Source organism: Leucoraja erinacea, chromosome 5 (assembly GCF_028641065.1).
Source record: "Leucoraja erinacea ecotype New England chromosome 5, Leri_hhj_1, whole genome shotgun sequence".
NCBI classification, from domain to species: Eukaryota; Metazoa; Chordata; class Chondrichthyes; order Rajiformes; family Rajidae; genus Leucoraja; species Leucoraja erinaceus.
This window is the reverse complement of record NC_073381.1, coordinates 20967320-21240069: the sequence shown is the minus strand read 5'-3', so window position 1 is coordinate 21240069 and position 272750 is coordinate 20967320. Positions and strand designations below refer to the sequence as shown.

Below are 272750 nucleotides of genomic sequence, written 5' to 3'. Positions count from 1 at the left end.
GCAGACGCTTCCTGAACTGCTGACTATCGCAAGCATTTTTAATTTTTTTTTTTCAAATTTCCACATTCTATAGTTTATTTAATTGTTCAATAATTATTATCTCAGTCATTGTGTTATGTTCTTGGATGTGTACATCTATACATCGAACAAAAGGTATAGAAGTGTGAAAACACACATCTTCAGATTCAGGGACTGTTTCTTCCCAGCTGTTATCAGGCAACTGAACCATCCCACCAACAACTAGAGAGCAGTCCTGAAATGCTATCTACCTCATTGGAGAACCTTGGACTATCTTTGATTGGACTTTACTGGACTTTATCTTGCACTAAATGTTATTCACATTATTCCATTTATCATGTATCTGTACACTGTGGATGACTGGATTGTAATCATGTTTTGTCTTTACGCTGACTGGTTAGCACACAACAAAAGCTTTTCACTGTACCTCGGTACACGTGACTATAAACTAAACTCAACTCAACTCAAAACAACGTGGAACCCGAGGTGATCTTTCAGCTTGTCATCCCATGTTTATCCTCTGGAATAGCCATTATGCAGATTCACTCCATAGAGTCATGAAGAGATGCAGCACAGAAAACCGTTGGTCAACTGAAGTCCATGCTATTTACACAAGACGTGCATTAATCCCATTTTTGTCTTCTCCCACATTATCATCTACTCCCCCACAACATTCTACCACTCATTGCTAAAAGCAATATACAGAGGCCTATTAACATATCAACTCACATGACATTGGGATGTGGGAAGTAGCAGGAGCACCTTGAAGAAGCCCGCATGGTCATAGGGAGAAGGTATAAACTCCACACAGACAGCACTCTAGGTCGGGAACCCGGAACCCGGCTCTACCCACTCCATCACTGTGCGGCAACATTCTCCTGTATTTGTCCAATTGGTTTATACTTTTCTACTTCAACTACTTGTCTGATCCATTGTCAATAGCTATTGTAAGGAGTCCTTGCACCAATGAACTGGCATTTTATCGTTCCATAACTTTTTTTGCATAGAAACATAGAAATTAGGTGCAGGAGTAGGCCATTCGGCCCTTCGAGCCTGCACCGCCATTCAATATGATCATGGCTGATCATCCAACTCAGTATCCCGTACCTGCCTTCTCTCCATACCCCCTGATCCCCTTAGCCACAAGGACCACATCTAACTCCCTCTTAAATATAGCCAATGAACTGGCCTCAACTACCCTCTGTGGCAGAGAGTTCCAGAGATTCACCACTCTCTGTGTGAAAAAGGTTCTTCTCATCTCGGTTTTAAAGGATTTCCCCTTTATCCTTAAGCTGTGACCCCTGGTCCTGGACTTCCCCAACATCGGGAACAATCTTCCTGCATATTTGGCTATGATAGCAGACGCTGGGTACTGTATCTTGAGGCAAGTAATTTACCTTCTGTCACCCTCCTGCCTTTCCATCTATAAAGCACCTGTAAAGGGCCTGTCCCACCGTACCAGGTAATTCAAGAGTTCTCACGAGTTTTCCCCTGATTCGAACTCGGAGAATGTCTGTTGCAGGTCCGTAGGAGTTCGTGGATGTCCCGTTGCGGCTCATAATGCTAACGGTAGGTACTCGGGAAATCCGGTAAACTCATGACTTTTTTTCAACACTGTGAAAAATGTCCACGAGTAAAAAAACACTTGTGATGAAAAAAATGGTCACTTTTTACTCGTACGAGCCGCTACGAGACATCCATGAACTCCTATGGACCTGCTACAGACATTCTCCGAGTTTGAATCTGGGGAAAACACGGGAGAACTCTTGAATTACCTCGTACGGTGGGACAGGCCCTTAAGGAGCATGATGTAATACTCTCTACTTGCCTGGATAGTGTAGAGCCAACTAGGATAGGAAAGGTTTAGAGGTATATGGACCGAAGGCAGGCAATAGATGGGGCATCTTTATCGGCATGGGCAAGTTGGGCTGAAGGGCCTGTTTCCGTGGTGACATTGACTCTAAGGCTCAAGAGGCTCAACACCATCCAGGCCAAAGGCTGGTCTGATACATTCAGTATTAATTCCCTCCACCAACAGTGCAAAGTGGCTGCAGTCACTTACCCAGGCTTTCTACCAAACCCATGACCTCCAACACCAAGCAAGATGAAAGTACAGCAGGCACATTGGAACACCACCACATACAGGTTCCACTCTAAGGTGCACGCCATCCTGATTTAGAATTGCATAATTTTTCCAAATCCGCGAATGCCCCATCGAAAATATGTTGGCTTCATCGGTTTATAACTTCAAACAAAGCTCATTGCAGTGTGTACATATCTTAGGGAGGTGGCCAGGGTTTTGGTGGTTCATTCCAAGGCTCTCCGATATCATAACAGCCGAGAGCGTGGTCAGTCATACAACTCAATCATTAAACTGCTGAAAGTACGCACACACCCAATTATACGTACGATACGAGGGTTTTACAAGGATGTTGCCAGGACTCAATAGTCTAAGATATAGGGAGATGTTCAGCAGGTTAGAACGTTATTCCTTCAAGTGCAGGAGGTTAACCATATAACCATATAACAATTACAGCACGGAAACAGGCCATCTCTAGTCCGTGCCGAACACGTATTCTCCCCTAGTCCCATACACCTGCGTTCAGACCATAACCCTCCATACCTTTCCCGTCCATATAACTATCCAATTTATTTTTAAATGATAAAAACGAACCTGCCTCCACCACCTTCACTGGAAGCTCATTCCACACAGCCACCACTCTCTGAGTAAAGAAGTTCCCCCTCATGTTACCCCTAAACTTCTGTCCCTTAATTCTGAAGTCATGTCCTCTTGTTTGAATCTTCCCTATTCTCAAAGGGAAAAGCTTGTCCACATCAACTCTGTCTATCCCACTCATCATTTTAAAGACCTCTATCAAGTCCCCCCTTAACCTTCTGCGCTCCAAAGAATAAAGCCCTAACTTGTTCAACCTTTCTCTGTAACTTAGTTGCTGAAACCCACGCAACATTCTAGTAAATCTCCTCTGTACTCTCTCTATTTTGTTGACATCCTTCCTATAATTAGGCGACCAAAATTGTACACCATACTCCAGAATTGGCCTCACCAATGCCTTGTACAATTTTAACATTACATCCCAACTTCTATACTCAATGCTCTGATTTATAAAGGCCAGCACACCAAAAGCTTTCTTTACCACCCTATCTACATGAGATTCCACTTTCAGGGAACTGTGCACAGTTATTTCCAGATCCCTCTGTTCACCTGCATTCTTCAATTCCCTACCATTGAGGGGTGATCATGAGAGGAATAGAGAAGGTAAATGCACAGGGTCTTTTATCCAGAGTAGGGGAATCAAGTACCAGACGTAGGTTTATGGTGAGGGGGGAAAGATTAATAGGAACCTGAGGGACACAAAGGGTGGTAAGTATATGACACCAGCTGCTCAAGGAGATAGTTGAGGCAGATACTATCACAATATCTAAAAAACATTTGGATAAGTACATGAATAGAATAGGTTTAGAAGGACATGGGGCAAATGCAGACAGGTGGGACTAATGTAGATTGGGCATGTTGGTCGGCGTTTTAATGCTGTATTAATCTATATGTCTATGCAACTGCAATGTGATGCACCTTCACCAGAAGGACAGTAGATGTTCGACAAGGCAGCTCACCATCACCAGCTCTTGGGTAAGCAACCCAAGGCTTGCCAGCAACAACCACAAGCTGTGAATGAACATATATCCTCGTCATAATTTCAGCGTGAGGTTTGTGCTACATGTCTCTTGGCAACACAGCTCGGGAAGATAGTGACGTTTATCCCCGTGGCCTTCATACAGCATTGAAACAGGCCTTTCGGCCTAACGTCCACGCCGACCAACATGCCCCATCTACACTAGTCCCACCTGTCTGCATTTGACCCATGTCCCTCTAAACTTATTAGACAATAGACAATACATGCAGGAGTAGGCCATTTGGCCCTTCGGGCCAGCACCGCCATTCAATGAGATCATGGCTGATCATCCCCAATCAGTACCCCATTCCTGCCTTCTCCCCGTATCCCCTGACTCCGCTATTTTTAAGACCCATATCTAGCTCTCTCTTGAAAGCACCCAGAGAACCTACCTCCACCGCCCTCTGAGGCAGAGAATTGCACAGACTCATCACTGTGAGAAAAAGTGTTTCCTCGTCTCCGTTCTAAATAGATTACCCCTTATTCTTAAACTGCGGCCCCCGGTTCTGGACTCCCCCAACATCGGGAACATGTTTCCTGCCTCTAGCGTGTCCAAACCCTTAGCAATCTTATATTTTTCAATGAAATCCCCTCTCATCCTTCTAAACTCCAGAGTGTACAAGCCCAGCTGCTCCATTCTCTCAGCATATGACAGTCCCGCCATCCCGGGAATTAACCTTGTAAACCTACGCTGCACGCACTCAATAGCAAGAATGTCCTTCCTCAAATTAGGGGACCAAAACTGCACACAATACTGCTGGTGTGGTCTCACTAGGGCTCTGTACAACTGCAGAAGGACCTCTTTGCTCCTATATTCGATTCCTCTTGTTATAAAGGCCAACATGCCATTCGCTTTCTTCACTGCCTGCTGTACCTGCATGCGTACTTTCATAGGCTGATGTACAAGGACCCCCAGACCCCGTTGTACTTCCCCTCTTCCCAACTTGACACCATTTAGATAGTAATCTGCCTTCCTGTTTTTGCTACCAAAGTGGTTAACCTCACATTTATCTGCATTAAGCTTCATCTGCCATGCATCTGCCCACTCCCCCAACCTGTCCAAGTCACCCTGCATTCCCATAGCATCCTCCTCACAGTTGACACTGCCACCCAGCTTTGTGCCATTCTATCCATGTACTTATCCGAATAACTTTTAGACGTTGTGAGAGCATCTGCCTCAACTATCTCCTTGAGCAGCTCGTTCCATATACTTACCACCCTTTTGTGTAAAAAGGCCACGGGGATAACGTATGCGTGCTTTAGCCAACATATATCCCATCCATCTACATTTGGGTGCTGTCAACCTTCTGATTCCCTGACTTGAGACACAAGCTCATTGCTGGAGCTGTGTAGTTATTGGCTGGCATTTACCACTTGTAGGATGGGAATGTGTAGGAGAAGACCAAATATTGTCTGATGTGGAGTTTGTGCCATCCTGAGACCACCATGAAGCAGAGAAACAGTGCAGTAGTAAAGTCTAATGCAATTATTTCCCGACACGGGATTGGGGAGCCTTGGAATAAACCACCAAAGCTTTGTCTGAGTCCCTTGTGTCTGTACACACCGCTGCATGCTTATAACCCCGTGACACCAACACATTTCCAGTGGGGAGCTCAACAATTTGGACCCAGTGACAATACAGGAAGTAACCGAGATGAGAAGAACTTTTTTCACACAGAGAGTGGTGAATCTCTGGAACTCTCTGCCACAGAGGGTAGTTGAGGCCAGTTCATTGGCTATATTTAAGAGGGAGTTAGATGTGGCTAAGGGGATCAGGGGGTATGGAGAGAAGGCAGGTACGGGATACTGAGTTGGATGATCAGCCATGATCATATTGAATGGTGGTGCAGGCTCGAAGGGCCGAATGGCCTACTCCTGCACCTAATTTCTAGGTTTCTATGTTTCTAACTTCCAATGCAACACGGTTTCCGTGCGGTTCCCAGAGGTTGCAGGTGGTTACCGGAGGTTGCAGGTGGTGGAAGCAGGTAGGGAGACTGACAAAAACCTCCGGGAACCGCACAGAAACCTTGGGTGGAGCGCAAAGTCTCCAGAGGTTTCCGTTCAGGTTTCCTAAGTGGGACAGGGGCATTAGATTGCAATGGATGAAGATTGGGCAATGGGGGAAGAGGTGTGGAGCGTGCGACTGGGTGGGGTGGAGAAGGCAGGGGTGACATCAGGAAAGAGGAACCTCCCTCCAAAATGGAATCAGGAAATATTTCTGCAAATAAATGCAGAGAAAATGGCATCTTTCTGTGTCATGTTTTTTACCTCTACGAAGATGCACACTAAAAAAGTAGCAGCAGTCCCTAATCTCAGTCTCGAAGGAAGCCAATACAAAGAGTTCCCTGTGAAATGTAGCAATGAGAAACACATTTTATGTTCATTATGGTAAATATTGCTGAAACTCAATTTACTGCTTCACTTCTCAAACCGAAAACATTGCGCTAATTCAACAGGATGCTGTGGTCAAGGGAATCAAAGGTTTCAGATCAAGGAACAGGGCCTCAGCTTGAAATTAAGGCATTCATAGTTTCAGAGAGGTTCCCTCAAAGCCAGTGCAGTGGGTGTGGTACGGGTCTCAAACCTCCCTGCATCAGATCAGGAAAACATATGAAACTGAAGCCTTGAAAACAAACTCCAAGCTGTAGGGTTGCAGTGTCAGGTGACTTTTTAAGAGGTGCAGTCTAAAATACATTTTTAAAAGACATTTGAGCAGACGAATGGATAAGAAGGGTTTAAAGGGATATGGGCCAAATACAGCCAAATGGGACTAGCTCAGTATGGTCGGCATGAAAAAAGTGGGCTGCAGGACCTGTTTCCGTGCTGAGAACTAGCTCTGTAACTCTAATGACTGAGCATTTGAACTCTACAATGTGGTTTATGACGGCGATGAGCATTCGATTCCAAGTCAAACTCCAGAAATACAATTCAACCTCTTCCTTATTCACCCAGCCAAAAATAACTCTTCCAAAGCTGCATTACCTTAGGAAATAAATACCTCAGCCTAGATTATAACACAGAACAGTTGTATCTGATTTTAATAACATGATAAGCAAGAACCCTATAGGATCTTTGATGATAAGCATCTAAAAACCTGTTCCGCAACTTAGGTTCAAATCCAGTCAGCTTCGCGTGACACCAGGAATTATGTTTTTCTAACCCAGATTGTGTTTCAATTTGGCGTAATTTGGGATGGACCGGACTCAATTTTGAATCATATCATTCTTTGTCAAAGAAGATATATAATGTGGATATAGAAACACCTTAAAAGAAAATACATTTGAACCTAAAGTATGGGTATCAGAGGTTATCGGGAGTAGACAGGTGAATGGGGTTGAGAGGGATTGAATGGCGGAGTAGACTTGATGGGCCAAATGGCCTAATTCCGCCCCTAGAACTTATGAAGTTATGAAAATCCAGGGCGGTGGGTGTATGGAACAAGCTGCCAGAGGAGGTAGTTGAGGCAGGGTCTATCCCAATGTTTAAGAAACAGTTAGACAGGTACATGGATCGGACAGGTTTCGAGGGATATGGACCAAACTCAGGTAGGTGGGACTAGTGTAGCTAGGACATGTTGGCCGGTCTAGGCAAGTTGGCCCAAAGGGCCTGCTTCCGCACTGTATCACTCTATGACTCTACATCCATTTACTTCTGCTGGATGGGCCCCACTCCTGTGTCTCTGGTGTTGATCAGGGGCTACTGCCCACATCTGTCCTGATTTGCATCTTTAAAACAAAAACCCACCAGCCGCCAACCACAACTCTCCATTCATGGCCCCGTGCAAACAAGCAAACCCTTGAATAACGACCCAGACATACAGTAAATAAGCAGCCCCCAACTGATGAGTCAATGTCTGCCGCACACTAAGTTCACCACATACCAAGAGCACAACCTTTCATTGGCCTCACAATGTATCACCTTCAATTGACATCACTGTGTCTGCAGTGCATGAGACTCAATTAACGTCACCATGTGGCCAGCATTGCCTGATACTTGACTGATATCACAGTGGGCAAAGCTACAATAATGTCACCATGCTCAGAGTGTACATCTCTCATTGGTGCCACTATGCTTGTAATGGACGATGCTTGGCTGCAAACATATAACTGATTGCACTATGTGCACAGAGCACATCTCCAGATTGGTGTCCCTGTACATAGCATGCAACATGCTCAAATGATAGGGTTTTGGCAAATGGAGACAGGAGTCGATGGTATAAATCGAGTTCTATTCAAAAACGATAAAACATACGATGAGTCTCACAAACACCAACAACACAGATCCAGCCACAACGGTGGTCTCGATCGACTGAAGGGGCACAGCCCGGAAAGCGCGTGAAAACGCAACCCCTCCCAGAGTCACATGCCCGAGGAACCCAACTGCAGGGTTCAACTACCTGCGTGCACCAGCAACTGCCGCTACATGGCCCCCCCAGAACCCGCGGTACAGAACCGAGCAGGGACCCGGATGATACGTCCGGAACGCGTGGTTCTCGAAAGCGGGGTGGGCGTAAGAGTAGGGGCCGGCAAAACAGGGCCGGGAGGACGCAACTGCCGCAAAAGAGGGACGGTCGTAACAATGGGGGCCGACGGAACAAAGCCGGGAACATGTGTGCTCGTAAAGGGCGGAATGGCCGGCGGACAACCTCTAAGTCGCGGTGGAGCAACGACCACCGGGCAGTCACCATCCACGTGGTGCGGTCTTGAGATGGCCGATGGAGACAAACTCCTCCTGGCCACCCACATCCAAATTGAACATGGCGACTCCAGCCCGAAGCACTCGAAAAGGCCCATCATAGACCCGCTGCAGTGGTGAGCGCTGAGCGGCCCTGCGGAGGAAAACATAGACACACTTTTGTAACACTGTGGGCACATGCACAGCAGACGACCCATGCCTGGAAGTGGGGACGGGAGCCAACGTGCGCACCTGTTCACGAAGGTCGGCCAGCAACGCCGAGGCCGAAACCTCCTGACCGCGGGTGGTAGGCAGGAAATCCCCAGGCACCCGTAAGGCCGAGCCATAAATGAGCTCAGCCGAGGAAGCAGCCAAATCCTCCTTAGGTGCGGGACGAATACCCAGTCCGGACCCGTAAGCTGGCTTTCAACGCCGGCTTAAGGTGCCGGTGGAACCTTTCGACCAGCTCATTAGCCTACGGGTGATAGGGGGTCGACTTGTGCAGCCGGGCACTGTAGAGCTGTGCTAGGGCCGACCACAAAGAAGAGGAGAACTGGGCCCTTCGGTCCGGGGTGATGTCAGAGGGCACTCTGAACTGGGCGATCCAGTGGGCCACCATAGCCCGCGCGCAAGCCTCGACGGAGGTATCCGAGATCTCCTCCGGCCACCTCGTGAAATGGTCCACAATGGTGAGCAGGTGCGTGGCACCTCGGGAATGTGGCAAGGGACCTACGTGATCCACATGCATGTGCAGGAACCTGCCCTCTGGGACAACAAAATCCTGCACCGGAAGCCGCACGTGTCGCTGGACCCCGGAGAGCTGGCGCGGGATGCAGGCGCGGGCCCAGGCAGCCACCTGCTTACGGAGTCCGTGCCAGAAGAACTTGGCAGCCAACAGGGCGCACGTCACAAGTATGGACGGGTGAGCTAAACCATGGACCGCGCCGAAAACCCGCCGTCTCCAGCTGATGGGAATGACCGGGCGGGCGCATCCTGTGGAGATATCACACAGGACCTTGATACCGGCTGCACCGCAAGGCACTTCAGCCAGTCGGAGGCCAGAGTTGGCGGTGTGATAGTCCGCTGTAGTCAACGCCTTGGTCGAGAGCCGAAACGGAGGGCATGGCGGGGCGAGACAAGGTGTTGGCCACGACGTTAAGCTTCCCAGCTACATGACGGATATCAGTCATGAATCCCGAGACATAGGCCAGGTGCCTCTGCTGCCTGGCAGACCACAGATCCGCGATTTTACTGAGGGCGAACGTAAGAGGCTCGTGGTCCGTGAAAGCGGTGAAATCGCGGCCCTTGTGGAAATACATGAAATGTCTGACGGCCAGGTAGAGCGCAAGGAGCTCGCGGTCGAAAGCGCTGTATTTGCACTCTGGAGCCCGCAGCTGCCAACTGAAAAACATCAGCGGCTGCCAGCGGCTGTCAACGGACTGCTCCAGAACTGCACCAACAGCAGCATCCGAGGCGCGACGGTGAGCGCTGTGGGGGCGGACGCGCGTGGGTGCACCAGCCAGCATTAGCCAGCACTGCCTTGGCACCCTCGAACGCCATGTTCGCCTCGACGGACCACACCATGTCCCACGGCTTGCCCGCCAGGCACTGGAACAGGGGGCGCATGATGGCAGCAGCCGCCGGCATAAAGCGGTGATAAACATTCACCATGCCGACAAACTCTGCAGCCCTTTGACACTGAGTGGCCGGGGAAACTGGCGGGTGGCCTCGACCTTCGCAGGGATTGGCGTAGAACCCTGCGGGGTAACCCGGTGTCCCAGACACGAAAAGGAACGCAGGCCGAACGGACACTTTGTGGGGTTAATTACCAGGCCGTGTTCGCGGAGACGCTGGAACAAAAGACGGAAGTGGGTGACATGCTCTGCCAGCGAAACGCTGCCAACCTGAATGCCATCCAAATAGATGAAAACAAAAGGCAGGCCCCGTCCGACTTGCTGCATGAGCCGCTGGAACGCCTGAGTGGCGTCCTTCAGGCCGAAAGGCATACGAAGCCATTCGAACAGGCCGAATGGGGTAATGGTGGCAGTCTTGGGAATGTCTTCGGGGTGGGCGGGGATTTGGTTATAACCCCAGACCAGTTCCTCTTTCGAGAAGAAAGTGGTGCTCTCGAGGTGCGCGGAGAAATCCTGGCTATGAGGCACCGGGTAAGGATCCGCCGTGGTTACTGCGTTGAGGCGCCTGTAATCACCGCACGGTCTCCACCCCCCAGATGCCTTCGGGGCCGTATGGAGTGGGGAGGCCCATGGGTTTCGGACCATCGGACAATGCCCATCGGTTGGAATTCATCCTGGGCGATCGTCCCGGGCTTGTCCGGCGGCAGGCGGCGCGCCCGAGCATGCACCGGAGGGCCCTCGGTGGGGATGTGGTGCATGTAAGGAGCTCAGGTAAATCGGAGAGCAAGGCGGCGAAGGGGCCCATAACTTTGGCGACGGCACCAGGCTGTGGGACAGGCGTGGGCGGGCTGCGCGGTGCAGCGGGGTCGATGTCCGACCACGGAACCATGCGACCGCCCCACAAGTAGATGACGAGGAAGAACGTGCTCAGGAAATAAGCTCCTAAGAGCAGCTGGGCAACGTTCATGACGATAAACTTCCACTTGTACGAGCGGAAGTCGAAAGTGAATGTAAGGGTCCGCGTACCGTAACGTTCGTATGTTGCTCCCGTTAACAGCCGAGAGAACTGGGCCCTTCTTACCAGCACGGTTATCCCGACCAGTCGGGGGAAGAATGCTGATGATCGCGCCGGAGTCCACCAGGAAACGCCGGCTGGAATGGTGGTCGCGGACATAAAGGCGTTCATTCTGGCCGATCGCGATCGCCTTTATAGACGATCGGCTGAGGCATTTTTCTGAAACGTGCATGGCTTGCGGCAGCATCGAACCACCGCGCCAGAACGGAGGTGGTAGTAGCATCTCGTCTCGTCTGCTATGAGGTGATGCAGATGAAACTGCGCCTCGACGTGGGCGAACCACACCTGAGGTTGATCGGGCCAAAACGCGGGCAGTCTAAGGCTGCCAACGGGGAAATAATTATCCTGCATCTCTTCGTCCAACTTCAGATGGATGCGTCGGGGTCACCAATTTGGTGGATGTAGATGGTTTAAATTGAGTTTTATCGGAAAACGATTAAACATACGATGAGTCTCACAAACACCAACAACACAAATCCAGCCACAACGGTGGTCTCGATCAACTGAAGGGGCACAGCCCAGAAAGCGCGTGAAAACGCAACCCCTCTCAGTCACATGCCCGAGGATCCCAACCGCAGGGTTCGACTACCTGCGAGCACCAGCAGGTGCCGCTACACTGTAGACATTCACAACCTTTTCCCTCGGGTGGTAATAAGTTCATAACTGATAGGAGCAGAATTAAGTCATTCAGCTCATCGTCTGCTTTGCTATTCGATCATTGCTGATCTATCTTTCCCTCTCAACCCCATTCTCCTGCCTTTTCCTCGTAACATTTGACATCCTTACTAATCTAGAACCTGCCAAACTCCGCTTTAAAAATATCCAAAGACGGCCTCCGCAGCCGTCTGTGGCAATGAATTCCACATATTCACTACCCTCTGACTAAAGATATTCCTCCTCATCTCTTTTTTAAAGGTAAATCATTTTATTCTGAGTCTATGCCCTCTGGTCCTAGACTCTCCCACCAGTGGAAACATTCTGTCTACATGTCAAACACTAGAGGGCATAGGTTTAAGGTGAGAGGGCCAAAGTTTAAAGGAGATGTGTGGGATAAGGTTGTTACACAGTGAGTGCCAAGTGCCTGGTAGACGTTGCTAAGAGTGGTGGTGGAGGCAGATACATAGTAGCGTGTACGAGGTTTTTGGATAAGCTGTGTTTTTGCATGCTATCCAATCAAATCAGATAATACTATACATGGATACATTCAAGCCAAGCTCATGTACAATAGGTAGAGTGAAGGGAAGGCACAGAGTGCAGAATATAGTTCCCCACATTGCAGAGTAATAATTCAATAGAAAATGTCCAGTATCCACAATGAGGTAGAGGTGAGCCAGACTGCACATTTGTTTATGGAAGGACTATTCCGAAGACTGATAACAGAGGGGAAGAAGCTATTCCTTGTCTGTGGTGTGCAGTTTCAAGCTTCTACATCTTCTGCCTGACAGGAGTGGCGAGAATAAAGAATGACCGGGGTGGGACAAGTCTTGGATTATGTTGGCTGCTTTCCTGAGGCAGCTTGAATGGAGATGGTCAATGGTGGGAAGTCTGATCTGTGTGATGGATTGGGCTACATCCACAACTTTCTGCAGTTTTGTGCAGTTTTGAGCAGAGCTGTTCCCAATCCAAGCAGTGGTGCAACCCGACAGAATGCTTTCTTTTAAACAGGCATTAGAAGGATCTAATTATCTCATGATTTGAACAGTACTATCGGATTGTCCCAGACATAAGATATGGAAAAGCGCATGTGGTGAACGGAATGAAACAGAAAGATAATTGTTGCTCTGAGTTGGAATCACTAAAACATGAGAAACAGATGAGCAGGAAAAGGAGAGCTTGTCCGCCAAGTGTGTTCCACCACAGGAAGGCAAGATAATCAACATAACCTCCCCAATCACCTTGTCCCACCACTGCCGATTGGCGTCCTATGAAAGGCAAAGTAAATGGGAAAAACTGGGCTAATAAGTGAGAAGAAAATATATTGAAGAATCCAGTTACTGTTTCAAATCCGCTAGCTTTAAGCAGTGCAATGTATTGCAATCTACAATGCATCAGTGAATGATTCTCTTTAGTTCTCAATGTCTGATTCTTCACTTAACCATCTATGTTTGGGCTCCAGAAGAAGAGATTATGAATATATCTTCCACCTTGGGATTTTCCCCAGTGCCCCAGCATATTGAAAGTTTGCCTCAACACCGCATCCAGCAGCATAAAGTGAGAAAATAACTCCTTTGGTGTTGATCATTCATTGCCATGCTAATGTTTTATTTAGTATATTGTCGTGTGTACAGAGGTACAATGAAAAGCTTTCGGTGTGTGCTCACCAGTCAGCGAAAAGACAACACATAATTACAATCGAGCAATCCACAGATGCATGATAAAGGGAATAACGTGAATAGTGTTTAGTGTAAGGTAAAGCCAGTAAAGTCCAATCAAAGATAGCGATAGTCCGAGACCCTCCAATGAGGTAGATAGTAGTTCAGGCCTGCTCTCTGGTTGTTGGTCTTTCACTGTTGGGATTGTGTGCGAGATTCCAAGTCCAGATCTTCATATTGAGATGGAAGATACCTGGGGGTGGCTACTTTTCCTTTGCATCTCCAAAGTCCGTGCTGATGGTATGAACCTTTGACCAATTCCCACGAAATGTCCTTACAAACTGGTAGGACAAGGTGATAGTTAACAAAGTCAACATTAAACTGCATTCACATTGCACTCTTTTAAAAGTGCTGAATTACCTCAAACCTCATCTTACTCCTCTGCACCCTTTCCAAAGCCTCCACATCTTTCCTGTGGTGAAGCGTCTTCATCATTTGTGTAGGGAGTGACTCCAAACAGTAGCGTGTTTGGTTTCCCAATCAGATTCAGATTCAGATTCAGATTCAGATTCAACTTTAATTGTCATTGTCAGTGTACAGTACAGAGGCAACGGAATGTATTTAGCATCTCCCTGGAAGAGCGACATAGCATATGATTTGAATAAATATTTACATTAGCATATATACAGGCATAGTGTTTTTCCTGTGGGAGGAGTGTCCGGGGGGGGGGGATGATTGGCAGTCACCGAGGTACATTGTTGAATAGAGTGACAGCCGCCGGGAAGAAGCTGTTCCTGGACCTGCTGGTCCGGCAACGGAGAGACCTGTAGCGCCTCCCGGATGGTAGGAGGGTAAACAGTCCATGGTTGGGGGGTGAGGGTGAGACCTGTTGTACCCGAGATTCCTAATGCCGCACTTAATCAAATGCCGCTTGATGTCAAGGGCATATCACTCTCACCTCACCTCTGGGATTCAGTTAATTGGTCCATGGTTTTTTTGTTTTATTTTTTGTTTTTTTGTTTTGTTTATTTTATTAGAAGTTAATACAGTACAAAACAATACAGTGGTACCTAATTTTAGGTGCCAACTATGTCATAATGTAATACATTCTATGTACAACCTCTAGTTTTATGTTTTTGAAAAGGAAGTAAAAAAACCCAAAAAATAGAGAAGAAAAAGAGGAAAAATAGAAAAACGTGAAGTGTGTGTATAAGAAAAGAAAAAGTAGAAAGTAGAAATAGGAGTAAAAGACCCTTAAAAAAGAAATTTTCAAATCTTTGTTCGGAGATGTAAATCTATCCACGACCTGACCTGAAATCAGTAAACTTTACAGTACTGCTGCATCACATGATTCCAAAAAGTCGATGCAAGAGGACCAACTCCTTAAGAATTGGTCATATTTATCTATTAGGCGGAGCCTCATTGGTCCATGTTTTGACCATCATAAGACCATAAGATCGTAAGCGATAGGAGAAGAATTTGGCCATTCGGCCCATCAAGTCGACTCCGCCACTCAATCATGGCTGATCTATCTCTCCCACCTAACCCCATTCTCCTGCCTTCTCCCCATGACCTCGGACACCCATTCTAATCAAGAATCTATCTATTTCTGTCTTAAATATATCCACTGGGCCTCCACAGCCTTCTGTGGCAAATAATTCCACAGATTCACCACCCTCTGATTAAACATAGAAACATAGAAAATAGGTGCAGGAGTAGGCCATTCGGCCCTTCGAGCCTGCACCGCCATTCAATATGATCATGGCTGATCATCCAACTCAGTATCCCGTACCTGCCTTCTCTCCATACCCCCTGATCCCTTTAGCCACAAGGGCCACATCTAACTCCCTCTTAAATATAGCCAATGAACTGGCGTCAACTACCTTCTGCGGCAGAGAGTTCCAGAGATTCGCCACTCTCTGTGTGAACAAAGTTTTTCTCATCTCGGTCCTAAAGGATTTCCCCTCTATCCTTAAGCTGTGACCCCTTGTCCTGGACTTCCCCAACATCGTTAAGAATTCCTCATCTCCTTTCTAAAAGAACATCCTTTAATTCTGAGGCTATGACCTCTAGTCCTAGACTTTCCCACTAGTGGAAACACATCCTCTCTACATCCACTCTGGACCATGGCCCAGAGTGGTTCAAGATGGTGACTTAGCTTTTCTTTCTCAAGAGGAATAGGTGATAGTTAATAAACACTCACCCTGCCATCAACAGTCAGAAGCCAGGAAAGATTACAGAATTAATGTAAAAAAATGTTGTCAAACTGCAATAAGATAGCATTAAACTGAACTTAATTAAATATTGAATGAGTCAAGTTTACTGCTGACACATCGGGTGTAGTATTAGGTCTAAATGTTGCCAAAGAAAGCTGTGATGCAATCCGGAATATTGTGTCTAAATATTGATGAAAGTTTGATGTAAATTAAGGTCCGGACGACTGATAAGTTAAAAAGTTCTCTAACACAGATTGCCGAGAGCTGGTTACCTTTTCTTCCCTGCTGAGCACTGCAGCCCAATTCATCCACTCTCTTCACATCCTGGAGATCGTGTTCTGTGCTGGGCCCATAACAAAGGCTTTTTCTTTATACAAACTGGCTCTTACCTCCCCAGCAGACTGCCTGGCCAGGATGAGATATCGTCATGCCAATCCCATCAGTTGTAATGCAACCCCGTGTATCCAAATCATTCTGCTCTCAAGATTAGTTGATGTTACACCTGATGTGACATTTATAAGGTTCACTCACTCAACACTTACTTAAGTTTAGTTTGTGTAACCTCCCGTAGGAGTTCGTATACTTAACTCGTGCCATTGCGAAGTCATACTTTTCGTAGATGCAAAATGTATATTATAGCTTGATTATTAGTCAGAAATGTTATACCATAATTTCCTTGTTGAAAGCGTTATATTTAGGAATTTTTCTTTGTGGGTGAAACCCAGTGATACACGCCGTTGAAATCAATGAACATTCAAACCGTCTCTAGTCCTCTGTCTTTCTTTCATTGAAAGAACGAAAGGGTAATGGATAACAAAAACTATTCATCTCACATCTTTCTTTTCTGAAAGAAGGCACATGCTCTCCCTATTTATCTGATTTGTGTACGCTGCTGACCTTTGAATTGCATGGCAGCAGCTTTCAACAGCGAGGCAATGGGGCCAGAGAAGATGCACTTTGTTAACTGGAGGGTCGCCATCCATCTATAGAATGCACCTCCACTGTCTGCGGCAGTATCAGAAATCTCAGTGTGATCTGATAAACAAAAAGCCCAAAAAAGTGCCGTTTTTATTATTTGGAAAGATCTAAGGACATTAACGTGGTTCAGCAAAGGAACGTAACTTGACCTGTTATCTGCAAATCGCAGGTGATGAGGGAAAGCAAAGTGGAGGATTGCAGAACAAGAAGAGCTTTAAACTAGCGCTATTCACTCAGGTAAATGTAGCTTGTTGAGAACTTTCCTGCTCTACAATATGCATTCAGCTTCTTGTTAAAGTTCCAAGCTCAGTCATACCATGTGGCAACGTGATTTTTATGTGTGATTTGTGCAAGAAACAAATTTAAAGAAATGAAACCATATCAAGGTGTGGTCCTAAATACATAGCAGATTCAAAGTGATTCACTCTAATATGACAATAGACTGCTTGTGCATAAGTCAGTTTTGTTTCAGGTCCCTTTTGGCTTTAGGTAAATTATTTTATAATAACATCATTGTTACAAGATGCAAGTTTAATTGTGTTTTTGTATGGAGTTAGGGAATATACAGTACAAGTTTACTATTGTGTGAAAGTAATTGATGAGAACAGTCGAGAAAAAAAGGGTGCGACTTAACCCCAGGATATTATTGCCATTTCTTGGCAGAAAAATAGAAAAGTAGACAAAAGGATAATTGTTATCTGATTTCTTAACTGATGCTATTGCAAATGTTGTGCGTGAAATATTAACCCAGCAGAACTAAAGAGTTAACCTTAATGGGAGCAATTGTTTCAAAGACTGGATATTTAATGAGGATTGAGCACTTAGCATGTATTAGTACAAATTATTAACACTCAATATCAATTTTTGATAGACTCACTGGAAAATATCCCAGAGACTGATCTTTGATATTAACTTCCATCAACTGCATTATGAAAGCTAAAAAATAGTTCATGCCAGAAGCCCATTTTACACAAATTCTGACCCCTTAATTTCTTTTCTTAGGATGCTCATTTTCCAGAAGATGGTCAATCTCATGAATTCTCTGCCTCAGGGATTTGTGGAGGCTGGATTTGAAGTGGAGGTAGATGGTGTGTTTAAGAGGCTTTGGATAGGCACGAATGTGAGGAGTATTATGTATTTGTTAGAGTGTATCTGTATAACACAGTGATATGGGTGGTTGTACCATAAAAATCAAACCCTTAGACCCGTGGGAACCCGATCTGGTATTCATATTTATTAAATCCTGTATGACAACACCATTTCTCGGTGAGATGAATCAGGGAGCCATGCTCTGTGTTTGCTTAATGGCTGACTTGTTGTGCGGTTAAATAACACCATGAGCATAACCATCTTCCTGGTCTGTACTGAGGTGACAACGCTGTTATGAGCTACAAAGCTCTCCTCAGCATGTTGAGGAAAACGACACCCACGTCCCAGATTTTCAGGAGTAAAAGCTAGAGTACCTGGTTTGCTTACACAGGGGTGCGCTCCCACCGCGTGCCGTCCGATCCTTGTGATAGGTAATTGGAGAGTGCACTTTGTGCACTATAGTAATGGCACTGTAGCTCCATCGATTATCCTAATGGAGGCTTGTTAAAACGCAATACGGCCAGAATGTTTTTGGCCGAGATTGTTGTCCAAGCATCGTGTGTCATAGGTACTGCTTCCGTGTTGACAGTCTTAGTGCAGATGAGATGAGATTCATCGTCCTGTCTGACAGTATACCTGTTAGGACTCTACAAATCAATAAATCCATAGTGTTATGGCATGGAGTCTCCAGTCACTGGATAAATCAAACAATTTTTTGGCAATGTTCATAGGGAAACATGGTTCTAACACCATCCCCTGTAAGACTGAAAACCATGATTGAGAAGGTCAGTCGGGGGTATGCATGGATTACAGGAGATATGTGGTTATTAGCTACAAGGACAGATTGGACAAACTTGGATTGTTTTCTCCGGAACGCCAGAGGTTGAGGGGAGATCTGATATAAAATGATGAGAAAAAGATAAGATAGACAAACATAACCTTTCCTCCAGAATGGAAAAAAATCATATACTAGAGGCATAGTTTTAAGGTGAGAGATTGTGAAAGTTTAAAGCAGATGTGCAGGGCAAGATTTTTACACAAAAGGTGGTGGGTGCCTGGAACGCACTGATAGGGGTGGTGGTGAAGGCAGATACGAACATGGCATTTAAGAGATTTTTGGATAGGTACATGAATATGTAGAGAACGAAGGAATATGGATCATGCACAGGCAGAGGAGATTAGATTAACTTGGCATCATGTTCAGAACAGACAATAAGGGCCGAAGGTTCTGTTCCTGTGCTGCTTTGTTCTGTATTCAATGTTCTATTGAGTGTAATGTTGATTAGTTAAAGAGTCATAGAGTCATAGCGTCATATGGTGTGGAACCAGGCCCTTCGGCCCAGCTTGACCAACATGTCCCATCTACACTAGTCCCATTTGCCTGCATTTGGCCCAGAGCCCTCTAGACCTGCCCTATCCATGTACCTGTCTAATTGCGTCTTCAATGGTGAAATAGTCCCTGCCTCCGCTACCTCTTCCGGCAGCTTATTCCATACTACCACCACCCTTTGTGTGACAAAATCACCCCTCAGATTCCTTTAAAATCTTTCCCCGGTTACCTTAAACCTATGTCCTCTGGTTCTCGATTCCTCGACTCTGTGCGGGGTTGTGCTTGATAATTTGGTTCAGAGTACATCTGCATTTCCTGGTGTAATTGCTGAAGCTTATGATTACCTCCTGTGCTTTGAAAATAGCTGATTCTGTGTTGCTAATGCAGAACAGGAGCATCCATTTCATTTGATACCAAGTTCTCATTTAAACCCCGACTCCGAATCAAGATAGATTAGCACTGACATACGATTATTTTTTTAGTTACACACTCCTTCCTCCTGACTCATGGTTTCAAAAGTCCAGGCCAAACAGGCTTGAAGGAACAAGAAACATTGTTATTATTCACCTAAAAAGCAGTTGGTACGTCATGCAGTTATGGAGTGCATAAACAGGTCCATCAGCACAACAGGTGCATGCTCATTCACTTACTTTTACACTCATCCCATTTTATGTAGCCTAGTTTAGAGATACAGTGTGGAAACAGGCTCTTCAGCACAGCAAATGCATGCTGACAATCATACATTTATTTTTACACTCATCCCCTGTTATTTAGTTTAATTTAGAGATACACTAAATCTAAACAGGCCTTTTGGCCCATTGAGTCCATGATGACCAATGATCACCCATATTCTCCACACATTACTCCTAGTTTCTACCTCTCAACTACTAAATAGGGGCAATTTACAGCATCCCATTAACTTGCCAACCCCCACGTCCATAGGATGTGGGTGGAAGCCAGAACACATGGAGGAAACGCATGCAGTCACAGGGCGAACATGTAAACTCCACACAGACAGCACCTGAGGTCAGGATCAAACCGATGTTACTGGTGCTGTGAGGCAGCAGCTCTACTGTGCCGCCCAAAACAGATCTGGCCCAACTCACCAGTTAGACAATACTGTCCTATTATCAGCTTGTTACCTCAGCGAGCATATAAGATATAGCTGGGGTTTCCCACATCTATAGTAAAAGCACATGGAGAGTACATGCCAGGAAACTGAGTCACATGCGGTGAGAATATAGAATACAACAGTGGTTACCATCCACGTACAAAGACTTCCATTGTTCCCAGTTATGTAATGAAATCCTTTTTAGAGAATCTATTGCTTCACGACATTATTCTATGCTGCTCCTTCTGGGATTTAAAAGTTGGCAGGGCACCACGATGTAATGAGATCATTGATGTTTTGTACTTCCCTACATATTTTTCAATTCAAATACAGATGTTAAAAGAAAAACGACAGCAATGAATGCAGTGCAAGTCAAAACCTTCATCATTGGAAGGTTTTACTGGTGCTAATTAAATAGTTCCTATTGCCATTAAAAGTAGATTTATGATATCCATGGAGTATATTTCAAAGAAGAAGCCGGATCTATTGTTGAGCAATCTAATGAACTCATCACTGCCAGACTTCTCGAAAATTCATTTGGTATCGAGGAGGCCAATTTACACCATACTTGGGGAAGATACAACAGACTGCAGATGCTGGAATCTGGAACCAAAAAGATTGGAGGAACTCAGTGAGTCAGGCAGCATCTGTGGAGGCAAATGGATAGTCAACGTTTCAGGTCAAGACCCTTCATCCGGTCTCAAACTGAAATACTGATACATCATTTTCCTCCTATGTTCTCTCCTGGTTCCCACACACACACACAAAATAAAAATGTTAACTGCTGCCAACAGCCCCACATGAAAAGGTGGTTTTCATTACCACCAGCTAATAGGGAATGGCATCCTCATCTTAATCAGTCCACACAGAGAAGTCCCCGTCATTGTCCATTCGGCCCCTTTCGTAGCATCCTGTTCCAGAGCACTCTCACTAGTACCACTCCCTTTTTTATCTTTGTCTCCACTCCTGCAAGTTATTTCTCTCACACATGCCTGCCAGCTCTACTTTAATCTTTTTTGCCATTAGTTTTGTTAATTGTGGCAGCCTTTTAACCCTCCAATGTGAGTTTTAGACATCAGAAAACGTAAACCACACAGAAAGCACCCAGGATCAGAATTGAACCAGAGTTGCTGGAGCTGTGAGATAGCAGCACTAACTGCTGTGCAACCTTAACCGTTAGACATTTTTTAGTCTTTAGAGATACAGCGTGGAAACAGGACCTTCGGCCCACCGAGTCTGCACTGACTAGCGATTTCCCCGTACACTAGCACTATTCTACACACGAGGGTTAATTTACAATTTTTACCAACACCAAATAACCTACAAACCTGTACATCTTTATCCTCAATAAGGATTGTATCATAATTGTATAATAGTATATTATGGATATATGTTTGTATTGTATTTATGGTGGTGGGTTCTGGCTTGTTTTATTGTAGTGTAACTATTATTTTTTAATAATTGAATAAATTTTTTGAACAAAAAAAAAAAAAAAAAATTTGGAGCACCCGAAGAAAACCCATGCGGTCACAGGGAGAACTTTCAAACTCTGGACAGACAGCACCTGTAGTCAGGATCGAACGGGGGTATCTGGTGCTGTCAGGCAGCAACTATCATTGTGCCACTGTTCCGTTCTCATGTTAGTTTACCAGACATTGACTTTGATAGGTTTGATTCTCACCTTAGATTCTCACTGCAGGCAGTATGTATATTGAATGCCCTTGCCAGGAACACCAGGCTAATCTGAATGCTACCTAGACAAACTTCAGATGTTGACCAACACACTCATGCAGCAAACCAATTAACTTTGACTGCCCTGACTCAGGGTGGGCTGGAAGAAATTTCTGGAGAGAGGTGACGGTGCAGTGATATGGCGGCTTGGGCAGTTAGCAGAGCTTCACCTGACCTCACAAATGCCGCTGAAAAAGTTTGCATTCATTTCTCTTCAGAGACCTCCCTCTTGAATGACAGCTCAATGGACCCTCTCTGTGCTCAGTACAAATATTAGCATGAGGAAGATGCGCAGAACAAGGGCCTGTTTCCACACTGTATCTCTAAACTAAATACACTCCAAAATTATCTTCTCCATGGTATTTTTTCTGATTTCACTTCTCACACAAACTATGAGTAAATTAAAATAACCCACAATTACCGTTGCACATTGTTGTATACACTTCTGATTTCCTGGTTAATACCACCCAACATCACCATCATCCTTTATACGCCCCCCCCCTCTCCCCTACCCATTGCTATTACATAAATCTGCCCTGTAGATTCATTTTCATCTCAATTTGTATCCTTGATCACTGTTGCAGAAAGGTGACCAAGTAATGGAACTACACCCAGAGTGATTGGTTATTTTGGAAAGAAGGGAAAATAAAAGGTGGCACCATGGTGCAAGAGTACGGCACAGTGGCGCAGCGGTAGAGTTGCTGCCTTACAGAGCCAGAGACCCGGGTTCGATCCTGACCATGGGTGCTTGTCTGTACAGAGTTAGTATGTTCTCCCTGTGACCTACGTGGGTTTTCTCCGAGAGCTTCGATTTCCCCCCACACTCCAAAGACATACAGGTTTGCAGGTTGATTGGCTTGGTATATGAATGTAAATTGTCCCTTGTGTGTGTAGGATACCATTGCAGCGACCTAATCCGCGAGTTCAGACGAGTTTGCCCTCAACTCATACTCGCAGCATGGTCGACACAAGGTCCTAGGAAGGTCTTTGTAACTCTCCTTCATGCTCGGGAGTAGTCCCCGCGTACTCGAGGCCTCAGCTACGTCACGCCGTATTTTTCAACATGTTGAAAAATGCCCGCGAGTAAAAAAAGGTCGCCATGGGAAAAATCGATACTTTTTTTACTCGTAGGTTTAGTCGAAGTAGGGCGTAGTAAGACGGCATGTTATTCGTAGGTAATCGAGGGTAGTCGAAAGTAATCGAAGGTAATCGACGGTAGTCGTAGATAGTCTTCAACATAGTCGAAGGGGGGTCGAAGGAAATCGAAGGAGGTCATCTTCACTCTCCACTATTCGATATCCAATTTTCCCGAAGCTAGTCGAAGCTAGTCTTCAACATAGTCGAAGGAGGTCAAAGGAGGAATTCTACATAGTCAAAGGAGGTCTTCAATATGACTTTTTTTCAAACTCTCCTAAACTCTAAACTCGCCAATTAGGTCGCCGCAGTGGGACAGTCCCTTGAATGTGTGGGGATCGCTGGTCGGCACGGACTCGGTGGGCCGAAGGGCCTGTTTCTGCGCTGTATCTCTAAACTAAACAAAAGATTGGTTGATTTTCTAATTAAGGAGATTAACCCAATAACCAATTTTAGAGCAGGCAACCCTTGACAAGGTATTGTATAATGTGAAAGGATTAACAGTATAAACATTCAATTCTCCAATTTTTGGAAACTGTAATGGGCCAGATTTTATATAATGACATGAGTAATGAAGGAGAAAGTCGAATAATGGCGCAAATTCAATAGCCTCGCCCTCAATGTCAGCAAGACAAAGGGGATTGTGATCAACTTCAATAAGCGAAGCAGTATACACACCCACATTGATGACACCGAAGTAGAGATGGTTGAAGGCTAAGGAATAAATATCGCCAGCAATTTGTCCTGGAACAGCCCCATTGAAGCAATGGCCAAGAAAGCACACCAATGTCACACAGCCCTCACAAATTTCTAGATACGCGCCGCAGAAAGAATTTTGACGGGATGCCTCACAGCATGGTTTGGGAACAGCTCCATCCAAGACCACGGGAAATGACAGAGAATTGTGGACGTAGCCCAGAGCATCACGCAAACCAACCTTTCTTCCATTGATTCCATCTACACTTCATGCTGCTTCGGCAAGGCCATCAGCATAATCAAGGAACAGACCTACCCCGATCACTCCCTATTCTTCCTGCTCCCATCAGGCAAGAGGTGCAGAGGTTTGAAAATGCATACCCCCAAATGCAGGGACAGTTTCATCCCAGTTGTTATCAGGTAACTGAATTGTCCTTCCACCAACTAGAGAGCAGTCCTGATGTCCCATCTATCTCATTGGAGACTTCTAAACTATCTTTAATCAAACTTTGTTGGACTTTGTCTTGCAGTAAATTAAATACCCTTTATCCTAGATCTGTACATTGTGGTCGGCTTGATTGTAATCAGCTGACTGGATAGTATGTAATAAAAAGTTTTTCCTTGTATCTCAGTACACATGACAATAATAATCTAAACTCTATGATATATTTTAGACAGTTTAATCGATAAGTCCTATGGAAGTATAATTGTAATTCACATTCCATTTGATTATTGCGGGTGTTAGGGGTCATGGGGAGAAGGCAGGAGACTGGGGTTGAGAGGGAAAGATAGATCAGCCATGATTGAATGGCCGAATTACCTAGTTCTGCTCCTATAACTTATGAACTAATGAACTTGGTTGCAACAAAATATACAGTCATTACAACTCATAGTTTCCCTCAATACCACTTCCGTTTCGGCACAAAGCCTAGTAAATGGATACACGTTTGGAACATTTTGTTTCAGTTGGAAGAAGGACTGCAGTGATAAATGGGAAGTCTTGGCAAAAAGGAACACCGATGTAAATCACAATTACAGAGCAACATGGCGGAGAGCACCAACATTCAATCCGTCTCCTTTCGGCTGCTGTTTCTCCACTCTTTGGGGGAATGCCGTGCATCAAGGTTGGGTAGGTCAAAGAGAGACCACTTAGGAATGCTTAGAACAGCAGCTCTTAGAGAACCCTGAGATAGGGTGGCACAGTGGTGCAGCGGTAGAGTTGCTGCCTTGCCGCGTCCAGTGCCAGAGACCTGGGTTCGATCCCTACGGGTGCTGTCTGTACGGAGTTTGTACGTTCTCCCCGCGACCGTGTGGATTTTCTCTGAGGTCTTTAGTTTCCTCTCGCACTTCAAAAATGCACAGGTTTGTAGGTTAATTGGCTGGGTATAAATGTAAATAGTCCCTAGTGTGTGTAGGATAGTGGTAATAGAAACATAGAAACATAGAAATTAGGTGCAGGAGTAGGCCATTCGGCCCTTCGAGCCTGCACCGCCATTCAATATGATCATGGCTGATCATCCAACTCAGTATCCTGTACCTGCCTTCTCTCCATACCCCCTGATCCCTTTAGCCACAAGGGCCACATCTAACTCCCTCTTAAATATAGCCAATGAACTGGCCTCAACTACCCTATGTGGCAGAGAGTTCCAGAGATTCACCACTCTCTGTGTGAAAAATGTTGGGGGATCACTGGTCGGTGCAGACTCGGTGGGACATAGAACCTGTTTCTGTGCTGTATCTCTAAACTAAACTAAACTAAACTAAACTAAACCCACCCCTATCCGCACTAATGACTGAAACACTTGTTAAAGTGATCAAACTTAAGTTATTCCCAAATGTGAAGTACCAAAAGGATGGAAAACTTTGCCAGATTTTAGAGGGAGTGTTTCAGCAGAATTTTAGTTAAATACTAGACCAAATACAGGCCCGTTTGGTCTGCTACCCCGATGCAATATTCCAGCACTAACCTGTTACCGCAATGCAACCCGTCCCCCCAACACAAAGGGGGGGAGTGTGGGGGGCAGCAGGTGTGTGGGGGGGGGGGGTATATGTGGGGGGAGGGGGGGGAATGTGGGTGGGTGGGGGGTGGGGAAGGTGTGGGAGGGGAGAGGGTTGTTTGAGCGGAGGGGTGTGGGGTGCAAGGGATAACTTTGTGGCTTTGCAATTCTGGTCCTTCTTTTGCTCAGAGGAAATTTCAGAACTATGTGCACTGAGGTCTCTATGGTTTCTGAGCTGTTGTCATGAATGTGAGAATGACCCTGAATAACTTTAGAAGCTGGTCTGTAAGTGGGATTGAATTCCTTTACCATGGTGTTGAGAGTTGACCGTATTACTTTCAAATCAAATTTGGTCGGCGAAGGGGGGAAGGAGGGAGGGGCGGTGAGGACGAAGCACCTCGCTGTGGGAGCGAGGCCGTGGGCGGGCGTGGACCCGAGGACTCAAGCAAGGCCGCGGGCGGGCGTGTGTGAAACGGGCGCCGACCCAAACCAAGGTGACCACTCACCTCATTGTGGCATCATCAGTCAAAGCTGGTTGAAGAACTTGTGTGTGTGAGACGGTTAAAAAGGCCATTTATCTTTTCTTGACATTTTATTCACCAATATCTTGTAAAATATAGGATTAAATCTTAATTGAACTTGATCACTGCGTGGAGGGGGAAAATGTGAGTCAGAATATGTAAACATTTAAGAGCTACCAGGTAGCATTTTGGCGAAAATACAAAAACACACACACACATACAAGATGAGACTTTTATAGGCATCTATAGGTATTTATAGACTTTTATCGAAAATCTTCCTTTCTGAATTAAAAATGGGTTTCCAATGGAAACCCCAGCAAGCTTTTTTCCCTCTATTTCCAGTGATTACTGAAGATCTTTAGATACTTTCCCTGTGGCATTGCTGGCCCTACCACTACCCCTGTCAATCACTCTTCCCTGGTAAGCCCATTAAATCAGCTCTATATCTGGCCATCTGTATACATTTGTATTGAGTTAATGTGTGAACCATTTGCTAGTCACTCATATGGCTGCCCATCAATCCCCCTTATTAAAGAACAAGCAATTCATTACATGGCCCAACTTCCGGCTAATGAACTTTGACCAGCATTTGCAAACCCAAAGTAATTAGAAAAGCAATTCCAAATGAAATTAGTTATTTCAGTTCCAAAACATTTGAACAGCTGCAGACATATGTTCAAGGCTTTCCAAAGAAGAGCTTAATGGGTTTCTGTGGGGTTGCTATCTTTCTGCCATCAGTTTACTAATAACCAAGATTGGACATTTTTGGCATACATTCTTCCATTCTTCAATGGGAGTGAATGGAGAATATCAACAAGCATGCAAGATCCAACTGGATGTATGGTACATAAAGTACATTGGATTTTAGGAATTTGAAAAGATTTTGCAATAATATTTTAATGACAAATCTAGATTCAAATGTAGGATTAATGTGTTTTTTTTAAAGTTTTGGCTGCATCTTCATCTGACCTGATCCTTTTGTTTAGATTAAAGTTTCAGCACCAAAATGTAACGTTAAAAAATTACTCATTAAATGCTTGAAATTAACAACCCATGAGGCTCGAAAGGATTCTGTACTTTTAACTACTTTCGGCTGCTGTTTCACCACTCTTTGGGGGAATGCCGTGCATCAAGGTTGGGTAGGTCAAAGAGACCACTTAGGAATGCTTAGAACAGCAGCTCTTAGAGAACCCTGAGATAGGGTGGCACAGTGGCGCAGCGGTAGAGTTGCTGCCTTACAGCGCTTACAGTGCCAGAGACCTGGGTTCGATCCCAAGGGTACTTTTAACTACATGTAGCTCCTCATTTTGTGTAAAAGTGCTGCATTTTCTGTCCTCGTAAGTAAGGCATCATTCAATTCATTCTCTGCTTTAACAAATCTCAGGCATTGACCGCTCCACCTTCAAAGGAATCTATAAAAGGTGCAATACCATCGAAGACCTACACCATGCTGGCCACACTCCCATTTTGCTCATACCATTGGGAAGAGTGTACAGGAGCCTGAAAACTGTCACCCACAGGTTCAAGAACAGCCTCTTCCTAACAACCAGCCGGCTCGTGAATATTGCACAACACTAACTTCAATAACTATGAACTTCTATGGACTGCCTTTGGTTGGCTCAGAACTAAGGAATTTTGTTTTGCATAACTATAAGTTGTAGAGTTATACAGCATAGAAACAAGCCCTTTAGCCCACCTTGCCCATGCCGATCAACCTGCCCCATCTATAATAGTCCAGCCTACTCGAGTTTGATCCATTTCCCTCTAAATTTTTCCTATCCATGTGTCTTAACTGTTGTGATAGTATCTGCCTCAACTACTTCCTCTGGCAGCTCATTCCATATACCTACCACCATCTGTGTGAAAATGTTGCCCCTCAGATTATTAATAAATCTTTCCCGTCTTACCTTAAATCCATGCCCTCTGATCCTTGATCCCCTGCTCTGGGGCAAAAGACTGTGCAACTACTCAAACTAGTCCCTTTGCTACTAGTATCAATGTGTTTAAGTTATAGCATTTTTTTTTCAGTTATGATGTATTAACAGTGTGTGATTAATTTACGGGCCTGCTAACCTTCTACAAATATGAACTTCATTGTTTCTTTTTCTAAACTATTACCTCAACGGAGATGCGATTTTTTTCCGTATCGTTTCTCCGTCCGCACAGTGGCCTAACATCGAGGAGTTGGTGGCCTTAGATGGAGACCGACTTCGAGAGCTCCACCACGGACGCCTGCGGTCTTAACATCACGGAGCTCGCAGTCTCTGGTCAGAGACCAACTTCAGGAACTCCAAGCCACAGGAGATTCGACCGCCACGACACAGGAGCTTCGATCGCCCCGACACCTGAGCTTCGATCGCCCCGACAGATAGTTCGACTGCACCAACCGTGGAAGAAAAATGAGGGAAGATGATTAGACTTTATTGCCTTCCATCACAGTGAGGAATGCAGGGAATCCACTGTGGTGGATGTTTCTGTTAACTTTTATGTAGTTGCGTGTCTTATGGCTGTATGGTAATTCGCATATCACTGTACCTTTAATATCTCACGTGACAATAAAAGACCTTTGAAACCTTTGGTGTATGCGATAATTAAACACCTGCAGAAAGGAACTGCAGTTGCTAGTTTATGCCGAAGATAGACACAAAGTACTGGAGTAACTCCACGGATCAGACAGCATCTCTGGAGAAAATGTATGCATGATGTTTCGGGTCGAGATATAATAAGTCTTCAGACTTAATAATAAAACACTCTTGACTTGACTCTTGAAGTACAACTAAACCGCATTCCTCTGTGGGCCATTACACCAGGGTCACACTCCGATGAGAAACAGAGGACAAAGTGTTGCTGCACATGTGTATCAATGATGTTAACTGAATAATGTGGTCAGCATTACTCCACTAAAGATGTTATCAATCCTCACAGTGACTGGGTGAGGGCATGCATTTGGCACTGATCGCAATTAGTACTCATAGCTTCAGGGAGCTAAACATAGAACAGTACAGCACAGAACAGGCCCTTCGGCCCATGATGTTTATGCCAAAAAAGTTGCAGGCCTAGAGAGAAAATAAGGGGGGCGGGTGGGGACTAATGGGATGTGTTTTGCTGGGAGTGTGAGCTGTATGGGCTCCTTCTGCATAATTGGAAATTAAATTTAAATTCAAATAATCGCTTCTCTGTACATCCATGTCTCTTAATCACCACTATTGTGTCTGTTGCCACAACCACCCCTGCCAGCATGTTCCAGGCATTCACCACTCTCTGTGTAAAATACTTGCCCTACAGATCTCTTTTAAAGTTTGCCCCTCTGATCTTAAAGCTCCAGTCTTTTATATTTTCTCCCAGAGGAATTGTCCGACTGTCCACCCTGTCTATGCCTCATAACTGTATACACTTCTACCAGGTCTCTCCTCAACCTCTGTTACTTCAGAGAAAACAATCTAAGTGTGTCCAACCTCTCCTTATAACCAATACCATCTAATCCTGCAGCATCTTGGTAAACCTCTGCTGCACCCTCTACAAACTCTCCACATCCTCCCTGTAATGGGGGGTGTCAAGAACTTTAGACTATAGACTTTGGACTTTGGAGATAAAGTCCACACAATAAACTGTGAGATAAACTGCACACAATACTCCCCATGCGGCCTAACTAAAGTTTCATAAAGCTGCAATCTTCCTGACTCTCATAATAGCCTGACCGGTGTAGACAAGTCCTTACCTCAGGTACTGGTCTCCATAGAGTTTGAATGTTCTCCCTGTGATAGTGTGTAGTTCCCATCGATGTCCTGGTCAGTTAATTAACAACTAATTACCCCTTAGTGTAAGGAAATGATAAAAAGGAAAGTTGATGATGGGTATCTAGGGAACTAGATGCAAGGCTGGAGAGAAAATAAGGAGAGGGAGGAATGGGACTAATGGGATATGTGTAGCTTGCAGTGTGGGCTGAATGAACTCCTTCTACACCTTTGTAAATGAAAATTGAATTTCCAGTGCCTCCCGTCATTGCACATTAAGACAAAAGCAGCAATCTTTAAAATATCCACGTTCTCCCACAATTATCCTGCTTTGGAGCCAGAAACGTGAAACAAGTGCTCGTTGTCTCATCAAGAGGCAGATGAAATAGGTTAAGTGGGTTTCATTGAAGCGACAGATGAAATAGGTTTAAGTGAGTTTTATTTCACTCCCAGGCAAGTACTTCTGTGTGGAATTTTCATCTAAAATGTGCGATTAGAATCTGACTCAATCCCCAAGACAGGCAGACCTAAAACCACATAGACACACAAAGCTGGAGTAACTCAGCGGGACAGGCAGCATCTCTGGAGAAAAGAAATGGGTGAGACATTTCGGGTTGAGACCCTTCTTCAGTCTGAAGGGTCTCGACCCGAAACGTCTCACCCCATTCCTTTTCTCCAGAGATGCTGCCTGTCCCATTGAGTTACCACAGCTGTTTGTGTCTATCTTCGGTTTAAACCAGCATCTGCAGTTCCTTCCTGCACTGGACATAAAACCATTAGTGGAAGTGTTCAATCGTTTTGGGTGACTTGGTGATGTGCCATTTGATTATTTCCCTCTTTAGAGTTTGAATAGGGAATTGTGAACCACGTTTATGTAATAGAACGCTTAATATTAATTTGCAATGGGAGTCACGTGAGGGGAGTGGTAGTACTGTTTAGTGTAAAGACGATGAGATAATGAGAACAAAAAGGCTTTTCACTTTGTGATAATAATAATAATAAATTCAACTAGATATGAAGAAAGGCAAGGTAATTCCTTGGAGTGCAGGAGGCTTATAGAAGTGTATAACATCATGAGGGGAATGGGTAGGGTGAATGCACGGTCTTTTTCCCCAGGGTAGAGGAATCAACAGGATGTAGATTTGAGGTGAAAAGGGAAAGATTTAATATGAACCCGAGGGTTAACTTTTTCTCTCAGAGAAAATGGGAAATGGAACGAGTTGCCAAAGGGGGTAGTTGTGGCCGGTACAATAACAGCATTGAAAAGACACATGGGCAGGTACATTGATAGGAAAGATTCAGAGGGATACTGTAAGGGCCAAATGCAGGTAAATGGGATCAACTTAGATGGGGCATCTTGATCAGCATGGACAAGTTGGGAAGAAGGGCCTGTTTCCATGCTGCATGACTATGACTAATGCTTAAAATTAAAAATTCTGAGGGAAACAAATAGATGAGGTTGCCTCTCACTGAAGAATGCAAAGCATTATGTGGCTACGTCACAGGCTAGCCATATCTAGTCATATCTGCAAGCAATGTTGAGGAGAGGGTGAAAACTGAAATCAGAGGAAAGTGAACAGTGGAAGCACTGGGAGGAAGTACTTCATTAACCAAGAACGAAAACAGAAATGCTGGAAGAACTTATCTCGTCAAGCAGCATCTGTGGAAAGAGAAACCAGCCAACGTTCCAGGTCTGTGACACTTCCTCAGAACTAGGGGAACGTTGAGGGGGTACAGTTTCCAAAGGAGAGCTGAGGGAGGAGTATATGATTTAGTCATTCATCACAGACCCTGACCTCGACACAGAGCCATACCCATTCCACCCACTACACATGACCACAGAGAAACAACCCACCCACTACCACTGACCAGAGGATAGACTAGACCCACCCACTATCCCATGCCACAGAGAGACTGACTCACCCACTACCCCTGCCACAGGACAGACCCGACCTGTCCACTACCCATGACCACAGGTTAACCCAGACCCACCCACTACCCCCGGCAACAGGACACACCTAACCTGTCCATTCCCCTTGACCACAGAGAGACTGACTTTCACTGGCCACAGGTTAACTCAGGCACACCCACTACTCCTGACCACAAGATAGACCCGACCTGTCCACTACCCCAGACCACAGAGCTGGCATTGAAGCCACCCTCCAACAAAAACCTCTCTTAATCCAGAATTTTCCAGTTCCATTTGTGTCGCGCAGATGTTAAGCATCTGTCCGCTCACCCCCGCAACTCTTGGCAATGTGCTCATGAAGGAGGGGTAGGATGGGGAAGGCACAAGTGGTGGTGGGTGCCTGCAGAGACAGTTAAGGCTTATGATTAAAATAAGCTGTGCCTAGTAAGATGTAAATAGATGTGTGAAATCGACTATTTTCTGCAGGCAGGAGAAACATATGCCATTGCATTATATTTTAATAAACTCTCCCAGTCATTTTTTGACATTTATAAAATATACACATGTTTTGGTAACATGCTACATTTTTATTTGCAAATACATTGAACCCAAACAATAATCCCTCAGAAGATGTTGATTGATTAATATGCTGTAATTGCTTTAAGAAAATAATATTTCCTTAACCATGTAACACTTTAAAGCCTCAAATTAACCGAACCTTCATTAAGATATGATGAAAATAGTGAACTATGTTCAGGTACGTTGGTACAGGCATAAATAACGTATATTTTCCATGTGCAGTGCAGATAAAACAAATGTAGGTCCCTTACAGTCAGAAACAGGTGATTGATCATGGGGAACAAGGACATGGCAGACCAATTGAATAACTACTTTGGTTCTGTCTTCACTAAGGAATACTTAAATAATCTGCCAGAAATAGCAGGGGACCAGGGGTCAAATGAGATGGAGGAACTGAGTGAAATCCAGGTTAGCCCGGAAGTGGTGTTAGATAAATTGAATGGATTAAAAGCCGATAAATCCCCAGGGCCAGATAGGCTGCATCCCAGAGTTCTTAAGGAAGTAGCCCCAGAAATAGTGGATGCATTAGTGATCATTTTCCAAAACTCTTTAGATTCTGGAGTAGTTCCTGAGGATTGGAGGGTAGCTAATGTAACCCCACTTTTTAAAAAGGGAGGGAGAGAGAAAACGGGGAATTACAGACCAGTTAGTCTAACATCGGTAGTGAGGAAACTGCTAGAGTCAGCTATTAAACATAGAAACATAGAAACATAGAAATTAGGTGCAGGAGTAGGCCATTCGGCCCTTCGAGCCTGCACCGCCATTCAATATGATCATGGCTGATCATCCAACTCAGTATCCCATACCTGCCTTCTCTCCATACCCCCTGATCCCCTTAGCCACAAGGGCCACATCTAACTCCCTCTTAAATATAGCCAATGAACTGGCCTCAACTACCCTCTGTGGCAGAGAGTTCCAGCGATTCACCACTCTCTGTGTGAAAAATTAAAGATGGGATTGCAGCACATTTGGAAAGTGGTGAAATCATTGGACAAAGTCAGCATGGATTTATGAAAGGTAAATCATGCCTGACGAATCTTATAGAATTTTTCGAGGATGTAACTAGTAGAGTGGATAAGGGAGAACCAGCAGATGTGTGCTGCATGGTGACTTGGATAGGCTGGGTGAGTGGGCAAATGCATGGCAGATGCAGTATAATGTGAGGTTATCCACTTTGGTGGCAAGAACAGGAAAGTGGACTATTATCTGAATGGTGGCCGATTAGGAAAAGGGGAGATGCAACGAGACCTAGGTGTCATGGTACACCCGTCATTGAAAGTAGGCATGCAGGTGCAGCAGGCAGTGAAGAAAGCGAATGGTATGTTAGCATTCATAGCAAAAGGATTTGAGTATAGGAGCAGGGAGATTGTACTGTAGTTGTACAGGGCCTTGGTGAGACCACACCTGGAGTATTGTGTACAGTTTTGGTCTCCTAATCTGGGGAAAGACATTCTTGCCATAGAGGGAGAACAGAGAAGGTTCACCAGACTGTTTCCTGGGATGGCAGGACTTTCATATGAAGAAAGACTCGGCTTTTACTCGCTAGAATTTAGAAGATTGAGGGGGTATCATGTAGAAACTTACAAAATTCTTAAGGGGTTGGACAAGCTAGATGCAGGAAGATTGTTCCCGATGTTGGGGAAGTCCAGAACAAGGGGTCCCAGTATAAGGATAAGGGGGAAGTTTTTTAGGACTGAGATGAGAAAACATTTTTCACACAGAGTGGTGAATCTGTGGAATTCTCTGCGACAGAAGGTAGTTGAGGCCAGTTCATTGGCTATATTTAAGAGGAAGTTAGATGTGGCCCTTGTGGCTAAAGGGATCAGGAGGTATGGAGAGAAGGCAGGTACAGGATACTGAGTTGGATGATCAGCCATGATCATATTGAATGGCGGTGCAGGCTCGAAGGGCCAAATGGCCTACTCCTGCACCTATTTTTTATGTTTCTAGATCACCCAAGATTCACAAACTTCTGCCTTGATTACAGGATAATGAGTTACTGAATCATTTCCTCCTTCTATGTGCTATGACTGCAATTGTCCATAAACTGCAGTGAACCAAGGAAAAGAAACAACACCCTTTACCCCATTCATCAAGACTTCACCCAAATTCCCCACCTATGCCTGAAATTATTCACACACACACACAATCACCGGCTTCAAAACTGAGAATGCTGGAAGAACTCAGCCAGTCAAGCAGCATCTGTGGAAAGAAAAAACAATCAACCTTTCAGGTCAGGGACCTGCAGATTGAGTTTCTAGCATCCGCAGTTTTATTTAATTGACACAGCAGATTCACCACTGATCGAGGCAGAAGGAAACTGAATGGAAATCTCATGGCCATTAAGATTTGACAGATACTCCCTGGCTTTGATCTGTCAAGGAGGTCAGGTTTATCTTAAATCACATCCACACAAATCATGGCAGACATGAACACTGAGATGTACAAGTGGAAATTAAGGACTTCCCCTACATGAATATGAGGAATGGAGAATGGCTTAGGTTCAGGTTTATTATTATCACGTGTATCAAGGTACAATGGAAAGGTTTGTTTTACATTGTTATCCAATCAAATGCAATAATACTTTACATAAATCCATCAAGTCAAACTCAGTACAATAGATGGAGCAAAGGGGAAGATACAAAGTGCAGAATATAATTCTCTGCATTGTAGCACATAGGTTCCATCAAGTCCAAAGTCTGCAATGGTGTAGAAGTGAATCCGATAGTACCCTAGTTTATGTTTGTTCAGAAGCCTGATAATAGGGGGGAAGAAACGGGTCCTGAGTCTGGTGGTGCATGCTTTGAATCTTCTATACCGCTTGCTCAATGAGAGCAGGGAAGTAATAACCAGATTAGGACAGGTCTTTGATTTTGTTGGTTGCTTTACCGAGGCAGCTTGAAGTGTAGATAGCGTCACAGTAAATTGGACCATAACTAGCCAATGTGCAAACAGCAAACATGAAGCAGGCACAACTAACTGAATCTTGTGTAACATTATGGTTGTTATCCATGAAGTGGTTTTCAATGCACCACAGTTAAAATTAGAAAGAGTCTTCACAGTTCAGCTATTAACACGTATCCATTTTTTATTCTAGAAAATATATTCCTGTATAACATACATACAATACTGGCATAAGACTTTCTTACAAAACAGAGTTCCAAAAATCTTATCGCATTAAAGAATGATTTTTCGGCCAAGGAATATCCAAAAGTAGACAAACTAAATATTAAAGATATAAAAGTTCTCTGATATTAACAGAAAGCACAACCAATGAGAAAGTGTTCCTCGAAACCTATCAAGGTCATAACATATTCAAGGCACTGTGAATATACTTTATGCATGGATGTCAACAAAATCTTGCCAATGAATCAGAAGGTTGAAGTCTTAAGCCCACTTCAGAAAAAAACTGGGCTAAGATTTTTAGGGCTAAGGGCTTATTTAAGGCTCTTAAAGATAGCAGAGTCAGGGAATATGGGGAGGGCAGGTACGGGGTACTGATTGTGGATGATCAGCCATGTTCACATTGAATGGCGGTGCTGGCTTAAAGGGCCAAATGGCCTACTCCTGCACCTATTGTCTATTGTCTAAGATTCCCGAGCCACACTGTTCAAGGTTTTAAAATGTCACAGTCAGTTTATTGTCACATGTATCAATTAAGGTACAGTGAAATTTGAGTTACCATACAGACATTAGACCATAGATGCCAGGGCATGGATTTAATGAAGACTCGTGGAGTTGTTCCCAATGTCTCAGCCAGTATTTATCTCTCAGTCAACTCCTAAGAAAAAGATTACTCGCTCATTATCACTCTGTGGAGTCTTGCAGTGCACACACCAGCTGCCATGTGTGATGCCCTCTGACAGCAACAGTCCAACAAGATGTCCCCCATTAGTCCCGCAACACTGAGTGATGTCATTGAGTCACAAAAGCATCATAAATATGTCTTTTGTTTAACGTTAGTTTTGATGAATTGATGATGTTGGATGTGGAGGCATAGAGTCTTACACTATGGAAACCAGCCCTTCAGCCTAACTTGCCCACACCAGCCAACAAGCCCCATCCACACTAGTCCCACCTGCCTGCATTTGACCATATCCCTCTAAACCTGTCCTATCCAAGTACTGGTCAAAATGTTTCTTAAATGTTGCGATAGTACCTGCCTCAACTACCTCCTCCAGTTGCTCGTTCTGTACACCCAACCCACAAAATGATTTTATATTCCTGTTTAAGCAACTAATTTTAGGACGAGCCGCTTCATTTTAAAACTCTGAAAAAATTACTTGCCAGAAGAATATAATTTGGAACCAGTTCAATTCGACATCAAATTACCCTATTTTTGCATTTCTCTCAATGACATTGAGAACCAATTGCCAATTTTCAACTGCATCAGAAAGAATGAATTCAAACAACGGCAAACTTAAATCAATTGATTAAAAGATATAGAATGTAAACTGGCCCTTCGGCCCACTGAGCCCATGCCAACCATCGATCACCCGTTTACACATGTTTTATGTTATCTCACTCTTGCATCCATTGCCTACACATGGGATAATTTACATAGGCCCATTAACCTACAAACCTGCACGTCTTTGCCGTGTGGGAGGAAAGAGGAGCACCCAGAGGAAACCCACATGGTCACTGGGAGAACGTACAAACTCCACACAGACAGCAACCGAGGTCAGGATCGAAGCTGGGTCTCTGGTGCTGTGAGGCAGCAACTCTACCTAGAACATAACTTTAGATTTGAGATTGAAAACAATGTTTTGATTTATTCATTGTTTTTATATTTGACTATGACTAACGCAGGTTAAAAGGACAAATTAATAATATAATTTGAAGTTTCTTGTTGAAAATCAGTTGCACTGACTGTAAACTTCAAGGAATTTTCTGATAACACAAAGCTCTGTTCAAGTGCCAAAGAGAGAGGAAACCTTTTCCCCATGAATGATCTGGATAAGGCAGTGAGTGAGTGGCAGCAAAATGTCACACACACACAGTTCTGCTGTCAGCAGCGTATTAAGAAAGTGGGTGATGTCCCCTGGGACTACATCAGAATGGAGCTCTTCACTGTATTCACTCTTCACTCTACAATGTGTTTCACTGTACCTTTGGTACATGTCACAATGAAAGAACCATTGAACCACTGAGCGGCACTCAGGTGAGGGGACTGGGGAAGCTGGTAAAGGATCAATGGAGATGGTCAAAATTTGGTTTTAATCAAATTTGGATGTCAAAGTAAAGTATTGGCACTGATAGCATAAGCCTAAGGATAGAGATTTAGGAATAGGGCAAACGAATTAGGGAGGGTTGAGTGAGACTTTATATTCCAGCAGTGTATTTAGTTGAGTTTAGTTTAGAGATACAGCGTGGAAATAGGCTCTTTGGGCCACCGTAGTGCGCACCGACCAGCGATTCCCGTAGACTAGCACTATCCTGCACACTAGGGATAATTTACAATCTTTACCGAAGCCAATAAACCTACAAACCTGTAGTGTGGGAGGAAACTGGAGCACCTGGGGAGAACCCATGCAGTCGAGGGGAGAATATACAAACTCTGTATAGACAGCACCCATAGTCAAGGTGGAACCCAGGACTGTGTCGCTGTAAGGCAGTAGCTCTACCACTGCCCCACTGGGCCGCTCTCTTCTATCGGTCTAGATTGTACTGCCTAAAATGGTAATGGGGGGAGGTACAATAATAACTTTTAAAAAAGGATCAGGACAGCATATTGACGCAGCTATTAGATGGTCATAGCACCAGCAACTCAGGTTCGATCCCGGCCTCAGGTGACGACTGAGGGGAATTTGCACATTCTCCCCATGACAAGGTGTGTTTCCCACCAGTGCTCCAGTTTCCTCCCACGTCCCGAAGGTGAGTGGTCCAGTTGGTTAATTGGCCACCGCAAATTGTAGGTAGGTGATGAGGTACAGGATCCAGGAAGAGCTGATGGGAATGTGGGAGAAGAAAAGAGTGAGTGAATAATGGGATTAGCATAAATGGTGTTTTATGGTCAACACAATCTCAGTGGGTTGATGGGCCTGTTTCTGATTATATACTTGAGGAATTAGATACTGTGATTTTAACTAAGAAATTATAGAGTCATTGAGTCACAGGGAATACAGAAGAGAAACAGAAGAGAATATAGAAGAGAAGCTCACCGAGTCCATGTCGGACATTCAGCACCTATTTAAACTAATCCAATATTAATCCCATTTTTTATTCTCCTCATATTCTCGTCAACTCTCCCAAAATTCTACCACTCACCACAAGAGGCAATTTATAGAGGCCAATTAACCCACCAACGCATTTGGGATGTGGGAGGAAACCGGAGCACCAGAAGGGATCCAAGCCCGACACAGACAGCACCTGAAGTCAGGATTGAACCTTAGAGGTAGCGGCTCTACCCACTGCGTCACTGTGCCGCCCAAATCAATGTCGGACATTTTCAACCTCTCACTTCCGAAGTCTGAGGTTCCCACCTGCTTTCAAAGGGCATCAATAATACCGGTGCCCAAGAAGAGCAAGGTGATGTGCCTCAATGACTATCGACCAGTGGCACTAACGTCTGTGGTGATGAAGTGCTTTGAGAGGTTGATTATGGCGCATATCAACTCCTACCTCGACAAGAACCTCGACCCTCTGCAGTTCGCTTACCGCCACAACAGGTCAACGGTGGATGCGATCTCACTGGCTCTCCACTCCACTTTGGACCACTTGGCCAACAAAAACTCATATGTCAGGCTGTTGTTCATAGACTACAGCTCGGCGTTTAATACCATCATCCCCTCCAAGCTGGTTACCAAGCTCACAGATCTGGGTCTCTGCGCATCCCTCTGCAATTGGATCCTCGACTCCCTCATCCACAGACCACAGTCTGTTCGTATTGGTGGAAATGTGTCAGACTCGATAACAATCAGCACTGGAGCACCTCAAGGCTGCATGCTCAGCTCCCTGCTGTACTCACTCTATACTCATGACTGTGTAGCCGGACATAGTGCGAACTCCATCATCAAGTTCACCGATGAGACCACTGTTGTGGGACGAATCACTGATGGTGATGAGTCAGAGTATAGAAGTGAGATCGACCAATTGACCAAATGGTGCCAGCACAATGACCTGGCCCTCAACACCAGCAAAGCCAAGGAACTGATTGTGGACTTTGAAAGAGGTAGGACAGGGACCCACAATCCCATTTATATCAATGGGACGATGGTGGAAAGGGTCAAAAACTTCAAATTCCTGGATGTGCATATTTCCGAAGATCTTTTCTGGTCCCAGCACACTGATGCTATTATAAAGAAGGCACATCAGAGCCTCTACTTCCTGAGAAGATTACGGAGAGTCGGTATGTCAAGGAGGACTCTCTCGAGCCTCTACAGGTGCACAGTAGAGAGCATACTGACTGACTGCATCGTGGCTTGGTTCGGCAACTTGAACGTCCAGGAGCAGAAAAAAATGCAGAAAGTTGTGACCACTGCCCACTCCAGCATCAGCTCTGACCGTCCCACCATCGAAGGAATCTATCGCAGTCGCTGCACCAATAGACTACCAACATCATCAAAGATCCACACCATCCTGGCCACACACTCATCTCTCCGTTGCCATCGGGAAGAAGGTACAGGAGCCTGAAATCTGGAACATCCAGGTTCAGAAACAGCTTCTTCCCCACAGCCATCAGGCTATTAAACACAACACCAAATACGCTCTGAACAATAACAATCTATTATTACTATTGCACTTTATCTGTTTATTTATTGTGTATATATACGGTCTATAGTTCATAGGCACACTGGAATTTTATTTCCTTTTCTGTATTATGTTTACATATTCTGTTGTGCTGCAGCTAGCAAGAATTTCATTGTCCTATCTGGGACACATGACTACAAAACTCTCTTGACTCTTGTCAGCAACGTACTAATCACGAGGGAGAAGGTAAGGCAATGGCCAACAAAAGGGGTTCAAGAACCAGAGGACAAGGTTTTAAGGTGAGGGGAGAAAGATTTAATAGACAACTGAGGGGTAACGTCTTCACACTAAGGATGGTGGGTGTATGGAACAAGCTGGCAGATGAGGTAGTTGAGGCTGGGGCTATTGCAACATTTAAGAAACAGACAGGTAAATGGATACGACAGGTTTAGAGAGATATGGACCAAACGCAGGCAGGTGGGATTAGTGTAAATGGGACATGTTGGTCGGCATGGGCAAGTTGGGCCAACGGACCTGTTTCCACGCTGTGTGATTCTATGACTGTAACTCCATCTAAAACCATTGCCTCACCCTCCCTCTCCCCAGACTCAGTTTAAAGAAGGGTCTCGACCCAAAACGCCATTCAGTCCTTCTCTCCAGAGATGCTGCCTGGCCCGCTGAGTTACTCCAGCATTTTGTGTCTATCTTCGGTGTAAACCAGCATCTGCAGTTCCTTCCTACACATTGCCTCCGTTTAGACTTCCTCTTCAGCATCAGGCAGTTATAAAGTAATTCAGAAAATTCTGGAGGGGATTGGAATCATGAATTAATTAGCCACGGGGAAATGTGCAAAGAAAGAACAAATTAAACAAAGGCTTTCGCAGTTACACCACACTGCCCCAGATGGCCTGGGAGATGTGGTATTAGGAACAGAAAATTACCACTCATTTCTTTAAACCTCTTCTGGCAATGGGTCCCTCAATATTATTTCCCTGCCATCGATTTGTATCGCTTTGTACACCTGCTTAACAAAAACTACATCAGTTGAATCTTGAAATCTATCCTTTTAGATCTGGTGGATCTGTACTTTATCATCTCCAAGATTAATAAATCCTTCCTGAGTATGGTGGCCAAGATTAAACAGAGCTCTCCAGATGGAATGTGACCAAGACTCTGTGCATATGAAGAATTTAGTCCGTCCCTTTGTATTTCAGCTTTGTATTCAGATTGTAGCGGAATTTGACGTTAAAATGTAAATTGTGCAGTTTGTCAAAATCAATGTGCAGTAAAACTCAGATCATCCACTATCTCCTCGTTCAAAAATCCCAAAGATTCGGCATCGCACTCACCCAGTGCTGGTCCCACACTCCCTGAATAAGCCACCACGCCACTGTGGTGCAAGCTGGTAGAGCCGCTACCTCACAGCGCCAGAGACCCGGGTTCAATCATGCCTTTGGGTGCTGTCTGTGTGAAGTTTGCACATTCTCCCTGCGACCACATAGGTTTCCTCAGGGTGCTCAGGTTTCCACTCAAATCCCCAAAATGTGCAGGTTTGTAGGTTAATAGAGGCCTCTGTAAATTGCCTGGTGTAAGGTGTGGATGAGAAACATAGAACTAGTGAGAACAGGTGATTGATAGTTGGCGTGGGCCCGGTGGGCGAAAGGGCCTGTTCCATACTCTATCTCTAAACTTCATGCAATTAAACCAACACCTTTGTATCCATAGTCACTTTAAAATTCCAGGGTCCTGTTTTCCATCTCCCCTTAAACTTAGCTGGTTCTGTTTCCCACACTCATTAAATGTTCGTGGAATTGCAGGCTCTAAAGAACAAAGTGTAGTCATGAACATAATGATTAGCAGGGAAGACTTGAGAGGCCAGGTGGCCTACTCCTGCTGCTATTTTCTTGTTTTATTTTTGTGCTCCCTTTAACTTTACCAAGGCTCCATTTCCTGTGTTCTCTGTAAATTCACCAGGGCCCAATTTCCTGTGTTCTCTTTAAACTCAGCGGGGCCCTGTTTTTTGTGTTCTCTTTAAGCGCATCAGGGCCCCGTTTCCTGTGCTCCCATTAAACTCACGAGAGCCCCATTTTCCATGCTCCCTTTACACTTGCCAGATTTGCTGGAACATTTATTATTCTAATGTGTAATGTCTTAGAAAGAAAGTGAACAAGTTGCATTGGATTATATAAACAAGTGGGAGGGGGGGAGGAGGGGGAGGGGGGAATAACACACATCCAATAGTCCGGAAAATCTCCCAGTCTGCCATCACCAAAGACCCAAGGAGGCTGAATTTACGGGATTTTATTAAATTGAATTAAAATCTTTAAGGATTGGATTGGTTAAACCTCAGTCCCGAAATGCACAACCAGTTTTCTGTAACAGTATTTTTTTATTTTTGTTGTAGTATCTCAATAAAGAGGTGTTAATATTTTTAAACTACTGGACTGAATAGATGCAAGCAACTAATTGAAACACTTTTGAAAGTTAAAATCTCCAAAGGAATTGTAATATAGTTTATATAATGGCCAGCATGTTTGTAGATGTACAGTACATTATGTATATGGCAAATATGAGACAACTTTTTAATCTCTAATATTTTATATGGTGTAGATTAAGAAAGAGATGATGTAAAAATATTTTTAAATCCCTCTGTTTAATAAAAATATATATAGCAGGAAATCAGATAAGTTAATAAACCATTTACCACCTTTTTGCAATGTTTGTATCATATAGAAAAGCTTTGTCTAGAATTGTACCAGTTCTCAGCTCTACTGAATAAATATTTAGTCGACCACATTTGTCTTGCACTCTGCCAGAAAGGGCTGAGAACATCTGTTTTATTTTCCTGTAGCAAAGTAGTTAAATTGAAGGAAATAAATTATAAGCACAATGAGTACTATATACATAATACTGTACATGAAGCACCTTCAAACCCAATTTGGAGTCACTTGGAAAAATCTTAAAGATGGTTTAGGGATTGACTTTTTTTTAATTGGATCCTCATTCCACTTCAATTCATGTTAGTGGCAACCGCACGATCTTACCACCATGTTTCTATACTTCTTTAATATGACATTTGAACTGTCATCAAAGTACAGCACAGAGATTGCATTTAGCTTGGTTGGTGCACAGCAAGGTTTGGGGACGTTGTCAGGGAACATCAAGTGAACCTGCAAAAGGGAAAGAAAATCCTTAAATCAATATAGATTTTCAGAGTCTCAGAGAGATGCAGCTTGGAAACAGTCCCTTCGGCCCGCCAAGACTATGTCAGCCACCAATCTACACATCTATACAAATCCAACATTAATCCCATTTTTTTTAATTCTCATCATATTCCTGTCATCCTTTCCAGATTCTCCTGCTTGTCCACATACTAGGAGCAATTTCCAGTGGCCAATTAACCTACTAAAAAAAATACAAATTGCTGGAGTAACTCCGTGGATAACTATGTGGATAGGTGATATTTCGGGTTGGGATCCATGCAGAGTCTCTCTGACATGCCAAGAATATGCTACCTGCCGTGCTTTGCCCTGCCTTTCCCCTCCTCTAGCTTTCATCTCCTCCCTGATAATCACTTGCGGAAGGGTCTTGACCCGAAACGTCACCCATCCTTGATCTCCAGAGATGCTGCCTGGCCTGCTAAGTTACTCCAGCAGTTTATGGCCTTAGGTGCATTAACCAGCATCTGCAATTTGTTGTTTCTGCATACTGCCAAGAATAATTGTTGCATCTAAAAAAAACCAAGTTGACCAATTTCACGTGGTCCCTCCATTTTGACTTATATTGTTGTTACGTATGAATCAACATTAGAACCAAAGTGTTACATCATTGCAGTAGTGGGCCAATTTCCAAAGTTGAAGCCCAGAGATGCTATCCTGTCAGTTCATATTCTTGATGAAAAAAATCGACGTGTATGCAATACAGGATTTTTTAATGACATCGGCATGCTACCCCCTTTTGTCAAATTATCAACATGACAAATTTCAGGCCTGCTATCAAAGCATAATGGGAGTAATGTAAGAATTGATTGAGTGCTTCTTTTTATTGGGTCAATGTTGCAGATGTAAAAATAATGAGATCATCACAGCTGCAGGATTCCTCTACAATGACATCAACATCGTTCTATCCAAATATCTGAGTCATAGTCATACAGCACAGAAACAGGTCCTTCGGCCCAACTTGCCCATCTACACTATCGGCCGTGTTTGGCTGATATTATAGACTAATCGAGTTATAGAGTGAAACAGCATGGAAACAGGCCCTTTGGCCCAACTTGCCCACATCGATCAACATGTCCCAGCTACACTAGACCCACCTGCCTGTGTTTGGCCCATATTCATCTAAACCTATCCTATCTCTAAATACCTGTCTAAATATTTCTTAAATGTTGCAATGGTACCAGCCCCCTCTAAACATTTCTGATCCATGTATATGTCCAAATGTCTTTTAAACCTTATTGTAGTACCTGCCTCAACTCTTTCAGCTCATTACTTTTACTGTGTGAGTATCCATTTTTATTCTACAATAGCGGCACTCTCAAGGATAACTTGTCAGTCAATGTGCACAAGGTTAAGGACTGGTTAAGTCCTAATTTTCAATTATAAACAAGCAAAAAAATTAATTCATGTTAACTGGGCTAGAAATTCTTTACATGGAATGACATGAAGCATGTGATATCAAACCAGCCACTCATTGAACACTGAACCTGGTGTTAACTTCATTGAGGTTTACGTTTAAGCTTGTTATTGTCATGTGTACCAAGACACAGTGAAAGGCTTTGTTTTACGTGCTACCCATCAGATCAGTTAATGCTATACACAAATACAACCAAGCCGCCATTTGTTGCAGTGATATTGACCAGCTGGCATTGCATGCAATGGGTGTACAATCCTAGACCACAGCCTTATGCCACCACCCATGACAGATCTCTGCCTCATAGTTTTTCAGAACTTGCCTGTATAGAGGCATAGATTCATCCACCGGTACAAAGATCGCGTAAAATATCTGTAAAATCTGCAAATTATATCTGTAAAATATCTGTAAATCCCAGCAAAGAAGAGCATGACACGTACCAGTGTTTGGACAATTGCGTGGTTCGTGGCATTCATGTGAGCATTGAGTGGAAAGGAACATTCACCGTCACAGTAGAAAGCAGCGTATCCTTCTGGCGCTATGATCCAGTCCTGGAAATACAGTTTAAGAAAATCATATGAAGATAATGAAGAGGATTTCCAAAGTCTACAGAGTGATTTAGGCCATTTGGAAAAATGGGCTGAACGATGGCAGATGGAGTTTAATGCTGATAAATGTGAGGTGCTACACCTTGGCAGGACAAATCAAAATAGGACGTACATGGTAAATGGTAGGAAATTGAAGAATACAGTTGAACAGAGGGATCTGGGTATAACCGTGCATAGTTCCTTGAAGGTGGAATCTCATATAGATAGGGTGGTAATGAAAGCTTTTGGTATGCTAGCCTTTATAAATCAGAGCATTGAGTATAGAAGCTGGGATGTAATGTTAAAATTGTACAAGGCATTGGTGAGACCAAATCTGGAGTATGGTGTACAATTTTAGTCGCCCAATTATAGGAAGGATGTCAACAAAATAGAGAGAGTACAGAGGAGATTTACTAGAATGTTGCCTGGGTTTCAACAACTAAGTTACAGAGATAGGTTGAATAAGTTAGGTCTTTATTCTCTGGAGCGCAGAAGGTTAAGGGGGGACTTGATAGAGGTCTTTAAAATGATGAGAGGGATAGACAGAGTTGATGTGGACAAGCTTTTCCCTTTGAGAATAGGGAAGATTCAAACAAGAGGACATGACTTCAGAATGAAGGGACAGAAGTTTAGGGGTAATATGAGGAGGAACTTCTTTACTCAGAGAGTGGTAGCGGTGTGGAATGAGCTTCCAGTGGAAGTGGTGGAGGCAGGTTCATTGGTATCATTTAAAAATAAATTGGATAGGCATATGGATGAGAAGGGAATGGAGGGTTATGGTATGAGTGCAGGCAGGTGGGACTAAGGGAAAAAAAAAAATTGTTCGGCACGGACTTGTAGGGCCGAGGTGGCCTGTTTCCGTGCTGTAATTGTTATATGGTTACATGGTTATATGTCTGCTATTTGAAAATGATTTTAAGAAAATGCATTTTGATTTGGAAAATACAGGAACTCCTTTCCATATTGCAATTTCTCTCAACCAAATCATTTAAGATTGTGCGCCTTAAGTGTACTTTGGATCAAATTTCAACGGTCAGCATAATATTGATAGCACACACATTATTTTTTTGGTCACAGTAGAGCAGAATTAGGCCATTCGCCCATCAAGTCTACTCCGTCATTAAAGCATGGCTGATCTATCTTTCCCTCTCAACCCCATTCTCCTGCCTTCTCCCCATAACCCCTGACACCCATACTAATCAAGAATCTAGCAATCTCCGCCTTAAAAATATCCATTGACTTGGCCTCCACGGCCATCTGCGGCAATGAATTCCACAGATTCACCACCCTCTGACTAAATAAATTCCTCCTCATCTCCTTCCTGAAAGAACGTCCTTTAATTCTGAGGCTATGACCTCTAGTCCTAGACTCTCCCACTAGTGGAAACATCCTCTCCATATCCACTCTATCCAAGCCTTTCACCTTTCACCTTTCAGCTTCTGTTTTGAGGACAAAGTCTCTCTTTAACATAAATTAAACCAAATATACGGAGATCTGAGAGATGGCAGCTTGCCTGGTCAAATACAAGAACCAGCAAGGGTTCAATACACATTTAAGCAGGGATTATTTGTTCCGGGGTGGAAGGGTACTGGTACGATCACAGCGCGTGTTGGCTGGACAGTAAGATGGGAAATTCTCCTTCTGCAAACACCAGCAACACACACTGTTCACTCACCCTTACTGCCACCACTCACGCTGAGCCTAAGCATGGTCAAGGTTAGCCTTTATCAGGCTCACACATTAATCTATGTTTCAGCAAAAAAAAACACTCATAGAGTGAGAATGGCTGTTCTTGAAAATGGAGGCTGGTGATGAATTGGTCCCGATTTTAACTGATTAGACAGATTGGACCAGGGCAGAGAGATTGGTCATTGATAAGTGCAAGTAACATTTACTTCATGCAAGCGGCTAGCCTTGTTGATGGCAGAGAGGCTTTGGGATGGCTGAAGGGGAGTTGCTCACTGCAGACTACTCAGTTTCTGCTCTCCTCTTGTAGAATGCAGCATGATTGGGGCAACAGGGTAACAAAAAACGATATATAATGGCATAAGTTTGAAAATACATCATCATTACGGCCATATGGTAATAGCATGTGGCATGGCTCTAACATCACAGTGCCATGGCTTGGATGCCAGCATCCTTAATATACAATTTATTACAATTGTGAATCTGTGGAATTCTCTGCCACAGAAGGCAGTGGAGCCCAAATCACTGGATATATTCAAGTTAGATTTAGCTCTTTGGGCTAATGGAATCAAGGGATATAGGGAGAAAGCAGGAACTGATTTTGGATGATCAGCCGTGATCATATTGAATGGCGGTGCTGGCTCAAAGTGCCGAATGGCCTACTCCTGCACCTATTTTCTATGTTGCTATGTAACGTAACGAGATGTGAGACAACTGGCAGGAAACGTCCTGCATTCTCCCCAAATCCCCAAATCAAACTAACCGGTCAATTATGTGAGGAGGGTCTTAAGGGCCTGTCCCACTTAGGCGCTATTTTAGGCGACGGCCGGCGTCTAGGAAGTCGCCACACGGTCGCCGGGGTGTCGCCTGTGTGGTCATGAGTAGTTTCCTCAGTCGCCCAAAGAGTCGTAGATTTTTTCTGGTTGCCGCTGGATTTTGAAATGTTCAAAACTTTTCGGCGACAGCCAGTGACCGTGGGCTTGTCATAGCTTGTAGTAGTATATATCTTTATTGTCATTTTCCTGAGTACTCACATACCCAGAGGAAACAAAAAAACGTTGCTCAACCAGTGTCCATTCAGTGTGCAGTAAAAAATAAATAGAAATAAAAATACATATATCATGAACAAATTAAACACTCTACTCTCTACTAAACATCAACAGGCGTTCCGATCGGCAGCGGCACGACAGTGGCTCTGCTGCAGTGTGTCCAGGTTGGTGGTTGGTGCGCGATACTTTGGCAGGGGGCAAAGTCCGTTTATCAGTCTTATAGCCTGCGGGAAGAAGCTGAGGAGCATCCTGCTGGTTTTGCAGCTAATGCTCCTGTACCTCTTCCCAGATGGCAGGATGGAGAATATGTGATGCGATGGGTGGTAGGGGTCTTTGATGATGGAGATGGCTCTGCTGATACATCTCTTCCTGTATATGTCCAGCAGGAAAGGGAGTGGAGCACCAATAATCCTGCTGGCGGTCTTCACAATCCTGTCTAGTTGGTGCCGTTCGTACGCCTTGCAGCTCCCGAACCAGGAAGTGATGCCGTTGGTTAATGTGCTCTCGACTGTCCCCCTATAAAAAGTTCGTAGATGTGTAGTGGGGAGACCTGCTTTACGTAGTCTTCGGAGAGGGTGTAGTCACTGCTGGGCTCTCTTGACCAGTGCTGTGGTGTTGGTCGTGGACATCAGGTCATCTGACAGGTGGAGTCCTAGGAACATCACACTGCTGACCCTTTCCACATCAGCTCCATCGATGTGCAGAGGTGTATGGTGTTGTTTTCCCGCCCTCCTGAAGTCAACCACCATCTCCTTAGTTTCTCCCACGTTGAGAATGAGGTTGTGGGATTTGCATCATCCTGTGAGCAGCTCCACCTCCATCCTGTACGCCGATTCATCATTGTCACTTATGAGACCCACCACTGTTGTGTCATCAGCGAACTTGTTGATGAAGTTGTTGTTGAGTCTAGCAGTACAGTCGTGTGTAAGCAGCAGGGGGCTTAGGACACAGCCTTGGGGCGAGCCAGTGCTCACGGCTATGGTTTTGGATGTCCTACTCCTGACGTAGGTGCTGTCGTAGGTTGTTGCCAGGTTGATGTAGATTGTCGCCGATGCTGACTACGGTGAATTCCATTGTCGTAGTCGCTGGCAGTCGCCTGAAAATCTGCCTGTGGGACAGGGCCATTCGGGGAAAGTAGACCATAGAACATAGATCGATGCAGCCAAGGAACAAGACCCTCATTACTGTGCCGACACTGATGCCAATGTAACTTCATCCCATTTTTCTGCACATGGTCTCCATTCCCTGCCTGTTCATTTATCTGTCTATAGGTTTCTAAACATTGTTATCATATCTGCTGCTACCACTGCCCCATGCAGTACATTCGAGGCATCTCCCTTTCCCTGCATCAAATAACTTGCCTCCCAGATATCCTTTAAACATTCCCCCTTCCACCTTAAACCCATGCCCTTTAGTTTGTGACATTTTGTGAGAAGAAAGACTCCAACTGTCTCTATGCCTCTCATCCATATGTTTTATGTATATGTTTTATGTAAATCTATCAAGTTGCCCCTCAGGCGCCGATGTTCCAGAGAAAACAATCCAAGTTTGTACTAAATCTTCTTACAGCCAATACTCTCTATTCCAGGCACTGATCCTGGTGAACCTCTTCTGTACCCTCTCATGTCATGTGGCGACCAGAACTGCACACACTATTCCAAATGTGACCTATGTAAAGATATATAAAGCTGCAAATTCATGATGTTATACACAAAAATATACCCTGACCGATGAAGACAAGCTTGTTCCATGCCTTCTTTATCACCCTATCCACTTTCTGCTAGGATTTGGACTTGCATCCCAAGATACCCCCATAGATCAATGCTTCTGAGTGTCCTACCATTTAAAGCATAGTTTCCTCTTGCAAAATACACACCGAACACTTGTACAGATTAAACAGTTTAAAACCACACTAAAACTGAAAAGATTAAATTACACCTCCACCCAAATTTCCAATGCTAAAGACATAGCAGGATCTATATCCTGCCGTATACATTGACAACCTTTCCCACTGAAATCAACTCAACAAATTTTCTGTCGTCTGCTATGATCGTTGTGTTGATTGCTCCATCTTGAGAAGGGACTAGAACACATCCTCTGTTTAAAACAATACTCCAAACACATTACAGAGACAGAAAGGAAAACAAAATGTGTTACCTGCCATCCCAAATCCCGGAAACTGACATAGAGTTCATGCTTCTTGCAGGCTTGTTTCTGCTCGCTGGTGTTGTAATCTGTTCAGTGAAAGGTAAGTATCAGTCAATAGTCTGCATATATTTCAATTTCAATTTCAATTCAATTCAATTCAACTTTAATGTCATTGCACAAATACGAGTATGGGTACAACGAAATGCAGTTTAGCGTCAGTCCATAGTATAGTGCAATATAGAAATAAAAATAAAAATACAGAATAATCAAACAATAATCGAACAATGTGGACGGAGAGACTGGAGAAGTCTATCAGCGGGACTCCGAGTTCAGCAGTGTGATGGTATTATTGTAGAAGCTGTTCCTCATCCTACTGGTACAAGACCTGAGGCTCCTGTACCGCCTCCCTGATGGGAGGAGGGCAAACAGTCCATGGTTGGGGTGGGAGGGGTCTTTAATGATCTTCCCGGCACGTCTCAGACAACGTTTTCGGTGGAGGGCATCCATGGCAGGGAGCGGGGCACCGATGATGTGCTGCGCGTTTTTCACCACCCGTTGTAGTGCCTTCCTGTCCGCTAGGGTGCAACTGCTGTACCATACCGTGAAGCAGGTGGTCAGGTTGCTTTCGATGGTACAGCGGTAAAAGTTGGTCAGGATCTGGGGGGACAGGTGAGCTTTCTTGAGCCTCCTCAGGAAGTAAAGGCGCTGCTGTGCCTTTTTGATCAGCTTGGAGGTGTTGAGGGACCAGGACAGATCCTCCGAGATGTGTACCCCGAGGAATTTGTAGTTGGAGACGCGCTCCACCTCAGTCCCGTTTATATGGATGGGGGTATGTCTGCCCCCTCTGACCTTCCTGAAGTCAACAATAATTTCCTTCGTCTTCTTGGAGTTGAGGACGAGGTTATTGTTGGCACACCAGGTTGTCAGGTGCTGGACCTCATCCCTGTAGGCTGACTCGTCGTTGTCACTGATCAGTCCTACCACCATGGTGTCGTCGGCAAACTTAATGATGGCGTTGGAGCCATTCTTAGGGATGCAGTCATGGGTGAAGAGGGAGTAGAGGAGAGGGCTGAGCACACAGCCCTGTGGCACGCCAGTGTTCAGTGTTATAGTGGAGGAGGTGAGGTTGTTGACCCTAACAGACTGCGGTCTGTTGGCGAGGAAATCCAGTGTCCAATTGACAATCTGCCTGTGCATCCGATGTGATAAAGACATTTTGTTTAGTTTAGTTTAAAGATACAGCATGGAAACAAAGCCCTTCGGCCCATCGAGTCTGTGCCGACCAATAATCACCCGTATACTAGTTCTATGTTATCTCAGTTTCGCTCCCTACACACTAGGAACAATTTACAATTTTTACCGAAGCCAATCAGGCTACAAACCTGTACGTCTTTAAAGTGTGGGAAACCCACATGGGCACTGGGAGAACGTACAAACTCTATACAGACAGCACCTGTAGTCAGGATCGAACCTGGTTCTCCAGCACAGTAAGGCAGCAACTCTACAGCTGTACCACTGTGCCTCCCTATATTTAATACTTCCAACTTGTAGGTGTAAATTAAATGTGCCAGCTCTGATATTTCTTTGGGCGCCACCAGTTTCCCAATATAACTCCAACGAGAAGCTGATGGAATCTCTTCAGAAAGGGAGCATTGATACTTATTCCCTTTGTGTGCTATCATTCCCTGTATGTGCTTGTTTCTCTTTCATTCTTTATCTTTGTTCTCTTTCCCAGTTCTGGCAAAGAGACTCTCCCTATAGATGCTGCCTGACTTGCTAATTTTTTCCAATGTTTTTAGTTCATATTACAATTTCCAGCATCTGCAGTTTCTTATTGGATTTCCGAGCCTTGTTTATTGATACACCTACAGGGAAGACGTGCTTTAATTGTTGCCCCCAACAATCCACACGACCCATCTTTTATCAAAATGGAACATAATTTGGCCCAGTTCGGCCCATTGCTCCCAATTGTCATATGAGGAAAGATTGAAAAGACTAGGCTTGTATTCACTGGAGTTTGGAGGGATGAGGGGAAGATCTTATAGAAACATATACACTTATAAAAGGACTGGACAAGCTAGATGCAGGAAAAATGTTCCCAATGTTGGGTGAGTCCAGAACCAGGGGCCACAGTCTTAAAATAAAGGGGTCATTTAAGACTGAGGTGAGAAAAAACTTTTTCACCCAGAGAGTTGTGAATTTATGGAATTCCCTGCCACAGAGGGCAGTGGAGGCCAAATCACTGGATGGATTTAAGAGAGAGTTAGATAGAGCTCTTGGGGCTAGTGGAGTCAAGGGATATGGGGAGAAGGCAGGCACGGGTTATTGATAGGGGACGATCAGCCATGATCACAATGAATGGCGGTGCTGGCTCGAAGGGCTGAATGGCCTCCTCCTGCACCTATTTTCTAAGTTTCTATGTTTAGTAAATCAATCAAATTTGCTGCCTTCTGCAATTTGCTGACCATACTCCCAGCAGAGTTGCTGCCTTACAGTGCCAGAGACCTAGGTACAATCCTCAACTACGGGGGATGACTACACAAATTTGTACATTCTCCCTGTGACTGCGTGGGTTTTCTCCAGGTGCTCTGGTTTCCTCCTGCACTCCAAAGATGTACAGGTTTGTTGATTAATTGGCTTCTGTAAAAATTGTAAATTGTCCCTAGTGTGTAAGGTAGTGCTAGTGTACGGGGTGATTGCTGGTCGGCGCGGACTCGATAGGCTGAAGGGGCTGTTTCCGAGCTGTATCTCTGATGCAGAGAAGATTTACGAGGATATTGCCAGGACTCAAGGGCCTGAGCTATAGGAAGAGGTTGAGCAGGCTAAGACTGCATTCTTTAGAGCACAGGAGGATGATCTTATAGAGATGTACAAAATCAAGAGAGGGATAGATCAGGTAGACACTCTTGCCCAGAGTAGGGGAATCAAGAACCAGAGGGAATCAAGAATCAAGAATCAAGAACCAGAGGGCACAGATTTAAGGTGAAGGAGGAAAGATTTTATAGGAATCTGAAGGGTAACTTTTTCACACTAAGGATGGTGGGTATTTGGAATACGTTGCTGGAGGAGGTAGTTAAGGCAGGGACCATGGCAACATTTAAGAAGCAAATAGACAGGTACATAGATAGGACAGGTTTAGAGAGATATGGGACAATGGAGGAAGATGGGACTAGTGTAGATGGGACATGATGGTCGGCGTGGGCAAGTTGGACCGAACTTTGGTATGGTTTTAACGAGGAAGCCTTAAACATTTTGAGCCTTCCGTATCTAACCCAAGCGATTCACAATTTTTTAAAACTTTGATATTGCCACTTCAAGATCTGGTGCATAAACCTTCTTGAGAAATATTAATGGAAACTTATTTACTTTGAAATGTGGCCAAGACAACAGTGGCCAAAGTGCTGGAGTAATTCAACGGGGCAGGCAGCATCTCTGGAGAACAGGGATATGTGACGTTTTGGGTCAGGATCTTTCTTCAGACTGATTGTGCTGAGCTGGAGGTGGGAAGAAGTCGAGGCTGCCAGTGATAACTCAGGAACCCTCCATCACCTACTAAAACACTGCATCTCTTCATGCCCAGGGATGGGAGATGCAGGCCATACAGATATCAGTCGCAAGCAACTGGTCTTCAGCTTAGTTTAGCTTAGTTTAGAGATGCACCGTGGAACTAGGCCCCTTGGCCTACCTTGTCTGCGCCAACCAACACTAGTTCTATTCTACACGCAAGGGGCAATTCTACTGAATCCAATTAACCTACAAACCTGTACATCTTTGGAATCCGGGAGGAAACCAGTGCTCCCAGAGAAATCACACGTGGTCACAGGGAGAACATGCAAATTCTGTGCAGACAGCACCCGTCGTCTGGATTGTATCTGGGTCTCTGGCGCTGTAAGGCATCAACTCTGCCACTGTGAGACTCCGACTAATAGATAAATATGACCAATTCTTAAAAAGTTGGTCTCCTTTCATCGACTTTTTGGAATCATGTGATGCAGCGGTGCCATAAGGATTGCTGATTTCAGTTCATGACGCGGATAGAGTTACATCTCCGAATACAGATTTGAAAAATTCTCTTTTAAGGGGCCTTCTCTTCTATTTCTACTTTCCACTTTCTCTCTTCCTTTTTTTATTTTTTATATACACACTTCACGTTCTTCTACTCTCTACCATCTATTTTTCCACTTTTTCCCCTTTCTATTGTTTTCTTTTTCTTGTTCTGCTTACTTCCTTCTTATAACATAAAACTAGAGGTTGTACATAGAATGGATTACGGTATTACATAGTTGGCACCTAAAATTAGGTGCCACTGTACTGTTTTGTGCTGTATTAACTTCTTATAAAATAAACAAAACAAAAAAAAAAAAAAAAACTCTGCCACTGTGCCACTGTGCCTACCCTGCATTGCTGCAATCTTTACCTGTGCGCTCTCCATTGGGGAACAGAAACAGCAGGCGGCCAGTACCTGGGCAATGATCATCTGTCCCATGTGAAACTCCTGGCTGCAGGCCAGGGTCTTGCAACTAGTTGGGGTGAATAGGACCCTGAGGCAGTGAAAGACCAAGCATTTTCTTTGCGTCCTCTCATCTTGTCCCATCATAGAATCACAGGAATCTTAGAGCTATACAGCATGGAAACAGGCTCTTTGATCCTCCTTGTCCATGCCAACCAAATTGGCATACTGGGCCAGTCCCATTTACATGCATTTAGTCCATATCCCTCTAAACCTTTCCTGTCCATCTCTCTATCCATATGTCTTTTGAAAAGCATAATTGGATCTGCTTCTATAGCTTCCGTCCAAATACAGACAACCGTGAAAAAGTGGCCCCAAAGGTCTGTCTTAAATCTCTCCCTTTTCATCTTTAGCCTATGTCCTCTAGTTTAAGAATTCTCTACACTTAGCATGCACCCCTAACAGAACTATAGAGAGATACAGCATGGGAACAGGCCATTCAGCCCATCAAATCCATGTCGACCAGCGGCCACCAGCCATCAGCCTGGTAAAGTTCTGCCTTTGAATATTCCTGATCATGTATCTTGCAAATGCATCCTCTTTTGCCTGGTTGGTGTAGATGTAATCAGTGAATGACTACATTTATAGGACACATGGACCCCATTCAGCATGGAGCCCATGTGGTACTTCCAACAATTTTCCCTTTTCGTCATTCTGAGCACCAGGAATGGAATTCAACTTTTGCAATGTCACAAATCGGGCAGGATGCAAACAGGTTTTCTAATTGCTGTCAAACATTGTACAATGGAGCCATGTCTAGTTTAAACTATAAGAATTATAGTTCATGGAATCATAGAAAATTAAAGCACAGAAAGAGCCCATTTGATCTCATGTGTTTGCGATGCCTCTTGGAGATACCAATGTGCCTGGTTCCCTACAGGTTCTGTATCCCTGAGGACCTGCCCAACCTCTTTCCAACATTTCTCACAGAATCATCTTCAAGTGAAGCTTGCCTGATCCTGACAACATAGAATGAAAATTTTCCATTGCATTAGATCTGGAAAGGGCCCAGTGATTTTGAATCATAGTGTCCAGTTAGGATGCACTTTCTCATTTTTCTCTATCCATTAAAACAACTCATTCCAATATATTAGATGGAATAATGCTGGAGCAACTCAATGGGTCAGGCAGCATCTCTGGAGAAAATTGATAGGTGATATTTCAGGTTGGGCCCCTTCCAGACCTGAAACTTCACCTGTCCATTTTCTCCAAAAATGTTGCCTGACCCCCAGAGTTACTCCAGCATTTTGTGTCTATCTTTGGAATAAGCCAGCATTTGCAGTTGATTTTTATTATTCCTAATATCTCAAAAAGCTCCCACCTCTAAACTTCAAAGGAGAAAAGTCTTAACATTTCCAACATACTGAAGTTTTGTATCCATTATGGTGTTCTGGTAAATTCCCTCTGTATCTTTCTATTGGTTTTCCATCTTTTCTGAAGTATGGTGCCCAGAAATCCCTCAGTATTTCAACTGAGACCAAACCAATAATAATAAAGTTCTGACAATTCCTTTACAATTTTATCCTGTTCCTCCATTTACAACTGAAGTAACATGTGCTGCTTTAACCACCTTCTCCATTTTCCCTGCACCTTTATCTCACTACAACGTCGGGTGTATGTGACGAATAAAATTGACTTTGACTTTGACTGTGTTCCTCAGTCATTAACATTTTTCAAAATCCTGTTCGTCCACAGCAACTTTCCAAAGTGTAGTAGTTCTTCCCATTTCTCCCCACTGACCACCATCTCCAGGGCTTCTATCCATTTCACCATCCAGCCTCTGCCAAGGGGATGCTTAATACTCATCATTACATTGTGCTTTGCCAAGAGCTGTATTATCTGCAAATTTAACAATGCTGTTCCATGTACAATATAATACAATACCGTTAATTGCCAATTGAACCTCAAATGAAGTTCAAACGAAATTTGGGTTCTGCAGTCATACAACAAGAAAAAAAGCCAAGACACACAACTAACATTAAGCTTTGTTACTGTCCAAATCCGGTACATATGATAAGTAAACGCACTTGACACGATGCAAAGTTGACCTTTCTGAAATACTGTCTTTCAGTTTGAAAAACATCCACTATTATGCTCTGCTTCCATTATTTCTCCATTCTTTATTCATAGAAAAAAATCCTTCCCTTCAATGGACCTCTATTTTATTTTAGCTGCCTACGAGACACTTTATTAAAAACCCTCGACCATCACGATCAACTATACCTCTTTAGAACATTTAAACATCTAATCAGATGTGCCAAAGAACCCCAAACGTAGGGGGGAAATGTTCATGTTTGCTCAATAAAGGCACCCCCACTACATTAGCATTTGGTGTGGCTGCATGCTGGACAATTATTTTGCCTTCTCATCACACCTCCACCATGCTTATAACAGAGCTACTGGCCTTAACTTATGAGACCCGTCTCCGTTTCACTAAAGTACATACAGGGGACATATCATGGCCCCACTCAGAACTGGATCCGAATTAAATCCTTCAGGCTTTTCCTGCAGAAGTTTACTTTCACCTCATTATTTTTATTTACTGGCACTGACAATAGGCTTAAGGTAAGAGGAAGGAGTTTTAAAGCACATCTGAGGGTTGAAGTCTGGAATGTGTTACCAAATAATGAGATATATTACTGTGTTTAAGAGGCTTTGAAACCAACAATTGAATAGGCAAGGCATCGAAGGATGGAGACCAAAACTGTACGCAATACCACACCTGGAGTATTGCGTGCAGTTTTGGTCTCCTAATCTGAGGAAGGACATTCTTGCCATAGAGGGAGTACAGAGAAGGTTCACCAGACTGATTCCTGGGATGTCAGGACTTTCATATGAAGAAAGACTGGATAGACTCAGCTTGTACTCAGTAGAATTTAGGAGATTGAGGGGGGATCTTATAGAAATTTACACAATTCTTAAGGGGTTGGACAGGCTCGATGCAGGAAGATTGTTCCCGATGTTGGGGAAGTCACAGTTTAAGGATAAAGGGGAAATCTTTTAGGACTGAGATGAGAAAAACATTTTTACACAGAGAGTGGTGAATCTGTGGAATTCTCTGCCACAGAATGTAGTTGAGGCCAGTTCATTGGCTATATTTAAGAGGAACTTAGATGTGGCCCTTGTGGTTAAAGGAATCAGGGGGTATGGAGAGAAGGCAGGTACAGGATACTGAGTTGGATGATCAGCCATGATCATATTGAATGGCGGTGCAGGCTCGAAGGGCCGAATGGCCTACTCCTGCACCTATTTTCTATGTTGCTATGGAGACCTAACACGGGCAAGTGTGGATGGGAAAATGGTCCACATGGACGTGATGGGCAGAAGGGCCTGTTTCTGTGCTATACGACTCTATGACTCCATGACATCCCATTGTCCCATTTAGATTATGAGTGTTTGACCAATTATTCCTTCGTTGGCAGACGAATTCACTCGGCGAAATGTTGCAGCGGAATCTGATCCACTCATCAACCAGCAACAAGACAGGGGCATCTGTGACACAGTGATGAGGACTGTGTGCCCTGGGTGATTATTCCCCAGCTCAAGAGTGCTTTGGCCAATTTCAGTGAAACCGCAGTCTAAGCTGCACACCACCATTGCAGCACAGAGCTCAGATTGATTTCTAACCCACAAGAGGGCTTCCAAAACCTTCCTGGCACTCCAATGTTTGAAACTGAGTTCTCAGAATGTGTTTGAAAGAAACCCTTCTGGTCCATCAAGGCATTGAGTGATGGTGGCCAATTGTATGCAGGTGAACTGTTTTGACAGCACAATTTGATAGGAAAACTGGCAATTTCATCACTTCGCAACTTTGAAGTATATGGCTTGTGACTGACTCAATCTTTTAAATATGCTTTTAATTATCGCAATTAAAATGATATTTTTTGTCATTCTGTTTCAGCTGAGTCTTAAGTACAGTATTTAAGACACTCAAAATAAGTTTTACACTCTGTCAAACATAATCATACTCATTATCTGGAAACAGATGTCATTACCATTTGGAAAAGCAGAAATGAAAACAAAATGGAACATTGACTATTGCATGAACTGTGTGGAGAATTAAACTTAGTTCTCAATCTCCTTGGCAACTTACACAACTTCAATGTTGTACTTCCCCCAGTAGCTTTATGAACCCTGAAGTACATAAACAGCATAGTGCACTGTTTTGTTTTTCAGTATGTTTTTCCTGTGTGTTAGAACCCACAGCAAACACATGTTGTTGGCACTGATGGGAGTTTAGGATTAGTGAACAGATTTCAATATCGTATTAATTACATTTGACAGGAATAGTTTTTCATTCTCGCCAAAGTGCTTTAGAATCATATTTTCTTAAGCCATCACAGAGGACGGACAAGAGGTTGGTTCTGGTTGCCTGCAGGAGTCATTTACCACTGCTAACAGAACGCGCAGATAGCCAGCTGTGTTCCAAGGGGATGCATGCATGAAATACAGGCAAACACAACCTCAAACATATACTCACAGAGGCAGGAAGTAAGAAGTCGTTCTTGTCATCTAACTCTTTAATTATGTTTTCTAAATCCTCTGGTAAAGGACTACTGATTTATTCTCCGTATAAATGAATGACAGTGTGCCCACATCATGGTTTTAATCAAATCAACAAAAAATAAACTATCCATCGTAAACACTGAGAAATTAGGAATGACAGATACATTGAAGGAAAATGTCACTGTAAGATCAAAGCCATTCGTATAAATTTTGCATCACACTAGATAAAACATCCTGTAATAAGTAATAGGGAGCTGGTTTAATTGTGGTTGGACAGGTCACACATTTAAGACACTTGTCTAAAAGGCTCAGGCAGTTTTTAACGGGATGATAGACAGACTTTTCCTTATCAATGTCTTGTTCATGTCAGGGATTATGGGGTGAAGACAGGCGAATGGGGTTGAGAGGGAAAGGTAGATCGGCCAAGATTGAATGGCGGAGTAGACTTGATGGGCCGAATGGCCTAATTCTGCTCTCAGAATTCATGAATTTACCATGTCCTTCAAAAATCCATGTAAAATCAACTAGGGGTATGAAGTAATAACACCAAAGAAGACTGGGGCATAGAGGATTGCAGATGCTGGAATCTTGGGAAGAAGGCAAATGTACAATGAAATATAGAGTCACCATTGCAATTAATCACTAAGAAAGAAAGTGTTAGATGTTCTTTGAAAGGTCAAGGAGTGTATTCAATGGGTCATTTACGTGGCAACATTTCCAAGGAGCCTGTGGCACGTAGAGGAAATTTGCCCCTACATTTCAGGTGCAGGGTTGGGCTTTCATACCTCCAGGACTGGATAATCGTGAAGAATCGTGCGAGCCACTGGACTTGTTACGGTTTTGGTTTTTGCGTTTGCCATTGGCAGCCCGGACAGAGCGGAGTAACACCTCACTGGCTTTGAAAAAGGCCACCATGAACGGCTGCTTTGACTGTGGTCCATGTCTTCCTATTAGGCCAGCTGATCGAATATTAATGGTCCGACCTACAAAAGGAATTCAAAGGTAACTCTTAAACACAGGCAAATCTTCAGATAAAACCTTACTGCAGTGATTTTTACAAAGGCTTTTGTACATGAAATTGCTCGATAAAATCACACACTTGAGAATGTTGCCAGGGCTTGAGACTCTGCCCTACAAGAAGAAGTTGGGCAGGTTAGGACTTTATTCCTTGGAGCGCAGGTGATCTTATAGAGAGGTGTATGAGATCATGGAAGGAATAGGTGGAGTGGATGCACCGAATCTATTACCCAGCGTACGAGAATCGATGGGTCAAAGGGCCTGTTTCCAAGCAGTATCTTTCATTCAATCAATCGGCCCCATGGATTGTTTTCTTAGTTACCCTGTTATAATCCTGAGTGGGTATGGAAACTGATAGAGCCAGTACTCATAGTGCCAGAAACCTGGGTTCAATCCTGGCCTCTGATACCGTCTGTGTTGAGCTTGCACGTTCTCCCTGTGGCCACGTGGGTCTGCCCGCTTCCTCCGGTCTCCTCTCACGTCCCATGGGGATGTGCCGGTTGGTAGGTCCATTGGCCCTGGTGTAGGTAGGTGGCAGGAGATTAGCATTGGGAAGGGAGCTGATGGGTAATGCAAGAGGAACCTTGGGCTAGTAAAGATAGTCCTTCACCTGTGGACCAGGTAAGGACACGCATGGGGTGCCGTGGAATGTAGGAAGGAACTGCAGATGCAGGTTTATACCGAAGATAGACACAAAAAGCTGGAGTAACTCAGCGGGTCAGGCAGCATCTCTGGTGAAAAGGAACAGGTGACATTGTCTGACGGAGTCTGAAGAAGGTGTCCGACCCGAAACGTCACCTATTCATTTTCTCCAGAGATGCTGCCTGACCCGCTGGGTTACTCTAGCATTTTGTGTCTATTACGGGGTGCAATGGAGCCTAATTGTAGGAGGCGATCCCAGGAGGGTAAGATCCAGCCTGTGACTTACCTCAGCTTCCTCAACATTGAGTCGCTTCAGCGATCACGAGACCGAAACCTTTCTCTTTTACATTTTTCACTGAGTAACCGCGATGACCACCATTTTACTGACAAGTCTCTCGATTCTACGCATGGATATTTATGTTGGCAAAGTAAACAGTTTGTTTTATAAAATGCGAAGCTCGTTTTTCAGTGAGAAATGAAAGCTTGTCATTTGAAACTGCACATCTGCTCACGCCAACCACTTTCCAAAACCAATGTCAGGGGCTGATCCTGAAATAAGTTTCTGAAATTTCCCCCACCCCATTTTATCCCCCTGTTTTTTTATTCTTGTTGGCATTTCATGATCAAACAGTTTACTTTATGACACAAACAATTTCCAGTCGAGCAATTGGCACAAAGCAGTTGTGCAATGTGATGCGTTTATACTTCGCAGAAGTAACGCAACTGCCTCCCAAATGTGCAATCACATTCATTTTATTTTCATGCAATGGAGAACTTGGATTGATTCACAGAGGGCCACCTAAAATAAATAATCTAGCAAGGTACTTTTAAAGGCGGCTAGAAGACAAAGTCTGCTTTTTGCAAGGAAAAAACAAGTTCCATCCTGGTACACGAGAAGGGAGCAGTTTTATTTGCGGCTTTAGCCAGTTCCATTCTACTTCCACTGTTACAAACATTCTGATCGAACTTCCTCCCTCTGGCAGCTTGTTTGCTGTAAAAGAGAAATTAAAAAATCCAGCCCTGTGGCATACCTTGAAATGGCCCACTTCGCCAACTTTTACAACTTGTTTGTTCAGGTGCTTCACTTTAAATGAGTTTAAGATGTTCTCAATGAAAAGAAGCATGCCTCTGCCAGAAATAAGTGAGCATCTCGATGAATATGCGCAGCTGTATCATTTTAGTCCGCACCTAACTACTGTTCAAAAAAACCCCTTCAAATTACATTACACAAACATCTTTGCAAGTTTACAGTAGACACTTTGTAATTAGATGCTTTAGAAGTGTGGAATCTGAAAAATAAATTAGATTACTTTCATTTAACTTTACTTGGTCCAAAATCAACAGATGACCTAATGCACGTTTAAAAGGAAAACTGCAGACATGTATATTTGTCCATTAAAAGGTCTTTTTGTTGGGTTCAGTCAGAGCTTAATCTTTAGCAGAACCTGAATCCATAACCATTCATGAAAATGGTTATGTTTTGGGAGCTTGGCTCACAGGCACAACTTCAGGGAAAATCCCCAATGTTTTCAAAGTTTCCTTTCTCTTACCTATCTCTCCCTTCTCCCCAACCCCACGCCCAGCATTCTTTGTCATAGAGTCGTACAGCACGGAAACAAGCCCAAGTTGCCCATGCTGACCAAGCTGCCCTGCCTACAATCGGTGGCAGCACAGAGGCGCAGTGCTTGAATTACAGCACCAGAGACCCGGGTTCGATCTGACTACGGGTGCCGCCTGTATGGAGTTTGTAGGTTCTCCCCTTGACCACATGGGTTTTCTCCAGGTGCTCCAGTTTCCTCCCACACTCCAAAGACGTACAGATTTATAGGTTAATTTGGCTTCGGTAAAAAAATTTCAACATTGTCCCTAGTGTGTAAGATAATGCAGTGTCTGGGGATCGCTGGTTGGTGCGGACTCTATGGACCAAAGGGCATGTTTCCGTGCTGTATCTCTAAACTAAATTAAACAAAACATTCGTCCTACCTGCCCGCTATTAGCCCACATTCCTCTAAACCATTTCTGTCCATGTACATGTCCAAATGCCTTTGAAACGTCGTTACAGTTTCTGCCTCAACTATCTCCTCTGGCAGCTTATTCCACAGACACTACCCTCTATGTGAAGAAGGTCCCCCCAAATTCCTATTCATTCTTCCTTTCTCAACTTAAACCTATGTCCTCTGCATCTTAATTCCCCTGCTCTGGGTAAAAGAGTATGGGTAAAAGACTTTATCAATTCCTCTCATGATCTTATACACGTCTATAAGATCACCCCTCATCATCCAACTCTCCAAGGAATAAAGTCCTGGCCTGCCTAACCTCCATGGAACTGAAAAATTCCATGGCCACTTCTTGGACTGGTTTCCTTCACTATGAGTCTCAACAGCGACCACTTGAAACCACAGGCACAATTTCAACCATGGCCATCAACAGGGAATCATTGGAATACAGTCAAGGGAGAGGAGTCATCTGATTTATATCCCAACCCAGAAGAAGAAGGGTTTCGGCCCGAAATGTTGCCTATTTCCTTCGCTCCATAGATGCTGCTGCACCCGCTGAGTTTCTCCAGCTTTTTTGTGTACCTTCGATTCTCCAGCATCTGCAGTTCCTTCTTAAACACAGGATATTGGATTAATTCAGGTGGGTAGCTGATGATTGTCATGGGTATGAGAGTGGGAGAATTAAACCCTACAGAAACAAGGCCTTTCAGTCCAACTTGTCATCCTGATCAAGGCACTTCCCGAAGCTAGGCCCGTGTGCCTGAGTTTGGCCCCCTAACCCGGCTGAACCTTTTCTGTCCATGTTCCTATCCAAATGGCTTTAAACATTGTACACTGTGCCCTCCTCTACCGCTTCCACCTCGCTCTGCCAGCTCGTTCCACATACCCACCACCCTCTGTGCAAAGAAACTTGCCCCTCAGCTCTCTTTTAAATTGTTCCCCTCTCACCTTAAACCTGTGCCCTCTAGTTTTAGATTTAGCTACCCTGGGGAAATAGACTGAAGGGCCTGTTTCTGTGCTGTATGACTCCAGACGCCACAGATACATGCAGACCTTCTCCTGCTGATCTAGTTGAGTTAAGGGGATTAAACGCCAGCCAAATTAAACCATTAAACTCCGAGTTGTACATGCAACTGTTCTGCCGCTGATCTTGCATTGCTACTCATTCTGACACACGGTGGAGCAGGCTAGAAGTTGAGGCCAGTTGCACTTTGCACTCTCTCCCAGGTTAAGCTGTCAACAGTCAGGGAACACCATCAACCTCACTGTGATGCTGTGATCACCTGGTTCAAAAGTCGGCCTCTGTAGTAATCTGAACCCCAGACAAAAGGTCAACCTGCCACATTTGGGATTGTGTCGCCAATCCCTAAATCAAATTATACTCCTGCATTAACGAGAATTCCAAACGCAGAAACAGTGCACGCAGCCTAAAGCTACAATGCAGCTTACAATCATTTTTTATTTACTCCAGGATACTGCTGTTAGTTTTGCCATGAGTCATAGTCATACAACACGGAAACAGGCCCTTCAACCTGTTGCAGTTTGCTTGTTGAGCTAGATACCCCATCTAGCTGTCCAAATATCTGTTAGTACCTGTCTCAACCATCTCCTATGGCAGCTCATTCCATATACCCACCAGTCTCTGTGTATGGAAAAATTGCCCCTCAGGTTCCTATTAAATCTTTCCCCTCTCACCTTAAACCTACATCCCTCAGTCTTGATTCCCCTACCCTGGATAAAATACTCTGTGCATCCACCCAATCTATTTCCATCCTGGTCTTATATACTTTATTGCCCTGATGCTTAAATCATTAAAATCATTAAACACAAACATTTCTACAGAATATTTTGGTATCAAAGCAAAAATTAGTCCTATTCACACCTATTCTACATTCTCTTTTAAATGTTTACACTGTATAAGATTAGGGTGGTTCGGGTCACCTGGTGTCTTAAAATGTTGAAACATTTCAATCCCAGATCCACCTTAGAATCACACAAATCTGGGGTCTGCGGGGCACGGCGCAATAGGTTTGTCGGAGGTAGGTCACTCGGTTTTAGTGGGCCTCTATTTTATTTGCAGATAGACACAAAATGCTGGAGTGACTCAGCGGGGCAGGCAGCATCTTTGGAGGAAAAGAATAGGTGATGTTTCAGGTCAGAACCCTTCTTCAGACCCACTTAGCTACTGCTGGGATAAACCAGCATCTTCAGTTCTTTCCAAACTATATATTTTATCTCCATTTAGGTTTGATTTTTGAATTGAATTGAAAGATCCAGCATTAAAACAGGCCCTTGACCTACAGTACGTAAGTCATCCATTACGTAAATAGGGGAGTGCCTGTATAATTTCATTATCAGTAATGAATAGAGGTAAACATTATCTCCGAATCTTCCTGTATTCCATACTCACTGTCCTGCTGTAAATTAACCCTTGGCTTGGTTAAGTCCCCCTTTGAGGTCCAGTTGAATGTGGAATTGTTTGTCCCAAATGTTTAGCAAACTTCAATCAAACTGAAAACCAAGCTAAATGTTTCCTCATTCTCACCGTCTACACAAACCTTCTGGTGAGTTTAGGTTGTAATAGTTTTTTTTAAATGGAAACCCATTTTGCTGATCAGAGTCCAGGCTGTTCCAGGTAATGTAATGGATCTGTCCATAATCTGAATTTGTGTGTCAGATACAAACAATTTTGTCCCGGAACCCAAGATAGTACTATCTGCTGACATACATTATCAGCTTATCAATATAGTTTGAAAAATAATGTGAATGATTGTTAATTAATTAATTGAATGTCCATTTAAAATGTCCTTCATGATTATATTGCTGAATAGATTAGTTCTGATTTCAGTCTTAACTGATGTACAAACTATGAATTTCTATGAGGATATTTTTGATGGTTATCTGGGTAAGAAATACCAGATTATCTTCTTATTTCCATTTCACTATGTTTAACTCTTGGCTTCGTTAAGTGCACTAAGAGATACAGGATTAGCAGTCTCTTCCATGTTTTATATGCATTACTGCCATTGTGGGTTATTAATAAGAGAAGAAATCATTCAATTTCTGGTTTGGGAGAAGAAAGTTCAGTGTCTTTTTCAGGATGCAGTCATTTATTTTTCAAAAGGATGAACAGCGGGTGAATTTACTTTAGTCACGGGAAAAGTTGCGTAAAGTTGCATCTCTGTGAGTAAGATCTTCCGTGACTCAGGGACCTCCACTGGAAAGCACGTCAGAATCAGTCTTCAGACATCGTTACATCTCTCTGACTGGAGTCCCATTGTTGAAATGACAACCAGAGGAAGGCTGATCATAAAGAGAGAGTTTTGGGCGGAAGCCATCGCTCCTTGTGTACTCCATGGCCACAGACCCATGGCTCCAGCATTCTGCCAGGCAGTACCAGTTGCTTAATGTCTGACTCAGACTGACTGCTCCTGGCAAAAGGCTGGGACAACCAAAATTCCATCATACCTTAAAGACTTGTCGGGGCAGTATCACTGGTCACTGGGTCAAAGGGTCTATTTCCATGCTGTATCTTGCAATTCCAATTCAATTTCATACAGCTTCTCCCAATATTCCCAACAGACTATTTCCTTTGCTTCCTATTAACAATTTTATGCTCCACGCCAATCCCTCTCTTTCCATAACTGATCCCTTGTTATCCTTCACCTCAACCCAGATGCATTCAGTCTGAAGAAGGGTCTCGACTTGAAATATCACCAAATCCTTCGCTCAAAGATGCTGCCTGCCTCGCTGTGTTACTCCAGCAAATTGTGTCTATCTTCGATTTAAACCAGTATCTGCAGTTCCTTCCTTTGCATTCAGAATGTTCCTGTTCTATTTCTTCATTTTCTTGCTTGGCAACAGTTCCCTCACAATTCCTAAACGCGAGATAAATCAACTCAAGAAGCATCCAATGCACTGAACCTCCATTGCACCTGGACCTCCTTGGAGGTAACATTCAAACGGGCTCAGCCTGCAAGGCTTAGAGTTTGCCAGTATTGCATGTAAATCTGAAAGCTCTAATTTGTCAGAAAATCTTGATCTTAGGTCCTGTGTTGGCAGTGGGTCCTAAAGTGGTAGGAGCAACGAGCCTACAGCACCCTGCCAATAATGGCTGATAGTGGCATCAGTCTTACGCTTGCAGGCTCTTTGGAATATTGTCCCCCTGGAGGTTTGGCACCGAGTTGGAGAAGGAGATCATGCCAATCTGCACCCCCCCCCCCCCTCCCCCCCCCCCAGGAAGAAAGGTGTCAGGGGTTTTGGGGAGAAGGCAGGAGAATGAGGTTTGGAGGGAGAGATAGATCCGCCATGATTAAATGGCGGAGTAGACTTGGTGGGCTGAATAGCCTAATTCTACTATTCTTTATGACCTTATGAAAGAAGGGAACTTTCTCTGGGATCATCCTGGATGGGGATTCTCACCTTCAGCTGCCCTTCCACCAATGCACGCTGAGGCAGCCGGGGACAAGGGCCCATGTCCAGACCGAACATCCTTGCAAGTGACTAGCCTCCTCTACCAGGGAGAGCGCCGTGTTCCCGCACGGCGATATCTGGCAACGTGCCGCGGGATCACATTCAGTGATCGGGCTTTAGATAAAATTCCATTACAAGGCGCCCAGGAATGTAGCTCCACATAAATAGGATTCCTGGGCCTTTGCATCCTGTTATTTGTAGCTGCCAGTTGTGCAGTCCCTGCAATCGTGATTCAGTTATTCCTACTACATCTGGTTCTGCTCTGCAAATTACTTCCTCCCTTTTTTGTGTTGGATGCGTTACACATTGCTGTGCAGCATTTTAATTTGTTTTTTTATTAATAGTTCCTCGGGTTTATTTTTATCACTTAGTATAAACACATGTTCCAAAACGCTATCTCTTGGCTGACCATGGACTTTGCCCCTGTTCCCTGTTCTTGCCTGGCCTCTGCTCCCTTTGTTTAGCTCCCCTAGCTCTAAGCTGCTGTGCATCATAACAGATCCCTCCCTGCATCTTACTCGTTTGATACACTGGGTCACGGGACCTAATCTACTCCTCTGTAGACATGGAATCCGTCTCTGCTAGGATTACCACTGGTGACGTAGCACAGGAGGCTGAGAGAAAACACTACAATGGAAACACATGCTGTGTTTTGAGCTCAGATCATTTTTCCGGCTTCTCGCGCCAAGTCTCTGGCTGAGCCCTTGCTTCTCACAATATATTTGCTTTTATATCCCCTAAATGTTTTGGAGCGGCATGTGCCAGAATCACTGCATTTGATCACTTTGATCACTGCATTTAGCTTACGATATACATCTGGAACTTTAAGATGGAGGGATCTTGGGATCCAAACCCTTAACTCCCTGAAAGTGGCAACACAAGTAGATAGAGTGGTAAAGAATGCACATGGTCAACTTACTTTCATAGATCAGAGCATTGTGGATAAGAGTCAGGAAGTCGTGATGCAGCTTTTTTGGACTTTGGTTAAGCTGCATCTGAAGTATAGCGTGCAGTTCTGGTCAAGCCATGTAAGGAAAGATGTGGAGGCTTTGGAAAAAGTGCAGAAGTGGTTTGCTTAAACGATGCCTGGATTTAGGGGGATATTTAGGGGGAGAGGTTGTAGGGACTTGGATTATTTTCACTGGAACGCTGATGGTTGAGGGGAGATCTGATACAAACATGTAAAATGATCAGAGGCATAAATAAGTTAGATGGGCTGAATGGCCTAATTCTGCTCCTGTGTCTTATGAGTGATAATGTACCAGCTAATTCAGCCCATTATGTTATGCCATTGAATCACTCCAATCACTGAATCACCTGCTCATAAGGATGTTCCTGCTCACTAACCAGTTTTTTAAAGAAGTGGGGGGAATTTACCAAATCCTTCCTTCCACTGTACACAATATAGTTTGTGCATTCATGTCATTTCTGGCATCTTTCTATGTGAAAAAGTGTCATTTCCACAATTACAAGGCATAAGACTTGTATCTTATGTTCACCAGACTGATTCCTGATCCCTGGGATGTCGGGACTTTCATATGAAGAAAGACTGGATAGACTCAGCTTGTAGTCGCTAGAATTCAGAAGATTGAGGGGGGATCTTATAGAAACTTACAAAATTCTTAAGGGGTTGGACAGGCTAGATGCAGGAAGATTGTTCCCGATGTTGGGGAAGTCCAGAACAAGGGGGTCACAGTTTAAGGATAAGGGAGAAATCTTTTAGGACTGAGGTAAGAAAAACATTTTTCACACAGAGAGTGGTGAATCTCTGGAATTCTCTGCCATAGAAGGTAGTTGAGGCCAGTTCATTGGCTATATTTAAGAGGGAGTTAGATGTGGCCCTTGTGGCTAAAGGGATCAGGGGGTATGGGGAGAAGGCAGGTACAGGTACAGGATACTGAGTTGGATGATGAGCCATGATCATATTGAATGGCGGTGCAGGCTTGAAGGTCCGAATGGCCTACTCCTGCACCTATTTTCTATGTTTCTATGTTTCTATAACACAATGTAAACATCTTCTCGAAATATAAACTGAGCTAGTTTAGAAACAAAATGAATACTTCCCAATTATTACTGTACCCTTTATGGAATAAGAGACACATGCAGCACAGAAATGGGGCCCTTCGGCCCATCTCTTTCATGCTATATGTGATGCCATCTGTACTAACCCCATTTGCCTGCATTAGACTGCATCCTTTTTTATGCTGTCCCTGCCCAAGTACCTGTCCAAATGCCTTTTAGATGTTGCTCTTTGGAGATCCTTTAAATTTCTCCCCTCTCATCTTAAACCAGTGCCCTCTAGCCCTTTAATAAATTGGTAACTAAATGCTCCTGGAGTGGAGTGACACCCCCCCCCAGCCCCCCCCCCCCCCCCCCCCCCCCCCCCCCCCCCCCCCCCCCCCCCCCCCCCCCCCCCCCCCCCCCCCCCCCCCCCCCCCCCCCCCCCCCCCCCCCCACCCCTGGTTTTAATAATGATCACAATTTGTTTCTGGCAACCGATAACATACCGTCCATTATTTCCACACAAAGTTGCAAGCCCAGGTTATGTTGTGGGTTCAGTACCCAGTGATTGCTGGTAGCTGTGATGTCAAACACAAGCCATCCGCCCTCTGATGCTCGAATCTTCTTACTGTCCAACAGAAAAAGGTCGGCATCCCTGGATGACAGAGAAACAGCAGCCGTGAGTTCAAATGCAGAGCAGTGGATAAGGTTAAAACTTGCACTTACATATCACATTCCACATTCTCAGTTCATTCCAAAGCGGTTCAGTTGAGTTGCTGCCTCACAGTGCCAGACCCGGGATTGATGCTGACTATGGGAGCTAAAGTTGGTGACAACACCAAAATTGGAGGAGTTACAGACAGTGAGGAAAGCTGTGTGAAGATACAGCAGGATATAGATCAGCTGTAAACATGGGCAGAGCAATGGCAGATGGAGTTTAACCTGATCAAGTGTCAGGTGTTGCACTTTGGGAGGTTCAATGTAAGGAGAGAATATACAGTTAATGGGAAAACCCTTAACAGTATTGATGTACAAAGGGATCTTGGAGTCCAAGTTCATAGCTAACTAAAAGTGGCACAAGTAGATAAGGTGCATATTTGAAGGTGTATGGTATGCTTGCTTTCATTATTAGGGGCATTGAATTTAAGAGTCAGGAAGTCAGGATGCAGCTCTATAGGACTTTGGTTATCAGTCAGTATCAGTATCAGTATATCTTTATTGTTATTTCCTGAGTACTCACATACCCAGAGGAAACAAAAAAACGTTGCTCAACCAGTGTCCGTTCAGTGTGCAGTACAAATAACAACAAGTTATTTGCATTTTAGATTAGTTTAGATTAGCAACAAGTTAGATTGCATTTGGACCATTGCGTGCAGTTCTGCTCGCCCCATCACAGGAGAGATGTGGAGGTTTTGGAGAGGGTGCAGAGGAGGTTTACCAGAATGTTGCCTGCATTAGAGGGTTTCATCTGCAGGGAGAAGTTGGATAGACATGGATTGTCTTCTCTGGGATGTTGGGGGTTGAGGGAAGACTTGATAGAAGTATATTCAATTGTAAGAGGCAGACAGTAGATAGGGTAGACAGTCAGAACCATTTTACCCAAGGTGGAAATGTCCAAGAATAGAGGGTATAACTATGTGAGAGGGGAACATTTAATGAAGATGTGTGGGGTGGGCTTTTAAAAGAGGGTGATGGGGGTCTGGAACATTACCAGGGGTGGTGGTGGAGGCAGATCTGATAGTGGTGTTTAGGAGGCTTTTAGATAAGCTCATATACAGGCAGATAATGTCCGTTTAACTTGGCATCATGTTCGGCATAAATATTGTGGGCCCAAGGGCCCATTCCTGTGCTGTACTGTTCTATGCTCTATGTATAATGTTCTACCCACACCTCTGTCAGATCCTCACCTTGATCCAAATATAATAAGCGCACTACAAGGACACAGAACCCAGAACGTACTGTTTATTTCCTCCATTCCTTTTGATCCCGGCCAATATGTGTCCTCTGACCTTTCTGACTCTTAGTAACACGTGATACATTTAAATATGATGTCAGTTACCAGGACAACCTCCTCCACTTTCTCTGCTACCCAAGACAAACTTTTTTTTTTTCTGTCTTTACCAGTTCTGATGAAGAGTCCCAGACCTGAAAAGATACCTGTTTCTCTCTCCGCAGATGTTGCCTGACCTGCTGAGTGTTCTCAGCATACTCAGTATTTATTTCAGCTTTTTAGCACCCGCAGTTTTATGGATTGTCATCAGGTAATCTGGTTTGAAGATGATGATCAAAGGGACATTAGAACTTCACTGTGTTGTGGAGTATTTTGCATCCACCTACACAGGGATACTTTGTTTCTGTTTGGACAACGCATCTCCAATATCACTCTATGGTTCTGCTCAAGTGTCAGGAGATACACTAAGTCAATCTGGAATCCCATCCGATACTTTTTAAACCTGTTGACACATGATGTATGTAATGCTGGGGCTCTATAAGGTGCTGGTCAGGCTGCATTTGGAATATTCAGATTCAGATTCAGATTCAATTTTAATTGTCATTGTCAGTGTACAGTACAGAGACAACGAAATGCATTTAGCATCTCCCTTGAAGAGCGACATAGCAAACGATTTGAATAAAAATAATAAGTGTCCGGGGGGGGGTGGTGATTGGCAGTCACCGACGTACGTTGTTGAGTAGAGTGACAGCCGCCAGAAAGAAGCTGTTCCTCGACCTGCTGGTTCGGCAACGGAGAGACCTGTAGTGCCTCCCGCCTCAATATTATGAGCAATTTTTGGCACCATATCTGAGGAAGGATGTACTGGCTCTGGAGAGGGTCCAGAGGAGGTTTACAAGGCCTGGGCCTGTACTAGCTGGAGTTTAGAAGGATGAGCGGACACCTCATTGAAACTTACCGAATAGTAAAAGGGCTTGGATAAAGTGGATGTGGAGAGGATGTTTCATCTAGTGTCTAGGACTAGAGGTCATAGCCTCAGAATTAAAGGATGTTCCTTTAGGAAGGAGATGAGGAGGAATATATTTAGTCAGATAGTGGTGAATCTGTGGAATTCTTTGCTACAAAAGAAGTTGATGGATATATTTAAGGCAGAGTTACATAGATTTTACTTCGGAGTCACGTGAGTGACTACGTGAAGAACCCCGCCAGGACGCATGCGTGTCATATCGCTTTCACGCTTGCGAAACGACAGGCGGGGTGGAGCGTTCCCCCGCAGCGGTAAGTTTGAAACCGCGACCTGCAGGTAAGTGACTTACTCTGCGGTAGTTTTTTTTTTTGTCCCCGCACTGTTTTTACACAAGGGGGAAGCTGGACAAAATAGTGTCCACAAGTGCTGCGAGTGAAGCTGGCTGGGGAGGACCGCGAAGTTGCGGGAGCCAGCAGCAGCTGAAGGCACAAGCCCCGTAAGTGGGATCAGCTGTGCCGACTTTTGGTCCCGCGCCGGCCAGAACACCACGGCCGGGCGGGAGACTATTCAGAATGGGGCCGTCGACTTTGACAAGTCGAAACGGCAGGAGGCGGGGTGGAACGACGTTCCCCCGTAGCGACAGTTTAAACCTGGACCTGCAGGTAAGTGAAACTGCGGACTTTATTCACCCCATACTGTTTCACAGGTGGGGAAACATGGAGAGCTGTGCAAACAACGGCAGGCGGCACAGGAATCACCCGTAAGGGAACAGCTGTGCCCGACTTCGCTCCCGCACCGGCCAGATTAAACACCATGGCTGGGCGGGAGACTATACAGAACGGAGCCGTTGGCTTTGACAAGTCAAAACGGCAGGAGGAGGGGTGGAAGGACGTTCCCCCATAACGGCAAGTTTTAAGCCTGGACCTGCAGGTAAGTGATACTGCGGTCTTTATTGTTCCCATACTGTTCTACAGGTGGGGGAAACATGCACAAGGCAAAGAAGTCGACCAGAGCTGCGACAAAGCTGGCGGGGGAAGACCGCGGAGTTGCGGACGCCAGCAGCGGCCGGCGGCACAGGAATCACCCGTAAGGGAACAGCTGTGCCCGACTTCGCCCCCGCACCGGCCAGATTAAACACTGCGTCTGGGCGGGAAGGCAAGAAGAAAACCAAAAGAGTCGTTGACTGATGAGTCCGACTTTGAGCAGCCGCGAGCGGCCAGCGACTGTGAGCGCTGGAGCCGGTTGGAGCGGCTTATGGAGCAGAGCTCCAACATGACAGACTCCGGGAGATGGAGTCTAGTCACTGTGGGGATATAAAAAACACCCACAGCAGCACCTTACGTAGGGCTGCACAGTGCATCTCTCTCGTCAGAGGTGAGTACTGGGGGGTCAATTCTGGGCTATCCCTGAAGAGGGGTTTTGACGAACAAAACTATAAGTGTGCAGGGGGTGCAGGAAGGCAAAATCTACTGGTCATGGTGTCCAAATACATACAGCCAGACCACGATGGACACCACTGCAAAAATACTTGGGACCAGGAAATTGTGTATCCCTGAATGTTCCAGTCGTGGAAATAGCATCTGGAAACATGTCAGAGCAGGATTTAGGAAAGCCCTGGGGCTCATAAAGGCGACAACATTAAGGATTTCCTACAGCCAAAGACAGCACCCTTATGCACCCACCAGCAGAACAAGAGAAGCTGGTGGAAGCTGAAAGGCCGGGCATACAGGACAGCGGTCTTTTAGACCATAGCCCAGACCGGCCTTCCTGGAAGATGCGCAAACCCCCAACCCAAAAACAAACCCAGACACCGGCGCCTCAACCTCCACGAAGACCACACAGAAGAAGCAAACTTCCACTGGTAACAATGGAGGTAGGTGGGTCTGGTCCCTTACAAATTATAGGAAGAGTGGATAATACACACATTGGTGGGAGATTACACTCTTTTGGAATCATGGTGTATATCAACTACAGACACTTATATCCTAAGCAGTATCCAGGGATATACCATTGAATTGTGCAAAAGGGGTAATGGGTAAACCCAACACGATTGGCTGGAATTTGTGTCTTATATCTTTACCAAAAACAAAATAGATGGTGACAGTCGCATCATCATCGAATTGACCAAATTGAATACATTGTACTATATATTCAGTACAAAATGGGAACTGGTAACTGCTAAAGAACTGATTTCCAAAGGCTACTCCATGGCTAGCATCGACCTAAAAGATGCTTACTATTCAGTGCCTACACGGACTGATCACAAACGTTATTTTAAAAAATTCAACTGGATGGGGCAGCTCTGGCATTATAGAGCTCTACCAAATACCTAATCATATGATCATACTAATTGTGGGCATAACTTTGGAGTTGGCCTAACTAGCTGTAACAGCCACCATACAATTGGGTGAAAACTGGGGTTATCATCCATCCAGTTAAATCTAAACTAACGCCTACCAACATAATGGATTATTTGGGGTTCACTATTGACAGCTCACATGTCGGTGACTTTACCAAAGGACAAGGCTACAGTCTTAACTGAGGCCTGCAACAACCCCACTGACATCAGTGAACCGTCTATCAGATTGGTAGCAAGGGTAATTGGCATATAGTGTCTGCCTTTCCAGCCACACAATTTGGACCTTTGTATTACCAAAAATCTACAAAGGGCAAAAATACAAACACTCAAAGTTAATACTGGTCATTTCGACAGACCAATAAGCCACCAATCAAAGCTTATGGAATTAAAATGGTGGAGGGATAACATTCGGCATTGTTCCAACCCTATCGTTATCAGCAAACCCTTAGTGGTGCTACAAACTGATGCCAGTGCGCTTGGTTGGGGTACTACCAATTTCCATCTCCATCTGTGGAGGTAGATGAAAGGCACAGGAGGCATCATTATCACAGACACTGGGCATAAACTACTTGGAAATGTGGGGTGCGTTCTATGGCCTAAAGTCATACTGCTCTGGGATAAATCACCAGCATGTTAGACTACAGAGTGACAATCTGACTAATACAATTTGGTAATTGTGTATCCAGAGAAATATTTGAATATCAGCTACTTACCTACCAGGTAACCCAAAATTCAGTGACAGACATCAGGTCACGCAAATTCAATAAAATAAGACTTTAATCACCAGTTACCAAACTGTGTTTCTTGGGAACCAGACCCTGGGACAGCAGGGACAGATGCTTTTCACTACATTGAGGGGGCAATTGTTTAACTATGCATTCCCTCCTTTTCTGCATCATCAGTCGGGTATTACGGAAAATACAACAAGACTCAGCGTCTGTTAATTGGTAGTGCCGATTGGCCTACTTAACCATGGTTCCCTGTGATACTCGACATGGGTTTTAACCATGTATCACCATCCTGAAACAACCAGATTATTGGTTCATCCTGTAACAGGGGAACCCATCCATGTCAAATACAACAGACCTATCAATTTTTTAGAGTCTAAAGAAACCTCTACTGCAACTGGGACTGGCGGACCAAACATTGAACATTATCTCAGCAGGCCACAGACAGTCCACCAAAAAACTATATCTGGTATACATCAGGAAATGGGAGATATATTGTCACAGAAACAACATCACCTACAGTTCGATGAACTTAATATCTGTTCTGGAATTCCTGGCAGGCCTCCATTATGATGAGGGGCTCAGTTACAGTGCCATTAATTGTGCCAGAAGTACCCTTTCAACATATCTATGGTGAGGATCAGAGCGTCATTCTGTTGGGACCCACCCCTGGTAACCAAACTTATGAGGGGAATTTTTAATATCAATCCCCCAAGAACCAGGTACTCTCCAAAATGGGATATGAGTATTGCCCTAAAGTTGCTAAGGAATTGGTCTCCAGCAACAGCTCTGTCCCTGCAAAGACTGACGCACAAAACAGTCATGCTGATGGCTTTGATCACGGCACTAAGGGTACAGTCGTACATAAGTTAAGGCTGGACTCTATGACTTCTTCAACAGGAATTTAACGTTTCATATTACGAATTAGTCAAACAGAACACCTCACATTTGGATGAATAATCTGAATTAATCTCTGCAGCAGGCATTCAAACATAGTTGTTTTACACAAATCAGATGCCCAAAGCCTGTTACCTCTTCAGAATGTTGATACTTCATGGTGGCCCGTATATTTTAGTTATCCTTGCCTTGTATTCATTGAGGGAATACGTGCCCTCCGCTCCCACCCTTGATCATATACTCAACTGGTATTTTCTTCTCTAATCTTACTATGTTCAGTCATTACAGTTATCTGTGATTTCACACCGCTGCTTTGAAGAATGACACGCATGCGTCCTGGCGGAGTTCTTCACGTATTCCCTCAACGTACTCCTCATAAAATAACGATCAAACTTCGAACTGGTAAGTTCTCGTTTAATCTTCCTATTCTTGATTAGTATGCGTGTCAGAGTTTATGGGGATAAGGCAGAAGAATGGGGTTAGCAGGGAGAGATTGATCAGCCATGATTGAATGGCAGAGTAGACTTGATGGGCCGAATGGCCTAATTCTGCTCCCATCACTAATGACCTTATGACATGGCTACGGTTTAATTGTCAAAAACATGTAAGTGATGTGATGCTACACAAAGCATATCGACAGCTTAAACACCAGCCCCATTCCATTGTCAGAAGTAATGGTGCAACATCTGTGCCACCTCCCCTGTCTGCCCCCAACAACAGCGAGCTGCACCAAAAGGCACAACCGATCCGAAAGCAGAAACGCGCGATTTGCGTCCTTCTCCTAAACGGGACACAAACCAGGCGGATGATTAATTTTGCCAGCTCCCCAGAATATTTCTGCATGAAAATAACATGCTGTAAAAATGGCCAGGGTACACATGCTGCAGTACAAGGGATTGACAAACCAGCTGCCAACCTTCCTCGGGAGATAAGGCACACAACTGCTGATAATTATATCTCTCCCAGTTCTGCTCCTTCAGGCAACTAATGCTGATTACTCCCTCACTTCAATCTCCTCCAATCTGGTATTTCTGCAATGCTGCTGGAGGGACCACACAAGGAGGACATTTCTCACCTCCCCTGGGTACATGGGAGATGGCAACACTCATGTAATTACCGCAGCCTTGACCTGGCAGTCCAGAAAATAGTCATATGAAAAGGTTCCAGTGCCTAATAAATTGCATCTAGTGCTCTCTGGAGCCTGAAATGGGAATCTCTGACTAATGGCCAGTGCGTTCTTTGAACTGCAAGATAGCTGGTAATTAATTAAACATGTCTCTTGTGATGGCTCTTACAGTGTAACCACCTAAAGTAAACATTCCCAATCTGAGGAGTGATTAATGGCCTCTGTGCAGGCCCTTTGATTTTGCTGTTAGTTTGCAACAGGCAGAAATATATGCTACAAAGACCATGAAGGGCAGAGATAATGTGATGGAAATCACAAACACTTTGGAATTTAATGGATAGCGAATGGATTTGTCATTATCCCATAAGATATTTTACTTAACTGTCGTTTTTCTTTTACATCAGAATTGCACCAGTAAGAAATTCAAATAGAGAGCTGGCGTTTTGAAATTATAAATAGCTTCGCTCATATAGACTCACCTAATGAAATGAATACATGGCAAGGATAACTAAAATATACGGGCCACCATGAAGTATCAACATTCTGAAGAGGTAACAGGCTTTGGGCATCTGATTTGTGTAAAACAACTATGTTTGAATGCCTGCTGCAGAGATTAATTCAGATTATTCATCCAAATCGTGAGATGTGTCGACTGATACTTCAACGGAAGATTGTATTTCTTGCAAGATTGCAGTGTGGAGTTAATAATGAGCATACCACAATCTGCAAATCCAATAGGTTTCAATGAAAAATACTGGATAATGAAAGCCCTAGAAAGGGAGGCCGTGAAAAGGATGTCTCCACTAGTGGGAGAATCTAGCACCTTTAGATTGGAGATGAGGAGGAATTTCTTTAGCCATAGGGTGGCAAATCTGTGGAATTCATTGCCACAGAGAGCGGTGGTCAATGGATATTTATAAAGTGGAGATTGATAGGTAATTGATAGTAATAGTGCGGGTGTCAAAGTTTACAGGGAGAAAGCAGGAGAACGAGGTTGAGAGGGAAATATAGATCAGCCATGATCGAATGGCGGAATAGATTCGATGGGCTGAATGGCCTAATTCTGCTCCGATGTCTTATGGTCTAAATGCTGGGCAAAATGGAAATCTCACTCAGCTGGGTCAAGCCAAGTAACAGCTGGAATGAGAAATGGAAATGCCGGCAAGGAAGGGTTCCTGTTGAGTCTACAGTTAAACTGCCTGGAAGGGGTGAAATAACCTGCTCTTTTACTGAACGATGAGTCTGGTGCCAAAGGAAGAACCATATGTCATGGAATCAAGGGACATTGAATCAGACACCCAGAAACAGACCCTTCAGCCCACGTTGCTAATGGTGACCGTGAAGTATATAATTCTATCAAATATAGTAGCTAATTATGTAATTATACTAATATGTAGACTGTATCTTGGTTTTTGGTCTTACAAGGTATTGGGCAGCATGGATGCGGTGGGCCAAAGGGCATGTTTTTTGCACTGAGACTCTATGGCCGTGACAATCCGATCATCTATAAGCAACAAAGGATATCAGAGTAATTCTATAGGTTTATGTTCCTTCCAGCCAAAATGGCATCTGATAAAAGTAACACTACAGCTAATCCTGTAACTATGCATGTGTTCACTAATATATAAAATTAATCTCAATGGTACTTTATGGTTCAAATATGTTTTATTTGTCCCATGTGCACTGCAGAGTGAAATACCTTTTGCATATTGATACATGCAGGCACTGCCATGCTTAAGCGGCATTTCTAAAGTATAAACTCTGGTCCACCCTCACGCTTGGTCTACTGGAGCAGTTCCCGATCCCAGTTAGCCCCAGGATCCTCCATTGCCTTCGACATGATCGGCCCACGATTCGATGTCCCTCTCCTGGCCCGTGTCCCGGGGGCGCCTCCTGCAGCCGACCTTGCAGAAGGCACTGGAGGCATTACTATGGTTCACCTCCCACCTAATCTGAGCTAATTATAATCGTGCATGTATAATAACTTGAGAAAAGCATTGCTGTCGCTATTTGTATATGTGAGCGGTTCATCTTGTAATACATTAGGTTGTCTAGTCATTGATTTTGATTCCATTTGTACATACAACAAAGAACTGTACAGATACATAGAAACATAGAAAATAGGTGTAGGCCATTCGGCCCTTCGAGCCTGCGCCGCCATTCAATATGATCATGGTTGATCATCCTGTATCCTGTACCTGCCTTCTCTCCTTACCCCCTGATCCCTTTAGCCACAAGGGCCACATCTAACTCCCTCTTAAATATAGCCAATTAACTGGCTTCAACTACCTTCTGTGGCAGAGAATTCCAGAGATTCACCACTCTCGTTGTGAAAAAAGGTGTTCTCATATCAGTCCTAAAAGATTTCCCCCTTATCCTTAAACTGTGACCCCTTGTTCTGGACTTCCCCAACATCAGGACCAATCTTCCTGCATCTAGCCTGTCCAACCCCTTAAGAATTTTGTAAGTTTCTAACATACAAAGTGTTGGAGTAACTCAGCGGCTCAGGCAGCATCTCGGAAGAAGATGGATAGGTGACATTTTAGATCAGGACCTTTCTTCAGGAGTCTGAAGAAAGGCCCTGACCTGAAACATCACCTATCCATGTCTTCCAGAGATGTTAGCTGACCCACTGAGTTACTCCAGCACTTTGTGTCTTTTTTTTGCAAACCAGTTTCTTGCATCCACATGCAGCACAGCAACAGACCCTTCAGCCCACAATGCCCGTGCCAAACATGATGCAAAGTTAACCTAATCTGCTTTGCCTGTGTGTGACTCATATCCTTCCATTCCCTGAACTAATAGCCTCTTAAATGCCACTATGATATCTGCTTTCATCCCCTCACCTGTCCCCCAGATCCTGACCAACTTTTACCGCTGTACCATCGAAAGCACCCTGACCACCTGCTTCACGGTATGGTACAGCAGTTGCACCGTGGCGGACAGGAAGGCACTACAACGGGTGGTGAAAACCGCGCAGCACATCATCGGTGCCCCGCTCCCTGCCATGGATGCCCTCCACCGAAAACGGTGTCTGAGACGGGCCGGGAAGATCATTAAAGACCCCTCCCACCCCAACCATGGACTGTTTGCCCTCCTCCCATCAGGGAGGCGGTACAGGAGCCTCAGGTCTTGTACCAGTAGGATGAGGAACAGCTTCTACAATAATACCATCACATTGCTGAACTCGGAGTCCCGCCGATAGACTTCTCCAGTCTCTCCGTCCACATTGTTCGATTATTGTTTGGTTATTCTGTATTTTTATTTTTATTTCTATATTGCACTATACTACGGACTGACGCTAAACTGCATTTCGTTGTACCCATACTCGTATTTGTACAATGACATTAAAGTTGAATTGAATTGAATTGAATTGCCTGGCATCACACTCTAGGAACCCACCATTCTCTATATAAAAAACTTGCCCACACATCTCCATTAAACTTTTCCTCCTCAGAACTTGAACTTATGCCCTCTAGTATTTGATATTTCCACCCTGGAAAAAAGGTTCTTAGCATCTGCTTTATCTATGATTCCCATAATGTTATATACTTTTATTAAGCCTCCCTCACAGCCTCCAACACTCCAAATAAATCAATCCTATTTTGGTCAACCTTTCTGCATCTCTAATACACTCTATTGCATGCAGCGTCCTGGTCAATCTCTTCTGCACCCCCTCCAAAGCCTCAACATGTCTCCGATCATTGGGGGACCAGAACTTCAAGTGCGAACAAATCATCAGTTGGATTTTTGATTTTCATTTTGCCACCTCAAAACATAGAGCAGTGAAGTCTGTAGAAGGTGTATAATTATTTCTACCTTCTATTCGTGAATATCAAACTATTTCAAACATTTAAAATCAAAACCAAATTAAAAAATCTCCAAAATATATTGTCATACATGGTGGCGCAAGGTGCACAGGCGGCACGGTGGCGCAGCGGTAGAGTTGCTGCCTTACAGCGAATGCAGCGCCGGAGATCAGGGTTCGATCCTGACCACGGGTGCTGTCTGTACCGAGTTTGTACTTTCTACCCATGACCTGCGTGGGTTTTCAACGAGATCTTCGATTTCCTCCCACACTCCAAAGACGTACAGGATTGTAGGTTAATTGACTTGGTGAATGTTAAAAAAAAAATTGTCCCCAATGTGTGTAGGATAGTGTTAATCTGCGGAGATCGTTGATCGGCGCGGTTCCGGTGGGCCAAAGAGCCTGTTTCCGCGCTGTATCTCTAAACTAAACTAAAACTACATCCTCGAGCTCCTAGCATGCATACATATTCTGTTCTCTTCTGCTTTCTTCCTTATCTTGCAATTGCTACATTATAAGAGTTGTTTGATACAATACATATTTTCAGCTCTTCAAGAGATATTACGTTTAACTCAATCGCCAACAAATCCTTAACGTCTGCTTTGTGCATCATTATCCTATCACCTTTTGCAAAACTCATAAAGCATTCACGAATGAAAATGCCTTTTAAACATTCAACTGTAAATAATTATTATTCAGCTGTGCCACTCTTCAACTCAGGTTACGTTGAATGTTTTTACCCCCCTTTGACTATCATTAATACATTATATAACTGGTAAAATATTGCATTGTAGTTGAAGAATGTGAGACTTTTGCAAATCAGAAGTCGTTCGAAATTACAGTTATAAACTGGAGCACAGAAGTAATGTGTACAGTCCGGCAGGAACCATGTGGTAGTAATAGAGAAAATGCAGAAGAGATTCACCACGATGTTATTTGGAATGGAAGTCTGAAGCATAAGAAAAGGTTGGGTTTATTTTCACTGGAAAGTAGGAGGCCTGATGGAGGGGACCTGATCAAGGTTTGTAAAATGATGAGGGAAGCAGATAGGATAGAGTCAGCATCCTTTTTTCACAGGGCAAGGGAGTCTAGAAATAAAGGGCATAGGTTTGACATCAAAGAAGAGAAATTTAAAGGAGGTCGGAGAGGCACGTTTCTCACACAGAGAGTGGTGAATATCTGCATTAGCCACCCGAGGAGATGGTGAAGCTAGATACAATTCCAACATTTAAAAGGAATTTAGACAAGTGCTTAGAAAAGAAGGGCGGAGTGGGATTTAGGACTACAGTGGGCGAGTGTAGATAGGCATCATGGTCAATATGGCTGAGGTGGGTCCAAAGGGCCGCTGTTTGGGCTGTGCGTTTCTGATTCTATGTGGGTGTCTCAGTAGGTGATTTAATACATTCCAGCTTGTCCAGTTTCTTGCAATAATCCCCCCTCCCCTGCATGGTCTTGCCCTAGAACGATAATAAATCGTGTGACTTTAGTAACGCGTGTGTACTTAATCGAACATGTTACCTTTTAGTATATTCTTTAATAACTTGGTATATAGTAATCCGGAAGGTGTCGTTTCCATATCTACTATTGCTTCGGTCTTTGTAAATGCGGAACTCTGCTGCCGTTACTGCCTCGCCTTCAGGAATCTGCGTGAGGTCGAATCTGAATTCCTTGTAGTGCCTTCGCTGGTGAGAAAAATACTTGTCTCTTTCAACTATGATAAGGAAAAAGAAGAGAGAAAGAACAGTTGGTATCAGTTATGGATTTTTTTGGTTTTTTTTGTTTTGCTTATTTATGTTAGAGGCAGAACCTTTTCTTCCTCCCACTAATTTGCACGGTTCATGACCACCGAAGATATTTTGATCGTCGTCCAGGAATTAACGCAGCTCACTTTAGGAGTAAAAAAATAAGAATGCTGAGGAATAATATGTAGAGCTCTCACCACATTTCTTTACAGAAGACAGATGGGCTGACAAATGAAGAGAAACAGATTCCAGAATTTTCAAGCTTTTCATCACTTTTGGAAGCACAATCAAAACGTGTACCAGCACAAAAAGGGGGAAAGGTCATTGGTAGCATTCATAAATAAACAGAGCAAATGATCACCACCAAGCTGTAAAATGAAATGTTTTCTTTTTGCCTTCCAATGTCCACAGAAAATCTTTCAATGAAAATAAATTCAGTGTAGTGCTCTTGGAGTAGGGTTTCCAGACTGGGAGAGCTGTGCCAAGACCCAGGCGTTCTCACTGTCCCCTTCCCATTGTATTTCTTTCCTTAAATTGTAGTTTCTTCCTTTGCGCTAGGTATCTAAAGCATTTAATTTGATCAGTCGGTAACACTGGGTGCAGATATGCTTCCTCACAGCGCCAGATACACGAGCTCAGTCCTGACCTCCGGCGATGCCTGTGTAGAATTTGCTCATTCTCGCCGCGACGCCATGGGTTTCTCTTGCATGCTCAACTATTCATGTCATAAGGAATATGAGTACAATTAGTCCATTCCACCCATCAAGTCTACTCTGCCATTCAATCATGGCTGCTCTATCTCGCCCTCTTGACCCCCCCCATTCTCCTGCCTTCTCCCCATAACCTCTGACACCCGTACACCTTTTCTCCCACATCCCAAAAGTATGTGGGTTGGCAGGTTGATTGGCCTGCCAACCGCTGTACGTTAAGTGAGGGGTAGAATCTGGAGGGAGTGCTTGAGACGGTCAAGAGAATATAAAGAATGAGATTAGAGTAGGGTTTGTGTAATTGGGTGGATAATACTCAGCATGGATTCAGTTTCACCCTTTCAGTTTCCATGATATATATCCCTGTGATTTTATGACCATTTCTTCATTTACTCACTGCTCTGTTCCTTTCTGTCTGTTAAGGAGGCAGTGGTGTGGGTTGCCTGCTAGTTGATTTGGGGGTTTTGCCGAATTGCAGGTTAAGCAAAATGAATAATTAGTACTCAACTCTTGGCGAAGAAAGCAAAACCATTTGATTGGAGATTTTTAAACCTCGGCAAATGTGTACCTCAACTTCCTTCACATCAGAAAAGTATGGACTGAAGAGCATAGGCCTGTCCGTGAACTGATCAGACTGTGTAAATCTTTGAATACAGCAGGGCATGGAGAAAGAGGGACCAGTAAACCACACGGGTCCGGAACTTCCGAAATAGATTGCAAAATTAGTCGGATGTTTTGAACATTTCTAACACTCTGGGTGGGCAAATCCAGCACCATTGTGTCCTGCTCTGCCCCCTGCATTTTAACAAGGAAATAAAAAATATTGAAGAGTCTGGAGTAAGTGTTCGGCACGGACTAGAAGGCCTGTTTCCGTGCTGTAATTGTTATATGGTTATATGAATGCAGAATTAGATGGCTTGAGGGATGAGAGTTTTCAGCTGTAAGCTGGGGTATTTGGCATCTATGCAGAATTAGAGGTGTGCTAATCTGTCGGCTGGTCAACTAAACTACTTATTCCTTCTGACCCAAATTCTTAATTGGAAAACACTATGCCTTAGAAATGTCCTCAGGAATGGCAATAAAGTCTTAGTCATAAAGTCATATAGAGCAGAAACAGGCCTTCATCCATGCCAGGATGCCTCATCTAAACTCGTCCCGTTTACCCGCATTAGCCCTATCCCTCTAAACCTTTCCTGTCCATGCACCTGTTCAAGTGTTTTTGAAATGTCCCTATTATTTATCGAGTGACCCCATTTCCTCGGAACCAAAGATGTTGAGAGGAAACCTGGTTGAGGAATACAAAATCATCTGTTGGAAGGAACTGCAGATGCTGGTTTACACCGAAGAGAGACTCAAAAAGCTGGGCTAAGGCAGCATCTCTGGAGAAAAGAAATGGGTGATGTTTCGGGTCTAGACCCATCTTCAGACAAGAAGTTGAGTTGCTCCAGTTTTTTGTGTCTATCTTCAATACAGAATTGTGCCTGATTTAGACAGGGTAAATAATGACCAGCTGCTCATTTCAGCAGGTGTTTCAGGGATGCAAATTTAAACAGGTGACCGATATTAGTGAGAATTGAGTGGAAAACATGTTCAGCGGGGAGAGGTTATGATCAGGAAGTCACAGCCTGTGGGATATTCAAGTTGGGTCTTTCACAAAAGAACCAGGTAGACACATGAGGGAAGGGTAATTTGCAGACCAACATCGATACAGGAGAGGAATAGTCATGATGGGATTGCTTCACATAGAACCAGCATGGAAACAGTGGGCTGAATGGCCTTTTGTCTGTGGCAATTGAATGATTCTGGATCACTAGGATGTAATGGTTTGCGATCAGTGCAGGATGAGATCACCATGAATCCTATCCTCTCTCAGTGACCTGACCATCTGGTGCAACAAGAGATGGTGACCAGGAAATAGCTTCAAGATTGTTCCAACATAACTTTTTTTTTAAAAAGCAACCGCTGTGGAAAAATGTTTCTGGCACTCTGTTCACAAATACATGGCAAAACATCGAAAGCCACCGCAAGTAACAAGACTTACATTTTGTATCGCAGCTTTGTGGCCCTTTCAGGATAGTCCAACGTTATAGACAATGGATGAAGCATTTTGGAAATGTGGTCACAGTTGTGACAAACATGTTATCGCAGCTCCAGTTTGTGCCATTGCGAAAATAACATTTCCATGTATCTTTTCTGGATCTTTCCCTTCCCAAGCTATCAGTGAGTGTGCCAAATATTTTCATCCAAAATATAATTTACTCCAGCAGTGAGGTTGCTAACAGCATGCAGAGGATGTTTCTAAATTCTAACGTCCAGGCTTGAGTTGTGTGCAACCGGCTTGCTGCTAAACAAAAAGCACCATACAATAACTGCAACACATGACATAGAACCGTACTGCACGGGACCAGATCCCTCACCCCATAATGTCTGTGCTGAACAATATGTCAAATTAAGCTAATCTCTTCCAATAACTCTCGGTGTAAAAACATGACCCGCACATCTCCTTTAAACTTTCTCCCTCTGGCCTTAAAACTATGCCCTCTAGAATTTGGCATTTCCACCTTAGGAATAAAGACTCTGACCATCTACCCTCGATATGCATCTCATCATTTTATTAACTTCTTTAAGGTCTCCCCTCATCCTTCAACAGATAAAATAAATGTACGTTTATCCAACCTCTCCTTTCAGCTGTTACAAGCAGGGTCCTTGTAAACTCCTTCTACACCCTCTTCAAAGTCTCCGCATTCTCCCTGTAATGGGGAGACCAGAAATGCACACAATACTCCAAGGTTTTATAAAGCTGCCTCATGAGTTCTGGACTTTTATATTCAATGCCCCGCAGGCAAAGCCAAGCACACTGTGCACCTTCTTTACAACCTTGCCTACAGGTGTTGCTACTTTCAGGGAGCAATGACCTTGGATCCCAACATCCCTCCATGCATCAATGCTGCCAGGGGTCCTGCATTGATACAGATTTTCCCCTTGCAAATGACCTCCCAAGTGAAACACCTCACACTTGCTTGGATGAAACTCCATCTGTCATTTCTACATCCATATCTGTAACGTAACTATATCCTGTTATATCCAAGACAGTTTTCTTCACTGGCTGCAACTCTACCAATGTTTGTGTCAACTGTAAAGTTATCAATCAACCCATTCATGTCATATATATATATATATCCATGTCATATTCAAATATATATATATGAAAATGACATGGATCCTAGCACTGGTCCCTGCAGAACATCAGTGGTCACAGACCTCCAGCCAGAATAATTCCCTTCCACCGTTACTCTCTTTCTTCTATCAGGAAGCCAGTTCTGGATCCAAACTACTAAGCTACCTAGATCCCATACATCTTAATCTTCTGGATCAGCCTACCTTGAGGGACCTTGTTAAATGCCTTACGGGAGTCCACATAGACAACATCCACAGCCCTACTTTCATCAATCACCTTTGTCGCTTATTTAAACAATTCAATCAAGTTTGTATGACATGACCCCAGCCCTGTACCAGTCATGCTGACTGTCCCTAATTAGCTAATTCTCTTCCAAATTGAAATATTATCCTGAAGAATCTTCTCCAATAACTTTCCTGCCAATGATATGAGGTTCACCAGCCAATAATTTCCTGGATTATCCCTATTTCCTTTCTATAAAAAAAAGGAAAAACCATTGAATCATCCGTCCTCCAAGCCCTTCTCCCTGCTGAATAAGGATGCAACTCGTTCATTTAGTTCCCTGCCTAGATCCGCTGGCCGCAAACATCAAATCCCTCCTTTATCCTTGAGTGGTCCTACCTACTCTCTCATGACTCTCTTGTTTCAACTGCATGCACAAAATTCCCTGGGATTCTCTTTAAACCGACATCCATGATATTTCATGTCCCTTGCCGGCCCTGTGTGAGTTCTTCATATTACTCAGAGAGCCTGTCTGATTTCATTTTCGTAAACATTACATAAGTTTCCTTTTCTCTTTTTGACTAATTTCCTTTCCTCATCTAAGATAATTTATAATATTATATTATTACTAATATAATAATAATTATTATACATAATATACATATTAATATATATATATAATATATTACATAAATGTATATATAATCTGTATTATTATTATTATTATCACAAATATAATTTCCTCATAAAAAAGGGAAGATTTGCCTAATTCCCCCATACTGTTTGAAAAAGTCATCCAATTACTCCCAATCTCGGATTCTTTCCCTTACAGATTAACCCATTTGTACCAGTTCCTTTCTTAAGGTAGACACAAATGCTGGAGAAACTCAGCGGGTGAGGCAGCATCTATGGAGCGAAGGAATAGGGTGACGTTTTGGGTCGAGACCCTTCTTCAGACTGAAGACGTCTTCCTTTCTTAAACTCACCATTGTTTTTGATTTTCCCATCTTTAGTGGCATTCCAGTCCTGGCAAAACTGCTTAGATCCAGGCCAACATCTTAGCATTACATTTCACCAACTGTTTCTAAAAGAAAGTTGGAGTTCGAACTAACCATGAACCATCTTATTACCCATCTGAAGTCAAACTTTTCTCTCCCTATTTTAGAAGAGTTTTCATCAACACTGAAAAGAAACATTTTAAGAAAAAAAAGGGACATTTGGTATATAAATAAGCTCATGAGTACACCTCTATTCAGTCACTTTCAGAGTATGTAGTTACTCATTAAATTTAATGAAAACGCCATTGAGCTTTCTCTAAAAAGTGGTTTTTCAAGACTACACCCTTGTGTGGTTTCAAGTCTTCTCATTTCTCAAAGGAACAGAGTATGATGAGAGCTTTGGCCTTGAAATGTGTGGTCAAACTCTTCAAAATGCATTGCTGAGATGATGAGCTGGTGTCTAAGGTCTGCGGTGACAGACATATGGGCCGCACACACTCTCAACATGACGGCCTTGCTGAGAAACAAGGATCGTGACAAGAGATCACTTTCAGTTGTGGATAAGATCCAATACCTGTGATGATGTGCAACTAAGTCTGTTTACTCAAAGATTCCACCTAGCTCACTCCTGAATTTTCCATGGGATTGCTTGAAACACCCTGAAACTCCCATAATGTCAGCTGCAGAAATGTCTTTCCTTAGTTATTGCACAATTCTTACAGCTTAAACAGAAGTGACACATAGAATAAAGTCTATGTGAACCCAAACTCAGCGGTGCACACTGCCCAGTTCATCATGGGTTCTGACGTCCTCACCATCAAAGGAATTTACAGGAGTCACTGCCTCAAAAATACAGTCAGCATCATCAGAGACCCACAGCACCCTGGTCTCACACTCACTTCACCCCTGCCATCAGGAGGAAGATATAGGAGATTGAAAACTGTAACATCCAGGTTCAGGAACAACTACTTCAATTCATCCATCAGGCCAATAAACACTGCAATCTCCAAATAAGTTATGAACGACATAGACTTGGGGACATTGACTTTGTAACATAAGAAGCAATCACTTTATACATTACATATGCGGTCCATCACATGACGTCCCTACGACCGAAGGGATCTAGAAGAGATGCTGTCTCGAAAAAGCAGCCAATCTCCACGCAATGAACCACACCACCTGGCAAGGCTCGCATTTCATTCCTACCATTGTGAAGAAGGTATTGAACTCTGAACACGTGTGTGTATGTGTGTGTGTGTGTGTGCGTGCGTGCGTGCGTGCGTGTGTGTCCGTGTGTATATGTGTGTGTGTGTGTGTGTGTGTGTGTATATGTGTGTGTGTGTGTGTGTGTGTGTGTATGTGTGTGTGTGTGTGTGTGTGTGTGTGTGTGTGTGTGTGTGTGTGTGTGTGTGTGTGTGTGTGTGTGTATGTGTGCGCGCTGTGTGTGTGTGTGTGTGTGTGTGTGTGTGTGTGTGTGTGTGTGTGTGTGTGTGTGTGAGTGCGCGTGCGCGTGTGTGCATGTGTGTATGTGTAGATTATGAACTTTTTGTGTTTATTATGCCGTTTACAGAGTACTACGTTAACATACTGTATCTGTTGTGCTGCTGCAAGTAACAATTTCATTGTTTTGAGTCATATGTTAATAAAACACTCTTGACTCTTGACTCTTGACAGCCATCAAGGTCATGAGCACTACACCACATTAATCTCAACTATAAACTTATCTGAACTATCTTTTGTTGCACTGTGGACTTTGGGGTATTTGCACTAGTATGGTGGTTATTAATTTATTGAATTTTTAACATAAAGTAGCTCAAGGTTTCAAGGTCAAGTTCAGTTTATTGTCACATGTACCAGTTAAGGTACAGTGAAATGTAAGTATTGCGTTTACAGGCCTGTTATGCTGCTGCAAGTAAGGATTTCATTGTTCCATAGACTGTACTTAAGAAAATTAAATATTCTTGACTGTTGTAATAGTTTTGTTATATCCCAATACCCGGCTCTGACAGTTTTGCACACCTGTGATAGTTTTCAAATGTAGTCTATTTTAATTCCAAACTGTATAAAGGATTGACATAAAAAGGTTTGGCTAAAAAAAAGGTGATCTTTCATGTAAACTCATTGCTTCCTAATGCAACTTGCATGCAAACTGCAGGGTAAGTGTGAGGTGGACACAAATCTCTGTGGGCTGTTGGATTTGAGACAGTGTTCTTCAGTCCTTCTCAACAGATGGAGTCAAGGAAGACCATGCATGGTGAGGCTGATGCTGCTCCCTACGTCCTTCTTGGAGTATGGAGTTCACACCTACAATGTCCTTAGTTAGCTGGAATCCACACTGTGGCTCAGAAAAAGGTTCTGGGGTCACCGGTGGTTGAGAAGACCTTGTCAGTGATGTTCCCTGGGGAAGACAGGAGGGAGTTTCCTCTGGATTTACTGTAGATGGACATCTCCTTTTCTGAGATGGTCATGGTGGCAGCTCCTGCTATATCGTCCACACCCCACATATTACCGCCCTTTGAACTTTCCTCCCTGACCTTAAAACTATGCTCTCTAGTTTTTGATATTTCCAATCTGGGAGAAAGGTTCTGACTGCTTACCCTTTCTATGCCTCTCATAGTTCAAGTCAAGTCAAGTTTATTCGTCACATACACATGCGAGATGTGCAGTGAAATGAAAAGTGGCAATGTTCGCGGACTTTGTGCAAAAAGACAAACAAACTACAAACAGAATGGAACAGAATCACATATTATTTTACATATTAAATATTGTGGACGGAAGGAAAAAAGGAAAAAAACAGCACTTTTTAAAACAAAGCAGTATAGTGGTACAGTAAAAGTTAGTCCCTGGTGAGATAGGAGTTTACCAGTCTTAATGGCCTCTGGGAAGAAACTCCTTCTCAACCTCTCCGTTCTCACAGCATGGCAACGGAGGCGTTTGCCTGACCGTAGCAGCTGGAACAGTCCATTGCAGGGGTGGAAGGGGTCTCCCATGATTTTATTAGCTCTGGAGTTGCACCTCCTGATGTATAGTTCCTGCAGGGGGGGCGAGTGAAGTTCCCATAGTGCGTTCAGCCGAACGCACTACTCTCTGCAAAGCCTTCTTGTCCTGGGCAAAGCAATTCCCAAACCAGATGGTAATATTTCCGGACAAGATGCTTTCCACAGCTGCTGAGTAGAAGCACTGGAGGATCCTCGGAGACACTCTGAATTTCCTCAATTGCCTGAGGTGGTAAAGGCGCTGCCTTGCCTTACTCACGAGTGCTGCGGCGTGTGATGTCCATGTCATATCCTCAGAGATGTGGACTCCCAGGTATTTAAAACAGCTCACCCTATCCACAGTATCCCCATTTATCCTCAATGGTGTGTACATCCTCGGATGATGTGCCCTCCTAAAGTCCACGATCAGCTCCTTAGTTTTTTTGATGTTCAAGAGGAGGCTGTTGTCCTGTTTAATAAATGTTGTCCTAGTTTAATAAATTTCTATCAGGTTCCCCCTCATCCTCCAGGGAAAATAATCCAAGTTTGTCCAACCTCTTCATACAGCTAAAAGAGACACAAATTGGTGGAGTAACTCAATGGGTTAGGTAGCAACTCTGGAGAACATGGATAGGTGACTTTTCAGGTCTTCTTCTCCTTGAAGCTAATATCCCGGTAAATACCTTGGTAAAAACCTAATACCCTTTTCTGCATTCTTGTCAATTGGATTAACCAGAGGTGTGGCTTAATTTTTGGTTGTTTAGTGAGTGGGGCTAATTCTAGTTTTACCTCATGCAATGGCATCACATTACACAAAGCCCTACGTGGCTGGCATTCAGGAACATGATGTATTTTGAAAGGCAATTACAAAACCTTTCATGTGTACTTAACCCCAGCACAGTCAGCTTGGCATTACCACAAGTTCCAGCCCAAGATATTTTTCCAGACTTGTGTAAATTAATTGGTACAATGAGTTACAATTAGGTTCAGCCGCAGTAGATGGGGGTGACTTTCTGGACCTTAGTGGCTCTGTCATTCCAAGTAGGTATGTTACAAAACTTACCTTCAGTGGTGCTGCAGTTCTGTCACTGGCCATGTGCGCGACTTTGGCGCCTTTGAGTGGGGGGCGGGATTAAAATGCCATTTTCTCCTGCCTGTCCGAGATATATTTTCTCGGGCTACTACCTGGTGCTGAAAAACCGTTCCGGTTGCCGTTCTCGGAAGGTTTTTTTTTAAACCGCAGGACAATGTGATCGCTGGAGTAAAATAAAAAATCTACGTCTAATGCCGTCAACGCCGACAACAGGATGGATCTCACGTAGGGAACAAAACATAAGGTAAGTCGTATATTTTACATATAAACGTGCTTCTTAGGATTACTTTAATCAAAATTTCATCGGCGAAAATGTGATTAAGGCCCCATACGAACCGGCAGTGTTTTTCCTGCCGATATGGGGTTTAAATTCACCGCAACCGCAACGTTCCAAACGATCGCATTCCACAAAATCTCACTCGCAAGATGATTTAAATGGCCATTAATTTACGGGAATTAAACAATAAATTCCTTCCATTTGGCCTATAAATTCATGACAATGAGATTTAAAAAGCACGTTATATTGTGAATTCTTGTGTGAATGTTATTTGGACAGGCTATTTAAAAATGTTAACCTTTTCTGAAGAAATGGATAGATGCTTAGATCTAGTAATTGAATTTTGTAATTAGCTACAATTAGGTAACTAACTAATGATATGCTTTAATTTCAGGTCATCCAAGTAAGATTGTTTCATATTTGTTTCAGAATGCTTCAATCTAAAATAACAGAAAATTTCATTCAGTTCTCTTAATTTTTAAGAAAGTTATGAGCTTTTGACTGTCCTCGATCACAGCTTTTGACTTAAGTCAATGGAAAAGCAATAGGGAACATGATGCTAATTTCCAAGTTAGAAAATAGCCATAACTTTTTTAATACTGAAGATATGAAAGTGAATTAGGAATCAAAGGATATGGGGAGAAGGCAGGCGCGGGTTATTGATAAGGGACGATCAGCCATGATCACAATGAATGGTGGTGCTGGCTCGAAGGGCCGAATGGCCTCCTCCTGCACCTATTTTCTATGTTCCTATGTAATTAGGTGTCAAATTAAACTTATTTTTATGCGTTATCTGATGGGATAAATTGCAGACTTGATTTTTTAAATCTCAAAATTTTGTAACATTGCTATTCCAAGCGCTACAGAAATGCTGTAATGTGAGCATGCCAGCACCCTCTGGTGGACCAGATTAATCCCCAGTCACGTCCATTGAAACCAGAGGCTGAATGGAAGGAAGGAAGCAGACCTCCACTGCACAGATCATATCAAGCACCAGTGCTCCTTCACTAGCAATTAAACAGAAGGTCAATACAGAAGTCCGATGGCTGGCATATTTCTACAGCAGAGATAAATAGATTCTTGATTAATAGGGGTTATGGGGATAAGGCAGGAGAATGGGGTTGGGAGGGAGATGTAGATCAGCCATGATTGAATGTGACTTGTAGACTTGATGGGCTGAATGGCCTACTTCTACTCCTATCGCTTATGACATTAGCAACAAATAAAAGAGAGGTGGATCTGGCCAAATCTCACTTGAGTAAAGTGGTGCGTACCTAGAGGTGGATCGACGATGGTGAATGGGAGTGGGCATGTTGACCGGTGGTACTGGTGGAAGAAAGAGGAACGTTATACAAATCCTTTTCACACAAGAAAGGCATGGAGTCATTACCAAGGATAAAACTGCCTACTTTCCTCGCCAGTTTTCAAAATGTTGTTTATACCACGGGATAAAAGAGGAGCTCCATGCCCATCTTTAAGTGTATACAGAAGGTCGTTTGTTTGTACTACTTTGCCTTTGGTTGAGCACTTATCCTGGTGTTATAGCACGTACTTTATGTTTTAATAGTAATTCAGCAAATAATATGGCTTCATATTTCCGATGTTCTATGCCAGAACTATATTGTGTCTCAGGGAGCAATTTTAGGTGAAACCGTACTTAGATAATAACACATGTGGAAGTTTAGACCATCTCTATTTCATACAAACTCTGCTCCCCTCATTACATTAATTTTTAATGAGAATAGCTTGGTTTAATGTTGGAGGCTTTTCTGCTTTAATTTCTTATACTAGTATCTGCATCGGACCCATATTTGAAGAAGATCCTATTTTCTATTTGAATGCATATTAATGATATAATCCCATGTATAAATTCAGCTATGATTTGTGCTAATATCAACTGCAACTCCTTACAGCCTTATAGTGCTTGAAACTGACTCTGACTTTCACGAACAGATGCTTCATTCATGTTCTGACCTGAGTGAATGTGTTGTTCTGTTGAAAACGATTTCTTTACTTTTCTTAAAGTCTCAACGGCTCTCTTGCTGAGTGAAGCTCCACATGTGGACTACCTGCCAGGCTTTGTCCTACCTTTCCACTCTTCCAACTTTCTTTTGCCCCAACCCCTAACCACCAGTCTGAAGAATGGTCCTGACCCAAAACATCACCTATCCATGTTCTCCCAGGAATGCTGCCTGACCCACTGAGTTACTCCAGCACTTCATACTCTCCCACTCATTGATTTCCTGCCTTGTGCTGGAGCCAATTTACCCAGCAAAATAATACCAAGAGAAACCATCCCAATGCACTTTTAGTGTACTTGAATCTTCAATCATCCTACTTTTTAGTTTAGCTTAGTTTAGACATACAGCGCGGAAACAGGCCCTTTGGCCTACTACGTCCATGTTGACCAATGATCCCTGCACACTAAGGACAATTTACTATAGTGCAAGCCAATTAGCCTACAAACCTGAACATCTTTGGAGTGTGGTAGGAAACCAAAGCACCTGGAGAAAACCCACACAGGTCACGGGGAGAACATACAAACTCTGTACAGACAGAACCCATAGTCAGGATTGAACTCGGGCCTCTGGTGCTGTAAGGCAGCAACTCTACTGCCGAGCCACTTCTTGGAGGTGCTGTATGCTCTCTCCAGAAAATGAACCATTTCATGCTTCCTTGGATCTGCTCCACATTCGCGGTTTCCCCGTCACCTAAAGGTTTACTAATTACAACTCCCTGAGACGGCCCATTCATTTTTCACAGAGCTCTACAGGTTTGATCATGCACCCATTATTGCCAGCATTGGAAAAATGTGCACCAGATCTAAGTCTGGAATTTCCTTGCACATAACCACTTCCCATTCAGTGCCATTGTAAAAGAATTTTGATCCAAGCATAATATTTAAACATAAATCCTTGATCCAAGCGAAAACTGTCCCTCAATTAACTGGGTTTACAGCAGTCAGTGATTAAGTACTGCAAAGTCCCTGCCAAAGCTTTATCTACAAGCAGCATTGCAATTTTGCTAAAGCAATGATTACTTTGCAACCAAATGTGTGTTTCGTTAGTGTTTTCCAATGCACTTATTCTGATTAAATTGCTGACTTAGTAATTAAATGGGCTGCGATGGAAAGATTTTCAAATTGACTGTTGGTATCTGCAGTTCCTAAAGCCCCAATCCAAGCATAGTATTACTTGGCAAACAGGTTACACTTGATGATTTGGCTGCACTGCCACAAGCAAGGTTTTCCCACTGCCACAAAGCATCAAATGTTTTGGCCTGACCTCGCATGCATGAACTTTAACACATCGACAAGGACGCTCAACCTAAATAAATCTGCAACCTATCGACAAGGACACGACGACTGGTTTCTTTAATCGACTGAATAGAGAAATTCCAAAAATGTTCTGCTCTTTTATTCTGTGATCAAACTCGGTGATAGGTTTGGAAAGAGGAAATCAATGGTTACTACAATTCTAGACTTTGGTAAGTCTGGCTTTAATGAGTTGATACAGACACAGAAAACAACATGTTCATCAGGTCAAACCATTGTTCAAATAGGGAACTATTTATTCATTGACCGATTGAAAGAAACAGCATGGAAACAGGCCTTTCGGCCCACCGAGTCCACACCAACCATCGATCACCTGGTTCTGTGTTGGACAAAATTTCTCATTCACTCCCTACACATTAGGGCCAATTTAAAAAGTCCAAATAACCTAAAGACCAGCACGCCTATGGGTTGTGGGAGGAAACTGGAACATCCGGAGGAAACCCACATGGTCACAGGGAGAACATACAAAGTCCACACAGACCGCAGCCGAGGTTGGGATCAAAACCAGGTCTCTGACACTGTGAGGCAGCAGCTCTACCAGTTATGCCACTGTGCCACCCACAACGCCACTGTGCTCCCCACACTGTTACTGGGCATGTGTGAGAAGATTGGTCACAAGGAAATAAGTCGAGGAATAGGATTGATGGGAATGCTCTGAGTGCGGGCATCGAGTCTTTTGGCCAAATGGCTTCCTTTAATGTCATAAGAAAGTGTACACAATAATGAATTAACTTTTAGTGCAGGTAAGTGGAGAGTGAATCACAGAGTACTTGCTGGGTGTGTGAGAGAGAATGAGCCGTGGACTATTGAGAGAATAAGGAGTGAGAAATGGAGCTGATGGGATCCTTCCTATAGGGCTGGCACGGTCCTAATGGGCTGAACAGCCTCCTTCCCATTTACAATAAGCACATTCAGATATTAAAAATTATGTACAAAAGATACGGTAACTCTGAAGAACTGAGGTTGACAAACAACTGACAAAGGGTGATGCACCATATAACCATATAACAATTACAGCACGGAAACAGGCCATCTCAACCCTTCTAGTCCGTGCCGAACACATAATCTCCCCTAGTCCCATATACCTGCGCTCAGACCATAACCCTCCATTCCCTTCCCGTCTATATAACTATCCAATTTATTTTAAAATTATAAAAACGAACCTGCCTCCACCACCTTCACTGGAAGCTCATTCCACACAGCTGCCACTCTCTGAGTAAAGATGGTAAGAGATACAAAGAGGGAATATTTATAAAAACCTATGAGAGGTGTAAGATTACCAATAGATTTTTTAATTGCGTGAACTGAAAATGGGCAGTCTTAAGTGTAAAATGGATGGGGAAACATTTGCAAATGTTTTAAAAAACTGACAGCCCTGTGTCAGTCATCATAATGAAGGAAGATTATAACATATCTTGCACTGCTGGGAAATTAATAATGAATCAGGGTTGTACAATTCTCATTGAATCTGAGAATCAAACAGCACAGATAGGCCCACCCTTCTGGCTCACCTCATACATGCCGACCATGATGCCTATCTACGTTAATCCCATTTGCCTGCACCAGGCCCAAATCCATCCAGGTGTTCTATAGTTAATGCAGGCAAGTGAAGATTACTTGCTTGAAAAATAGGGGTTAATAGGTACAGTGACGCAGGGGTAGAGTTCCAAAAGAATGTGGGAAGATTCTTTCTTCCCAAGGAAGACATGCAGATATGCAGAATAATTGGCTTCTGTAAATTGTCTCTCGTGTGTAAGATGGAATTAATGTATGAGTGATTGTTGGTCGGCGTGGACTTGGTGAGCCGGAGGATCTGTTTCCACGCTGTATCTCGAAACTAAACTAAACTAAACTAAACTACTAGAGAGAAAAAACGTTAGCAGACTAAAAACTGAAAAAATCCCCAAGACTTAATGGTTCCCGTCCCAAGGCTCAAAAGAAACGGCAGATGCTTTAGAGATAATCTTCACAAGCCTTTTTGAATCAGGAGTTGGCCATCTAGATTGGAAAACGTCATATTTTGCTCCATTATTTCAGAAATATGAAGTTAGAAACTTATGGATCTTTGTGCCCAACATCTGCTTAGTAAAGTTATTGGAATCTATAAATCAAAGACAAGAGTCATTGAGGCCTGAGTGAAAATGTGGGATATTAGAAAAAGCCAAGCTGGTTTTGTAAAATGCAGAGCACGTCCAATGAGCAATTCATTCTTGAGGGGAATAGTATAGATGGCTATTTGAAACTTAGCATTGCCACAATTGACCAGATGGCCTCCTTTTGAACTGTACTACGGTGGGGTTTTATGACAATAGACAATAGACAATAGGTGCTGGAGTAGGCCATTCGGCCCTACGAGCCAGCACCGCCATTCATTGTGCTTGTGGCTGATCATCCCCAATCAGTATCCCGTTCCTGCCTTCTCCCCATATCCGCTGACTCCGGTATATTTAAGAGCCCTATCTAGCTCTCTCTTGAAAGTATCCAGAGAACCTGCCTCCACCGCCCTCTGAGGCAGAGAATTCCACAGACTCACGACTTTCTGTGAGAAAAAGTGTTTCTTCGTTTCCGTTCTAAATGGCTTACCCCTTATTCTTAAACTGTGGTCCCTGGTTCCAGACTCCCCCAACATCAGGAACATGTTTCCTGCCTCTAGCGTGTCCAAATCCTTACCAATCTTATATGTTTCAATACGATACCCTCTCATCCTTCTAAACTCCAGAGTGTACAAGCCCAGCCGTTCCATTCTGGGAAAAAAACTGAACAAAAAATTTGTTCGGCACGGACTTGTAGGGCCGAGATGGCCTGTTTCCGTGCTGTAATTGTTATATGGTTGTTATATGGTTATTCTCTCAGCATATGACAGTCCCGCCATCCAGGGAATTAACCTTGTAAACCTACGCTGCATTCCCTCAATAGCAAGAATGTCCTTCCTCAAATTAGGGGATCAAAACTGCACACAATACTCCAGCTGTTGGTCTCACTAGCACTCTGTAAAGCTGCAGAAGACCTCTTTGCTCCTATACTCGACTACTCTTGTTATAAAGGCAACATGCCATTTGCTTTCTTCACTGCCTGCTGTACCTGCATGCTTACTTAGATAGACTGATGTACAAGGATCCCCAGATCCCGTTGTTCTTCCCCTTTTCCCAACTTGACGCCATTTAGATAGTAATCTGCCTTCCTGGTTTTGATACCAATGTGGATAACCTCACATTTATCCACATTAAACTTCATCTGCCATATATCTGCTCGCTCCCCCAACCTGTCCAAGTCACCCTGCATTCTATAGCATCCTCCTCGTAGTTCACACTGCCACCCAGCTTTGTGTCATCTGCAAATTTGCTAATGTTACTTTGAATCCCGTCATCCAAATCATTGATGTATATTGTAAATAGCTGCGGTCCCAGCACCGAGCCTTGCGCTACCCACTAGTCACTGCCTGCCATTCTGAAAGGGACCCGTTAATCCCTACTCTTTGTTTCCTGTCTGCCAACCAATTTTCTATCCATGTCAGCACTCTACCCCCAATGCCATGTGCACTAATTTTGCCCACTAATCTCCTATGTGGGACCTTATCAAGTGCTGTGCTGTGCAACCATGCTTACTATTTCAACTGATCAAAAACAAAGATAGATGTGGAGAGGATGTTTCCACTAGTGGGAGAGTCTAGGACTAGAGATCATAGCCTCAGAATTAAAAGACATTTTTTTAGGAAGATGGGGAGGAATTTCTTTAATCAGCGGGTGGTGAATCTGTGGAATTATTTGCCACAGAAGGCTGTGGCGGCCAAGTCAGTGGATATTTTTAAGGCAGAGTTAGATAGATTCTTGATTAGTACAGATGTCAGAGGTTATGGGAAGAAGGCAAGAGAATGTGGTCAGGAGGGACAGATAGATCAGCCATGATTGAATGGTGTAGTAGACTCGATGAGACGAATGACCTAATTCTACTCCTATCACTTATGACATTATGAAACTATTCAGATTCCATCTCCTCGTGCACCAGTCACCAGTGTGACTCGCCCTCTCTGGTATCAGTGATGCCATCAAGCTGATACTCCCCATGCACCAGCTACATCATCAGGCACCTACTCCCCCCATGCACCAGCTACAGTACTTCATCAGGCACTTACTCCCCCATGCACGCTCTCTATTTACATGAATGTTTAGCCAAACACAGCACCAACGCCATCTTTAAGTCCACCAAGAGTGCCACCGCCATTGAACAAATACTGGGAAACAATGAGTCTGATTGAATGCTGCCTGAATAATAATCTTGCTCTCAAAGTTAGCAGGACCAAGGAGCTGATTATAGAGACAAATAACTATTTTCCAAATAATTAATTTCCATAAAAGATTGTATGATCTCCCTGTGACCGTGTGGTTTTCTCCAGGAGCTCCGGTTTCCACCCACATTCCAAATCATGCAGGTTTGTAACTTAATTGGCTTCTGTCAATTTCCCCCAGTGTGCATGAGAGCACTAGTGTACGGGTGATCGCTGAAGGGTGCAGACTCGGTGGGCCAAAGGTCCTGTTTCCATGCTGTATCTCTCAACTAAACTAAACTAAGCTAAGCTAAGCTAAACTAAACTGCAGATTCTGGTCTGATGAAGAGTCTCAGCCCAAAACATCAACTATCCATGTTCTCCAAAGATGCTGCCTGACCTGTTGAGTTACTCCAGAGCTTTGTGTCTTTTTTCCCAAGGAGCAAATTAATTACTTCAGGAGGGAAAAGCCAGATATCCACAAACCTGTCTTCATCGACAGGACGTCAGAGAAGAGAGTCCACAGCTTCAAGTTCCCGGGCGAGCATATCTCTGACGATCTGTCTTGAGACCTGCTCATCGATGCAATCACAAAGAAACCTCATCAACGTCTCTACTTCCTTTGAAGATTGAGGAGATTCGATATGTCGGCGAACACTCCATCAAACCTCTGCAGGTAGGGAACATTTGGTTGAACTACAGCTTGGTTCGGCCACAGGATCAAAGGAGATTACAGAAAGTAGGTATGTTACAAAACCTACCTGAATCGTCATTGGGAATCTGCCCTCAGCCATGTCGGCGATTTTGGCGCTGTTTGGAGGGGGCGGGTTTAAAACGCAATTTTTACTAGGCTGTAGTAATCGCACATGTTCAGCCTAGTAAATCATTAACGAAAAATCGCTGCAAGACCCGGTCGCAAAAGGTATTATTAGTTTTATAGGCCTCGATAATATAGTTCTAATAGTTTTAAAATTACTGTTTCATTTCGCAACCTCTCGCAGCCCCAGGGTTTTATAGAGCAAACAATTAAAGGTATGTACCTTATTTTTACATTAAATGGGGCATATATATAACCCTATATATCAAATTATCTATAACGAATAGTTCATTTTGGGCTTTTTATATCCCACAGTATTTTTCTCGGCATTTGAGGGCACTAATCCAGCGCTATGTCAACGTTCTAAACCAGCGCGTTCCACATGAACCCACTAGAAAGCCGATTTAAATGGGCATTTATTTACAGCAATTGAACACTAAATTCCTTCCATTTGGCCTATAAATTAATGTAAATTAGATATAAAAATCATGTTATATTGTGAATTATTTGTGAATAATCTTTGGACACTTAGGCTATTTAAAAATGTTAATCTTTCCTTAAGAAATGGGCGTTTGACTATCCAAGATCACAGCTTTTTTGTAATGTCCATTGAAAATCAATAGGGAACAAGATGCTAATTTCCGAGTATGAAAATGGTCATAACTTTTTTAATACTTGAGATATGAAAGTGAATTTGGTGTCAAATTAAACTGATTGTTATGCTTTATCTGATGGGATAAATTGCAGACTTGATTTTTTAAATCTCAAAATTTTGTAACATTGCTACAGAAAGTGGTAGATACTGCTGGACCATCAGAGATACTGAGCACTCCATCATTGAAGGGATCTATAGGAGATGGTGCCTCCAAAGGGAAACCAACATCATCAAAGGCCAACACCACTGTGCGCATATCCTCAGTTCATTATTACCTTCGGGAAGAAACATTGTACCTCGGTACATGTGACAATAAACTAGGCTACACTAAATTAAAACCGTGACCACCAGGTTCAAGATTAGGTTCTTCCCAGTAACCATCAGGCTTTTGAACACTGCACAACAATAACCTCAGCAACTATGATCATCTATGGACTATGTCTGGACATTGTTTTTGAAGCTATTGTGGTTATCTCCTATAATAGTTATTAATTTATTGAATTCTTTTTGATTATGTACTTCTCTGTATATTAGAACATAGAACAGGACAGCACAAGATTAGGGACTTCATCCCACAATGTCTGTGCCAAGCATGAAGTCAGGTTCAACTAATCTCCTCTGCCTGCACATAATCCATATCCCTCCATGCTCTGCATATCCATGCCCTTACCAAAAGCCTCTTAATGCCACTATCTGCCTCCACAACCATCTCTGGCACCCACCACTGTCTATATAAACACAGAAACATAGAAAATAGGTGCAGGAGAAGGCCATTCGGCCCTTCGAGCCTGCACCGCCATTCAATATGATCATGGCTGATCATCCAACTCAGTATTCTTGCTATAAAAAACTTTCCAAACGTATCTCTGTTAAACTAGTTGTATTTATGGCCTGTTAAGCCCCTGGTCCACTTAGGAAACCTGAACAGAAACCTCTGGAGACTGTGCGCCCCACCCAAGGTTTCCGTGCGGTTCCCGGAGGTTTTTGCCAGTCTCCCTACCTGCTTCCACTACCTGCAACCTCCGGCAACCACCTGCAACCTCCGGGAACCGCACGGAAACCTTGGGTGGGGCGCAAAGTCTCCAGAGGTTTCCGTTCAGGTTTCCTAAGTGGGACAGGGGCATTAAGCTACAGCAAGAAAGAGTTTCATTATTCCACTATCAACACAATTAAACCATTTCGACTTTTGGCCATCAATATCATCAACCCTTCACTCCCTATGCACCATCTATTTCATTAAGCTCACAGCCCCCAAGTACCAGATATCTTATCCAGCTCAAGATTCCATGTGTGTTTATTAACTGCTTTGTTGTGGTGAGGCCAAGATGTTAGTAATAAAAAGTCTTGTTAAACTTCAAAAAGATGACCTTTTTCTGTTTTTAACAATTTTTTCTTAGGATGACTTACTTCCCTCTAGTTTAGCTTGCATTCTGATGTGGTCAGTGTGGGAACCACAGACTCTTTCATACATTGGGTAAGAGGTGGCTAATGAGGTGGGTGGGTAATCTATACTCTTCAGGGGCGGCACAGTGGCACAGTGGTGGAGTTGCTGCCTTGTGCCCCTGTCACACTTAGGAAACCTGAACGGAAACCTCTGGAGACTTTGTGCCCCACCCAAGGTTTTCGTGTGGTTCCCGGAGGTTCCTGGAGGTTTTTGTCAGTCTCCCTACCTGCTTCCACAACCTGCAATCTCTGGCAATCACCTGTAACCTCCGGGAACCGCACGGAAACCTTGGGTGGGACGCAAAGTCTCCAGAGGTTTCCGTTCAGGTTTCCTAAGTGGGACAGGGGCTTTACAGTGCCAGAGACCCGGGTTCGATCCTGACTATGGGTGCTGTCTGTATGGAGTTTGTATGTTCTCCCTGTGATCAGTCCCTGGGTGTTCTCCATCTGTAATGCAGTATTGTGCATATGTTAAAGTTTATTCACTGGGGTGCACTCTCAAAAAGGGCCGGTTCCTAGTTGAGCAGCCAACCCAATTTTATTCTCAATAGATCCAAATGGAAGCAATAAATAAAGAGTTCAAAACAGATGAGCTATTCACAAGTACCCGTTTCTAAGCCAAATTCCACTGTAAAGGGTTTCTCCTTCAAAAACTCTCCACGTAAACTGTCAGCCTAGTCAACTGTTATATTTGGGTCTCGACCCGATGGAGGACTCAGTAGCAGAGTAACGTTAACCACTAATCCAACATGGACAGCATACTCCTTCTCAGCTCCAACAACCTGTGTTCTGTCCATGTGCAGGAAGGAACTGCAGATGCTGGTTTAAATCAAAGATAGACACAAAAAGCCTGAGTAACAGCAGGACAGGCAGCATCTCTGGATGGGTGACATTTCGGGTCGAGGCCCTTCAGTCTGAAGAAGGGTCTCGACCCGAATCATCACCCATTCCTTCTCTCCAGCGATGCTGCCTGTCCTGCTGAGTTATTCAGGCACTTTGTGTCTATCTTTGTGCTTAGTCCATGTTCTCCAGTGTGGAGTTAGCACGTTCTCCCTGTGATCGATTGGCTTTCCCCAGGGTTCTCTGGTTATTTCCCACCTCAGACATGTGGGTTGGCAGGTTCATTGGACATTGGAAATTCCCTCTGGTGGGTTGGTGAGTGGCAATCTGGGAGGGATTGAGGAGGATGTAGGATTAGTGTAAATGGGTGCTTGATGGACAGCATAGAGAAGGGCCTTTTTGTGCGTGGAATCTCTCTATGACTCTATTTTATCAGCTCAAAAGATAAAAATTACATCCACAACTGCCAGAGTACAAATCTGGCTTCCATTATAAAGTGATTAAGTGATTAAAAGATCTAATTTAAGAGGAAACAATAGTATTAACTAAACTCGATCGGAAGGCAGATAGGAAATTTCAACTAGGAGTATAAAAAAGTGTCAGGAGAGAGAAGGCAAGCAGGTACCAAAATCAATCAATCAATCAATCAACCTTTATTGTCATCTTGCAAAGCACCAGTTGTACAGTGCAAAATGAGAAGACATTTCCCAGGGAATACCAGGGCATCGCACATTTCACACATAAATAAAAACAATAAAAATAATCCAGTCCCTGATAAAAACAATACAAATAGTTAAAAAGTGCAGGTCAAAAACAGCAACATTAAAATACAAGTAAAAACAGTCATAACTTGTCCAGGGCAGCTGATTTAAGTGGCCAGTGCCAGAGTTGTTATTAAATTTTCAGTGCAAAAAAGCAGCAGAATCAGGTGGAGTGACTGGTTAGCAGCCTCACAGCCTGTGGAAGGAAGCTGTTTAGCTGGGCCTCAACACCACCCTGTGTCACTGGATCCTGGACTTTCTAACACAGAGACCGTAGTCAGTCCGTGTTGGCAAGAACACTTCAGGCTCGATCACGTTGAGCACCGGCTCCCCTCAAGGCTGTGTGCTCAGCCCGCTGTTGTTCACATTGCTCACACATGACTGTGCTGCCAGATTCAGGGACAGCAGGATTATTAAATTCGCAGATGACACCACAGTGGTGGGACTCATCAGTGGAGAGGATGAAACAATGTACAGGGAGGAAGTGAAACAACTAGTGGACTGGTGCGGCAACAACAACTTAGAATTAAACGTCGACAAAACCAAGGAGATGACTGTCGACTTCAGGAGGTCGCAGCCCAAACACACACCCCTCAACATCAGTGGCACCACGATGGAGAGAGTGGAGAGCATAAAGTTCCTCGGAGTGCAAATCACAGACAGTCTCACCTGGTCCAGGAACAACACTGGGATTGTCAAACGGGCCCATCAGCGCCTGCACTACCTGAGGAAACTCAAACAGGCCTCACTTCCCACCAACATCCTCAGGACTTTTTACAGGGGCACGGTGGAGTCTGTACTCACGTACTGCATTAACATGTGGTACTCCAACTGCAACTGCTCAGACAGGAAGCGAGGGGAGCAGGGGAGCAGAGATCATTGGCATCTCCCTACCCTCGGTACACAAACTGTTCCAGAGCCGCTGCCTGAAAAAAGCACTGAGCATTGCAAAGGACAAACTGCACCCCCTCCACACACATCTGGATCTCCTGCCTTGAGGCATCAAAGCCCGGACAACCAGACTGCTAAACAGTCCTAGGGTTGATACAAAGTTGATACTAAAAATCCTAGGGTTGATACAAAGAACAGCAGATGCTGGTTTACAAAAAAGACACAAAGTGCTGGAGTAATTCAGCGGGGTCAGGCAACATCACTGGAGAGCATGGACACGCGGATTCTCGGTTCAGGACCCTTCATAAGATTCAAGTCTGACCCATTGAGTTACTCCAGCACTTTGTGTCCTTTTTGTACCAAAACCCCTAATTAATTTGTGGTCATGGAAGATAGACACAACAGATACACTGACCAAAAATATATCTAAAATATTGACAGAATTGGCTGCAAGCATAGAAAGCATCTGTTCCCAAAGTGCCTTGAGTCTGCACGATAATAAGACCCAAAGCTGCTGACAGAAATGATATCCTTTATACTGAAGCGGCCTCTGATTCAACTTAAAGCAAGAGGAAAGAAGGGCTGCCCGTGTCAAACCAGGAAACAGCTGCGATTTCGTACCTTTATTGCTCACAACTCTTGGACTAAGCGTTTAAAAGAAACCGCTTGCTTTGCTTGTTTTCCAGGCGAATCATACGGTATCACAGGAAATCAGGTGGTGCGAAAGAAACAGAATGCAGAATGTAATGGCACAGATATATAGAAAACGCAGATTAAAAATATCTACAAGGGACGCAACGAGGTAGATTGGAATATCAGGAATATCTGAGCACATGAGAGGACTGTTCAAGAGACTGAGAATGGCGCAGAAGAAACTATTCTTGAATCTGGTGGGATGTGCTTCCAAGCTTCTGTATCGTCTGCCTGATAGGAGAGGGGAGAAGAGAGAATGACTGGGCTGTGAGAGGTGTTTGGTTATGCTGGCCGATTTCCAAAGGCAGTGTGAAGTGTACATCGTGAGTGTTTAATTGTCATATGTCACCAGAAACGGAACAATAAAATTCTTAGTACTCTAGCTCAACGGGCTCATTAATAGCACGGCAGATAAATATACAATAAGCAATACTACAATAAATTATCGATAATATGGTTATCCAACCATAATAGTGCATCTTATGCACGTGGATTGGTGCCCTCCCCGACTCCTCAGTCTGAAAAAGGGTCCACACTTGATGTCACCAATCCTTTTTCTCCAGAGATGCTGCCTCACCCGTTGAGTTACTCCAGCACTTTGTGTCTATCTGACCTACCTTAACCCAGCCCCTAATATCTGAAGGCGAGTGGACAAAGCATCTGGTCTGGATGTAACATAGAAACATATACAAGAGGTGCAGGAGTCGGTCATTCGGTCCTTTGAGCCAGCACCGCCATTCAATATGATCATGGCTGATCATCCAAAATCAGTACCCCGTTCCTGCTTTTTTTCTCCATATCCCTTGATTCCTTTAGCCCTAAGAGCTAAATCTAACTCTCTCTTGAAAACATCCAGTGAGTTGGCCTCCACTGCCTTCTGTGGCAGAGAATTCCACAGATAGAATTACACAGATGCACTGATGTTTTGGAGCATGTAGTGTTAGAGGTGTGCACACAGGTGCTCACAATGCTATGGCCTTCTCCTGGTGGTGCGGCTTGCTTTAAATTATTTTTCGATGTTTGGCCCAAGGATCAGACTGGGCTTTGCACCAACATCCAAGCGAGTTTCCGGTTGTTCCATATTAATCCCATGCCCGTCCACCACCCTCCCCCTCTGAACAGAGGGGATGCATGGTGCCGCAGCAGGGAGACACCCTGCCCCACAGCACCTGATACTCTGGTTCAGTGCTGACCTCCTCCCCCACCTCACCTCCTGGTGCTGTCTGTATGCAGTTTGCACTTTCTTCCAATGACCACGTGGGTTTCTCCAATGGGTGCCCCGGTGTCATTCCACAGGTTGGTAAGTAAATTGGCCGCTGTAAGTTCACGTTCACAAGTTATAGGAGTGAGACAGTGCAGCGAGGGTTAACAAGATTGATCCCTGGGATGGCGGGACTGTCATAGGAGGAAAAATTGAAAAGACTAGGCTTGTATTCACTGGAGTTTAGAAGAATGAGGGGGGGATCTTATAGAAACATATACAATTATAAAAGGTCTGGACAAGCTAGATGCAGGAAAATCTTTCTCAATGCTGGGCGAGTCCAGAATCAGGGGCCTCAGTCTTTGAATAAAGGGGTCATTTAAGACTGAGGTGAGAAAAAAAACGTTTGCACCCAGAGAGTTGTGAATTTATGGAATTCCCTGCCACAGAGGGCAATGGAGGCCAAATCACTTGATGGATTTAAAAAAGGGATAGATAGAGCTCTAGGGGCCGGTTGAATCAAGGGATATGTGGAGAAGGCAGGCACGGATTATTGATTGGGGAAGATCAGCCATGATCACAATGAATGGCGGTGCTGGCTCGATGGGCTGAATGGCCTCCTCCTGCACCTATTTTCTATGTTTCTAATTAGGCCATTCAGCCCATCGAGTCCACTCTGCCATTCAATCATGGCTGATCTCTGCCTCCTAATCCCATTTTCCTGCCTTCTCCCCATAACCCTTGACACCCATTCTAATCAAGAACTTGTCTATCTCTGTCTTAAAAACATCCACTGACTTGGCCTCCACTGCCCTTTGTGGCAATGAATTCCACAGATTAACTACCCTCTGACTAAAGAAGTTCCTCCTCACCCCCTTTCTAAAAGCGTTCCCTTTAATTCTGACCCCTATTGTGTTGGTGAGTGGTCACAGAGGGCTGTAGAGGCCAAGTCATTGGGTAAATACATGGCGCAGATTGGCAATTTCTTGATTAGTAAGGTTATCAGGGGTTATGAGAAGAAGGTAGGAGAATGAGGTTGAGAGGGAAAGATAGGCCAGCCATTCAATCATGGCTGAGTAGACTTGATGGGCCGAATGGCCTAATTCTTCTCCTATAACTTATGAACATAAGATGAGTTATAAGGAAACAGGATTGATGAGATTGCTCCGATAGCCTACATGGACTTGATGGGCCAAATGGCCTCATCTATGTCGCAAGAGAAGTATGGGAACCCCCAGAGAGATGTGCTCATAAACCAAAGCATCAAAACCTGAGATCCCCTTATCTGCCCCTGCAGAGAATGAATGAATGAAGGAAGGAAGGAATGCTTCCACATAATCGAGACAACAGAACAGCTAATCAAATTCAACTATTGTGCAAGGTCTTAAGCAATTTTCCCTCCTTGTTATGGGCTTTAAAGCAGCTCTGCCTGAAACTGAAGTGTCTGCTTTGTTCCATAACACTTCAATGTAGTTTCACAGCTTCAATTCCACGCAAAGTCTTGGCCAGGTTGCCAGCTTTCACACTCAAACAGCATCTCATATTCCACATGGCCAGCTTACACTCAACAGCAAGACTTTCTCATTTTTCATCTCTTCTATCCACTCACCTCCTCCCCTTCCCTAACTCTGGTCTCCTATTTTTCAACCCCCTGCCCCCCATTCACATTGCCTTCTACCTGCCATCCCTCTTTCCAGTTCTACATTCCACTCCCCATCTTCCTTCCTTGTCAGATTCCACTATTTGCCCCCTTTTGCCTTCTTCACTCATCACCTTCTGCCTCGGTTTCTATCCCCACCCTTCCCTCCCTCACCTGACTCACCTGCCGATTCAACCCTCCTTACCTGGATACAACTATCATTCACCGGCCCTTGCCCCGTCCCTCCCCATCATCTCTCCCCTCCATCCTATCAATCTGAAAAACGGTCTTGAGCCAAAACATGGTCTGCCCATTCCCTACTTCTCTCCAGCGATGCTGCCTGACCTGCTGAGTTCCTCCAGCACTTTGTGTTGTTTTTGTTCAAGTTTCCAGCATCTGCAGTGTCTTGCCTCTGCCAGCTTTCTCGAGTGTTGCTTTTGGCTCTTTATGCATCCACTGCCTTTGCGACGTTGCTGCATCTCTCTTCCTGTCCATCAGGAAGCTCCTCCGATTGCCTGCTGTCATCACCGTCGGAAGCCCAGGCTCAGAATGTTCGCAACGATCCTGCTTAGTTTAACTCCACAGGCCTGGGTCACAGATATAATAAAGGCACTTCCACCATCTGGCTGCTGTTAACTTCTTCGGTTTCACGACAAGCACAGTGCAAAGGAAAACTTCCAAAGATCAGCTGAATGCAGTAAACATCTCATCATAAAAAAACAAGCCAATTATAAGATTTTAATCCTAATCTGTACCAGGTTAGTGAATCTCATCTCGGTAACATATGCAAAAGAATCTCGTCCAAGGAAACGCAAGAGACTGCAGATGCTGGAATCTGCAACAAGAAACAAACTGTTGGAGGATTATGGGTCAGGCAGCATAGCATCCATGGAGGTATAATAGGCAAACAACATTCTGGGTCAGGGCCCTCGATCACACAGCACAGAAACGGGACCTTCAGCCCAACATGCCCACACCAACCATCTACACTAGTCTCATATCCCTCTAAACCCTCCTTATCCATGCACTTGTCCAAATGCCATTTAAATATATTTTAAAAGTTCACCCTCTCCTTTCTCTGGTATAGATGCTTTGTGGGGAGAGGCTAAAAGTGCTGATTAAATAGTGAATCTCTTCACATTTGCTGATAGACATATAAAATAATGAAAGGCATTGATAAGGGAGCAAATCAGAACCTTTTTGATAGGGTGAAAATGTCAAAGACTACTGCGCAGAGCTTTAAGCTGAGAGATGAAATGGTTATACGAGATGTGCAGGGCACATTTTTTACAGAGAGTAGTGTGTGCCAAGGGTGGTGGTGGAGGCAGATATGATAAGAGGCATTTATGAGGCTTTTAGATAGGCACGGGATTGGAGAGATATTAGTCGTGTGCCGGCAGATGGGATTAGTTAACTTTGGCTTCATGTTTAGCACAGACATTGTGGGCTGAAATGCTTGTTCCTGTGTTTTACGTTTTATGTTTGCATCCATGACAGATACGCACATCATAGATGTGGGGCAATTCTGTCAAGATTTGCATAGGTCCATTGTGCAGCTTCTCAAAGGATGCTTTGAGAAGTTCCTGGCATTGATTTCAACATCTTCAAACATCCTTGTAGAAGTTGGCAATATCTGTATGAGATGGCCACAGACAATACCATTTGTGTTTACAACAAAATCGCTTTTCCTGAACAAGGAAGGAGAAGGGTTCAACGTGTCCAAACCTGCCGTAAAGTAAAACACAAACAACACCAGGCCCAGAGTAGGGGAATCAAGAACCAGAGGACATAGGTTTAAGGTGAAGGGGAAAAGATTTAATAGGAACATGCTGGCTCGAAGAGCTGAATGGCCTCCTCCTGCACCTATTTTCTATGTTTCTAATTAGGCCATTCGGCCCATCGAGTCCACTCTGCCATTCAATCACGGCTGATCCCTGCCTCCTAATCCCATTTTCCTGCCTTCTCCCCATAACCCTTGACACCCATTCTAATCAAGAACTTGTCTATCTCTGTCTTAAAATCATCCACTGACTTGGCCTCCACTGCCCTTTGTGGCAATGAATTCCACAGGTTAACTACCCTCTGACTAAAGAAGTTCCTCCTCACCCCCTTTCTAAAAGCGTTCCCTTTAATTTGGTGAAGGGGAAAAGATTTAATAGGAACCTGAGGGTAACTTTTCACGCAAAGGATGGTGGATGTATAGAACGAGCAGCCAGAGGAGATCATTGCGGCAGGGACTATCATATCGTTTAATAAACAATTAGACAGGTACATGGATAGGACAGGTTTAGAGAGATATGGGCCAAACGCAGGCAGGTGGGGCTAGTGTTGATGGGACATGTTGGTTGGTGTGGGCAAGTTGGGCCGAGGGTCCTGATTCTATGATGGTATGACTTGGCAGCAAGCAAACCGCATTGGGGAACGATCATGGAAGCCTTATTAGCCAAAGATATTTAGCAGACACGGGAACTACATATGCTGCTTTCCAAAATTCGACAAAAAGTGCTGGAATAACTCTTTGGACGAGGCAGCATCTCTGGAAAACATGGGCAGGCAAAGTTGCCGGTCGGGGCCCCTTCTTCGACTGATTGTAGTCAGGGAGGGGAAAGACTGGAAGAGACGTGGGAGTGGGACAAAGCCGAACAAGATATTTAGTCTTTGTTTACCTGCTAGTATACTGTGGCATAATCTCAAAGCCATTGTTCTTTAGGTTTTGCTGGTAAACAAGGACTCTCATTTTAAATTCTGTGAATGGTTTGCCTTTGGTTGGCAGGTAATGGTGTGGAAACATCACAATTACTGTGTAGTGAATATACAGTTAACGTTTGATAATAGGGGTGGTCTGAAAGATTGCACTGCACGAGAAGGGTAAAAATATCCTTGTCAGTTGTCCTTTCTTCAATAGATTGTAAACTGACCCAGCGGTTGCTTAGCCACTGTGAATAAACATTTATTATATTCATGTGTATTTGTTTCCTGCAACATAAACAGATTTGGTACCACATGGTTTAACCTATATCTTCTAAAGTTTCAGAGCTGACAGATTCAGGATGGAATACAGACAAATAATCAGGATGCCCATAAAATGTCTTATTATTTTGCGAGCACACTCTTTCCTATTGTACAGTTTAAAATAACCAGCCCTGTACAATATTCTTTGGGGCAATTAAATAAGGACTTTTATTTTCTTGATTTATTGCCAATCTTTAAACAAGCCTCTAGCTTTATCTCAAACCAAGGTTTATGAGAGTGCAAGTAAACTTTGCTGGTGAAAATTTTCTAAAGCAACCTTCGGTTTAACAATAAACACATGTATGTTACATTCTGAAATCTCATAAAGGGATCATTTAACACATGAAGTGTCCTGAACCTCGAGACTGTGCACATTACATATCTTACTGTCTCAACATTACCTTCTGTTACCCTCAGGCTTCTATAGCTGATGACTGGCTGAAATTGCTAAATCCTTTGGAAACATTTCACGGCTTGTTTAAGTTAATTATCCAATTCTTTTTCTTTCTGATCTATTAAATTTTATGTTGTAACTTAATCATTCTGCTGCCATTAAATATTGAAGCTATGGGATCAGTGCCGGGATTGAACAATCCCAAAATTAACTAGCTAATAACTTACGTATCATTTATTTAAGAGATTTCACTGCATGAATTAGCACAAGATTGAAGGATATTGCTTGTTCTTACATTATCTGTTCCATCGTTTATTTCTTTGTTATCGGCAGGTCAATTGGCAAAGTCTAGTTTCGTGGAATGTGGGAGTTGTTGGTACTGCTAATTGGCCTTGATGAGATGGTGATGGCCTGCCTACCTACCTGAGCCAGTGCAGTCCTTGTGGAAGATGCTCGAACAATGTAAGTTAAGGTGTTCCATGATTGAGGCAGCGCAGTGGTGTAGCGAGCGAAGCTGCCCCCTGCTTCCCTGCTCGAGCAACCCCGGTTCGACCCCGGCCTCGGGCATTGGCTGCGTGGAGTTTGCATGTTCTCCCAAATGTATCCCAGAAATGCACAGGTCGATAGATTAATTATCTGCTGTAAATTATTCTGAGTGTGTAGATGAAGGATAGAATCTGAATGGGGTACCGATGGGAATGTGGGGATAATGAATGGGATTTGTGTGAATAGATGTTTGGTGGTCAATGAGGAATTGGTGAGGACGAAGGGATTGTTTCCATATATGACCCTGTGACTCTATTTTAACCTGGTATCATTGAAGGAATATTACATGTCACAGTCTTAACGAACAGCAACGTGTGATACAATTCATGTAGCGAGCACAATATTATTGATCAACTTTCACAACCCCCCACCCTGAACTCTTTCCAACCTGGAAGTATTGTCAAAGAGTGGACACAAGGAACTGCTTATGCTGGTTTACAAAAAAAAGACACAAAGTGCAGGATTAACTCAGCGGGTCAGGCTGCATCTCTGAAAATAATGGATAGGTGATGCTTTGAGTCAGGACACTTCTGCAAACTAATTCTGAATGTTCTAGGCTGCCGACCAGCCTGGCCATTTCCTTCTCTTCTACCTTCTCGGAGAAAACACAGGAACGTGAAAACCCAGACATCCAGACATAAGAGCAGTGTCTTCCCTATTGCTATCAGACGCCTGACCAATCACCTCTTTCACACATCAAAGATAGACACAAAATGCTGGAATAACTCAGCGGGACATGCAGCGAGTAGGAATGAATCGACGTTTCAGGTCAAGACCCTTCTTCCTCAACCCGAAACGTCACCCATTCCTCGATGAGCAATGTTAATGAACAATGTTCTGGAATGAAACAGACCACACAACTACTGTTACCTAATGCTCTTTGGGAAAGGAAATCTGCTGTCTTACTCAATCTGGTCCATGTGTGATGTCAAGAACTCCAGCAATGTGACTGATTCTTTAGTGCTCTCTGAAATGCCTAATCTATTAGGAATTGGCAGTAAACTCCCACATCCATGACATCTGCAGCTCCTTTATACACACTTTGTCTGCTCCACTGCAAAATCTCCTCAAGGTATGCCTACTTTGAAGAAATTCTCCTCCTCACTCCGACGAGAATTCTTTCGCTGCAACCCCCTCTGTGATTCTGCTCTCTGACTCTATATGCCTCGTTTCCCTTTCCCCTGACTCCCAGTATGAAGATGGGTCTCCACCAGAAACATCACCTATTCCTTTTCTCCAGAGATGCTGCCTATCCCGCTGAATTACTCCAGCATATTGTGTCTATCTTCGATTTAAACCAGCATCTGCAGTTCCTTCATACACCTCCTTCACGCAACCTTCCTGAAAGAGCTACTGTAACTTGAACTCTGAACTCGACCTCATTCGGTTATCCAGTTATTGTGCTTGAATAATTTTTCACCCTACTTCAGATTGCTCAGTCGTCTCTGCACCATTCTTTTTTTTGTGGTCGTTATTATCGTATTTATTGTTGTATCTATCATAGTCGTCCACCGTTTTATGTGAGCGAGGGATTTCACTGCACCCTGGTGCATACGACAATAAATTAATGGAAATCTGAATCCGTGGGCAGTGGGCAGGTGCTATCGACCTGCACGGGAAAGTAGACGCTCCTGCCCCCACGAGCCTCGGGCAGATGGGGCTCGTCAGCCTGGGAAGGCAGTCCATCTAAGAGAGGGAAAACTCTGATTTAAAACCTCCACTGCCTTGTGGCCATACCCAGTCATGGAAAATGCTCCAGGAGTAAACCTCAAGAAAATCCGGAATCGGAACCGGAGCCCCTAAGGCAGTTTGTCGTTGTCTACAACCTCGCTCTGGCAGCTCCTGCGACGGCGCTGGTGCCAAACTGTAACGGCCCTGCTGTTCCTTTGGATCAACAACTAAGTTACAGAGATAGGTGGAATAAGTTAGGTCGTTATTCTCTGGAGCGCAGAAGGTTAAGGGGGGACTTGATAGAGGTCTTTAAAATGATGAGAGGGATAGACAGAGTTGATGTGGACAAGCTTTTCCCGTTGAGAATAGGGAAGATTCAAACAAGTGGACATGACTTCAGAATTAAGGGACAGAAGTTTAGGGGTAATATGAGGGGGAACTTCTTTACTCAGAGAATGGTAGCGGTGTGGAATGAGTTTCCAGTGGAAGTGGTGGAGGCAGGTTCATTGGTATCATTTAAAAATAAATTGGATAGGCATATGGATGAGAAGGGAATGGAGGGTTATGGTATGAGTGCAGGCAGGTGGGACTAAGGGGAAAAAAAATTTGTTCGGCACGGACTAGTAGGGCCGAGATGGCCTGTTTCCGTGCTGTAATTGTTATATGGTTATATGGTTATATGATCGATCAGCGACGTGGAGAGGGGGGGACGTGCTGCATGGGCAACAGCCTGTCCTCCATATGGCATCGCCCAGGCTTGCATCCGACCAGGATGCATCACCCATGGTCCGTCATGACCGAGAGGGGCCTACAGAATCTGATCTGAATCTGAATCAACCCATCCGCAAAAAAAAAAGGATTTCTTTCCAAAACTGGGGTCAAAGGTCACGTGAGTATTCTGGAGTTTTTACAGTTCCAGTAATTTTGTTAATTAGAAGCAGAGAGCCAAAATATGAAACATGCTGTGGGACAGATAAACCGCAGATGACAGGAGACGCATGAACAGCGGGTCAAGGGTCAAGGGTCAAAGGAATCAGTTATTATGTTACTGTGAAAGAACACAGCTTGCCAGTACCTGCTGGGAATGAAATCTAACCATTTAGCCTCTGCTTTCAAAAATATATGAATTTTCAACATGCTATAGAAAATGTTAACAAGTTAAGTTTACAAGAACAGTAAACTACCCTTAACATTAAACTTGACGAAATATACAAGCCTTTGAATATCATATTGCAAAGCAATGCATAAATACTCAAATGCACATTTTCATCATCTGAAAATGAAACACAAATTGGAAAAGACACGACATATTTTCTTGCTTTACAATTCCGTGTGTTCTATTACTTTGATTCCAATTTCACTTGTTCTTGACATATCTCATCAAGGCATCAAAATGAGTCATGGCCCTGTGTCAACGCTCATCCGCTGTTTCAGTATATTAGAGAAGAAGGTAATTTTTCAATTCCTTTGACTATGGAAAGTAATATTGAAGCCACCCCTGTTAAAATGTATCACGTGCTACTGTTAGTTAATCCAAGTATGCATTGAGGGATCGGTGCAAATTAGTTTTGAGACCATCGTAAACATCTAGGGACGGATTCTGACACATTACTCTCGTCATCAAGAAACTGAAAAAGATATTTAAGAGATACAGCATGGAAACAGGTCCTTTGGTCCACAGAGTCTGTGCCACCCGTTCACATTAGTTCTATGTTATCCCATGTTTGCATTCACTCCCTGCACATTTGGGGCAAGTTTACGGAGGCCAATTAACCTATCAAGCTGTCATCATTGAGATGTGGGAGGAAACCGGAGAACCCAGAGGAAACGCACAGAGAAAATGTGCAAAACTTCACACAGATAGCACCTGAGGTCAGGATTGAACCAAAGTCTCTGGCGCCATGAGGCAGCAGCAGCTGTACCAATGTGCCACCAAGCTGTGCCACCATGGCACCTGAAAATAGAAAGTTTTGAAAATAGAAGCATTGAATTTAATAGCAAATTTGAAAATGAGCCCAGGTGCATGTGTGTGTGTGAAAACGTTCACCACCAGATTCAGGGACAGTTTCTTCCCAGCTGTTATCAGGCAAATGAACTACCCTATCACAACTAGAGAGCAGTCCTGAACTAGTATCTACCTCATTAGTGCCCCATGGACTCTCTTTAATCAGATTTTACTGGCTTAACCTTGCATTAAACGTCATTGCCTTATCGTGTATCTGTATTGTGAATGGCTCGATTATAATCATGTTCCGTCATTCCACTGTGGAGATAAAGCAGGAAGTTGGGACTAATCCCCCGGGCAGAACATACAAAGGCTTGAAAGCACATATTGGCAAATTCAGGAATATCTTCAAAAGGAGGAAGATTGACTGAACTTTATCACCTTCCATCACAGTGAAGAATGCTGATTCCACTGTGATGGATGGTTATGTTAAACTCTATCGTGTGTTGTGCTCTTTTTACTTGTATGGCTGCATGGTAATTCAAATATCACTGTACCTTAATGGGTGCATGTGACAGTAAATGTGAACTTGGGCTTGAACTTCCCCACTGCTATCAGACTCTCATAGAAACATAGAAAATAGGTGCAGGAGTAGGCCATTCGGCCCTTCGAGCCTGCACCGCCATTCAATATGATCATGGCTGATCATCCAACTCAGTATCCTGTACCTGCCTTCTCTCCATACCTCCTGATCCCTTTAGCCACAAGGGCCACATCTAACTCCCTCTTAAATATAGCCAATGAACTGGCCTCAACTATCTTCTGTGGCAGAGAGTTCCAGAGATTTACCACTCTCTGTGTGAAAAATGTTTTTCTCATCTCGTTCCTAAAGCATTTCCCCTTTATCCTTAAACTGTGACCCCTTGTCCTGGACTTCCCCAACATCGGGATCAATCTTCCTGCATCAAGCCTGTCCAACCCCTTAAGAATTTTGTAAGTTTCTATAAGATCCCCTCTCAATCTCCTAAATTCTAGAGAGTATAAACCAAGTCTATCCAGTCTCTGTTCTCTCTCTATGGCATGAATGTCTTTCCTCAGATTTGGAGGCCAAAACTGTACACAATACGCCAGGTGTGGTCTCACCAAGACCCTGTACAACTGCAGTAGAACCTCCCTGCTCCTATACTCAAATCCTTTTGCTATGAATAAACTAAGAATTTATTCCCGATCTCCCAATCAACTTCATTGAGGCCCTTGCACGTTTTTGTCTTACTCGCACTTTCTTTGTAACTGTAAACCATATCCTGCACTCTGTTTCCATTCTCTCTTCGCACTATCTGTTGTACATATTGTGTATGATCTGATTATACTCATGCTTAGTATGATTTGCCCAGATAGTAAGCAAAACAAAGTTTTATACTGTATCCCAGTGCACGTGACAGAACTAAACCAATAGAACAATAATTGGAAAGCTCTTTCAAACACTTGGCACATAAACGAAGAGCTAAAAGGCCACTTTGCTTTATGATGCTAAGATCTAAAATGAATATCATAAAGAATACGGTCATCATTTCCATTTAATTAGTTTGCAATTACATTATTCTGCATTAAAATGAAAGCACACTGTGACTCTCATAAAGCTCTCCACAGAACTGTTGCACCAGCATAAATTCTGTGGTGAAAAGTCATGGGCTGAAGATAAAATCCTACAGCAAAGCCAGCTGAAGGTTATCTGCCATGTGTGACAATCTGTGCTACTGACAATTAACTGGTTGTAAATTAGTTAACTTTACAGACATTGGACACACAAAGTTCAGATCATTCAGCAAACAATTTTGGTGCATGCGTTGTGTCAGCATAACTGTATACTAAACAGTCGAACCTGAGTGAGAGAAACATTTCCACTATAAATCCAGCTAAGTTGTTACAAGGGATTAAAGAAGCACTCTTTCACAAATTAGTCTGATGTTGACACTCAGGTGCATAGATTTGTTATTAATTGTTAATTTCCTTGCTCATGTGCTTTATGGCTTTAGTGCCTTAATCATATTCAAAGTTGGGATAGATATTTTGACAATAAGCGATTCAAGAAGTATGAGGTTTGGGCAGAAAAGTGGAAACCAAAGATCAGGCAGCCATGATCATGCTAGCTGTCTGAAAGGACCTTTTTGCTTACTCTTATCCTTTCCTTGTGTATGAACACTCAGAGGCCAAGAGTTGTAACAAATGGCTCACCTCCTGCAGTCTACAAACCACAGAGCAGAGGCATAAACAGAGGCATAAGTTTTCAAGAGAATTTGAGTTTTCGAGAGTGAGTTAGATTCAGCTCTTAGGGCCAAGGGAATTAAGGGATATGGGGAACGGGGGTACTGATTTTGGATGATCAACCATGATCATATTGAATGGCGGTGCTGTCTCGAAGGGCCGAATGGCCTATTCTTGCACCTAATTTCTATGTTTTTTATGTTTACTATAAAGGAACATTGTCCACTTACGAGTGCAGTTCCACTTAAACAAGGCGTATTCAGGAGAGAGCAGCCCACCACATCCAACATCATTTGTGTCCCGTCTCCTTCCCATCAGGGCCCGGTAGCTGAAGTGTGTAATATCTAGACTAATCTGACAGCACCTTCCAGGTCCGTGACCTCTCACCACCAGGAAGGACCAGGTTAGCAAGAGCAAGAAAACACCATCACCTGGAGGTCAGAAAGTGCTGGAGACCATGAATAGGTGTTATTCATGTATTACACATAATATTATGCATACTATGAACTATGTATACTATGTATAATATGAACCATATTATGTATGCAGATGATCTTGTGGTCTTTAGTCCATCTAGCGCTGGTCTCCAGCAGCTCCTTACTATATGTTCTGTGTATGGTGTGGAACATGACATTAAATATAATGCTAGTAAGGGTGCTGTTATGATCTGTAGAACCAAAGAGGATAAATGTCTAAAATATCCTGATTTTAAATTGGCTAACAATAATCTTAGTGTCTGTAATAAGATAAAATATCTAGGGCATATTATTACAGAACAAATGACAGATGATGAAGATATTTATAGGCAACGACGCATGCTGTATGTACAGGTGAATATTTTCTTGCGTAAATTTGGTGCGTGTGCAGATGTGGTGAAGATGTCGCTATTTAGAGCATACTGCACACCACTCTACACTGCGCACCTGTGGTCGAACTATTTAAAGACAAGTATGCAGAGACTAAAGGTGGCATATAACGATGCCATGAGAACACTGCTAAGGCAACCTAGATGGTGTAGTGCCAGTAATATGTTTGTTGCTGCAGGAGTCAGTACTTTAGAAGCTATCCTAAGACACCACATGTATAAATTCATTTGCAGGATAAATGACTCTAAAAATGTGCTTATTGTGGCCTTGACAAACATAAGGGTTAGCACTACACGCTACGAATCCCAGCTGTGGAGACACTGGTATCGTTGTCTCGTTGTAGGACATTGATCATCTTTTAATCTGGATTTTTAACTTATGTATTGTGTTTTTAAAAAAATATATAAATTATGATGTATTTATGTGATATACCAAGGTTTTATATATATTTATGATATTTGATATGCAATGCATTTTTAATGTAATGTTGCCCCTTGTCTGGACCTTGAGTCCGTAATAAAGTTTATTATTATTATTATTATTAGATTAGATTCATGTATTAAATTAGATTCATGCATTAAATTAGATTCATGTAATGTATGTTTCCAGTCAGGGTCTTGACCCAAATCGGCACCTTTCCATGTTCTCTAGAGATGTTGCCTGACTCATTGGGTTACTCCAGTACTTAGCTGCTGGAGACCATGAATAGGTGTTAGTGTGTCCTTTAGTGTAAACCAGCATCTGCAGTTCCTCGTTTCTGCCATTGTATCAAGGGTAGTAATAGATGGACAATAAGAACTATTCTTGCCAACATCCCCAAATCCACACACATCTCCAAACTAAAACACTTTGCACATTTTGGACTAGTATTGGTGTTTGATTCCTAACAAAATATCTTTTCCCCTTCTGAAATAAATATTTACTACACACCAAAAATAAAACGTGCTCAAGTTTACCTTTTCCAAGAAGAGGGAAGCAAAATGTAAATGAAGCACTTGACTCACAGTCAATACACCCACAGTCTGAGCTTTAGTTCAACACGGCAGTAAAAGTTAATTTATTGAAATTTCAATGTAAATTGTATTAACAGCATAAAGTTCAGGGCCATTCACAAATCCTGTAATGGTACAACACAGAAGGAAGCCATTTTGTCCGTCAGACCTGCTGGCTCTTTGACAGAGATATCTAATTAATCCCACTCCCCACCTCTGACCTCAGAGCCTGGCACATTTCTCCTTTCAAGTATGCATCCAATTCCCTTTTGTGCGTGTGTAGGAAAACTGCAGATGCTGGTTTAAATCGAAGGTAGACACAAAAAGCTGGAGTAACTGCGGGACAGGCAGCATCTCTGGAGAGAAGGGATGGGTGCCGTTTTGGGTTGAGACCCTTCTTCGAAACGTCACCCATTCCTTCTCTCCAGTGATGCTGCCTGTCCCGCTGAGTTACTCCAGCTTTTTGTGCCTCCCTTCTGTGCATCATTAATGTAGTGCATTCCAGATCATAACATGCCATGAACAAAAATTGTTCCCCTTCTCCCTCTTTCGACAATTATCGTAAATAATCTGTGACCTCTCGTTACCAGATCCTTTGCCATGGGAAAGAGCTTCTCTTTATTGACTGAATCAAACCACTCATGATTTTTGAATGCCGTTCATTAAATTTTCCCTTTTACCCTCTCTGTTGCCTCTCCAGAATGTCATCTCTGGTAATATCCAAGTAAATCACATCGATACCCGATCCAAGAAGTTGTCATTCTTCCTAAAGTGTGCTGCCTGGAGCAAAGCACAATACTTCTGTTAATAACTAACCTATGATTTACAAAGGATTACTTCAGAGAGAGAGAGGGAGAGAGACTTTAGAGATTACAGTGCGAAAACAGGCCATTCGGCCCACTGTGTTCATGCCAACCAGCAATCACCACGTACACTAGCACTATGCTACACATTAGGGACAATTTACATTTTTACCAAAGCCAATTAACCTACAAACCTGTATGGCTTTGGAGTGTGGAAGGAAACCGGAACACCCGGAGAAAACCCACGCAGTCACAGGGAGAACATACAAACACTGTACAGACATCACCCATAGTAAGGATCGAACCCTTGGTCTCTGAGGCAGCAAACTCTACCATTGTGCCACTGTGCTACCTCATACCTTAATTACTATCTTTTTGCACTTCTAACACTTTTCAACCTCTTCCCTCAAAATCTTTTGCACCAAGTCTCCTTGCCCTCACCCAGCCTCCTCTTTTCCTAGCAGCATTCCTCCTTCTTCCCCCCACCTTAAAATTGGACTATGTTGTTCACATTCCCACAGCACATTGTGTTTCAAAACCCGGTCAAATGCAAGTTAAAATGATTCACACCAGGAAAATCCTCATCTCAAGAAATTAGCTTTTGGGAAGAAACAGCACAGTATGCCCATGGAAAGTTCCCAAAGGGAAATCTAACGTTGGTTTTTAAATCGTTAAAGAGTCATTGCGCTGCATCACCTATCCATGTTCTCCATTGATCTGCCTGACCTGCTGAGTTACTCCAGCATTTTCTGTCTATACTCCAAGTGTTGTCTCACCAATGACGTAGGCTGCAACACAGCTTTAGCAAATCTGCTACTTCTGTTCGAAGAAGATTGTGGCAATGGAATTTTTAGAAGTGTGTGTTTAGAACACTTCATACTGGTTCAATGGCGCAGCTGGTAGAGCTGATGCCCCACAACACCAGAGACCTGAGATCTCAGGTGCTGTCAACAGTATGTGGAGTTTGCATGTTCTCCCTGTGAACACATAGGTTTTCTCCGGATGCTCAGGTTTCCCAAGGGCATGCCGGTTTGTAGATTTATTGGCCTCTGTAAATTGCCCTTCATGTATAGGGGAAGTGGGATAACATAGAACTAGTGTGAATGGTCGGAGTTGACTCGGTGAGCTGAAGTGCCTATTGCCGGGTTGTATCTCGAAATTAAACTCTCTCTAAACTAAACTGAATGTAGGATGAGAGATGGGATGCTGATGGGAGCCACAAGGATACCAGTGGTATAGAAACATAGAAACATAGAAAATAGGTGCAGCAGTAGGCCATTCGGCCCTTCGAGCCTGCACCGACATTCAATATGATCATGGCTGATCATCCAACTCAGTATCCTGTACTTGCCTTCTCTCCATACCCCCTGATCCCTTTAGCCACAAGGGCCACATCTAACTCCCTCTTAAATATAACCAATGAACTGGCCTCAGGCAGTCATTATTATATTCATGTGTAGGAAGGAACTGCAGATGCGGGTCTGAACCAAAGCTAGACACAAAATGCTGCAGAAACTCAGCGGGTCAGGCAGCGTCTCTGGAGAAAAGGATTGGGTGACGTTTCGGGTCGAGACCCTTGTTCATACCGATAATCAGGGGAAAGGGAAACGAGGCGTATCGCAGAGAGGAGGAGAACTTCTTCAAAGTAGGCATACCTTAATTGGGATTTTGCAGTGGAGCAGACAAAATGTGCATGATGGAACTGCAGATGTCATGGATGTGGGAGTTTACTGCCAATTCCTAATAGATTAGGCATTTCAGAGAGCACTAAAGATTCAACCACATTGCTGGAGTTCTTGACGTCACACATGGACCAGATTGAGTAAGACAGCAGATTTCCTTTCCCAAAGAGCAGTAGGTAACAGTAGTAGTGTGGTCTGTTTCATTCCAGAACATTGTTCATTAACTGAACATCCAATTCCCCCGCAGCTGCAGCGAGATTTCAACTCCAATGTCTGGATCTTTGATCCACACTTTGTTATTATCCTCGTAAATCTTCCACCATACTCTCTTGTCTCTAGGTAGGCTGGTGTGGCAGATGTTACAGAACTGGGAGTAGGCAGTCCTTCAGACGCCAACCCCCCCACCCCCCACCCCTCCCTCCACAAGATACTCTGGGACAGACACTCTGTGTGTCTTATGGCAACAAACTATTTGGTATACTGTAAGCCTGGCAAAGGGACGCAGCTAGTGGTAATACTGCAGAATTTGAGAACCACAATCTATAGTTTCCACAATGTGTGCAATATTGGTGGGTGCCAATAATTGTTCCTTTGAGTCACTTTAAAGATTGTGGCATGTGACTAATTACCCTCTGCATTGGAAATGTTTTAATTGAAAGCCAAGACTTGAACACTGTCCTTGAATAAGTCCTACATATCTTTATTAAACTCTTTGCATTTCATGTTTGTCTGTACTTCTTAAGAGAAACAAGAATCCAATGATTACGCGCATCACCACAGTGCCACCTTTCCAATATTTGATTGGCAATATACATGGAAAACTCTGTTAAAGCTGTATTACATAGAAAGGAGGCATTTGACATACCATATCTATGCCAATATACACTATATACCATATACCACTATATGCCAATATACACTATATACCATATACCATGCCCATATACATGATTGGCATTTGTCTGCATTAACACTGTGTGCGTCCTTCAATGCCTTGCCTAGTTGCATGTCTGTCTAATAAAAGCAGCGAGAATCAGTCAAGTATTTGTAATTTACTTATTCACAAGAAAATAACACTAAATGCACACTATGGCAGCATTTGAGTGTTGTGCACTCTCTGTATTCATCATCATGCTGCCTTAATTAGGAGATATTAGCTGTAAGGAGAGTACACAAAAATGCTGGAGAAACTCAGCAGGTGCAGCAGCATCTATGGAGCGAAGGAAGTAGGCAATGTTTCGGGCCAAAACCCTTCTTCAGACTTTGCCTATTTCCTTCGCTCCATAAATGCTGCTGCACCCGCTAAGTTTCTCCAGCATTTTTGTGTTCCTTCAATTTTCCAGCATATGCAGTTCCTTTTAAAACAGCTGTGACAACAGGTTGGACAAAGTTGGATTGTTTTCTGTAGGGCACCAGAGGTTGGGAGACTTGGTAGAAGTAAATAAAATGATGAGAGACATTGATAGGGTAGAGAGTAAGAACCTTTTCTCCATGGTGGATATGGCAAAGACAAGAGGGCATAACTTTAAGGTGAGAAGGGTAAAGTCAATTTCTCAATTTACAAATTCTCTGACAGCACTACCGTAGTGGGCCCGATATCAAATAATGACAAGACGGAGTACAGGTAGGCATTTGAGAACTTTGTGACCTGGTGCCAAGGCAACAACCTTTCCCTCAATGTCAACAAGACAAAGGAGATAGTGATTGACTTCAAGAAGTGACGCAGTATACATACCCTAGTTTATATCAATGGTGCCAAAGTAGAGATGATTGAAAGCGTTTGTCGTGGGACAGACTGAGACTGACTCCCTTCCCCCCTCCCCAACCTTTGCACATCTCCAATCTTTTCCACACATCACTTTAATTTCATGTTTCATGTATTTTGTGTTTTTATGACTGTTAGCAGATCAATTTCCATTCTGGGATTAATAAAATTCTATCGTATCGTATCGTAAGATTCACGTTCCTAGGAGTAAATATAACTAGCAACTTGTGCTGGAAGAACCACATTGAAGCTGTGGCCAAGAAAGCACACCAACGCCTCTACTTCCTTGAGGGCTTAGGAAGTTCAGCATGTTCCCAACAACTCTCAGCAACGTCCACAGATGTGCTGTAGAAAGCATTTTATCAGGATGCATCACAGCATGTTTGGGAGCAGCTCCATCCAAGACCACAAGAGATTGCAGAGAATTGTGGACACAGCCCAGACCATCACGCAAACCAGTCTCCCTTCCATTTGCTCCATCTGCACTTCACAGAGTGCCTCGGCAGAGTCACCAGCATAATCAACGATGTGTCGCACCCTGGTCACTCCCTCTTTTCCCCTCATCCATCAGGCAAGAGATACAGAAGTGTGAAAATAAATGCATACCTCCTGATTCAGGGACAGTTTCTTCCCAGCTGTTATCTGGCAACTGAACCATCCTACCACCAACTGGAGGGCAGTCCTAAGCTAGCATCTACCTCATTGGAGACCCTTGGACTATCTTTGATCGACCTTTACTAGACTTTATGTTACACAAAAAGTTATTTCCTTTATTCTGCATCTGTACACGGTGGATGGCTTGATGTAATCATGTATTGTCTTTCCGCTGAGTGGATAGCACGCTGGATAGCAGTTTGCACTCGCTAGAATTTAGAAGATTGAGGGGGGATCTTATAGAAACTTACAAAATTCTTAAGGGGTTGGACAGGCTAGATGCAGGAAGATTGTTCCCGATGTTGGGGAAGTCCAGAACAAGGGGTCACAGTTTAAGGATAAGGGGGAAATCTTTTAGGACTGAGATGAGGAAAACATTTTTCACACAGAGAGTGGTGAATCTCTGGAATCTCTGCCACAGAAGGTAGTTGAGGCCAGTTCATTGGCTATATTTAAGAGGGAGTTAGATGTGGCCCTTGTGGCTAAAGGGATCAGGGGGTATGGAGAGAAGGCAGGTACAGGATACTGAGTTGGATGATCAGCCATGATCATATTGAATGGCGGTGCAGGCTCGAAGGGCCGAATGGCCTACTCCTGCACCTATTTTCTATGTTTCTATGTTTCTATAAAGCTTTTCACTGATCCGCGGAACACATGATAATAAACTAAACTAAACTAAAGGAGACACGCAGCACAAGTTTTTTACATAGAAGTAGCGGTTGCCTGGAAGTAGCTGCCAGGGCGGGGTAGTGGAGGCAAATGGTATTAAAGAGATGTCCAAATAGGCACATGGATATGCAGGAAATGGAGTAGTATGAACTGAGTGAAGGCAGATAAGACAAGTTTATCTTGGCATTATATTAAGCAAAGGCATTATGCGCTGAAGGGCCTGTTCCGCTTCTGTACTTTTCAATGTCCTTTGTTCTAGGAATGACTAAAAGGAACTTCAACCACACCACAAAGTATAATATGGAGAACAACATATCGTGTGAGTAAAAAATGAACTTAATAATGTTTTGGTAAACCAGAAAACTATTGCCTCAAAATATTCACACACTGCGGCAACATTTGAATGTTGTACACTCCCTCGGAAATTTGTTCCATTGACTTTGGAACAAATTTCTGAGGCAAAGTACAAAGTGCTGGCTCTTGTATAGGTTATATATTTTTAGACATTCAGAGTTCAGTGCTATGTTCTGCAAGGGCAGGGACATTGAAACAAAACCAGTTGAGCCCCAATTACATGTTTTGTGCCTGTGGCAATTTTGGCACACTGTGCTCCAATTCAAATGGGAGCCTTGCACTAGCTGTCATCCCTACAGACTAATATGCAGTGTTTCAAAATTTCTGGACTCATTTCCTAAAATATAGGACTATTTACATATTGCTTCCAAGAAGCTCTTTAAAATTACCAAGAGGAAATTGAAGAAAAGTTTTTAAAAATCTTTCAAGTTCTTGAAATATTTTAATTTGTTACATGTGCCTCTGAAATCCTATCGGCCATGAATCCAAATAAAAGCATCAGCACTTGGGACTGGAGCAAAACCAAACTGAAAAAGCAGAAAATGAAACAGGATTGCTGATATAAATTAGTAGGGAACAGTCAATGGAATGTACTCCTGGTTTCACTCAATCGTAAAATATGTTAGCTGAATGTACTGGCCAGTCAAGAAATCCTTGACAAAATAAATTGGACAAACGGCTAGAGTCACTTTAACCATATAACCACATTGAAATCCCTGCAACACAGGAAGCATATTGCACGGGTGTGCCACACTGTGCCTCACTGAGAACAAATAGGAGAGTCGAATGCCTACGATGGCAAGTCCGATGGGCAAATCTTATAAAATTGCAACCAGTTTATTTTACTTCTCTGATTCAACACTCCCATCAAGAGATGCCACTCAATTTCGGGAGAGTTGACAAGAATCATTAAAAAACATGCCGCGTTTTTCCAGTGAATTGCTGCACATTTTTGCCATGCTGCCACGGAGGGAGGCTGCCAAGTAATAAGTGAGTTCGGTATTCTGACTGCGCATGCCCAGGTCAAAGGTCACTATTCATAAACATTGCTGGAAAGCAGTGGAGCTGTGTACAAAGAGACCTTCATTTCTTCTGTTTTTTCCAGCTTTGATTCTTCTAGGTAAGAAAATACTGCTTTCAAACGATGAAATAGATGTATTTATTGTTCCTTTGTTAAAAGCTAAGATTATTTTGTCATTTTTATTGCCTTAAAGGTGCTCGTCTGTGGTCGAGGTCGGGCTTGGGTCTCCAGGGCTGCGGGCGTTGTTGAGTTGCTGCTGGGCCGTCCCCGTCCCCTCCCGGGTGGCCCGCCCCTGTCCAGGGGCCGGAGGTGTTGGGCCGGGTTTGCAGCCAGCGCGGGGTGAAGGTGCTGGCTCCAGCAGGCCGGTGACCGTTGGCTGTGCCTCTCTCCTTGTCCAGTGGCTGCCGGTTGGCCCCCACGGTGCCGGCGGGGCCTGAGCGCCAGTCATTAGCGGGGATGTACACGGGTTGCTGTGGTGGCTCGGCGGATCAGGTGGAGTTGAACTGGGCTTGGCGCCTCTTCTCTGCGCTGGCTGTGGGCCTGAGGCCGCTGGTGTCGTCGGCCCGGAGCTGTCGGTTGTCCCAGCGGGACAGGCAGAATTGAACTGGAGTTGGCGCTTCTTCTCTGCGCTAGCTGTGGGCCTTGGGCCGCTGGTGTCATTGGTCCAGGGTCGCCCCGGACGTCTCCAGCCGCCCCCTGGACGGGGATGGGACACTCGGGGGTGGGGGGGGAGCGGTCCAGTGGCGGTTCGGCAGCGCTTACGGTGCTGGGGACCCGGGTTTGATCTTGGATGCGGATGAGGCGCGTCTCTGTGTGCGCGTTCTCCCCTGTCTCCCACTCGCATCTGGCCCCTCTCTCTCGCCGTTACACCCCGCTCTTCCGCTACCTGTTCCTTTGGAGAGATGAGAGGTACCATTTATGGGAGTCTCTCTGGAATAGAGAATTTCATTGCTCATTCGTATTCATAGATGAGGCTGAAGAATTCAATTGCCTTGAAATTAGCAGAATAGTGAAATTCGACTCAGAAACTATCACCGTTTTGTTCCAGCCTGGAATACATTAATGTTCCTATAATGTGACCACAGGACACCCCCGTTCCTCAGGTTAAATATATTTTTACACATATATTATGAATAAAGATAAGGAATTTATACAAAGTTTCTTCAGGCGGCTCTTTGTTCGTTTTTTCTTTATGGTGAATGGCCTTTGACAAATCCCATAATTCCTTGCATTTTTCAGAATACCGAACTCGCTTATCGTGGCAGAGGCAAGGAGGCAGTGATCTGCCTGCCCTTTCAAGCACTTCCCATGTGTGGAATAAAGGGATGCGGAAGAACAAGAACAAAATGACCTCAGAGACTTGAAACATTTTTTGGGTGCAAATTTGCAAATTCATAATGCAGTCTTATAATTTACCACAGCACCATGAAATCTGCTTTATTGCAACAGTGCGGAAAAACTTTGTTTCGCTTAACTAATGATTAATTAGTTAAGTTACTGAACAACTATCCAAGCCCCGGATCATTGAACTGAAGATATTTGTTCAAATCCCACCATGGAACCCAACTTAAGTTCAAGGGATTCAGTAATTCTGGAATCCAAAGCTACTCTCAGTAATAACAAACTTCAAACATATATTTCAGTACCGTTCTTCTGAAACGAAAATCTGCCATCCTTACCCAGCCTAGTCTCCACGTAACTCCAGACGGTTAAGAATGATTGACACTTAATTATTTCTCCATAAGACGTTGGTAAGGCTGCATTTGCACAGTTCTGGTCGAGGGTGCAGGAGAGGTTCGGCAGAATGTTTAAGAAGGAACTGCAGATGCTGGAAAATCGAAGGTACACAAAAATGCTGGGGAAACTAAGCGGGTGCAGCAGCATCTATGGAGCGAAGGAAATAGGCAACGTTTTGGGCCGAAACGTTGCCTATTCCCTTCGCTCCATAGATGCTGCTGCAGCCGCTGAGTTTCTCCAGCATGTATGTGTACCTTCAGCAGAATGTTGCCTGAATTAGAGGGAATTTGTTATAAGGAGATGTTGGATAGACTTTGATTACTTTCTCTACAATGCCAGAGATTGAGGGGCAACCTAATAAACGTAGGTACAATTATGAGAGGCATAGAAAGGGTAAACAGTCAGACCTTTTCCCCAGGATGGAAACGTCAAATACGAGAGGGTTTAGCTTGAGGTGAGCGGGGCAAAGTTTAATGGAGATGTGCAGGGCAAGGTTTTTACACAGTGAGTGAAACACACTGCCAGAGTTGGTGGTGGAGCCAGAACTGATGATGGTACTTAAGAGGCTTTTAGATAGGCAGATGAATGTGCAGGGAATAGAGGGATATGAATCATTTGCAAGCAGATGAGATTAGTTTGCCTTGGCATTATGCTCGTCACAGACATTATGGGCTGAAGGGTTTGTTCTTGTGCTGTACTACCTATGTTCTATGTCTAGTTCATGGGAAATGATAAATAGACAATAAATGCCGCTCAAAGGCCTCATCCATACCCTATGAATAAAACAAAAATCAATTTATGCCTTGTGCTGATTAAGCATCTTGCTATAACAAGATTTAAAAGACATTTGGACAGGTACATGCATAGGATAGGTTTAAAGGGATACGGGCCAAATGCAGGTGGATGGGACCAGTGTTGGTCGAAATGGGCAAGTTGGACGGAAGGGCCTGTTTTCGTGCTGTTTGTCTCTATGACTAAGATGATTGCGTTAGCAGAGGCCCGTTGGAAGATGTTTGCTTTCTAACTTCAAAATGAAACCCACTGCCAACATCCTCAGGACTAATAGCAACCTGGTCATTGGCAGAATGTGCTGCGCAGCTGTTTCCTAAGGTTCTGCCAATACACAGCCTGGTTTATTCCTATGTATTTGGTAATGAAGCTGCTTAAACCAAATTAGTCATCCAGCAATATAGCTCATGAAAGAACCCAGTTCTCCCCCAGTGTTTCAAGAGGCAGACGGTTTTTTTTGTTTCTTCTTCCTAACTGAGACCTGCATTCAATTTCCCCAGCCCAGGTCTGCACTTCATTTGTTGGGAGGTGAGGGTACATTTGAATCCATAAACAAACACAGTCTGGTCGCTCCAGATCCAGGTAGATATTGTCTCAGGAACACACTGTGTCATAAGAAGAAGGTAAGGCTGTGTGAGGTGAGGAGGAGGGAACATCGTGGCCAACTAGGGTGTCAAGGGTTACGGGGAGAAGGAAGCAGAATGGGGTTGAGAGGAAAAGATAGATCAGCCATAATTGAAGGGTGTATAGAACAAGCTGCCAGAGAAGGTAGTTGAAGCAGGGACATTTAAGAAACAGTTAAACACATGGATAGGACAGGTTTGGAGGGATATGGGCTAAACACGGGCAGGTGGGACTAGTGTAGCTGGGAAATGTTGCCCGGTGTGGGCAAGTTGGGCCAAAGGGCCTGTTTCCCTGCTGCATCACTCCATGACTCTACGAATGGCAGAGTAGACTTGATAGGCCGAATGGCCGACTTCTGCTCCTATCACCTTATGAACTTCAACTCTCCCTTGTGAGCCAGTACTAGCTCACAGTTCACACACACACAGGGGAATGGCAAGAATGAGTTCCGGACACAAACCTGAGGTAATCAGAGCAGAAATCCAGTGGAAGGGAAATTTCTTGAATTTATAATTGAGAAATAACTCGTTACTCAAACAAGGTACACGTGAAAATAATAATGATTGGACAGAGTCAATATGGATTTTATGGATAGACACAAAAAGCCGGAGTAACTCAGCGGGTCAGGCAGCATCTCTGGCAAAAAGGAATAGGTAACATCTTGGATCGAGACCCTTCATATTTAGAGTTGTACAGCATTAAAACAAGCACTTTCCAACCCCGTTCTCACTCCACCAACCAATGGACAGTTGGATACAACCATGAAAGTGGTATTTGCTCACCTTATATTGAATTTGGTGGGCTTCATAATGGCGCTGTTGCTAGAGTGTTGCCTCACAGAGACATAGAGGGGGATGCAATAAGGATCACCAGAATCACTTGGATTGTGCTGGATGGGAAATGAGGAACAGCACCTGCATTCCGTTGAGACTAGGAGAATGTACCTGCAAAATTGTGAGCCGCCCCACACGCGTCACTGGGATGGATGACAATTTAATCTCTTTCGGTGAAGTTAGCTGAAGAATAAGCACACGGCAGGAATCAAGAAGCTACTTGTCCACACCAGCCAACATGTCTCAGCTACACTAGTCCCACCTGCCTGCGTTTGGTTAATATCTCACCAAACCTGTCCCATCCATGTACCTGTCTAACTGTTTCTTTAACATTGGGATAGTCCCAGCGTCGACTACCTCCTCTGGCAGCTTATTCCATGCACCCACTATACACCCTTTGTGTGAAAAAGTTACCCCTCAGATTCCCATTAAATCTTTTCCCCTTCACCCCTATTTGGTTGGGACAAGCCATTGTCCTGCCCGTCCTCCATGTTAAAGGCCTACAGGTGGAGGATGCTGATATTTATGGGCCTGCCCCACTTAGGCAATTTTTTGGGCGACTGCAGGTGACTGCCACAAAATGTTCAACCTGTTGAACATTTTGTATTGTATTGTATTGTATATCTTTATTGTCATTTCCTGAGTATTCGCATACCCAGAGGAAACAAAAAAACGTTTCTCAACCAGTGTCCATTCAGTGTGCATGAAAAATAAATAGAAATAAAAAATACATGTATCATGAACAAATTTAACACTCTACTAAACATTTAACAGGCGTTCCGACCGGCAGCGGCGACAGTGGCGACAATTTTGCTGTTGTAGGTGTTGTCGCTAGTTGTCGTAGGTGAATTTCACTAAAATTAGTCCCTGGCAGTCGCCTAAAGAGTCGCCTAAAGAGCCTGTCCCACTTGGGCGACCTAATCCGCGAGTCCAGGAGAGTGCCTTCGACCTTCAAGCTCAACGGCACTCGCCTGGAAATCCTCGAGCTGGATCGACCGGACTCGCTGAAACCGCGAGCTGGATCGACCGAAGCACGAGCTGCATCTACAGACCGCACACACACACATCGTGAAGGTGGGGGCCATGGAGATGGAGTAGCGCTGTCTGCACGATGAAGATGAAGGTAAATGGCAGCCACAGAGTACGGTAAGTCCTTTAGAGAGGGGGGGGGTGGAGAAGGGGAGAGAAGGAGAGAGAAGGGGAGAGAAGGAGAGAAGAGTGAGGAGGGAGAGAGAAGGGAGACAGAAGAGGAGAGAAGGGGGAGAAAAGGGGGGGAGAAGGGGAGGAGAAGGGGAGAGAAGAGGGGGAGAAGGAGTGGAGACAGTTTTAAAAAGTATAATAAAGTTAGCGGGCATTTTAGCTACTGGTGGGTCTTCTAGGTCGTGAAACTCCAATGAGCCAATCAAAATGGCGGGTCAGCGAAGGATATTGCCTACGGCTGCCTTCGACTGCCTGTAAGTAAATAGCGACCCCATTCCACTGCCCTTTGACTAGACCTGCGACTAAAAAATTATCGATTTTTCAAACGGCGACCTATTTTTAGTCAAGGCCGGTTTAAATCATGATGAAAAAAAAGCCTCGACCACGCGGAAACCACTTTCGACCATTAGGGAGAGTGACCAAAACCTCCTGTGACCTCGTGGCGACCTTGCAACGACCATGGGTGGCAGGCAAGGTCACCAGAGGTTGCTGTGGAGATCTCCTAAGTGGGACAGGCCCATAAGATAGCCTTTCTAGTAATGAGCGACTGACTCAGTGCAGCATGCATGTCTGATATTTTGTTTAGTTTAGTTTAGGGACACAGGGCGTAAACAGGCCCTCCAGCCCACCGAGTCTGCACTGACCACCAATTCCCATATACTAACACTATCTTACACACACTAACAACAATTTACTATTTTACCGAAGCCAAATAATCTACAAACCTGCATGTCATTGGAGTGCAGGAGGAAACCGTGGCACCCGGAGAAATCCCACATAGGTCATAGTGAGAACGTACACACTCTGTACAGCAGCACCCATATGCATGAACGAACCGTGGTCTCTGGCACTGTAACAAATTCTAGCACAGCATCACCGTGCCACCCCATATCCAGGACCCTGTGCCTCTGCACGCCTGCAGAGAACTTCAGAGTCACTGGAGGACAGATATTGTTGCATTTCTCACTCCACCATTGGGCTCAAAGCTCCTTCCAGCAATAGATTCTGATGCTGCCACGCTACATCTGGCCCCTCAGCATTATACCAATGGTCACCACTCAGCCTCCCAGGTCCCAAAGAAAAAATCTATCCAAACTCTCCCAATAACTTAACACAACTGCATGCCCTGTTAAAATCAATGCAAATCAGACACAACGACCTGCAGATGCTAGTTTACAAAAAAGGCACAAAGTGCTGGAGTAACTCATCAGTTCGGGCAGCAGTTCTAGAGAACACGGATGGGCATAATTTTCAACACATTGTTCACCTGACATCATTTTCAAGGAACCATGCACCTTTTAAAGCACAAGGCATTGGGGGTTCAGTATTGATGTGGATAGAGAACTGGCTGGCAAACAGGAAGCAAAGAGTAGGAGTAAACGGGTCCTTTTCACAATGGCAGGCAGTGACTAGTGGGGTACCGCAAGTCTCAGTGCTGGGACCCCAGCTATTTACAATATATATTAATGATCTGGATGAGGGAATTGAAGGCAATATCTCCAAGTTTGCGGATGACACTAAGCTGGGGGGCAGTGTTAGCTGTGAGGAGGATGCTAGGAGACTGCAAGGAGACTTGGATAGGCTGGGTGAGTGGGCAAATGTTTGGCAGATGCAGTATAATGTGGATAAATGTGAGGTTATCCATTTTGGTGGCAAAAACGGGAAAGCAGACTATTATCTAAATGGTGGCCGATTGGGAAAGGGGGAGATGCAGCGAGACCTGGGTGTCATGGTACACCAGTCATTGAAGGTAGGCATGCAGGTGCAGCAGGCAGTAAAGAAAGCGAATGGTATGTTAGCTTTCATTGCAAAAGGATTTGAGTATAGGAGCAGGGAGGTTCTACTGCAGTTGTACAGGGTCTTGGTGAGACCACACCTGGAGTATTGCGTACAGTTTTGGTCTCCAAATCTGAGGAAGGACATTATTGCCATAGAGGGAGTGCAGAGACGGTTCACCAGACTGATTCCTGGGATGTCAGGACTGTCTTATGAAGAAAGACTGGATAGACTTGGTTTATACTCTCTAGAATTTAGGAGATTGAGAGGGGATCTTATAGAAACTTACAAAATTCTTAAGGGGTTGGACAGGCTAGATGCAGGAAGATTGTTCCCGATGTTAGGGAAGTCCAGGACAAGGGGTCACAGCTTAAGGATAAGGTGGAAATCCTTTAAAACCGAGATGAGAAGAACTTTTTTCACACAGAGAGTGGTGAATCTCTGGAACTCTCTGCTGCAGAGGGCAGTTCATTGGCTATATTTAAGAGGGAGTTAGATGTGGCCCTTGTGGCTAAGGGGATCAGGGGGTATGGAGAGAAGGCAGGTACGGGATATTGAGGTGGATGATCAGCCATGATCATATTGAATGGCGGTGCAGGCTCGAAGGGCCGAATGGCCTACTCCTGCACCTAATTTCTATGTTTCTATGTTTCTATGTTTGCAAACTGAAGACACACCGCAACACTCTGCATAGAACATAGAACATAGAATATAGAAAATAGGTGCAGGAGGAGGCCATTCGTCCCTTCAAGCCAGCACCGCCATTCATTGTGATCATGGCTGATCGTCCCCTATCAATAACCTGTGCCTGCCTTCTCCCCATATCCCTTGACTCCACTAGCCCCTAAATCTCTATCTAACTCAGGGCTGTAGGGCTCTACAATTTACCATTAACATTTCTGTGTACATTTCTCACTTATGAACAAATATTTAATATGTTTCTAACATATTATCTAACATATTTTTTAAAGCTTCACAAAGGAAAGAAAATGAACCATTTATCCCATGCATATGTTTTAATAATGTTGTTGATTCCTTTCAAATGAATGGGGGTGTGCAAAAATGAACCAACCACAGCTGGTATGAAGCTGAGGGGCCAGATGCAAAATGCATCAATTTCCCCAACTTCAACCATATCCAAATGATTGTGGACATGTCTGGGCACTGGCAGTGAGATCTTACTGGCACTGCTGGAGGTTCATTCACAGACTGCTCTGCCTCATGGAACTGCCACCAGTGATGTCCAGAGGTTGTTGGAGCACTGCTGCAGATGCTGGAAACCTGCAATGAAACCAGCAAATAATGGAAGCACTCAGCAGGTCAAGCAGCATCTGTGAGAAGAGGCACAGTCAACATTTCAGCTGCACTACCTTTACGTTCAGAATCGCAACATTGATTGTATCTCTTTCCGCGGATGCTGCCTGCCCTGCTGAGATTTTCCAGCATTTTCTACTTTTGTCGCACGTTTACAGTATCTGCTCCAGAATACACTTTTAATTCATCATAGGTGAAAATTCAAGTCTAAAAAGTGATTCACCTTGTTGCCCAGCTTGAGCAATGTCTACATAGTTTGAGATTGCCCAAATTTAGAAATCTCTCAATTGACAGACAAGTGAACACATTGCAGGATGGTGTGGTAGGTAATTAGTTTAGAGAAAGAGCATGGAAACAGGCTCTCCAACCCACTATAACGACCATTGGTCACAATTTCACACGAGTTTTATTGTATCTGACTTTCACATCCACTCAGTAGGGCAATTTACAGCCGCCAATCAAACTACAAACCCGTGCATCTTTGGTATGCGAGAGAGAATCACAGCACCTGGAGGGCACCCACGCAGTCACAGTGAGAACGTGCTCCGGGTGGCGCCAGCAATGGCTGCCTGGCCAACAGTCTGTCTATCGCTTCCTTCTTTGTTGTTTGTTAGTATGAGTTAAATGTATATGTTTTTAATGTTCTTTAGCTTGTTTTATGTGGGTCCCTCTGGGTGAGTGGGGTGAACACTTTTCTAACCTCTTACCAGAGGAGATGTGATCTTTTTATGATTCCAGTTCATGAAGCTCTGTCTCAATGCATAACATCGTGCAGTGGAAATGGCCTTTCCTGGTTACCGAGAGCCTGCAGGAATCCATCCTCTTTCGCAGATCTCCGTCAGTGAGCAAATTGACTTTGATGGTTTTCACTCGCGGGTGCAACAGGACTGTTAAAATCGCAGAGCTCGTGTTCCACGTTCAGTTAGAGAAACTTGACCCATGCTCCAAGCCGCAGGGGCTTCGTTATTTTACCACAGAGTGAAACAGAATTCTCTTCCTGCTCACAAAGTGCCGGACTCAGCGAGTCCGGCAGCAACTATGGAGGTAAAGAATGACACAAAGTGCTGGCGTAACTCTTCTCAGACTGTAGAAGGGTCATGACTATGTTAACAAGTAGATAGTAGTGTGTCTTGTTGCTTTTTTTTAGTACGGCTGTATGGTAATTTGAATTTCACTGTACCTTAATTGACAATAAACTGACCTTGAATCCTTGAAACCTTGAACACTACACAGGTAACACCCGTGGTCAGGATTGAGCCCTGCTGTCTAGCGCTGTGAAGCAGCAGCACTACCAGCTCTATCACTTTTGCTTATCACCACTAACATTTAACATCCACCTTGTGCGAGTTTCTAAATAGTGCCAACACCATCCTCAAACTTTTTTTTGTTGTACGCGTCCAGCTCTAGCTACAGTGCTCCTCGCAGTCTCTTTACTGGGTTTAAACATTCTCCCTTTAAGGTTCAATCTAGTGGAATTGTTCACTTAGTTATCAGAACGCTCCAATGCACAGAAACGTTGTCCCTCTGTGTGAGTGGATGTGAACACTGCTCAGCAAATAGCCAGAGGGCACAATCTTTTTATGATTAAGTTCTTGAAGCATGAACTCATTCATGGAAGTGCAGTGGAAATAGACCTATCGTTATATCGAGTAATCATCCTCTTTCACAGATCTCCGACAGTGAGCAAATTGGAAATCCATAAAAAATGATGTAACGTTTACTCTACTTGCAACAGGCTGTGTAAAATATTGGCACCTCTGTTCCACGTCCAGGTTTGAAAACTTGACGCAATGCCAGGAGTGGGAAGGATGCACAAACATTTACATGCTAGATTGAAAGCAGATTTCATGACTCTTTCATCTAACTCAGCGAGTTCCTCAATAGGTCAAGAATGACTAAAAGCATGCTAGATTTTCAGTATTTATTCTCAGACTGTATAAACATTCATGTGTTATACCAAGTAGATTATCTGTACATAGTGGATGGTTTAGTTTGTGTCATTATGTTTTTTGCTTTTTTGGTGCTGTGTTATCACGCATCATCGGAAAGACTTTTCACTGATACCAGTCAAGCCGCCCACAAAGATCTGAGGATAAAGGGAATAGACTTTAGTGCAAGATTAAGTCATAAATGTCATGATTAATGGTTTAAGAAGGAACTGCATGCTGGAAAATCGAAGCAGGGACACCAAAAATGCGGGAGAAACGCAGTGGGTGCAGCAGCATCTATGGAGCGAAGGAAATAGGCAACATTTCGGGCCAAAACCCTTCTTCAATGTCTGATTAAAGATAGTCTAAGGTACTCCAATGAGATATATAGTAGCTCAGGACCACTCTCAACGTGTTGATAGGATGGTTCAGTTGCCTGATGACAGCTGGGAAGAAACGGTCCCTGAATCAGGAGGTGTGCGTTTTCACACTTATGTACCTCTTGCCTAACGGGAGCAGAGAGAGTAACCGGGGGGTCTCCTTGATTACGTTGGTGACAGCGTGAAGTGTAGATGGAGACAATGGAAGGAAGGTTGATTTGTGTGATGATCTGGGTTGCGTCCACAATTATCTGCAATTTCATGCAGATATTGCTGCAATTACATGCATAAGGATGCACAAGACATTTGCATGCTATATTAATAGCATATTTCATGACTCTTTCATCTAATTTAAACATTTCCTCAATAGGTCAGCTCCACTAAAGCATGTTAGATTTTCAGTATTTATTATATTATTATATAAACATTATTTGTGTTATACCTTCATCATGTATCTGTACACAGTGGATGGCTCGATTGTAATCATGTATTGTCTTTCCGCTGACTGGTTAGCACGCAACAAAAGCTTTTCACTGTACCTTGGTAAACACAACAAAAAACTGAACTCAACTTCTCATAAACTAATCTCAATTCATGAAATCAGAGATAGATCCCAATCAGAGATAGATCCCATCCTATCCAAGGCAAGCAGGGAGGCCAGTACAACGGTAAAGGAACCTCCTGTTTCTCTACATCACCGCTCTTTGATTGTGGCCTCGAATTGGGCTCTTGATTTGTCAAGCGAAACAGGCAGTGAAAGGTGTCCAAGCAAATTGAGATCCTGACCCTTCCATGGATTACAAAACAATTCTGAAGCAACACTGAACAAGTCAACGTTAACTCGCTTTTATTCACTGCATGACCATTTACGAGGATCTTGCCAGGACATGAAGCCCTGAGCTACGGAAAGAGGTTGAGCAGGCTAGGGCTCTATTCTTTGGAGTGCAAGAGGATGAGCGGTGATCTTATAGAGGTGTATAAAATTATGAGAGGAATAGATCTGGTAAACACACAGAGTATCTTGCCTACAGTAGGGGAATCACGAACCGGAGGTTTGTGAGGGGGGAAAGATTTAATAAGAATCTGAGGGCATTTTTTCTATTTTTATTTCATATTCACAGTAAATGGGTTCAATCAACCTTTGGAAGCAAACCCTTCGCTCTGACAATTGCACGCGCAGATTTCTTTCTGTGCATTATAGAACGGTGGGCATCTTGGTTGACGAGGGCGAGTTGGGCCGAAGGGCCCGTTTCCTGTGCTGTATGGCTCTAAGAATCGACAACAGCAGCTATCCTGACTATTCCATTCAGAGAGGAATACAAAATAGAAATTCCATCTGTATTGTTCACTTTAGTAAGTGCTTCGCTGAGATTTTCAAATCCTTGCCATAAAACTTCCATAATGTTCATAAATCAGAGTCAATGTTGATTGCATTTTTTTTTCTAAATTGACTCCAAAAGTCCTAAACCAGCCATCCTAATTCTTTGTTCCCCTTTTCCCCCAGGCTAACAGCTCCCAGTGGAGAAGGGTACGGAGAAAGCAATCATAATTCCCAAAATGAAGCAATGAATCAAACAGCTTTTTTAATTTTAAATAACTAGCAGAATAAACATTGGTATTTTTTAAAGCTGCAGCTTCTTCAGGAAGCAGTGTCTACATTAATTTGGCTATAGATTAATGTCAATTGTAAGGGCTCTAAATCACCCAGGCTTACAACACTGTCTCTCAGAGGTCCTAGGTTTCTGTGCGTTTAGATTGCTGTCAACACAATACCTCTCACGATGCACCACAAACTAAGTGGGCAGCGTTTTCTTGCAACTTGACAAGAGTTCCAGTCGCAAAATGACATCTGCTCCGTGTGAGTTGAAGTCTTACCGAGTGCTGACACCCACATCTCCCAGGCACATTAGCAAGTCAGGAATTCACTCCACGCAAATCAAAAAAATATACTGCCGATGCCGGAAGGTTGAAATGTAAAAAACAAAAACAGAAAACAGCATTTTCCATTTCTGTGGAAATTCTGCTCATGGAAGGAAGGAACTGTTTAGGAATTCTGAGTAAGTCCTCAGGACTTTAAACGCAACTCGCAGGATAACTATATTTCTGGTTGGCATCTTAGCCCTTCTGCACAAATGACCAGCCTTGCACAATGTTCAGCCTCATGAGAGGCATCAATGGGATAGACGGTCAGAACCATTTTCTCAGGCTGGAAATATCAAATATTAAAGGCGATAGCTTGAAGGTGAGAGGGGCAAAGCTTAAATGAGTGCTGCTGGGCAAGTATTTTTACATGGAAGGGCACAGAGTGGTGGGTGCCTGGAAACTGCTGCTGGGGGTGGTAGTGGAGGCAGATATAAATGTGGTGTTCAAGACAACACTGACTTTTGGATAGGCTCGTGGATATACAGGATGTAGAGGGATATGGATTTTGTGTAGGCAAATGAACGTTGGTCTTGACATCATGTTTGGCATGACATTGGGGGCCCAATGGCCTGTTCCTGTGCTGTATTGTTTTATGTTCTATATACGTTCTATGTAAATATTTATGAACGGCAAATATATTTTGCGTTCAAAATATCAAGTTTGAGATTGCCTTTATTAGATTTGTAAATTTGTTATTGATTCCCAACGAGGTGCATTTCCGAAAGATGGTCCAAATTCATGGATTGCATTAATGTATTCATAAATATCATGGATATGGGATTACTTCTCAATTCGCCAAAGATGTAAACATATGGATGAGGAAAGGTTGTGTGAAAGGTTACCTAAAATTGGAGAATTGGAGCATTCCCATCTAGCCATGTTACCCTATCGCCCCCGTTTCGTGTCCAGTATTTTTCTATACAGTATCTACCTTAAAACTCTTTATACAGTATCTGCCAAAACTCTGATTCCAGCATCTGCTTCCAATTCCAAATCTCATGACCTTCTCAAAATTGACTCATCTCTTATATTTAAACAATGAGCCATAGTTTTACACTTCCCTATAAGACAAATCATCTTCTCCACATCCACCTTGACAAGACGTCTCAGGGTCTGAATCGAGACCTCTTCTACTCATCTAACCTCCAGGTGGCACAGTTGGCAGAGTCTCTACCTCACAGTACTGGAGACCTAGGCTCAATATTAATCTCGAGTGAAGTTCGCACATTCATCCTGTGAATAGCCATGATCATATTGAATGGCAGTGCAGGCTCGAAGGGCCGAATGGCCTACTCTTGCACTTATTTTCTATGTTTCTATGTTTCTATGTAATACATGGGTTTTCCCCGGTTTCTCCAGTTTCTCCAGTTATTGAAGACATGCAGGTTGGCAGGTTAATTGTCCCCTGTAAATTGCCCCCCTTTTTTAGGCGAGTGGTAGAATCTAGGAAGACTTGATTAACATGCAAGGCAAATAAAAGTAGAATTGAAGATAGACACAAAAAGCTGGAGTAACTCAGCAGGACAGGCAGCATCTCTGGTGAGAAGGAATGGGTGACATTTCAGGTCGAGACCTTTTGTCAGAAAGTTGAATTGAAATAAGATTAGTGTAAATAGTTGGTTGCTGGTCAGGATGGACTTAGTGGGCCAAAGGGCCTGCGTCCATGGTGTGTCTCTCTATGATTTTGACTGTGACTGAGCCTAGGTTGTCCAACGTGTCCTCATAAGGCAACCCACCCCACTCTAGTACTGTTTCTAGTGTGCTAATATCCAAGAAACCAATACTGTACACAGTACTCCAGATGTGATCTCCCCTATGCCCATATAAAACTAATGATTGAATTCCCTGGGCAATGAACAATAACTTTCTCTAAGCTTTCCTAATTACTTGCTGTACCCCAGCACTAGCCTTTTGGATGTCCTCCAGTTGGAATCCAGATGTCTCTGCATCTCACTACTCTTGATGAGCCTGTAAACAGCAGCAAGTAATAACCTCATTGTTCCGGTTCATATCCAGCGCATACGACAAATAAACACTTTGCCTCATGATATGAATCTCTCACCATTTGGATGATACGCTTCTTTATTATTTTTCATGCCAAAAGAGGATAATTTCACATATGGCCACATTATATTCCATTTACCTGACCTTTGCCTATTCACTTTAACCCATCCACATCCATAGCCGTACATTCACACAAAGGGTGGTAGGTGTATGGAACAAGCTGCCAGAGGAGGTAGTTGAGGCAGGGACTATCCCAACATTTAAGAAGCAGTTAGACAGGTACATGGATAGGACAGGTTTAGAGGAACATGGACCAAATGCAGACAGGTGGGACTAGTGTAGCTGGGATATGTTGGACGGTGTGGGCAAGTTGGGCCGAAGGGCCTGTTTCCACACTGAGTCACTCTATGACAAAGACTCTATTCAGTATCGTCATCCAGATCATTAATATAAAAGTTGAAGGATCAGTGCCAATGCCTACAGACACCACTCACTATCACTTCGCAAATGGAAACAGATCATTTTGTCTACTCTCTGTTCCCTGACAGCCAGACAATCCTCTAATCACACCAATGTGTTAGCTCCCATGCCTCGAGCTTTCATTTTCAGCACTAACCTTTGATAAAGTATCTTATCAAATGTCTTCTCAGAATCTAACCACGTCACCAGTTGGCCTGCACCTATAACTTGCTATTTTTTTCAAAGAACTCCATTAAATTGGTCAGGCATAATCTCACTTTTAGAAAACCATGTTGACTTTCCCTACATATCTTGAATTTGCCTTCTATAACCGCTTCACTAATAACATCCAAAATGTTCCTAATGACTGATGTTTTGTTAATTCGCTGTAAATTTCTGACTTCTCTATCCCTTACTTTTTGTAGGAAGGAATAACTCTTGTTATTATCCAAACTAATTGACTCTGCCATTTATGGAGAGAATTTAGAAAAATTGAAACCAAACGCAACAGTCTCAACGGTGACTTAATTTAAGATCCAGGGTGAATTCATCAGGACACAGAGTCTTGTCATCCCCCATCCCCATGGAGATGATTGGGGGGGGGGGGGGGGGGGGGGGGGGGGGGGGGGGGGGGGGGGGGGGGGGACAAGTCCTTGATTATAGTGGCTTCTTTATCGAGGCAGTGTGACGTAGAGGGAGTCAATGGCGGGAAGCCTGGTCTGGGTAACGGTCTAAACTGCATCAACAACTCTTGGCATTTCTCTTTATTGTTTTTCTCTCATTAACCACATTTAATGGCTCCTCTCCTTGGATTGTATCCCTTCTGGGTATGGAACAGTTTCAACAAAACCAATATGTCAGTGAGAAATGTGACTCAGCTTGGGTGCAGTGAGGATTTTCCACAACAGGTTTCCAGGCAATGGAAGTTATTTGTGACCTGTTTGTTTTGTGGTGATGGTGGGGAAGGAGGGAGGATATAGTTCACACTCAGTGGTGACCTTTACTGTGGTCAAGGCTGCAGACCATTATTCTGTTTTTCTTCTGTTGTCTATTTAGTCTAATGTTCCATGTGAATAAGACTGCAGGAATGGATGTAAAACATCTCACTGGAATTCTAAAAAAAATTCCAATTCCCAAACCCAAGACCCAAGCTCACGGCACTCACAGGCTGACTTAGATCAGCAATGCCACCAAGCAGACAATGCCCAACTGATCAGGCAGCGTCTATGGTAATAGAAGCAGAGTTCATGTTTCAAGTTACTCAAGCGTGAAGAGTCAAGAGTATTTCATTGTCAAATGTACGGAAACAGAACAATTAAATTCTTACTTCCAGCAGCATAACAGTTCTGGAAACACAGTCCTCAATAGATAACATTATAAAAACAAAGGAAAAGGAGGTCCAATCAATTAAAAAAAGGTGTACAGGTAGAAAGCATATTGACCGATTCCATCATCATCTGATTTGGCAACTCGAATGCCCAGGAACAAATGAGATTACAGAGACTGGTGGACACAGCTGGCTCATCGGAAGTAATGACTAACCCTAACCCTAACCCCACCATTTTTCTTCTTTTTTTTTTGGATTAGTTTCTCTGGAACACCTGAGGTTATCTGAGTTTTTTCACACAGAGGGTGGTGGGTGCCTGTAATGTGCTGCCAAATGTGGTGGTGAAGGCAGATGTGAGTGGTGTTTCAGAGGCTTTTAGATAGGCACACGGATAAGCAGGGAATGGAGGAATATGGATCATATGCAGGGAGAGGAGACTAGTTTACCTTGGCACAGACATTGTAGGCCAAAGGGCCTGTTCTTGTACTGTACTGTTCTAGATTCTAGGGTCAGATGCAACAGAGAAACAGAAAGTGGATAATGCAATCAAGTCCTCAGTGTACCATGGCCGATTCTACTGAATTGTATGCAAAACAAAGAATTTCATTGTATGTAGATACTGTACATGTGACAATAAAGTACCATTGGACTATTGGGGATCAGTGCTGGCTTGTAAACTTGTGTCTGCAAGTCGTTGTGGCTAATTTTGCTGCTCCACTGGGAAATCTCTTCAAGGTACGCCTACTTTGAATAAGTTTTCTTCTCTCTGATGGGGATTCTGTGAGACCCTTTCTCACGGCTCCCCCCCCCCCCCCCCCCCCCCCCCCCCCCACCCCCCCCCCCCCCCCACTGATGCCTGCTGCTCTCCTGCTCCATGATCATATCCTGACCTGGACTCGCTACCACAGCCATGTCGCGTGCCTTCCACATTTGCCATGTGGCTTCCAGCTCTGTTTCCAGGCCTCTCAGTTCTGACCCAACAAAAATTTCAGGTAACTATCTTAAGATCATAGGATCATAAGTGATAGGAGCAGAATTAAGCCATCCAGCCCATCAAGTCTACCCTGCCATTCAATCATGACTGGTCCATCTCTCCGAACCCCATTCTCCTGCATTCTCCCCATAAACTCTGACACTCGTCCTAATCAAGAATCTATCTATCTCTGCCTTAAATATATCCACTGACTTGACCTCCACAGCCTTCTGGGTTAAAAAATTCCCCAGATTCACCACCCTCTGACTAAAGAAATTCTTCTTCATCTCCCTCCTAAAATAACGTTCTTTAATTCTGAGGCTATGACCTCTAGTCCTCGACTCTCCCAATCCACTATACTCCCAATCCAACTAAACTCAATCAATTGCTTCTGCAACAGTCCTCCGACCCTGCCCTGTGTTCTGCACTCTCAGTCATGCGCTGCCACCAGTGGGCTCTTGCTCGGTCTCTCCCGCAGCTCTGGGCCTCACTCACTCATAGCTACAATAGACCTCAACTTTACTTCACACTCTGCCAGTCTGAAGAAAGATCCCAACACCAACCCATGTTCTCCAGAGATGCTGCCTGACCCGTTCAATTACTCCAGCACTTTCTGTCTTCCTTTGTAAACTGGGAATCTGCAGTTCCTTGAGCCTACTGTTGCGGTCTGCAGGGATTGTGCTTGATAAAGAGGGGGGCTAACTCGTTTACTTCTAATCACAACCAATTAGAATTTAACACACTGAGAAAAGGTCGAAGCACTTAGGTAAAACCAGAAAAGGAGAGGAAACCAATGACAAATGAGGCAAAGTAGAATAAAATAAAAAATAAACGTGCTGATGGAATGTGCTACATGATATGATCACCAGAGTATAGCTGCCACAGGTAATATCATGGCAGCACAGAGATTTCTGGCCGGACTCCCAGTGTATCAGTATGTTGGCTGATGATGTGGCATCTGTAGAAATATGATTTTTATTACTCCTGCTGCCAGACCACACAAGCCTCAGCCCAGAATCAAATCTCAGTGCACAATTAATGCAACGGCAAAGGAAAATTCTTATTACAATAAAGTTTGGTCCTGGTACAGTGTTCAACTCTAAATGACTTGCTTCTGTGTAACGCAACAATATTCCCTGGCACTTGTAAGCCTCCAACTCTAAAGCATACTTTCGAGCTAAATTCAATAGCTCCTAAAGAACGGTTGTGATGATTGAGATGTGGGACTAACCATGCATGCACTGCTCTCAATGCAGGCAGTGTTCCAATTATGTGCTGCCTCTGTTCTTTGCTTGCACACTTCTCCGTAGCCACTAAATGCCCCAGCAGCACAACCTAATGGTGTGAGAGGCTACCTCTTGATAACTCCACATATAAACCTGGCCCCTGCCCATTAAAGTGGATGTGCAGTGTGGTTTCAACAAGGGGCAGATGTCGGTGACGGTGTCCATGCTGAACAGTGAGGGTCCACACACTGTTCCTCACTGAGGGTCAAATGCAAACATACTGACATAGCTCTTTGAACAGAGTGAGTAGATCCCGTCTCCTGCCAAGGGTCATAGAAACATAGAAACATAGAAAATAGGTGCAGAAGTAGGCCATTCGGCCCTTCGAGCCTGCACCGCCATTCAATATGATCATGACTGATCATCCAACTCAGTATCCTGTTCCTGCCTTCTCCCCATACCCCCTGATCCCTTTAGCCACAAGGGCCACATCTAACTCCCTCTTAAATATAACCAATGAACTGGCCTCAACTACCTTCTGCGGCAGAGAGTTCCAGAGATTCACCACTCCATTTTACCCTTGTCTTTTCTCCCATTGGTACAGTTCTCAGGGCTCTGTGAGACCAGCAGTTATTGCCCTTGAAAAGATGGTGGCAGGCCACCTTAATTATTGCAGTCATAGAGTCATAGTGTTAAGCAGCAAAGAAACAGGCCCTTCAGCCCAACTCGGCCATGTTGGCCAAGATGTCCTATCTAAGCTAGTCCCATTTGCCCATGTTGGCCACATCCCTCTACACCTTTCCTATCCATTTATCTGTCAAAGTCTTTATTACATGCTTTTATAATCCTTGCCTCGACTACCTCCCTTGGCAGCTTGTTCCATCTACCCACCATCATCTGAGCGAGAAGGTTTCCCTGCAGGTTTCTATTAAATCTGGTCCCTCTCACCTTAAACCTACAGTATGTCCTCTGGTTCTTGATCCTCCTACCGTGGGTAAAAGACTCTGTTGATATTGATCAACAAACATAAATAGTGAGGCATGGTATTAGAATAAGAGATTGGAATTACAGAAATGTCAGAAGATTGCAGAGATAGCATTGGCTTAGCTATTTCATTATAAATAAACTATTAATTAAGCTGCACATCATATTCTCCCAGATATGCAACTGAGTGTGCAGCACGATCTTATTGTCTCCAAAACCTTTTGCCATAAACTTGGTCGAAGAATAAGTGATCATTCACATCTAAATGGCTTAATTATTTTTAGTTTACTGCCACGTGTACCGAGGTACAGTGAAAAACTTTTGTTGCGTTAATCCATGGGATTCCTTTAGTCTTTACACACAATGTAGATGGTATTTTGAATGTATACGAATGGCCAACTCTTTCTCTTTAGTTTGTAACCAGATCACGCTGCCAGCCGATGAAGAGATGGGGAAAAAAAACTCCTCAAGGGGCAGACAGACACCAGACATTCATTGTGTAATTGGTCAAAGATGTTTTCTTGCACTGCTTGTTTTTGCCATTTTTTTTTAAATTCACTGTTTATTCTTTAACATTTTCTTTCCCCGTCATGCGTCAAATATTTTAGACAAAACAAACAACTCAACTCAACATGAGAGGACTTGAAGACAATGAAGCTGAAAGTTGAGACATGAGCACAGCCAGTAGCCAACAGTCTTGCATTGGTTCAGCATTGGCAATAGATGAATTCCTTCCACAGTGAGTTTATTTTCCCAATTGTGGAGAATCAGGTGATAGAACCAGCAATCAGATTATTTGTGTGGTTTAAACTGAAGATAGACACACAAAGCTGGAGTCATGCCCCTGTCCCACTTAGGAAACCTGAACGGAAACCTCTGGAGACTTTGCGCCCCACCCAAGGTTTCTGTGTGGTTCCCGGAGGTTTTTGTCAGTCTCCCTACCTGCTTCCACTACCTGCAACCTCCGGCAACCACCTGCAACCTCCAGGAACCGCACGGAAACCTTGGGTGGGGCGCAAAGTCTCCAGAGGTTTCCGTTCAGGTTTCCTAAATGGGACAGGGGCATAACTCAGTGGGACAGGCAGCATCCGGCAGCACAGAGAGAAGGAATGGGTGACATTTCGGGTCGAGATCCTTCTGCAGACTGAAACTCACAGGAAAGGGAAATGAGAGATATAGAACATGATGTGGAGAGATAAAGAACAATGAATGAAAGATTTGCAAAAAAGTAACGATTATTTGTGCAGTGATTGGTATTTACGATGGAGATACAAGGAACTGCAGATGCTGGAATCCTGAGCAAACCACAGAGGTTCTGAAGGAACTCAACAAGACAGGTGGCATCTGAGTCTGAAGAAGGGTCTCAACCCAAATGTCACCCATTCCTTCTTTCCAGAAATGCTGCCTGTCCCACTGAGTGACTCCAGCATTTTGCCTCTACCTTAGGTCTGCTGTCTGACCCATTGAGTTCCTCCAGCATTGTATGGTTTGCTTGGATTTTTCAATGTCCTTCTTTAGCCATTCGTTCAAAAGGATGCTCCCTAACCACAGCACTAAGAATTCCTGTCTACCACTTTTCTTTACATCAGAATTGCCATGAAGCTCAACCAAATGTCCTCAGGCTATGCTCAGAATTTGTTCATTGTTGGGTCCAATTGTGGTCATATCAACCATCAGGCCAGCGTAACTATGATTATAATAACAAAGCACTGCAGAAGATAGATTGACACAAAGTGCTGGAGTCTGAAGAAGGGTTTCAACACTAAACATCTATCTTTGATTAAAAATAAAACAGCATCTGCAGTTCCTTCCTACAAAGAACGGGATGGGGGGATGTGGATAGGATGATTCCACTAGTGGGCATGTCGATGACCAGAGGCCATAGCATCAGAATAAAAGGAATATACCTTTAGGAAGGAGATGAGGAGGAACGTTTTTAGTCAGAGGGTGGTGAATCTGTGGAATTCATTGATAGATTCTTGATTAGTACGGGTGTCCGTGATTATGGGGAGAAGGCAAGAGAATGTAGTTGAGAGGGAAATATAGATCACCCATGATTGAATGGCAGAGTAGACTTGATGGGCCAAATGGCCTATTTCTGCTCCTATCATTTATGAACTGATGAACTGCAGATGCTGGTTTATACCAAAGATAGGCACAAAGTGGTTGAGTGACTCATCTGTCTGGCAGAATCTCAGGAGAAAAAGAAAAGGTGACGTTTCGGGTCAGGACCTTTCATTGTAATAGTTTGGCACGTGGGAATGGTTTCTAAGAACAGGAGAATCACTACACAACTGCTCTGATTTCTACATTAGGTTAACAGTGAGAGCTCACTCAACTTCCTCAGTCTGAAGAAGGGTCCCGACCCGAACCGTCACAGATTCCTTTTCTCCAGAGATGCTGCCTGTCCAGCTGTGTTACTCCTGTATTCTGTGTCTATCTTCAGAGCTCACTCAACGTTTGAGAATGACGGGGGACCAGGTACGGGGGGGATGTGGGGGGGGGGGGGGGGGGGGGGGGGTTGCCTGCTACCATGTACGGCGGCAAGCAAAGGGTATGACTGTTCGATGAACTTTTGTAGCTTTGTCGGTGCCGGAAATGTGGCACCTCTTTGTGTACTGCCTAGGCGAGGTGTGTGTGTGTGATTTTACCGGGTTGCATGTCATTCCCTTTATCGTGTATCTGTTCATTGTGGATGGCTCAATTGTAATCATGCACTGTCTCTCCGCTGACTAGTTAGCACGCAACGAAAGCTTTCAACTGTATCTCAGTACACGTGACAATAAACGAAACTCAAACTCCAAAACAAAGCATTTCACTGTACCTCGGGACACGTGACAATAAAGAATCATTGTGGGCATGCAAGTAGAAACTTTTTCCAGATTTTAATTCATCGCAAGGACAGGCTTCCCTCCAACATGGCAAAACAAGGGGTAAGTTCACTGCTTAAAACACAAATCACTTGATTCCTGCTAGTTTGTTTCCCCTGTTCAGGTTTCTGCCACAAAATGTTACACATTTCTTTTCTAATTGCTCCTTACTCCAATATTGCAGTTGTTTTAAAGGCATAAACATTGTTTATTTTGGCACTGGCAATGGAAAAATATTTCCTGTGTTGTCACCATTCCCTCCGCGCTCCAAAAAAGATTGGTGTTATGCTAGGAAACAGCGCACAGCAGAGCAGATCAAATGTAATTCCTCGGAGTGCCCCGTCAGGGCTACTGAAAAAGCCCAGTAAAGGTCAATTATTGCAACCGACGTACAGGATAACTGACTTTAATCAGCATCCACAAACCTCTGCACTATTCCCAGATGTGGATCAGAATAGTATTGCAGACATTATGGAAATAGTTGTAGCAATACCACATGGCAGAGCTCAATAGATCCCTTAACTTCCTTTCAGCTTGTGTCCATAAACCCATGAATGGGAGCTATATATCATCAGAGGCTCAGCAAAGTTTTTAGCTGCAAGATGATTCGAGTTAACATGGCCTCAATTATCAAGCCACACTTTTATTGTGGATGGCTTTTTATCTGCATTTATTTTTGCCGTGGCATTTCGTAGATTACCTACCAGAAGCTAAAAACACACTAAATCACTCCTGTTTATGAAGAACACTTGCAGAAATATTTAGATCCCGTGCATGGCATGAAGGATGTTGATTGACCTCTAAAGATTTTTTTCCTGGGGAATGCTATTTGGAGGAGCAAATAGAAAGGGGTCAAGTGCTTACAACTCCCCTAAGCCACGTGAGAGAATAACATAACCTCCGGTGCCGGCTCTGTTTTTAATGCGTCATCAATGGTGTTGGAAACTCCCGAATCAACACGGTTCAAAATGTCACAAAGTGCTGGAGTAAAGGGCCTGTCCCACGAGCATGCGACCTGCATGTGGCAAGCGCGACCAAACCGGAAGCGGGGGCCGTGCGGCGGTCGAGTGATCCCCATACAGGGCCGGTCCCACCAGCATGCGCCTGCATGCGGCGAGCTCGACCAAACCGGAAGCGGGGGCCACGAGGAGGTCAAGTGAGTGACGTGAAGGTCGAGCGAAGTCGCGCTTGCCGCATGCAGTCGCATGCTCGTGGGACAGGCCCTTTACTCAGCGGGTCGAGCAGCATCCCTGCAGTACATAGGATAGGTGACGTTTCGGGTCGGGACCCTTCTTCAGACTGATTGTGAGGATGGGGGTGGGTGTGTAAGCTGGTAGAGAGGAGGGGTAAGGACAATGCATGGCAGGTAAAAGGTGAACGGGGGGAGGGGGTGTTGATGGGCAGATAGTAGGACAAAGGCCAGCGATGTAAAAACAGAAGGCATGATACCAGAGGATTGAAGATTTGCAAATTCTGAAGCCAGAGTAAGGAATGTAGGAGGACGGGGAGAGGAAGAGGAGAAATAGGGGGGAAGAATGAGTTGGTGTGGGGGCGAAAGGGGAAGGGGAGTGGGATGTCTCTAAAAAAACCTTGCCCACTTCCCATTTCTCTCCCACCCCCCACTTTCTTCCCTCACTATTCTCCCCCTTCCCCTTCCCTTACGTAAACCAGCAACAGCATTTCCTTGTTTCTACGGTTAAAAATGTCTTCTGTTAACTAGAATTCATAAGATTGCATGGATTTGTTAATATATCTCTTGTTGATATATTTACATACATTGGATCCCATTCTACTGCAGAAACAAATCTTTCCTTTAGGAATATTTGAACGCCAAGCCTTATGGTCAACTCACAGAGATTTCATTGGTATTCATATCTATTCTAAAATAATGTTTTTTTTCTCAGGGGAACAGATTAAATCATAACAAACAAGGATTGGGCTGGCAGTCACAGACTGGCCACACATGTCAGATTTGACAACTCCTATGGGCTTTCGGTAAAACAAAGGCCGATCAATTAGACTCCCGCCCAAACCGGGGGTTGCATTTGCAACCTGGACAAGCCTTATCGGGGTGTGTATCGGGGAAGTCACTGCCAATTTCAGCAATCACCCTTGTTGACATCCCGTCAGCTCTTACCATGTCATAGAGTGAGAGTCATATAGGAGCGGAAACAGGTCCTTCGGCCCAACTTGCCCATGCCAACCAACATGCGTGAGTCTACATGAGTCCCACCTGCTTGCATTTCAACCACATCCCTTTAAACCCATCCTATCCATGTATCTGTCCAAATGATTTTTTAAACGTTGCGATAGTACCTGCCCCAGGTAGCTGCTCCAGCAACTCATTCGATATACCTACCTCCCTATGTGGCACGAGGGGTTGGGGGGGGTAGTAGTGGGTGGGGGGGTTAGGGGGTTGTTGGAGGCTATCTAAAATTGGAGAATTCAATGTTCATACCACACTTCTCTGTCGCTGTAACACTGTATTCTGCATGGCTTGATCATATTTATGTTTCAACGTGTAATCTGAATAGCACAGAGTACAAAGCTTTTCACTGTATCTCAGTACACATGACAATAATAATAAACCTAACTCATCATGTTGACTCATTAACCTGATGCTCCAGTCCCAAATTCAGGAGCATTTCAGCCACTTCCAAGATATTTTGCTAATTGTTAGTGGTGGACGTTTTCTTGGAGTTGAGAAAATGCAGCTGGCATAAATGGTATAACTTTTCAAACTTCCTGGATTTGCATATTAAACTTTCCATACCACACAAAGTCAGGACATGAATCTAACTGGCTTGATAACTATTAACATGTTTGACCTCTTGCCTGAGAAACGGAACAATTTAAACTGACGAGTTTTATTACTGAATATGATAGTCACTTGAGATTTTTGTTTTAATTAAATGTGCTTATGTTCTTATTTTTCCTTTCTGTCTTTTATTCTCTCTGTCACTAATCATTCTTTCTTTCCCCAACTGATTACAATCAGCTGTTGTGGACACAGCCCAGGCCATCACACAAACCAACCTCCATTCCATTGACTCCATTTATACCTCACACTGTGTCTGCAAGGCAGCAGCATAATCAAGGACGAGTCACACCCTGGCCACTCCCTCCGCCCCTCTCCCATCGGGTAAAAGGTATAGAAGTGTGAAAACACACACCTCCAGATTCAGGGACAGTTTCTTCTTAGCTGTTATCAGGCAACTGAATCATCCTACCACAATTAGAGAGCAGTCCTGAACTACCACCTACCTCATTGGAGACCCTCGGACTATCTTTGATCGGACTTTACTGGCTTGACCTTGCACTAAACTTTATTTTCTAATCATGTATCTATACAGTGTAAATTGAATGAATTGAATTGCATTAGCCTTTATTGTCATTCAGACCGAAAAATGAAATTTCGTGCCTTGCAGTCATACATATAATAAAATAACAGAAACACACAATAAACACAAATTTAACATCCACCACAGTGAGTTCACCAGGCACCTCCTCACTGTGATGGAAGGCAAAAATCTTAAAGTCTCTGTCTAAATGGCTCGATTGTAATCGATTGTATTGCCCTTCTGCTGACTGGATAGCACGCAACAAAAGCTTTTCACTGTACCTCAGTACACATGACAGTGACCTTAACTGAAACTGAAACTCCTCTAATTCTTTCTTGATCATTCATTTTGGTTCATTTGGATCCACTGTTAATTTGGGCATTTGTTGCGATCCCTGGAGTTGTAGAACCATTATGAATTTGATGTCAACTTTGACACTATACGATCAAAGTAGAAATGTTGGTGATGGTTTACAAAATATGACACAAAGTGTTGGTGTAACTCAGCGGGTCAGGCAGTATCCCTGGAAACATGGATATAGGCTGCTTCTGGTTGTAACCTTTCTTCTGAAACTTCACCTATCCATGTTCTCCAGAGATGCTGCCTGACCCGCTAAGTTACTCCAGCACTTTGTGTCTATATGATCAAAGATGTATGAATGTAGGAAAGCAGCTGTTCCTAAACCTGGTGCTAGGGAACTTCAGGCTTTCGTACCTCATGCCTGATGGTATCAGTGAGAAGAGAGTGTGGCCCAGAGTGTGGTCCTTGATGATAGATGCCACTGCTCAATAGAACATGGAACAGTAGGGCACAGGAACAGGCCCTTTGGCCCACAACGTCTGTGCCAAATATGATGCCAACTCTTTGCCTGCACAAAATCCATATCTCTGCACTTCTATGTGCCTATCCAGAAAAAGACACAATGTGCTGGAGCAACTCGATGTAGCATCGCTGGAGAACATGAATTGGTAACGCTTCGGATCTGGAGCCTTCTTCAGACAGTGGGGGGGGGTTGGCGCTTGGAAAAAAGCACCGTGTCTTATTTTGTAAACCAGGTCTGCTGGTTCCTTGTTTCTGCCTATCAAAAAGCCTCTTAAATGCCACTAACGGATCACCACTCCTGGCACTGCTTTCCAGGGACCCACCACTCTCTACGAGTAGAAGTACTGTCCTGCATATCTACTTTAAACTTTGCCCTTCTCTCCTTAAAGCCATCCTGGGAGAAAGGAAAAGGAATAGGAATGCTTCATTGTCACATGTGACTAGGCACAGTGAGATTCTTTGCTTCCATAACAAATGTATACAACTAGGAGCCACCTATGGTGCTGACAAAGGTACAAAGCACGACAGCTCCCCTCTTTTATCACCCCCCCCCCCCCAATAGTTCCCGCACACCAAGTCCCCATTGTCCTTTGTCCACCCCCAATTGTCGATTGTTCTCTCCCCCACATCCCTTACGGCAGTCCCCCCCACACCGGGTCCTCCATTGTTTTTCCCCACCCCCCTCACGGCGGTCCTCCATGCTCTCATCGACCATCGACCGTGGGTCGACCCGCGAGGCTTCATCACCGCCAAGGCCCCACGGTCGCAAGGCCTCACCGCTGTCGACGCCCCAATTCACGCTTCCGTGGTGCCGCCCCGAGTCCCAGCCACGGACTCCGTCAGCCTCCTCGCCCGACCTGGGCTTCTACCCACGAAGCCTGGCTCCTCCGTCCGACCCGTGAGGCCCAGGACGGGCCCTGACCCAGGCTTCTACGCAGCTATCCAGGAAGCATCCAAAGGTTCTGGCTGTCGAGTCGATCTATGCCTCTTGTGGTGGCATCTCAATGAATGATTGTAACTTGTGAGGCAAATGATCATGACGTTTTGAGGCACAATGCCTGTGGATGCTCACAGTGCAGTTTCAATGGTAATTGTGTTCGCTGGGTTTAATTGGTTGGTGTTTATACAGAGCATCTTATGACGCATCTTCATGCTGGTTTGTACACTGTAACTTGCAGGATGTTGCAGCTCATACATAGAACAGTACAGCAGAGGATCAGCCCCTTCGGCCGGCAATGCCTGTGCCAAAAATGATGCCCAACTAAACTAATCTCCTTTGACTGCACATAAGGTGTACAAATGTAGGAAAGCAGTTGTTCCTAAACCTGGTGCTGTGGGATTTCAGCCTTTCGTACCTCGTGCCTGACAGTATCAGTGAGAAGAGAGTGTGGCCCAGATGGCGAGGAAACATTTTTTCACACAGAGAGTTGTGAGTCTGTGGAATTCTCTGCCTCAGAGGCCTCAGAGGCCAGTGGAGGCTGGTTCTCAGGATACTTTCAAGAGAGAGCTAGATAGGGCTCTTAAAGATAGCGGAGTCAGGGGATATGGGGACTGATTAGGGATCATCAGCTATGATCACATTGAATGGTGGTGCTGGCTCGAAGGGCCGAATGGCCTACTCATGTACCTATTGTCTATATTGTCTCTAATCCATATCCCTCCATTCCATATCTATCCATTAGCTATCTAAAAGCCTCTGAAACGCCCTTATTATTATTAAACGCCCTGCACAAGTCTTTCCAACTTCTGCCATCAGGCCGCCGATATAAAGTCCCCCTATCCAAGAAAAACATCCACAAAAACTCATTCATACCCATTGCCATAAACAGCTTAAATAAAAAATGAACAATGGACAAATACCCTGACGCATTGTCACTTTACACATATCCACAACTTTTATCTTGTCTATTTTTACAGTTTTTAATCTTTATATTTGCTTTAAGATCGATACACCCTGTGTGCATTGTGTGTTTTACATCAGTACATATGTCCTGTCTGTATGTTGACCACGTCAAAGAAGATTTGCTGTTACGACAGACATAAAGTTTTCTAAATCTGAATCTGAATCTCTGCCTCCTCCACCACCCCTGGCTACGCATTCCAGGCCGCACATGTCCTTTAAACTTTGCCCCTTTCACCTTAAAGCTGTGTCCTTTAGACATTGATATTTCCACTCTGGGAATAAAGTTCTGACTGTCTACCCTATCTATGCCTATCATCATTTTATATACATCTATCAAGTCTGTCCTCAACATCAATGAGCCAGAGAAAACAATCCGAGTCTGTCCAACCTCTCTTTATAACTAAAACCCTCTAATCCAGGCAGCATTCTGACAAACCTCGTCTGCACCCTCTCCAAAGCCTCTACTTCCTTCCTGTAAAGGGACGTCCAGAACTGCATGCAATACTCCAAATACGGCCATACCAAAGTCCTATAAAGCTGCATAATGACTTCCTGGCTCTTATACTCAATACTGCAACCTATGAAGGCAAGCATACCATACGCCTTCTTAACCATTCCGTCTAGTTGTGTGTAGCTCTGAACTCCTGGACTGGATGCAAAACATGGGAAATGCTTTGCTCAAGTTCACCGATTCCCCTTTAAGCATACAAAAGCACTAAATCATTTTGAAGTCAATTTTTTTGTAAAGTTTGGCTCAGTGTCTTTCTTAAAATAGGGCCAGAAACATACCTAAAGTCCAAAAGCTCTGGGTCTAAACCTTGTTTACCATGGCAAGCGTTCATCAAGGCGAACGTTACAATATATCATCCATAAACGTTCAGGTTGACAGTTTGTTGAAATAAAGAAAGCAGGAAGGTCAGTTACAATTGAGTTAGCAAAGTCTGGAGCTACTGTATTCTCAACAGTAAAGGGCTGGAAATTGGACTAGACCCTAATGCAAGCACAACTCAGATGAAGCATTAACTGCAGGTGCTCAAGACTTTGGCTCCAAGCCCAGACCGAGTCAGTCCATTGGCCTGAATTGTACAGCGTTGGAAGTAGAAGCAGCCACAGCAGACCCTTCAACCACTCATGTCGGCTATACTCTTGAATATTATCACGGCTGTACTTCTGCTTCACCACAACTTCTCTGCTCTAAACCCAATAAACCCCGACTGCTTTGATAGCCAAACATTGATCAATGTCTGTCTTGAATTTACTCAACGACTGAGTCTCCAGAACACCAACACATTCACTATCCTCTGCATGCAGGATGACGTAACTCTGATTAACTCAAATTATCTCAAAGTATCCGTTCCAACCCAGAGGCTTCACACTGGATGCTGCTATCACTCCGCGGTATCCTCAAATGCCTGTTTTAGTTTAGTCTAGTTTAGTTTAGTGATACAGCTTGGAAACAGGCCCTTCAGCCCACCTTCCACACTGACCAATGATCACCCACACTCTAGTTCTATCCTACACATTTGGGACAATTTTACAGAAGCCAATTAATCCACAAACCTGCAAGTCTTTGAAATGTGGGAGGAAACCGGAGCACCCGGACAAAACCCACGCCGTCACAGGGAGAATGTCCAAACTCCGTACAGGCAGTAACCATAGTCAGGATCTGCTCCACTGTGCCACCCATTTTAATGTTAGAATACTATGGTAGGGCATTGTGTGGCACCATCAGCGATGGCAGTCTCGCCAACAGTCTGTCTGTTTCTTCGTCTTTATTTTTATTTTAGTGTGTTTTAAAAGTTTGCGTTAATGTTCTCTGGTTTGTTTTATGTGGGGGGTGGGGGGAGGGGGTCCGGGGAAACTTTTTTTCAATCTCTTACCGTGCCGGAGATGCGATTGTTTTCCAGATGGTATCTCTGGTCGCTCTGCAGCCTAACATCATGGAGCTGGCATCCTTGCTCGAGACTGACTTTGAGCCCCACCGTGGACTTACCATCGGATCCTGCGATCCCTTGCCTGCGATCGCCGCTCCACCTGTGACCTGCGGATTTCACCATCGAGGGGCTCGCAGTCTCAGGTAGATGTCGGGAAGCTCCAAAGTTGCAGAAGGTTTGACCAGCCCCGACCCGTGGTCAGATCACCCAGCGTGGGGGAGTTGAAACCCCCCCCCCCCCCCGATGCGGGACCTTGATCGCCCCAACGCGGAGGGCCCGACCGCCGCCTATGGGAGCCAAGATCATCCCATCAACGGAAGGTTCAAGGCCCCCAACCACGGGGGAACAAAGAAGGGAAGAGATTGAACTTTTATTGCCTTCCATCACAGTGAGGAATGCAGGGGAATCGCTGTGGTGGATGTTGATGTTAAAAGTTTATTTGGGTGTCTTGTTGCTCTTTATTGGCATGGGTGTATGGCAAATCAAATTCCTCGTATGTTGCAAAACAGACATGGCTAATAAAGTACGATTATGATTATGAGTAGTTTTCTGCTGATACTGTATTTAAGCCATCATAAAATTTTGATGCCCAGATGCTTCCATATTTACTGAACATTAGTTTCACAGTTAATGAACGATGCAGGGCTGGGAATATGATCTCAGGGCCATTTGCTTTGTGAGGTCTGAAATCAGTCTCTGTAATAAAACATCACCCAAAGAGATTTGATCACAGTGCTTGAAGACTCCATGCCCAGAAGCACCATATTTTGTGGAACACGTTTCACTCTTCTTAAGGTTCAGTGAAACATTAGTACTCAGATTGCAACTATGAGGAGAAAGTATCACTAAAACATCAGAGTGTGCATTGCATTAGATGATGGCCATTACCATCATTTTTAATCTTATTCAGGCAAAGTTCTCTTTGATTAAAGCATGGGGCCAGCAGCTTTAAGCTATAGAACTGAACAAACTTCCAGGACTTTGAACAAAGATGGAAGTTTCCAACCTCTGATTATGGATTGAACCTTGGGTTGTATAGGACGGAACACGTCCAAAATATCAGACTTCTCACGCAACCTTATAGCGGAGTCCAAATTCAGAAGGTGTCCAAGCCAAGTGCAAACACAGGAGACCGCAGATGCTGGAATCTGGAGCCAAAGCAAACTGCAGAAGGAACCCAGGGGCCAGACAGCATCTGTGGAGACAGAGGGAGTGTCGCATTTTGGGTCAACACCCTGCATCTGATTTCTAAGACAGCTTGGTGCTGGTTAATTACTTTAATTATCCTGGCCATACATCCAAATAGACTATCGATTGCAATGAAGATAATAGCTACCAACAGAAAGGTTATTTCTTTTTTATTTTAATAAGTCAATTTAAGATATTTTTTATAATTCTAATGCTTTAATCTCTTTAATAGAGTCATGGAATCATGGTCATGGTGTACGCAGACTCTTCGGCCCAACTTGCCCATGCCGACCCTGCCCCATATACGCTAGCTTCCAAGATGGCACCTGACCCTGGTGACAATTTGTGTGTTCATCACAGAAGCGGAGCTGCAATCGCACATTACAATCACCGCACACTTGTAAATCTCTACTCCTACAGCAACTTTTCTTACGTTTATGATCAGTACACTGTGAGTGGCTCAATTGTAATCATGTATCACCATTCCGCTGACTAGTTAGCATACAACAAAAGCTTTTCACTGTACCTCGGTACTTGTGACAATAAACTAAACTAATACTGATAGTCCTACTTGCCTGCGCTTGGTCCATAATCCCTCTAAACTTATCCATGTACCTGTCCAAATGTCTCTAAAACGTTATGACAGTACATCAAAAATATTGATCTTTTTTGTTAATATCAAGTTAGTTAACAGTGCTTTTATTTATTTTTTAATTGCTCGTGTCACTGTAAATGAAGAACATTACAAGCATTCAGTCTGATCTGGATCTCTTGACAAACTGGGGGGGTAATGACAGCTTGCCCATGACAACCAACATGACTCATCTACACGAGTCCCACCTGCTGCATTTCAACCATATCCCTCCAAAACCTATCCTATCAATGGACCTGTCCAAATGTTTTTTTAAACGTTGCGATAGTACCTGCTTCAGGTACGTTCTCCAGCAGCTCGTTCCATATACCGACCACCCTTTGTGTGAAAAAGTTGCCTCCTCAGGTTCCTGGTGTGACAGTGTGGAAATGGCTTGGCTGTGGTTACAGTGGAGACATCAGAGGGATGTGGTGACACTGAAGCCGTGGGTGAGTTGACATGGACCACTTGCCAGCACTCGGCCAAATAATGAATTACTGCCTCAGTGACACACAGCCCATTCTGCTCACATTCAGCTGGGAGACGCTGAGTCATAGAAACATAGAAAATAGGTGCAGGAGTAGGCCATTCGGCCCTTCGAGCCTGCACCGCCATTCAATATGATCATGGCTGATCATCCAACTCAGTATCCCATACCTGCCTTCTCTCCATACCCCCTGATCCCTTTAACCACAAGGGCCACAAACTCCCTCTTAAATATAGCCAATGAACTGGCCTCAACTACCTTCTGTGGCAGAGCATTCCAGAGATTCACCACTCTGTGTGTGAAAAATGTTTTTCTCATCTCGGTCCTAAAATAATTCCCCTCTATCCTTAAGCTGTGACCCCTTGTCCTGGACTTCCCCAACATCGGGAACAATCTTCCTGCATCTAGCCTGTCCAACCTCTTAAGAAAGAGTCATCGCCTGAGAGTTTCTCACCTTACTTTCACTCAGACCTGGGCAGCGGGGTTATTCCTGTAACCTGCTACTGGAGTTGAGATACACGCGACTCCAGAAAAAGGACACAACCACTGGGGTAATTCAGCAGGTCAGGCAGCACCCCTGGAGGGGTGACGTTGGGACCCTTCTTTAGATTGTGATGGGAGGGGGGAGTAGGGGCCAGACAGTTGCTAGAGCCATTATAACCATATAACAATTACAGCACGGAAACAAGCCATCTCGACCCTTCTAGTCCGTGCCGAACACGTATTCTCCCCTAGTCCCATATACCTGCGCTCAGACCATAACCCTCCATTCCTTTCCCGTCCATATAACTATCCAATTTATTTTTAAATGATAAAAACGAACCTGCCTCCACCACCTTCACTGGAAGCTCATTCAACACAGCCACCACTCTCTGAGTAAAGAGGTTCCCCCTCATCTTACCCCTAAACTTCTGTCCCTTAATTCTCAAGTCATGTCCCCTTGTTTGAATCTTCCCTACTCTCAGTGGGAAAAGCTTATCCACGTCAACTCTGTCTATCCCTCTCATCATTTTAAAGACCTCTATCGTCCCCCCTTAACCTTCTGCGCTCCAAAGAATAAAGCCCTAACTTGTTCAACCTTTCTCTGTAACTTAGTTGCTGAAACCCAGGCAACATTCTAGTAAATCTCCTCTGTACTCTCTCTATTTTGGTGACATCCTTCCTATAATTAGGCAACCAAAATTGTACACCATACTCCAGAATTGGCCTCACCAATGCCTTGTACAATTTTAACATTACATCCCAACTTCTATACTCAATGGTCTGATTTATAAAGGCCAGCACACCAAAAGCTTTCTTTACCACCCTATCTACATGAGATTCCATTTTCAGGAACTGTGCACAGTTATTCCAAGATCCCTCTGTTCACTTGCATTCTTCAATTCCCTACCATTTACCATGTACGTCCTATTTTGATTTGTCCTGCCAAGATGTAGCACCTCACACTTATCAGCATTAAACTACATCTGCCATCTTTCAGCCCACTCTTCCAACTGGCATAAATCTCTCTGTAGTCTTTGAAAATCTACTTAATTATCCACAACCCCACCTATCTTAGTAACATCTGCATACTTACTAATCCAATTTACCACACCATCATCCAGATCATTGATGTACATGACAAACAACACAGATCCCTGTGGCACCCCACTAGTCACTGGCCTCCAACTTGACAAACAACCATCCACCATTACTCTCTGGCATTATGGTTGAGCAGGGTAGGATACACTAGTCCCTGTGATTCACCAAGAGCTGAACTCCCTGGGGTTCTAATACAAATCAGAAAGAGCTCCAAGGTGAAGCCAGGGTGAGTTTGGGCAGATTGGTAGTCAACAGGACAACCCGCTCCTCAGTTCTCTAACATTTGTAATTTCTTATCATTTGGCTTTATTGCAAATAAGTCCTGACATGAGGGTGCACGGTGAGAATCTGGTTCTTCATGTTCAATGCTTGAGATGAGGTTGTCATTGCCAAGATCAGCACTTGTTAGTTACACAAAAAAATGCTGGAGAAACTCAGCGAGCATCTATGGAGCGAAGGGAATAGGCAACGTTTCGGGCCAAAACCCTTCTTCAGCACTTGTTACCCTGAAGGTGCTAACGTTTCAGAGTTAACCACAAAGCATGGAAATGGAGTCACCTATGGACAGAGAACTAAATAAATCAATGATGGTTTTTATTGTCACTTCGGTAGCTCTGTGCTTTCCATTTCTGCAGCGAGCATTTTTTTTTAATTAACTGGATTTAAATTCCACATCTCCCCTGGCGGGAATTGAACTGCGGGCAGATCACCATTCTTGGGCTCCGGGTTCCTCATCCAGTAACTTAACCCCATGCTATTATGGAGCATCAAAGCTGACTCTAATCTTACACTGATCCACTGGAAGCCAATTTCCACCAGTAGTAACAACACAAATGCAACTGTGTATTTATATAGTGACGTTGATGTGTGCACTGGCCCAAGCTCTTCACTGGGGCAATACCAAACATTGATTAACACTGAGCCTCACAAGGACAAGAGGCCAAGTGCTTGGTCAAAGTTGCAAGAAGATTCATAAAAAAAAATAAAGTGAAATACAGAAATGTGGAGAGCTTCAGAGAGGGAACTCCAAAGCTCAGGCCCCTGAAGAGCAGTGAGACCAACGTTAATGTTTCCGGGAGCACTTGAGTTGTGTGAGCGATAGTCCCAGGTGCGTAGGCAAGTTCAGCACAGACTGGGACTTAACCTGGAACTGCCCCAGTCTGTGCGTTTCACTGCCACACTAACAAGGAACAAAAACCCTTTCATAGCGCAAAGCAAAGGGAAAACTGGGTTTGCGCTGTGACTATAAAAATCTCTGAGCAATGCACATTACTGATTCCAGTAACTCGCTTTGGGACTCATTAATATAAGAGAAAAATATACACACTTTATACAAGTCACTTCTGGATGCAGCCAAGCAACTCCAGTCCTTTTGAAGACTTCAGAAACCATTGCTTTTTTGTGTAGTTTGCCCACTTTAGAGTTTCCAGGCTAGCCTGAACACCTTGGGCAGCTGGCTGAAGTGTCACCAAAACCTTGCCAATGTTGCTTTGTGCCTGACCACTGAGGAATGTATTCAGAGTGTACGTCAGTCTCCTTTCCCCCTCCCTGGGTTCAGCTAACATTCGTCCTCCACGTGGAGCTCCTTCTAGTGATATACGGAATCACATATGTGGCTCACAAGGTCAGGACATATTAATGTGCAACTAAACAGCAAGCTTTGCATTGCAGACGTTCACAGGGCAGGTCTCACTTCAGCCTCCTGGTCATGAATGCAGCTCAGTTTCTTTCTTCCCTCTCTCTCTCTCTCACAGATTACGTACAGAATATTGTGATTGCCCCTATCAAATATTACCAAGGTTGAATAGAACTCAACTTGGTCTTTTGTTAGGATTGATGATTAGGCCAGCGCACATATTTCCCATCATTACTAAATTACCTTCACATCTGTTACTATTTAGTAGATTTTTTTTTCTCTCTCTTGAATACGGCCACAAAGAAAAAATATATTTGTGCTGGAAACCCGACTAGCTTCTTGAGAGGACTGCAAAGTATTTGCTGCTGTTTGAGACATTTGATACTGACATTGTCAAGAACTGCTACCTGTGGGATTCGATAACATAAGCTCTTGAAAAAAAAAATCACAAAACACACCCCTCCGTCCCCTCTTCCCCAACCCCCACTGCCCATTTTCTTTAATTTTCAACAGGAAATAATTAAGTGCAATTACCAGCAGGTCAGATGGTCGTCTGATAAGAATAGCCCAGATCAATCAGTCAGGGAAGGTCACCATTGCTTGGCTAGTGTGACGTTAACCAAAGTAAATTAAGGGAGATTCCCCCACAATAATCATCAAAGTTCAAAACTAGTACGAACAGCAGATTTTTTAAAGAAAAACGTGAATCTTTTGCTGAACAGATCAACATAAAAGATGTCCAAATGGACGGGAGTTTCTGATTTTTAAAATATTTTATCAATAGAAAATAAAGAGTTCACCAGAGTCAGTTACAAAGCTGTAATGCAACCAAGGGGTATACTGTAGATGGCATCATAAATTTCAATGACAAGGACTGAATGTTTTATTACCTTCATCTGTACCTTAGGTTAGATTACAGCATAAAATGTACTCCCTTATTCACCATTATTCTCCTCTACCTGTCTTATCTGCTTGCGGGCTCCTCGCTTCATTCATCTACACCAGCAAATGTCAGGGTTTCTATGCATGATGCTCCTAAAAAACATTGCAATCTTTTTTTTGTAACCTTCAAGGTAAGAAGTCTCGGGTAAAAAGCAAGAAATTGGAGGGGGGGGGCAGCACAGGAAGAGGCCACTGAGTTCAGTCACTGGCAGTATCTTGGTTCCCCAGCTATCTGTGCGTCCAACCTCGACAGTCGATCCCTCTCTGCTCCACTATCCCAGCCGCCTGCTGTCAGACTGAGGGAGCCCAGTCGCTGTCTGCCTGACCATGCACTGATATAGTATCGAAAGCCAGTACCATTCCTTCACCTCTTTGGAAGGAGGCATGGCGTATATTTGAAATACGCAAACGCACAAGAGTTGCGCAGTTGTGCATTCCATGCATTGACAGGAAGAATTTACCATGACCAGCACTTATTATTGCCTGTGCGGTGTGAGTGGTTTGTTCTTGCACCATTTCTCCCCCCCCCCCCCACACAATCCCCATTCTACACCCCCATTCTGATGACGGGTGCTATCTGTATGCAGTGTGTATGTTCTCCCTGTAACCGCATTTTCTCCGGGTGCTCTGGTTTCCTCTCACATACCAAAGACGTGCAGGTTTGTCAATTTACAGGCTTCTGTAAATTGTCCCCAGTGTCCAGGATAGAACTGGTCTATTTCCATGCTATACCTCTAAACTAAACTCAACTGCATCCAACCTGGGATACAGGCTTGCCGCAGTGGCAGGGTATTGACTGCACAGGACCCGTTGCAAGTGGCGGGTCAGGCCGCAGGCAGCTGCATTACAGCTCTATCTACGACATCATCCAGCACCTATGGAAATCTTCACTTAACCCTGTATAGGTTTGGAAGCTGTTGACGCCAGCTTCACGAACATACATTCTGGGCAGGTAGAGAAGGACATGGGGAAACAGGCTACTTGTCCCCTCAGGCCTGACCTGCCATTCCGTGCGATCATGGCTGATCTTCCCTCTGGCCTCGACTGCTCATCCCTTCATTCCCCAGTCTTGCAAGGCTATTTCCCAAATCCTCTAAAAATGCCTTGCATTGCCTTTCTCTGAAAATCTTATCCACCATAGTCGTCGCACTAGTTTCATTGTCATCCTGCTTAGTTTCATTATTTGCATCACTGGGTATCACCTTCTCCACAGCCAACAATGGACCATTGTGGGCTCCACCTTTCCTTGATCATCGTTGCTGGCTTTAATTTTTCCTTTTGCATACCTTTCATTCCATTCTTCTTTGTACCTTTCCCTATCTCTCGTTTCCCTCTCCCCTGATTCTCAGTCTGAAGAAGGGTCTCGACCTGAAACATCACCTATGCCTTTTCCCCAGAGATGCTGCTTGACTCACTGAGTTACTCCAGCTTTTTGTGTCTATTTTCCCACCATGAAGTAGCTGTACAGATTGAAATAGGAGGAGTCAGCTTCCAGCTCTTCGAGCCTGCGCTGCCTTTACCAAAATTAAGGCTCACCTAATTCAGGGCGATTTCTCTGCACCCACCTACATCTCTTCATTCCTTAAAGAGGCCGAAATCCACTGATCACTGGTTTTATCTCCATATCTCCAGTTTTGAAGGAACTCAGTGACTGAGGGGGAAGAGGGGGAGAACAAAGTGGGACCTGGTGCAGGGGTACTTTGGAACGTTATAAGCGCCCTCTATGTCTCTCCTCTCCCCTCTCACTCCTGCTGCACGGTCTTGACCCAAAACGTTGGCAATTCCTTCCCCATCAGTAGATGCTACTCAGCTCGATGAGTTCCTCTGGTAGGTTTTTTTTTTTTGCTTTGCATGACTTCATCATCGTTGAAAACATTAGCGACGCAGTGGTGCTGGTTTCCAACGGGAATGGTGAAGGACGCACCACACATCTCTGTCCTCCAGTTCCTGCTGACTTCCGCCACTGGAAGTATAGGATATTGGTGTGTGTGCTTTATCATCATTCCTTACAATGCTATGTACGGCAGAGATCACAACTTCTACTGAAGTGTGGATGGCCGTTGGCTCACTATAAGCTCATCCGCCCTTTGACAGGTCTTGTTTTTGGTCCTGCTGTGGGTCCACAGCCCCCTCCTCACCTGGCAAACCAGGTGGGGGGAGACGGTTTAGTCGCCGACTATCCGACAATGGAGCAGGTAGCACAGGATTACATGGTACCCGTGGCGGGGGCAACTCCCCCCGACCTGACCTGCATGATTTCCTCTTCTCTTATCAAAGGGAAATCTGCCTAACTGATAGATACCAACAGTCTCAGATGCACCCACGATCAGCCATGATCACGATGAATGGCGGTGCTGGCTCGAAGGGCCAAATGGCCTCCTCCTGCATCTATTTTCTATGTTTCTATGTTTCACCCAACCTGTTATTTTGTACTATTCGTTGGGAAACAGTTAAATATTTATTTACATCTTTAAAAGCTGCCAACATTTGCACAATAATTTAAAGGTTTTAGTATTGGTTTAAATGTTTAATCTTATTTAGCATCTTATACCTGTTATTCCTTTCTTCAAAATTATAAACAACATTTATCATTTAACTTAAATGCCTTTGTTACCAAAATATGTTTTCTTTGGTGTAATAATTGAAGGTCTTTAGAAAATCATATCTTGCCATGTGTGTTGAATCCAGGTCGTTCAGCCCAAGTGGCCTCTGCTGATGTGTAGGCCCTGAATCTGCCACCTCCATCTCCATTCATCTCACCCTGTCAGAAATCCTTCCTCCCTCTTAGGTTTCTAAACTTAAATGTGCAGGTGCTGTTTGCAAACCTTCTCTGCGAGGCAGAGGGCAGCTTGTTCGATTATCCAGCGGGTTTGAATTTCAGCAATGGAATGTTGTTGTTATTTATAAGAGTCCTACCTCCAGGTCAGACACAAAAGCTGGAGTAACTCAGTGGGTCAGACAGCTTCTCTGGAGAAAAATAATAGGTGGCCTTTGGGGTCGAGACCCTTCTTCAGCCCGAGAGTCAGGGGAGAGGTATAAAAAGGTTCGGAATGAATCAGAGCCGGCAGGGATAACCAGAGAAAGGTGGAGCCCACAATGGTCCATGGTTGGCCGTAGAAGATTAACAAAGGGATATATGAATGCAAACAGTGGAACTATCATGATGACTAGGATGGGAGAGGGGCAGAGAGATAGAGGGGATTCAGGAATTACTTGAAATTAGAGAAAATCAATATTCATACCGCTGGGTTGTAAGTTGTCCAAATGAAATATGAGGTGCTGTTACACCAATTTGCGTGGCTCCAATCTCCATACCTCCAAGTCCTTAGATTGTGGTCACTATCGTAGCTGGGTGAAGGGTAAATCATCCACAGCAGCAGCCTACCCCCTCCTCTCTTGCACTTGCCTCCCATGATCATGTCACATCTCTTTGCTCCGGCATCAGCAGGCCAGGATATTGACCCACGCCAGCTCCCACCTTACACGGCAAGATCCAAGCTACCCCTCCTGATACAGACACAATCCTGCAGTTTATCACAAGAATAAACCCCCCCCCCCCCCCCCGGACATACATCTCAAAACCCATCCGGGCACCTGAAACATCTGGATGGTAGCAGTTGTGTTCGTGAACTTAGAATATAGAACAGTACAGCACATGAGCAGGACCCTCAGCCCACAATATCAGTGCCCACCATGATGCTATATTCATATCACTCCATTCGCTGCATATTCACGGGGCAATCTAAAAGCCTCATAACCGCGAATGCCTCCATCACCACTCCGAGCGGTGAATTCCAAGCATCCAAAACTTTATGTATAAAACCTGACCCACAATCTCCACCTCCAGACATTTCCACCTGGGTGAAAGGGTCTGACTATCTACCCTATCCTGACCTCTCATCATTTTATAAACTTCTATCAGGTTGCTCCTCAGCCTCCAATGCTCCAGATAAAACAATGCAGGTTTGTTGGACCTCAACCATGTTCACGGGATTAATAGTGACTTGGTTGACTTGGTTTATACTCTCTAGAATTTAGAAGATTGAGAGGGGATCTTATAGAAACTTACAAAATTCTTAAGGGGTTGGACAGGCTAGATGGAGGAAGATTGTTCCCGATGTTAGGGAAGTCCAGGACAAGGGGTCACAGCTTAAGGATAAGGGGGAAATCCTTTAAAACCGAGATGAGAAGAACTTTTTTCACACAGAGAGTGGTGAATCTCTGGAGCTCTCTGCCACAGAGAGTTGAGGCCAAAAAAATGTCTACATTTAAGAGGGAGTTAGATGTGAATCTTGTGGCTAATTAGATCAGGGGTATGGAGAGAAGGCAGGTATAGCATACTGAGTTGGATGATCAGCCATGATCATATTGAATGGCGGTGCAGGCTCGAAGGGCCGAATGGCCTACTCCTGCACCTAATTTCTATGTTTCTATGTTTCTATGAATGGAATTGGAACTGTTGAAAGGTTGTGATCAAGCACAATATTCAGGCTGGAGCTCCATGACCAGTGGAGTTCTACAGAGGTCTGTGCTGGGACCACTGCTGTTTATGATACATATAAATGACTTGGGCAAAAACATAGACGGGTTGGTTAGTGAGTTTGCTGGTCACACTAGGATTGCTGGGGTCACAGTCTGTGAGGAAGGCCGTCAAAGTATACAGCAGGATAATAGATCAGCTACAGAACGGGGCAAAGAAATGGCAGATGGAGTTTAATCCCAGCGAGTGTGAGGCATTGCACTTTGGGAGGTCATATGAAAGGGGGAAACATACAATTCATGGCATGACCATTATCAGCATTGATGTACTGGGGGATCTTGGGGACCAAGATGGAAAGGGCGCAGAGAAGATTTATGATGATATTGCCAGGGGGAGTAGAGGATATGCCCAGCCTTACCTGCTGGATGGGAAGAATACGTGAGGATGTGAAATGTGAAGCCAGAGGGAGGGATATAGGTGGGACGGGATGCAGGAAGGAAGATGGGCTGTTGTAAGTTAGTTACCTAAATTTGGAGAATTCAAAGGTTCAAAGGCCGGTTTATTGTCACGTGTATCAATTAAGGTACAATGAAGCTCGAATTACCTTCATTTCATTGGGTTCTAAGCTACCCAAGCAGAATATGTGGTGCTATTCCTCCAGTTTGCATGTGGCCTCATTCTGGCAGTGGAGGAGGATCGGAACGGGAAGGTCAGTGTGGGAATGGGATGGGGGAATTAAAATGTTTAGCAAGCGGGAGATCCAGCAGGTCTAGGTGGACTGAGTGCAAGTTGACGGTGAAACGATCGTCAGGTCTACGCTTGGTCTCTCCAATGTGAAGGAAGCCACGTTAGGAGCAGCAAATGCAGCGGCTGAGGTTAGAGGCAGTGCAATGTGAACCTCTGTCTCACTGGAAGACCTGCTGGGGTCCCTGGATGGATGTGAAGGGAGAGATCAGATTAGGAATGGAGGTCCCTGGAGCAAATGCAGCAGAGGGTGGCAGCAAGTCATCACAACAATAACCAAGATCCAAATCAAGGGGGCTATGCAGCTGAGTACATGCATGTGCTTAACAAGCCTCTCTGAAAGTGATTGATTCTAAATGCATGTGCCGCCCATGATCAGCTCATCAACAGCTGATGTCACTGCCTGTGCACCTCTTGAAACAAATGGGTGTTACAGTTGTACAAAACATTTGTGCATGTTACCTATAGTCTTAGAAAAAGACACAGAAAGTCTTAGAATAGCCACAGTCTTAGAATAAAGGGGAGGTCATTGAAGACTGAGGCTAGAGAAAGCGTTTTCACCCAGAGAGTTGTGAATTTATGGAATTCCCTGCCACAGAGGGCAGTGGAGGCCAAGTCACTGGATGGAGTTAGATAGAGTTCTAGGTGCTAGTGGAGTCAAGGGATATGGGAAGAAGGCAGGCATGGGTTAGTGATAGGTGACGATCAGCCATGATCACAATGAATGGCGGTGCTGGCTCGAAGGGCCGAAAATGGCCTCCTCCTGCACCTAGTTTCTATGTTTCTATGTTACAGTTGTACAAGACATTGGTGAGGCCACATTTAGAGTATTGCGTTCAGTTTTGGTTCACGTGTTATAGGAAAGATGTTGCTCAGCTGGAAAGGGTGCAGAGAAGACCCACGAGGATGTTGCCAGGATTTGAGGACCTGGGATATAGGGAGAGGTTGACGAAGCTAGGAATTTATTTCTTAGATTGCAGGAGGATGAGGGGTGTTCCCACAAAGGTGTATAAGATCATGACAGGAATAGATAGAGTAAATGCACAGGGTCTTTTACCCAGAGTAGAGGGATCAAGAACCAGAGGACATCGTTTTAAGGTGAGGGAAAAAGATTTAATAGGAACCCGAGGGGCAACATTTTTACACATGTGGGCATATGGAATGAGCTGCCAGAGGAGGTAGTTGAGACAGGTACTATCACAACATTTAAAAAACATTTGGACAGGTACATGGATAGGACGGGTAGTTGAGATACGTTGTGGAGGTAGTTGAGGCAGGTGCTATCACAACATTTAAAAAACATTTGGTCAGGTACATGGATAGGATGGGTTTAGAGGAATATGGGCCAAACGCAATCAAGTAGGACTATCGTAAACGGGGCATGTTGGTCGGCATGAGCAAGTTGAGCCAAAGGGCATGTTTCCACGCTGTATGACTCTATGACCCTAGGGCAACATAGTCCCATCCTTCACATGTGAGATAAAACAAAAGTACCATCTACCTTCCAGGGCGGACTGAAAAGATTCCACACCACTGCTTTGAAAAAGAGCTGAGGAATTCTCCCCAGATTCTGGTCAATAATCATCCCTAAACTGGTCGCTATCACAGTGCTGTTCCTGCAATCAGGTACAGATGTAGATCACCAGATCCCCTATATTGCTAGCATGGTTACCTCCCAGGGAAAAGTACAACACTGATTGAAAAGTAATTTTGAAATCCAATTCTAAATCTTTCATTTCTATACCTCGTGACATTGATCTAAATTCAAACCAACACAGTGAAATGACTATGACCATATTGCATGAGGCATAAAAGATCTAAAGAGATATTTTTCACATATTTATTCAATAGCCTCAATGTTATGGTAGTGAACTTGTTTTGACGGAATACTAACGGGTATTTTTCTTAAATTCCTCTTTGTCATTTTAATAAAGGAAGCAACCTGTTTAAAATTAAAACCATTGTGCTTCTCTCAAAACAACAGACAGAAAAATGTGCAGTTGAGTTTCCCCACAGATTTCCCACAGCGGGATTTTGTGTTTTGTATCATTAGTGATATCTATGAATGATGGGTACAAGACTGGACTATGGAGGCTCCCCACAGCAAACAATGCAGGAAACAACTGCTTTCCCACATTGGGTAGACCCAAGGCACCCTCACACCCGGGCCAAGGTTCTCACTTAAATTAGATCAGCAAGCTCTGGGTTGTGACGGTGAGGCAGACAGCATGGAAAAGGACCCTTCAGCCCACTAAGTCCATGCTAACCCATTTACACTAATCCCACACTCGGCCTATTTTTATTATCCCCCTTTTTCATCAGCTCCCCCAAATTCTGGAACAAGCTTCTAGAGGAGGTAGTTGAGGCAGGGACTATGCCAACACTTACGACACAGTTAGACAAATACATGGATAGGACAGGTTTGAAGGGATATGGACCAAACGCAGGCAGATTATTCAGACTGATTCACATGGGACTAGTGTAGCTGGTACATGTTGGCCGCTGTGTCACAAGTTGCGCCGAAGGGCCTGTTTCCACACTGTATCACTCTATGACTCCATGACTATTCTACAACTTTTTTTAAGAAAGGTGGGAGAGAGAAAACATGGAATTATAGACCAGTTAGCCTGACATTGGTGGTGAGGAAGATGCTGGAGTCCATTATAAAAGATGAAATAGCTGCACATTTGGATACCAGTAACAGGATCAGTCCAAGTCAGCATGGATTTATGAAGGGTAAATCATGCTTGACTAATCTGGCATTTTTTGAAGATGTAACTAGGAAAATGGACAAGGGGGAGCCAGTGGATGTAGTGCACCTGGACTTTCAGAAAACATTTGATAAGGTGCCACATAGGAGATTAGTGTGCAAAATTAGGGTACATGGTATTGGGGGTAGAGTGCTGACATGGATAGAAAATTGGTTGGCAGACAGGAAATAAAGAGTAGGTATTCAAGAGAGAGCTTGATAGGGCTCTTAAAGATAGCGGAGTCAGGGGATATGGGGTGAAGGCAGGAACGGGGGGAGGGGGGTTACTGATTGTGGGTGATCAGCCATGATCACATTGAATGGCGGTGCTGGCTTGAAGAGCTGAATGGCCTACTCCTGCAGGTATTGTCTATTGTCTATAACCCAGCTACCCACTGAGGGAAATTGACAGCAGCAAATTAACCTACCAACCTGCACGTCTTTTGGGATGTTGGAGGAAACCGGGCCACATAGGTGAAACCCTCGCGGTCAAGGGGAGAACATGCAAACTCCACACAGGCAGCATCATAGACGAGTTTCTGCAGTTGTGAGGCAATGGCTCTGCTAGCTGTCTGTTGCATTTTCCAATGCAGTAAACAGAGACAGGCTGGTGAGAAAGCTTTTAAGCGGAGACTGGTACATCACCAGCCCTTGGTCACAGGTGAATCCTGTAGGGCAGGGGAAGGATATTGCCAGCAAACCTTGGGATTTCTGATGAGCTGTGAGGGGAGGAGATTTTTCACACTCCATTTTCAGGTTACTTTTATTTCTGATCCTTTAAGGATTACAGGTCAGGTCATAAATGGAATTAAATCAAAATCAACAAACCTGCAGATTCTAGTTATCTGAAACAAAAACAGACAATGATGGAAACGTCCACACGTTCAGCACCATCTGTGGAGAGAGAAGCTGTCAGCCTTTCAGCCAGGGTCCCCGTGTCAGAACTGGGCAAGAAGGACAACCAGTGAGCAACAAGTGTTGGTGTCGTCTAGCCTGTCTGCCATGCTTCACCACAAGCAACACATTAAACGGGCAAAGTCACTTAATCTGATTTCAACTACTACCAAGTGCCGGGGGAACTCGGCAGCATTTGGGGAGCAGGGAATGGACAGGCAGTGTTTCAGGACGGGACTCTTCTTCAGACTGCGGGTTCTTGCTGGTTTCAAATCCTCACTCGAAACTCTACCCGTTTCATCTCCTTCTTTCGATGCTGAGTTCCTCCAACGCTTAATACCTTGTTCAGATTCCAGCATCTGCAGTTTCTTATGTCTCCATTTAACAGCCACCTTCTCATCTGGTCTCACCCTATCCGAGATTTGGAAAAAGAGAGAGATCTACAATAATTATAGACAGCATAGAGTAAATGAGGTGCTTGAGGAGTATAAAGAATGTAAAAAGAATCTTAAGAAAGAAATGAGAAAAGCTAAAAGAAGATACAAGGTTGCTTTGGCAAGTAAGGTGAAAGTAAATCCAAAGGGTTTCTACAGATATATTAATAGCAAAAGGATAATGAGGGATAAAATTGGTCCATTAGAGAGTCAGAGTGGACAGCTATCTGCAGAGCCAAAGAGATGGGGGAGATATTGAACAATTTCTTTTCTTCGGTATTCACCAAGTAGAAGGATATTGAATTATGTGAGGTAAGGGAAACAAGTAGAGTAGCTATGGAAACTATGAGATTCAAAGAAGAGGAAGTACTGACACTTTTGAGAAATATAAAAGTGGATAAGTCTCCAGGTCCGGACAGGATATTCCCTAGGACATTGAGGGAAGTTAGTGTAGAAATAGCAGGGGCTATGACAGAAATATTTCAAATGTCATTAGAAACAGGAATAGTCCCCGAGGATTGGCGTACTGTGCATGTTGTTCCATTGTTTAAAAAGGGGTCTAATAGTACACCTAGCAATTATAGACCTGTTAGTTTGACGTCAGTGGTGGGCAAATTAATGGAAAGGATACTTAGAGATAATATCTATAAGCATCTGGATAAACAGGGTTTGATTAGGAACAGTCAACCTGGATTTGTGCCTGGAAGATCATGTTTGACTAATCTTCTTGAATTTTTTGAAGAGGTTACTCAGGAAATTGATGAGGGTAAAGCAGTGGATGTTGTATATATGGACTTCAGTAAGGCCTTTGACAAGGTTCCTCATGGAAGGTTGGTTAAGAAGGTTCAATTGTTGGGTATTAATGGTGGAGTAGCAAGATGGATTCAACAGTGGCTGAATGGGAGATGCCAGAGAGTAATGGTGGATGGTTGTTTGTCAGGTTGGAGGCCGGTGACTAGTGGGGTGCCACAGGGATCTGTGTTGGGTCCACTGTTATTTGTCATGTACATCAATGATCTGGATGATGATGTGGTAAATTGGATTAGTAAGTATGCAGATGATACTAAGATAGGTGGGGTTGTGGATAATGAAGTAGATTTTCAAAGACTACAGAGAGATTTATGCCAGTTGGAAGAGTGGGCTGAAAGATGGCAGATGGAGTTTAATGCTGATAAGTGTGAGGTGCTACACCTTGACAGGACAAATCACAATAGGACGTACATGGTAAATGGTAGGGAATTGAAGAATGCAGGTGAACAGAGGGTTCTGGGAATAACTGTGCACAGTTCCCTGAAGGTGGAATCTCATGTAGATAGGGTGGTAAAGAAAGCTTTTGGTGTGCTGGCTTTTATAAATCAGAGCATTGAGTATAGAAGTTGGGATGTAATGTTAAAATTGTACAAGGCATTGGTGAGGCCAATTCTGGAGTATGGTGTACAATTTTGGTCGCCTAATTATAGGAAGGATGTCAACAAAATAGAGAGAGTACAGAGGAGATTTACTAGAATGTTGCCTGGGTTTCAGCAACTAAGTTACAGAGAAAGGTTGAACAAGTTAGGGCTTTATTTGGAGCGCAGAAGGTTAAGGGGGGACTTGATAGAGGTCTTTAAAATGATGATAGGGATAGACAGAGTTGACCTGGATAAGCTTTTCCCACTGAGAGTAGGGAAGATTCAAACAAGAGGACATGACTTGAGAATTAAGGGACAGACGTTTAGGGGTAACACGAGGGGGAACTTCTTTACTCAGAGAGTGGTAGCTGTGTGGAATGAGCTTCCAGTGGAAGTGGTGGAGGCAGGTTCGTTTTTATCATTTAAAAATAAATTGGATAATTATATGGACGGGAAAAAAATGGACGGTTATGGTCTGAGCGCAGGTATATGGGACTAGGGGAGAATACGTGTTCGGCACGGACTAGAAGGGTCGAGATGGCCTGTTTCTGTGCTGTAATTGTTATATGGAGATATTCCCTTTGTTCTCTCTATCCATCCCCACCTTTTCTGCCATCTAAAACTACCTTCTGTTTGCTCTTTCGTTGTTCTGATAAAGGTTCCCAGACTTGAAACATCAGCTGCTTTTCTTTCTCTGGGCTGTTTCCAGCACTTAAACAAAACCACGCATGGACTCCGCTATCCATAGATGAACAGTTGTGTTACAGTAGCGTGCAGGGTAATCAGGGGTTACCTCGCCTCCATCCCCACTCCGCCCCTCACCACCACCCACTCCCATGTCCAAAGATCCTTGCATCTGCTTTTGATGCACGTCCTTCGCCAGCGAACATCATAGAACCATAGAAAATAGGTGCAGGAGAAGGCCATTCGGCCCTTCGAGCCTGCACCGCCATTCATTGCGATCATCTTAGAATGTGCGGGTTGTTCGACCTTCACTTCATGTAAAAGGTGTACAATTTCACCAATGTTTATGACCTGTTTCCTCAACTAAAGTAATACTTCGGTTTGTACTGGGTTTACATTTTACATGTGGTATGATAAGGAACTAAATATATTTCTCCAGGCAGTTGGCTCCCAATGGATTGTTTTATGGTAATCATATTATTTTGAAATATTATTTATCCCAGTTGCAAGGCTTCGAATTAGAAACGTGTGATACTTTTGGGGATCGCGGGCGGGAATTGGAAAAACATATTTCTGAAATAAAAAGTGTATTCCCTCTTGTGCAGTTATTTATCGGTAAAAGGTTGCCGTCTGGTTTCACCTGCCTCGATATCCAGGGGAAGGGAGCGGGTAAGGAAGGGGCCATAGGAAATGAGAGGTTGGCAAAGGAGGCTGTAAAAAAAAGAAACATAGAGGTAAACTTACAACTATCCAAATCTGAAGGAAAACACATTGTGTGGAAGAAAATAAATCAGGAATGGCAACAATACTGGGAACAGGAGACAAAGGGGAGACACCTCTATTCGCTACAAAACAGAGTGGGCATTACAGCAAGAAGAGGGGGGAACAGGAGGGAACAGGTAGTATTAACAAGATTGAGGATAGGACACACTCACCTGAACAGCACATTAAAAATATTGGGAAAACACCCTACTGGGCTGTGTGAGGAATGCCATCAACCAGAAACAGTTCAGCATGCCCTAGTTGCATGTAGGAGATATGAGACAGAAAGAGGATTTATGATCATTGAAATTAGGAAAATTGGATTGACAGAAATATCAGTAAAGAACATTCTAGAGTGTGGAGGGAAAGGAAAAGGAATAAAGTTGTTGTTTGATTTCTTGAGGGCCTCTGGGCTTATAAAACAGGATCTAATATAAAGACGTGAGTACTGTGGAATGAAGCCAGAAGGTGGCAGCAATGCAACATTGCGGATGCCGGCTGCCGTAAAACTCCAAATAAGAAGAAGAAGAAGAAGAAGAAATGAGAAGCGAACAGAGCAATGCACCACCCCCACCACTTGTCTCCTTTCCATTTTTTTCTCCTCTCACTACAATCAGTGTGAAGAAGGGTCCCCACCCGAAACATCGCCTGTGCGTGTTCTCCTCTCCGGGAGAGGACCACAACCTAGGTTTCTTCCGCTGCTGCACATTGGGGGGGCAAGTGTGCCCCTCAAACGAGGGTAGGGATATCACCCTGGGGGGGGGGGGGGGGGGGAGCAAAAGAGTGCCGTGGATGCCGGGTATAGTTATGGTTTGGGGGGGGAACACTGCCAAATAGAACGCTAACCAATGTTAGTGCTGACCGCAGAGAACATCGGAGGAATTGTGCACAGTTCCGGTTTTGTACACATTGTTTTATCCTGAATACATAGAAACATAGAAAATAGGTGCAGGACTAGGCCTTTCGGCCCTTCGAGCCAGCACCGCCATTCATTGTGATCATGGCTGATCGTCCCCAATCAATAACCCGTGCCTGCCTTCTCCTCATATCCCTTGACTCCACTAGCCCCTAGAGCTCTATCTAACTCTCTCTTAAATCCATCCAGTGATTTGGCCTCCACTGCCCTCTGTGGCAGGGAATTCCATAAATTCACAACTCTCTGGGTGAAAACGTTTTTTCTCACCTCAGTCTTAAATGACCTCCCCTTTATTCTAAGACTGTGGCCCCTGGCCCTGGATTCGCCCAACATTGGGAACATTTTTCCTGCATCCAGCTTGTCCAGTCCTTGAATCTCGTGAACCTAAGCTGCACTGCCTCAATCACAAGGATGTCCTTCCTCAAATTAGGAGACCAAAACTGTACACAATACTCCAGATGTGGTCTCACCAGAGCCCTATACAACTGCAGAAGAACCTCTTTACTCCTATACTGAAATCCTCTTGTTATGAAGGCCAACATTACATTTTATTTTGATTAATAACAATGTTCTCCAAAGATGCTGCCGAACCCGCTGAGTTCTCCAGCGCCTAGGTATTTTGCTCAGGAAATCCAGCATGCAAATCATTGAGTCAACGCTGTAACTTCGGCCGAAGATAGACACAAAATGCTGGACATAGTCTGAGAAAGGGTTCCGACACGTAACGTCACCCATTTATTTTCTCCGGAGACCCCACCTGACCCGCCGAGTTACTCCAGCATTTTCTGTTTATCTTCGGTATAAACCAGCATCTGCAGTTCCGTCCAATGTAGTTTCTGGCCACTGGCCACTGCCAACCATCAACCACCCATTGACACTAATCCCCATTTATTCTCCCTACATTCTCATCAACTCCCCACACACCCCCATTGCACCCTCACCTGCACACAGGAGGCAATTGACACCGGCCAATTAACCTACCAACCTTCACGCCTTGTTAAAGGGCTCTTTAATATCTCTCTCTCTCTCTTCCAATCCCCACTCAAAAGCCGGACAAAATTGTCCAGCCTGCTGTGGGCCATACGGGGAAGTAAATTCACGGAGCCTTGGCCGTGAATCTTTGATCAGTCCGAGAGCGGGGCTCGGGGCTCGGAGTTTGAGTTGGCAGCCTCGGGCTATCGGTCATGGGGGCGGGACGGCAAGTGGTGGCCGATGGCCCCTGGATTACAGAAATGCTGTGATCCGAGTTTTCCTGGTTGGGGACTGTGAGGAGTGACCGGACATTTGACCTACGAGGAATGTGGTATGAGACTCCTTAATTATGGGTTCGGGGGAGGCGGGATGATTCACTTCCACGGGGGTGCTGCTGAAGCAAGCATTCACCTCTGCCGCTTACATTCCAAGTCTCCTGCGCTAGCGAAATATGGCCATCAGCGATCACTTTTAAAGCAGGCTCCCAACCCTGATGGAATTCCTCGCCAAATGCTACATGACCAACTATTCGGCCCTTGTGCTGAGTCCATTCCCATGTGGGTTGTTCTAAATGTTTAAATCACATCGCTGACCGTTCACCTCTCCCTATGTCCGCACTCCCTTCATGAAAAGGTTGATACCAATCTACCGCTTGTTCGACCGTAGAGAAAATTCAGCATGGCCTTCGAGTTTTAGTAACTTAATGCAATCTTCCTATTCGGCCACAGTTATGAAACAGTAACTGTTTACTGTTAAGGGACAGAAGTTTAGGGGTAACATGAGGGGGAACTTCTTTACTCAGAGAGTGGTAGCGGTGTGGGATTAGCTTCCAGTGGAAGTGGTGGAGGCAGGTTCATTGGTATAAATTAAAAATAAATTGGATAGGCATATGGATTAGAAGGGAATGGAGGGTTATGGTATGAGTGCAGGCAGGTGGGGCTAAGGGAAAATAATTGTTCGGCACGGACTTGTAGGGCCGAGGTGGGCTGTTTCCGTGCTGTAATTGTTATATGGTTAAAGGCAGCACATAATCACCGCTGCATACATTTCATAATCACACAGATCTTTTCAGTGTCGAATTTTATCTAAGCAACAACAAAACTAAAGCTATCTATGAAAAGATATGTTTTTTCTGCCAATACTTTGAAAAGAACGGAATGAAAGGGTCCTCTTTATCGAAAGGTCCCCGTGAGTACTTAATAGCAGGTGATACTGTTCCTACCATTAATGTTTTGAATAAATATGTAGGAAGGAACTGCAGGTGCTAGTTTACACCGGCTAGACACAAAACGCGGGAGTAACTCAGCGGTACAGACAGCATCTCCGGAGAAAAGGTATAGATGACGTTTCGGGTCGCGAGTTCGGGTCTGAAGAAGGGTCTCGACCCGAAACGTCACCCAATCCTTTTCTCTGGAGATGCTGCCTGACCCGCTGAGTTACTGCGGCTTTTTGTATTTTGAAGTAACGTTGATATGACCGAACAGTCAATTCCATTACTATAAATGGATTGCTTCATTCACTATTAAAAATCTGCACGCATTTCCCACTGCGCGAACAATGATGTGGATAGAATAAGCTGCGTGGACGTTATTTCAACATTGAGAGCGTTCCGTTTGATTCTGTAAATAATTGTGGTGCCAAGTATCATAGCAACACGTCAATTTACAGAACCAGCCCTGTTTTCTAAATTGTTGCCATTTACCTTTCCAGCTGGTGCCGAAACAAGCCTTCGTGTGTTTCATTATTCTACGCCTCCAGTGATGAAACCAGATATGCATCTCCCGTACAGTTTCAAAGAATGTCCACACTCCGCCCAAAAGTCTATTTAAAGTCCACGTTTAAAATTAAATTTCTTAATACTGCTATTGGTAAACTGGAAGTCAATCCAGTTTGTGCCTTGTTACCGTGAAGGTTGGTTTTCAAGTAACCCGGGCAATATGTTATATTTCAAAACTCTCAAGTAATTACAGACTTGTCAGTGATTTCAGCGAAAATTAGGAATCGCCGGAGAAGCTTTGATACTTAAGGGGGTATTATCAATTCTTACAAGTAAATGCTATTCATCGATTTGTCTTTGTAGAATCGGCTACTGATTATAATGAGTGACACTAAGGAATGTAGACGGCCCTTAACTCGTTGAGTACAAAAGTTCTTTTAGCTTCGGGGGAAATAGAATGGCAACAAAATGAAACTTCACTTCACCGCCGCCTTTGCTGGCAGCGTTGGCGAATTCATGGGAAATCATTAGAAGGGATTGAAACGGGCAGATTGCCTCGAATTCTCCAGGGGAATCATTATTCGCGTTTTTTGGTAATAGACACCTTGCGAACTGTTTTAATTTAGACCAACATGACACGCTTTAGCCCAGGTTATGAAAGAGTGTGTTTTCTAAACCCACTAAATTGGATATAAATAAACGGCTGGTAGACATGTGAGTCAAAAGCACAAAACATGCCAGCGGAAACCAAACAAACCTGTATCGGTTGCGCTCTCCGCTTGCGAGACGGTTCCCTGTATATAAATGGTGGCAATGAAGTCGCTAATTAAAGTGAGTTGTTTGGACAAGATACTTGCACAGGCATCGCCACAGAAAAATAGCGACTTCTTGTCGAGTTATTTATATAGCATACACTGCGATTTGCAATGCACAGCCGGCCACTAGTCTAAAGATGTCTTTTCAAAGAGAATACAAGATTATATCAAGCTTATTTTTTTTCATCAACCAAACTCCAATAAACACACCGTTGCGCGGAATGGTGCAAGTTATGGTAAACCAAATCCTTGAAACACATTAAAAAGGGAAGATACTCATTTATTTGGGATTCCGCATGAGGTTAGCCTTTAACTTCAGCGCGAATTGTTCCGAAACCAAGTGGTTGTACAAGCAGACTCTTATTAAATCTGGTATTCTGTGCTTCTTGGACTACTTAGATCGCCTCTTCCCTAAGATAAAATGTACGGTACGGGGTTAACCTTGTGCTGAGCTAATCCTCGGCGACCTGTCTTTGATTGGGTTGAGAACGCGAGCGAAGATGTGGGACTGAAGATTTGGTGCTGTCAAGAATCAAAGACCTTGCTCACAAAACTACCCTGGAGATAAGGAATAAAGCGCTGACCCTGTTTATATAGAATGCATCTTTCCTCATCTGTTGACATCTGTTGAGGAAGTCTGATCCCTGTTATTATTATTACAACTCGCATTGACAAGGAACATAGCCTCACTACATCAATTGGTTTTTACTGACAAATACGTTTTTGTTTAAGTATATACACACTAACTCAATTTACGACTGGCGAGTAAACATAAGCCTGCAAATACTTCCTGCATTAGGAGAGAATTCTCCTTCAGTTCGACAATCTCTGACAGAATTTTCTTCTCAACTCTATTTTACGCCGGATCTTGCCGTTATGTTGGGAAGAGTTAGAAGAGTGTCTGACCGCGGTTTCTTTTTTAATTAAACCCCACATCGCGTTATGTTTATCAACGATTTGCAAACACTTTGAAGGCATTTTTTTTTCGTAACTGACACCGCATTCATCATTCAATCGCTCTATAGAATGGGGTGAGAAAACCTCATCGCAAAGAAACTCATTTCTGTTAACAATAATTATAAGATTAAATAATGTGCACGACCGGCGTTCAGGATAATACCTCTGACAGTTCTTATTCCTGACCGAAGCGTTTTTGTTTTGTTCACCGATGGCGCAGGTGCTAAGTAACCACCTTCATTCAAACCTATTGTTATTTGTTTTCACGACAAGTCACTGCAAAGTTGTCCTCCTCTCTGTGACAGGAGCTTTTTGCAATGCAATGAACAACTTTTTCGGAAAAGGTGCAGCAGTAAACGGTCTCACACGTCGGAGAAAGCGAAGATTTGAAGGGAAATTAAGTAGAATATTAGCTCTCGACAGATAAATGTGGATATAGGCTCGCAGACAGAGAGACAGACAGAGAGACAGAGAGACAGACAGACAGAGAGACAGACAGACAGACAGACAGACAGACAGACAGACAGACAGACAGACAGACAGACAGACAGACAGATAGATAGATAGATAGATAGATAGAAAGAAAGAAAGAAAGAAAACAACAAATGTTGCCAATGCCACCACGGCCGGGAACGCGAGTGGTAACGCGGGCTGCGAGTTCGCACACTGGTCTCGCGTTCGAGCGGCGGGGCAGGGAGGGAGCTAGTTACCTAGGTTGACGAAGCTCATGACCATGTCAGCGTCGTTGAGGAAGTTGGTGTCGTGCGGGCTGGCGAGTGATGGGCTCTGTGTGGTGAGCGCGGCGTGGTAGGGCAAGGCACCCCTGGCCGCTCCCCGCTCCGCCTCTTGCTCGCTGGACATGGCGTTGTACAGATCCAGCATGAAGAGCGGCGCCGACGAGCCGTGTTTGCCCACCGAGAAGGGCCTCGGGCGGTGAGGCAGCCCTAGGATGGACAGAATCTCCCTCTGGATCTCCCTCCTCTCGTGGTTCCGCAAACGCCGGTAAATGAAGCTGGAATGGACGTGATGCTCTGCAAAATTCCCCTCGGCGCTTCCCAGGAATACACAAGAGACGAACAGCAGTCCCACGCTGGCCTTCCACAGACCTGATCTGTTCATTGCAGTAATGTCTTGGGGGGGTTTTGTTGGGTGGGGAGGGTAGGGGGTCAATAAGTGCGGTGACTCTGGCCGCTGTGTGCCCGGCGGTTATTCACTCACTCACTCACTCACTCCAGTCTCTGCTCACTTGCCCCTCTCATGAAGTCGCGCTCACCTCCACCAGTTAGCTGTCAGCGGCCGGTGTGTTCATCTCGCCTCCCTCAAAGTTGCGCTCTTTCCTTTCTGAGCAACGAGTCCTCGCGGTTGTTATCTGTGTCGCTTCAAACTACAATACGCCGGCGGCCGCTGGATTCCCCAGTCGCCTTTCTTCCAATATTTTTTTTTACAAAGGGCAAGTTGTCTGTGCCTCGCCGTGCCCTCGGTGTTCAACTTCAAGCGGGGCGGCGGTGCCAGAGCGCGTCGGTCACTGGATAGTCTCTCCCTCTCTCTCTCTCTCTCTGAACTGCACGCACCGCTCTCTAGCCTGTAGCTGGCGCAAGTACCGCCAACCCTCTCCCACCCCCCACCCCTCCCGCCGCCCCTTCCCTCGTGGGTGCAAGTCCCGGGCCGCCCTATACTCGCAACCTCTGCTCCTCTCTCTCTCCCTCCCTCTCTCCAGCCTGGATTTGAGGGTTGATTTAAACCCCGGGACTTAAAAATAGTGAATGTATTCCACAGTAATCACGCGTTTGCAAGGTCCCGTCACCGAATGGCAAGAGACAGGAGGCTTCGCAAGTTGGGCTGATTTTTTTTTACCACCCCCTCCCCATCGGCACTTTATCTTTTGACGAATTAGCCCGGGGTAACAACGCTGGGCTTACGATTTAAACGAGATGCGGTCTCGCAGTTGGATTCGGGGGCTTGGATAGATGCGCCTGTAGACACCGCACACGAGGGTCCCCACCCGCCCAGGGTCCCCACGCACACGAGGGTCCCCACCCGCCCAGGGTCCCCACCCGCCCCTCGTTTCTAAACCGACTCGGCTTTCCCGGCCAGCGGCGCGGCGCTACCTTGGGTCGCTGCTCCACTCGCGGAAAGTCTTCCTCCAGGTGTGTCAACGTAAAACCACGGGGAAGTCTCAGCAGGTCAGGCAGCCTCCGTGGAGGAAGAAACAAGTGAACGTTTTCGCCCCGTGCGGCGCATCGGCCAGCATCGCCTCACTGTGAATGAATGTTAACTATCGCAACGTTTAGGAAACATTTAGACGGGTACATGGATAGGACAGGTTTAGAGGGATATGGGCCAAACGCAGGCAGGTGGGACTAGTGTAGCTGGGACATGTTGGCTGGTGTGGGTAAATTGGGCTGAAGGGCCTGTTTCCATGCTGTATGACCAAGACTCAATCTCAGCCACAAGGGGAGCCGGCCTCCGTGATTCGCTGGGCACTGCCTTCAAGTCCCCACCACCCCGCATAAAGTTGACGGGAAAAGCTGGAGTAGCTCAGGGGGTCAGGCAGCAACCCTAGAGAAAAGGAATAGGTGACTTTTCAAGTCGAGACCCTTCTTCAGACTGAGAGTCAGGGGAGAGGGGAGCGAAAGTTTCATACTACAGCTTTTTGTGTCTATCTTCGGTGTAAACCAGCATCTGCAGTTCCTTACTACACATAAAGTTGACCGTGTTAGGTATTCAGACAAACGTCAAGGATCATTTACACCCTGGCCATTCCCTCTTCTCCCTTAGGGTAGGACACAATAGTTTGAAAGCCTATACCACCAGATTCAGAAATAGCTTCCTCCCTGCTGTTATCAGGCTACTGAACTGAGGGTGTGGTCCTGATCTCACAACATACCTCGTTGTGGCCCTTGAATCCGTACTTTCTTTGTCACTGCTCCGATAAAATGTTGGGACAGTATATTCTGCACTCTGGTATTTTCTCTTTGCACTATCAGGTGAGAGGGGGGAAGGTTAATGGAGATGTGGAGGGCAAGTATTATAGACAGAGAGTGATGGGGGCCTGGACTGCATTGCCAGGGCTGAGATTATCGTATCACACACATGATAATCTCAGTCAGTCCCCACCACCCTACCATCACCAACTTTCTTGTAATGCCACAGGTCATTTTGTCTCCCTTTAAGTACATCTCAAATTTCTTATAGGAAATGAAGTACTTTGGAAGTAGAGCAAAACACAGTGTTGGAATAAGCAGGTCAGGCAGCATCTCGAGAGGGAATGGATAGGTGACATTTTCTTCAATCTTCTTCAGTCTGATGCCTACCCTACTGGGTGTCTCCAGTGGTTTGTGTTTTGCTCAAGATTCCAGCATTTGCAGTTCCTTTGTTTCTTCTTTGGAAGTGTGGTCGCAGATACAATATATGAAATTCTGTCAATCTGTTCATTTCTTTCCTGCCATTTTATGTATTGCTGTTCATAACTTGGCCTAATTATAATGGATTCAAGTTTACACCAGAGTCAGTGCCATGGGCAAGGCCAACAATAATGGCATTAATTAATAGGATACATGCAGAGATGATTAACGATGATGTTGCCAGGACAAGGGCCTGAGCTATGGAAAGAGGTTGAGCAGGCTGGGATTCAAGAGGATGAGGCTCGAGGATGAGGGGTGATCTTATAGAGGTGTACAAAATCATGAGAGGAATAGATCAGGTAAACGTACAGGGTACCTTGCCCAGCATAGAGGAATCGAGAACCAAAGGACATAGATTTATGGTGAGAGGGGAAAGGTTTAATAGGAACCTGAGGGGCAACTTTTTTCACACGGGGTGGTGGGTATATGGAACAAGCTTTCGGAGCACATAGTTGAGACACATACTATCACACAACATTTGGGCAGGTTCATGGATAGGCCAAACGCAGGCTGGTTGGACCAGTTTAGATGGGACATGTTGTTCGGTGTGGGCAAATTGGGCCGAAGGGCCTGTTTCCATGCTGTATCACTCTATGACCTATCCCACTTTCTGAGCGAGTCACCTTTGTGATACAACATGAGATGGAAGCAGAAACTCCTGAGCTGAATGCCTTCCTCCACGACTGCCGGGTGGGCAGTTCCGATGTTTGGCGACGTGAGTTATATTATGTGTAGATTTGCTCACAGGATGTGTGTATCACTGGAAAAGGCCGCCATTTATTGCACCTCTCTAATTACTCCCAGAACTATTGCACATTGCTGGGTCAGACACAGGCCACACCAGGTGAGAACAGCAGATTTCCTTCCTCAAGGATAATAGTCAACCAGATGGGCTTTTTTATAACAGTCTGGTGGTTTTATTGTTATGATTACTAATACTGTTTTATTTTAATTCCAGATTGATTTAATTACCCAGCTGCCATGGTGGAGCCTGAACATATGCCTCTCATCTATCGCCCAGTCCCATAGACACTGGTTTGGAAGTGAACCACTAGCCTGCAACGATTCAGGACTGTGTGTGACTGGGAAAACTCGAAGGTCCCCATAAGCCTGTCCCTTTGGGCATTGGAAGCCACAGGCTTTGGAGGCGATGTTTTTCATTTGTTTTGTTGGAGAACTGGGCATCAGTAATAAAGCCGACATCTGTCGCCGCTGAACTGCATTTCAAAGGACATGTTGGAGGTAACACATTCTCCAGTTTTAGTCACACACACGATAATAGACTGAAGAAAGGTCCCAGCCCAAAACGTTGCCTATGCATGTCCTTCAGAAATGTTACCATACCTGCCTAGTTACTCCTTTGTAAAGCAGCATCTGCAGTTCCTTTTTCTTTCCTACCTCCAGTTCCCCCCCCTCTAATCTCAGTCTGATGAAGGGTTCTAACCCTAAGCGCCATGCATCCTGTTTCTCCAGAGATGCAGTCTGACCTGCTGAGTTACTCCAATGGCACTGAAGCTGAGTTACACCAATGGCAACTTTGTGTCTATCTTCAGTTCCTTGTAGGACAATAGATTTCCTTTATTGTAGGTCATTGATAAAGGTCATGGGTTTTTGCAACCAATATTACTGAAACCGTTTATTCATTTCAACTTTTGCTTTGTTACTTGAATTTACCTTCTCCGCTTGTTGTGGTGGAGCTCACCATCCCATTAGCCAGGTCAACAGCATTGAATACAAGTCCTTTGATTTATTTTGCTCCTAGACCCAGAAGATAGCATGGTGATATTGAAGAAGCCCCTGGAGAATTGCTGCAGTGCATCATGTGGGCAAGATGATGTAGTTGTGAGTGAGTATTTGGGATGAATGGGTTAGCAATCAAATGGTTGCTTCATCCTGGAGTTCCTGAGCCTTCTGAGAGGTATTGGCAAGTGGAGAATATTCCATCATGCAGCTAACGTCTGGTTTGAAGGTGGTGGAAAGGCTTTGGAGAGTTAAAGGGTGATTGATACATTCGCTGCAGTACACTCAGCTTCTGACCTGCTATTGTGGCTGTAGAACTTAAGAAGTTACCTACATAAATGTCTTGTCAACGTTGAATCACCCCCATACCCTTTGCCCTCCACCACCTCACAACAGCGTGAAGGTTGATGAGAGTCGATTGTACTCCGTTAGGAAGATGATCATTATCTAGATGTTCTTTACACCCATTGGCCTTTGGCTGAATGTTGTCCAATTTCCACTTCATGTCATCAAACCTAAAATTAGTTTAGAGATACAGAGCAGAAACAGGCCCTTCGGCCCACCGAGTCCGTAGCAACCAGCAATCCCTGCACATTAACACTATCCTACACACACTAGGGACAATATATATTTATACCAAGCCAATTAACCTCCAAACCTGTTCTTCTTTGGAGTGTGGGAGGAAACTGAAGATCTCAGAGAAAACCCACGCAGGTCATGGGGAGAACATACAAACTCAGTACATACAAGCACCCATAGTCAAGATCAAATCCGGGTCTCTGGCACTGTAAGGCTGTAGCTCTACCGCTACTCCCCCCGTGCCTATAGACCGTGCAAGATTAACATGATCAGCGTGAGATGGATCAATAGATCGCTGGCGAATTCATGGTGTATCTCTAAAGTGACGAACCTCGTATATTTAAAGCAACAAAATGGGAAGGGTGATACAAGGAACTGCAGATGCTGGATTGTGAAGTAAAACATAAAGTAACCCAACCGGTCAGGCAGCATCTGTGAAGGGTATGGATAGGTGACATTTTGGGTCAGGACCTAACTTCAGCCTCAAATAAGTGTTAGTGGGGAAGGATAAAATGGCTCAATTTCAGTAATCCAACTGTTTTTACAGTAGAAGGTAAAGTTTCCTTTTTGGTTACACCAATGATCCAGGTAGAATTGGCTGAACGAGGTCAAAGAGTCAATGCATTTTTAATGTGACTGTGTTCACCTAAATCCACCTGTGTTTGCGGTGAAAAAAAGTGAAGGATGATAGGAATAGCTGCACGTTTTAAGAGATTGGAAGAGGTTGCATTGATCAACACGGGAAGTGGCCTGAGCTTCTGGTGCTGCCAGAGAGAACAATGAGGGTCATGCCATGGATAATGCTCCTCTCATTCCGACTCTTCCTCATCTCTCATATCCCTTCTCTCTTGCGGAGAATGAAGATGTACACTCCTTACTTCGAACTTCAACCCAGCTGATATTGTTTTCAGGTGCCCAGCGACGTGTAGCCACCCAGCCAGTGGCTGGAGAAGAAGGAGAATGTGCTGATGTCGCAGGGTTGGAACGACCCGGAGCGGGAGCTGTACATCGCCCAGCGCGGCTTCATGGCCGTGGGAAATTCCAGCGCCCGCCGGGGGCTCCAACATTGTGACTTTTAGTCCGGGAGCGGGGCCGTAAATCGCCCGGCATGGCCTAAAATGGCCGTGGGACTTAGCATCGCCCGCCTGGGGCTTGGATATCGGGAGAGAAATGGAGAACAGGGGAGAGAAAATACTTTGCCTTCCATCACAGTGTAATGGATGGTTACACATCCCTCTTAAACACAGTGTAATGGATGTTTGTGTGAATTAAATTGTGTGTATGTCTGTAGGAAATTGTCTTTCTTTGTATGGCTGTGGAAACTGAATTTCATTTGATGCCTCACTGAGGTTCAAATGACAATAAATGGTATTGTATTGTATTGTATTGTATTGTATTGTATTGCATTGTATTGATGAAGACACATCAGCTCTTGGATCTTGCAGCCGCTGGCTCTGTTGGTATTTCAGAGGCTGAGAGAGTGGCGGGATCAGTGTGAGATGCATCAATAGATCACTGGCACAATGAACAAAGCTGATGGAACCTGTTGCACCGCCACCGGAGACAGGGGTCGATGCCCACTCTGTGGAGTTTGCACGTTCTCCATGTTACCGAGTGGGTTTCCTCTGGATGCTGCGATTTCCTCTGGTATCCCATAGATGTGCAGGTTTGTAAGTTAATTGGCCTTCTTTAAATTCCCCCCTAGTGTGTAGGGAGTGAGTGTGAAAGTGTAATAACATAGAACTAGTGTGAATGGGTGATCGATGGTTGGCGTAGAATCTAAGGGCTGGTTTTCACGGTGTATCTTTCAATCAATCAGTTAATCAAACACCTGTCCAAATCCCTTGGAGCTAGGGCAGTGGCAAGGTTTAGTCGTGCCTATAATGGTTGGAAGTGAAGATGTGTACAGGAATTAGTCAGCAAAATAACTCTAACCAGGTTGTTCAGCTTTAACGCTTAGCTACAAGCTGTTGGCACTAACTTACACTAAGTGCCACCTTTGGTCCAGTGTTGAATCCCAGTGGTCTTCAGCGAGACTGGAGAATCTGCTTCACCTCTCAATGAGCTGTTTCTGCCACCCTTTGTCATCCTTGTTGGCATCAGAGTGAACTCCTCTTATGGAGTTGAACTCCTCTTATCATGATCAGCCATGATCATATTGAATGGCGGTGCAGGCTCGAAGGGCCGAATGGCCTACTCCTGCACCTATTTTCTATGTTTCTATGTTTATGGGTTGCCGCAGTGTCGGGGTGACATTGTACAAGCCCAACATCCTTCCTCAGTGGTACACAAAAATGCTGGAGAAACTCAGCGGGTGCAGCAGTATCCATGGAGCGAAGGAAATAGGCAACGTTTCGGGCCGAAACCCTTCTTCAGACTAATCCTTCCTCAGTGCCCAGCTAACATGTAATGCTGCTACACATCCATTGCAAGAATGTGAAGTCAGTGTGTGAAGTTTACTTTAGACTTTAGAGATACTCCATGGAAACAGGTCCCTCAACTTACCGAGTCCGTGCCGTCCAGCAATCACCCCGTGCACCAACAGTATCCTACACGCTAGGGACACTTTAGAGTTTACAATTAACCTACAAACCTGTACTTCTTTGGAAGTGGGAGGAAACTTGAGCACCCGGAGAAATCCCACAGGTCACGGGCAAAATGTACAAACTCCGTTCAAACAACACCAGTAGTCAGGATCGAACCAGGGTCTCTGTTGCTGGTGTTGTAAGGCAGCAACGCTACCACTGCGCCACCGTGCCATCCTAGTTTTCGGTCAACAAATGTGCTGGTAATCCTCAATTCGAATATGCGTGCTGTGCAACACACTGTCATGATTACATTAGATGACAGTGGTAATTTAGAACTCAAAGAGGGTCAGTTTTCATTAGAGGTTTCTTTTCAGCACAGACAGGGTATGTGCTTGACTACAAGAACTTATTGCCAATGCTAGTTGACCTTGAGAGGCTGAAGTCAACTACCTTCACCACAGTGAAGATCGACATTGTTGCCCTGTGTTGTTGTGTGGTGGAATCTGGAGAGAGTTGATGAGAATGTGGGGAGAATCTGTTTTTGACAAGTCCTGTTAAAGTGCAATCAACAACCTTAAACCTTCCTGAAATTCAGGTTTTGTACAGCTGATGCTCTTGCCATTTTATTTCAGAGGGCACTTGAATTGTTGGGTCTGGAATCACAGAAAGGGATGATAGACTTCCGTCCCTAATAGACACTAGTGAACCACTGGGACTTGTAGAATGATCTTGTGGATTTATGATCACCACTCTTCAGCCAAACATTTTATTAACAGCTTCATTTAATTACCACACGACAAATGGATAACAGATGGAACAATGGTAAACACCAAATAATTTGTAGATGCTGATAATTTGGGAGCACTCATCCCGTCTCAGGCCGGAAACATTACCTCGTTTCACAGCAACCTGTTGAGTATTTCCAGCACTGTGCTGGAACTCCGTGCTGGAACAAGGTGTTACAGATGCAACAGATGATGCAGGTATCAAAGTGTACAAGTTCCCCACCCATAGATCAGTCTGAAGAAGGGTCCAAACCCGAAACGTCATGTATCAATGTTTTGCAGGGATGCTGCCTGACCCGCTGAGTTACTCCAGCACTTTGTGTCTTTCTCGGATCAAAATGTGACGTCTTTTGATGCAACCATATGACAAGAACCAATGGAATCAGAAGGCTCAGGGTCCAAGTCCTGCCTTAAACAATCGAGTGAAACTAATGTAGGCCTCGCTGCTCGGTGTCATCATTCGTATGAGACAACTTGGGCTCACAGACCCATGGAGATTTACATTCCCCACGACTAAATTATTTTCATTTTTTTCCCACGTGCACCATACCTATACCCGTATAGACTTCTTTCTCTTAGATAACAGACTGCTCTCCAAAATCAAATCCAGCGAGTATCATAGCATCGTAATATCAGATCACACTGCAACCTCCCTCGATCTCCACTTTCGTAAACGAACTAACCCCTTTAAACAGTGGAGGTTCAACTCCTCATTATTAGCAGAGGCTCACTACATGCAATTCTTGCACTCCCAAATCACCTTATATTTTGAGCTGAATGACTCGCCGGACATAGAAAGAGGTATACTCTGGGAAGCTTCAAAAACCTATATTAGGGGCCAACTTATCTCTTTTGTCTCCAACCTGAAAAGAACCGAGACGTCCCAAACGGCAGACCTGTTACAAAAAATAAAGGACATTGATGACAAATATGCATCTGACCCAGACCCTAACCTTTATAGAGAATGCCTTAGGTTACAAACAGACTTTGACCTCACGTCTACTAATAAAGCTAAGTTACGACTGCTTAAATCTAGGCAACATTTTTTTTTAATCTGGGGATAAAGCTGGGAAGCTTTTGGCCCATCAGGCCAGAACCGAGGCGACTTCAAGGCTAATTCCAGCCATTAGATCCAGCTTAGGGGAGATTCATACTGATCCTCTTACAATTAATGAAGCATTTGCTAAATTCTACGCTGAACTATACGTTTCCGATTGTCCTCCCACTGCAGGTGACATGCTCAGTAGTATGACGTTTCCCCGAATTGATGATGAAGCCACGAGAGACTTGGGTGGTCCCATAACTGTCACTGAGGTCCAAGCAGCCATCACATTGCTGCAAAGCGAAAAGTCACCTGGCCCTGACGGCTTCACTGTAGAATATTACAAAGCTTTCTCTGCTCTCCTCGCACCAGTCCTGAGAGATATGTACAATGAGGCGTTTTTACATCGTCGCCTACCGCCCACCTTGTCGTGGGCTACTATCTCCCTAATTCTTAAAAAGGAGAAAGATCCCCTGCTTTGTAGTAGCTATAGACCAATTTCACTCCTGAATGTGGACCTCAAAATCCTCTCTAAAGCCCTTGCGCTCCGTCTTCAATGAGTGATGCCCTCTATTATCTCGTTAGTTCATACCAGGCTGACAGTCTTCCTACAATACTAGGTGTCTCCTTAACATCATCCATTCACTGAGTAGTGAGACCCCGGAGATAGTGGTCTCCCTCGACGTCGAAAAAGCCTTCGACAGGGTTGAGTGGAAGTACCTATATGAGGCGATGGACAGGTTTGGCCTCGGTAACAGTTTTATTCTTTGGGTCAGTCTATTATACTCGTCCCCGGTGGCCTCAGTACAAACAAACGACACACTGTCGCCCCACTTCCCCCTTCAGAGAGGTACCAGACAGGGTTGCCCGTTATCACCACTTCTGTTTGCTGTCGCGATAGAACCCATGGCGGTCTGGTTACGCTCAGAGAAGGGCTTTAAAGGTATTACACGGTTCGACACAACTCATAAAGTCATCATTGTATGCGGATGACCTGCTCCTGTACATCTCGAACCCAGTCAGCTCTCTCCCTGTGATTACGAATATTTTAGAACAGTTTGGCGCGTATTCTGGTTATAAACTTAACTACCAAAAGAGTGAGCTATTACCAATTAACTCATTGGCTAAGCAGCTCCCTCGCTCTTTAACCTCATTCAAATGGGCAGAGGACGGGTTTCGCTACCTCGGCGTCTTTATCACAACACCCTTATCTGATATGTTCCGCACAAACTTTCTGCCTCTGGTTCAGAAAGCTGAAAGAGATTTTGACCGCTGGTCAGTTTTACCGCTATCCCTCGTGGGCCGGATAAATCTGGTCAAGATGGTTGTCCTGCCCAAATTCCTGTATCTTTTCCAGCACGTCCCTATACTTATCACTAAATCTTTTTTTGATAAATTAGAAAGGACAATATCTAAATTTTTATGGGGTAGCAAACCGTCTAGAATCCGAAAGGCGATACTGCAGTCTCCTAAGAGTGACAGCGGTTTGGCACTTCCTGACTTTAGGCGATACTATTGGGCAGCTAACTTGCAAAAAATCCTGTACTGGATGAATGATGATTGCGACCACCTACCGACCTGGGTACACATGGAAAAGGCGAGTTCACATCTCCCATTGCGGTCTGTCCTATGCTCCCAACTCCCCGTTCCTATAACATCTGTGGGTGCAGGCCCAATTGCGTCCCTCTCGCTCAAGATATGGAGTCAACTCAGGAAAAACTTCGGTTTACAAGGCCCTTTCATCTTGACCCCACTGCTTAAAAACCACATCTTTAAACCTTCAATTACAGGCCACGTATTCAAAACCTGGCATAGCAACGGTATCAGTAGTATCAAAAACCTATACAAGGATGGTATCTTTTCGCCTTTTGCGGAGCTCTCGTCCAACTATAGCCTCCCAAACCTTTTTCGTTTTTTCCAGATTAGGGATTTTGTGAAGAAGACATTCCCCCATCGCCCCCCCTGAAACCCTGACCGATACCATCTTAGCTCTAGATCCCAACCGGAAGATATGCACCTCTGTTTTGTATAACTTGTTAGGTTCGGTTATATTGAAATCCTCATACCTCATTAAAAGCTGCGTGGGAGGGTGAGCTGAATACGAAACTAACAGACCAGCAATGGGACTCTGCCTTGGACTTGACCCATTCTTCCTCCATATGTGCCCGTCATGGCCTAATCCAATGCAAAGTCCTTCACAAAGTCCACTACACAAATGCAAGATTATCTAGAATTTACCCCGCTGTTAGGGACACCTGCAACAGATGTAATCAATCTCCTGCCAACCATAGCCATATGTTCTGGTCTTGCCCTAAGCTAGCAGCCTTTTGGAGGAGTGCTTTCGACTTGATAAGCAGGGCCTACGGCCAGACTATTCCTCCAAACCCACTGTCAGCCATTTTCGGTACCCCTCCCAACACCAACCTCTCCGTTGCAATGAAACGGGTTCTAGCTTTTACAACCTTGTTAGCCCGGAGACTGATCTTGCTTAACTGGAGGCTCACCTGTCCCCCGCCACATACCCGCTGGATTAAGGAGGTGCTTTACAATTTAAAGCTTGAAAAACTTAGGTTCTCTCTCAAAGGCTCTACCAAGACATTCCTAGATACATGGAACTTGTTAACTCTCTCAACTTGTCCCTGGACTCGGAAGAGGACTGAGTGCTCTCCACCATTGTTCTGCTCTACTGCAGCTGCTCGCCCCTTAACCACCCCCTCCCCACACTTATTTATTTAATTACTTACTTATTTATTTACTGTTATTAGTGACCCCTTGTTTTTATTTTTTTATTTTTTTGAACTTTTTGTTTTGTTTATCTTGCCATATTTTTATGTGGATGTGTATGTACGTGAGTGTTGTTTGTCCCCGTTTGGTTCCGACCTGATTCGGGTGGGTTGAAGGTGGGTAAGGGTAAGGGCTTTGAGGGTCGCTTACATACTGTTGCACAATTATGCCTTGACTGTCACTGTCTGTTATCATTGTATGTATGCAAATTGCTGTGAAATTCAAATAAAAAGCTTTAAATCAAAATGTGACGCCTTTTGATGTAACCATACGACAAGAACCAATGGAATCAGAAGGCTCAGGGTCCAAGTCCTGCCTTAAACAATCGAGTGAAACTAATGTAGGCCTCGCTGCTCGGTGTCATCATTCGTATAAGACATTAAACAGAAGCCCTCGTCACCCACCCACTGATTAAAAGCTTGAATTTGTCAACAACCCCGCTCATCATGGCTTAAAGTACACCAAGTCCTGTTCACACATCATCTCAGGACCACTCTGACTCCCAATTTAGCTTTGCCTTAACATAGAAACATAGAAACACAGAAAATAGGTGCAGGAGTAGGTCATTCGGCCCTTCGAGCCTGCACCGCCATTCAATATGATCATGGCTGATCATCCAACTCAGTATCCCATACCTGCCTTCTCTCCATACCCTCTGATCCCTTTAGCCACAAGGGCCACATATAACTCCCTCTTAAATATAGCCAATGATCTGTGGCCTCAACTACCTTCTGTGGCAGAGAATTCCACAGATTCACCACTCTCTGCGTAAAAAATGATTTTCTCATCTCGGTCCTAAAAGACTTCCCTCTTATCCTTAAACTGTGACCCCCTTGTTCTGGACTTCCCCAACATCAGGGATAATCTTCCTGCATCTAACCTGTCCAACCCCTTAAAAAAATTGTAAGTTTCTATAAGGTCCCCCCTCAATCTTCTAAATTTTAGTCTATCCAGTCTTTCTTCATATGAAAGTCCTGCCATCCCAGGAATCAGTCTGGTGAACCTTCTCTGTACTCCGTCTATGACAAGAATGTCTTTCCTCAGATTAGGAGACCAAAACTGTACGCAATACTCCAGGTGTGGTCTCACCAAGGCCCTGTACAACCTCAGTAGAACCTCCCTGCTCTTATATTAAAATCCTTTTGCTATCAAATTGAAGGTTCATGATTTTGTTTATAAATCCACCTCCTGCCCTTCTCGGTATTCTCTTCCAACTCAAAGCTCTTCTGAGACACTTCGCACATCACATTTATTCTATTTTTTTAATTCTCCCTACACTGTCATCAACTCCTATCCCGGATATTCCCACTCACCCATGTACCAGGGGCAATTTACTGCCGCCGTTTAACCTTCCAACCCGCACATCCTTGGGATGTGGGAGGAAACCACGTAATGAAGATTATGCCATGTTACATTTAGGCTCACATTTGCACATCTGATATTTTGCAGAACGGCTAAATTACACAGCGATGAGTTTAATTATGTACTGACATCATAATGACAAGGATTTACGGAAGGATCAAGCATATATTTCAGAGATTATCTAGATCACCAAGATTATCCAGAAAGTGCATGTTTGCTGCATTGCCTTCTTTCCTTAAAGTTAAGTGCCCTGTAAGGATGAGAGGAATAAATTTGCAATAAAGAGTGATTACCACCCAATTCCAAGCATGAATCGTGAACATGGTCACTGCTGTGAAAGCTTTAAAATGTTGTTGTTAAAATGGAAGCTAGAAAGTGAAAGGACCTGCTGCTTCTTTCTTGTTGCATGCTACCAACAAAGCTTCAAGAGTCATTGAGTCATAGTCCTTTGTTCCAACTTGCCATGCGAACCAAGGTGCCCCATCTAAATTAGTCTCGCGTGCCCATGTTTGGCCCATCTCCCTTTAGTCCTTTCCTATTGATATACCTGTACAAATAATTTTTAAATGTTGATATAGTATCTGCCTCAACTATCTCCTCTGGCAGCTAATTCCATTTACCCACCATACTCAGTGGTAAAAAAGTTGCCTCTCAGGTACCTATTAAATCTTTCCCCTCTCACCTTAAACCTATGTCCTCTGGTTCTTGACTTCCCTTGAAACATAGAAACATAGAATATAGGTGCAGGAGGAGGCAATTCGGCCCTTCGAGCCAGCACCGGCATTCATTGTGATCATGGCTGATCATCCCCAATCAATAACCCGTGCCTGCCTTCTCCCCATATCCCTTGATTCCAATAGCCCCAAGAGCTCTATCTAACTCTCTCTTAAATCCATCAAGTGATTTGGCCTCCACTGCCCTCTGTGGCAAGGAATTCCACAAATTCACAACTCTCTGGGTGAAAACGTTTTTTCTCACCTTAGTCTTAAATGGCCTCCCCTTTATTCTAGGACTGTGGCCCCTGGTTCTGGACTCGCCCAACATTGGGAACATTTTTCCTGTATCTCGCTTGTTCAGTCTTTTTCTAATTTTACATGTTTCTATAAGATCTCCCCTCATCCTTCTAAACTCCAGTGAATACAAGTCTAGTCTTTTCAATCTTTCCTCATATGAGAGTCCCGCCATCCCAGGGATCAATCTCGTGAACCTACGCTGCACTGCCTCAATCACAAGATGTCCTTCCTCAAATTAGGAGACCAAAACTGTACACAATACTTCAGATGTGGTCTCACCAGAGCCCTATACAACTGCAGAAGAACCTCTTTACTCCTATACTGAAATCCTCTTGTTATGAAGGCCAACATTCCATTAGTTATCTTCACTGCCTGCTGTACCTGCACGCCAACTTTCAGTGACCGGTGTACAAGGACACCCAGGTCTTGCTGTACCTCCCCTTTACCAAACCTAAAGCCATTGAGGAAATAATCTGTCCCCTTGCATTTGCCACCAAAGTGGATTACCTCACATTTATCTATATTATATTGCACCTGCCACGCATCTGCCCACATACTTAACCTGTCCAGGTCACCCTGCAACCTCCTAACGTCCTCTTCACAATTCACACTGCCACCCAGCTTTGTGTCATCTGCAAATTTGCTAGTGTTGCTCCTAATTCCCTCTTCCAAATCATTAATATATATGGTAAACAGTTGCGGCCCCAACACTGAGACTTGCGGCACTCCACTCGCCACTGCCAGCCATTCTGAAAAGGACCTGTTCACTCCTACTCTTTGCTTCCTGTCTGCCAACCAATTTTCTATCCACTTCTAATACTGTGGCCTCTGGTTCTGGACTCGCCCTACATTGGGAACATTTTTTCAGTATCTAGCTTGCCCAGTCCTTTTATAATTTTACCCCCAATAACATGTGCTCTAATTTTAGTCACCAGTCTCCCGTGCGGGACCTTATCAAAGGCTTTCTGAAGGTCTAGATACACTACATCCACTGGCTCCCCTTCATCCATTTTGCTTGTCACATCCTCAAAAAATTCCAGAAGATTAGTCAAGCATGATTTTCCTTTCATAAATCCATGTTGACTTGGACTAATCCTTTTACTGCTATACAAATGCCCCATTATTACCTCTTTAATGATTGACTCCAGCATCTTTCCCACCACCAAAGTCAGGCTAACTGGTCTGTCATTTTCAGTTTTCTCTCTCGCTCCTTTCTTGAAAAGTGGGATAACATTAGCTGTCCTCCAATCTACAGGAACTGATCCTGAATCTATTGAACATTGGAAAATTCAGTGCGTCCACTATTTCTAGAGCCACCTCCCTGAGAATCCTGGGATGCAGACCATCAGGCCCAGGGGATTTATCATCCTTCAGTCCCATTAGCCTACCCAATACTCACCTAATGATTATGTATTTCAGTTCCTCTACCCCCTTTGATCCTCTGTCCTCCAATACATTTGGGAGATTGTTTGTTTTCCTTAGTGAAGAATGATCCGAAGTACCTATTCAACTCCTCTGCCATTTCCATGTTCCACTTAATAATTTCACCCGTGTATGCCTTCAAGGGACCCACATCTGATTTTTCTACTCTTTTTCCCTTAACATATCTAAAGAAGCTTTTACTGTCCTTCTTTATATTCCTGGCCAGCTTCCCCGCGTACTTCATCTTTTCAGCCCGTATTGCCCGTTTTGTTTCCTTCTGTTGTCCTCTGAAAGTTTCCCAATCCTCTGGTATCCGGCTACTCTTTGCTGAGTTATACATCTTTTATTTTAGTTTTATTCTATCCCTAACTTCTCTTGTCAGCCACGGTTGCCTCCTACTCCCCTTAGAATCTTTCTTCATTTTTGGAATTAAATGATCCTGCATCTTTCCGGATTATGCCCAGAAAATTCTGCCATTGGTGTTCCACCATCATTCCTGCTAGGATCCCTTTCCAGTCTACCTTGGCCAGCTCCCCTCTCATGCCTTCATAGTCCCCTTTGTTCAATTGCATCACTGACACTTCCGATTTAACCTTCTCTTTCTCAAATTGCAGATTAAAACTAATTATATTATGATTCCTACCCGAGGAAATAAACTTTGTGCATTCACCCTATCTATTCCCTTCATGATTTTGTACACCTCTATAGGGTCACCCCTCATCCTCCGGAGTTGCAAGGAATAAAGTCCCAACCTGCCCAGCCTCTCCCTGTAGCTCAGGTCTTTGAGTTATAGTAACATTCTTGTAAAAAGTCTCTGCACTCTTTCCTGTTAAATAACATCCTTCCGATGGCAGTCTGACCAAAACTGAAGACAGTATTCTAAATGCTGCCTCAACTGTTTGAACTACCTTCAGGTTCCTGAGGAGAAGCCAGGGAAGATATGAACATCTCCTCCTATGAGGAACAGCACAGATTGTGAGTGTAGCTTCTCATGAACTCAGCATATGCTGAAGTGCTTCCTAGCCAATAAGGATAGCTATATAGCACAAATTAAACCTTGCGCCTGTTGATAATAAGATTTACAGAAGGTTAAAATCGCTTCCAGCAATGCATTTGCCCCTTTTGTCTTGTGCTGCACTGCATTATATGAGCTGTTCCTTCACTGCCCCACCAAGTGAGGGCCCTGCTAACTTCAGAAGTTACATTCAGTGTGAGATGCTGTTCTTGACTGAATTGTTGCATGCGGGCTCAGCGTGTGTCTGAGGAGCGGAATAGAAATTGTTTCATACTGCGAGGAAATTTAGAGACTTGGCCCTTCCATCCTTGGTCTGGAATTGCCTGTCTATCAATGGTTAAGGTCATAATGTCATAAGGAATAGGAGTAGAATTCGGCCATTCAGCCCATCGAGTCTACTCCACCATTCAATCTTGGCTGATCCATCTCTCTCTCCTAACCCCATTCTCCTGCTTTCTCCCCATAACCTCTGACACCTGCACTAATCAGGAATCTATCTATCTCCACTCTATTAATATCCAATGACCACAGCACATATATCTACTGACTTGGCCTCCACAGCCTTCTGTGGCAAAGAATTCCACAGATTCACCACCCTCTGACTAAAGAAATTTCTCCTCACCTCCTTGCTAAAAGAATGTCCTTTAATTCTGAGGCAATGACCTCTAGTTCTAGACTCTGCCACCAGTGGAAACATTCTCTCCACATGTTGCTGTGGGTTTCTGGGGGAGAACAACTACTATACCCATGACACACTGCCACTGACAAAGCACCATCTTGCAACAGTCCGAAGACCCACCACATCTATCATGATAAATCCAAGACCCGCACGTTAGACTCATAGTCTGGAGACGGGCCCAACTGCCCCACGCCAACCAACTTGCCCCATCTACATTAATCCCACCTGCCTGTATTTGGCCCATATCCCTCTAAACCTGTCCTATCCAATGCACCCATCCAACTAATTTTTAAATGTTGTGATAGTCCCTGCCTCCACAACCTCCTCTGGCAGCTCATTCCATATGCCCACCACTCACTGTGTGAAAATGTTGCTCCTCAGGTCCTATTAAATCTTTCCCCCTCACCTTAAATCTTTGTCCTTTGGTTGATTCACTTACTCCAGCTAAAGGACTCTATCTATTCCTCTCATAATGGCACTCAAAATTCCTGCATCTGCAGTTTCTCGTGTCTCCAGGTGTCGGACTTAGAGGGTTTTAAATTTTAAAAGGATTGAATTTATAACAGTATGTTTCTCACAGGCAAAACAGTACAGAAAAAATAATTATTTTGCAGTTTGAGGTAAGAAATTACTAAATACAACAAGGGTGTTCTGACCTGAATTTATTATGCAGTCATCAACTCAAAAAAATAAAACGCGTAACATTGCTGACCACAGGAAAATCTAATTTTCCATTTTGTGGTTAACCACAAGATGTTTTAATAAATCACAAAAATGCTCATCTGGTTATCAAATTTTCAGTTGAGCCGTTGACCACTAGCTTGGAAATATTAAATTGAAAACCCTGCTGAGACATATGTATCATATGTGTGGTTTATGTCATGATTTTTTTTATTGTAAAACATTTTCGTACATGATTTATTACAAATAGGTTTCTCTTCGATGTTTCTCACTGGATGCCTTTTTCAGATATCTTTTTTACTCTGAGAGTTTTCCTCATGATTATACTCTCTTGATGGTCCCTCACACGATTTATTCCAATGTTCATGCCAGACCTGCAAAAATAAGACGACCATTTTTATTCTTTTTTAAAAGTAGTCCATTATATTGGGAAGCGATTCCACCAGAATCCTCAGTCATTCGATATCTGGCATCATGCTAATTCTCAATTCTGAACTCAAACCTTGATTGAAGGCACAAGGAACAGCAGATGCCGTATTCTTGCACAGAAAACAATGTCGCTGGAGTAAGTTAGCAAAATAGGCAGCATTTTTGGAGGACATGGATAAGTAACATTTTGGGTCAGGACTCTTCTGAAGGAGGGTCCTGACCCAAAACGTTACCTTTTCATGTCTTTCATAAATCCTTCCTGACCCACTGAGTTACTCTAACACTTTGTGTTCTACTCAAACCATGATTATAAATAAGGGACAGGATTATATACAAATCAGGAATCCCATTCTCACATAATGCCATCACATGAGCTAACCAATGGTTCAAGACTGGAAATCCTGCGTTTATTAACAACACAAATACATGGTCAATTGTCCATTGAACCTTGGAGCGTGAAGTCCATACATGGTGTTTAGATGAAGTTAAGGGGTTGGACAGGCTAGATGCAGGAAGATTGTTCCCGATGTTGGGGAAGTCCAGAACAAGGGGTTACAGTTTAAGGATAAGGGGGAAATCTTTTAGGACCGAGATGAGAAAAACACTTTTCACACAGAGAGTGGTGAATCTCTGGAATTCTCTGCCACAGAAGGTAGTTGAGGCCAGTTCATTGGCTATATTTAAGAGGGAGTTAGATGTGCCCTTGTGGCTAAAGGGAGAGAAGGCAGGTACAGGATACTGAGTTGGATGATCAGCCATGATCATATTGAATGGCGGTGCAGGCTCAAAGGGCCGAATGGCCTACTCCTGCACCTATTTTCTATGTTTCTATGAAGTCCAGTTCAGAGTTGGGGAGGAAAGGAAAACTAAAATCCAAAAGCAATTAAAATCTCAAAGACACATCTTTTGGCTTTGCTTTTAACTTTTCAACGAACTGTTCTTTATTCATGGTTGTTTAGAAGCTTGTTGGAATTTTATTCTCCCACCACGATGACGCTACAGGTAGCACAAGTGAAAAGTCATTCTGAATTGGAGATTTTACTTGAAGGACAGCCTACAACCCAACTGCAGGACCATTGAATTGTCCAACATAAGAGGTCCTCACCATCTCATCTAATCAGCTCCCACCTCCCACCCGACAAGCACACCCCTCACTCCATCCACTAGTTCCTTCCCCTCTCCTCCAATCACTCATCTCCCACTTCTCCCTACAATGTGTCCCTCTTCTATCCTTTTTCCCCTTTCCGCCTGCCCGTTCCCTTTCAACTTTAGGCCATTTGAAAAAATGGGCTGAAAGATGGCAGATGGAGTTTAATTCTGATAAATGTGAGGTGCTACACCTTGGCAGGACAAATCAAAATAGGACGTACATGGTAAATGGTAGGGAATTGAAGAATACAGTTGAACAGAGGGATCTGGGTATAACCGTGCATAGTTCCTGGAAGGTGGAATCTCATATAGGTAGGGTGGTAAAGAAAGCTTTTGGTATGCTAGCCTTTATAAATCAGAGCATTGAGTATAGAAGCTGGGATGTAATGTTAAAATTGTACAAGGCATTGGTGAGACCAAATCTGGAGTATGGTGTACAATTTTGGTCGCCCAATTATAGGAAGGATGTCACAAAATAGAGAGAGTACAGAGGAGATTTACTAGAATGTTGCCTGGGTTTCAACAACTAAGTTACAGAGATAGGTTGAATAGTTAGGTCTTTATTCTCTGGAGCGCAGAAGGTTAAGGGGGGACCTGATAGAGGTCTTTAAAATGATGAGAGGGATAGACAGAGTTGATGTGGACAAGCTTTTCCTTTTGAGAATAGGGAAGATTCAAACAAGAGGACATGACTTCAGAATTAAGGGACAGAAGTTTAGGGGTAATATGAGGGGGAACTTCTTTACGCAGAGAGTGGTAGCAGTGTGGAATGAGCTCCCAGTGGAAGTGGTGGAGGCAGGTTCATTGGTATCATTTAAAAATAAATTGGATAGGCATATGGATGAGAAGGGAATGGAGGGTTATGGTATGAGTGCAGGCAGGTGGGACTAAGGGGAAAAAAATTTGTTCGGCATGGACTTGTAGGGCCGAGATGGCCTGTTTCCGTGCTGTAATTGTTATATGGTTATATGGTTATAACTTCAAGGTGGCAGAGTGGAGCAGCAGTAAGGTTGTTGCCTTACAGTGCCTGAGACACAGTTAGATCCTGACTATGGGCCCGGTCTCCCAGTCACCATGTAGGTTTCCCCCAGGAGCTCCAGTTTCCTCCCGCATTCCAAAACCGTGCAGATTTAGAGGTAAATTAGCTTCCGTAAGTTGGCCCGAGTGTGTAGAATAGACACACTAAATTCAATGGAAAGTTAAAGGCCCAAGCCAAGGCTAAACACTTTATGTCGGAGTGGATGCGTGAGATATTGTGTGTGTTTTAAGTTGTGTATATATATGTTGGTGTGTGTTGGAGAGTGTCTGTTGGGGTGTGTGTCTATGTGTATGTTGTGGTATGTATCTGCGTGTCTGTATTGGGCTGTGTGTTAAGATTGTGTGCGGGTATATGAGGGAGAGGAAAAAATATCCAATGACAAATCATACACTCGCATTATAAATGAAGAATTGTCAACAAATGAAAATGTGTATTAAATGTTAAATCAACATGATTAGCTTATAATAATAGTCATTCTAGATTTGAAAATCTCACTGCTCTCATCAGTCTGTCCAACCACCAACTCACCCCATCCATTAGTTGATGCAAACCTCTACTGCATTTTATCCCATTTCACACCATATACCAGCAATCGTCACCTCATCCCCACAGCCGGCCCTACTGCCTGCCACAGGAATTCACTTTGGCTATCCTGACAGCAGTCTATATCATATAACCATATAACAATTATAGCACGGAAACAGGCCATCTCGACCCTTCTAGTCCGTGCCGAACACATAATCTCCCCTAGTCCCATATACCTGCGTTCAGACCATAACCCTCCATTCCCTTCCCATCCATATAACTATCCAATTTATTTTTAAATGTTAAAAACGAACCTGCCTCCACCACCTTCACTGGAAGCTCATTCCACACAGCTACCACTCTCCGAGTAAAGAAGTTCCCCCTCATGTTACCCCTAAACTTCAGTCCCTTAATTCTCATGTCATGTCCCCTTGTTTGAATCTTCCCTACTCTCAGTGGGAAAAGCTTTTCCACGTCAACTCTGTCTATCCCTCTCATCATTTTAAAAACCTCTATCAAGTCCCCCCTTAACCTTCTGCGCTCCAAAGAATAAAGCCCTAACGTGTTCAACCTTTCTCTGTAACTTAGTTGCTGAAACCCAGGCAACATTCTAGTAAATCTCCTCTGTACTCTCTCTACTTTGTTGACATCCTTCCTATAATTAGGCAACCAAAATTGTACACCATACTCCAGAATTGGCATCACCAATGCCTTGTACAATTTTAACATTACATCCCAACTTCTATACTCAATGCTCTGATTTATAAAGGCCAGCACACCAAAAGCTTTCTTTACCACCCTATCTACATGAGATTCCACTTTCAGGGAACTGTGCACAGTTATTCCCAGATCCCTCTGTTCACCTACATTCTTCAATTCCCTACCATTTACCATGCAATATCCTACTCCATGCTGATGCTACACTTTTTATTGTGTGAACAGGTCGCCGCTACCAAAAGCCTTGAAATGAAGTATCACAAGTTCACAGGTTATTGGAGTAGAATTAGGCCATTCGGCCCATCGAGTCTACTTCACCATTCAATCATGGCTGATATCTGCGTCCTAATCCCATTTTCCTGCCTTCTCTCCATAACACTTACATCTGTTCTAATCAAAAACGTGTCTATCTCTGCCTTAAAAATATCCATGACTTGGCCTCCACAGCACTCTGTGGCAATGAGTTACACAGATTAACTACCCTCTGACTAAAGAAGTTTGTCCTCACCTCCTTTCTAAAAGAGCACCCTTTAATTCTGGGTCTGGTCCTAGACTCTCCAACCAGTGGAAACTTCCTCTCCACATCCACTCTATCTATGCCTTTCATTATTCTGTAAGTTTCGATGAGGTTCCCCCTCAATCTTCTAAACCAGCGAGTAGAGGCCCAGTGCTGTCAAACACTCATCATGTGTTAACCCACTCATTCCTGGAATCATTCTTGTAAACCTCCTCTGGGTCCTCTCCAGAACCAGCACATCCTGATATGGGGCCCAAATTTGCTCACAGTAGTCCAAATGCATCCTGACCAGCGCCTTAGCATTACATCTCTGTTTTTGTATTTCAGTCCTCTTGAAATAAATGCTAGCATTGAATTTGCCTTCCTTACTACCGATTCGACTTTCAAATTAATGTCCAATTGCACCTCAGATTTCTGGATTCTCTCTCCATTTAGAAAATAATCGAAGCCTTTATTCTTATTACCAAATGCATGACTCCGTACTTTGCTACACTGAATTTCATCTGCCACTTCTCTGCCCACTCTCCCAACCTGTCCAAGTCCTTCTGCAGAATCCCTCCATCTATCTTAGCATCATCTGTAAGCTCGGCCACAAAGCCTTCAATCCCCTTACCCAAAGCATTAATATACAACATGAAGAGCAGCACCCCAGCACCGGCCCATACGGAACACCTCATCTATATATTTTCATGCTGCATCCAATTTTTAATTCTCATTCGTTCTTAAACTTGCCAGCTTCTACCTTGAATAGATTTGAAACTGCTGGAGGTGAAGGACAGAAAGTTCTCTCAGTATAGCGATGATCCAGTGCAGCTCTGTAGTCAGCACAAGTGACATTTTGTACGACTGGGAAAAAATAATTGTTCTCATGCACAAGGATTCACCTTGGGCTGAAAGACTTCAGTGAAGACATTTATTAAAAAGATTCCGATGATGTAGAGGTTCAAGTTAATTATTTCTTAGTTGCATATCATGTTTTGGTATTTATATTCTGTTAAAACCTTTGGTTCCCAAGAAAAAATAAAATTGAAAATGTTTCAGTGTGTTTGCAGAGATTTGTGGAGATGTGATGATCTGGCGCTATCTGGTGGCCAAGCTGAGCGACTGCTTCAGAGTCCGCGCATGCAGAGATTTCAGGCCAAACTGAAACTGTTATGTTAGACTAGGGTGACAACGTCAAAGGGGTAAACTTTAAAAAAAGCTTCAGAGGAAGGTCACAGAGGGTCTGAGCTGGAGTCATGGAGGCTGGAGTGAGTGAGGGTGTGAACTGGAGGTGACTGAGGCTCTGAGGTGAAATGAGTGAGTGTCTGAGTTGGAAATGATTAAGGGTCTGAGGTGCAGTGACTCAAGGTGTCAGGTAGAGAGATAGAGGGTCTGGGGTGGAGGTGACTGAGGGGCTGAGGCAAAGGTAACTAGGGGTCTGAGATGCAGTTACTGAGGTGGGGTGAGTGAGTATCTCAACCCAAATTTCACTCATCCAGTTGGTGCATGTGACAAAAAAAGTAAACTTGAAACTTGAACTTGAACTTGAACTATCTGTTGGAAATGACTGATCATGGCTGAGTTGGATCTGAGGTGAAGTGACTGAGGGTCGGGGGTGGAGGTGACTGAGGGTCTCAGTTGGAATGGGTCTTCCTTCATGCGAAATTGTAGCCAAAGCTGCTGATGACCAGGAAACAGTCCACTAGAGGAACAGAAGCAGCACCAGAGCCCAGTGTTGGTCAAGGCTGCTAGTCAGTGAATCTACTAAGTGACAATCACACTGCCATGGGCATGGAGAACGTAGAACATAGAACAGTACAGCTCGGAACGGGCCCTTCAGCCTCCAATATCTGTGCCGATCAAGATGCCAAGATAAACAAATCTCATCTGCCTGCACATGATTTGTATGCCCCCCATTCCCTGTATAGCCATCTGCTTATCTAAAAGCCTCTTAAACGGCACTATCATTATCAACCTCCAGCACTACCCCAGCCGTGCATTCTTAACAGGGGCGGAAATCCAGGGGGGGGGGTCATGGGGACACGCCCCCCCCCCCCCCCCCCCCCCCCCCCATATTTTGAGAGGTGGGGGACAATCCTTCTCCCCACCCCCCATTTTTTGTAATCTGGACTTTAAAACTTGGTAAAATAATCTATTAAAATCTCCACTTTCCGCAGAACAGTGGGGGTGGGACTGATGATCGAGGGCGCCGATTGGACGAGAGAGACGTCAGTCAGCAGGCAGTGGGGGGGGGGGGGGAACTATGATGATTTGACGCGATCATTGGAGGAGGGAGGTGTCGGTCAGAGGCGGAAGTGGAGGGGGGGGTGGGACTGAGGATAGAGCGCGGTAATTGGAGGAGGGACATGTCCATGGAGCAAAGATCATAGAGCGGAACTTGAATCGGCCCGTTCGCGGGGCTTCTCATCGCCCGGCGCCGCCGGCCACGGGGTCTTCTGCGTCGAGGCTCCCAATGTTGAAGCCCCCGCGAATGGGCCGATTGAAGCCCCACGATTCAGGGCGGACGAAGCTGCTGTTGCTGGAGTTCGGAGTCGGTCACCAACCAGGTCAGCTCCTGATGTTACAGGGCCCGTGGCCGAAGCCTCACGTGTGTGCGCATGCACGTGCGGCTGCCAAGAAATTGTGACCCCCCCCGTGTTTTGATAGCGATTTCCCTGCCTGCTCACACCAACCACCCTCTGTGTAAAAAAACCTGCCCCGCATTTCTCCTTCACACTTTGTCGCTCTCACCTTCATATTACGCCCTCTGTCATGGACATTTCCACCCGGAGTGAAAGGTTCTGCCTATCTACCCTACCAATGCCTCTCATAATCTTATATATTCGAAGCAGCCAGAGTGAACCAGGAAGGCAGACGTCCTACCCTCCAGATGGATTCTGGCTTCTGATTCCAGCTTTACCTAGCAGGGGAGAGACCGTGATCAAAAATGCATTTCCCCCGGGACGAGTCCATCCCATTACACTGATGCCTGTGACGTCTCCAAATGTGGATTACTCAACTACAAAAGTTGTGGTAGTGGGGGGACTGCGTTCGTGAAGATTCTGGCGGCACGGTAGCGCAGTGGTAGAGCTGCTGCCCTATAACGCCAGACACTCGGGTTCGATCCTGACTACGGGCGCTGGCTGCATGGAGTTTGTAGATTCTCCCCATAACCGCGTGGGCTTTCTCTGGGTGCTCCAGTTTCCATCCTCACTCCAAAGATGCACAGGTTTGTAGGTTAATTGGATTCAGTAACATTGTAAATTGTCCCTAAAATAGGCACAAAAAGCTGGGGCAACTCAGCAGGACAGGCAGCATCTCTGGAGAGAAGGAATTGGTGACTTTTCGGGTTGAGACTCTTCTTCAGACAAGTCAGGGGAAAGGGAAACGAGAGATTGCCCCTTGTGTGTAGGACAGTGCTAGTGTAAGGGGTGATAGCTGGGCGACGCGGACTCGGTGGGCCGATGGGCCTGTTTCTGCACTGTATTTCTAAAGTCTAAAGTCCAGAGTCTAAAGATTTGCTTAATTAAGTGAGTTTCAATTCCCCAGCTGCACTGGGACCGTTGCTTCATTTACCCTGATTCCCAGCTCGCTTGGGCTGCGAAAATTCTTCTGTGGTTTCAATATCCTGAACGTCAGCTGCCCCTGCAAACCGAGGTGGCACAGCCAAAGGCAGTAAAATAAAACAATGCTGAAGCTAACCGGGGTAGTGGAGTCTAACACTGTTGCTAAGCCCTGCTATGGCAAGTGGAGCCCATCAATTACATTCTGCACAGCATACACCGAGAGCCCTGCGCTCTTTCCTGTTTCGGGTCGGTTTCCATGGGGAAATTAATTAAATTCCCGGTCAAGCCGGCAAGACACTTCGTCATCTGTGGCTGTGCACAGCTGGTTGTGGGATTTGACAGGCATCTGATAATGAGGTCAGGAAAAAGAGGTGAAAGAATTCAAGGCAGTAGTGACCTTTAACACATACGGACAGCTCCTTCCCTGCCTCCTGAAGTGATGGTAGGGCCTGCGTCCTTTATGAATTGTAGTTTGTGCATGTGTGTCACTTGGTGACTTTGTCCCTTAGGCTGAAGGAAGACACACAGAGAAACCCTTCTTTGAAGGGGAAAAGATACTTACCTTAATGTGAGCATACAGGTCACTCCAGAAACAGCAGAGGTATGCTGTAAGTAGGGGTGGAAAATAATAATTTGCTCCTGATGTATATTGCTGACATAACTTTTCACTTAGTTTTCATCAAATTAAATAAAATAAACTTAGAAGGGTCTCAACCCAAAACGCCGCCTATTCCTTTTCTCCAGAGATGCTGCCTGTCCCGCTGAGTTACTCCAGCATTTTGTGTTTGTCTTCAAAGTCAACTTTGTTAATCTGGCATAGTCAGGAGTGGCGAACTGATTGATTTTCCAGTGTTGGATTTTGTTCATATTAACACTCCAACACACATTTAATTAATTTTTTTGTTTCCTCTTTACAAGTACATTAGTGTTATAAATTGTCCATTAAGTTGCAACGGAGGGTGGTAAAAGACGCAGCCTGGGAATTGTGGCCGCTGTGAGTTTCAAGGCAGAATGGGAACTCTTGATGAGTTTCAAGGGGGAGTGGAAATTGAGGACCCGGTGAGTTTTCACAGTGTGTGGTAACCGAGGCTCTAGTAAGGATGAAGGGAGGGAGTGAACTGATGATCCAGTTGCCAAATCATTGGTATTTTCAAACAACTGCGTGGGGCGTTATCAGAGCATCACTGTAACATAGAAACATAGAAACTAGGTGCAGGAGTAGGTCATTCGGCCCTTCGAGCCTGCACCGCCATTCAATATGATCATCCAACTCAGTATCCTGTACCTGCCTTCTCTCCATACCCCCTGACCCCTTTAGCCACAAGGGCCACATCTAACTCCCTCTTAAATATAGCCAATGAACTGGCCTCAACTACCTTCTGTGGCAGAGAATTCCAGAGATTCACCACTCTCTGTGTGAAAAATTTGTAATATTGTAATTTGACATATTCCGCCAATGTTGACAACTTTGCCAGCTTGCTCATCATTTCCGGGAATAATCCCGGGGATTGGGTTAACCATTATGATGACCATTTGATGGCTCAGATCCTCCACTCGCTGGAGGTTAGAAGAATGCGGGAGATCTCATTGAAACCCATTGAAGAATGAAAGGCCTGGATAGAGCGGATGTGGAGAGGATGGTTCCAGTAGTGGGAGAGTCTAGAACCAGGGTGCAGAGCCTCAGAATAAAAAGGCATACAGTATCTTGAGAATGGAGATGAGGAAGAATTTCTTCAACCAGGGTGGTGAATCTGCGGACATCATTGCCACAGATGACAATAGCGGCCAAGTCAACATTGATATTCTTGATTAGTAAGGGTGTCAAAGGTTACGAGGAGAAGGCAGGAGAATGCGGTTGAGAGGGAAAAATTGATTTAAAAAAATATATATTTTCATTAGAACCAATGTACAGTAGTATAAACCGTGGCATATAACATAATGCATTTTGTGTACAACTTCTTGTTTTTAATTTAACAATAGAGAAATAACAGAAGCACAAAAAGAAAAAGAGAGAAAAGAGAAGATTAACATAGAAACATAGAAATTAGGTGCAGGAGTAGGCCATTCGGCCCTTCGAGCCTGCACCGCCATTCAATATGATCATGGCTGATCATCCAACTCAGTACCCCGTACCTGCCTTCTCTCCATACCCCCTGATCCCCTTAGCCACAAGGGCCACATCTAACTCCCTCTTAAATATAGCCAAAACTGGCCTCAACTACCCTCTGTGGCAGAGAGTTCCAGAGATTCACCACTCTCTGTGTGAAAAAAGTTCCTTCATATCTCGGTTTTACAGGATTCCCCCAGTTCTTAAGCTGTGACCCCTTGTCCTGGTTTTTTTTTTTTTTTTTTCTTCCTGCATCTAGCCTGTCCAAAGTACGGTAATTTTGTAAGTTTCTATACATCCCCTCTCAATCTTCTAAATTCTAGAGAGTATAAACCAAGTCTATCCAGTCTTTCTTTGTAAGACAGTCCTGACATCCCAGGAAACAGTCTGGTGAACCTTCTCTGCACTCCCTCTATGGCACTAATGTCCTTCCTCAGATTTGGAGACCAAAACTGTACGCAATACTCCAGGTGTGGTCTCACCAAGACCCTGTACAACTGCAGTAGAACCTCCCTGCTCCTATACTCAAATCCTTTTGCAATGAAAGCTAACATACCATTCGCTTTCGTTCACTGGCTGCTGCACCTGCATGCCTACTTTCAATGACTGGTGTACCATGACACCCAGGTCTCGCTGCATCTCCCCTTTTTCTAGTTGGCCACCATTTAGATAATAGTCTGCTTTCCCGTTTTTACCACCAAAATGGATAACCTCACATTTATCCACATTATACTGCATCTGCCAAACATTTGCCCACTCACCCAGCCTATCCAAGTAACCTTGCAGTCTCCTAGCATCCTCCTCACAGCTAACATTGCCCCCCAGCTTAGTGTCATCCGCAAATTTGGAGATATTGCCTTCAATTCCCTCATCCAGATCATTAATATATATGTAAATAGCTGGGGTCAAAGCACTGATTTGGTACCCCACTAGTTTTTGCCTGCCATTGTGAAAAGGACGCATTTTTCCAGACTCTTTGTTCTTTTTTGCCAGCCATTCTCTATCCCATCAATACTGAACCCCCATGCCTTGTGCTTTAAGTTTGTATACTAATTCATGGGGGACCTTGTCGAAAGCCTTCTGGAAGTCCAGATACACCACAACCACTGGTTCTCCCCTATCCACACTACTAGTTACATCTAGTTAAGGAAAGTAGTGGTGTGTAAACCCCTGGAGTACCACTCCATGAGTTAACAATTGATAGTTTGTGGAAGGATAGAGGGAAAGAACACATAAAGATGTAAAAAAAGAGGAAAAAAGAAAGGAAAGACAAAAAAAAGAAAAAAAGAAAAAAAACAAAACAGAAAAGAAACCTACTTCATATCTTTCCACACCCCTCACCCAGTTCTGAAGTGGTTAATTTCCAGAGTTATGTTGCACTATATTATACTTGTAATAAATCGATGAAAGGAGACTATATCTTTAAGAATTGTTCTGATTTTCCTGCTAGGACGAATCTCATATCTTCGAGATGTAACATTTCAGACATGCTTGTGATCCACATTTTAAGCGCTGGGGTGGGTGCATTTTTCCAAATAGAGGGAAAAATAGTTCACCTACAGTATGGTCGAATGGTGAAGCAGACTTGATAGAAACATAGAAACATAGAAATTAGGTGCAGGAGTAGGCCGTTCGGCCCTTCGAGCCTGCACCGCCATTCAATATGATCATGGCTGATCATCCAACTCAGTATCCTGTACCTGCCTTCTCTCCATACCCCCTGATCCCTTTAGCCACAGGGGCCACATCTAACCCCCTCTTAAATATAGCCAATGAACTGGCCTCAACTACATTCTGTGGCAGAGAGTTCCAGAGATTCACCACTCTCTGCGTGAAAAATGATTTTCTCATCTCGGTTTTAAAGGATTTCCCCCTTATCCTTAAGCTGTGACCCCTTGTCCTGGACTTCCCCAACATTGGGAGCAATCTTCCTGCATCTAGCCTGTCCAACCCCTTAAGAATTTTGTAAGTTTCTATAAGATCCCCTCTCAATCTCCTAAATTCTAGAGCGTATAAACCAAGTCTATCCAGTCTTTCTTCATAAAACAGTCCTAACATTAGGCCATTGATGGACCGAATGGCTTAATTCTGCTATTATATCTTATTGTCTTATGGTCTTACCTAGAATAACTGATAATCAATTGCATATGTGTTGTGTTGTTGCATTAATGTGCTTTAATTAATTAAAGAATGTCGATGTTTCAGCCCTGATGCTTATGACAATTAAACACGCTTGATAGTCTTGAGGCCAACTGGAGAAAAATGTAACATATGTCCTCTCCACTTCAGAACAAGGTGACTATGATTTCAGTCATCAGGCTGCAGAATGCAGACAACATTAGTGAATGCATATGCTATTACAATATGAGTTACAAGCTCTAAGTCACCATCAAGTCATTTGTAGGTGCACAGAAGGATACTCTTTGCACTAAACCTCCATTAAGGTTGGTCTTCTACCAACCTCCACAACAACATCTCTCCAACTATGAAGGTCCACAACAAAAAGTGAACCACGTTACACAACTCAGCAAAGGCAGACATTGATGATGAAATTCACCTTCACCACTGTTTAGTTTACCTGGGCACAGTGAAAAGCTTTTTTGTTTCGTGCTATCCAGTCAGCTGAAAGACTAGTATACATGATTACAATCAAGCTGTCCAAAATGTACAATTACATGATAAAGGAAATATTGTTTCAGTGCCAGATAAACTATGGAAAATATGATTAAAGATAATCCAAGGGTCTCCACCGAAGTAGATTGCAGCTCAGGACTGCACTCTCATTGGTGAATAGGATGGTTAGTGATAGACGGGATAATGGAGGAACAGGGTATTTGAATATCAAGACCTCAGACCAGCCACAAAACGCACTATGCGGACGCGAGCCCGCCCTCTCATATGCTTCGGAAACTTGGATTGCCTGCAATAGGCATCTCAAAGCACTGGACACGTGACACCAACACCATCTCCACAAAGTCCTCCAAAGCCACTGAAAGAATAGGCAAACTATTGTTAGTGCTCTCTCTCGGGCGAAATTTCCCAGAATTGACACTTTGATTACAGAGTTCTTTCAGTTGGGCGGGTCTCTTCATTCACCTGCCTGATATCAGACTGCTGATTCAGACTCTCTTCCGAGCTCTGTCACGGCAAGACATTAGCGGGAAGGTAGTAGCAATGATTCAAGGGTATCCTGAAACAGGATTAAATAGCATCAGCGCAGGTTTGGTGGGCCAAAGAGCATGAGATTGAGGAGCATTGGATTCCAGCAGCCCCTCCATTCCAGATGCCCTCTCTCCTATTTCCTAGTCTTCAATGGAAGGGTTGCAGCACATTGAGGAACCTCTCTATCTCAAATCTCTGGGGGTTTGAGCTCTAAGTCTGTGCAAGCTGTACAGGCGGGGGTGGTATACAATGTTAATGTTTGAGTGAGGGCAGAGCGTGGGAGAGGGTAGTGTGTGTATGGGTGTCTAGTGATTCCTGGCAGAGAATGTGGATACTGTGGTTCTATGTAATAGAGAGAGTCACCAGCAGAGGGAAGCAGATAAGAGAGAGGCAAATAGATGTTGAACAGTGTTTAATATCTAATACCCAGAAACACCAGCAGGGGGAAATACATAAATGTGGAATAATATCATCCAGCGTGGAAACAGGCCCTTCAGCCCAACTTGCCCACATCGGCCAACAATGTCCCTGGCTACGCTAGTCCCGATTGCCTGCACTTGGTTCATATCCCTCCAAACCTTTCCTATCCATGTACCTGTTTCTTAAACGATGGGATAGTCCCAGCCTCAACTACATCCTCTGGCAGCTTGTTCCATACACCCACCACCCTTTGCGTGAAAAAGTTACTCCTCAGATTCCTATTAAATCTTTTCCATTTCACCTTGAACCTATGTCATCTGGTCCTCAATTCCCTACCCTCAGCAAGAGATTCTGTGCATCTACCCAATCTATTCCTCTTATGATTTTCTATACTTCTATAAGATATCCCCCTCATCCCCCTGCACTCCATGGAATAGAGACCCAGCATACTCAACCTCTCCCTATAGCTCACACCCTCTAGTCCTGGCAACATCCTCAAATCTTTTCTGAACCCTTTTCAAGCTTGACAATATATTTCCTATAACATGGTGCCCAGAACTGAACACAATATTCTAAATGCGTTCTCACCAATGTCTTATGCAACTGCAACATGACCTTCCCACTTCTATACACAATACTATGACTGATGAAGGCCAGTGCCAAAAGCCGTTTTGACCACCTTATCTACCTGCGACTCGACCTTCAAGGAACCATGCACCTGTATTCCTAGATTCCTCTGCTCTACAACACTACCCAGAGGCCTACCTCTGTACCTCAACTACCTCCTTCTTCCCATACACCCACCATCCTTTGTGTGAAAAAGGTTAGCCGTTAGATTCCTATCAAATCTCCCGCCCCAACACGGGTTCAAGAATGTCTGACTGCACCGAGTCCTTTAACATGGACAGGAGAATCAAGAACCAGATGACATAAGATACATCATTTAAGGTGAGAGTGACAGGTTAAGTAGGAACCCGAGAGGCAACTTTATCACTCACAGGGTAGTGGGTCATAAGTGATAGGAGTTGAATTAGGCCATTCGCCCCATCAAGTCTACTCCACCATTCAATCATGGCTGATCTCCTTCGCTCCACAGTGGCGGCACCTAACGGCAGTGGCTCAACTACAGTCGTCTGTCTTTTTTTATTTTTGTCTTGTTAAATGTTTGTCTTCAGTTAGTTTTTATTATCTTTTTAGCTGTGTATATTTGGGGGGTGGTGGGGGGGCTGTGGGGGAAACCGTTTTAAATCTCTTCCCTGTGCGGGGACCCGACTATTCCCTGTCAGGTCTCGGATATCGTTGGGCCTAACATCGTGGAGCCAGCGGCGACCTCCGGCCGGGACTTACCTGAGGGCTCCAGTTGCAGAGCCTGCGGAACTGACATCGCGGAGCTGGCCAACTTCGGAGCGGGAAGAGCTGTGGTGGCGCGCGGCTGCGACCCGACCTTTGGAGTTCTGAGGCACCGGCCGCAGACCCGGTGGACGGGAACATCGGGAGCTCGCAGGTCCCTGGTGGGAGACCGCTTTTCCGAGCTCCGCAATGGCGATTTCTCCCGCTGGAATCGCGGGTTTAAGGACATGGAGCCGGGGCCAAACATCGCCCGGCGTGGCTTAAACGGCCTCAGGACTTACTCTCGCCCGCTGGGGGCTTTAACATCAGAGCCCCAGTTCGCCTCGACACTGCAGTTGGACTGCTGAACCATGGGAGAAGGAACAAAGGGAAGAGATAAAGACTTTGCCTTCCATCACAGTGAGGAGATGTTGGAGACTCACTGTGATGGATGTTTATGTAAACTGTGTTTAGTGTGGGTCTTGGATTGTTTTGTAATGTAAAAAAACTGTAGAAATGATATTTCGTTCAAACCTAGGTTTGAATGACAATAAATTGCATTCTATTCTATTCTTCTTCTATCTATCTCACCCTCCTAACCTCATAAGAGTCATGCCCCTGTCCCACTTAGGAAACCTGAACGGAAATCGGTGGAGACTTTGCGCCCCGCCCAAGGTTTCCGTGCGGTTCCCGGAGGTTTTTGTCAGTCTCCTTACCTGCTTCCACTACCGGCAACCACCTGCAACCTCCGGGAACCGCACGGAAACCTTGGGTGGGGCGCAAAGTCTCCAGAGGTTTCCGTTCAGGTTTCCTAAGTGGGATAGGGGCATAATACACAGACAAAGACACTTCTAAATTGGTATAGGTGTATATTCCTCTTGGTTTAAAGGCGTTTGAGAAAAGTACCAAAGACGAAGGAGTATGGTTAATAGAAATAAAAGTCAAAATTCATTGATTATAAAAACCCAGGCTTTGATAAAAAAGCTTATAAAGCTTTATATACAACTTTAAGCGATTGTAAGTCCATTTCCTCTTAGAGGTGTTGGTGTGGATTAGATGTGGCAACATCCTTGAGGTGAGATAATAAGCTAGGTTTTAAAAACAGTTTAGATCTATTTACAGAACCAGGGCCCATTGGGCATGAAGAGGGACATGTTTGGTTTCTGGAGATCGTATGAGGGAGACAATGCCCTGGCCGCTCTTGTCCTTTCACTGCTGTAGGTTGCAACAATGTCGACTCAGCATACTCATCAGGAAATGTGCTCAAGATCATGGAAAGAGAGTACTTAGGAGGCTTATGTACTGAAAATACTTCATAAGAAGGCTTTCAATAGTCCCCTGAGACCTTGGAGGCATTTTGTTTCAGGAACACTGATTAGGTCAGGAAGGACTCATTTATTGAATAGTTTTTTGCTGCGATAGATTAAATGGTTTTTCAGCCAAAGTATTTTCTGAAACACAGACCGATAAGGCAAGGTTACTGCTGCTTCCCCTCATCCCCGTTGCTGTATTCAAAGCTGTTATTTAAGCAACAAAAACATCTGGAGGAACTAAGTGGATCAGGCTGCATCCGAGATGGAAACCAGATAGATGATGTTTCAGGTCGGGACCCTTCTTCAGATGTCCTGACCTCAAAGGGCATCTGTCCATTTCCCTTCAGAGGTGTTGCTTGGCTGACTGAGTTCCTTGAGCACTTAGTTTTTCACTCAAGACTTCAACAACTGCAGTATCTTGTGTCTCCAGAACCATTATTTTGTTGGGTGCAGAATGAAGGTAGAATAGTTGGGGTTACTGCTCCCAGTTTTAAGCCGGTGTTGGTGAAACATGAAGCGTTTGATGCAATTTTGGTGCTCAGATGTGAAGCATGACACTGGAGTAGTGATGGAGACCTGTAGATAATCAGAAGCCCAGGTTATCCACTCGGCTCTGCGCGGAGTTGTTGGAATTTCCCAATGTAAGTGTTGCTAGGCTTCAGGACTCCTACACAACTTAACCTTCCTGGCCAAGGCTATTGCCCAGTTACAATCCAACTACAGACTCAATGGACTGGATAGCTTGCTGGCCTCCTCTGGCATTTACCTCAGTTAATCTGCCCTCAGACCCTTCACCATGCAATTCTCCTTAGACCCACAAGCTCTCCCGTTTCAATTCCTCTGCAGTCCCTTGGGGTCAAGGAGCTCGCTGGGCCCCGAGGCTAATGTGAGAGCAGCAGACTCTAGCACAAGAGGGGTATGAGGTGCTTGAAGGGGTAGGTGGCTAAATACTAGAGGCTAGAGCACTCCTTCCACTCTTGACACTGTATTTCTGTGCGCTCTAGAGAAAGAGACGCAAGCGTCAATGGCATCCTGCGTGTTGTCTCTCCATCTTGAACAGACACGGGCCAGGGATTTTAAAGAGCTGGTGACAATGTTACAGTTACAAGGCTTTGGGAACATCCTTTAAAGATTTCCTCTCGTCTTGCTGGTAATTTCTTTCCATGATGGAGTTTGAAGTAGTGTTCCCGTTTCAGCGATCTGGTATTAGGTAAACTCAATGGCCTGCCAATGGGGGCTAACCCTGAACTTGGTTGAGATGTACGAGTTGGATTAAAGGGCCTGTTTCTGTGCTGCATAATTCTAGCACTCTAATGTAAGATTAGTGTAAATTGGTGCCTGATGGCTGGCACAGACACAAAGGGCTGAAGGGCCGGTTTCTCGGAGTACAGACACGGGCACCCAATAGCACTCTGATCTCTCGCCCCGATCTGTTGACAACATCCATGTCAACGTGCGTACGCCCAGTGTGGGCTGATATCAGGTCTGGAGATAGATTCACTAGCACTGCCTTGCCAAATGCGGGCCAACAATTGATCATGATTTTTTTGTTAAAATTATTGGGGTTATAAATGAAGCCGTGCACCAAACAAGGTAATTTCTGAAGAAGGGTCTCGACCCGAAACGTCGCCTATTTCCTTCGCTCCTCAGATGCTACCCACTGAGTTTCACCAGCATTTTTGTCTAGGCAAGGGAATTTCCGGAATTACTCTGGATTCTGATGAAGGGTACAATTTCTGAAACATAGAAACATAGAAAATAGGTGCAGTGGTAGGCCATTCAATATGATCATGGCTGATCATCCAACACAATATCCTGTTCCTGCCTTCTCTCCATACCCCCTGATCCCTTTATCCACAAGGGCCACATCTAACTCCCTCTTAAATATAACCAATGAACTGGCCTCAACTACCCTCTGCGGCAGAGAATTCCAGAGACTCACCACTCTCTGTGTGAAAAATGTTTTCCTCATCTCGGTCCTAAAAGATTTCCCCCTTATCCTTAAACTATGACCCCTTGTTCTGGACTTCCCCAACATCGGGAACAATCTTCCTGCATCTAGCCAGTCCAACTAGACAACTGGCTGGCAAACAGGAAGCAATGAGTAGGAGTAAACGGGTCATTTTCAGAATGGCAGGGAGTGACTAGTGGGGTACCGCAAGGCTCAGTGCTGGGACCCCAGCTATTTACAATATATATTAATGATCTGGATGAGGGAATTGAAGGCAATAGCTCCAAGTTTGCGGATGACACTAAGCTGGGGGGCAGTGTTAGCTGTGAGGAGGATGCTAGGAGACTGCAAGGTGACTTGGATAGGCTGGGTGAGTGGGCAAATGTTTGGCAGATGCAGTATAATGTGGATAAATGTGAGGTTATCCATTTTGGTGGCAAAAGCAGGAAAGCAGACTATTATCTAAATGGCGGCCGACTAGGAAAAGGGGAGATGCAGCGAGACCTGGGTGTCATGGTACACCAGCCATTGAAAGTAGGCATGCAGGTGCAGCAGGCAGTGAAGAAAGCGAATGGTATGTTAGCTTTCATAGCAAAGGAATTTGAGTATAGAAGCAGGGGGGTTCTACTGCAGTTGTGCAGGGTCTTGGTGAGACCACACCTGGAGTATTGCGTACAGTTTTGGTCTCCAAATCTGAGGAAGGACATTATTGCCATAGAGGGAGTGCAGAGACGGTTCACCAGACTGATTCCTGGGATGTCAGGACTGTCTTATGAAGAAAGACTGGATAGACTTTGTTTATACTCTCTAGAATTTAGGAGATTGAGAGGGGATCTTATAGAAACTTACAAAATTCTTAAGGGGTTGGACAGGCTAGATGCAGGAAGATTGTTCCCGATGTTGGGGAAGTCCAGGACAAGGGGTCACAGCTTAAGGATGGGGGAAATCCCTTAAAACCGAGATGAGAAGAACTTTTTTCACACAGAGAGTGGTGAATCTCTGGAACTCTCTGCCAGAGAGGGTAGTTGAGGCCAGTTCATTGGCTATATTTAAGAGGGAGTTAGATGTGGCCCTTGTGGCTAAGCGGATCAGAGGGTATGGAGAGAAGGCAGGTACGTGATACTGAGTTGGATGATCAGCCATGATCATATTGAATGGCGGTGCAGGCTCGAAGGGCCGAATGGCCTACTCCTGCACCTAATTTCTATGTTTCTATGTTTCTATGTAACCCCTTAAGAATTTTGTAAGTTTCTATAAGATCCCCCCTCAATCTTCTAAATTCTAGCGAGTACAAACCGAGTCTATCCAGTCTTTCTTCATATGAACGTCCTGACATCCCAGGAATCAGTCTGGTGAACCTTTCTGTACTCCCTCTATGGCAAGAGTTAACCTGAAGGGTTAAACCGCGTCAATTTCCACAGATGCTGCCTGGCCAGCTGAGTGTTTCCACCAGTTGCTGTTTTTATTTCAGATTCCCAGAAGGTTCCTGGAGGAAATTGAAGGGAGACAATCCTGACGGAGAAAAAGGCAGTGGGGGAAAACCGGCTGAGGATATGCAAGATCAGCAAAGTCACGGTATTTCTTGGCAGTTTTGACCAGTCTGAACAGATTAACTCGTCATGGATAATAAATTGAACCTGTAGCTAATAAATGTGAAGACACTGTAGTTTAACAGAATAATGGCAGTTAATGGACTTAATAATGAGGTCAACCATTGCAGCTTAAAAACTAAGGAAATGACTCTAGAAATCGTGGATGCGTTGGTGATAATGCTCCAATGTTCTATAGACTCAGGATCAGTTCCTGTGGATTGGAGGGTAGCTAATGTTATCCCACTTTTTAAGAAAGGTGGGAGAGAGAAAACAGACAATTATAGACCAGTTAGCCTGACATCGAATGGTATGTCAGCGAATGGTATGTTAGCTTTCATTGCAAAAGGATTTGAGTATAGGAGCAGAGAGGTTCTACTACAGTTGTACAGGGTCTTGGTGAGACCACACCTGGAGTATTGCGTACAGTTTTTGTCTCCAAATCTGAGGAAGGACATTATTACCATAGAGGGAGATGCCAGATCATATTGAAGGTTGCACCAGGGCCGATGGCCTCCTGGGATGTCATAAGACTATGTCCCCTCAATCTTCTGAAATTTAGCGAATAAGACTGGATAGACTTCCCAGGAATTCTACCTCTCTCTAGAATTTAGGAGTTAACCTGAAGGGTTAAACCGCGTCAATTTCCACAGATTGAGAGGGGATCTTTCCACCAGAAACTTACAAAAGATTCTTAAGGGTCCTGGACAGGCTAGATGCAGGAAGATCCTGACCCGATGTTAGGGAAAAAAAGGGCTGAAGGGGTCACAGCTTAAGGATAAGGGGGAAATCCTTTAAAACCGAGATGAGAAGAACTTTTTTCACACAGAGAGTGGTGAATCTCTGGAACTCTCTGCCAACAGAGGGTAGTTGAGGCCAGTTCATTGGCTATATTTAAGAGGCAGTTAGATGTGGCCCTTGTGGCTAAGGGGATCAGGGGGTATTGAGAGAAGGCAGGTACGGGATACTGAGTTGTGGATGATCAGCCATGATCATATTGAATGGCGGTGCAGGCTCGAAGGGCCGAATGGCCTACTCTTGCACCTAATTTCTATGTTTCTATGTTTCTATCAGTGGTGGGGAAGATGCTAGAGTCAGATCGGATAGCCGAACATTTGGATATCAGTAACAGGATCGGTCCGAGTCAGCATGGATTTATGAAGGGGAAATCATGCTTGACTAATCTTCTGGAATTTTTTGAAGTTGTAAATAGGAAAATGGACAAGTGGATGTAGTGTACCTGGACTTTCAGAAAGCATTTGATAAGGTACCACATAGGAGATTAGTGGGCAAAATTAGGACACGTGGTATTGGGGTAAAGTGCTGACATGGATAGAGAAGTGGTTGGCAGACAGGAAACAAAGAGTAGGGATTAACGGGTCCCTTTCAGAATGGCAGGCAGTGACTAGTGGGGTACCGCAAGGCTCGATGCTGGGACCGCAGCTTTTTACAATATACATCAATGATTTGGATGAAGGGATTCAAAGTGACATTAGCAAATTTGCAGATGACACAAAGCTGGGTGGCAGTGTGAACTGTGAGGAGGATGCTATGAGAATGCAGGGTGACTTGGACAGTTTGGGGGAGTGGACAGATGCATGGCAGATGAAGTTTAATGCGGATAAATGTGAGGTTATCCACTTTGATAGCAAAAACAGGAAGGCAGATTACTATCTAAATGGCGTCAAGTTGGGAAAAGGGGAAGTACAACGTGATCTGGGGTTCCTTGTACATCAGTCTATGAAAGTAAGCATGCAGGTACAGCAAGCATGAAGAAAGCAAATGGCATGTTGGCCTTTATAACAAGAGGAATCGAATATAGGAGCAAAGAGGTCCTTCTGCAATTGTACAGAGCCCCAGTGAGACCACACCTGGAGTATTGTGTGCAGTTTTGATCCCCTAATTTGAGGAAGGACATTCTTGCTATTGAGGGAGTGCAGCGTAGGTTCGTCTGCATGCGGAACACGGGTACATGCAAAGGGAAACTTTGGAGGAATGGGGACCAGTCGTCGACAAGTGGGACTAGCTCGTTTAGGCCATGATCGAATTAGGTCGGGGGGGGGTCTGTTTCCATGCTGTACAATCTGTTGAATATCACCTGGATCATAGAAGTTTTCATAACCGAAGACAAAATGCTGGAGTAACTCAGCGGGAGAGGCAGCATCACTGAAGAGAAGGATTGGGTGACCTGAAACATCAACCATTTCTTCCATCCAGAGATGCTGCCTGTCCCGCTGAGTTACTGCAGCATTTTGTATCTATCTTCGATGTAATCCAGTAACTGCGGTTCCTTCCTACAGTTTTCATAACCCAGTTCGGTAGGCGTGTAAATTATGCATTAAAGTCCAAGAAATGGAGCAGCCGAATTTCTTCAGCGTTTTCCTCTCTGATGAAGGAGCTTTGAAGTTTGCGATGGGGGAAAACACATTGTCCAAACAATGACTCTGGGGAATTGCAAATGCGAGTGAAGTTGCTATGCGGTCAGCGTCGGGTGCATAGGGGAGAGGGTTTTGAGAATTAACAGAGGGCTGGTCCGTTATCTCAAGTCCGAAAGCAATGCTTTTATCACGCGGCCCACTTCCTAGCTGTAGGAGCCTGCGGCCGTGTACTGAGTGCGACACATTTACCAACATATCCATTTCATTCCACAGGTGTGCACCGAGTGGTGTTTCCATCTTATGTTATATCTATTACCACCCAACATTCGGGGAGAGCTGCTAGAATATAGCAAAACAAAATTGACTGCTGGAAGAACTCGGCATGTTTGGAGGCAAAGGGGGTTCCCGGGACCGTGCACGAGAACTGAATTGTTTTCTGGAAGAATTGATTTAACAGGACCGAAAAAAAAATCCAGGCAGTTCCTCAAAATGTAGTTAGACACAAAATGCTGGAGTAACCCAGCAGGACAAGCAGCATCTCTGGATTGAAGGAATGGGTGACGTTTCAGGTCGAGACCCTTCTTCTGAATGCAGTTCTTGATATAGGGTGATTTCACGAAAGGTCACTGGAGCGTAGATCCGCACCCACGTGAGCGAAAATTTAAACTGGAGGACATGCGATACATATTAGTGAATAGGAAAACACGCACTTTCACACCCGTCAAAAACATCAAAAACGGCCAGTTTTTGAGCTGCAATTTACTGTGCCAGTCGGGGTGACCGTGAGGCACAGCTACCTAAATTTACAGTCCAAAAAAATGATAGAAACTAAGGTAAATTCAAGAGGGAGCTGAAGGTGCTAAACCAGTGGAAGTGATCAGCTCCACTTCAAATTTTCGGTCACGTGGGTGCGGATCTACGCTCCAGTGACCATTCGTGAAATCACCCTATAGTTCAGGATATAACGGAAGTTGGTTTGTGTCTGGTCACACATAGATCGGTCATTTATATCCAGATAGCTTCAAGTGGTATGTAATAAAACAATAACAACAATGAACTGCGGATGCTGGTTAAACCAAAGATAGACACAAAGTTCGAGATTATAACCCAGCGGGTCAGGCAGCATCCGTGGAGAAAATGGATAGTTGGCGTTTCGGATCAGGACTTTTCCCCGGACCGATTGGAGGGCAGGGAGGAAGGGTGGAGGGGGAACACTCGCCCCTACAATCAGTCTGAAGAAGGGTCTCGATCCGAAACGTTACCTACCAATTTTCCCCACAGATGTTGCCTGACCCGCCCAGTTACTCCCGCATTCTGTGTCCATCTCAGGTTTAAGTGGTGGTGAATTGGAATTCGCGCCCAATCGGTCAAACTAAAAAGGCTTTATATATTCCTGGTTTTTGCGCAATACCCCCAATCACGGTTTCTTTGGAGAAGCCAGGAGACAGAGGGGTTAGAACGGTGAATTGTAACATGCAGAACGACGAAACAAAACTTCAATGTCCCAGACTTCCTTTACGGGGCTGCAGGAGGGGAGTGGATGGCTGTTCTTTCATTTTCCAATACAAATGTCACTTTGAGGTACTGATCACTAAGCCGTTCGAAATGTTCCTCGCGTTTCAAAATTATTTTGCAACTCTCCTCCATTCCAGGGGCCATGATTGAAGAAAACACGAATTCAAACTCCATGCCGGCAGCTGAGAATTAACACTGCACTTCGCCTAGTCCCTGTTGCTAGCTCACATCTCGGCTCTGCATTGCCTTACGGAATGGTACAGGAAACTAGATTATCTTCTGATTCCCTCTGCTGTTGGCTCCACGAACGATTTTACACAACGAAAAAATTACACAAATGCCCGAGCAGCTCTGTGGGCCAGGTAGCATCTCCAGAGAACATGGATAGATGACGTTTCTGGTGGAGACGCGTCTTCAGACCCGAAACATCCCCAATCCATTTTCTCCAGGGATGGTGCCTGACCCGCTGATTTACTCCAGCACTTTGTGTCTTTTTTTTTGTTAAACCAGCACATGTAGTTCCCTATTTTTAATACACAACGAAAACATCATACTGGAGCACTAGTATAGGTATTGTGGGCTGAAGGGACTGGTTTCCAAAGGGCTAGTATGGACACTGTGGGCCAATTGGGTTCTTGGGGTGACAGCTCAGTCACTCAAGCCTGATGTGCTGGCAGCTCACTCATGGCTGGTGGGCGAGCAGTGGACTCACGGCTATTCCTTGAAATTCAATTTCAAGCTGGGTGCAGGGCCACCAAATTCAAATGCAGTTTCCTACCACATCAAGCAGGGTGCAAGGCCACCAAATTCAAGTGAGTTTCCTACCTGTTCAAGCAGGTTTCAAGGCCACCGAATTCAAATGCAGTTTCCAACCACTTCAAGTAGGGGGCAAGGCCGCTGAATTCAAGTGTAGTTTCATACCACTTCAAGCAGGGTGCATGGCCACCATACTCAAATGCAGTTTCCTACCACTTCAAGCAGGGTGCAGGGACAATAAACTCAAGTGCAGTTTCATGTCACTTCAAGCAGGGTGCAAGGCCACCAAATACTAGTGCTGTTTAATGCCATTTCAAGCAGGATGCAAGGCCACTCAATTCAAGTGCAGTTTCATACCACTTCAAGCAGAGTGCAAGACAACCAAATTGAAGTGCATTTTCAGACCATTTCATGCAGGGTGCAAGCACCACATTCAAATGCAGTTTCATACCATTTCGTGCAGGGTGCAAGCACCACATTCAAATGCAGTTTCATACCATTTCAAGCAGTGAAACGATCATAAAACCACACAAAACACCACATAAACACCAGATTCACAGTTCAGTAGACATTCAGTGTGTTCAGTTGATTCACAGCTCAGACAGAGTCGTGACCTCTCCCTCCCCCATCTTGCAGAGACTGAGCCACACCCACACTTCCAGGGTTTTATAATATCACCCCCCTCCTACCAGAAGGGGTGTGGCTTTCATGGTGTGATTGACAGGAGAGAGATTCTCAACATTTTTTTAAACACTAATAACACTTTTATTTTTCATTGATGGGAAGAATCCTCTGTACCTGATGAGCGGACAGAGACTGAGTAAGATGGCCAAAATTCACAGCCGTAAGTGGTAGCATTTTATCTAAAATCAATATACAGTGCAAACAGGAAGTTGTCAAGTTATCACCAACAGCCATTTGCAGTGCATCATTTCAAAGTGGTTACCAACCGCCAACAGCCATTTGCAGTGCAACATTACAAAGCCGTTACCAACCGCCAGCAGCCATTGCAGTGCAGCATTTCAAAGCAACCACCACCAACCTCCATCTTGCAGAGACTGAGTGAGGCGCAACACTTCCGGGTTTTATAATCCCCCCCCTCCCCTCCCACCAGCAGGGGCAGCAGAGAGAATGTCAAAACATTTTTTTAAACATTAATAACTCTTTTATTTTTCATCGATGAAAAAAATCGCAGCGGAGGGGGACTCTGAGTAAGATGGCCAAAAATCACAGTTGTAAGTGGCAGTGTTTTTTCAATAATCATGAAAAATTAAAACAGAAAGTGGTCAAGATCTTACTTTTAGTAATATAGATTAGGGGGAAAAGGTTAACTAGGGAGATAGTGGGACCTCTCAGGAATAAAAGTGGTCACCTCTATGTGGAGCCGCAAGAAATTGACAAGGTCCTCAATGAGTATTTCTCCTCTGTGTTTGGAGCCATGAGAGCAATCAGGGTTACGTTGAGGAAGTGCTGAAGCTACTGTTATGTTTGAAGGTAGACAAATGTCCGGGGCCTGATCAGATATATCTGAGGACATTGCGGGAGCCGTGGTTGAAATTTATGAGTCATCCTTAATTACAGGAGAGGTAGCAGGGGATTGGAGAGTGGCAAATGTTGTGCCTCTTTTCTTACAGGCCTGCAAGAAAAATGCTGGGACCTATCGGCCGGTGAGCTTAACATCTGTAGTTGGTAAGTTACTGGAGAGTATTCTGACGGATAGGTTGTACAGGCATTTGGATGGGCAAGGGCTGATTAGGGACAGTCAGCATGGTTATGTACGTGGGAGGTCGTGTCTCACAAATCTGATTTTTTTGAAGACCTGAGCAAAAAGGTTAATGAAGGCAGAGCTGTAGATGTTGTATATATTGACTTTAGTAAGGCGTTTGACAAGGTGCCGCATGGTAGGCTGCTCTGGAAGATTAGATTTCATGGGACCTAAGGAGAAAGAGCTGAATGGATAGCAAATTGGTGCCATGGCAGAAAGCAGAGGATAATGGTGGAAGGTTGCTTCTCGGACTAGAGGCCTGTGATTAGTGGTGTGCCTCGGGGTTCAGTGCTGGGCCCATTACTGTCCCAGTCTGCCCTCTCCTCATTCTCATCCACTTCACCTCCCAGTACTTTTCCACCGTCCCTCCTTCTCCTCACCTGCCTGCCTGCCACTCCCCTCTCATCAGCCCAACTCTCCTCGCCTGTTGCACCCTGATCACCAATTGCCTCTGGTCACCAATTAACCCGGTATATAGACTCTCCTCACCGTTCACACTGTGCCAGATTGTTCTCAGCATTCATGCAAGACTCTCCAGCGATTTCCTGACTGACTACACGGATTCGAACCTGCCTGCCCCTGACCATTCCGTCCTGTCGTCTTCCCGGATATCACCTCAGCCTTCTGTCCCCGACCACGGCCTTCGTCCCGTACCTCCTGGTTTCTATCTGCCTCTCTCCTGGGCTGTTTGTTGTATCCCTGCAATGGCTCCTCGACTTCCTGCCTGGCTTCGACTCTCCTTTCGTCTGTCCCTCGTTGGTTTGTTTGCATCGTGTGTTGGATCTCCTGGTTACCGGACCTTCCGCTACCCCGACTACGTCTCCTGCCTGCCCCTCTTCGGAACCCTCGCTCAATCCTGAGCCTCTGTGTGAGTACGGTGTACCCATTCCTGTGTTACTACTCTGTGTTACAGTATTGTAATAAAGTTCATGACCAATTAAACCTGCCTGATTCTGTGCTGCTATTGGGTCCAAGCTATACCCGTTACAATTACAGGGTCCGGTGCTGGGACAAACAGTCATCTACATCAAAGGTTTGGATGAGAACATACTGGGCAAGATTAGCAAGTTTGCTGATGATACAAAAGTGAGTGGTTTTGTAGATAGTGAAGATGGTTGTGAATGATTACTGCAGGATCTGGATGATTGACCAGGTGGGCGGAGGAATGGTTAATGGAATTGAATACAGAGAAGTGTGAGGTGTTACATTTTGGGATGTTGAACAAGGGCAGGACCCACACAATAAATGGTAGGCCTCTGGGTAGTGTTGTAGAGCAGAGGGATCTGGGAGTACAAGTGCATGGTTCCTTGTAGGTCGAGTCGCAGGTAGACAGAATACTTTTGACACTTTGGCCTTCATCAGTCAGAGTATTGAGTGTAGAAGTTGGGAGGTCATGTTGCAATTGTATGAGATGTTGGTGAGACCGCATTTAGAATATTGTGTTCAGTTCTGGGCACCATGTTATAGGAAAGATATTGTCAATCTTGAAAGAGTTCAGAAAAGATTTACGAAGATGTTGCCAGGACTACAAGATACAAGATACATTTAATTGTCATTTGGACCCCTTGAGGTCCAAACAAAATGCCGTTTCTGCAGCCATACATTACAAACAAATAGACCCAAGACACAACAACACAACATAATTTACATAAACATCCATCACATCATTGTGATGGAAGGCCAAAAACACTTATCTCTCCACTGCACTCTCCCCCCCCCCACGATGTCAGAGTCAAAGTCAAAGCCCCCGGCTGGCGATGGCGATTGTCCCGCGGCCATTAAAGCCACGCCGGGTGATGCGAGGTCGCACACCGGGTCTTGCTGTTAGAGCCCCCGGCGTGCGCTCGCAGAGTCCCGCGGCCATTCCAAGCCGCGCGGGGCAGTGATGTTAGGCCCCGCTCCAGGAGCTCTTCAACCCCGCAACTCGGGCGGGGGAAGTCGCCGTTGCAGGAGCCCTGAAAAGCGGTCTCCCTCCAGGGACCCGCGGGCTCCCGGTGCCGCCGTCCACAGACCTGCCGTTGGAGCCTCCGACTCTCCGGTCGCGCCGCAGCAGCAGCAGCAGCGCTCCACCACCGCTCCACCCGCTCCGGACTCGGCCAGCCCCGCGACGGCGACGGTGAGTCGTAGCACCAGAGTCCCCGGTCTCTTCCTGTTGGAGGCCGCTCCTCGTTGCAGCCCCAACGACAACGGAAACCCGACGAGAAAAGGTCGGGTCTCCAGTGCAGGGAGAGATTTAAAAAGTTTCCCCCCCCTCTCACACACACACCCACACACCCCAACAAAAAATAACAAAAACTACATTAAAACACAGACAGAAAATAATAAACCGCGGACAGACTGCAGAGGCCGCTGCTGACCAGAGTCGCGCCGCCCACCGGATAGAGGCTGTGAGCTATAGGGAGAGGTTGAGTAGGCTGGGTCTCTATTCCAAGGAGCATAGGAGGATGAGGGGGTATCTTATAGAGGTATACACAATCATGAGAGGAATAGATCAGGTAGATGCACACAGTCTTTTACCCAGAGTAGGGGAATCGAGGACCAGAGGACATAGGTTCAAGGTGAAGGGGAAAAGATTTAATAGGAATCCAAGGGTAATGTTTTCACACAGTGTGGTGGGTGCATGGAACAAGCTGCTAAAGAAGGAATTTGAGGCTGGGACCATCCCATTGTTTAAGAAACAGTTGAACAGGTACATGGATAGGATAGGTTTGGAGAGTTATGGACCAAGTGCAGACAAGTGGGACTAGGGTAGCTGGGACATTGTTAGCCGGTGTGGGCGAGATGGGCTGAAGAGCCTATTTCAACACTGTATCACTCTATCACTTGTACCCTTTCTCCTTTATCTGCAGACTGTGGATGGTTTGATTGTAATCGTGTATAGTCTTTGACTGGATAGCAGGCAAACAAAAGCTTTTCTCTGTACCTTGGTACACATGACAAGAATAAACCACACTAGATTCCAGCAGATTTCCAAAGTACGGGAAGAAGATGCTACATAACTTCATAGCTTCCCTGTCCTTTGTCTGATTGAGATATATTTTAATACCAGGGAGGTAGCATGAGAGCCTCCCTCATGATGACAAGGAACAGATTTGGCAACAGTTGACTTGCAATTTAGCCTTCAAAACGTTCCATCCATCCTACCAAAAATAAAGGCTTTGTTACTGTTTGAGAGCATTAAGCCACCGAGTACAAGCCTGCACCACAAATGCAGAACATTGTAAGCAATTCCAGCATGCACTCTGATTGTAGCTAAAACAAATGTTTGCAATTGTCCCATTATATAGTTACATAATTATATTATTAGTCGAGTAGAATATATTCCTGCCATACAACTGCAGCAAATGCAAAATATGTAAGATTAGCAATTAAATTGTGTTTTTAGCAAGCAAACTTGATATAAATTCCAAGAATGCAGCTGAGTGCTATTCTCTCTGTCAGCTAGGAGTATGCACTGGCATAGACTCTCATCAGATCCCCTATAACATACCCACAGAAGATATTGTGACCAGACTAATAGAATAGATTTGAACCAAGCACCTGCTGTCTCACATATACTTACAGCATATATGGCTATAATTTTATTATGTTGGTGTGCAAGCTGGAATATTGAACACACAAACCCTGCAGGCATGCCCTAACCATGTACAATGCCAACATGCATTACCAGCAGACTTATGAGGAGTTAATGTCCAAGAGGATACCCTCTACACCATGACCAGGGTCTCCAAGCACTATCAGTGCTGCCTGAACAATCATGCATTTGATTACACCAAATCACAATTTCCCTGAAAACGTTCCTGCACAATCATTTCAAAACCCCTCTCGGCAGGAACTTTCAGAACATTATCGGATCTACGCTCAACATGAGGAAAGTTCTCCCAAATACTTCCTAGCATGCTTTGAGGTCAAGAGTGCTCAATTGTCCTGGGACCAGATCCGTGAAATGATTACTTGCTGCAGCTTTACAGGCAAATTAAATTAACAACACAAGTAAATATATAATAAGTGTTCAGTTATATGTAAACCAGACCATAATGATGCAGGCCAAAGTATGCCGTATAGAAAGAAGCACAAAGTCAATAGTAATAAAAAAGGAATTGCAGGTGCTGGTTTATATCAAAGAGAAGCAGAATGCTGGAGTAACTCAGTGGGTCAGGCAGTATCTCTGGAGAAAATGGATTTCTATTGGAAATGGAAATTCATTTTCTCCAGAGATGCTGCCTGACCTGCTGAGTTACTCCAGCATTTTTGGGTCTATCAAAGTCGATAGTAGTTCAATGCTCAGGTAGCGATGTCATTAGGGTTGCGCAGGTTGGTTCAAGAGCCCGATCGCTGATGGGATGAAGTTGTTCTTGAACTTGGAGGTAATAGCTCCCTGTACCTTCTTCCTCGTGGTAGCAGCAAGACCAGAGCATGGGGTCTTTGATATTCGATGCCTCGAGGCAGGTCTTCCCGCAGATCTCTTCAATGCTGTGGGAGGTCAACTCCTGTGGTGTATAATCTCTTAGAATACAATCCAAGCAAAGGACAAAGGACATTTATTTGTCACATACACCAATTGGTGAAGTGAAATTTGAGTTGGCATTTGCAGCAGACCAATAAAAGTAAGACACCACATTAAAGAAGAATTTAACATAAAACATAAAAACATCCCCCCACAATGGTTCCCACTGTGAGGGAAGGCAACAACGTCCAGTCCTCTTCCTCTTGTTCACCCCGTAGTCGGGGCCTATTTGAGGCCTCCACAGTCACCGCAATGATGGCCCGATGTTTCAGGCCCTCTCGCTGGATGATGGAGCTCCGATGTCGGGAGAACACTCCCCAGCGGCTTGAAATGTCTGGAACGGCCGCTCGCTGCCAGAGACCATGGCTCCCGAGCTCCTGGTCGGAGCTCCAACTCTGGCGATGTTGGAGTCGGCAGTCTTAGCACTCTGGAACTTACCACACGGCAACCCAGGTAAGGCATCGCCCGCTCCGCGATGGTGCTTCCGTGCTGTGCCGCCGCCGAAGCTGAAGTTCTGGCCGGTCCCGGCAGGAAACGCCGCACCAGTCCCGCTGGTAGGCCGCGAGGAAGGGGCGAAGATACGGCTCAGAGAAAAGCTGCATCTCCGACCAGGTAGGGACTGAGAAATACAGTTTCCCCCTTCTCCCCACCCCTCACATAAAAAAAATTAAACCTCCAAAACAAAACTTTTTACCGTACTAAAAAATTTTTAAAAAGGGTGAAAGGACGTACAGCTGCAGGTTGGGCAGCTGTGCTCGACAGCGCCCCCACAAGCACCAAGTATGAAATTAATAAGGATATACTCCAGGCATGGACTATTATAGAAATAGCAGCATACATCATTCATATGTTCTCACCTTGTAAGATAATTGGTCTCCTAGGTGATTATCTTATGGTCTCCCATCAAGATACACTTCCACTTGGCACTGTTGTGGTGACAATTTTAAACCATGCTGCAAAGATACCATCACTCCAGCAAATATGAACCATCAGCATTCAGTATGTGCACAGTCACCTTGACTGTAAGAACAGGCTCCTGGAATATCTTCTCCAAAAGCAGCATGAGCACCGGTTCCCAGTATAAAATCTCAGCATGCACCACAAATGCAGTCACTTTGAATAAAACCCCAATGTGCAACATGGAGCAATCACCTTGAAAGCTCTACCGACGGACACCAGAGCAGCATTTATTTCGAGAGGACTGGAATATAAAAACTGATTAAATGCTGAGGCTCTATAAGGCACTGGTCAGACTGCATTTGGAGTACTGTGAGCAGTTTTGGGCCCCATATCTGAAGAAGGATGTGCTGGCGCTGGAGAGGGTCCAGAAGAGTTTTACGAGAATGGTCCTGGGAAAGATTGAGTTAATGTATGATGAGTGTTTGATGGCATTGGGCCTGTACTCAGTGGAGTTTAGAAGAATGAGGGGATCTCATTGAAACTTACCAAATTGTGAAAGGCCCGAGTAGTGTGAATGTGGAGAGAATGTTTCCTCTAGTGAGAGAGTCTAGGACTAGAGGGCACAACCTCAGAATAATAGGATGTACCTTTAGAAAGAGGATGAGGAGGAATTTCTTTAGTCAGAGGGTAGTGAATCTGTGGAAGTCATTGTCACAGATGGCTGTGGAGGCCAAGTCATTGGGTTCTTTAAAGCAGAGATTGACAGATTCTTGGTTAGTAAGGGGGTCAAAGGTTATGGGGAGAAGGCAGGAGAATGGGGTTGAGAGGGAAAGATAGATCAGCCATGATTGAATAGCGGAGTGGATTTGAAGGGCCAAATGGCCTAATTCTGCTCCTGTGACATGAATTTATGCGGGCACTTGGAAAAAAAGGAAAATTTGCACTTACTCACTACTTTTCACACGTGGGTCATCCCTGTAATGTTTACGATAATGAGAAAGAGACAGCCTCTCTCCACACACTAAATGCCTAAAATAAATGATCAGGATGCAGCATGCACCATGTTATGTGGAAATACATTTCCAACACACATACTCACAAACCTGGGAACCAAAGTAGGGTGAGAGATGGTGTTGAAGAATGTGCCTCAACATTGTAACTTTGTTGCCTTCCTAAATGGAGACTTGTGACCCAATGTTATACCTGATCAAATTGAATCTAAATGATTAAATATTATTAAATTGTGTGCACATGTAAAATCATTTTCCAAAGCATCTTGGCCAGAATATAATGTCAGTGTTAATGCTGTATATTATGGAAGATTCACACTTCCATAAAGCTTTTCATTATTCTGGTAGGTTCCAGGTATTTTACACCTAATGAAATACTTTGGAAATATACTTTTCTAGCATCGCTAAAATGCATGTCCAGCATCCATCACATTAATGTCCTTCAGAATAAATCACAGTAGAAATATTAGGATTGCAGGGCAGCAAAGTGGTGGACCTGGTAGAGCTGCTGAATCACAGCGCTACCAACCCGGGTTTGATCCTGAATCAAGAGTGCTTACAAAAAGTAGTAAACACTGCCCAGTCCATCATCGGTTCTGACCTTCCTATCATCAAGGGGATTTATCGCAGTCGCTGCCTCAAAAAGGCTGGCAGTATCATCAAAGACCCACACCATCCTGGCCACACACTCATCTCCCTGCTACCTTCAGGTAGAAGGTACAGGAGCCTGAAGACTGCAACAACCAGGTTCAGGAATAGCTACTTCCCCACAGCCATCAGGCTATTAAACCTGGCTCGGACAAAACTTTGATTATTAATAACCAATTATCTGTTATTTGCACTTTATCATTTTATTTATTTATTTGTGTATATATTTATATTACGGTATATGGACACACTGATCTGTTTTGTAGTAAATGCCTACTATGTTCTGTGTGCTGAAGCAAAGCAAGAATTTCATTGTCCCATCAGGGACACATGACAATAAACTCACTTGAACTTGAGTGGTGGAGTTTGCATGTTCTCCCTAAGACCACATGGGTTTCCTCTCGTGCTCTGGTTTCCTCCCACATCCTAAAGACGTGTGGGTTTGTTGGTTAATTGAGCTCTGAAAATTGTCCCTAGTGTGTAGGGAGTGGATGAGAAAGTGGAATAACATAGAGTTAGTGTGAACGGGTGATCGATGGTTAACATTGAGAGCGAACATCACAAATTATGACAGTCCAAAGTTGTGAAGAGTTTCAGCTGTAAAAAAGGCATCTCGGCTCAGTGTGCAAGGTCAGACCTCGGGGAGCAAACCTAAAAATTGTCGGCCTAGTGGGTTCTCAATGTGAGTGCAAACTGAAAACAGAAAGCCCCAAAGGAAGAGCATTGAACGGAATTGAAGCAAGTGAGCTAAGTGAAGAGCAAAGCATTGTTGCCTCAAGCACCAATTATGGAAAAGAACTATTTTAAAAATAGAAGAGAAAGTTAATGACCAGTACACCATCTCAAAATTGATACATCTGCTGCTTGCCTGATTATTGGCAAAGAGATGTATATCAAGAATTTCAGCCGGATGCTATTTAAAAGCAGGCGGGATCTGTAGGTGTACTCTGGAGGGTCATGTGTGATGTGCAGTTTTCCGCTCTGGTCAGAACGTGAGGCTGCTATTCAAGACATAAGGAACTGCAGATGCTGGAATCTTGCATAGAAGCCAAAGTGCTGGAGTAACTCAGCTGTTCAGGACATGGATAGATGACATTTCGAGCCTGGACACTTCTTCAGTCTGAAGATGCCACCTAATCGTGTCCTCCAGAGATGCTGCCTGTCCCGCTGAGTCACTCCAGCACTTTGTCTTCCAAGCTACCATTCTACACAGCAGATTACACAAATAGGCCAACTGTATTAGCAAGTGCAGAAAATGGTCATCAGGTGAGGTGACGTCCGTGGAGACAGAAGCAGTCAACATTTCAAGTCAAAGAACTTTGATCAGAACAAAGAAAAGTTGGAGTACGCTGGAGAAACTTTTTGCAGTTACTCTATGAGCGAAGGAAATAGGCAACGTGGTGCCGAACAATGGCATTTCTGCGCTGTCCTGCTGCACCCGGTTTCTCTTGTTTTGGGCCTTCGATCCCCACATCTGCAGAATTTTCTTAAACAACTGCTGGCGTTCTGTCATAGTCATAGCAGAGGCGAGTGAGAGAACAATGGCAGGCCTTTGACCTGGACGGTCTATGGGCCTGTCCTGGTGACGACAACTACTGGCGACTGTCACCATAGCAGGTCGCTGAGAAGTCACAACTACCTACAATGGTGACGTCAAACCCATACTCAGCGAAAGTCATTTTCAACATGTTGGAAAACCCACAGTCGGCGAACATTTTCAGATGATGGACTTTTTGCGCGACTGAGGAGACTACTCCCGGTGACCACCAGCGAACATGTGGCGACAAACTAGACATCACAGTTTAAGGATAAGGGGAAAATCTTTTAGGACTGAGATGAGGAAAACATTTTTCACACAGAGAGTGGTTAATCTGTGGAATTCCCTGCCATAGAAGGTAGTTGAGGCCAGTTAATTAGCTATATTTAAAAGGGAGTTAGATGTGGCCCTTGTGGCTAAAGGGATCGGAGGGTATGGAGAGAGGACAGGTACAGGATACTGAGTTGGATGATCAGCCATGATCATGTTGAGTGGCAGTGCAGGCTCGAAGGGCCGAATGGCCTACTCCTGCACCTATTTTCTATGTTTCTATATGTAGTTGCCTAAAATATCGCCCAAGTGGGACAGGCCATTAGAATAGCATGGAGAATATTCCATCATTTTGGGGTCTTGTAGATGTTGGAAAGGCGTCTGAACCAACCTGTCCCCAACTCTGCTGTCAGGACACATCATGAACAGTCACTTAGACCATAGTCCCAGCAAGCACAGGGTGTCCTATAAGGCACGCCCTCCCATGAATCTAGTTGTTCAAATTCATACGTGGAAACGTTTTGAAGATGAGCGTCATGCTCTGCGTGGATGAGTTGGGCCAACTGGTGTGCTTCTATGTTGTGTGCCTCAATGACCCTCTGATTCAGAATCTCCCAAAGTAGATGCACTTTATTCGGACTCCACATACTTACAAGTGAATTTTGAGTCCAGGGTGCCGCTCGTCACCTCACCTGTTTGAGGTGCAAAGGACTTTAATTGCCATCATGCCACATTAAATGACAGGAAACCAATGACTATCCTGAGTGCATGTGACCATCTTGCACAGATGGCTCTGAAGTACTTGGCATGCAATGTGCAGGACAATTAGCATGAATTGTTTTTGTTTCATTGTTTTTTGCTTTTTTGATTAAATGATTAAGAATGAATTCCCATGAAAAGAGCTGAGATCACACCTATAAAAGGATTGAAGGGAACTGATAATCATGCATAACTAAGGTCCTGGCCAGTGCGCTTGGTTGGATGCGGTTAAGGATTATATTTTGCAATCCTGAGCAGAATTTACCAAGATAATGAGGAGATCAGCATCTTTACTATGAAGTACTGAAATCGAATCTTCAGATATAAAGAAAGATTTTTCCTGTGTTTGCAAGTTCTGTCAGGATCTGGTGAGGTATTGTTCATGCTCAAACAGATACTGCAATCTTATACTTCAGATCTATGGTTTAACCAACTCCGAGCTATTTTGAAGCAGGTATTAACAAGGGCTAAAATTTACAAGGCAAAACCAGTGCATTAGCCCTTCGCCCAATGTTATAAATTTCACAAAATAAATACCATATTAGAAATTTCAGATTTCCAGCATAAGAAACACAAGCCACATTGAAGCAATTGGTAAGAAAGCACACTGACGCCTCTACTTCTCCAAGTTCACAAGTTAGAGGAGAAGAATTAGGCCATTGGGCCCACCGCGTCTACTCCACTATTCAATCGTCTCTGGCTCCTAATCCCATTTTCCTGGCTTCTCCCCATAACCTCTGACCCATCCCAATCAAGAATCTGTTTATCCCTGCCTTTAAAATATCAACTGACTTGGCCTCCACAATCCTCTGTGTCAATGAGTTACACATTAACAACCTTCTGACTAAAGAGGTTCCTCCTCACCTCGTTTCTAAAATAGCGTCCTTCAATTCTGAGGCTTTGACCCCTGGTCCTAGACTCTCCCACCAGTGGAAATATCCTTTCCACGTCCACTCTATCTATGCCTTTCATTATTCTGTAAGTTTCAATGAGGTTCCCCCCTCAACCTTCTATCTCCAGTGAGTAGAGGCCCAGTGCTGTCAAACGTTCATCATATGCTAACCCACTCATTCCTGGAATCATTCCTGTAAACCTCCTCTACACCCTCTCCAGAGCCAGCACATCCTTCCTCAGATATGGGGCCCAAATTTGTTCACAGTACTCCAAATGCGGCCTGACCAGTGCCTTATAGGGCCTCAGCATTACATTTCTGTTTTTATATTCTTGTCCTCTTAATATAAATGCTAGTATTAAATTTGCCTTCCTTACTACCGATTTGACTTCAAATTAACTTTTTGGGCTTGCTGCACCAGCACTCCCAAGTCCCTTTGCACCTCCGATTTCTCGATTCTCTCTCCATTTCGAAAATCATCCACGCCTTTATTCTCATCACCAAAATGCATGACTCTGCACTTTGCTCTACTGAATTTCATCTGCCACTTTTCTGCCCACTCTCCTAACCTGTCCAAGTCCTTCTGCAGAGTCCTTGCTTCCCCTACACTGCCTGCCTCTCCACCTATCTTAGCATCATCTGCAAACTTAGCCACAAAGCCTTCAATCCCCTTATCCAAATCATTAATATATAATGTGAAGAGAAGCAGTCCCAGCACCGACCATTGCAGAACTCCACTAGTTACTGGCAGCCACCCTGAAAACGTGCCTTTTATTGCAACTCTTTGCCTTCTACCATCCACCCAACCCACTAGTATCTCCCCTTTAATGCCATGGTTTCTCATCTTCCCTAGCAGCATGACATGCAGCACCTTATCGAAGGCCTTCTGAAAATCTAGGGAAACAACATCTACAGCCTCCCCTCTGTTTGTCCTGCTATTTAACTTCCTCAAGGAACTCCAGCAGGTTCGTCAGGCAAGATCTTGCCTTCGCAAACCCATGCTGACTTCAGCCTATTTTATCGTGAGCTTTCAAGTACTGGGTAACCTCATCCTTTATTATTGACTCTATAATCTTACGAACCACCAAAATCAGGATAACCAACCTATAGTTTCCACTCTTCTGCTATGCTCCCTTGTACAGCGGGGTGAAATTCGCAATTGTCCAATCTTTAGGAACCACTTCTAACACTTGTGATTGTTGAAATATCACAACTAATGCCTCCACAATCTCTGAGGCCACCTCGTTCAGATCCCTGGGGTGCTGTCCACCCGGTTCAGATGACATAGACCTTTCAGTTTTCTTAGCCCCTTTTCCTTAATAATCACCACTCCACTAACCTCCATTAACTTCCACCTCCTGACTCTCTAGGATTGCAGGCACACTGCTGGTGAAGACTGAAAAAAAGTTATTCAATTCCTCAGAGGTAGACACAAAATGCTGGAGTAACTCAGCGGGACAGGCAGCTTCTCTGGAGAGAAGGGATGGGTGACGTTTTGAGTTGAGACCATTCTTCAGACCCTTATTCAATTCCTCTGCCATTTCATGATTTCCCATTATCAATTTTCCTGCATCATTCTCCAGTGGCCCAACGTCCACTCTTGCCTCTTTTTTACTCTTTATACTAGACTGAGTGGGACCCGTTGGGTCCCATGTTCACACAGGAGGGCTGGTCCCACAACACAATATTCCACCTCTCCACCAAATCCAATATTGGTGGCCAGTGGGGGGGGGGGGGGGGGGTGCTTTCTGGAGTGCTAGTATGGGTGTTATGGGCCAAAGGAACTAGTTTCCAGAGGGCTAGTATGGACATTCTCAGGCCTGGAGGGCTGGCAGCTCAGTCACTCAGGCCTGGTGGGCTGGCAGCTCAGTTACTCAGGCCTGGTGGACTGGCAGCTCAGTCACTCAGGCCTGGTGGACTGGCAGCTCAGTCACTCAGGCCTGGTTGGCTAGCAGCTCAGAAACTGCCAGAAATTCTGCCCAAAACAGGTGAGAGACTCTGAGAGAGAAGGCAGAGAGGATGGAGAATCAATTTTAGACATTTATCTTCTTTTTCTGCAGATCACTGCAATAAAGGAGGAAAGTCTATCCTGGCCTGGATCACACAGGGAGCCATTGAAGGGAGGGAGAAAAAAAACTGGGGTGAGGTTTAATACTTGCCGGGGGAATGCTTAGTGATGGGGTGAAGGGACTCCTCCTGGGCTAGTACAGGCCTGATGGGCCGAAGGGACTAAAAAAACAATCTGAGTAATATCTCAGTGAAAGGCACTTTTTCTGGACTTTTCTTGGCCTGGCACAGGCCTTTTGGGCCAAAATGCTTCTCCTGGGCTACTACAGGAATTTGGGGTAAAAGGGACTGGTTTCCCGGCTAATAGGGGCCTTGTGGGCCGAAATGAGTGGTTTCAGGCAGGCCAAACAACTAATTTCATTTCATTTCCATTTCCATTTCACATTTCCGATTCCAGCACAGGGCTGGCCAAACAACTAATTTCATTTAAATTTCATAGAAACATAGAAAATAGTTGCAGGAGGAGGCCATTCGGTCCTTCGAGCCAGCACCGCCATTCATTGTGATCATGGCTGATCATCCCCTATCAATAACCCGTGCCTGCCTTCTCCCCATATCCCTTGACTCCACTAGCCCCTAGAGCTCTATCTAACTAACTCTCTCTTAAATCCATCCAGAGACTTGGCCTCCACTGCCCTTTGTGGCAGGGAATTCCATAAATTCACAACTCTCTGGGTGAAAATGTTTTTTCTCACCTCAGTCTTAAATGACCTCCCCTTTGTTCTAAGACCGTGGCCCCTCGTACTGGACTCGCCCAACATTGGGAACATTTTACCTGCATCTAGCTTGTCCAGTCCTTTTATAATTTTATATGTTTCTATAAGATACCCCCTCATCCTTCTAAACTCCAGTGAATACAAGCCTAGTCTTTACAGTCTTTCCTCATATGACTGTCCCGTCATCCCAGGGATCAATGTCGTGAACCTACGCTGCACTCAATCACAAGGATGTCCTTCCTCAAATTAGGAGACCAAAACTGTACACAATACTCCTGATGTGGTCTCACCAGAGCACTATACAACTCTGATTCTCCAATTCCAATTTCCATTTCCATTTCGCATTGCAGTCTCAAGCACAGGGCAAGCCACACAACTCATGGCGTTGTCATTTCACTTCCATTTTGCATTGTAGTCTCAAGCACAGGGCAAGCCACACAACTCATGGCGTTGTCATTTCACTTCCATTTTGCATTGCAATCTCAAGCACAGGGCAGGCCAGTCTCAAGCACAGGGCAGGCCAAACAACATTGTCATTAAGGGCTAACAAATCATTTATTGCAAGTACAATGCAGACTCACAGTTCAGTTGATTCACAGCTTAGACTGACAGTCCTGGCCTCTCCCTCTCAATCTTGCAGAGTGAATGACTCATGTCAGGGTTTTATAGTCCTGCCCTCCCAGGAAGGGGAGTTACCTTCATCGTGGTGATTGACAGGTGAGAGGACCAATCAGCTGATCTCAAGGTTTTTTTTAAACACTTTTTAAATTTTCATCGATGGGAAAACTCCTCGGGGCTGGTTCAGCAGAGGAGGACGGTGAGTAAGATGGCCAAAAATCACAGCGATACAGGGTAGATTTTTTTCTAAAATCAATACACAACACAGACAGGAAACATAGAAACATAGAAAATAGGTGCAGGAGTAGGCCATTCGGCCCTTCGAGCCTGCACCGCCATTCGATATGATCATGGCTGATCATCCAACTCAGTATCCCAACCCTGCCTTCTCTCCATACCCCCTGATCCCTTTAGCCACAAGGGCCACATCTAACCCTCTTAAATATAGCCAATGAACTGGACTCAACTACCTTCTGTGGCAGAGAATTCCACAGATTCACCACTCTCTGTGTAAAAAATGATTTTCTCAAGCTGAGACTTTTAATTATTACTAGACCAAGGGCAGACCCGTTGGGTCTGCTCCCCCAACGCAGCCATTCCCTACCCGTAGCCCCCACGGGAGACATGGTCCTCCAACTCAAGCGGCTCAGGAATGAGCAGTGCGGCTGGTTTTAAATGGCGTCTTTGAGGCGGGATGCGGGCTCCAGCAGCCGTTATGGTCGCTGGCCAGCAGGAGGCGACAAAATGAGGGTGTTGTGGGGGGGGGGGGGAGAAGGATTTAATGAAAAATGTGGACATAAACATAACGAAATCTAATGAGGAGTGGATAGTTGGAATGAAATTACTACCCAAATGGCTGCTTCTATGGGTGAGAAGCCAGTTTATTTTTGAAATATTGGGGGGTGCAGGGGGGGGAGAAGGATTTGATTAAAAACGTGTACTTAAACACGACGAAATGTAATGAGGAGCGGATACTTAGAAAGAAAAGTGAAATCTCTACCGAATGGAAAAGATCTCTGCATTTGTGCGTCTGGATTCGGCGTGGCAAGGACTCAAAGGAAAAAATGCAGCCGGCAGCCGTACATGTAAATGGATCCATTCCGATTGGACATCTGCGAGCATCAGCCATTCCAATTGGACATCTGCGAGCATTGGGCATTGTGACATCACACGATGGAACGAATCAAGAGGCAGAAAGGCAGCTGGACGGCAGCCGGTCGGATGGCACGAGAGTTTTATATAATAATAGATAGATAGATATCTGTAGAAACTCTTGTTATCCTCTATTATTTTTTATATTACATTCATTTTTTCTCTCCATATTGTCCTTTTAGTTGCCTTTTGTTCTTTAAAAACATCCCAATTCTCTGGCTCCCCACTAATCTTTGCAATGTTATATGCCTTCAATTATTCCTCCTTCAAAGGCTTAGGATGTTCGGAATGTCCCCAACAACCCTCACCAACTTCTACAGATGCACCGTGGAAAGCTTTTTATCGGGATGCATCACAGCACAGTTTGTGAACAGCTCCATCCAAGACCTCAAGAAATCGCAGATTTGTGGACGCACCCATGATCCAGACCATCACACAAACCAACCTCCCTTCCGTGAACTTCATCCACACTTCACGCCGCCTCAGCAAGGCTAGCAGAATAATCAAGGATCAGTCTCAGCCAGGCCACTCTCTCTTCTCCCCAAGAGGTGCGTGCGTTTGAAAATACATAACTCCAGATTCAGGGAGTTTCTTCCCATCTGTTATCAGGAAACTGAACCATCCCCTCACCAGCTAGAATATGGTCCCAAACTACCATATACCTCATTGGAGACCTTTGAACTATTTTTAATCAGACTTTATAAGACTTTATCTTGCACTAATAATATTCTGTATCTGTACACTCTGGACGACTTGATTGTAATCATCTCATGAGGCAGCATCTCTGAAGAAAAGGAATGTGTAATGTTTTGAGCCGGGGCCCTTCTTCAGACTCCAGATGTCAGCCTTCGCATTGACTAGCTAGCATGCAAAAAAAAAAGCTTTTCACTGTACCTCAGTGCACGTGACAATAATAAACTAAACTAAACGAGCTTGGCCTCCGGTTCTATCAAAAGTTGGTGAAATGGAAAGATTCCTAGAATTGATAGGACAGTGTGCATCACAAGTTCTGTTTCCTCAGACATATTTTCCAGCATCCAGCTGAACAAATCTCATTAGACATGCCCACACTTAAAGACCCATCAGCACAAACTCCTCATGTATACTCTCACCATTTTCACAGTCTCCTCGCGTTTGTTCCCAGCAATGTCAAGCTCACGGAACAGTGGAGATTTGGCTGTGTGCTCCTCCACTACAAGTATTAAGGATGCGCATGTATGTGTGCATGTATGTGTGTGTGTGTGTGTGTGTGTTGTGTGTGTGTGTGTGTGTGTGTGTGTGTGTGTGTGTGTGTGTGTGTGTGTGTGTGTGTGTGTGTGTGTGGTGTGTGTGTGTGTGCATATGCATGATTGTGTGTGTCATGTTTTGTAGTTGCGAAGTCCAAAGCAAATCGAACAAATCATTTTTGTGTGGCGGTTCACATTTAATAACTTCAAATGGCTTTTACTCTGCACCTGCTCTCATAATCTCATAATCTCAGTACGACCTGTGCTTAATTGGCATGTTACCACAAAATAGTTTCAAAATAGGACAACACAACATTCCCCCCCCCCAAAAAAAATCACATATAAAGTAGTCTGTGCAGAACAAAAAATGTAATATATAAACAATTCTGTTCGGCCAATTCTGTAAAATAGGAACTTTGCTACAGTTGTAACTGGCTACAATCCCGTACCATTCTGGTTGTTGGTGAACAAATCCACATCTAAGGTAGGCCGTGGCCTTGGTGGAGTTTCACTGGGCATCATGTCTTCTTTCTGTTGTGTGTTTCTGTATTTCTGACATACACCACATTCAAGCACCATCTTTTCCATTCCTTGATATGTTCACCCAGTAGATGGCTCGTTTTGTCCTCAGCCTGTGTTTCTCCATTCCCATGGAGCTTCTGGGCAATGCAGACCTTTGTGTCGTGGATTCACATTTAATAACTTCAAATGGCTTCTGCTCTACATCTGCCGTGATCACATGACTTCAGTACGTCCTGTACCTAATGGGAGTGTCACAACATCATAGTTTGACAATGCAACACTGAGGGTGTGTTTAAGGAGATTGTATGCCTATTTTAGAAGCCCACTGCTGGGCTGCGTGCTGGTAACATGTCAACAGTCCTGAGCAAGGGATGACAGGAATGTTTACATCGCCATCACTCGTGCCAGGGCAGGTGCCAGTTACTTAACATTGGACTGACCTCCACCTAATGCTCTCTGTTGTCTCCAGCAACCCGGTCTGTAAACCCCAATGACTACAGCAATGCTGCCTCGACCATCAAGGATATTGTCTGCTTTGTCCTCTTATGCGCATTGTAGAAGATTTGACCACCTGGGCTGTGCTTCTACTCTCTGCTTACAAGCAAAACACTCAAGAATTGGGATCTGGTACAAAAAGGGTCAGTGCTAGTCTGAGGAAACAGATAAGATCATACGTGACTGTTTTGAATCGCTAGACTGGCCCTTATTCATGGAGTCCAGTTTTCAAGAGAGAGTAGGATTTAGCTCTTAGGGCTAAAGGAATCAAGGGATATGGGGAAAAAGCAGGCACGGGGTACTGATTTTGGATGATCAGCCATGATCATATTAAATGGTGGTGCCAGCTCGAAGGACCGAATGGCCTACTCCTGCACCTATTTTCTATGTTTCTATGACACTGCGGCCAACCTAAATGACTTTGGATTGCCATCATAGAATGCATCAGTAAGTGTATAGAGATTACATGCCAAAGAAGTCAATCTGAGTGCTCCCCAACCAGAAGCCATGGATGAACTGTGAAATCCACTCCCCAGTGAGGTCCAAGTCTGTGGTGTACGCTGCCCCTGTAGAATAAATCTATGTGTGACCTTCACGAAGACATCAAGGTTGCTAAGGAAAATTCCAGAGCAAGCTAGGGTCCCAGAATAACCACACTGATACCTGATAATTCTGACAAATCTTACGCCCGCTATGATAGGCTACAAGGTGAAGTTGGGCAGTATCGCTGGCAACAACGGATCCATCCCTGAGGAGCTCAATGCATTTTGTGTTCATTTTGAACAGAAACTACTGTGGGACTCTGTCACACAGGAGGCTTGGTCCCCCAACGCAATATTCCACCACTCACACATAGCTCCCCAACTGCACAGGCACAGCTCATTTCCCCTCATCCCTAGCACTCTCCCCCCCCTCCTCTTCACCCTCCCTCTTTTTTCCCCTCTCCTCCTCCCCTCCCCAATCCCTCCCTCACCTCTCTCTCCCTCTCCTTTATCCTATCCTCAGTCACTCTCTCCCTCCCCCTCCCTAACTCCTCCCTCCCTACCCCATCCTATCTCTCTATCCCCCACTCCTCACCTCCCACTTTCCCTCCTCATCTCCCTCACTGCCCTCCACTCCCTACCTCCCCCACTCCGCTACTCCCCCTTCTCCACCTCTATTCACACTCCTCCCCCACTTTCCCTCCCACTTCTTTTCCCTCTCCTCCTACCCTCCCCCAATCCCTCCCTTACCTCTCCTGGCCCCTACCGTCAGTCACTCCCTCCCCCATTCCCTCCATAACTCCTTTCCCCTCCCTAGACCCCTCCTCTCCCTCTATCCCCTTTCCTCCCCCACATTCCCTCCCCAGGATCTCAGGGTTGCCGCTCCTCTCCCTTCTTGCGTGCCCCGGAGGAGCATCAGCCGTCGGCGCCCTCAGGCAGGCCTCGACTCGGCCCAGAAGCACCAACAGTCACGGCTGCGCCAGCGTGTGGGCGGGAAGGGAGAGCTCGGAAAAAAGACAGGGGAAGACCCATGGGGGAGAGGAGGGTATCACGGGGAAGGGAAGGGGCTGGAGCTACAGGGCGTGACAATGCCGGTGCGTTTGGGACTCACAGCGGGCGCTGGACGTTCTCCTCCGCCGGGATCAGAAACTCCACGTTCCGTTTGGCAACATCAGTGACGTCAGCAAATTTGGGTCGGACCCTCCGAAAATGATGTCCAGTTGGAGACCTCCGCCAACCATCCTCAGCTCCAGTAAAGGCGCGATAGCACAGGAAGGGGCGGACCAGCCCGGGGAGTGACGGGAGAAGCGACTAATCCGTGGCTTGCTAACCCATCCAGCAGGTGTGCGGTACAAATCCGCTTCTCCTTTCACTAGAGAAGTTACCGGGGAGGGAACTGGGAATGTGACCAGGATCCGCCGGGGAGGGGACGTGGTGAGATAGGCGAGCTGGGCTCCGAACGCCACATGGAAGCCGTGGGGGAAACGGTCTGTGATAGTGGGGCAGCAGGACCAGTAGTGGGAGGGTATACAAGCACGAAACATCTGGATGTGGAGTCGCAGGTCGCGGTTCCTTCACTAGAAGGAGGTGTTGACGGTTGGGTCTGTAAATGGCTTTGTCCGCTTCAACCAGATAGGAGCGCGGTTCTTTGGCAGGGCTGTGGATGTAACCCAGACGGCCTTGCCCTTGTTGGTCTGGAGGTGACAACCTGTCCACTGGAGTGATGTTTAGGTGGCTTACTGGATTTGTCGATAAAACATTTTTGTGTATCGTGTTTGAATTGTAGTTGTTGCTGGACAGCAGACAGAGAATGAACTTGTGGCTGCAAAAGCTGCCGGGGCACAGGCAAGGGAGCACAGTTTGGCGAGACATCAGTCGCTGGGCTGGTGAACCCAGTATGGGATCCCTTGCAATGTTCCTTAAATTGAGCAAGTCTAGGTAGACATCCGATTTTGCAAGGTATGAATGCTCCATCAGTTGTTTTGCGCTTCAGACGGCTCGTTTGGTAAGTCTGTTGGACTGCGGGGACTCAGGGCTGCTGGTAATATGTCAAAAGTCCCATCATTTTGCTAAGTTTTTGAAAAGTTGGCTGGTGAACTGACTGCCGTGCAGGGGAGCCGTGCATGGGGAAATGGCGCTGCAACTTCTCGATAACCGCTTCAGATGTAATGGTTTTAGTAGATTGATGTCAAACCAGCCCGAATAGGAGTCGCTGCTTCTGCTGATGTGGCGTCAGGCTTTTGCGGACGGCGCAGACTTCAATTTTGTCACGTATGTACTTGGTCATACCAGGCCAGTAAAACATGCTCTGTGCCCATTGTAAGGTTGCCTCCATGCCGGGGTGGCCCCTGTGGACAGCATTGAAGTACTTGTCCCGGAGGACAGCTGGGACAACTGCCTTGTGGCCCTTGGCTATTATCCCATCCTGTAACACCAGTTCGTCGCGAACCAGGAAGTATGGGCGGATTTCTTGTAACAATTACAGATTTTACCATAAGCAATACAGAATTCTGTATTCTGTACAGAACCCGTAGCATGAAAATAGTTGCAATTAGGACATCGAGCAGCAGACCTTCTCTGCTGCCAGGCCGGGGAAGGATGAGAACAGCTGTTACGACAGGAGGTGTCTGTAAGATTGACACTATTCTGCAAACGCTAGCCAGAGATCACAGACTTAGTGTGAGAAGATGTTATTTCAGCAATACCACAGCCATGCTCTGCTTGATTAAGGGTCAGGTCAGTGTTACGGAGCAGTTCATCTCTTAACTTGTTATTAAGCATACAATCTTGTCACGGATGAGTTAATTACACAAATCACAAAGTTGGCAGCGTGCAGCCATGTGTTTTAATCTGCCAATAAAACATTCTATCGGCTCATCAATCTGTTGCATACGAGCATAAAACGTGGTACGTTTGATAATGTAGTTCGAGGGGAGATCACACAACTGTCTGAACTTTGCAAGTAGGACAGCAGGGTCATCATTCGTCTCCGCAGGCACTTGGATCTGACCATTCACATCTAAAACAGCAGGCTCAAATGTGAAACTGTCCACAGGTTTCATTGCCTCTGGACCAGTCAGGTTGAGTAATACAGAAGCATGTACATCTGGAGGATCGTTGCGATGAACGATGCAAACATAGTGAATGTAGTTGCGCTCAAAAAGCCGCCAGCGTTCAGCAATGTCAGAGTCAAAGATCAGAGGACAAGGACGGCGAGACAAGTTTGCTATGATAGAGATAACGCACATAAAACAAATATAAAAAAACAAAACCCGATAAACGTGAATGGAGTAGGTAAGACTCACTCTCTGACACCATGTAATGAGTTGAGTCAAACATACATCAAGATACAACACATGTTTATTAAAGTCAACTTACAGCATCAGTTTGCAAGACATTACAGTTCCTAGCAGCTAGTACTGAGTGGTATAGGTCCTACACTCATCCCTGCAATATCTGGACAAGAAGGATACTCACATCAGACTCATAAATGCATAAGTTCTATGAGCAGAATTGGACCATTCAGCCCATCAAGTCTACTTCGCCATTCAATCATAGCTGATCTATCTTTCCTTCTCAATCCCATTCTCCTGCCTTCTACCCATAACCCCTGACACCCATACTAATCAATAATCTGTCATTCCTTAAAAATATAGATTGACCTGGCCTCTACAGCCATCTGTGGCAATGAATTCCACAGATTCATCACCCTCTGACTAAATAAATTCCTCCTCATCTCCTTTCTAAAGGTATGCCCTTTATCCTTTTTGGTGACTGTAGCTCTGCCTTCAATACTATAATTCCAACAAAACCTATCTCCAAACTCCTGGACCTAGGAGTCAGCACTACCATTCTGCAACTGGGTCCTTAAAGCCTCTGTCCCACTTAGGAGACCTAAACAGCAACCTCTGGTGACCGTGCCCGCCACCCAAAAAAAGGTCATGGTGACCTGCAATCTCCTACCACCTCCCACGCATATGTTGAAAACCTTCCTCGACTATGACGAAAACCGACTTTGACTAGACTTACGACTAAAAGATTACCGGTTTTAAAAAGGCGACCTATTTTTAGTCGAGGCCGGTTTTAATCATGATGAAAAAATAGCAGCAACCTAGATGAAACCTCAAAAAACCACTTTCGACCATTAGGGAGAGTGACCAAAACCTCCGGTGACCTCATGCAAACCTTGGATGGCGGGCAAGGTCACCAGAGGTTGCTGTTTAGGTCTTCTAAGTGGGATAGGGGCTTACTTCCTGACCCATGGACCACATTCGGTGAGGAGAGGCATCAAAACATGCGCCATCATAAATCTTAACAGCAATTCCAACGCAATAATGCATTTTCAGCACCTCACTGTCTGTGCTATACACTCGCGACTGTGTGGCCAAATGCTGCCCGAACTCCATCTACGTGTTTGATACCACTCCCGAGGGGGGCAGATCTCGAACAGTGACAGAGTACAGGAGGGAGATATAGAGCTTTGTAACATGGTGTTAAGATGACAACCTCTCCCTCAATTTCAGGAAAAACAAAAGAGTAACCATCGACTTCAGGAAGCAGGGTGGAGCATGCACCAGTCTGCATCGATGGTGCTGAAGTGAAGGTATCATTATCACCAACAATTTATCGTGGCCCAAGAAACCTCAGTAATGCCTCTACTTTCTCAGGCAATTCAGCACAACGACTCCTAGCAATTTCTACAGATGCACCATAGAAATCATCTGGATGTATCACAGCTTGAAGTGGCAACTGCTCTACCCAGGACACCAAGAAATTGACAAGCAGTCCAAATCCATCATGCAAACCCAGTGTTCCATCTGCACTTCGTACTGCCTTGTGAAGAAAGCTAATATAATCAATGATCCACTCAGATCTTCTCTGTCCTGCCCTCTCCCATCAGGCAGTAGATACAAAAGCTTTAAAGTGTGTACCGCACCAAATGCAAGGACAGCTTTTGGCCCTCTATGGCAGAGTGTACAGATCTCGCAGAGGGACTGTCAGGCACCTAAACCTATGGATCCCAAATGGAAGCAAAGTCAAAGTCAATTTTATTTGTCACCACCATTCTTTGTCCTTGAGGAGAGGAGATGTAGGATGATCTATTCCAGGCACACCTGGGAGGTTTTACACTGAGCACAGAAAGCCCCTCAAGCTCTCAAAGTAAATTGAAATTCTTGCACTTTCTTCCAGCAGGAGCCAAGGAACATATTTTGTGTTGAATTATCTTGTAACCTTTTCGAGAAATAATAGTACTTTCAGAAATTAGTAACTTATTGTGGCACCAGATCATTCTTCTATTTTAATTTCCCAACCATGTGCGCCAGCATTTTTGAAATGTTGCTTCCAGGAATGCCTTTAATTCTTGTTTTTCCAAAACTATGTTTATAATGTATTAGTATTATGAAAACCTGGAATATTTTACTAATTTAGATCACACATTAATAACTGAGTTGCTGCAAATCCCAGTAAGATTTGAACAAGGATTGGAATAAATTAAATAGCAGCGGCGGCACGGTGGCACAGCGATAGAGTGCTGCCTTACAGCGCCAGACCCCCGGTTTGATAATAACTACAGATGCTGTCTGTACGGAGTTTGTACTTTCTCCCTGTGACCGCATGGGGCCCCCCTGGAGCGCTGCTTTCCTCCCACTCTCCAACACGTATAGGCTTGTAGATTAATTTGGCTTTGGTTAAAATTGTAAATTGCCCCTAGTGTGTATCAGTGTTAGTATTCGGGGCGATCGCTGGGCAGTAGGGTCTGGGTGGGCCGAAGAGCCTGTTTCCACGCTGTGTCTCTAAGCTAAACAGTGCTTGGGCTCATATGGAAAGACGTCCAACAGGTTAGAACCAACGGGATCTAGAACAATGTGGCAAACTGGACCCAATATTGACTGGGCAAAAAGAGACAGGGGGTGATGGTCGTGGATTATTTTTATAATTGGATGACTGAGTAGTGATGTTCCACTGGAATTAGTGCTGTGGCTTTGTGATTTGGAATGCGAGCCTGTTTGGATGTTTGGCCTACATTCCAATCATCCAAATATGATGTTAGGAGAGACTGGAGAAGCTAAGTCTCCTCTTCCTGGAACAGAAGTGGATAAGAAGGCACCTGATTGTGGTATAGAAAGGGAATATATTGGGTAGGTGGTGGGAAGAAAATCCCCACATCAAAGGTAGATAGACTAGAGGGCATAGAAGGGAATCAAAAGAGACCTTATTCACCCATGAGTAGTTGGAATGCACTGCTTGGGAGAGTGGTGGAAGCATGGTCACTGACAACATTTAAGAACTGTCTAGATTTAGTTTTGTTTGGAGATACAGCATGGAAACAGGCCCTTTGGCCCACTGAGTCTCCACTGACCACTGATCACCCGTACACTAGTTCTATCCTACATGCCAGGGACAATTTACAGAAGCCAATTAACCTACAAACCTTCATGTTTTTAGAATGTGGGGCGAAACCGAAGCAACCGGAAATAACACACGCAGTCACAGGGAGAACATACAAAGCCCGGACAGACAGCACTCGTAGTCAGGATCAAACCCAGATCTCTGGTGCTGTAAGGCAGCAAATCTACTACTGCACCACTGTGCTGACCTATGCTTGTACAGATAAACACTTGAGAGGGTTAGAAACATTGAAACATAGAAAATAGGTGCGGGAGTAGGTTATTCTGCCCTTCGAGCCTGCACCACCATTCAATATGATCAAGGCTGATCATCCAACTCAGTATCCCATCCCTGCCTTCTCTCCATACCCCCTGATACCTTTAGCCACAAGGGCCACATCTAACTCCCTCTTAAATATAGCCAATGAACTGGCTTCAACTACCTTCTGTGGCAGAGAATTCCACAGATTCGCCACTCTCAGGTTGTCAACCAAGTGCTGGGCAATGGGGAATTAATACCGGAAAATGTCCACGGGTTGGCATGGATGAGTTGGGCCGAAGGACCTGTCTCCTTTTTATAGTTTTGGGAGTAAAAATCTGATAACCCAGTGCACTCGGGACTTTGATGCTGGGTCAGTAGATTTTGCAGGCTATTCAAGTTACTCACATTAATGTTCCAACAGACTTTTATTTCATCTCTTTTTAACATTATACAGAATAATGAGAAACATTCCAGTGAACAGGGTGGGTTTAAAGGAAGCGCAGGAAACAAGGAGTGTGAGAGACAGAACCAGGTGAACGTCAAGGGAATGTGGCAACTAAGGCCCCGTCAATGGAAAGGGAGAGTAGGAATCAGCGTCTGGGTGAGTCATAGAGTGATACAGTGTGGAAACAGGCCCAACCGCCCAACATGTCCCAGCTACACTAGTCCCACCTGCCTGCACTTGGTCCATATCCCTCCAAACATATCCTATGCATCCTGAGTCGCAAGAGGCTGCAGCAAACATCCCCAGCTGAGCTCAATTCAATTTGTTAGGATGTCCGAAATGACAGATCACAGATCATCGGAAAAGAACACAAAATGCTGGAGTAACTCAGCAGGTCAGGCCACATCTCTGGAGAACAAGGATAGGTGCCGTTTCGTGTTGAGTTCCTTCTTCAGACCTGAAACGTCAGCTGTTCATGTTCTCCGGGACATGCTGCCTGACCTGCTCCAGCACTCTGTGTCCTGATGTAGATCAATCAGCATCTGCAGTTCTGTGTGAGTCTACAAATTATCAGAGTTTATTGCATACTGTCTACGTACATCCAAGTTAACAGCAGATGTATTTCTGAGAGTTTTGCATGATGTCAACAAATCACCAAACTTGGCCGTTCCCTATTAGAGATAGCTAGATCTGAACAGTAGCTCTGGGATGAAGGGTCTTAATGATGGGAAGGACCAGGGAACATCGCTGGGGGTGGGATGGAAAATCATGCTCACAGTTCCTTCTTGATGTAGACCTGTCGAAATTTGAACCCCAAAATGGCTAGGTAAATGAAGTAGTCCCATATTATAATGATCACACACACAAACACTGTTGCAATATAAATTATCATATTAACTGCATGCGATTTCTGCTGTTAAATGGAAGTGCAGCTACCAATTAAAGACAAAAGATCAGAGCAAGAGGCTCCTGGAAAATGGTTTTGAATCATCAAAAACAATGTCTGGGTACAAATATATATTTATAGATTAACACACATAAATTCATGTCAAAGCATTATTTTTTTTTGCCTCTTCAAATTTGGACCTATGTTCGTCTCAAAATAAAACCTCTCTTCAATATATAGTATTGACAACGTCAAACATGCTAATTATTTCCAAAATCCAACCTTTGATAATATGGTGATCATATTTATTCGTCGTATTTTATATTAATGTATTTAACTTATTCCTTTGTTAGTATCGCAAGCAGTTAAGTTAGTGGCAATCTTGTATTTGAGACGGAAGCTATAGGGTGATTTCACCAAAGGTCACATGAGCGTAGATCCCCCCTCACGTGACCGAAAATTCTGACTGGAGGACATCTCTCAGTTTGGTACATGTAAGTGAATGGGGAAACACGCACTTTCCCACCCGTTAAAAACATGGAAAACGGGCGATTTTTGAGCTGAAAATTTCTGTGCTAGTCGGGGTGACCCTGAAGCGCGACCTAAATTTTCAGCATTAGAAAGTCAAGAGGAACTGAAGGTAGAAAGCCAAATTGACAATTGCCATTTAAAATATCTCGGGAATTATCGCAGTTGATTCATCACGGGGCCTGTGGAATTATATCTTACAAGACAATTGTCACTTATTATCCTTTGATAGAAGTCGCGAACAAGCCGCTTATTTGCCGTTTGTGGGTGTTTGCTGTGTAGATATTGGCCGTTGGATTTCTTCATTACAGTCCAACGGTGGCTGTTCAGCTGCAAAGTCCTTCGAAAGCGAAATAAATACCAGATAAACATGTCTTTATTTCCCAACGAACTCTGTGCACAAATGTTCTTCTCACTGCACGTCGGCCAACAATGTGATTGACGGGACAGGTTTGAGGGAATGCAAAACCCTCTGGGCCCCAACACAACCACCTGACTTGAAGGCGGCAGCAGATGTCGTTCAATATATATGTTCCCAATAGCTCACAAGCCATACGAGCAGAATTAGCCATTAGTTAGATCCACGAAGTGGCCGGCAGAAAAGTATCAATAGGTCATGTAATTGTGTTCATTTGTCCCAGGTGGTGACTTTAAGCGATTGAGAGAGGCTTGGAGCTGCGAGGGTCTCCTCGGGCTGTGAGTAGCTGTATCTGCTCAGCTGCAATCTCTCACAAACATGACCGCGACTGCCAAGAAAACAGTGGTTACTACCGGCCCCGGGGAAAGAAGCAGTTAATGGGACTGCCTTAAATACAGCGTGGCCGGAAAACGAGCCCCTTCCGTGTTACCGCGATTCTATGATTCATTGATGTGCTGTGCGCTCAGCTCAGGATCCACAGGCTTGTGAATTGGTCACGATTTTCGTGCTTCTGCACCTGTCATAGAGAAACATCCCTCGCCACCAGCTGCCGCGTTTAACCCCGTCTAACCCCCCAACTCAGGGAAAGGTCCCTGCTTCACACTCGCCGAAAGCTACTGGTCATCCGGCTGTGGGCGTTTCCAACACACGGACGGATTTATCATTCACTAAATAAGACACAAACTGCTGGAGTAACTCGGCGGGTCAGGCAGCATCTCTGGAGGATGTGGAAAGTAACGTTTCGGGTCTGAACTGGTTCTTCGGGCTCGGTTCACTATGGTGCTGCAGGAGTCAGTACTTTAGAAGCTATCCTAAGACACCACATGTATAAATTCATTTGCAGGATAAATTACTCTAAAAATGTGTTTATTGTGGCCTTGTCAAACATAAGGGTTAGCACTACACGCTACGAATCCCAGCTGTGGAGACACTGGTATCGTTGTCTCGTTGTAGGACATTGATCATCTTTTAATCTGGATTTTTGTGGGGGGGTTTTAAAAATATATAAATTATGATGTATTTATGTGATATACCAAGATTGTATATATATTTATGATATTTGATATACAATGTATTTTTATGTAATGTTGCCGCTTGTCTGGACCTTGAGTCTGTAATAACGTTTATTATTATTATTATAATTATTACTCCAGCGCTGTGTGTGTGCGAGTGTGTTTTGTGTTTGGTAAAGTGGTGTCTGCACTTTCTTGAGTTACTATCCCCTTCCACCCAGCAAATAAACTTCTCTTCCCGCCACACCGTGAGCACTGGTTTTCTTAAAGTAAGTGTTTTTGTTGCGAAGGTAAAGTTTTGCATTGGCATCGAGTCATACAGCATGGAAACAGGCCCAACTTGCCCACGCCGATCATCATGCCCCATCTACACTAGTCACGCCTGCCTGCGTTTGGCCCATATCCTTCTAACCCTATCCTATCCATGTACCTGTTCAAAGATTTTTTTACACATCGTAATAGTACCTGCTTCAACTACGTCCACTGCAGCTCCTTCCATAAATATACCACCCTTTGTGTAATAAAAGTTGTCCCTCAGGTTCCTATTAAATCGTTCACCCCATGTCCATGGAAAGTACGCTTACGAAGGTACTTTTGAACAAACAAACTAAGTCCTGGAGGAGCTCAGCGGATCAGGCAGCATCTGTGGAGGGAATTGGGCAGACGGGTTTTGGGTTGCGACCTTTATTCATTATGATTCACAGTTAACCGTGTCTCCGAAGGTACTTTATGAGTTGGAGTAAGTTGAAACAAAAAGGCGGCCAGTGTGTCGAAGGCGAGCTCTGAGCTATTGAAGGGTGTCAACCCGAAGCGTTGACAGCTCCCCCACCCAACACCGATGCTGCACGACCCGCTGAGTTCCTCCAGCACTTTGTGTCTGTGCTCCAGATTCCAGCATCTGCAGTCTCCTGTGCCCCCACCAGTAACACCGTGACACTGACCAGACTTTCTCTCCAAGCTGATATTTCACACATTGGGTGATGGGTATATGGGACGAGCTGCCAGAGGATGTAGACACACAAAAAAGATGGAGTAACTCAGTGGGTCAGGCCGCATCTCTGGAGGAAGGGAATCGATGATGTTTCGGATCGAGACCCTTCTTCAGAGTGATAGTCAGGGGAAAGGGAAACGAGAGACATAGACGGTAAATAGAACAAATGACTGAAAGATGCGCAGGGGGTAATGGAGGCTGGCACTGTAACAACATGTACAACATGTAAAATATACTTAGACAGGTGCATGAATAGGAAAGGTTCAGAGGGGAATGGGCCAGTCGCAGGCAGTAGATGGGGCATCTTGGTCAGCACAGGCAAGTTGGGCCGAAGGGCCTGTTTCCGTCCTGCATAGCTCTATGACACCATGTTCGAGAGATGTATGTAGCCCACGCGTATGTGTGTGTGTGTGTGTGTGTGTGTGTGTGTGTGTGTGTGTGTGTGTGTGTGTGTGTGTGTGTGTGTGTGTGTGTGGTGTGTGTGTGTGTGTGTGTGTGTGTGTGTGTGTGTATGTGTGTGTATGTATGTGTGCGTGTGCGTGTGTGTGCGCGTGTGCGCGTGTGTGTGTGAGGGAGACTGTGTTTGTGTGTGTGTGTGTGTGAGAGAGAGAGAGAGAGAGAAACCTGGGATTGGGAGCTGAGTCAGCGCCTCCGACAGTGTAGCATACCGCTGGGTGGTTGCGCTGCCGACTGGAGTCCGGCCCCGTGTGAGTGGTGGGGAAATCCTCTAGGCTCTCGCTGTAAGCACAACCCTCCCGAAGTTGAGTATACCCGAGGGGGTACGCCTCGGGAATCACAACAAGCGGCAGGCTTTTCCAGGGAGGTGCGCTGCTGCTTCGGGCAGCTGAAGCCAGCCCTGTGCGTGTGGCGTGTGTGTCATGTGTAGTGAGGTGTGAGTGTGTGTGTGTGTGAGGCAACAGCGGTTGCGGGATTCGTGCGGTGCTATCAATCACTCGCTTCTCCAGGCGGGAGTCTCCGGCTGATCCCGTAGGATCGGGGCGAGGTGGGGAAGGAGAGGGAATTTGTTTGAAAGAACTTCATCACCCTCCCCTCCTTCTCGGGTTTCTGTCAGCTGCCGCGCCAGGACACTGGAGGCTGTGGATCCGCTCAGCGCTGGCACAACCCAGGGAAGGACAGGCTTGGCACCAGCACATATTCGACCCGCTCCTGCTTCACACCGCACCGCTCCGCAAAGCCAGCGAGCGCCTCCTGCCACCCATCTTTAACCTTTGCAGCCCCGGAGTTCCTTCCAGCGCTTTGGAGCGGATAAGACCCCTCCCGCTAACGGGAGCAGTAGGAGGAGGCGGCAAAGACAGAGAGACCTCGGTGTTAATCCAGAGAACAGAGTGGACGGAGCGCATCCCTTGATCAACCCCTCCCGGCGGCTCCATGTCTCCGCTCTGGGCACCTTCCCCGGGTGTCTGATGCGATGCCCCGCAAACACAGCGACGGGAGCAGAGTGTGGAGGGAGAGCCCCAGGGGAAGGGGCGACGGAGAGGGGCTCCGGCTGCAGGCGGTGGGTACTAGCGACGTGGAGAGCGGCTTGAAGCCCGGCGCCGAGCAGTGCGGGGGCCGAGACGGGACTCTGCTGCTGCCAGAGGTACGGAGGGCGCCCCAACAACACGGAGACCGCCTGGGTCTGTTCACCAAGCCCCTGGACCGCCGCTCCCGCACCGCCCGCAGCAACGCTCGCTACCGGAGGCTGCAAAACCTGCTCTACAACGTCCTGGAGAGACCCAGGACCTGGGCGTTCACCTACCACGGGTTCGTGTGAGTAAAACTCGCCTTCGGTCACTTCTGCGCCGGACCCACAGCTCCACAGCCTTGCGTTTCGAGAGCGAGGTACTCCCATATGTTTGTGTTCACTACATTAACTGTGTTTGCAAAGTGGGGAGCGGCGGGACGAGTGTGCACTTATTGAATTGCCCCACATTGCACCCTCCCCAGGTTGCGATCTTTGACCGGTAGCTGCGATGGTTCTCTAATGTTGAACCATTTGGACGCCAGCCAACATCCTTCGGGAGAGTGTTTGAGAATTTGAACTCGGCGTCAAAACAACTCTCGCTTGAAGCCCCCTCCCCGGCATGGCCAGTGTTGGTCGCCAGACCCTGGGTCAAGGGATATAGCCCTCGCTGGTCGCCTGGGCTGGTGTTAAACTGTGCCAGCGAGTATTTAGGAGCGCGCTTCCTCCCTGGTCTGAGCGAGTAACAACGTTAGAGAGGGTGTTATTTAGCAATTGATGCGCCGGGTCACTGAATCCAGCAGTGGTGCATTTCCGACGATGTTCTTTATATAAATATACAGGAGCGTTGTATCAAACACAAAGTGCTGGAGTAACTCAGCGGGTCAGACAATATCTCTGGAGTACACGGATGTGTAACGGTTCGGGTCGGGACTCGGGACCCTTCTTCAGACAGCCTTGAGTAAAACTCAAGAGAAGTCTTTCCAAGGCTTGTGATGCAGTCCCCTCGCGGAGTGCTGTCAGAGTCGAGGGAGGCCGGTCCGTTCTGCGAGGCGGGTGGCGGTTCACAGGCTGAGCCCCCGGGAGCTGGGGGGCTGTAGGCGGGCACGTTGCTCGCTGCAAGGGAAGCAAGGTACGGTTCAGTGTGGACCTTGCAACAGGTCCGTCCCCCGAAGCTGCACGTTTATAGACACAAAAAGCTGGAGTAACGTGCCTGTCTTGCGAGGGACACGAACATTTCAGCTTGGCGTATATTCTGTTGTCAACTCTTTGCAGCACAGAATAGTGCGGTAGCATTTATCAGAACACACTTTGGATTCTTAGAGCAGCTTGTGCTGGAGCCTACCAGGGAGAAGGCAATTCTGGATGTAGTGTTGTGCAATGAACCGGATTTGATAAAGAACTCGAGGTAAAGGAACCATTAGGAGGTAGTGACCATAACATGATAAAATTTTAATCTACAATTTGAGAGGTAGAAGGGTAAATCGGAGGTGTCAGTGTTACAGTTGAGCAAAGGGGACTATGGGGCCGTGAGGGAGCAGTTGACCAAAGTTGACTGGAAAGATACACTAGCAGGGATGACAGTGGAACAACAATGGCAGGTATTTCTGGGAATAATACAGAAGGTGCAGGATCGGTTCATTCCAAAGAGGAAGAAAGATTCCAACGCGAGTAAGAGGTGACCGTGGCGGACAAGTGAAGTCCGGGAGAGTATAAAAATAAAAGAGAAGAAATATAGCATAGCAAAGATGAGCGGGAAGCCAGAGGATTGGGTAAATTTTAAAGAGCAACAGAAGATAACTAAAACGGCAATACGGGGAGAAAAGATGAGGTACGAAGGTAAGGTAGCCAAGAATATAAAGGCGAATATAAAAGCTTATTTAGGTATGTGAAGGGGAAAAAACTAGTTAAGGCCAAAGTTGGACCCTTGAAGACTGAAAAAGGTGCTCCCGGGGGGGGGCTCAGCCTGTGACCCGCCACCCGCCTTGCAGAACGGACCGGCCTCCCTCGACTCTGAAAAAGGTGAATTTATTAAGGGGAACAAGGACATGGCAGACGAGTTGAACACGCAATGTGGATCTGTCCTCACTAAGAAAGACACAAACAATCTCCCAGATGTACTCCTGGCCAGAGGACATAGGGTTACAGAGGAACTGAAGGAAATTCACATTAGGCAGGAAATGGTGTTGGGGAGACTGATGGGACTGAAGGCTGATAAATCCTCAGGGCCTGATGGTCTGCATCCCAGGGTACTTGATGAAGTGGCTCCAGATATCGTGGACGCATTGGTGATCATTTTCCAATGTTTTATAGACTCAGGATCAGTTCCTGTGGATTGGAGGGTAGCTAATGTTATCCCACTTTTTAAGAAAGGTGGCAGAGAGAAAACGGGGAATTATAGACCAGTTAGCCTGACATCAGTGGTGGGGAAGATGCTAGAATCAATTATAAAAGATGAAATAGCAGCACATTTGGATAGCAGTAACAGGATCGGTCCGAGTTAGCATGGATTTACCGAAGGGAAATCATGCTTGACTAATCTTCTGGAATTTTTTGAGGATGTAACCAGGATAATGGACAAGTGGATGTAGTGTACCTGGACTTTCAGAAAGCATTTGCTAAGGTCCCACATAGGAATTAACGGGCCCCTTTCAGAATGGCAGGCAGTGACTAGTGGGGTACCACAAGGCTCAGTGCTGGGACCACAGCTATTTACAATATATTTTAAAGCTTTGGATGAAGGGATTAAAGGTAACAGCAAATTGGGTGGCAGTGTGAACTGTGAGGAGGATGCTATGAGGATGCAGGGTGACTAGACAGTGGGCAGATGCAGTTTAATGTGGATAAATATGAGGTTATCCATTTTGGTGGCAAAAAGAGGAAGGCAGATTATTATCTAAATGGTGTCAAAATGGGAAAAGGAGAAATACAATGGGATCTTGGGGTACTTGTTCATCAGCCACTGAAAGTAAGCATGCAGGTACAGCAGGCAGTGAAGAAAGCAAATTACACGTTGGCCTTCATAACAAGAGGAGTTGAGTATAGGAGCAAAGAGGTCCTTCTGCAGCTCAACAGGGCCCTAGTGAGACCACACCTGGAGTATTGTGTGCAGTTTTGGTCACCAAACTTGAGGAAGGACATTCTTGCTATTGAGGGAGTGCAGCGTAGGTTCACGATTTTAATTCCCGGGATGGCAGGACTGTCATATGTTGATAGATTGGAGCAGCTGGGCTTATATACTCTGGAATTTAGAAGGATGAGAGGGGGTCGTATTGAAACATATAAGATTATTAAGGGTTTGGACACGCTAGAGGCAGGAAACACGTTCCCAATGTTGGTGGAGTCCAGAACCAAGGTCCAGAGTTTAAGAATAAGTGGTAAGCCATTTAGAACGGAGATGAGGAAAAACATTTTCACACAGAGAATATATAGAATAGAATACAGTGTAGTTTCTTTATTGTCATTGTAACATGAACCATGTACAACGAAATTTAAAAATGTCAGCCAGTCAGTGCACCATTCAAACATTTCTAAAAGCTAACAATACATACAAGGTAAAATATTTAAAAAGATAAACAACTAAAATAAATATCATGAAAATAGCACGCATAAACACCCAACCCTCCATCCTTCTGTCGATTTCACAGTGTACCACAGTCCCTTAGTATGTATCGCCCCTGCGTTCCTTGGCGGCTACATTTAGTGCCTTTATAGCAGTGGGGTAAAAACTGTTTTTAAGTCTGTTTGTCCTTGTCCTTGTAGATCTGTACCGTCTGCCTGACGGCAACAGTTCAAACAGGGAGTGTCCGGGGTGGGAAATGTCCTTTATAATACTCTGGGATTTTTTGATGCAGCGGGAACTGTGTAAGTCCTCCAAGGTAAGGAGAGGGCAGCCGACAATCCTCTGGGCGTTGTCAATGGCCCTCTGGGGCGCTTTCCTCTGAGCCGCTGTGCAGCTGGTGTACCACACGCATACACAGTATGTTAGGATGCTCTCAATGGAGCACCGGTAAAAGGACAGCAGCAGTCTCTGATTGTGAGTTGTGTGTCTGTGGCATTCTCTGCCTCAGAGGGCAGTGGAGGCTGGTTTTCTGGATGCTTTCAAGAGAGAGTTAGGTAGAGCTCTTAGGGATTACAGAGTTAAGGGATATGGAGAGAAGGCAGGAATGGGGTACTGATTGTGAATGGCGGTGCTGGCTCTTGAAGGGCTGAATGGCCTACTCCTGCATCTGTTGTCTATCGTCTATTGAAAGAGCTGCTCACATGGCTTACAACCAATTAGATCATAGAATAGTACAGCACAAGGAACAGACCTTTCGGCCCACAATGTCTGTGCTGAACACGATTCTTTTTTCTGCATGCACATAGAATATATAACACAGAGCAGTACAGCACAGGAACTGTGGCCCTTCGGCCCACATTGGTTCTTGATTTCCCTACTCTGGGTAAAAATTGTGTTAAAAATTGTCACCGTATCAATTTCTCTCATGACTTTATACACCTCTATAAATTACCTAAGCCTCCTTTGCTCCAGAGATAAAGTCCTAGCTTGTCCAATCTTTCCCTCAAGTCCTGGAAACATCTACATAAATCTTCTCTGTAGTTTTTCCAGCTTAAAGACATCCTTCCTATTGCAGGGAATTCCTATGTGGATGCCTGTCCTGAATACATTCAGCTACTGAACCTCAGCAGACCTCTTAAATGGACAATTATAAAGGCTCATACACCCAGAGTGAGAGAACTTTGTCTTATCTCTTACTTTGAAATAATAATAATAATAATAATAATAATACATTTTATTTATGGGCGCCTTTCAAGAGTCTCAAGGACACCTTACGAAAATGTAGCAGGTAGAGGAAAAACAGGTAAGGGGAATGAAATAAATAGTAGAGACATGACAAGTACACAAAGTAAAGACAGAATTCAATTCAAAACACAATATGAGGCAATTAATGCACAGATGAAAAGGGAGGGGGACGTGGGGCTAAGGATAGGCAGAGGTGAAGAAATTATGAAGTCTTGTATTTAACCCTCGAGTCAGGGAAAATACGACCGGTCCACTTACCCTGTCAAACCCTGGAAGATACATAGATAATAAGTGCAGGATTTGGCCATTCAGCCCTTCGAGCCATGTATGTGATCATGGCTGATCATCCACAATCAGTACCCTGTTCTTGCCTCCTCCCCATATCCCTTGATTCCACTAGCCCTAAGAGTTCTATGTAACTCTCTTTTGAATGCATCCAGTGAATTGGCCTCCAATGAGGCAGATAATTCCACAAATTCACAACTTTCTGGGTGAAAATGTTTTTCCTCATCCCAGTTCTAAATGCCCTACCCCTTATTCTTAAACTGTGGCCCTTGGTTCTGGACTCCCCCGACATTGGGAACATGTTTCCTGCATCTAGCGTGTCCATTCTCTTAATAATTTAATATAAGATATCCTCTCATTCTTCGAAATTCCAGTGGATACAAGCCCAGTCACTCCATTCTTTCATCATATGACAATCCCACCATCCCGGAATTAACCTTGTGAACCTACACTGCACTCCCTCGAAGAATGTTTAAATATTTCAAAGAGCCAGCTTCTTCTAAACTCCAGTCACAATCTGCTTATGATTTCCTGATGGAACAACCTTCCCAGCACAGGAGCCAACGTTGCTCATCCTCAAAATCAAGTGCATTCGTACTTAGAAAGGGAGATCAGATCTGTACACATTATTCCACGTACAATCTCACTCAGATCCCAGATGCATTCAGTGGGGGGTCATGTCAGATCTTCTCATAGTTAAGGCCTTTTTGCTTCCTATTTGTTTCCTCTGACTAGTGGTGTGCCTCAGGGTTCAGTGCTGGGCCCATTACTGTTTGTCAACTACATCAAAGATTTGAATAAGAACATACAGGGCAAGATTAGCAAGTTTGCTGATGATACAAAAGTGGGTGGTTTTGCAGATAGTGAAGATGGTTGTGGAAAACTGCAGCAGAATCATGATCGATTGGTCAGGTGGTTGAGGAATGGTTGATGGAATTTAATACAGAGAAATGTGAGGTGTTGGATTTTGGAACGTCAAACAAGGGTAGGACCTACACAGTTTCTTCTGCAGTTGTATAGGGCTCTGATGAGACAACATCTGGAGTATTGTATACAGTTTTGGTCTCCTAATTTGTGGAAGGACATCCTTGTGATTGAGGCAGTGCAGCGTAGGTTCACAGATTCAGATTCAGATTCAGATTCAATTTTAATTGTCATTGTCAGTGTACAGTACAGAGACAACAAAATGCATTTAGCATCTCCCTGGAAGAGCGACATAGCAAACGATTTGAATAAATAATAATAAGTGTCCGGGGGGGGGGTGGTGATTGGCAGTCACCGAGGTACGTTGTTGAGTAGAGTGACAGCCGCCGGGAAGAAGCTGTTCCTCGACCTGCTGGTTCGGCAACGGAGAGACCTGTAGCGCCTCCCGGATGGTAGGAGGGTAAACAGTCCATGGTTGGGGTGAGAGCAGTTCTTGGCGATGCTGAGCGCCCTCCGCAGACAACGCTTGCTTTGGACAGACTCAATGGAGGGGAGCGAGGAACCGGTGATGCGTTGGGCAATTTTCACCACCCTCTGCAATGCCTTCCGGTCGGAGACAGAGCAGTTGCCATACCATACTGTGATGCAGTTGGTAAGGATGCTCTCGATGGTGCAGCGGTAGAAGTTCACCAGGATCTGAGGAGACAGATGGACCTTCTTCAGTCTCCTCAGGAAGAAGAGACGCTGGTGAGCCTTCTTGACCAGAGCCTTCTTGACCACGAGATTGATCCCTGGGATGGTGGGACGGTCAAATGAGGAAAGATTGAAAAGACTAGGCTTGTATTCATTGGAGTTTCGACGGATGAGGGGGGATCTTATAGAAACATATAAAATTATAAAAGGACTGGACAAGCAGATGCAGGAAAAATGTTCCCAAGGTTGGGCGAGTCCAGAACCAGGGGCCACAGTCTTAGAATAAAGGGAAGGTCATTTAAGACTGAGGTGAGAAAAAACTTTTTCACCCAGAGAGTTGTGAATTTATGGAATTCCCTGGCACAGAGAGCAGTGGAGGCCAAGTCACTGGATGGATTTAAGGGAGAGTTAGATAGAGCTCTAGGGGCTAGTGGAGTCAGGGGATATGGGGAGAAGGCAAGGCATGGGTTATTGATACGGGACGATCAGTCATGATCACAATGAATGGTGGTGCTGGCTCAAAGGGCCGAATGGCCTCCTCCTGCACCTATTTTCTATGTTTCTATGTTTCTGTGAATGGTGCGGCTGTGGGGAGTGTTGTAGAGCAGAAGGATCTAGGAGTGCAGGTGCATGGTTCCTTGAAAAGTCGGGCCACAGATAAATAAGGTGGTCAAAAAGGCTTCATCAGTCTGAGTATTGAGTATAGAAGTTGGGAGATCATCTTGTATGAGACGTTGGGGAGACCAAGTTTAGAGTATTGTGGTCATTCCTGACCATCATGTTATATGGAAGATGTTGTCAAGCTGGAAAAGGTACAGAGAAGTTTTACGAGGATACTGCCAGCACTAGATGGACTGAGCTATAGGGAGAGGTTGAGTAGGCTGGTACTCTATTCCTTGGAGCGCAGGAGGATGAGAGGTGATCTTATAGAGGTGTATAAAATCATGAGAGGAATAGACCGGGTAGATGCACAGAGTCTCTTGCCCAGAGTAGGTGAATCGAGGACCAAAGAAGATAGGTTTAAGATGAAGGGGAAAGATTTAATAGGAATCTGAGGGGTAACTTTGCCACACAAAGGGTGGTGGGTGTATGGAACAAGCTACCAGAGGGGAGAGTTGAGGCTGGGACTATCCCAACTTTTAAGAAACAATTAGAAAGGTACATTGATAGGACAAGTTTGAATGGATATGGACCAAATGCGGGAAGGTGGGACTAGTGTAGCTGGAACATGTTGGCTGGTGTGGGCAAGTTGGGCTGAAGAGCCTGTATCCACACTGTATGACTTGCCATACCTACATGTGCACTTCCATTCATTTACATATAAGAGCACTGGGGAACCTCTGACTAACAGCAGTTTCCAATCTTTCACTATTTAATAAAAGGTACTGCTTTGGTACCTTTCTTACCAAAATGGATGACATGCAAATTTTCAAAATTAGAGCAGGGCGGCTCTAAAAAGTGAGCAAGCACTTCTTATTCAAAGAGCAGCAGAAATGAAAAGTTTGTAAATGAAGATTGGAGATGTTTTTCATAGACAAAGTAATTAAGGGTCTCTAATTTGAGGCTGGCAAATGGGGTTAAGTTGAAATATTAATGCCAAGTTGAAACAGGCTAGTGCAGTGTACATCAGGCCCTTCTAGAAATCCAGACATGGTATAAACGGGAGGTATGTTATATTTCTGAAGGCTGTGGTGAATGGATGGAGAGGATTTATCAATAGCAGAGTTCACATGGAATTTCTTGTTTTAAGATATCCTTATGTAATATAGCTGGGCTTAAAGCCATTTCTAGACTGCACATCTCCATGGGCACAGCAGTCAAGCAGAGAAATTGTCTTTGGAAAAAGCTTTTGATTATTATGTTTCCATCAATTAAATATGATTTCATTGTGCATCAGTTGAGCACCATTCATTCGATTTTTCTGAATAAATGTGTTCGGCAAAATAGTTAGGAAAGGTAGAGAGCGAGTGATAGCATGGAGTCTAATAAACATGGCAGGAATTCGAGAGAGACTGGGAGATTTTGTCAAGGATTGCAAAGAGATTGGGGGATAGAAACATAGAGACATAGTAAATAGGTGCAGGAGGAGGCCATTCGACCCTTCGAGCCAGCACCGTCATTCATTGTGGTCATGGCTGATCATCCCCTATCAATAACCCATGCCTGCCTTCTCCCCATATCCCTTGACTCCACTAGCCCCTAGAGCTCTATCTAACTCTCTCTTAAATCCATCCAGTGACTTGGCCTCCACTGCCCTCTGTGGCAGGGAATTCCATAAATTCACAACTCTGGGTGAAAATGTTTTTTCTCACCTCAGTCTTAAATGACCTCCCCTTTATTCTAAGACTGTGACCCCTGGTTCTGGACTCACCCAACATTGGGAACATTTTTCCTGCATCGAGCTTGTCCAGTCCTTTTACAATTGTATATGTTTCTATAAGATCCCCCCTCATTCTTCTAAACTCCAATGAATACAAGCCTAGTCTTTTCAATCATTCCTCATATGACAGTCCCGCCATCCCAGGGATCAATCTTGTGAACCTACGCCTCACTGTTTCAGTCACAAGGATGTCCTTCTTCAGATTAGGAGACCAAAACTGTACAAAATACTCCAGATGTGGTCTCACCAGAGCCCTATATAACTGCAGAAGAACCTCTTTATTCTTATATTGAAATCCTCTTGTTATGAATTTACTCCTATACTTGAAATCCTCTTGTTATGAGGATGTGTCAGAGAATATAGGGATGTGCCAGTAACTGTGGAGAGATAGCGTGTGTGTGTCAGGAATTGTCGAGGGACAGAGGAGTGTGTCAGAAATTGTAGAGACTGTGCAAGGGTATCTGGATACGTAGAGAGAGACTGAGAGTGTGTCAGGAATTGTAGGGAGTGTGAAAATGTCGGGAATTGTGGGGAGACTGGGACTGAGTCAGGAATTTAGGAGAGATCGTGTGAGTGTATCAGGAATTGTAGAGACTAAAGCTACCTAATAGTACAAATATACAAAGCTGGTAAACAGATTTTAAATTAAACAGAAATTTCTGGAAATATTCAATTATTTTTGTTTGTATTTTCTTCAGTAAACGTTTCATGTCATTAACCTTAAATTACTCGATTTCACATTTATTTCCACACCATGTAAATTGGATTTGTATTTGATTTTAATATTGTCAGGATACTGATCATTAAAGAATGGGCAGAGAGAAGCTATTGTGTATGTGTGAGATGATGGATGATCGCTAGCCTGGTGTGGACAGGGAGAATGAAATATAGAAACCTCTCTGAACAAAATCTGCAAGGATGATCATGAGTTACGATGTTTTTTCATTGTTTACACATGAGAGAAGGCTTAATGGATGAAAATCAGTTGTATCTTCATGTAAAAAGCACATTTACTGTTAAATGACCCTTTGCTGAGCATTATTTTGTGGCAATTTCAGCCCAGATGTATTTGGTCCACAGGGAAACTTGTTTGTGCACTGCTGACTTGTGCAATCCATTGAAGCCATCTGATATGGAACTGTAAAAATAATGAAGGTTGGCGTTGAAGATTGATTCCAATGAGTCTGATTCTCATGGTTGATCTCTGGGGTCTAAACGCGAAAAGTGTGTAGACTATTCAGCGGTTATACATTTCTTCCGATGATTCTTCCTGCAAACTGCATTGACCAGCAGGATTATGCCCATGTTAAAACAACCTTCCAATTCTCAACACAAAATAGGAACCAACTCTTGGACCAAAATGGAGGGATGTGAGGAAAGGGAGGAGGGGCGGGGGAAAAAGCTTGCAAATATTCTTTCTTTTAAAATCTTTTTATTGCTTTTTTTCCCCAAAAAAAGCAAAAATAAAACATAAAAAAAACAGAGCAAAAAGAATAATGATAAACATAACAATGATATTGATACATAGGGATCAGGATTACATTAATAACAGGTATAACCTAATATGAGACCAGTGTCAAAATACGCATTGAATATAGACCTCCCGGTCTCTATGTAAATATAGTTAAATCTTTAAAAGGAAACTTATAAATGTAAAAAAAAACACAAAGATAAAAAGACAAATAGGAAAAGAAAAAAAGGATTTGCATATATTCAAGCAATTGATTTTGGATGGGCTTTGGGCTAGCATCCCTTTAATGTGACAAACTCAGTTGGCCACACAGCGGCTGTGGAGGGAGATGAGGACTCTTCTTCGACAATTCTATTTGTTTTTTGCTGCTTAATCTCTGAGTTCAATTTATTTTGCTCTTTTTTATTTTTGCTCTAATTTTGGTTATGTGGGAATGGTGGGCTGCAACTTTTATCTGTTATTGAACCACTTGCACACAATACTGTTGCCCAATGCCTGCTTACCCTAAACAGTTACCTGGTATCCATTGTACCGATGCAGATTTGAAATTTGGAGGCCTTCAGCAGCTGTGTTAACAGCTTCCATGATTCAATTTTATGAATTTTATTTTAATCTCCGATATTTTTTATTTGCAATTCTGAATGGTTTGTTCTTGGTTGTGTCAAGAGAGATGTAATTGCATGTATTTATAAAATGCATGTGTACTATAACTTAAACTGATGTGCTGTTGTTTATACACAGTACAAAATAACTATAAATTATACAATATACAAAATCTAACATAAAGTGCAATATATTTGTACAAATAATTACTGTCTATCCTTCCCATTTCCAGTGGATTTATATATATATTTTTAGCTTGATTCATCAGTCCCACTATTTGCATGTCTATCTTATACTCCATATCTGTCAATCTAAGTCTCTATCAGTCCATGTCATACATAAGTCAACTCTTCTTGACAGCTCATTGCAGTCATTTTCAGGGACTAATTTTACATTTGTTTTCCATCTTTTATTTCATCTTCTCTCACCGAGGTCTGTGATATACTTTAACAAACCACACATCACTTGCTGGAAGTTGTGGACAATATTCCTCCAGGTTTCTGAGACATTGGTTTTATGTCTAGGGAGAATGGTTTGGTGGATTAGCATTGCGAAGTAATTACTCTATAACAAAATGAGGCTGACAATCATACTGCAAATAGACACAAAAAGCTGGAATAATTCAGCAGGACAGGCAAGATCTCTGGAGAGAAGGAATAGGAAACGTTTCGGGTCGAGACTCATCATACTGCAAAAACATATTTCAAGTTGTACAAAAGCTAAGGGGAGGGGGTAAAAGAGGGCAGGTACTGTGACAGTGGAAATCTATGAATATTGAATGGCGGTGCAGGGAAAGGGCCGGGGCCTAAACCTAATTTCTCAGCAGTTTCGGGGTCGAGCCCTTTTAGGATGGAGAAAACATTTCAAGATGGATAAAAGCTGGAGTAAAATCTGCAGTTTCTAAAATTCAAAACAGGAAATGTGGGAAATGCTCAGCAGGTCGGGCAGCATTTGTGGATGGAGAAACAGGATGGATAAACGGCTGATGAAATTGCTGTTTCACTGTTCACAGGTATTATGCATTTCCAGCATTTTTGGTACAGATATAACTCGACAGAGCACGCTGATAATGGTTATAGGTATTACAATTAATTCTGCCAGCTAATCAAGCCACGTGGCAAACTTTACCAAGTGAATTGCCTCTCAGGTTGAGATCAGGTGTAGTTTTGCAAAGTGCTGGTAATCCCAGGATTGTGTCAAGAGTAAAGAGTGTTTTATTGTCATATGCCCTGAGAAGTTCAATATATAAAAGCAGACAAACAATATATTGCAAAGACAAGAACAATGCCCACAAGTCTCCAGTGCTATCAAGGCAGTTTGTAATTTTGAGTTTAGTTGTAATGCCAACTTTCTCTCATAACACCACAAAACACCTTTTGAGTTTTTGGCACAGAATATGAAGTGCTGAGAGCTAATCGTCATTTAAATAATCAAACGATTTAATAAGGTTGATAGCATTTCTATTGTGGGAGGAGAGGAGAATTCAGACAAATAAGTACAATCTTTAGGCTGCTTATGCATGAAATCAGGAAATGCTTTTAAATGCAGGGCAAAGTGAATCTGGAACCACTCAGAGAGGGGTCAATTTGAGAAATGGAGCAGTTACGGTTGCAATGTGAATGGAATTAAGGTAGAAATCAGCCATGGTCTACTCTAGAGTGACGGAATTCTCTGCCACAGAAGGCAGTTGAGGCCAGTTCATTGGCTATATTTAAAGGGAGTTAGATGTGGCCCTTGTGGCTAAAGGGATCAGGAGAGAACGCAGGTACAGGATACTGAGTTGGATGATCAGCCATGATCATATTGAATGGTGGTGCAGGCACGAAGGGCCGAATGGCCTACTACTGAACCTATTTTCTATGTTTCTATGAAGCAAGAGGAAGATGTTGACACAAGGAACTGCAGATGCTGGCTGAAGAAAGGTCTGGCATGAAACGTCACATATCTATGTTCTCCAGATATAACTGCCTGGCCCTTTGAATGTTGCCTGGGTTTCAGCAACAAAGTTACAGAGAAAGGTTGAACAAGTTAGGGCTTTATTCTTTGGAGCGCAGGAGGTTAAGGGGGGACTTGATAGAGGTTTTTAAAATGATGAGAGGGATAGACAGAGTTGACGTGGATAAGCTTTTCCCACTGAGAGTAGGGAAGATTCAAACAAGGGGACATGACTTGAGAATTAAGGGACAGAAGTTTAGGGGTAACATGAGGGGGAACTTCTTTACTCAGAGAGTGGTGGCTGTGTGGAATGAGCTTCCAGTGAAGGTGGTGGAGGCAGGCTTGTTTTTATCATTTAAAAATAAATTGGATAGTTATATGAACGGGAAAGGTATGGAGGGTTATGGTCTGAACGCAGGTGTATGGGACTAGGGGAGAACACGTGTTCGGCACGGACTAGAAGGGTCGAGATGGCCTGTTTCGTGCTGTAATTGTTATATGGTTATATGGTTACTCCAGCGCTTTGTGCCTGTTTTGGAAGCAAATAGAAGGCAGGAAATGGAGAGTGCTTGAGGTGAAAATGAGGGTGGGAAGCAAGTCTGTTGAGTTGAAAGGGAGCATGGAGAAACGTTCCAGGTATTTTACAAATAGCAAAGGAAATAGCAGTGGTTAGTTGAAAAGGAACCAATGGAAATAGGAACAGAAGGTACTTTGAGTTTGCCACCATTCCTCAAGGTCATGGCTATTATTCAACCATAATACCTATTTTGTGCACATCTCTCCATTCCCTTGTGGCAGAGCAGTTGTCAAACCAAGCTGTGGTGCATCACAATAGGATGGTGCACCTTTCTATGGTGCAACTGTAATGCATGGGGAATAGAACTCTGGTAAGGAACAATAACACAGGAGACAAAGGTGAAAGGGAATATCCATAGCAGAATCCCCCAAACTTGAAACCATGCAGGATATTAACAGAGTAAGGAATATGGAAAACCGAACCACGATATTTTTTGTTCTATTGTACATTTACACACTGCAGTTCTATTTCTTGTACTTCTTTTACTGCTTTTTTTTAAATCAAAATATTTATTCAATTATTAAAAAACAATATTTACACTACAATAAAACAAGCCACCATAATATAATGCAAACATATATTCATAATAAACTATTATACAATTGTGATACAATCCTTATTGAGGATACATTCTACACCCTGCAGAGCCCAGCGGTCCTGGAACTCCCCCAGGGTGCCCGTGGACAGGGCGTATTCCCTTTCTAACTCCACCCGGGCACGGACATATCCCCGGAAAAGGGGCAGGCAGCCGGCTCAGGTAGAGCCCTCCACCGCCACTTGGTGTCCGGACGGTGGACCAGGGCGAGGAAGTGTAGGGTGTGGAGGAGGAGCCAGTACAGGACACGCCTCCCTGCGTCTCGGAAGGAGATGAAGAGTGTCGAGGAAAGGCGGCCCAAATTGTGTGGGACCGGCTCCCGGGATGGATTACGGCGCCTGGGTCCGATGAATACTTCCGGCTGAGCGGGGGCTTGCTCAACCACAAGTACTCCCCTTTTACTGCTTGGTGTGCCCAGACATTAAAGGGAGTACAGGAAATTAAAACCCAGTGAGTGAAAACGTGCAGGGATCCTGAGTCCCGAGTGGTGGAGGCAGTGCTGCTGGGTGTGGACGCCAAGTGCCTTTATTTAAGTAAAAGCAGTGTGTGAGGGAGAGCCCCAGTGTGCAAATGTACCAAGGAAAGATAAATCTTGGTCGGAAAAAGGAGCATGGGAAATGGAATCCGGGAGAGAGTAAAAGGAGAGCAGGGAAATAAGCCCTAGAGAGTTTTAAAGGAGGGTAGGAAATTAAGCCCCCCGAGAGTTTGAAGGAAGAGCAGCAAGCACAATGTGGGTAAATAAGAGTAGTACAGGGAGTAGAGCCCCATTGTGTAAATGGGTCATGTGGCCAGTGAGTAAAAGGAGCGCAAGGAACAAAGGTCCTGCAAGTTTGAAAAAAGCAAGGGAAAAGGAGTTGATTGTCACGTGTACCAATTAAGGTACAGTGAATATGGCCATACTAAAAAAAGCAACAAACCCAACTACATAAAAGCTAACGTAAACATCCACCACAGTGGATACCCCACATTCCCCACTGTGATGGAATGCAATAAAGTCCAATCTTCTTCCCTCTTTATTCTCCCGCGGTCGGTGTAGTCGAACCGTCCGCAGTCGGGGTGATCGAAGCTCCCACAGCCGGCGATCGAAGCTCCCTCGTCGGGGTGATCGAAGCTCCCGTGTCAGAGCGGTCGAGGCGACTTGGA

General features: G+C 44.5%; 2 protein-coding genes and 2 long non-coding RNA genes across 4 annotated transcripts in view; 3 read left to right on the top strand and 1 right to left on the bottom strand.

Annotated features, from left to right (window-relative positions):
- Window positions 1-42753: 42753 nt before the first annotated feature.
- bmp5 (bone morphogenetic protein 5) lies at window positions 42754-183491 on the bottom strand. Its single transcript, XM_055635220.1, has 7 exons — window positions 182610-183491; window positions 82722-82914; window positions 69874-70022; window positions 60023-60220; window positions 50231-50307; window positions 45192-45302; window positions 42754-43289 (listed from the first exon to the last, which is right to left on the bottom strand). The coding sequence occupies exons 1-7, from the start codon at window positions 183016-183018 to the stop codon at window positions 43140-43142; spliced, it is 1287 nt and encodes a 428-aa protein (XP_055491195.1). The 5' UTR covers window positions 183019-183491; the 3' UTR covers window positions 42754-43139.
- On the top strand, window positions 178288-181069 carry LOC129697026 (uncharacterized). The gene is made up of 2 exons (XR_008723435.1): window positions 178288-178741; window positions 180121-181069. It is a non-coding gene; the product is annotated as an uncharacterized LOC129697026 (long non-coding RNA).
- On the top strand, window positions 182767-188830 carry LOC129697025 (uncharacterized). Its single transcript, XR_008723434.1, has 3 exons — window positions 182767-182901; window positions 186262-186545; window positions 188534-188830. It is a non-coding gene; the product is annotated as an uncharacterized LOC129697025 (long non-coding RNA).
- Window positions 188831-256595: 67765 nt separating this feature from the next.
- LOC129697023 (potassium voltage-gated channel subfamily KQT member 5-like) overlaps window positions 256596-272750 on the top strand; it is a 218881-nt gene continuing 202726 nt past the window's right edge. Inside the window, exon 1 of the mRNA XM_055635219.1 lies at window positions 256596-257645. Within this exon, the coding sequence (XP_055491194.1) occupies window positions 257305-257645 (341 nt within the window). The 5' untranslated portion in view covers window positions 256596-257304. The remainder of the gene's footprint in view (window positions 257646-272750) is intronic.

What these genes read in the sequence shown, in the direction of transcription:
- bmp5 (XM_055635220.1), bottom strand. Translation starts at nt 183,018, where the DNA reads ATGAACAGATCAGGTCTGTGGAAGGCCAGCGTGGGACTGCTGTTCGTC. An exon ending in TTGTGTGGAAATAATGGACG is followed by an intron (nt 60,221 to 69,873) that starts GTATGTTATCGG and finishes TTCCTTTTGTAG; the next exon opens with GTCGGACCATTAATATTCGA. An exon ending in TCCGGGATTTGGGATGGCAG is followed by an intron (nt 45,303 to 50,230) that starts GTAACACATTTT and finishes CTGTATTTCCAG; the next exon opens with GACTGGATCATAGCGCCAGA.